Below are 288,358 nucleotides of genomic sequence, written 5' to 3'. Positions count from 1 at the left end.
GCATGCTCAATTTAGTAGGAATCAAAAACTTTTGGATCATATTTTTTTTACAAAAAAAATATATATTTTTTTTATGAGTTGAGAAAATTGATGTCTTCATAGCCATTGATTTTTGGATCGCCGAAAAAAACGGTATTCAAGTCGAATTCCAGATATCCAAAAGCGGGTTTTCACTAAACAAAACATATTAGATGACATCTATGGTGTTAGATGTGAAAAAAAACTAAACTAAACAAGAGGATTCCGCCCTATTTGCTAGGTTGTTTGCATGTACAAATGACAGTAGCAAATCTAAACCCTAATAATAATAGTGACTAGAATTTTCTTTGAGAGGACTCTAGACTGAGTATTCCCTATTTTGTGAAACTCAATGGCAACACCTAACATTGTTTTAGCTGTCCCTAGTGACTAACTGGGCAAATCGGCAATTAAGCGCGACTCATATTGAAGGAGCCCAGGGACACAAGAATCGCCTGATCATGGATTAATCTTGAGAAAAAGTCTCCAATTCCTCTTGACCATTGAAAATGATTAAGTTTTTCGGATATTGCAGTGAATATATCTTGTGCAAAGAACAGCTCTTCGACGCGATTTCTTCAGGTTATAAATTGAAAAAAAATTGTGTGAAGAAAGTTTATCTTTAGAATGCTCTTCAAATTGGTTCGGTATATAAATGGTATGTATTGCCTCCATCAACAGATTTATAGTATGGTTCCTAATGCTTGTGAAGAAAACCTAATATATGCTCTATTTTCATGGATTATTTTTTTTAATAAATAATTTTCTCTTTTATTCCAAGAATAAGGCATTTATCTTAGATGAAATACTGATTGGCGTGGGGTAGCTAAAATATGTAAACCAGTCAAATATGTAAATTGGTATGAATAAAAAATTCCATATTTTTTTTATTTATTTTTTAAATTTCACCTTACGGATGCAATCTAAATGCATGGTTTTATATAAACAGACTTTTGGATCATCTGATTACAATGTATAAGAAGGATCTCATAAGGCTTGAAAATCAACAACTCAAAATTTTAATAAACAATAATCGATTTCAAGCAAATGGACCACACTGAATGCATATGAAGGTTTAGATTTACAAAAAAAAAAACTTTAAAAATCTAGGTTCATACCAGTTTACATATTTTGCTCATTTACATATTTTAGTTTCTCCTGATTGGTGTTCTTCTTGTTGCAAATGAAACTAGATATTTCTTGTTTGTCTAGATGTGACTCAAAGACAATTCAATTATTTGCCGCATCATATAAGACACGATTTAAGTTTTCCTCTCTTAAGACTTAAGGTGTTTTTTTCTAGAGAGCTTTATTTTTTAGTTCATCTTGAGTCATTTATGTCTTCGTCTGGTTTTTTCTTGTTTCAAACAGGTTTGTTCCTAACATGCATTTCGGACAATTTAGTTTTGATGAGATGTGGTGTTCGTTGTCGGCTGGCTGAGCCTTTAAAAGTTTGTTATCGGTGTGTCTCCATAATTAAGGTATTATATGGCACAAATGTCAAGAATGTTTGAAGTTATTTTTAAATATAAGGTTGTCATTCTAGAAGAATATTGATTTTTTTTAACTTTTAAATCCTAAAATGTGATTGATTTTTTGGTCGATTAATCATGATTTTTTAACTTTCCCAATTATCACGAGTTGTCATGGAATTTAATCGATGTGAACAGCTGATTTTTTGTCAATTAATCATCATTTACCAACGAAAACAATCCTCAAGAAATTCCCGAGAGTGAGTTTGGAAAAAAAATTGGCTTGGTTTTGAGGTTGTTTTGTTAATTTTCTTTTCAAAAGTGATATGTGTGAATTGAAAGCAGTACTGTTAGAAGGTAGGAAACTGTGTACAGTCCATTGTTTTCCCTTGGCAGGAAACCAAAGTAGAACATTTTGCACCCTTTTTTTTGTCTGAAAAGGGAGGAAACGTTTCATTAAACTTTCAACGGCTCAGATCATACAGTATGAGAGGCCTACAGGGTGTCGACACAAACCAAAAGTCCAATTTGTCAAGAAACATGTGTTGAACCAAAGGGCAGGGGGGGGGGGGGGTTGCCCTTGTCTGATCCACATGTCTTGGTGGATCCAGGATTGGTGCAGACACATCCAAGTTTGATAAAGCAGCCCACAAGTATTAGTGATAAAGTACTGGAGTTTGATGAGCTTCAAGCCTCTCTTCTAAGAGAGGGGGTTGTGTGTTCTCCCCCGAAAACAGATTCGTGTGTTTCGGGGTGCACGGAGGAATATCTTGGGACCCACGGTAATTCATATGCTATTGTTACCATGATGATTTTATAATAAAATAATATATAAAAAAGATAAATAACATATAAAAAAGATAGATATGCATTTGACGGAAACGTCTTCTCGTAAGATAGATATGTGTTTGACGAAAATGTCCCCCATAAAAAGCTTTGTACATTCCCGCAAGTCCATGTTATCGCTTTGGTTTTATCTTGTGTTACAACACATTACCGCCTTCTCGTTCCTGTGTTTTGTTACAAAACACTCTCGGGTTCGTTCCTACCTCGTGAAGATAACTATAAATCGATCGACTAGTTCGATCATTGACGAGCTTCATAGGAGGATTTGTCGGCCATCTCTTTTTACAGTCTTCTTTTCTTCCTTTTCGTTAGGCAGTATGGAAAAAAGTAATAACGCACAAACATTTCAACAAGTGTCATTAAGGCATCATGAGTACCTTTCCATGTCATCATGCTATTGTTGAAGAACGTATGTCGTCGTGAGTGCCATTAAGGCATTATTTTTTTATTGTAGGTGGATGATGTATTTTTGGCGATAGAAAAATTAAAGATATTTGTAAGACAATGGGACCTATTGACATGAATGCTTGGTTACAGATGCGAGGAAGAGTCTATACCCCATCCAGTATTGTCCATTCACTCAGTATATGCATTGTATCGCAAATTGCGGTTGTAGTAATATACTACCGATTTGTGAGATATTAATTTGTTTGTTAATATCGATTTGTAATCTATTATGTCAAATTGTCGTATCGATTTATAATATATTATGTGATATGTGTATCGATTTGTAAGATATTATATATTTTCTATAGAGATTTGTAAGATATTTGTAGTATGATTTTAAAACGTGTGCATGCAGAATTTATATTGTTGCACGCTTGCAGTGGTGATTTGTGTATTCAAATCGCTGCTCATTTAGTTATTTCTATTAAAATCGCTTCACAGCGTCGTAGATATAATTAAATTGTCGTCATGTGAATCGCTATCGTCAACACACATATATGATAAATTATTTCTTTTATTGGCATGGCAAATAACAACTCGATGCATAGTATAAGCAAATAATAAATTGTTGTTGCTTTTACATTGTGATTCATTCAATCGTTTCTTTGACTTGCTTAACTAATTGGTATTTGTTGTTATATGCATTTTGAATAAATCGTAGTAAACGTATGGACTGGCTAATGTAAATTGATATCTTGCTTATGACAGTGGTGAGCTTATCATCTAGTTGCAGTAAAGATGATGTATCTCAATCATTGAAAAGTTATGGATAAATGAACATATGCATTAATGATGCACATGATAAGAAGGGTGCAGGCATTGGATTCACTCTTGACTTGAATGTTCCAACAGAAGAAATGCAATTCGATAATAAGGTAAACGATCATGACAGTGCACTTGACTATGTTCCCATAGAAGGAATGCAATTTAATAATGAAAAAGTTGCATATAAATTTTATAATTATTATACCTTCGAACTTGACTTCAGTGTTAGAAGGTATTCTTGGTCAAAAAATGCACAGGGTGTCATGGTGAGGAAAACATATGTTTGTTCTAAGGAAGGTTGGAAGAAATCAAGTGAAAATTCAACAAGGAGCAAGTCAGATTCAAGATGTGGTTGTCCAGCAAGAATGGTGTTAAGAAGACTTTTGACTGAGAAATATGTAGTTTGTACTTTAATCAGTGTTTATAATCATGAATTAACAACTTCATTTATGACTCTTATGTTAAGGTCACATCGTAAAGTAACTAAAGCACATGCTGCAATTGCTGAAATAGCTTATAGTATCGACACTATACCAAGGAAGACATACAATTTATGAGCGCACATAGATGGTGGTTGCGAGAATGTGTCATTCATGCCTATGAATCTAAGAAACCACCTGAGAAGGAAAATGACATATAACATGAAGAATGAAGAAATATGTTTTTTGATTGATTACTTACAGAAGAAATCAAGCAATGACTCTGGTTTCTTTAGTGCAAGGCAACTGGATGAAGATGGATATGTTGTGAATATGTTTTGGGCAGATTCAAAGTCAAGAGTAGATTATGAATGCTCCAATGATGTGTTTATTTTTTATATGATAGTGAACATTAATACTGAAGAGTAGTCATTTACGCAGTTTGTCAGAGTGAACCATCACTCACAGAGTTGCATATTAGACAGTGTTTTTTTATGACTAGACCAAGGAAACCTTTGAGTGGTTGTTTAAAGTATTTATACAGACAATGAATGGGGAGCAACCTGAAGCTATACTTACAGATGGTGATTACGCAATTGCGGCTGCAGTGTCTCATGTATGGCCAGATGCACATCATTGCCTATGTGTATGGCATATCTTTCAAAATATAGAAAAAAATATAGGACACACATTTAATGAGAAGATAGGGTTTGATAAAAAGTTTAAAGGTGTGTACTAGAGAGCATAAACGAGGTCACCTTTATGTTTGATTGGGAGAAAATGATTCAGATATACGAGCTTAAAGATTGTGTGTGGTTACAAAATCTATACGCAAAAAAAGAAGTGGGCATTGGCATATGAAAGACAATACTTTTGTGCAGGCATGGTAAGCACACAAAGAGCACAAAATCTATACGCAAAAAAGAAGAAGTGGGCATTAGCATATGAAAGACAATATTTTTGTGCAGGTATGATAAGCACACAAAGAGCCGAATATATGCATGTCACACTGAAGAAACCCTTGTATTCATGTTTAACAATGTTTCGCTTCATGGAACAATATGAATTATTTGTAGACAGTCTTAGACAGAATAAGCTTGAACAATGGGATCCAAACAAATTAATTTTACCTTCATGAGATCCAGTTAGGTCTCAAATAGATGCAAAAGCCTTATTTACTTATTGAAATCCAATTGGATCTCCAAATGGGTCAAAATATTAATTTATATAATGAGATCTAATTGAGTCTTCAAGTAGATTTGATATCTTATTTTCTTAGTAGGATCCAATTTGGTCTCTAAATGGATCTAAAATACCTTTTATGTTATAGGAGATCTATTTGGGTCTCAAATGGATCCAAATCTCTTATAGGTCCAGTCCAAACACTAATTTGAGTCTAAACTTTTTTCATATCCATTTGGGTCAACCCAAATATTCTGTAAAGATCTCATAATTTTTTTAATTAAACATTAAATAACTTGAATAAATGTTGAAATATTATCGATAATGAATTTGTTAAGTAGACAACTGATAAGTTTTCAGGAAAAAAAAACTTCTAATGAATTAACTATAATAATTCACAAAAATATCTTTTTAATTTATTTTAAAATTCTAGACAATTTATGGACTTTATACAAATTTTCTCTCTTATGCGAACTTCATTTTCAAATATCTAAATATGCGAATTTATATTGTTTAGGTACTTTACTAAGTCTAAACATCATATCGATTTATTTATTATTTTTCTTTTTTACCTTTTACAAATCAGTCATTGTGTAAATCATGATAGGGCATATCGTTCACATAAACAAAGCTCATAAAAGCAAATCACGATAGAAAAAATCATTTTCGCTTTATATTTGTGGTTGAACAAATCATGATAGAACACTTTCTCTATAAAAGCAATATTATTATCTATTTGGGTCTCGAATTGAATTTAAATCCAAACAAAGTCATTTTACCTTCATGAGATCCATTTAAATCTCAAGTAGATCCAAAAGCCTTATTTACTTATTTGAATCCAATTGGATCTCTAAATGGGTCCAAATATTAATTTACATAATGAGATCTAATTGAGTCTTCAAGTAGATTTGGGATCTAATTGAGCCTTATTTTCTTAGTAGGATCTAATTTGGTCTCTAAATGGATCTAAAATATTTTTTATATTAGATGAGATCTATTTGGGTCTTAAATGGCTTCAAAACTCTTATAGGTCTGGTCCAAACCATGATCTGAGTGTAAATTCTTTCCATATACATGATGGTCATGTATTGTATCTAAACCAAACCATTGGTCATGATGTATTATAACTAAATACTCATATTTTTTATAAATGAATGTGGTTGTAAATCACGTCAATTTGCAGTTATGAAGTTACCACGACAACGATATATCTTTGTTTGACTTTGTGAACGAAACCAATTTGTATTTATGAAGTTACCTTGATTTGTATCGTTAAAGTAACCTCGATTTGCACTTTACTAAGTCTAAACATTGTATCGATTTTTTTATTGTTTTTCCTTTCTGCCTTTTATGAATCATTCATTATGCAAATTGCGATAAGATATATTGTTCACATAGACAAAGTTCATAAAAGCAAATCACGATAGGATAAATCTTTTTTGCTTTATGTTTGTGGTTGTACAAATCATGATAAGACACTTCCTCTATAAAAAATAAATCACAATCTGTTATAAAAATAATTATAGAATTATAGAATGTTACGTTATAACAAAGAATTATAACTGGTTGCAAGCCAATCGATATCAAGCAAATCGCGATAACATGTAGCCTTTATACGTACAAATCATTTTGACCTTTTATCAATTTTTGTGTAAATCGAGATAGGAAGATAGTTTGTAAAAGCAAATCATAATTTTCATGGTACACAACGCTAAACACTTTCAATTTTTATTTACGAAGGTTGAACATTACAATAATATATCTAGTGGCAATTGTGTGTTACACTTATTAAAAAAAGATATATACACTTATAGAATGTCATGTTACAATAAAGAATTATAGAATTACAACAAATAATTATTGGGACGTTGATTTGTATTTATGAAATTATTACGACAATGATATGTCGTTGTTTGTCTTTATGAACGATATCGATATGTAATATAGCGATTTACTCATATCGGTTTGCAACTGTTACTAAATATTGTGAACAAAACAGTGAAATCGATTTGCAACTGTTACTTAAATTTGTATCAAGTTGTAAGTCGATTTGTATTTATAAAGTTACCTCAATTTGTACTTAGTCTAAACATCGTGTCAATGTTTAGACACGTGCATAAAACCCTAGTATATGTAAAACCCTAATATAGATCTGTGTAAAACCCTATTCTATGTAAAACTCTACCCGACCTGACCCAACTCATTGTCCAAGTCTAAAACCCTAATTTATTTAACCTCTCTTCCTCTTTTCTGCGTCATCGCAACTTCTTCTTCTTCTTTTTTCTCCTCCGCCTTCATCTTTCTTCTTCTTCTTCCTTGTATATCGGAGCAAGCATAGATATTCTGCATGATAGACAGAGGGTGATGTTGATGACCATCTATTTGATCTATTTCTACTACTTAACTCTCCATCGTTCGCAAACCATCCTTCGTAGTTAGAAAAATATATGCCTAATCTTCAATATACTTCATGACAAATATGCTACAGTCGTGTGGGCTGCATCTTCTCTGCCTTTGGGATCCATACCTTCTGCAGCTTTGTCAGCTCTACCTCGAAGCTTTCTGCACTAGCAAGCTGGATTTCATGCACACCTGGATTGCATTCGAAGCACATCACTATTTGGACGTGGGGGTGATGTTGATGATGATGTCTGTTTTCTTTTATGATGATGATCAAGTATTGTATCTAAGCCAAACCATTGGTCATGATGTATCGTTAAAGTTATATCAATTTATACTTTACTAAGTCTAAACATCGTGCCGATTTGTTTAGTATTTTTCTTTTCTGCCTTTTATGAATTAGTAATTGTGTAAATCGCAATACGATATATTGTTCACATAGACAAAGCTCGTAAACGCAAATCATGATAGGATAAATCATTTTCTCTTTATGTCAATGACTGTACAGATCGTGATAGAACACTTCTTCTATAAAAAAATAAATCGCGATCTCTTATAGAAAGAACTATATAATTATTGAATGTTATGTCACAACAAAAAATTATAACTGGTTGCAAGCCAATCGGTATCAAGCAAATTGCGATAGCACGTAGCCTTTATACGTATAAATTGTTTCAGCCTTTTATCAATCATTGTGTAAATCGCGATATGAAAACATCGTAAAAGCAAATCATAATTTTTGCATTATGCAACGCTAAATGCTTCTTTAATTTTTTTTATGAAAACTGAATATTACAATGATTTGTTCAGTGGCACTTGTGTGTTACACTTATTAAAAAAAACATACATTTATAGAATGTCACGTTACAAAAAAATTTTATAGAATTACAACAAAAAATTATAGAATTACAATAAATAATTATCGGGTTACAAAAATCACATCATGTTTATTCAGTGGCACTTGACGACTGAGATGGACTATGACATACAAATTGTCTATGTCTTTTCCTTGGTAGACTCTCTTTCCTCAGTGGCCTCTTGGTTCCCTCGATCTTATTAAAACCACTGGTAATAATCTCTACTAGTGTACCATATTATGACCGCATTTGTCTCTCCAAATTCTGCACCTGCTTTCATAATTCCTCATTCTCCATCTCCAACATCTTTAACCTTGTGGTGGAAACTACCTTCTTTTTGTGAGTTGTGTTTGCTCTTCATCGTATATTGCAACTGAGAGAAGCATTGTTGTAGCTAGAGGGACATGATGGACATTTTTTCTATGCTGAGAAATGACATGCTGGGGGATGGAGGGACACATGGGTTTCTAATATTTTCACGTTGCTTCTTCTCAATCTCTAGATTTTGACGCATGGATTCCCAATATTTTTTGAAATAGTTGGAGTCATATTGTCGTTCTTTATAATCATATACTATGGCACGAACCCCTTCTTTGTTTCAGCTATCCAATTATTTCTTAAAGTGTTTGTGTCAATTCACGTTCCTGACCCTACTATTATTCAACTTGCTTATCACTTTCACAGGTTGTGCTTTGGAGTAAACTGTTCAAAGCCAGCTTGTAGGAGAATGCGACTACCATGCTACAACTTGATTTCAGATTTGCTAAACAGTCAAATATCACAGCCAGATAGTCTCGTAGCCTTAGCAACAACCTCTTGGTTCTCGTCATTCTCATCTTCATATGGTCTTCACACAATCTATACATTGAAGATTATGGTTTAGGTATAGACATAATTATTCATGCTAATGAATACTGAATATTAAAATGATTTCAAATAACGAGTGCTAACTATATTACAATAATTGTTACTAATGAGTGCTTTATATTAAAATGATTTATACTAATGAATGCTACATATTACAACGATTTACAATAATGAATGCTAAATGTTAAAACGATAACGCTTTGTACTAACAAAGACTAAATCCTGCAACGATCATTACTTAAGAATGTTAAACATTACAACGATTTACACTAATAAAAGTTAAATGTTAAAGCGATAACGATTTGTACTAAGGAATACAAAATCTTGCAACGATCATTACTTAAGAATGTTAAACATTACAACGATTTACACTAATAAAAGTTAAATGTTAAAGCGATAACGATTTGTACTAAGGAATACAAAATCTTGCAACGATCATTACTTAAGAATGTTAAACATTAGAATGATTTATACTAATGAATGCTAAATGCTAATATGATAATAATTTATACTAATGAAGACAAAATCGTACATCGATGATTACTTAAGAATGCTAAACATTTCAAAGATTTACACTAATGAAAGTTAAATGCTAAAGCGATACAAATTTGTACTAAGGAATACAAAATCCTGCAACGACCATTACTTTAGAATGTTAAACATTAGAATGATTTATACTAATAAATGTTAAATGTTAATGTGATAACGATTTGTACTAACAAAGACAAAATTTTGCAGCAATGATTACTTAAGAATGCTAAACATTTCAACGATTTATACTAATGAATGATAAATGTTGAAACAATTATAAACACTTTTAAATCATTTACCTCATTTAATTGCAGACCATCTAAAATGAACTTAGCATTATCCTCCTTGACATTTATTATAACCCACCAGCTGATCTTGAAAAAACTACAAATCGCAGGGCTATAGTGAGGATGCAAGGCGATAATATGCTCCCACACCCAGGCCTACAAGAAAAATATATTAGTAAGACTATAACCTTCAATGATCTTAATCTACAACTACCAATTATGTAATAAATATTTACCTAGATAAATGGTCAAAACCCTCTGACAATTTTTGTACATTTACTTGCACGGTAAAGTTGATTATACAAGTGTGTGAGCATAGCAGCACCCCATGCATAGTCGTCGACTTCATCTAAGTCTTCTAAGAACTACAGCTACAGGTAACTTAACCTCGAACCACACAAATCCAAAAATAAAGTAAGTCTAAGAAAATAAAGAAGGAAGTCATGCAACTCTTGGTCAGCTCTTTCAGATGCACATGTAACAGACCAACCTTCCTATTTATTACTAAGAGAAGAAACTTTTATCAATGTGAAATTATTTTTACAAGAAATGCATTGACCCTAGTCTTCCATCGACATTCCTAGAAGGGTTGTGCACTTGTCCCTTGCGTTATAGTTTGAATCTCGTGTTAGGACAGCAATTTTATGGCACTTAAGACCTGTAATTCACGCCACATCTTCTAGGGTCATGGTGATCTCAAAATAATCAAACTGGAATGTGTTTGTCTTATGATTCCACTTATTGACTAGGTGGGTCATGGTATTTTAGCACGTTTTAAAATAATGTCGGTCTAGAAGGTCACCGAGGTGCATATTTTGTAATTGATTCTTCTGATATTCACTCAATTGTGCATACCACGACAGAACTACAGGCCACTGACGCTGCCCTCTCAACTTTTCACTTGGTGCTCTACTTCTCTTCTGACCTCCCTGTAACATAAAATAGCATATTATTTGTATCAAAACAAAATTAGTCTCATGTGTACTTCTAGATGTCATTGTACATAGTAATCACTATATATAATAATCATTGCATACTCGCTATCACTGTAATCGATATCAAAGTAATCGCTGTACCTACTAATCGTTATACATAGTGATTGCTATCACAGTAATCATTATATATAGTAATTGCTATCACAGTAATTGCTATATATAATAATATCTATCACAGTAAATCACTACGTAATCGATATACGTACTAATCGTTATTACGGTAATCGTTATACATAGGTCACAATAATTGTTATCTCAGTAATCGTTGTACATAGTAATCGCTATCACATTAATCGTTATACATAGTAATCGCTATCACAGTAATCGCTATACATAATAATACCTATCATTGTAAATCATGACAGACATGAGCGATTTACGTACTTTGGTCACACTTTTCTCCTCTTCATCTCCTCCCTCCATCCTCTGCCTTTCTTGTTGCTTCAGCATTCGCTCTGTTGCCTCCCTCCTTTACTTTTTTACTTTCTTCCTTTGCTCCTTCGCCTCCCTCCTTTGCTTTTATACTTCTTCCTTCCTTTCATTTTCCTTCTCTTTCTCCTCCCGCTTCTTCCTTTTTTTTCCTTATCTTCCTCGTCCTTCTTCTCCTTCTTTTGCCTTTTCTTCTCTTCCTCGTCCTCTTTCCTTTGCCTTTCATTCTCTTCTTCGTCCTCCTTCTCCTTCCTTTGCCTTTCATTCTCTTTCTCATCCTCCTCATTTTCCTTCTTTTGCCTTTCCTTTTCTTTTTCATCCTGATGCTTCTTCATTTGCCTTTCCTCTTTCATCTTTATCATTTGTCTTTTCTTCTTTTCTTCTTCCTTCTTCTTCTTCAATTACATTTCCTTCTCTTCCTCCTCCTTATTCTTTTTTTGCATTTCCCTTTCCTCCTCCTTCTTTATTTGCCTTTTCTTCTTTTGCTTTTCATTCTCCTTTTTCTTCTTTTGTCTTTCCCTCTCCTTCTCCTCATCCTTCTTCATTTGCTTTTCATTCTCCTCATCCTTCTTTTGTTTTTCCTTCTCTTCGTCATCCTCCTTCTTCATCTTTAGTTCTTCCTCACCCTTCTTCTTTTGCTCTTCAGCCTCAATGTCTGATGGATAATGCTCTGCATTATACAATTCCAATGCTTTGTCCCAGTCTTTATCATTCTCAATCTTCATTATATTTTGGTACCTTTCATAACGCTCATATATATGGGACTGACAGATAATTTCTTCAATAGTCATCCCATCAAACGAAGGGGGCTTTCTTGTCTTACAAACTTTAATCATTGCTAACTTGCACAATACATAAATTTAACTGCATCATTATATGTTACAACCGACTCCTAAGTATATATTATTACAAATTCTCATATTCGTTAAACAATCACCAACATTACAAATCATCGCAATATTTGGCTTCATAAGTAAACATCGTCGTAAGATTTAGCAAACTTAAGTACAAATCGAGGTAACTTCATAAATATACATCGCTACTGCTTTAAATGTATAAATCGTTGTTGCTTCAAACTTACAAATCATTGTAGAAATTACAACCTTCATAAGTATATATTGCTGTAACATTTGAGCTTCATAAGTCAACATTATTGTACTATTTAACAAACTTAAGTACAAATCGTGGTAACTTCATAAAATCATAAATACACAACGTTATTGCTTCAAACATATAAATCGTTATTGCATCGAACATACAAATTGCTACTGCATTAAATGTATAAATCATTGTTTCATTTCAACGTACAAATCTTTGTAGAAATTTAGCCTTCATAAGTAAATATCATTGTAATGTTTGGCCTTCATAAGAACAAATCGTGCTAACTATTTTTCGATGTCATGAAGGTGGATAGGTACAAATTGATTTGTTTTAGTATAAAAATATGTGTTATTTAGCATGAATAGTATAACCAGTTGTAAGATTTAGCATTCAGATTTACAAATCGATTTGTTTACATAACGAAACCTTAGACGAAACTCACTGAAATAATATGACTTTTGGTAATCCGACAGTAGAGGAGAAACACCTAGAAGGTAGATGCAGCTGATGGTGGCAACGATGCTTCCACTGCGCAGATGATGGCAAAGGATGCTTCGACGATAACAGATGACAGCAAAGGGTGTGTCGTCAAAGGAAGCTCTTGTTACAGCAAATGGTGCAAACGTTTATAGCTTAGGGCGAAAACATAATGTTTGAACTTTGAAGAGTTAACATCATCCTCCCTTTTCTGGATGGAGGATATTTTTATCATTTTCTCAAAATGGCATTTCACTTTTCTAGATGAAGGATATTTTTGTCTTTTTCTCGAACTGTTGTTTCATGACGAGAATGGCGGGAAAGGGTACATAAGTCTTTGCAATTGCACCAGACTCTGGCACTAAGTGATGCTGACACACATGGGGAAAAGTGCCCCACGTGCTTATATACATGGCGCTCATTCAAACCCTCGAACACTCACCTGCGTCTTCGGGGGGAACATATAACGTGCTTCGCTCTTCTAAGTCATGAAAGGAGGATAAAAAGGATGCATGAAGAGTCATATAATAATCAGAAGAACACCGTGTTCTACTCTTCAAGAGGAAGAGGATCGTGTTTCAATTTTTTTAGTAGTGGGGTGGTGGCCGAAATATCCAACAAAGAGGCCGATATGTTGGTCGTGGCCAGAATCAGCATGGTAGAGGCTCAAACTTGGGTCCATCTCATCATCAGGTCTTTAACTCTTCTTTATAGAATCAAGGTTCAAATATCATTTAATCTAGACAGGTACAACTGATCGAATCAAGGTTCAAATAACATTGAATGTCAGATCTCTCATTCAACCGGCCATACTGATTTATATTGTAAAGATATGTACAACTGATCCGCCCCAACCAGATGACATGCTACAGACCTTTGCTACCCTGTCGATGGACTGTTTTGGAGATGAGGATTGGTTTCCAGGCACGGGTGCAGTATTCATTTCTTTCTTTATGTTCTTTCCATGAGGATATGATGAAATCAAGGATCTGAGCGTAGGTCCAAAGATTTTTTGCCAAAAGATTAATTAAAGATAATCTTTTACCTTGTTCATGTTGGAATAAAAAACCCACAAGCTTTGGTGAGTTGTCAAGCTTTTTGCCATGGTTTAACATAACAGATTAGGTAACCCAAGAGAAACTATTTTTCATATGTTCAAAAAGATAAATAGTTCGGTTTTAGTTGGATCTTGTAAACTTAATAAAGCTACGTCACAGCGACACGGCATTTTGGTTGCATGTCCCTGGTGACACAGGCGAACGTGCTTGGATATTTTAATAATTTCAAATTATATTTTAAGTTTATTTCAATAAAAATTAAATTTTTAATGTTAAATTTTTTTCTTCTTTATTAAAAAAATAAAAAAAGTTGTGTCCTCGTGTCTCAATTTTTTTTAAAACAAATTAACTTTCCAGTCGAGTCCAAATCCTGCGTCCTCTTGTCCCTCTGAAAAGTGAGCTCACGTGTCAGGCATCAAATTGACCAAAGCCGCGTACTAGGTTTTCTCTTATCCCTTAGCCAGCCTAGCTCCACGTCATCTCACCAATGAGGCAGGATCAGGTGCAATCACATTGCACAAATGCAATGCAATATGCCGCTGCACGTGATCATCCTCCATCTTCCATTGTATAGTCTGTCCACAGTGGGCTCAACAGCTAGGGGTGGCAATTTCTGACACGACCCGCCAACCCGCCTCTTAGGCGGGTTCGGGTTGGGCTTAAGCCAACCCGTTTAATAAACGGGTCGACCCGCGTAACCCGTTTATTAAACAGGTTGGGTTTGGGTTCGGGGTATGCCAACCCGCCAACCCGGCTGACCCGTTTAATAAACGGGTTAGGCGGGTGGGTCAACCCGCCAACCCGTCTGCCCGACCCGTCAACCCGCCAACCCAACCCGTCAACCCGACCCGCCAACCTGCCTACCTGCCAACCCGATCCGTCAACCCGCCAACCTGACCCGCGAATCTGAAAACCCGTTTACCTGACCCAACCCATTTATTAAATGGGTTGGTGGGTCGTGTCGGGTTACCCGTTTATTAAACGGGTCGGGTTCGTGTTTGCCACAGCCGACCCGTTTAATAAACGGGTCGGGTTCGGGTTGAGGTATGCTGACACGCCAACCCGACCCGATTCCCTATCAACAGGATGGATGGTGATGAGTTGCATGTGCACATTGCAATTGTGGAATGTGATTGCACCTGATCCCAACACCTCACTCACCAATGGCTTTAAACAATTGCCCCGATTAATAATTTAATACATTCAATTTCATTTTGTACACGGTGCTGCTATTAATGACATCGTCATAGAATTTATAAGTATAAGCTTTGGCAATTCAGACATGAACCGCAAGTCTCTGACTTGGCTGAGCTCATATAAACTGCTTGTGTCTAGCGACCTATTTTTTTTTTTTAATGACAAAGGCAAACCCTCACCAAGAACTGGGTCACTTAAACGGGCTCGCCGCCCTGCGGGAGTCGAAAACACGACCACGAGTGCCCCAACAGTGATAAAGCAACACCATCCTCATGCGCCAGTGGGATTTGATCCTGGGCTTTCAGCTTGAGATAGGACTCATCTGACTACATATTCTTCTTCCATTTGTTTTTGTTGGCTTATTTAACCACATTCTTACCATTTGAGTAGGTTTAATCATGCCTAATAGGCCTATATATATATATATATAAAACATCATGTTGAAGTGAACTGTAACGCATAAAAATAGTAAATATATTTGTGCTAAGGATGATGCAATGGTTGGTTTTAAATCTATTGGAGAGAAGTCAACATTGGGAATTGGGATCCAGCAATGCCTAGAAATCAGCATTTTTGCTACTAGTAAAGGTATTTATTATCACAGTAACAAAAGTTAAAAACTACAAAAAGAGAAATATATATATATATATATTTTTTTATTATTATTATTATTTTTTTTTTTTAAACTCGTGTTTTTTGGGCAAAATTAGTGTTGTCAGTATCGGTGTGTATAGAATCGGCCGATACTGTCGTACGTATCGCCAGAAAATGTTACAAATAGCTTAACACGTGTCCCATTTTGATTGACACGTAATATTTTTTTTAAAATTTTTTTTTGACTGATTCACAAGGATTCACTTGAGAATTGACATTGGCCGATTCATCTGAATCGTTGGACATCCGATACAGGTCTAATTCCGATGCTGACAACATTGGACAAAATATCAGCAAAAAAATGAAAAAGTAGAAACATAACTTTTTATAAAAAATATAAATAAAAATATTTAAAAGTAAAAAACACAGGTTTTTTTACAATAAATAGCTGACAAAAACATAATATCATGTTTAAAACATGATATTTATGAAAATATCATGAGAAATTAAAGTTTTAACCTTTCAAGTAATTTCTCACGATATTTTCAGGAGTTTTTCATTGCCATATTTGTCACTGCTATATATATATATATATATTGTTTTGTATATCAGAGCTTATAGGTGTGATCTACATGGTTTATTTAATAGAAAGCAAGTTTCTGATCATGTGTTTGCAATATGTAAGCATATTTTCTACTCATTTTAAAAAATCAATGGTCCAAAATGTACAAAAATTTGACAAAATCATCTCTATGTTGAAAAAAAAAAGATATGAGATGTGCTTCTTAGCATATTTTCTACGCCAAAAACTCGATACGAAACTGGCCTGAACCGGCTAATTTTCATAAAACAAAACTGAAAAATAGTTAAAAGTAGTTTTTATTATTATTTTGACATATGGCTTTCTGTGGTTAAAAGTTGGGCGATATCGAAACGATTCATCCCTGAATCGTTCGGAAAAAGATTCATGGCCCGAGACGATACTGAAAGTCCATAAATCGCGGTGGTAGGTCGGCTCGCCCCGGTGAGGCTGAAAGTTGAAGCCCAAACCTCGAGAATCAAAAGGGCTGATGACCGGATCAGGTGCCGACCCGTTTCCTTCCTCAAACGTTTGAGCGCGCGAGCCATTTCGCCCTCACACGCGCACAAGTCGGCACGTGGGAGTGGGTTTTGGTTGTTCCGTTTGGGTTGATGCTTATCACCTGGCCACCTATAAATAGCAAAAAGCGTTTGAGAAACAAATGATGTCAGAATCCTTTTGGGTTTTTTTTTGCGTGACCTCCTCGTGAAAAGCGTTTCGTCTCCTGCTCCTCCTCTTCCTAATCCTACCCCTTCTCTTCTCTCTCAATCTTTCCCTCTCTGAAGGAGCGAATCGATCTGTCGTCGGTGGTCCCTCCGTCTGCAGCAAAAGATTTATTTATCTTCTGTCATCAATCGTTCTGAATCGGTAGGTCTCTCTCCCTCTCAATGTACTTTTTTTTCGATGGTTGCAATTTCTTCTTTTTTTGGTAGATAAAAAAACAAGACCCACGAAGAAAAACCCCTCTTGATCATGTTATTCCTTTTTCTTTTTTTGCTTTTCGATATATGGTAGGTCTCTCTCTCTTTCTCTCTTGATTTTTGCCTTAATTGAGGAAGTTTCTTCCTGTTTGCTGGAAAAAAATCAAAACCCATGAAAAGAAGAATCCCTTTGACCATTTCATTCTTTTGCTTCTTTCTGGCTTTCTTTCATATAGCCTGGATGGATTCTTCTTTTTGGTTTTTCCCTTTCTTCCCTTTCTTCATTTTCTGTTTTCTGATCCCCTTATCCTGGTGTTATCTTGGTGTCGGTGTGCTGTAAATTCTTTATGGTCATCATGGTAATTTTCTTTTCCTCCATTTTTGATGAAAAGCTCCCAGGGGTTCCTATTTTTGTGAATTATTGGGAAGACTTAATAAGCTCCCAGGGGTTCTTCTAGTTTTCCAAGGAGGAATTTTCAATGGATTCGTGTTCTTCCATTGGCAAGAGGGCCTGTTTTTCTTTTGAGAAAATCGTGCCGATGGATCGTGTCTATCTCTTCGTTTGTTGGAAGTGTTCGTTTTGGCTCTGAGTTACTCAGATTCAGCTTTTTGGCTCATCCCATCGATTAGTCGTGCCATTGTTTTTTTCTTCTTTGTTGGTTGTGGGGAAGCTGTTTTGATAAGATATTTTTTGCAGGATATTTATTTTTCTACCAATTAAAGGGTGAGGCATGTGTTTTTTTATAATAAAATAACAATATTGGTTTTACTATCACATGTAAACTTTTATTTTATTAATAGATTTCGAAACACAGTCCGCAGCGCTCTCTCAAAAAAAAATCCTAAAGTCTCTCTCTCCTTCTCTGGGATTTATTTGGTAGGCGGCCGTTGTTTTCCATGTGTTTTTTTTATGCCTTTCTGGATTATTTCAATTTTTTTTTTTTAATTCTACTGAACTCTATAGGAACTTTTTTCCCTGCAGCTGTCCGCTCTTATCTAGGCCAAAAAAAGTTAGTCCGTTTGGATGCCATTTTTTGAAAACGTGATTTTTGAAAAAATCAATTTTGGAAGATGTAATTTACTGAAAATTAGATTTGCAAAACTAAATTTTGCACTGACACCTTTTGGATGACAAAATTTATTTTGCAAAAGGCTTGAATTATAAAAGGGTTTGTTCATAGCTGACCATTCATGGCCGGAAACTTGCCCGAAAAGGGGCCTCTTTGATTCTTTCTTTTTCTGGCGACTCTCTGGCCATGTGCCGGAAAAGGACATAGAAAGTAATATGGAAGATATCCATCGTTTCCCGGCCGATGCATGGACGAAGAGTAGCCGAAAAATGAAAAATGAAACCTCGTTTTTTGTTTTCCCCTTTTCTGCCAGGTTTTTCGGCCATGGGTCAGCCAGAAAATGATAGAAAGAGAATCACCGTATTCCACCATCTTTTTTGGCCAACATACGGCCCGGAAATTGCCGGAAAAGGCGAGAATGAAACAATGGTTTTCTTCTTTTCTTTCCAGCACCCTTCCGGCCAACTATAGAATGAGTAAACCCATTGATTTTCTGGCCAATCCATGGCCAGAAAGACCTGCCGTAGAAAGACAGAAAGGTAGTGGGCAGGATCAGGTCAGAGGTCCTCAGAGATGCCTTGTTTGCCGTTTATCCATGTGCTGAATGGCAACCCAAACACCATAATTGGACGGTTTACCTCAGATGGGTCTCAGAAAATTTTCAGCTATTCATCTTACAGATGAACAGCATCTAAAGCACAAAAAATGAACGATCAAAAAAAAAAGGAAAATGGTGATGCTTTGGTTGCCATACGACATCTAAAGCACCTCTGACATGATACGGTCTGAGTGTAATAAGGCGACTCCGTATCAAGTCAGAGATCAGAAGTCAACCTGATGCCCATGAACGGTTTCCAAAATATCATGGCCGACTTATATTTTCAGCCGTTCATCAAAAGTTAAAAAAAGAAAAACGTGGGACCCATCTAAAAGATGACCATGGTGTTTTGGATGCTGTTCATGGCATGGATGAAACGATTGCAGATCAGGTGCAATCACATGCACACTTTGAGTGTGCCGCTGCACCCGGCTGCCCTCCATCTGCTGTTGGGCACATCAGCCAAGGATGGTGGGCAACCAGGTAGACCTCTGATCCGCATTCAAGTAAGAGAGTGGAGACAAGCCTAGATTGTAACAACCCCCGAAAACAAGTTTCCAAAAGTAGCATATGCAGTTTCCATCACTTCATTTTGGGCATAATAAAGAAGTTTCGAAGGAAGCTTATGAAAAAAATAGTTTTCAGAAAGCGTTTTGGGGGGCCTCTTCCACACACTCTTTTTTTTTCTAATTTTTATTTAATGACAAGCTCCCCCAGTTTTGTGAAAGCAGACTCAATGGTTGAGGACTGTGCACCATGTAGTGCCCCCCCCCCCCCCTTCTTTGCCATAAAGAGTGGGCCCCTTCCACACCTCCTCCCTCCTGCCCAATCCAAAAGGGCCGAACCGGTGTTGGGTCCCGAACACACAACCAGGTCTCCAAGTTTTGTCCCTTGATTTCTGAATATGAGTTTGCAGTTTGTTCATTCTGCGAACATTATAAAAGTTGTTTAAAAGCATATGTTAATGTGCATGTTTTGCTCGGTTCATGAGACATGATATCCATGGGACCATTGTGTCTTTTTAATTACAGAAACGGACATGGCTAGTGGCGCATTGGTCCTTTTTTTTCTTCTTTTTTAATAGCTCGTGAACAGGAGATGAGATGTGTGATGAGAGTGGAGAAGAAAATGGGTGATGGGAGTGTTGTCAATTACATCCTCAAAAGGCCCATCTGATCTTGCATCACCCTTCTCACCTTCCAAAGCTCCCTCTCTTCCAAACATCAATGAGGGTTGATAGGGTAGGAAAGCATTTATTAACTGTCCATCTTCATCTCCCAAACAAAGCCCAAGTAAGCTAACGTCCTAAACAAGGCTGCAAACTCGAGCAACTTGATCCAAGTTCCTTTTTAAACCAAGGAAAGAATCTCTTGAACCTTCTCACTCTAGTGACCACCACCTATCGAAGTTTTCATTGTACCTTCTCATCCTAGGGGCCACCATCATTCCAAGACCTGAATATAGGGCTCAGTTCAGGCAAAACCCTGGTTGCTACTGAAACACCTGGCCAAGTCAAGGTTCACCAAGTTGGTCATGTATATGAAACTTGGGTCGAATCCCTCGTAAACCTGTCTCTAGTTTCCTCCACAAAGACTGATCCTTGTTTGTTCATCCCGTTTGTACGATAGGAAGGAAGCAGCCATTGATATGGAATCAAGCCTGGCCTTCAATCACTGTTCAATTGGAGCAACGCAAGAAGAAGCTCAGACTGTTGCAAAGAGGCTTTCAAGCAACCGTGACTCCTCATTGCCGGCACCGGAGGGCGGGTTCGACTGCAACATATGTCTTGAGTTTGCGCAAGAGCCAGTGGTGACATTATGTGGTCACCTCTATTGCTGGCCATGCATCTACAAATGGCTCCGCCTTCAGTCCTCTGCCCAACCATGCCCTGTGTGCAAATCAACCATCTCTACGTCTGCACTCATCCCTCTCTATGGCAGGGGCAAAACGATCATTTCCAGCATCGACAACCAGGGCATCCCCCACAGGCCTCCTGCTCAATGCACTTTTGGCATGCAACAAATCTCAAGGGAGGAAGAGGACCACCAGATCCACAACCATCGCCACCGACAAGAGGACCAAAGTATGCATGCTCGGGCGCCCTATCTGCCAGACATGAACTTGATGACACGTGTCATGCATCCGACGGCCAGCGGGATAGCTGTTGCAGTGTTCCCCTGGCTAATGGGGAACTCTGATGTGGGGCTCCATTACCCTAACATCGGCGGTGGAAACTACCACGGCAATCGGTTTTATTTGATGGGGAGTGGTCCTAGAAGTGGAAACCCTAGGATGAGGGAGGCGGAGCAGGAGGTGAGGAGAGGCCTTGATAAGCTGCTGGTCTTCCTCTCTTGTTTTGCTCTCTTGTGTCTTTTGCTCTTTTGAGACATGCTGGTGGTGTGGTGCTGTTTAACGCCTTGTAAATACAACAATAGAGTGTCTTCTCAGCGCCAGGCTGGCAAAATTGTGTAGTAGTTTTATAGTGTTTGGTGAAGAATATTTATCCCATGAAACATGTTAAATATGTGAATCTCTCTGAACTCCCATATTAAACGATGAGTGACAATTATGTTCTCATAGTCCCCTCTCCTTCAAGGCAAACATTTCATTTCCCTATATATTACTCACGATGGTTAGGGTTGGTTGTGGTGGTTGTCCTATTGTGAAACTAATGTGCATCAGGATGGATATGTGTAATAACTTGCAGGCAAAAACAAAAAAAATAAGGCTTTTAACATATTGTTTTGGTTGTTAATGCATTCCTGACCTTTTAGGTTATTAGTTTACTTACCTCTATTAAATATTATTTCTATGGGATTATACTTTCTCTGTTTAATATTTTGTTTATTTCCTCTTAGAATTTGTATTAAATTAAAAAAAAAAAAAAAGAAATTCATGATATTCAATTTATCACCTTCAGTATAATTCAACCCTAGCATAACTTCAATGAGTCTTCAAATGTAAATTATCTAGAGATCTCTTCCCCAAAAAAAAATGATCAATAAGACGTATAGATTTTGATTAAAAAAAAATAGATAAAAAGTAAGTAGTACTCTCAGGGCATTCAGGTTTAGGATGCCACATGTTTGATACATAGGATGTGCATCCCTTACTTTTTAGGACGAAGCTTCAAGCTCCTCCATGGTGTGCAAGGGGGTGATTTTGGGGTTTTAACTGCTTGGGGTTGGTTTTTCTTTTTCCACCGCAGGGTGGTTGTGAGGGCGTTGAAATGAAGATGCTGGATCAAACCCCGTTGGTGCACGAGCATGTCTGTAGTTTTTAGAGGTGGGCCATGTAAAACTGAGAGTGGTCATGGGGCTCCATCCAGGGTATTCTCGCCTTTGGCGAGGGTTTCTCGCCATAAAAAAAAAAAACTGCCTGAGGATGGGCCATACCATCGACTGCCAACCTCTCTCTCGCTCTGCAACCTGAACTGTGATTTTCCTGTTTTTTTGAAAAGAATGCTTGGGCTTACCCCGAATTTATAATAAAGAATAAAACAATTACAAAAGATCTCCCTGAGTGGGTAGCCAATCCGGTGGCTTGTCTTTCCATAATAAATTATTACACGACCTAAGAAGGAAAAGAAAGTAGCACGTGGCTAACAACGGCCTCTTAAGCAAAACACTATCACAGACAAAAGCATTTGTCAAAACGCTTCATCCTCGTTCGTTTACTTCGAGCTTGATTTCGGTGATCAGCTTTCCTTCTAACTAAGGACCGATGATCAACCATATTTGCAATCAACTCTTTTGTTGGCAACCTCTTCCATGAAAGTTCAGTGTAATCACTGATGGGATGTGTCCATATCTTTTGAGACTTTTGGTTACACTGTAAAATATTCAATACCAAAGCAACAAAATTGTTGGTTGCTATTGAAAGAAAGGTATTTACCCCAATGACAGCCCAATAATGAGGTCGATAACCTTGAGAGCAGTTTTTTCAAAGTGCTCACCGGTGGGAGTTCATTACACATAATCCAGTTGCCTTGCAAAATGGCTTGGATAGTAAGGCTTCAATCTAAATTTGCTCCCTAGACATAAGACGAGCAGTCATTCATACGAAGACTTTAGTAGAGCAATTCTTTTTTCACTCAGTGTGTGAGTAATGTTATCCCTGAAATTTATACCCTCATTGTCTTCAAAGCCACAAACATTAAACTCAAAGGATTCAAATTGTCTCAAAAAGAGTCTTCCTTTTCAAAGGAATGGCCTTTGTATTAGAGAATTTCTTTATTAAAGGCCAATTGTTATGAATAAGATCGATACTTGTGTGGTAAAAGATACTTGAAATGAATAGCAGCCCAACATAACACAATGTCATGAAAAGTACACATTAATTTTGCCAAGTTGTCTAGATTGGCCAAAATTAACAAGCTCTCCCAAGCCTCAACAAATATTAGCATAGACAGCTAGAATAAAAGCAATTTTCTCACTAATTAAAAGATGCCCTGCCATTATAAAAGTTTCAGGATGAATAACATCACCTTTATTACTGGGAAGAACAAAGCACCCAATCCACATTGCTAATAAAGTTGTTGCTCTAACTGCATCCATCTCATGGCTGAGTACATTATCAGAAACATATGGTTTTAAAGGAGGCAAATAGGGATTTGTATCTACTGTTTTTCATCAAATTGATCAACCTCTAAAGATGGTGGTGGTTTTTTAATTGGGCCACTATAAAAATGCTTTATCCAAGCTAAATAAGAAATACCACTGGATTTTGAAGCAGTTAATGCACGTTAGCGCTTAACCTTCTCATACTCTACAAATAATTGCTTGGCTGTCAAGAAAATACAGTGACCACTAGGAGATGAAGGATCCACACAAACAAAAGCTTCTTTAGGAATGAACTCATCATATGGCACCCCGAACAAAGTCTGAAAATGTGATTTAGCTCTAATAAAGTCATTCCAACAAGTCCCCAGGAGAACACCCAGGTGTTAAACTTAGGATCCCAAAGCTCTTGTAGGGCCTTCACTAGGGTAATATTTAGAGTGAACTAACTGTTGGTAATGCTCAAGGTCGTGGGCAAGAGGATCCAAAGCCCACGTCCGTTTTTTGTGCTCAAGGAAGAAAAAGTGGGTAGGGCATCCAATGCCCACGATTTTCTTGAAGGGCACTCAAAGCTCACGATATGTTAGTTTTCCTAGTCAATAGGAATTGCTTTTTGTTAGTAGGGAGAAGTGGTTGTGTACGTGTGTTAGCTTTCCTACTTTTTAGCCTAGGTTTCTATTTTCGTGTAAAGGGCTTTTGCCCTCTATAAATGTGGTACCTCTTCATGTTAAAAAAGTAGAGAAGTGTAGAGAAAGGTAGAGAGAGTGTTAGAGAGAAAAGAGAGTTCGTGACTTAATATATTTTGAAGTTTTCGCTTTTCAGCTGCTGTATTTTGTGATATTTCATGTGTTGCACTTTTGCTTTTTACCCTACGTTTCTCTCAATTCTTGGTATCAAAGCACAGGTTCGAATTAGAGTTGGGCGTTCGAGAAAAACGCAATAGGAACATTGCCGAAGCAAGGAGTTCCTATAGATTCGAATTTTTTTTTTGAAGGATAATTGTTGAGTAAGTTTGGTATGGCAAATTACTCCAACTCTCTCAATTTGTCACAATCATTAGTGCCAATTTTTAATGGTGAAAATTATGAATTATGGAATATTAAGATGAAGATGTGACCTCTGGGAGTTGGTTGAAAATGGCTATGCAGATGTTGAAGGATCAAAGGTAGCAGAAAAAATCGATGTCAAAGAAGCTCGAAAGAGAGATGCAAAGGCATTGTTAGTACTACAACAGGCTGTGTCTGAAACTATTTTTCCAACTATTGCCGGTGCTACCAAGTCAAAAGAAGCATGGCAACTTCTGAAGCAAAAATTTCATGGTGATAAGAAGATCACAGCGGTTAAACCTCAAACCTTAAGAAGAGAGTTTGAAACGTTTTCTATGAAAACCAGTGAGTCAATTCAAATCTTCTTTTCTAGACTCTCTACTATTGTAAATCAAATGAAGACCTTTGGTGAAATTTTAGATGATCAAAAAATAGTAGAAAAAGTTTTAAGGTGTCTACCTTCTAAATTTGATCATGTTGTTATTGCAATTGAAGAGTCCAAGGATTTATCTGTGTATTCTATTGATGAATTAATGGGGTCTCTTTTAGCCCATGAGCATCGCATAAACAGGTCTTCAGAAAAGACATTGGAACAGGCCTTTCAATCGAAAGTTGAAATTCCAAAAGAAAAGAATACTCAGTTTGATCAAAAGGGTGAAGGTAGAGGTCGAGGACAAGGAAGTTTTAGAGGATCCTTTCGTGGACGTGGAAGCGGTCGAGGAAGGTTTTATAATTCCTCTCAAATGAATGATGGAACAGAAAAAGGTAATCAAAATTTGTTTTTTAGAGGGAAACAATGTCATTTTTGTAAGAAATTTGGTCATATTGAAGCCCGATGTTTTGAAAAGGCAAAGCAACAAGCAAATTTTGCAGATGAAAATGAAAATTTGTTTCTTGCAAGCATGAATACTAACAGATGCAAAAGTGAAATGTGGTTTGTAGACTGGTTGCAGTAATCATATGACCGGTGATAGAAGTCTTTTTAAGAATATTGATGAGACTGTGAAGTTGAATGTGTGGCTTGGGGACAACAATAAAATAGATGTCAATGGCAAAGGAACAGTTGCAATCAAGACAAAATCAGGTAATGAATGATACATTCAAGATGTGTATTATGTTCCTGGTTTGGCTCAGAACTTATTGAGTGTAGGGAAATTGGTTAAAAAGGGTTACACTCTTTTATTTGAAAATGACATCTATGAGATTAAAAACAAGAATGGTACAGTTCTTGTAAAAATAGATATGTTTCAAAATAAAATGTTTCCACTTGAAATGATCAAGATAGATGATTGTGCCTTTAAGGCAAATGGTCTTGATCAATCCAAACTGTGGCATTTGAGGTTTGGGCATCTTTATTTTAATGGTTTGAAACTCTTGCATCAAAAAAAATATGGTAGTTGGTTTGCCAGCCATTAATTGTACAAATGAGATATGTGAAGGGTGTGTTTATGGTAAACAACACCAATTATCATTCCCAGTTGGAAAAGCATGGAGAGCTAAAGAACCTCTTGAATTAGTTCATGCTGATATATGCGGACCCATGAGAACTCCTTCATTAAACAATAGCAAATATTTTTTGCTTTTAACTGACGATTTTACTAGAATGAGTTGGGTGTACTTTTTTCTCATAAATCTCATGCATTTGATAGATTTAAGGAATTTAAGTTCCTTGTTGAAAATGAGAGAAGAAAAACTATAAAAATATTACGCACAGATAGAAGAGGAGAATTTTTATCTGATGAGTTTGGGTTGTTTTGCAAAGATCATGGTATTCGCAGGCAACTGACAGTAAGAAAGACACCACAACAGAACGGAATGGCAGAAAGGAAAAATCATACAGTGGTAGAAATGGCACGCAGCATGCTAAGTGAAAAGAAGGTGCCAAATGAGTTTTGGGCAAAAGCCGTTAACACTGCAGTTCATATCTTGAATATTTCTCCAACAAAGGCAGTTCGAAACAAAACACCTTATGAGGCCTGGTGGAATCGAAAACCAAATGTAAGTATGTTGAAGGTATTTGGCAGTATAGCATATGCTTTGATTGACTCTTCTGAAAGAACCAAGTTAGATAAGAAGAGTGAAAAGTGCATCTTTGTTGGTTATAGTAATGAAACTAAGGGATATCGTCTCTATAATCCTTCTTCAAAAAAAATGATTATAAGAAGGGATGTTATTTTTTATGAAAAAGCATGTTGGGAATGGACCAACAATGAAAGTGTGAAGTTGCAAATTGATGAAGTGGCATCGCAATCAAATCATACTACTGAAGCATTATCTCTAGAAACGTCAAGTATGGAAGATGAATTCACAGAAAATATTGAGTCCACACTTGATGTGGACACTCCTCCAAAAAAAGTACGGTCTCTAGAGGATATTTATAAATGTGATTTTGCTTTTGTTGTTCTAGAACCATCATCATATGATGAAGCATGCGCAGATAAGAAATGGATAGATGCAATGAAAGAAGAAATGGAGGTCATTAAGAAAAATGACACATGGGAGCTTTCCAACTTGCCACCTGGAAAGGAATCAATTGGAGTAAAGTGGGTTTATAAGGTCAAGTATGATGTTGGTGGAAATGTAAAAAAATATAAGGCAAGGTTAGTTGCTAAAGGGTTCGTGCAAAAGTATGGAATTGATTTTACTGAAACGTTTTCACCTGTTGCAAGATTTGAAACTGTGAGAATGATCCTTGCGATTGCAACTCAATTTAAATGGAAAGTTTATCAATTTAACGTTAAGGCTGCATTTTTAAATGGTTTTCTAAATGAAGTCGTGTATGTTGATCAACCACCTGGATTTGTTGTTAAAGGAAAGGAAGAAAAAGTTTATAAGTTAAAAAAGGCTTTATACGGGCTAAAACAAGTTCCACGTGCATGGTATAGTTGCCTTGATAAATTCTTCCACCAAAATGGTTTTCAAAGAAGTGATAGTGAACCTACACTCTATGTCAAAGTAAATGGGAATGAATTGCTCATAGTAAGTGTCTATGTAGATGATATTATCTACACTGGTTCTTCATTTAAGCTTATTGCAGAATTTAAACATAGTATGATGAAGGAATTTGAAATGTCAGATTTGGGGATGCTATTTTTTTTCTTGGTCTTCATGTCGTGCAATCTGAAGAAGGGATTTTTGTGTCTCAAGAAAAGTATGCTTTGGAACTGCTCAAAAAATCAAAGATGTTGAATTGCAAAGTTTGTGAAACTCCAATGAATGCGAATGAAAAATTGAGTTTGGAAGATGGAATGGCAAGAGAAAATGAAAGATGTTTTAGAAGTTTGGTCGGTGGATTAATGTATTTAACTCACACTCGGCCAGACATTGTATTCTCAGTCAGTATGATCTCAAGGTTTATGCACAATCCATCTGTGCAACATCTAGGCGCAACAAAAAGAATTCTCCGCTATATACGGGAAAGAATCAATTGTGGAATTTTTTATAATCATGTTACTGACTTTAATTTGATTGGATTTACTGACAGTGATTGGGCAGGTTCAATGGATGATCGAAAAAGCACAAGCGGGTTTGCTTTCGGTTTTGGTTCAGGCATTGTGTCGTGGTGTTCAAAGAAACAAAATTCAATAGCGCTATCATCTTCAGAAGCGGAATATATTGCGACTACATCTGCTACCTCTCAAGCAATCTAGATGAGGCGTGTTATGAAGGATCTGCATGTAGAGCAAAATCTCCCAACTAAGCTCTATTGTGATAATCAATCTACAATTTCTATTGCTAAAAATCCTACTTTTCATGGTAGGACAAAACACATTGAGCTTAGATATCATTTTATAAGGGATGTAGTGGAAAAAGGTGAAGTAGTGCTGAAGCATTACTCTACAAATGATCAAGTTGCTGATGGCTTCACAAAAGCCTTGTCATCTAAAAAAATTTTGATGTTCAGAGAATCCATAGGCGTGCAAGGCCTTTCACATTAAGGGGGAAAATGTTGGTAATGCTCAAGGTCGTGGGCAAGAGGATCCAAAGCCCACGTCCGTTTTTTGTGCTCAAGGAAGAAGAAGTGGGTAGGGCATCCAATGCCCACGATTTTCTTGAAGGGCACTCAAAGCTCACGATATGTTAGTTTTCCTAGTCAATAGGAATTGCTTTTTGTTAGTAGGGAGAAGTGGTTGTGTACGTGTGTTAGCTTTCCTACTTTTTAGCCTAGGTTTCTATTTTCGTGTAAAGGGCTTTTGCCCTCTATAAATGTGGTACCTCTTCATGTTAAAAAAATAGAGAAGTGTAGAGAAAGGTAGAGAGAGTGTTAGAGAGAAAAGAGAGTTCGTGACTTAATATATTTTGAAGTTTTTGCTTTTCAGCTGCTGTATTTTGTGATATTTCATGTGTTGCACTTTTGCTTTTTACCCTACGTTTCTCTCACTAACCAATAGAAGCCTCGAAAGCCATCGTAAGATCTCACGCCAACTAGACAGTACTTCATTGGTCCACTCTTGCAATTCCAAAAATTAGGTAGTCATGCCGCTTATCCTAAATTGATTACTCCAAGTCGTCCTATTATCAATAAGACCTTATAATAAGTGGGACATGTATCATGGTGAAAAAAGGGAAGGAGTGGAATTATTCGTATGAGCCAAAGATTTTCTTAATTAGGTACTTGTATATACCATATAAGGGTATCCAAAAGAATCAAGTTCCACTGTGATTTCATAATATATTCTTGGCATAAAAGTTATCAAGGTGTTGCTGATCCATAAGAAAAAAGGGCTAAAAAGTAGATTTTGGCCATTTAAAAAATTTATATCCTTAAATTGAAGGTCAAAATCATAGAATTGTTGCCCTTTCCAATAGATAACTACACCATCTTTCTTCTTTGAACTGTCTGTAAGGATGGCTTCAAGAGCTCTCATGTTTGATAAATTTTTCCTAAAGTTACCCATAGCCATGTGAATGCCTTTAAGGAGAACTCTTGAAACTTTCATTAGCTGAGATTCTGCCGCCTTCTTATCTACCTCCTCTCGGTAATGTTGTGTTATGAAATGTGGAGGACCATCTTCATAGTTATCCATCTAAAAAAAGAGAGAAAGAACACCATTAGCAAGGACTTTCAAGGGTATAGACTCATATATAAATTTGTCCAGTTAATCAAATAAGTAAAAATAGATTCAAACCTCATGTCTTTTTGAAAAGTGAGTGAAGATCCAACTCAAGCTTTTTTGGATCTAATAAGTAAAATGGATTCAGAAAGTGAGTAAATGTTCAACCCAAACTATTTCAGGTTCAAGAAGTAAAATAGATTTAAACCTCATGCCCTTTAGAAAAGTGAGTAACGATCCAATTCAAACCCATTTGAGCTTAAAAAGTAAAATAAATTCACACCTCATGCCCTTTCGAGAATTGAGTGAGGATCCAATATATATATATATATTGAGTTCGGCTCAAATAGACCCAACTCAATCCAAACCCATAGCCAACACTCCCCCCCCCCCCATCTTTCTTAAATGGGTCTGCATCAGGCTTGGATCCAATTAGATTTAACCCAGATCTAAACACCAACCTCCTCTCCCCCCCCCCCCTCTTTTTAAAAGGGTTTGGATCGGAAATTAGATTTAACCCAGATCTAAACACCACCTCCGGCCACTGCCTTCCGCCCAGCTGGGCACCCAACCCCCTCCTCTTGTAAGCTCTCTCTCTCTCTCTCTCTCTCTCTCTCTCTCTCTCTCTCTCTCTCTCTCTCTCTCTCTCTCTCCTCCCTCATTTTCCTTTTCTTCTTCTTCTCGGTCTCTGTCGAAGACACCACCTCTCAGGGGCACGATGGTGCTACCTGCGCCGCCATCACCCCCATCCTCTTTTCGTTCATCTAAACTGCTGACGGCAGTCATGCTGTTGCTGCTGCTAGCCGCTACTATTGGGCAGTGGCCCAGCCCCTGCCACGTCACTGGCGGCAAGCTAGGGCCCTGCTCCTAGAAAGATGGGCATTGTCGCCCTCGAATGTTCTCTGCAGCAACAACATAGGTTATTGTTGCATCTTGTGGGGCACAACCAAGCCCAGCTCTGTCTTCTTGTTGAGTTAAGACCAAGCTCGGCTCGATTAGGCCTCTGCCATCCTTCGTCTGCACTCTGTCAAGCCCTGAGGGATCAGGTGGGCTGGGTTAGACTCGACTCAATCGACCCCACCAGCCCAACTGAGCCGAGCAACAAGTGGGTTGGGTTGGGCCCGACCCAGTTGAGCCCAGGTGCCCCGAGCCAGAGTGCACCCTGGGTCTCAGGCTAGGCTCAGCTCAGCCACTAGGCCCTACCTCCTCCCTCTTGAGGTCAGCCTCAGCTCAAGCTTAACCGAGCTCAGCTCGGTTGAGTCCCAGCCAAGCCAAGCCCCCCTCCCATTTTTTCCTTTCGGGTTTGGCTGGGTTAGACCGAGATGACTTGGTCATAGGTTTTCCCCCATAAACTGAGTTAAGCTTGGTTTCTTAAAAACAGAGTCTAACTATGTTTGCCATTAACTAATCCCTACTCAGTCTAATTCATCAGATTCATGAAAGTTGTTGGAGTATTGGTTAGCCTGAAGGGCATCACTAAGGACTTATAATGGTCATACCGCATTCTGAAAGCCATCTTATGCATATCTGAATCCTTAATCCTCAACTGGTGGTAATTCGATCAAAGGTCTATCTTGGAGAAGACCTTGGCATCCCGAAGTTGATTGAACAAGTCATTGATCTATGAAAGAGGGTACTTGTTCTTGATTGTCACATGATTCAGCATGCGATAGTCAATGCATAAGCGCATTGACCCATCTTTCTTTTTGACGAACAAAACTAGAGCATCCCAAGGTGAAACACTTGGCCGTATAAAGCCTCTATCCATCAACTCTTGTAACTACTTCTTCATTTCTTCCAATTCTATTGGGGTCATGTGATGTGGAGTCGGCGATGAAACTGATCCACGATCCGAGATTCAAATAAATCTTAACAAGCAGAAGTGGGTATTACATCAGGCAAGTCTAACTTGCAGGAATCGAACAGAACGTCTTGGTTCTGTTTAGGAGCTTAGCGGATTTTCAGTCCCTGAAGCTGGAAATAATATCCAACTGACTTGGGATGGACATAACACACAGGACAGTTATCCGATTGAAGGAATTTTGTCCATAACTCCACGAACCAGATAGACAGTCATTGTCGTCCATCAAACGGACAAACAATCGACTTCATGAGGGTTTTCGGACCAAACAATGGGAAAACTCAAAACAGCAAAGTTTAGTTTTGTGTTATCTTTCCAACGAACCTAAGTTTATAAATTTTGGATTTATACTCAGAAAGATATGAGAAAAATACATTGATATGTTTTCTCAGCTAACTATATGAGTTTCAGTTTGGGAATTTTTAGCATGCAGAATCAAACCGAATTTTGGATGCAGCAAACAATCAAATCACTGAATGTGTAAAACATGAAAGTTGTGTTTGTGGATGTAATCTTTTCATAACATCAATCAGATCATCAAACAACAAAGTATTGAGGGAATTAGGGCTCGAATACTGACCTCTTTCAGGAAATACAACTGACAGAGCAGAACTCAGGTCACACTCAAACCTCCGAATTTTTCAAGAATTTTATCCACATAATTAAGTGGATTCAGGCAAAGTGGTAAACATGAAAGTTGTATAGGCAAGTCTTAGATTTTCAACAAGCCTAAGAACTCCCAAAATGAACTTGCATCTAGAGAGATACGATCCAAATAGCGGGATAGGGTCAGACAAAGCCGAATGCAGAAACGCACAAAGAGTGCAACACACAAGTTTTTAATTCCAATTTTACTTGGGGTTTAAGAGTTCAATATACACAAAAACACACTTCTAAGGTAGATTCTCTAATTTTAATAGCCCTTTCTCCAAACTCGATGTCGGTTAGAAAATACTTAACTCACACATATTGAATGTTCAATCACATAAGTTCTCAAGAAATAACCCCATAAATCCATACTCTTTGAAAGACAAATAAGTTTCAAGCAATGAGCCGACACAACCCAACCTCTAACATGGAGATGATAGGTTCCAGAAACAATACAAGTTAATAAAGTAACCAAGTTTAGCCAAACCGATGGAGACAAAAATTGTTTGGTTTCAGCCACAATCACTTCCTTTAGTTCCAATGGTCACACAACAAGGAAGGCAATCTAAACCACTTTCCAGAAACACTAGCAGTCCTTCGAGGTCATGAACAATACGAAAGTTGCTTTCGAGCAGCACGGTTGGAGATCTTTAACGTCCAGCAAGGTATCATGAAATGGAGTTCATTCAGCATGGCTCCTCCAAGAATGCGTCAAAACCAGCTCCAATACAAAACTCGCCAAGGCTTCTTCAAGTTCTCATTTTTTCTTAAAACACTTTTTCAGCGAATTTTCAAGCGGCAAAAAGATGCCATTCACATTTTTTCTGGTTCTTTTGTAGGAGCCTAGGAAGTGAGGTCAGCTCCCATTGGTCAAAAATGGAGGTGGTTTGGGGCTTGGGAATGCTATTAAGTCCACCTCTTCATGGCCCAATGAAAACGCACATGGAGAAGAAGCTCACCTCTCACTGAGCCAATGAGGTGCCAGCTCTTCATGGACCAATGAGTTTGCAAAATTTCAAATGGGCTATTATGACCCTCCAACAGCCATATGACTTTTCAAAGTCAAACTAAAGTTTGACTGAAGCCTATGACTATCCTCCCAAAGTGGTGCCCCATGGGCTAACATGGGTTTAGATCTTGAACAAGATCCAAACTCTCTATAATCTAGATTCTACTAAAAAATGCAGAAAAAATTTGTATATAAGAAAAAGAAAACTATCATATAACCCCATACACCCTTTGGTGCCACAAAAAGATCCTACAGGGCACTAGAACTATCTAAATTTGTAGAATCCAGCACCTAAAAAAATAAAATAAAAAATAAAGATTACAAAAAATAGTTAATATGATTCTTTAATTTGATAAAATAGAATCAAAATTAAAATGCAATCTCAAAAATTGAAATGGAGATCCAATTAGACTCGGATAGTTTTGCGTGTCATTGAATCTATAAAGGTGTTGCATCTTGGATCAGGTTTGATGAGTTGGATTTAGATCCAACTCATTTTTATTGACTTGATGATCTGGATGCTCTGGATATTAGGGTCACCAACTCTATGGCGAAATCAACTTCTCTTGCAGACAGTATGCCTAGTAAGTCATCTAGAAAGACATCTGCAAACTCTTGAACCATATTTAAGTCCTCCATTGAAGTCGTGTTGGGGTCTATCAAAGACACATTGGCGAAAAAAGCCTCACAACCCTTTTTCATGCATTGTTGCACCTTCATCGCCGAAATCATTTGTCATTTACTTTCTCTTTACTCTCCTTGTACTCAAGTACAAGCTGATTTGGGCGAGTAAACCAGATGTGTCACTCATGACAAACAAGTGTAGTGCTCGTATATTGAGTCTATGCCGAGGATAGCATCATAGCCCACCATGTCCAATAATTTAAGATTGGCAAAGAGGTTCTGCCCAAATATTTTTACTTCCACATTAGGCAAAAAGGTATGAGCGATAGAACTATCATCGATGGTGTGATTACCTCCAAAATATATTATAGTGTAATAGGTGTGATGTCAAGTAATTTAGCAAACCATGTGGATACAAATGAATGCATAGTGCCAGTGTCAAAAAAACCTTAACATTGAACTTTGCAATGGAAATAATACCTTTGATGATGTTTGCATCCTCTTGCAACTCCTCTGCAAAAGTCACGTAGACACGTCTGATAGCTCTCATTTGTCCTTGAGCCTGGGACTATTACTGGATCTGTTGTTGGGGCTGCTGGGGTCGTGGTTGTTGTGGCTACTCTCGAGGTATAGTGGCTGCTCCCTTCTGAGCCCGCTTCTTAGGGCAGTCATTAATGAAGTGCCTCATCTTGCCACATCTTATGTAAGCTCTTGTTACCCTGCAACATTCTCCCATGTGAATCTTATTGCAGTGCTGACAAAGTGCAGCCGGATGCTTTGGTTGACTACCCCTCTGTTGCACTTTGGCCATCTTCATAGGTGGCGCTCTACTGGTCTCAACAGCAAGTCTAGGGGCCATGTTTATATTGCCCTTCAACCTATCGAATTGCTTGGGCCGAGTCTTCTTAGAAGACTCCCAATTGTCCTGCGATATGAAAATCATTGTTACTATCTACTTGAGGTTGTCTATGGGAAATAAAGGGGTTAAGTTTTTATTTTTCGCACTTGAAGCACTGTGGCCATCTCGATGGCCTGGTTAAGGTTTTGAGGATGGGTCGTGAGAACCCAGGTCCTCGATCCATCTTGCAATCTGTAGACATACTTCTTTGCTTGTGCCTAGTTAGTAGTGTATATCTGCGAGCAATACTTTTTCAGGTGCCGAAATCATGTAGTATACTCTGCCGCCTTCATGGAACCCTGCTTGAGATCCAAGAACTCTTGCATCTTGCAATCTCGAGCAAACAGGGGAAAGTAGGTGTCAAAGAACACCCCGAAAAACTCCTCCCAAGTCAGTGTGTGTCGCTCCTCTGGTGTGTAGCACACCTCGCAAGTAGTTTTCCACCAACTCTTGGCATCACTCTGAAGTCGGTAGGTCGCAAAGGGTATTTGCCTCTCAGCGGGGACCTCAAGAATCTCAAAGATCTCGCTGGTGGTGCAGACCCACTCCTTTGTTGTGTCTGAGTCCTCCTTTCTAATGAAGGTTGGGGACTCAGTTCCATGAAGCGTTTGTAAGACACTCTATGGGTCATGGAGTTGGTCGCTTCATTGTCATTAGGATGGTGGCTGCTATTGCCATTTTTTCCATTCTCAGCAAGGTCCTGGCATCGGGCAGTAAGTGTAGTAAGGGCTTTCAAAAGGAAGTCCCTCTAGGTGGTCCATCCAGAAGGCTGACGTGAAGACATCTAGAATAAAATTTAAATTAATTTAACCTCTAAGTTTTGTATATATCCTTTACTTATTCTCATCAAAATTTATGATTGTATGAATTTCTACCTTGAATCTTGTTCTTTTTTTACTTTTCTTTTATCCTACCTCTACTAATGATTAGTAATCAGATCAGGGACCCTTTAGCAATAGAGCAGAATAAAAAAAAGATAAAAATAGTGTCTTTTTCCTTTGGAGAAATCAAAATTAGGGAAATCCAAAGAAGCCCCCTTGTTACATATCAAATGCTCTAACCTAACTAAGATATAGAAATAAATATGCAATACTTCTATATCTTCCGAGAATCATACATTTTTAATATGAATCCATGTTGCAATATCCCTGTTTGAGCATATATCCCTTCAAATATATACATCCTAAGTATAATTGGCTCTGCCAAATTCGTTTGTTTTGCATTCCAGGTCAATAAAATGAAATTACATAAAAATAACTCTTATTTTTATTTAAAAATTTACTGAAAATTTATGGATCTTAAATCATTACCCCCTTAAAAGAATTTTGTCCTTGAAATTCTGTTGTGGGTACTATATGAATAGCTCAGGATATTTCTCTCGTGTATTATATTCGGTCTCCCAGGTGCAGTCCTCTATTCTATGGTGTTGTCATCTCACTTTAACAAATGGAATGGCCTTCGATCTAAGCACTTGTTCCCGATGGTCCATGATCTCTATAGGTCTTTCTTCCACAGTCATGTCTTTCTTGATATCAATGTCATCATATTGAATTACATGAAAAGGGTTATATACGCATTTTCTAAGCATTGACACATGAAATATGTTGTGTATTTATGCATATTGGGGTGGCAATGCTATCTGGTATGTTGTCTCTCTGATTCTGCTCAAGATCTCGAAGGGACCAACGAATCTGAGACTTACTTTCCTCTTTTGGTTGCAGAGACCTTAACAAAAACCTTGTCCCTAATCGAAAAAATGAGTTTTCTACACCATTGATCTGCGTAGCTCTTTTGTCGACTCTAAGCGATAAGTAGTTTTCCTTGAATCATGTGCATTTATTGAGTGTAGTGTCGAAACACGATGGGTGAGTCCAAAGTTTGCTCACCAACTTAACTCTAATAGATTGGTGATCGACAATGTCTTTCATATAGGGCTTCATATAGTGTCATCTTGATGCTAGCATGATAGCTATTGTTATAGGAGTATTTTACCAATGCTAGTTGTGAATCTCAATCTCCTTTTCATTCTAACATATAAGCTCACAACATATCTTCTAAAGTTTGTATGGTGCACTCAGATTGTCCGTCGGTTTGGGGATGGAATGTCATACTGAACTTTAGTTTCATCTTCAAGGCTCTCTGTAGCTACTCCTAGAAGTGAGAGGTAAACTTTGGGTCACGATCGAAGATAATCGAGATCGACACTTCATGTAGTCTAACTATTTTCTGAATGTAGAGCTCTGCCAATTCTTTTGTTGAGTAATTTGTATTGATTGGCAAAAAGTGAGCAGACTTGGTGAGTCTATTCATGTTGTCTCTTAGATCAAGGTAGTCCTATGATAAAATCCATTATAATGTCTTTCTATTTTCATTATAGAATTTTGATATGTTGCATCATATCGCTAGGTCGTTGATGTTCTATCTTGACTTGTTGGCAGGTCAAGCAGTTCAAGATGTATGTAGCTACGTCTTTCTTCATACCCTCCATCAGTATTTTCTCTGTAGATCTTTGAACATTTTGGTGCCTCTAGGGTGGATGGTGTATTTGTTATTGTGTGCTTCTTGTAGTATTTCTTCTCTTAGCTTAGGGTTATTTGGGAGCCATAGCCTTTCCTCCATTCATATACCTTCATCTTTGTTTAAATGAAATAAAGTGTCATCCTTCGTAGCCCTTGCTTTTAGCTCTATGTGCTGATGATCTTTATTTTGTTCAGCTACGATTTGGGTGAGGATCTCAGGCTGCATTGTTAGATTTGACATTTGAATCTTTCCTAGATCAGTTAGAAATAGCTTTTAGTTGACGAAATCTTCTATCAATCATTATTATTCTATAAGGTTGGCAAGAGTGTCGATAACCTTATGACTATGAGCATCGGCTACGACATTCGCCTTTTAATGATCATAGAAAAGCTTGAATTCGTAGTCCTTATAGAATTTTAGTCATTGTCATATATTCAACTCTTTCTAAGAGAATAGGTACTTTAGGCTTTTATGATCTAACATGACCTCATACTTCTCTCTATATAAGTAGTGTCTCCATATCCTGAGTATGAACACTATGGTAGCAAGCTCCAGGTCGTAGGTTGAATAATTTTTCTTACGAATCCTCAGTTGTCGTGATGTGTATGTGATCACCTTCCCATGTTGCACCAATACGCAACCTAGACCAATTTTTGAGGCATCGATGTAAGCCATGAAGCCTCCCTAACCAGAAGGTAAGGCAAGGACATGGGTTGAAGTAAGCCTTTGCTTTAGAATTTTGAAATATTCCTTCCACTAGTCCTTTCATCTGAACTTGACTCTCTTCTTTGTGAGTTTTGTCATTGGTAAGGCGATATGGGAGAAATTCCATATAAATTTCTAGTAGTATCTGTCAAGGCCCAAGAAGTTATGGATGTCAGTGATATTCTCTGGTTGTTTTCAATCCAACACAGTTTTTACTTTAGCGGGATCTACGACTATTCCATCTTTGGAGATCACATGCCCAAGGAACATCATTTTGTCAAGCCAAAACTTGCATTTTGAGAATTTGGTGTATAATTGATTCTCTTAAAGAGTCTTTAAGACAATCCTCAAGTGCTCTCAGTGTTGTTCTTTGCTTTCAGAGTAGATGAGGATATCATCGATAAAGACGATAATGAAGGTGTCTAAATCGGGTCTGAATACTCGGATCATCGGGTCCATGAACACAGCAAGTGTATTAGTGAGTCTGAAAGGCATTATTACGAACTCATAATGGTCATATCTCATTTTGAAGGTTGTCTTTGGTATGTCTTTCTCCTTGACTCTGAGTTGATGATACCCAGATTTGAGGTTGATCTTGGAGAATACTTTTACTTTTCGGAGTTGATCAAATCAATCTTTGATCCGAGGTAATGGATACTTATTTTTTATAGTTGTCTAGTTGAGCATCTTATAGTTGATGCATGACTATAATTATCCATCCTTATTCTTTATGAATAGTATGGGTGCTCCCCACGGTGATACACTCGGTTAGATGAATCCTTGTTTCATTAACTCTTTCAATTGACTCTTTAGCTTACAGAACTCTGTCGGTGTCGTTCGGTAAGGTGCTTTAGAAATTGACGTTGTTCCTAGTAAGGATTTGATCTCAAACTCGACCTCACGTAGTGGAGGGAGTCCTGCCAACTCTTCAAGAAATACATAAAAAAAAGTTGCACTACCTTAAGGCTATCAAGAAGTATAAAAATTTGTTCCTCTGACGAGAGATTTATCAGGAAGGCTATACAGCTCTTCCTAAGGTACTTTTGTGCTTTTAGCATCGATATTACTCATTTTTGTGGGACAGGTCTGGATAATTTGTATTTCATCTTGGGTAATCACAGTCCAGATAGTATGACTTTGCCCTCATTTCACAAAATTTTAGCATGGTTTTGGGCTAATCAATTCATGCCTAGGATAACATTGTACTGCATCATATCAAGTAGGATAGCACTAGTAGAAAAATGCTACCATGTTATCTCTACGTGTAGGTTCTTTACATATTTTATATATTTAGTGCGAGAACCCAGTGAGTTATACACTTCGATCATTTTATCCACTAGTTCTACCAAGGTATGGAGTTGTTCTGTGAAATCATTGGAGATAAAAGTGTGTGTAGCCTCACAATCAAGCAAGACGAAAGCAGCATGTCCATTAACAGGTATGGTGCCTTCAATTAGGTCACCATTCATGAATTTTTTTATTATTACAGTGTAAACATGACCTGTCGTGAGTCTCTACTCTGTCTTTGGTGGTGGCAGTCATTGGAACGAAGGATGTTGTTGCAGTTGTTGAGAAGGTATGGTTGGTCCAGTATTCCTTTGACATTCATCTGAGGCCTTTTTGTTGAAATCTCTCGCGTAGTGGTCTATCTTGACACAGTATAGAGAGCCACCTGTATCGCGAAGACATGGTATTCTGGGGTAGTGTGAGTGGCATTTTTGGTAGTTAAAGTTAGACTGTTGGCCAGGATAGACTGGTCCTTGTTTTTGTGGTGGCCTCGTGGCTGGTGGAGCAATGTTCTTTTCTCGGAACTCCCTCTTAGGAAAAGGTGGTTGTGACTCTTGCCCACCTGGAAACATCCTCTTATTGTTCCCATCACTTGTTGTTGGTCTTTTTTTCGCGATCCCCTTGGATCGCTCCTAGTTCATGTTTATTTTCTAAACTACCACTATGGCAACTTAGAACGTTTGTGGCATGCTTGTTATTATGCGAAACTACAACCCTTCCCCCAACCCATGGATGTATTTGTTGGCTCTCTTCTAGTCGATCTTGAACAACCTTGAGTAAAACTACTCAAGGTTTTTTAACTGTGTCAAGATCGACCAGGAGAGAGCCAACCTTGGCAGTAGTTTTTTTAAATTTGACTACCTTATTCAAATTTGTACTACCTTATTCAAATTTGTACTACCTTATTCAAATTTAAAAAAACTCTATCTTTTTTCTGATTTCTAGAGTGTATTGGGAGGTAGTTATCCAAGAAGGCCCTTCAAAAATCACTCCAATGGATGACTTCATATTCAGAAAACTAAATTAACTTGGTGGTGTCTCACCACTTTCATGTGTTGTCCTTCAATCGGTAGGTGTTGAAATTGGTTTTTCGTTCATCTGACACTTCCAGCACTTGAAACGCACACTCGGTTTCCTCGATCCAGCTTTCTGTGAGTGTACATGAACCAATTTTTTCTTTCTTGCTTTTCTTTTCCCTTTTTTTTATTTTATCATTGAGAATAACCGATTCTCAAAAGAACCAATTCCTTCCCCTTCAGTCGTTCAATAGAGTGGATGGCCACTTATGTTAGGGCATGGGGGAAGAGCCTCCACCTTCGACGGCAGATGGGCAGGGCCAATTCTTTTTAACAGCCAGCACACCTTCTGATGGCAAGCACACAGAGAGTTGTTGGCCTTGGACCGATTGGTGAGGTTGTATTCGTTGTTTAGGGGAGACCGGAGAATGTGGTGGAACAGTAGTTAGGGGAGATCGGGGTCGTTGGTCCCACCATGGTCATCATGCAAGGCTTGGGACCTCTTTTGATTTTGAGAACTGGTTCCTCTGTAACTCCGAAATCACGATTGCTGATTTTTGTTTTTAGGTGTAAGTTATTAGCAATATGTGGATAATGTTCTAAAAATCTGGGATTTCCTATGTAAATCGAAAGGAGGGTGATTCATTTATGTTTGGGGCATATATTGGATTGGGGTGTTGGGTTTAAAATCGTTTAGGGCTGAATGATTTTATTGAAAATAATACCTATATGCATTTTTTTTAGTTCAACCATGGATTATACATTGTTTACATTTTTTTTAGCTAAATTTTATTTTTATTGTTTCCTCAGTTTGCATGCCTAATTCACAGCATTGGGAGTCATGATGGGCTGTTGTCGACACCACCATCAGCTATGACAGCAGGTGTCCCATGTGCGTGCTAGTGTTCTTTCCATACATATTCCATGTTTTGGTTTCATTTTGCAAGAAGATATAATTTTTTTCCTCGACATAGAGTACTTCGATGTTTGTGTCATCACTGGGGTGATGCATTGGGTGGCATGCAGCCCGTGTAGCTACACCACACGGTTGTCCAATCTGATTTGGACTTGTTAGGGTATTACTTTTTGAGGTTCGCAATTGGGTTATCGATTCACATTTTTAATTTTGTCGCGCATACGCTAAAGCGAAGTTCGATAAGTGTTCATGGTGTGTGTGTGTGTGCAGTTGTGGCGCTCTCTCCTTGTGAGAAGAACAATTAGATCGTGTCGTGTGGCAGCTGCACTGGAGTTTCAGGATCTCGAGTTTTGTTTTACTTTTCGTCACATCGAAAAGTTAGGATTCCTAAACTAAAATTTTAGAATGTTATTCATGTTGTATGATAGAATCTAAAAGTTAGTTAATATACACTTGCACTTGCGCTCAGGTGGGTCATCTACTATTTGGAACGGTTGGAATGTATCTATAAATGAGCTTATTAGCATATTACTTTCGAGAACCATGTGAATTGTTTATATAAATAAAAAAATTAAAAAAAAAATCTCAAATTTTTGGGGTTTGAAAAAGTTTTAAAAGGTTAGACTTTTTAGGGTTGTTACAGCCCCAATCAGACCACACAGGTCTGAACCAAACTCGATTCAGACCTGGGTCACTAAAAGTCAGTGGAACGTCAAGCTCTGTCCCAACCACACTAACTAAAAAGGCGGTGTGTCCTCTATCCAAACATCTTTGACCCTTCATTACAGAGATGATATGACTACACAATGTAAGTCTGGATAGCCTGAACATCATCTATGGGACATCGAGTCTCGAAATCACATTTCCTTCTCGACACAAAATACTAGCATAATGTTCGAACAACCAGTCCATACCAACTATGACATCATAATCCTTTGTATCGAGTAGAACTAGGTTGCCAGGTAAAACCTGTCCCTGCAACTCTATACTAATGTTCCAAATATGAGAAACACATAAAGAAGTATTCTCAACCGGAGTACGAACATCAAGAGCAAACTTAACTCTTATATATATATATATATGAATTATATTAATTCCTGATTTTATTTTCACACTTAACTTGCTGAGTTAGCCTGATAGCTTGCAAAATGACACAGCTGACCCATTAATAGATGGGATGAGCTCTGGCTCAATCAGGTTATAGCCTAACAACGTGTCCCAAACCCGGCCCGATGTCAGCCGGGCTGTTGTCCATTCCTGGTTGTAAAAAAGTGTTGGCTAAAATCAGCAAATCAAACCCCAAACACACACAGAAGTCCTTGGCAAACCGCTCCTATTTTGTTTGTTTTTTTAATGCATTTCGAGAAACCACCCTGAAGTAAAGTAAGAGACCTGGCCACGCGCGCTAGAGTAAGCATGCCGACCTATAATGGCTTTTCCGGTGAAGTAAAACCGTGGCTTACCCCTCTCCCCAAAACCACCTCTTTGAAAACGCCATGACAAATACAACTGGCCGAAGGCACCCTTCGCTAACCAACAAGCCACAAATTGACTTGACTTGAGAAAGTCCATTATTAAAATTGACTACCATTATTTAACGGTGACCAGTCATACAAGTAAGGACATACCTATTGTGAGAAAATCATGATTTGGCAAAAATTTACGACTGACTTTTGTTTTATATTACTCAAGGGCTCTTTCTTTGAGAATACTAGAAAATAACAGCCATTTCTCAATAAATCGTGATCCTTCAGAGAATATATATATATATATATTAGGTTGTTTTCTCTCTCTCTCTCTCTCTCTCTCTCTCTCTCTCTCTCTCTCTCGTTACCGTGGCCCTCCAAAGAGTGTAAGTGGGTCGAGTGTACCTATTTGAATCAAGGATCCAACCATTACGCTGGCCAAGATTCAATCCTCACTCCTTCCTTCAACAGCACGCGGATGGATCAGTCCAATGGACGCCGTTCGGCCCTTCTTCCTTGTGACAGTCCACACTCAACATTGAACTCCCAAAGAGGTGAGGTCGATGGGGGCAGCACACCACTCAATCGATTTCTCAAGAGGCTATTTCACGATAAGCAAGCAAAAAGGGTCCCCTTCTTCCTCACGTTCTTGGTTGTTTATAGGCAACAATGGAGAATAGGAACAACATTCCTCTTTTTGGGGTCCAGGGCTGCCGCACCCTGAACTCAATAAAGGGATCCTGGTCGAGCAGCTATTTTTGGACTCAATGAGCTCTCTTGTACCCAACAGCTATTTTTGATAAACCAAGGAGTTCCAAACAGTGAAGTACATAGAATCCAAAACAAAATGAAATGAAATTCTACCCGGAGAAACCATTATACCCTCCAATAGCCTAAATGGATCCTAACAAGTTACTGGAATTAGATTCGAGTTCACAAAGAAAAATTGGAAATACCAAAAACTTAGAATTTTCAGCTATAAAAATGATAAAAAAACACAAATATTCCCTAAATACTTGAAAAATAATATCTAGTTTCACCAAAATAAATTTTGGACACTCCCAAATTACTCAAAAATGATGTTTTTGTCTTGCATGGCTGATTTAAACTTGGTGTGAGCTTCGCTTGCACATTCGGTGATTTAAACTTGGTGTGAGCTTCGCTTGCACATTCGGGTTCGATAGTACTTTTTTTTTAAACGTGTATTCATCACATCCTCCTCAAGATCATCAAAATGTGCCGCATAAGTCTTTCTCAATCATGACAACTTCAACATTTCACCTTTTAATGCATCTTCGAGTGATCCCAATAAGTCTTCACATAGGTACTCCAAATCTCCAAACCAAGGGTGTTCCCTAGCTCCTCATGAAACTTCAGTCCGGTGATGTGTGTCATATCTTTCAAGATTACGGTCATATCAAAATTGAAGATTTTAAATGTGTTGGTTGCCACGTTTCATAATTATACCATAGAATTTATGAGACTATGATGAATTTGTCATGGTATGACCTTCAAGAATTTTTTTAAAATGCATTTGATCCAGTTAGTCCTTTGCTTTCTCCGATAATGTTAAGAACCAATAATGTACTTGAAATCATAAAGGGTATTAGATCATCTGATTCTTAAGCTTGTAAATCATGTAATCACAATAAAATTTGTATGGAATCAATCAAATATCATAATTTATAGAAAAATATATAATTTAAAATTAAAATTTTGATATAATATCATATTTTAAATTTAAAACCTATCACACAATTGAAATTCAAATTTGCATCTAAATATAAACTCACCGTTCAAAACATATTTGAATTTTAAAATTTAAATCAACATAAACACATATATATGATAATTTAATGAAAGATTGAATGTAACATTGAAATTCATCGCAAACATCTTACCCATAATAACTTTTGAAGAAAATACTTATCTACAAAAACTAGACCTTCTTTGTCGTTGCGACCAGTTCCTCATAACATGCACTTAATCCTCTAAGGGCTCATCTCCCACCTCCTAAGACTCCTCAACATCCTTTTACACACTCTCCACAACCAAGGCATTATCCTTTTGGTGAGGTACCTCCCCTACAAATGGGCCCTCACTTTCCTTCTCCTTCGACTAAGGACCATCAATATCATTCACCATCTCCACCTATCATCTCTAAAATCTTCTCTACCTCGTTCATGGCTTCCTTCCCTTATTGAGGTACATTCTTCATCCTTCCCTTACTCGCAGTGCACACTATCTGTAATACCTTGATTTTTTATAATTATTAAATAATTAATTGATTAATTTTATGCTCTAAATTGAGTGAAATTAAAATTAAATTGAATGCCAATTCGAATTTGAAATATACATTAATTGAATCTTAATTGAATTTGAATTTAATTAAGTATGAATTTGCATTTAACATTTGATTTAATTTGAATATAATTTAATATAAATTTGTATATTGGATTTCAATTTGTATTTAGAAGTCAAATTTGGATTTGGATTGGATGCGGATATGCTTAAGTTAATTTTGATCTAAATTGGATTTAGAATCCAATATAGAAATCCATTATAATTTAAATAAAAAAATAAAAAAAATAGAAATTAAAAAATAATTGAATTTAATTGCAAGTAGGAGTCCAAGAGGGTGGGACATCCCCCTACTTAAAGCCATCCTACTTGGCAAAACATTTGCTTTGATAATTCTAAAAATTTCTAAGAAAATATTTACTTTAACAGAAGTCAAAAAATTACCAATTTTCCTAAATTAAAATCAAGGCTAATTAGCAATAGACTTGGAAATAAAAATTAGGATTTTATTTAGTTTGGTAAAGAGGATCCCTAGGGTGGGATGTCCCCCTTAGTGGGCCCCTCTTGGTTAGTTGAAGCTTCTACTTTGAAGCAAGTCAAAGAGAATCCAAAAACTTGCCTAGATTCTAAACTAGCATGGTCAGATATTTTCAAAAAAAAATCAAAATGCATTACTAAGTCAATTAGGCCTAGGATTTTTTGGAGAATGTCAAATAATAAACTAAATTCTAGAATTTTAGTGTTGAAAGGAAATTTTGAAACTCACCATATGGGAATTAGAAATCCCTAAACACCTATAAGAGAGGAGCCCATTCACTTCCCCCCTTAGTTTCTCCCTTGTTTTGTCTCTCTACTCTCTCTTTCCTAAATTCGAACCCCTACTACTCCCTTGTCTCTTCTCCTTCCTCCCTCATATGTGAAGACCTCCATTAGAGGTGGTGGAGCTACTGTTTGGAGGAGGACCATCAAGTTGATCCAGCCAACCTAACCTATACACCAATATTCGGTTCCCGACTTCACTTTCAAACATATTTCAGTTTTTGTGTTGTATATTTTCAATTTACAATGAATTCAAGGATGAGGTTTTTGTAGTTTGAAATCTAACACGTGAATACCTCTAAAAATTTGGGACTCAGACTCATGGTGTACAATTGTGGATAACTAGTATAACAGCACAGAAATTTCTGCACAACTGGTCCCGTGTTAGGGAGCTGGCTGGTTTCTGTATACGAAGTGTATGCATTGTTTAATGTTATGCTATATGACATGATGATATGTCAATGAAGTGCATGTAAGCAACATGATAAAATACATGCATGCTAATGACCATGCATGTTATTGATTTATTCTAATGCATGAGTTGAATTATGTCAAAAAATATGTCAATGCATGAGATTGAAATATACAAATTGATATTGAATTATGTTTATGCATAATATTGTGGTATGCTTGATATGCATATTGATAATATATGGAATCAAGCATGATTGTGCCCAAATTAGAGGCATGCAACCTTGTAAATGATTAATCGAGTTTATGCATTTAAAGCAATAAAATTAATAAAATAAAGATTGATACATACATTAATTTTAATGATGTTTACAATGAAAGGATAAGTGATATTTCTGGTTTTATGAAAAGTTTATTTAAAGTACGGAAGGTTGCTTCTCCCTCACTACAAAGATAAGAGAATTGGCTATCACTGCAACCATAGGGTGGTATGTATTGTAACGCATGAATGGCCATTCATGTTATTGATGAAGAAATTAATGAAATAAATATAAATTATAAATTAATTCTCTTGTTCTTACAATACTTCACGGCTTGGGGGGTTACTTTATAACTTGAAAGGTGATTTTTTTCCAACCTCGAAGATAGGGGACATGACTACCACTGAGGTCCATGATGTGGAAGGTATACGGCTACAAACTGGAGTTATAAGACTTCTAGAGGTATAAGACTTCAGCTGAAGGTATTTTGATATATTAGGTTCTCTTGATGTTGGATCGCCTCAAACTCGGGAATGGAGATGTGTGCAAAGCCAGGTTAATAAACTACAAATTTGAATGTACATTCTGGGCCTTTGCCATTGAGGCCGGGTTGTTTGTGTAGTACCCACAGAATTGGCGAAAAGAGAAACAATCTTATGTCGTGCATGTAAGTAAAGCATGGCATGCATCATTTAAATAAGAAAAAATAATATAATAACATACATTTGCGAATCTCTTTGAAGAATATTTGCTTAACAAAGGTTTGCAAGTTATATTCGTCAAGTTTGTATTGTAATATGCAAAATTCTTCACATTTACAGATCTCCTAAAGGATCATATCATAAAGAAAGTTTTGCATGTTTCCTCATGATTTTTTTACTATTTATGCAAAAATCATAGGGTTTTCAGTTATTTGCACGATGCAAAGAGTGTAACTTCGCAAAAAAATTACAAAACAAAGAAAATGCATGTGTATGATAGACAGACCTACTTTATTGAGATGAAAACTAGCATATTTGCATATTAGTTTATGCAAATTTCAAGATTTATGCAAAAACATCATGCAAATATAGTTTTTAGTGAGATTGCGATATCCAAAGAGCGTAATAGCATATCGCGCAAAACTCCGAAGAAAATCACATATTTGAAAGAAATGTTGCATATTAACATATTTAAGAGAAAAATCATATTTATAAAAAATAATCACATATTTAAAAAAAATTGCTTATATGAATGGTAAAATAGTGCTTTTAAAGCAAAACATTTGCAAATTTAGACATGGGACGGATTTCAAAAAAATACGGGGCATTAAAAAATTTGTACACATCTATGCATCATTTTTGCTGTTTTGTATGGTCATTTTTTATTTTTTAAATATGATTCACTACAAGATTTCCTTGATACCTTCATCAAAAAATGAAAAGGTGATTGATCTCACGATTTTCACTTAACTAGCGGAAAGTAAAATCCCAAAAATGATGGTTTACGACTGCCTAAGATCAGGTGCTCCAGTCATATATTGCTTGAGATGATTCAGCACCAAAGTAATCAAATAGCCGGAGTACCTGGTGAGATCTCATGGTTTTATTGTTTCTATGATTCTTTGAACAATGTCACATGAACACAGCACCAAAGTAATCAAATAGTCGAGCAGTTTCCCATTAAGTATAGCATGTGGAAAGGACATTAGACCAGAGTGAAATAGATCAACACTAGGATATCATAGAAGGCATGGGCCATACAATTCTTCCCACTAAAATACGCAAACCAAATATACAAACTGGCTTTTCAGAGTTATTTTTGTTTTTCTTTGGTTCTGACAGCACAGATGCATGTGATTGCTTGATTATATCTAGATCATCCAATTCAAAGCCAGGGTAGAATTTTATAGGGTTTGAAAATCATGTCCCAGTATTTTTATAAAAATTAAAGGCTCAAAAAATCATAATTTTTAATCAGAAAAACATGCTCCAAACATCGATTCCTAGCAAATCAATCAAGTTGTACACATCTATGGGTCAGTTTGGTCAAACAAGTACCCAAAACCACCAAAACCCATTTGTATACATATTTCAGTAGGAAGAATTGCATTACCCTAGAAAGAATTTAGTGTTAGCCTGGTAAAAGAAGGGTAAGATTTAGTTTGTTTCAACTCCGGCAATAGACGAAAAGGGACGAGTATGTTTCTGTACCTGTAATACATGAAAATACACAATCTCGCCAAAATACCTCTCTCCAGCACGAATGTCATGGAAATATACGTTCCAGAATGACAAACGAATCACATTAATGGACTGAATGTATCTAGATAGACATGTGTCAGTGAAACACTATACACATCGAAAAGGAAGATCAGCGAGATTGAAATTTTAAACTAGAAATGCTGAAAATGAAAAAAAATGAAAAGGGGACATTGTAGTTTAGCAATATGTTTCACTGCATGCATGGCCACGTCAAAGTGCAGAGACTACGAGGGGTGTTACCATCATTGTCCTCAATGCTAAGGTCACCGTCATGGTTGATAAGATATTCACAAATCGCCTGTCTCTCACACAAAGCTGCATAGTGCAAAGGAGTTTGGCCTTCATTATCCTGCATGTTTTGGTTTCATCAGAAAACAAGAGAATTGGGATTGCATGCAAAGCCAACGCAACAATTATATGATGGTGCACCTGAGATTAGGCTGAGCTCATGATAGGCTCAGAGATTGAGAAAACGTATTGGCTTATTACCTTGGTCTGTTTGGTGAAACGTGGACAGTCTTAGATTGGTGGCATGAGGAGCATTGACGTGGATGAATTATCCAAGAACCAAGGGTCTCAGTGTAGAGGATCATTAGAGCATGATTTGTTACCACTAAAGTTGTGAAGCCAAATCCATTTTTACCATGATATGCAACATATGGAAGAACTAAGTTGAGAAAAAGCTAAACTGGAGAAATGGTCCTTCATCCAACACGTGCAGAATAGATGTCGGAAAAACGCAGGCAGGAGAGATGAACAAAACCATGAACGTCATGAGTGAACAGGGGCATCTGAACATTCTCAATGTCGGGCATGAAATGCCTAATGGCTTGCTAGAATGTTTTTTGTTAAAAGTTGAAACACAAACAATGGTCTGAGATCTTTCTTTCTGTTTCATGGTGAAAATTTTCTAGGACGAAAAAGGGAAAAAAGACCTTTTAGCATTACCTTGACATTCACTTCTGCATGCTTACTCACAAGCAGTTCAACAGCATTTAAGTGGCCACGGTCTACTGCCCAGTGTAGTGCAGTCCTTCCATCACTGTCTGCAAACAACAAGACTGTTAGTGTTCAGAATGATTCTTGATTAAAGAAGTCACTTATTTAAAGAATTCTAACAATAGCTTCAACGTCTAGCAGTGCTAAAAGACTTGTCAAATCTGAACTGGGCAAACTTGATCCTACTAGAAAGCTGTGAAGCAGGAGATAGAACTCAACCACAAGCATGAAGCCTACATAAAACAAGGTATATGATGAATCGTCTCACTGCATGGCACCAGAAAATTACAAAAAAAAAGGAGGCAATTAAAAAAATACTGCCGATGCACTTGCACATGCAAAAATGGCATAGCCTCAGGAAGAAAGATTCTAAATAATCATGTATTTCAAGCTCAAGTATGCAGTTCATTCATGTTGATAAATGATAAACTAGAAATTATAATATAGCGATCACAATCATTTCTTGAAACTGCTGCACAAAAATATACCTCCATCTAAATACCAAATGGGACTTCGAATTGAAAGTAAAGGAAATTCTGACATGGTAATGAGCAAGAACATCTATAAGAATGAATCTATACTCTTGTGAATCGTGCACTTGATACAAAATAGTGTGTGGTGTACAAGGGCCAACCAAATTTTCTAGCACCGTGTGCATATTAGAAATCAAATTAGGTATGAATTCTTTGGACCAGTAAAAACAAAACACCAAAATACAATCCCATCAAGATGTGCATACAGTTGGGATAGACTAAAAAATGCTACTGATCCCTAATTTTGTAGAGACAAGGTAACAGCACCGACCATGAATCATGATGTGCCCACAAATAATTAGTAATTGGGGCTGCTCAATTTTTCTAAGGATTAACTTTTTCATGTGTTGGAACCCTTCAACTTAAGGCATGTTCACTCAGTCACTAGATTATGCAGAACTTCCTTGCATCTGAATGTTGCTAGGATTTCAAGTTGAGCAGATAACTGACATATAGGATCCAGTACTTGCAAGAAAAGCACAACCTCAGTCAATCTAGAATCCAAATTTTCATCATCCTTTTGCATTAGTACAAACTAATGAAGTCACCTTTTGCAACTTGAAAAGGTTTTAATATAAAAAACTTGATATCGCAACTTGAGTTCAGAATTCATATCATTGAGATAAAATAATGTTCAAAAACTTTGGAACAAAGGTATAAACATGTAAAACCATGCAAGTATCTCCACATTGATCAAGAGAACCAGTTTACCTAGAACATGCAAATTTCATTTTTTGGGCAACGAAGATGCACCATTTTCACGGGAAGGGCTCCCTCGAAGAAGATGCAAAGATGGGAGTCAACTATCCAGTGCCCTATAGGGCATTCAGCTTGAGCGCAATAAATAATCAAAGTGATCCTGATTACCCAAATCTAGTCATCGATGAGTAAACATGAAGCATATAGAAAAAATCACCAAATACAAACGACAACAGTTATATATAGTTATCAGCATTATGAAATTAACATGACAACAAATGGCCACTTAGAGGATATTAATTTGTAATATCAATTACCAAGATGAATAAAACAATATTTACATGGTCTTCCCAGCATTGGGCCCATGGAACTTTTTTTCATTTATGTGAGGAGATACCACCTTTCTGGTTTGGACATCCCAGATACGGGCCGAGAGGTGCCATGTTGACCATGGACCTATTTCGGTTTCCGCAGTGTAAAACTCCACGAGGGAGCCCCTCCTTGTCCACCAGGAAAGTCTCCCCATCACTTGGATCCATGGGACTTGAGACAAATCAGGCTGCAGACTGCCTCAGATGAACTGATCAGGTAATTACAAGGCATAGGTGACACCCATTGGCTAAAAATGGCTAAATAAACCAAGGCATACAGTTGATCCCCAAGTCAAGACAAATCACAAGTAAACCTCAAAAAATTCCAAAATGGCACAGTCCACTTCAAACATTTGGCTACAGTTTTCTGTTCCCACCGCCTGTTCAACAAGCCTCAAAGTTAATTTCTGAGAACCACCAAGGTCCAGCAGAACCTCAATCCATGTTAGGACCAAGGTCAATTGCCAAGTCATGAACAGTTATAAGACAACCAAATTTTTGAATGAAAATCAAAGACATTTTTTATTTTTCTTAAAATCAAGAAGAGAAAATGCTTCCAGAATGGATTATGTTTACTACCATCAGATTGAATAAGAAATTTGCAATAGATAAAACAAGAAAAACTATCAGGCTAAAGCAACAAAGATTGCAAATAGCAACCACATCCATAAAACATAGAGATTGTGACCCAAGACACCAGATAAATATCCCATCATTGCATATATTCTGTTGTCTCTATCATTTGCTCCTATTTTTTGTTTTCTTCCTTTTCTTCATCATGTTCCGCAATCTTCTATGACTAGGGGTGTCAACGGGCCTGGTTTACCCGGACCCGACCCAAACCAAACCCTATAGGGTCCAGGTATGGTGATAAATAAGAAGACCCAAATAAGACTTGGGTCCGGACCCGAAGATCCGAATAATATATGGACCCGGGTATAGTTTGTGAAATTTTATACCAGACCCGGACCCGACCCAAATTCCAATTAAAATCCGCAATTTTTCAATGTAAAAATGATAAAAAAAATATGGTTTTACTGGGTATGGTCTGGGTTTGGTTCATGTAGTTCTTATCGGGTCTGGGTATGGTTTTTCTTATAGGACCCGATTAGACCCGGGTCCAGACCCGATACCATACCCGAAAATCTGGTCCAAGTCTGGTTCCACCTGGGTCCGAACCAAACCCGACCCGTTGACACCCCTATCTATGACTGAGATGCATAAGCCCATCAATAGAAGCCTCACTTCTCATAAACACCCACTCATGCTTGACACCTCCTAGCCACCGTTGTTATCACCTCCACTTTCTCCCAACTTCTCCACCATTCAAAACTCACTGCCCAGACATGACAGCATATGGAATTAAGGACATGGTACCCACCGGAACTCAAGCAACAGGAACAACAGAAGCCATAAACTTCTGCAAAGTTGGGGTGTGATATTCACTACATTGCCAGATCCCAGTGTCAAAGAAGTCACTCATCCTCCTAAACAAATATTCAGAATCTCTCCAGGTTCAGCGGCACAATGTTATAATATCCATTGAAATTTGTCTGTAATTAATGAAGTTGAAACATTAACATCTTCATTGAAACTTCCCAATTGCAAGCCATGAAGTCAAAAGTGCAAACTAGACACTTAGTGAGGGTAGTCACCAGAAAAAGGCCTAGGCAGCTGAGTTCCTAGGTACCTTCCTGATGGGATATCAATTTTATCAACTAGGCGCCGACCTATGTCACATGGGTGCGGGTGCGGGCGCGGGTGCGGGTGCGGGGATTCGGCACTTCCAAAAAACCCGGGTGCGGGGGTGCGGCAGGGGCAAAAATGTAATAAGTAATATATATATATATATATAAAGGGGGTTGGGGAATAGGCGGGGTTTTTTTTTTAAACTTTGCAGCTGTCAGGCAGCTGCTGTCAGCAGCTGACAGGCAGCTGCTGACAGCAGCTGACAGACAGCTGCTGCAGCTGTGCTGACAGCACAGCTGACAGCTGCTGTCAGCAGCTGTGCTGACAGCTGCTGTCAGCAGCTGTGCGTGAAAACTGAAAAACTTACTTTATGCTAGGCAGCTGACAGACTAGCATAAAGTTTTTTAAAAAAAAATTCGAAGCCCATTTGGGCAATTTTTTTTTTTTTAAAATGGACATTAATGATCCTGGGTGCGGTCAACGCACCCAGGATCGAGTTGACCGCACCCGGTGCGGCACCCACACCCGCACCCGCGTCGAGTCGCGTCGACGCGGGTGCGGCACCCTCCTAGCCGAATCCCTGTGACATAGGCGCCGACTAGAGCACTTAGTCAGCGACTAAGCTCCCTCGCCTAGGTGCAAGGGCAGTTTAACCATTTTGTTTTTTTCTAATGTTTTACGAAGGGGGTCGGGGTTTTAAAACTCTCTCTCTCTTCCTCCCCTTCCTCTTCTTCCTCACCCTATTCTTCTCTTCGCCTTCTCCCCTCCTCCCTCTTTTTTTCGCCCCTTATTATTAAAATATGGCACATGATTTCTGAACCAGATTTACCTCAGGAATAAAGAAGGAGAAGAAGGTGGACAGGTTTCATGTAAAATGTTTCCTCAATAGGAAATGTGTGGGCTGATCTCCTTTTATAATAATTGTTTCACATTTTATAATTTTGACACCAATGCTTATCTCTAACATACTACAATATAAGGGGCAAATAAGTAACTTCGGAATTTTACAACATAAAGCCGTCTATAATGTGACACATTATAACCCAACTCTTTTTCGTCATAGAGCATGAAGCAAGAATAGAGCTCTCCTACAAACTTAATGGAGCCAACTATATGATGTCGGCTTCGAACATTAAGAATCACCTCAAAGGCAAGAAACTTTGGAGATTCGTGATGGGTATTGCTCTTGAACCCGCTTTAAAGCTTACCAAAATCAAAGAAGGAGTTGAGAAGGCCCTTGAAAGATATGATAAAGTTAAAGTTATCCATGAAGACCAAATAAAGGAAGAAAATTGGAAAAACAACCATGTTAAAATTTTGGCATGGTTCATGAATAATGTTGACTTAAAGATATGTGTCAACATTGCTAAGTTTAGAAGAGTTAATGAAGCTTGGTTATTGCTTAAGGGTATGTATACCCAAAAAGATCTTGTTAGACAATATTTTTGTCAAGACAAAATTAGAACACCTGAACAAGAGGATATGCGTGTCCATGATTATTTTAGCATTTTGTCTCCTCTTTAGGACGAAATGTCACTACTTAAGCCAAAATGGGTAGCTCCTGAAGATATTGAACTTAGAAGAGAGCAAGTTGAGAAATAATACTTCTTTTAATTCCTCTATAGTCTAAGACTAGAATTTGAACAAGTAAGGTCCTTTGTTATTCACAAGACCAAAGCTATGCCGCTTGAAGATGCTCATGCCAAGGTATGCCAACAGTGGTGTAGCTAGGATTCATGTGAGGGGGGGGGGGGGGGGGGCAAACAGGGGCGTAGGAAAAAAAAATTGTGTGGTAGTTGGGGGTTCGGGGGCAGCGCCCCCAGAAATTTATTTTGAGATAAAATAAAAAATGGCTACAATTATTAATAAAAATCTATTTCATATGGACGAATCAAACTATTTGTTGCCGTTAGGGCTGGGCTACAAAAATGGATAAAAGTCTATTTCATATGGAATCAGGGCTGGGCTAGGACAGGGCATTTAAAAAAAAAATTAACTGTTTTGGGAGGCAGGACTGGGCTACAGCCCAGTCCTGCCCCCCCCCCCCGCTACGCCTTTGTATGCCAAGAAGAAACTCGCCTTTGCATGACTAATAAGAGTGATGATGTTTTAGCCGTTATTGTAAAACTGAATCTTTGTTTGGAAGAAAAAGATGATGGAGAGAAGAAGAAATTGTTGCAATACTTCAAAACATCAACAACAGGAAACGTCTGAGCTCTTTTCCTTACATTAAAGAAACTTTTTAATTTACATGAACATTTACAGTATTGCCCTATATTAACAATCTAATATACAAGAAAAGAGGCACAACTGGAAAATACAATACAGCACTCATAATAAAACATGATAAACAGAAAATAACTTCAACATAGATCAAATTTGGATCCAGTATGAATCTAGATCAAGATCGTGAATCCAGGCAAGGATGTCATGTCTCAACAGCCTCCCTCAAGATGTGCATGGTGAGAACCCTAGACAACTTGTTCTTTAAAACCATAACTACTCAAGCCTTTTGTAAACAAAAGGCCATTTGCTCTTCCGTTCCAATGAACTTGGCCTCCATCTCTCCATTCTCAATTTTGCTCTGAATGAAATGTTGATCTATTTCAATATGCTTAGTTCTCCCATGCTGAATGGGATTAAGAGAGATCTTAATAGCACTCTGATTATCATAGAATAATATGGAACATAGCATGTTTGGACCTTATTCCCCAAGCAAGTATCTAACCCATGTTATCTCTAAAGTTGTTTTAGCCATTACCTCGTACTTAGCTTATGTACTAGATCATGCAATTACCTTATGTTTCTTACTACTCCATGAAAGAAGATTAGTTCCAAGAAATACACTATATCCTAAAACTGATCTTCGTTCATCTGGATCACCTGCTCAATCTGCGTCTGAATAAGCCATTATGGTCACAATATTATTTGTTCGACTTCCTCTCTTGTAACACAGACCATCACCCAAAGTACCTTTAAGGTACCGAAGTATCCTCTTGACAGCTTCCACATGGCTGGTTTTTAGAGCATGCATGTATTGTGACACTTGGTTCACAAACAATATTAATATTGTGAATGTAAGGTATTGTAGCATACACACGATACTCCTTTACTTTGTAGGATCATCATATAAATTTCCTTCATCACGACTAAGTTTCTGATTCAATAGACTGGGAGTTAAGAGAGGCTTACAGTCTTTCATGTCGGCTTTGTTCAATAAATCAATAGTATATTTATGTTGGATTAACACCAATTTGTCCTTTCCTATATCAACTTCAACTCCCAAGAAATATTTTGGCTTACCCAGATCCTTCATCTTAAACCTATGGCTTAAGATTTCTTTGATTTCCGCTATATGCTCCTCAGAATTTCTTGCAAGTATTATATCATCTATATAGATGAGTAAAACAATTAGCCAACCTTTACCCTTGTATACTATGTCACATGGGTGCAGGTGCGGGCGCGGGTGCGGGGATTCGGCACTTCCAAAAAACCCGGGTGCGGGGGGTGCGGCAGGGGAAAAAATGTAAATATATATATATATATATATATATATATATATATATAAAGGGGGTCAGTTGCTGCAACTGACAGACAGCTGCTGCAGCTGTCAGCAGCTGACAGACAGCTGCTGTCAGCAGCTGACTGCTGTCAGCATTACTTTTTAAAAAAAAAATCGCAACCCATTTGGGCAATTTTTTTTTTTTAAAAAAAAATCCAAAACAAGAATGGACCTAAATGATCCTGGGTGCGGTCAACGCACCCAGGATAGGGTTGGCCTCACCCGCACACGCACACGCGTCGAGTCGCGTCGACGCGGGTGCGGCACCCTGCTAGCCGAATCCCTGTGACATAGCTTGTATATAAAAAGAGAGTGATCAAGTTGTAATCTGGCAAATTCATGCCTTTTAATCTCAAGGGAGAAGCTCTCAAACCAAGATCTGGATGCTTGCTTAAGACCATATATAGCCCTATTCAATTTGCATACATAGCGATAGAAATCTTTTTCACTATATCTCTGAGGTTGCTCCATATAGACTGCCTTCTTCAAGTTCCCATGTAAAAATGCATTCTTAACATCAAGTTGGCTTAACGTCCAAGAGATAACATAATGCGTATGGTCCCCATTTTCACCACTGGACTGAAGGTTTCATCATAGTCCAGCTCGTATTCCTATGTGAAACCTTTTGCCACGGACCTGGCTTTGTATCTTTCCATACTTTCATCGAGTTTATATTTAATCTTACAAACCCACTTCGATCCCACAACATTTTTATCAACAAGTCTTGGAACGATGCCCCATGTTTGGCACTCATATAACGCCCTTATCTCTTCATTCATAGCTTTTATCCACCTATTCAATTTTGATGCAATATAATATGTTTTGGGCTCTTCGTGCTTCGAGACAGCAATCAAGAATAATTGATGATCTATACTAAAAATTTTATAATTGACCCATCTCTCTACTGGATGTCTGATTCGGTTAGATCTCTCCTCACATCTGACTGCATATGGTTGCCATCTCTCTACTAGATGTCTGATTTGGTTGGATCTCTCCTCACATCTAATTGCATATGGTTGCCTTCAATGCTGGTTATATTATGCTACAATGGATGTGTTTCTGATTCAGCCTCTACTTGCACGGATTCAGAGGTATTATTGCACAAATTTTTGCAGTTGTACACTTTCCCTTTGAATTTCCCCTTCAGCTGGTTATTTTGATCACCATTCTGCTGAATGTCAGCTTGCTGCTCATGTAACGCAGTTCCACGTAAATCACTATCAATGCTTTCTTGGGTTGATTCATCACTTTCTGCTGGAAAGAGTTCAGCACTCAGCCAAGGCCGATAATATTCATTTGCTTGCACTTTTGTGTAATCATCTCCTTTGTTGTCAAAATTTCTTTCATCAAAAACTATATTCCTTGATATGCAAATGCATTTAGTTTGAATATCATAACATCGACATCCCTTATATTCATTAGCATAACCAACGAATTTGCAGGTATGTACCCTTTTATCAAATTTATCCCTTAAAGTCGTATCAATGTGCACCTAACAAACGCAACCATAAGCCTCCAAGAATCCATAGTTGGGCTGCCTACCAAAAAAGTTCATAATATGGAGATCTGTCTTGAATTATTTTCATTGGCAACATATTTATAATGTGAACTGTAGTGTGAAATGCCTTTGTCCATAAATAACTAGGAATGCATCCTTTGTCCATCATCGCTAAAGCACTCTCAACAATATGTTTGTTCTTTCGCTCGGCAAGGCCATTCTGTTGGGGTGTTCGAGGACATGATACTCTTCGATTGATACCATTCATCTTAAGATATTCAATAAAATCATTAGAGGAGTATTCACCTCCACCATCACACTGAAAATTCAAGATGGATAAAGAGAATTGATTTTGAACCATAGCATGAAAATTTTTTAATATGCCAAAAAACCTCATGCTTATGTTTCATGAAATATATTCAAGTGTATAGGGAAAAGTCATCAATAAAGATCACATAGAAACGACTTCCAGAAGACGAACATTTAGGAGTTAGACCCCATACATCAGAATGAATAATCTTAAAAGGTCTAGAAGCTCTTTTATTGTTGGAAACAAATGAAAATGCATGACTCTTAGACACTTGACAACTATGACAAACTTGCCTCAGGAAATCATAACTCTCACTAGAAACCGACTTATTAGAAACAAGCTTTCTAATAAAAGCTTTATTACAATGTGCAAGAGGACTATACCAAAGATTAGAATCACCCGACATTGTCTCATTGACAAAACATGAAGACAAAATAAGACTATTGGACTGTTGCAAGCTTTTATTGAATCCAGCCACAAAATCTTCCTTGAAGATGTACATATTTTCTCGCCATTGTCCTTCAGCTTACATCCTCTTCATGTGAAGATCCTTCGCATAAACGGAAGGGGGATAAAAACAACACAGGAATTGGCATCATCAACTAACTTAGAGACAAACACTAGGTTCTTTTGAATATTTGGGACAAGAATAACATTTGCTAATTGGAAACTAGTGGAAAACATGGGAATAGAAACCTTTCCAGTGTGAGTGATGGAGTGGCAAGTTTTATCCCCAATAATGACTATCATTTTGCACATATAGAATCAAGTTTCAAAATTTACTTATATCACTAGTAATATGATTGGTGGCTCCTGAATCGACATACCAAACACACTGTTCATTTTGCTTCAAATTGAGCCCCGCAAGTGCTGCCAATAGAGGTTGTCTATCCACCGGTCTCTAGGACTTTGAACTTGCCTCTAGTCCTCCCACTTTATCTGTTGGTTTTCCTTGGTCTTTAGCTTTCGAATTGTATTTGGGATCATCTTTATATCAGCAATCTTTCTTTACATGGCATGGCTTTTTGCAAACATAACATGTGGGAATTCTTCTTCCTTGATTTGTCAGAGGTAGAACATTTGGAAGTGGAAGTAGACGTCGACCTCCCTGGTTCCCAAATCGACCATGCCCTCTACCACCTTTCATTCCTCCCTGACCTCTACCACATTGGGAATCAGTTATCAATATATTATGGCCATCAGCACTGAAGGAGTTGCTTCCTGAACCTCCTGGCATGTTCCTTTCAAACATGAGCAGCTTCAACCTCTGAGCCTCAAAGTCTGGCAGCTCAGGTAGGCACAATAATGTGGTATAGACAACATTGTACTCTGGTCCCAATCCATTCAAAGTTTGTTGCACTTTATCCTTTTCAGATACTGCATATCCAATGGTAGTTAATTGATCTTTGATCTGCTTAATCTTGTTTAAGTATTCTATTATAGACATGAAACCTTTCTTGAGATTCTGAAATTCCATCTTCAAGAACATAATGTTGGCTTCAGAAACTTGAGAATAGGTTTGTACTAACTTACTCCAGAGTTTCATGACAATGCAATCATCGAGTATGTTGATCAGAACCTCTTAAGACAAGGTAAAAGTAATATACGCCACAAGAGCTTGATCCCGCTTCATCCAAGAAATATATTCGGGATTCCGAACATGAGTAGTCACAGCCCCTTTATCATCTTTCTTTTCCTGCACAATGAATTACGGTGGGGTTGTCACTGAGCCATCCAAGTGACTCGAAAGATCTTGGTTGCGAATAAATGGGATGATTTGACATTTTCAGGTAAGAAAAATGGTATTGGTAAGCTTTTCAGAAATAAGTTGATTCAAGAAACTGGCTGAAAGGAAAGACAACGAAGATTCCATGACAGACACGAACGACAAAGAAAACAGGCACGAACGATAAAAAAAATGGGCACAAATGATAAAGAGAATGAGACGAAATTGAAATAACAGAAGATGAAGCTAAGTAAAGAAAAATAATACTGAAAGCCCAAACAATCTTTCGCAGCAGTTTCTTTTTTTTGCTACACGTTAGATATATCAAATCTCAAAATATATAATAACTAATTTATTTTTTATCTGAAATCAAACCGATGAAGACAAATTTCTTCCTGTGAATATAAATGTCACGTGTCTTGGACAAAACCCTGATCAAAAAATACTTTATTTTCATATCTGAAGAAACAATATATCTTCAGATCTGAAAATCAACAGAATATTCTAGATCTGAAAATCGAATCAATGGGTTAAGGATGAGAAAGGTGTTTTCATATCTAAAAAGCAAAATAAGATTTTTACAGATCTAAAAAAAAGATTTTCACCGAGGGAAAATATATTAGTTAAAAGAGGTCGGGGTAGGCCTAGGAAGACTTGGATGGAGATGATAGGAAAGGATATGAATGCTTTGAACCTCACCGAGGACATGGCGTTGGATAGAAATGATTGGAGGAAAAGGATTCATGTGGAAGACCCAAAATGAATTTCTTTTTTGGTTCATATCGCTGACCCCAATTGTTTTGGGATGAAGGCGTAGTTGTTGTTGTTGTTGTTGTTGTTGTTGTTGTTGTTTGTAAAAAAAAGATTTAGAAACCATAGTTTTCTTTCCGAGAACAAAACTTTCAAATCTGGAACGAGGTTCAGATCTGAAAGAAAGGAGGAGAAAAATACTTTAACCCAAGAGAAGTAGATCAAGATCTATGGAGAATATAGGTTGACTGCAAAGAAAGGAAGGACCAAGATTTTTTTTTTTTTTGAGAAGGGAAATTGACAGCGAGTAGAAGAAGAGAATAAGATTTGAGAAAGGAGATTTTTTTTTGTTGCAATACCCAAAAACGTCAAGAACAGGGACGTATGGGCTCTTTTCCTTACATTAAAGAAACTTTCTAATTTACATGAACATTTACAATATTGCCCTATACTAACAACAATCTAATATATAAGGAAAGTGACAAAATTGGAAAATGCAATACAGCACTCATAATAAAACATGATAAACAGAAAATAACTTTAGCATAGACCAAATCCGGATCCAGTATAAATCTGCATCAAGATCGTGAATGCAGGCAAGGATGTCATGTCTCAACAGTTACTAGGTCAAGTACCAATGTAAGGGCTTATAGCCCCCCCTCCCACTTTGTAAAACAAAATAACTATAATAGTGAATACAAGAAAGGTGTTATTTGTCACTATTGTAATGAACTGGGATATATTAGATCGATTTGCCCAAAGGTTAAAGCCAAAATCGCTTTCGTTGGAGAAATCACACCCAAGAAGAAAGAATCTAGCAAAAATGGAGTAGATATCAAAGACACTCTTACTCAAATTTCGGAGATACTCAACAATCTCTCAAATCTTCTTCCACTTCAAGTACCACCATTGCATCTTCTTCATCTCCTCCAGGCATGCCGATTCTTGACTCGAGTACTTCCTTTTATATGACCCCTCATAAGAATGTTTTTTTCGAAGTTTGCACTAATTCTACTTCATCGTATGTTTCAACCATTGATGGAACCTCTTTAAAAATAAATAGTATTGGAAATTTTGATTCTAAAACTTCTCAAAATTGTCAAAAATTTCTTGTTCCAAAAATAAGGGTTCTAAAATTAAATTTAAAATTTTTTGTCTCTCAAATTTTCGACCATTGTTGCAAAACTTCTTTCTCATCTAAAGATTGCACCGTGCAAGATCTCCAGTCAGGGAAGCTGATTGGGCAAGGCCATAAGAGAGGCGATCTTTACCTTATAGATTTTTTGTTACTTCCACCCAAGTCATTTCATAATTATGTATAAGACAAAAGTATTGATACTTGACATAAAAGACTTAGGCATCCTAGTTTTTCGAAGATGTATCTTTTTCTTTTTTTTGAAAAATATATATAATGAAAACAATATATCTTGTAAATATTGCATTTTTAGAAAAATGAAAGTTACTCCCTTTCCTCATAGATCTTTTGTTTCTACTCGACCTTTTGAATTAGTGCATTCGGATGTATGGGGTCCTTCACCAGTCATATCAAAAGGAGGTTACTCTTATTATGTTATTTTTGTGGATGATTTTACAAGATACACATGGGTTTATTTTCTAAATCTTAAATCTGATATGTTCTCTTTCTTTAAAGAATTTCATATAATGATTAAAAATCAATTTCTTAGTAACATATCTACACTTAGGTCGAATTCAGGAGGGGAATGTTTGTCAAAGGATTTTCAAAATTACTTGAAACAAAATGGTACTTGTCATCAAAGGTCTTGTCGTAGAACTCCTTAACAAAATGGGTTAACGAAAAGAAAGCATAGACATATAATTGAAACCACTAGAACTCTTCTCATTTCTAGGGACACTACAAAAAAATATTGAGCCAAAGTTGTTTTAACCTCAACTTAATAAATAGAACACCTTCAATTTCTTTACAAAATGTCTCAAAAACTTTTTAAAATGACTCCTAATTTTAAGACTAAGAATCTTTGGTTGTAAGTGTTATGTGTTTACTCATACAAATGATAAACTATCCCCAAAAGCAATTGAATGTGTTTTTTGGGGATACGAGGAAAATCAAAAAAGGTATCGTTGTTTTGACCCAATGAACAACAAACTATATGTTTCTAAAGAGGCCACCTTCCTTGAAAATGAAAATGGATTTGATAGCAAAGGAACTAAAGAAGAAATTCATTATTCATTTCTATTTGATCTATTGCCAAGACATGACGAGTTTAACTCTATTGACGTGTTTGACTCTTGCTTGAATGATAGCTCTAGCAATGAACATATGGTTGTTGATGAAGTTATCAAAATGAAAGTTTAAATGAAAATACATCCAATGATATGCATGTTTATACTCAACGCGGTCAAGGTGATCAACTATGTGCACTTAACAAGTTCTCTCAAATCATACCATTAGAGGAATCCCAACTTAAGAGATCTAATCGAATATCTAAAGCTCCTAGTAGATTTGTATCATACGATTTATTTTCTCCAAATTTTAGAGCACATTTAATAACACTTCACTCTTATTATGAACCATCTCATTATAATGATGCCAAACAATACCCTCTTTGGAATAAAGTAATAGAAATAGAACTTAATGTTCTTAGGAAAGCCAACACTTGGGAAATAGTTGATCTTCCTCTAGGCAAGAAGCCTATAGAATGTAAATGAGTGTTTAAAGTTAAAACCAAAAGTTACAGGTCATTACAAAGGTATAAAGCAAGATTTGTTGTCAAAGGATATGCTGAAGAATATGGAATAGATTATGAGAAAACCTTTGCTCTCGTTGCAAGTATGACTAGTGTTTGAACCTTAATTATCATTGCCTCTATCCAACAATGACTCATCTATCAACTAGATGTTAAAAATGCTTTTTTAAATGGAAAACTTAGTGAGGAAGCTTACAAGGACCCCTCTCTAGGAGTTAATATTAATGAAAAAGTTTTTAAGCTTAAAAAGGCTTTGTATGGTCTTAAACAAGTCCCTAAGGTTTGGTATGATAAGTTCAGTAATGTTTTGATTAATTTAGGATTTATCACTTGTTATACTGACACTGCTCTCTTTGTCAAGCAAGCATATACTAAAATTGTGATTGTTCTTCTATATATTTATAACATGATTATCACAGGAAATGACAAAGGAGTTATTTAAATTAAATGTCTTAAAGAAAAATGTTGATGTCTTGACTTGGGAATTTTGTAATAGTTTTTAGGAATTGAGGTTGCCTACTCACCCAGAGTATGTATTCTCTATCAAATGAAATTGATTGTTGACATATGTGCTAGGTCAAGAGTTCTGATAAAAAAGTGGAGACCTCAGAAATTATAAATGTCAAATTAAGACTTGAAGATGGTGTATTGCTTGAAGATCCTACTGCATATCGCCAATTGATAGGATCTCTCACCTACCTCTCTATCACCCGACCTGATATCACTCATGTGGTCCATGCAACAAGTTTGTTCAGCATGCACCTACCATAGTTCACATGGGTGCAATTATGACAAAAGGGCTTTTCTTATCCTCCTCATCTTCGTTAGATTTAACTGCTTACACTGATGCCGATTAGGGTGATAACCCAAATGATAGAATCTCAACTATCGTTTTTTGTGTTTTCTTAGGAGATTCCTTAATTTCTTGAAGGTGCAAAAACAGCAAAAGGTCTTGTTGTCTTCAACCGAGGCAGAATATTGAGCAATGACTACAACTAGAATGGAGTTGGTATGGCTAAGCTCTCCAAAACATGGGAGTTTCAAACTCCAAACCTTCGAAGATGTGTTATGATAACAAAAGTGCAATTTACATTGCAATCATAGTTATCAAAAATGTGCCTCAAGGTGCAAATAGCATGCCTCGCCTTGAGGCGAGGCACTCTGCGCCTTCATGCACAGGTAAATAGCGCAACAAAGAAAAAAAAGAAAAAAGAAAAGAAAAGAAAGGAAGAAAGAAATGGAAGAAAGAAAGAAAAAGAAAGGAAGGAAGAACGGAAGAAAGAAAGAAAAAAAAAAGAGGAAGAGAGAGAGATGGAGAGACAGAAAGAAAGAAAAAAAGAAAGAAAACTATTGATATTTGCAATTTTTTGTAAAAAAAAATATGTTAATTTCGCTATTTATTTGCAATTTTTTGTTTCTTATTGATTGTTACTTTATCAATAAAGCATTTCTATTATTTATTTGTATTTGTAGATATTTTTCAAGTTAAAGAAAAAAAAATTGAGGCTTAAGCCTTGCTTCAATTTTTGGTGGAGCGTTGCGCTACCCCACAACGCTTTTCACAACATTGTCTTTATCATAATAAGGGACTAAGTCAGAGAACTTACTCATATCACCACTAATGTGGTTGGCTGCCCCCAAGTTGATGTACCATATCCCGTGCTGATTTTGCTTCAAGTGAGACCATTAAGAGCAGCTAATAGCAAATTTTTATCCAATGTGGCATTGCTAGCCTCTCTTGATTGTGTTTTTTGTTGCCCTGTATTTCCACCTTCTTTCTTGTTTTGAACCATATTCAATTGAGTGTTGGACGTGGGATCATCCTTGAACCAGCAATTTGCTTTTATGTGCCCAAGTTTCTTGCACACTTAACAAGGATACATCTTCCTCCTTAATTGTTTAAAGGAGGCACATTCGGAGTAGGCAACAAACTTCGCCCAGATATATTATTTCTTCAATGTCCTCTACCTCCACGAAACCCGCGGCCTCTCCCACGGAAGGATCCAGTATAAAAGACATGTTGGGAATCTTTGTGCCATCTGTTTGTATTGTCTGATAGGCCTTTAAGAGATCTCATAAGTAACTTACGCCTCATGTGTTTAAAAGAAGAAGGAAAGGCTTCAAGACACTCCAAGTGGTAAAAAATACATGGTACTCTGACCCTAAACCATTAAGGATTTGTTATACTTTGTCTTTGTGAGATACCTCATACCCGATTAGAGCTAACTGATCAGTTATGCTCTTAATCTTATTAAGATAGTGGTGTTACTGTCCTTTAAATTTTGAAATTCACGCTTCAAAAACATTACCTTGAACTCTGATATCAGAGAATAAGTCTTTGCCAAATACATCCATAACTACATAGCCGTGGAATCATATGGGATATTGATCAAGACTTCCTGTGAAAGAGTCGATGTGATATATGCAAATAGGGCATGATCCCTTTTCATCCAATTGACAAACTTCGGATTCCTGATCCGAGATGAAATGAGATGTCCTTTCTCATCCTTATCCTGCAAAATAACCGTTGGTGGAACCGAGATGGACCCATCCACGTGCCCCGATAGATCCTGACTCCCTATAAAGAGAGTAACTTGCCTTTTCCAAATTAGAAAATTAGAATTATTGAGTTTTTCATAAACAAGTTGTGGAAGAAAATTGGAAGACATTTGGAGAGCAGGAACCCAAATCCATATTAAATAATCTTTTAAACAAGAAGGGATGAAAGAAACAGTAATAAGAAATAGATATGCTGCTGAAAATATCAGGGAAATGACCAACTTCAAATACGTATCAAAACATAAACAAGATCCCCCGCCTTTTTTTTAGGGATCAGTTAAAGCAGAATGAGCAAACATGCAGGTACCCATTTCCTTCTCTTTCAAAGGAAGCTTTGAATTGATGGTATTGGTACTATATATATAGAAGTAGGTCAATCAAGAAAGTTGATAATATATATAGAGAGAGAGAGAGAAAGAAATACCAGGTCTAAAGATACCCAAAACTCACGATATCAGAAACTGATTTGATGTCAGATCTGATAACCAGGTGCCAAAGAGTCAAGAGAAATAAATTTATCACAGCAGCCACACCAGATTCAATCAAGAAGAACGACAGAGAAGATAGATATAGATCAGGTTAGTTAGATATGATGTGAAAACAGAAAATAAGAAGGGAGGAACACAGAAACAAGGGATCCAAAGCGAGAGAGAAAAGATTCTGAAAAGGTCACCCAAAAGGCCGATCAAGATTTATAACGGCATACCTCAAAGAAGTTCTATCAATTGGCCCGGATCTGATACCATATTAAAATATGGGCACACGATTTCTGAACCAGATTTACCGCAGGAATAAAGGAGAAGAAGGTGGACAGGTTTCCTGTAAAACGTTCCTCAATAGGAAACGGGTGAGCTGATCTCCTTTTATAATAATTGTTTCACATTTTACAATTTCGACCCCAATGCTTATCTCTAACATAAATACAATATAAGGGGCAAACAAGTAACACAGGAATTTTACAACATAAAGGACTCTACAACACAATATGGATCTGGACTCTCAACCAATCCAGATCTGAATCCTCAGGTTCAGATCTCAATACTTCTCACCCCTTCTTCGTCCTCCCCATGTTCTTCTTCTTCTTCTTCATCTTCATAAGCCAAGTGATATGCATAGATGTGTGTTTTTCTGTGAAATGCTGAAAATATGCTTAGTTAATTATATATATTGACTATATTTTACATATATGTTTTTGTGTTACTTTTTTTTGTGATTTTCTGTGAAAGGTTGAAAGCATGCATAGCTAAGTTTAATTGATTATGTTTTTTATGTGTCTATTACTTTGTGATGAATTTTTCTGTTAAAGTCTGAAAGAGAGGTGTGTGATTTTTATTACTGATTACATAAATATGTTACTTATATATGTGTGTGTGTTACTATGCTACTGCTTTTTCTGTAAAAGGCAGAAAGTATGATTTTGTTTTGTGTGTGTGTATATATATATATATATTCTGATTATGCTTGACAAGTGTTATACTTTGTATTTCCTTGATTAATTTTATGCATGCATGTTTGCTATTAATTTTATAGCTTCATTTGTAAATTTTGTATTTTTTTTTAAATGGGGGTACCGACTAGTCCCCGCCTAGTCTCCGCTAGTCTTTTTAGGGGTCCGGTTGACTACTGCTTTAGACTAAAAGATTGCAACGAAGTTTCTTTCACAGCTGACTTCTTGCAAAATGAACTATCACTTTTTTCTTTTTTCCTTCAACTCCAGAATCATGAGTTAAAATTGAAGACTTACAAAATTCATTCACATGACCAAACAGACAATTTTGTCACCTCATCAATCTACCAGGGTTCACTTGAAACTACATAAGGGAGAATCAACACTGAAACAAGTTGGTAAGGCTTGATAAAACTCAAAACAGACAGTAAATCAAGCATCTTATCTCAAACGGAAAGTTCTCGACCCCTAAGCTGGATGTCATTACCATACTAACGCAAATAATGATCACAAAGTAAGATCTAATTTCAAACAGCCCTTTTCCAGGGTGGGAAAGGCTTCCAAGAGTATTAAAAAATAGTACATAGAGCAGCACAATGTGCATAAGAATCCTAAATCTGAACTCCAGAACCAATAAAAACATTGAACAAACACGCATACGGACCCTTTAAATTCACTGCAACTCCATGTTCAAGATGCTTCATCAGGCTATCAATCTCTCCCTCTCTAGCAGAGACATGGATAGCATCTAGCTTCCTGCAACAAAACAGCATATCTTTAGAGTAAAAAAAATGAAGCAATGCCCCCTTTTTAATCATTACATCCCAATAGCCACAGGAAGAAAATAATGTAAGCATTTTCCCCCAAATATTACTCGCTCTAATTTGTCACAATCAATGAAAATAGCAAAATTTGTAACAAACACTGAAGCAGCATACATTAAAAACTCTTAATTAACTGTTGAATGTGAATTACAAGAAAAAAGTTTGTTGCTAAAGAAGACGACTGTACCAAAAACACCTTGAAACAGAAAGAATAGCAAAAACTGCAAGCATAATACTGCAGGTGGATTCTTCATTCCCATTAAAGGAACACATCTATGCTACAGAGACAATTCACTTAGCATGTGTGTCCTGTGTCAACACTAGAGGACACACCACGACACTTCATGAATTCAGTAAAACAAGTGTTGGACATGATCAACATTGTACCCTTAACTTCAGTTATTTCTTTTTATGATCTTGATTGTTTCTTATATATGCACTTGTAGGTGCATTCTCATTTAAAATTTACCAATAATTACATTATATTGAATTTCGACTTAAATTTATTGTCATAATCAATTAGAATTGTTGTTCCAGAATTTGCACCTAAGATGACACCCGCACACAGACATGGTCGCGTCCCCATCTTAGTTTTACAAACTCCTGTGTTATACCAAACGTGTCCATTTGTCCTGTACTCATGTCTGTGTCTATGTGACATAGGAACACATTGTACCATTGTAAACCATGCAACTACACCGAGCAAGTACCAACAGCACAACTATTTGAACTATTTATTCAAATGCTAAGACAATCCCCTCTTGACCGGATCCTTTAAAGGCCTGGAAAACCATGCAGACCACAAAATTAGGCTGTAAAACCCAAGTTCTCGGACCCGGGTCGGGTCCGGACCCGGGTCGGTCCGGACCCGACCCGGATCCGAACTAGGTACCCCCACCCCCCAATCTTTTTTTTTAAAAGGAGGGCACGGGTTAGGGTTCTCAGACAGAAGAACCCTAACTGCAGTCGCTTGTCCCTCTTCGTTGCTTCTCCTCTCCTTCTCTTCGTTCCCTGCGTGCGACGGTACCAGCGATGTCGGTCGACGGCACCGGCCGACGATGCAGGCCCTCTTTCCAGGTACGCCTCCTCTCTCTCTCTCTCTCTCTCTCTCTCTCTCTCTCTCTCTCTCTCTCTGCGTTCTCCGAGAGGCCGACAGGAGGTCGGCGGCCACCTGTCGCACCTCCCCTCTCCTCTACTCTCTTTCTCTCTCAATCTCCCTCACACAGATACGGCCGGCAGGAGGGCGCTGCCTTCCTACCACCGTCGTTTTCGGCTGGCGGGGGCGACGCCCCCTGCTCCTTTTTTTCAGTCTTCGGACAGGGCAGGGAGGGGCCAGCGCCCCCTGCTCTTTTTTTTCAGTCATCGGACAGGGGACCGATGCCCCCTGTTTTCTTGCCCAACCTTCGGACAGGGGGCCGACGCCCCTGCCCTTTTTCCTATCATCGGACAGTGGGGCTGACGCCCCTTCGATCATCGGACAAGGGGGTAGACGCCCCCTGTTTTTGCTTGTCCGATCGGTGGGCGGGGGTGATGCCCTGCCGCCCCCCTCACACGGCTGTCAGGAATGCGAGCCCCTACCGCCTTTTCTCCCTTGTTCTAGCCAAGGGGCAGGGTGATGCCCCTGCCTGATCCCCCTTTTCGGGGAGCACCTGCTGGGCTCCGCAAGCCTGGCAGGGGCAGTAGGTGCTCGACACCTTGTATTGGGACATTGTTGTTTCAAATCCCAATGGTATTGTTGTATATCAAGCGGGGATCTGCCTGATCCCCCTTTTCGGAGAAACCAAGGGGGCTCTGCGTGTCTTGCACAAGCAGCTAGTGCGTGACACCTTGTCTTGTGCACAAACCGGCAAGTTTAGGGTTATCTAAAGAAAAAAGTTGAGTTGATTGAGAACAACAAAGCAGTCTTCGATTAGATGAGTTTAAAGGCATGTTAGAGATACTTCAGAAAATGGCCCCTGAGTTGTATCGTGTGAACTAATTGTGTCACTTGAATAGTCTTCATCATAAGGATTATATTAGTTCTTTGAATAATCTTCATCGTTATTTTGATTTCAGACACTCCGACAACGCCTGATTGAGCCGTCCCTCGCCATCAGCATCCTTGTGTTTTTCCCTTCGTGTTTTTCATCAAAGGTACGAGTTCTTCTATGTGAAATGGTTGAGGGATCGGGTAGAGATGGATTTTCATGCATGCGCTTGATGGAAATCCATGGCGGAACAGTGGATTTTCGAATCCATTGTGTTATATAGATATTTTTCAGTGTTTTTCACCTGTTTCAAAAAAAAAAGTTTTATTAGTATAAAGATGTATACATGTAAATCCAAATCTTATTTTTGTTGTAATTGCAAATTGTGTATGCTCATGTGAGTTGGATTGGTTTGGTTAGTCGGCCAACAGGCCATTCGGTCCGGGGTTGACACACCCGGCCAATAGCTCAATCTTATGATGAATTGCTTGGTTAGGCAGGTGGAATGCAAACTCACTATATGCAAATTTTAATTTAGCAGCAGCAGTGTTATGATTATGCAATAAATCATGCAAATGCTAGATGGTTGATGCTTCATTTAACATGAACATGCATAATGGATGGGTTCATTCACTTGCACACACACTCAAGGGAGTATGTTTGGCTCGAATACATGTATGTTAATTCATGATTCCACATAGCAAAGATGCATATACCTTTAGAAAGCACATGCTTATGAATAGCCTATTTGCATACTCGATAAGGCATTGCATGTATGTATGTGCATATGTGATATGAGACTCTTTGTTACTGCTTTGGTTTTGGCGTGTGATGCATCGATGGCCTAAATAGACCATCACCGGCCTGGAGAGCAGTGAGCTTGGGTGCTTTTCATAAATATTTGATTGCATCACATAAACCACACAGGTTGGTATTGCACACTACTACACTGTTCTTATTGTCCCCACGGGCTGGAGTCTCGTAAGGATCCTTGTAGGGGTGGAATGCGAGCTTTTACCTTTACTTTTGCATATGATATTGCAAAACTTAAGAATTGACTTCTAATAAAATATAATAATTAAGAACAGTGTAATATACGTTCTGGGATCTTTCATCTGGAGAACGGGGATCTTAGAGATCCGGTCTTGGGGAGACCGTGAGGATAAAAAACTCTGTGGGCTTATTTTGTCCCATGAACCCGATATTGAGGTAACTTCTTCTAGCCACGGTTTTAAGGAGAGTCTGTCACTTGACCTGGGGGTGGTGTGTTCAACACAACTGTTGTTTTTTGTACCAAGAAAGTGGCACTTGTGGGCGTGGGGTGTTCCTTGTGTCTCCGACATTAGATGTAGAGGTCTAATGTTCCGAAGATGATTCGGCCAAAGGCTAAGTTTAGAACCCAGTAATAAAATACAAATTGTGTGTTAAGCTACCTTGGAAACCTAACTTGACATCAAGGATTATATGCGCTTGGTGTATCCGCGGGCAATGGTAATTAAAAAGATTAACTTAAAGTTGTATGCATTTAATAGGGCATGCATATGGAAAAAAGGAAAACTTAAATGAAAGATAACAAAAGGATTCATGCATTACACAAAAATCATGCATTTTTCTGCTATGCATTAGATCATACATATTTTAATTGTTACCTCAATTATTTCATGATGGTGAGTATGTGATGTTTACTTCCAGTTGTATGTTAAGGGTTTGTGATTTGTTAATGCTTTAAGGTTTCTTCATACTTAGCATTTATAACTGTTGCATAGAAAATTTCTTAAATGCTATAAATTGTTATATGCGTATTTCCCTCAAATGTTGCATGATATCTTATCTTAACCCTTTGTCTCACTTGTTTCACTAAGAAGTAGTTGTGCTCAGGATTTCGAACCTGACACCCTACTTTATTGATTTTTTTTAGAAACAGATGATCAGTAAAGTCGGCAGCTACTAGGAGGGCACGAGAGTCACATTTGGTTCTTGACAGCTTCACTTGTGGATAGAGTGGCTCTTTCTTTTTGTCTTTTAGTTCTACTGTTCTTTTCCGTTCTTTTATTTCAGTCAGTTGCTACTTTAATTTTGGTTAAGTAGAACATTGTCTCTAGAATTGATTCTTGATTCATAAATAAAGATATTTGATTTGGTTCTTGTGGATGATAATTGTAAGTCCCTTTGTGGTGTTTTGCTATCCAATTAGATGTGGAACTGTAAGGACCCCGGGTCTCTGAGAATTTTTTTGCACTTATTTTTAAAAAAAAAATGTATTTTCAAGGGGTATGAGTTGGGGTCGTTACATCTGGACTGGTTGGACTCCTTGCCCAAGATAGAAAGTTATTCCTAGGAGTATTTAGTATGTGTATTTTGAGGTATTTCAGTCTTACCAGGAATTATTTAGAAAAAAATAAATCCCACCTTTAAACTACATTATATAGGTGCACTTTTGAGGTATTTAACGCTTAATAATGGAAAATTTGCTAGAAAAAAATGCTTTCTTGTTATACAAAAGACCTCAACCTTAATACTAAATTTTAGGGGGGGGGGGGGGGAGGGGGAGGGGCATCCAAAGGTGTACTCTGATGTAATTAACAATTTTGCAACTGAAAACACTTAGTTCCTCGCAGACCACTCATATGTTTGGAATGTGAACCCTCCCAGACCAGTTGCAACAACTTACACAGTGAGGAATGGTGGGGGTGGCCCTACGACCTAGGGTTTGGGAACCCAATAACATCACAAGTACCAGGTTCTCCTGTATCAAAAAATAAACGAAGTCCATGATTATGCTTTCTGTTTTTTCCCTTTTCATCACCAATTATGAAACTATCCAATGTCAAAGTGACTGCCTACTTTTACCATTCCGTAGCTTATTCTGTAGCTTGCAGCTTTACATATAAATTACTTCTCTAATTATGTTGAGATGATTTTCCTGGAGCCATGAGTCTCATGTTTTTAAATGCATTCCACATTTTTCAAATTTGTGTTTTGGTACAAATGTCATTAGTTATGATGCTATTCTTTCAGTTTTTTTGTTTGTGAACAATGCTTTTAGGTAAACACAGAAATTCGCTGCCAGTTCCTTTAGCAGACTGTGCCTGCTTTCTGCCCATAACCATGCCTGGTGCTATCCATGCCTATCACTTGTCATTTGAGAATGATAGACAACAATATCTATCATGCCCTCGTGGTCATATAGATAAATACCAAATCATCAGGATTTCTCTATTTACTTCTCTTCTACAAGATACAAATGATATTAATGACTTCTAGTCACATGTTCTGAATAAATTGGATACAGACATGTGAGATTCAATTTGTTGCACAATTTTTTTGAAAAAGAGTGGACCTAATGTCCATTAGATGACCCCCCCCCCTTACATGATGAAAAATGACACTTCGATTAATATAGCAATAGCTGAATATGCCAAGTGTGTCATCTCAACAGGCTTCCGAATATAATCGGAAAAGAACTGTTCTATGGACGTCAACAAGAAGTTCCCAAGAATTGAGCGATCTTTGCTTGCTGTGGGCAGACCCAGAAGGTAAGGCAAGCGTCCAGAGTATTAATAAAGAAAACAAAGTGATGAGAACTTCAATCAAAGATAGTTACATTCTGTAAACCGGTTAACATCCAAGGAGTGATTGCATCTCCAAATGGGTAGATATTGTTGCAATTCTTAATGCACACCCTGAAAGAATAGGATCAGTAGATCATGACCCATCCAGATAAAATTAGATAGTATCTTGAAGAGTATGAACATAGCTACCTTCTTTAAGTTTTTGTTTAATATTAACATGCACTTTGCAGGTTCCACAAATGTTCAATATATTCAAGTCAATGATATGCATTTCATAAATATTGTTCTCAAGTTTCCCAGACATCACATCCATCATGTTAAGAGATTTCATTAGGTAACAATGAAGGTAAAACTGTTCATTCTAACCACCACTCTATTATATAAAACATAAGATCAATTTTGTAAAGAAAATATAAAAAAGTAAACCACACTACAAGGAACTCATATTACTATAAGGATGAAGAATACAATTCACTATCAGAATCTTCCTCATGAACCAACGAGCTAAAAACAGGTCCCATTGTTCCTTTTGATGCAGAACTAGCATCACCACCTTTGTTTTCCTTCTCATGCACATGCTATCAAAAGAACAATAACAAGGAAATAATTGCAACTTTAAAGGGTAAATATTAGAGAATAAAAGATCGAAATTAAAAAACAGAGATTTAGAGCTCACAGAAGATCCACCAGTTGCCCAGGTAGGGTAAAATTCATTCACAATCTTAACATAGTTTTGCATAGCCTCTTCTGGAGACATAGCACCCAATCTCTGCCATGAATTCCTTGCACAGATCATCAAAATTGATTTATCTATCACTAACAATTTACAAACTCATTTGAACTGCAACTTTACAAACATAAATTATTAAAAACTGCAAAAAAATAAGGACAAGAAGACAATATTGTGGGCGGGGAGAGAGAGAGAGATATCTATTCTCCACAAAATTCACTAACTGATTGCAAAAATGATAACAATTTACCCAGGTGCAACTGAGCAAAGAAAATATGGTAAACAGAGGACAAGAAGGCCCAATATTCTTCCCCCGATTACAATAAGGACAGATCAGTTTATTCAACAGATGCTTCACATTGTAAATAAAAACTAAATCATGAATCATGGAGACGATGGCAAGAATAGTCAAAAACAATACAGTCCACCAGGAATCACCAGACATAGATGTCCAAAAAGATATCAACATAAAAAATAAAACTGAAAAGAAGACACTACATATGCATCTGGATCTCCATGATGCATACTGTGGAATCATATGCCATTGCAAGAAACTACTATTTTGGAAACATTAAACTGTATATCAATTGTGGTGATGCGCTTTAGAAATATTGACTGCCTATATAAAAGACAATTATACAGATATCCTATATAGCTATATCACATGGACTTGGCTGTAGATATAGGAGACAACCATTTTCTATGGAGTTTTCATTAGTATGGTATATAACAAATACTGTTCATGTTTGTCAGTAAAAATGGAGTAACCATGAGCTATGCCACACAGACACCTAGCATGTGTACCGTGTCAACATGACATGACATTCAGACACATCATGACACTTCAGAACGTACTACATAATGTCATTAGGTTATCTATTTCCTTTTATGATCTTGATTACTTATTTTGTATCCACTTACATTATTTTTCTTTTAAACTTATCAAGCACATTACATTTCAATTCCAACTTAGTTTTATTATTTGATGTTTTTAATTGTAGTAATTTACAATTGCTATTCAAGAGTTTGCACTTGAGATGATATAGTGTATAGGGAGAATATTGGCTACCCTTGGGTGTACAATATCTCTAGAATAACTCGTTCCAGAACATTTTCTCGATCTTTTTGTGAATTAAGCTCCACAGATATGATCTATGGTTTGTTTAGTCAAAAAAATGTTCTAGGCCATCCAATCATGATGCATAAGCAGATTTTTGAAGGGCTTTAAAATCCAATGGTCACAGTGTATCAAAATTTTACAATTACCTAAATCATGTTTTTGCATCGGAACTACTCAATCCAAAGTGCATTTCCTAGAAAATGGACCACGTTGTGCGCATGCATGGGATCAAATGTATCAAAAAATTCCAGCACCTATTGGTTTCAATTAGAGAGTACAGTACTCTAGATTGTAGACAATATTTTCCGGTGTATAATTGTCTAACCAAAAGAAGGTCCAAAATCTACAGCCAATGATGATTGGATGGTATTCCTTCTTTAACGATCAAATTTTTCATCAATCGGACTTTATACATTGGATATTTATCATTTTACTAAGCAACATTTTTTAGATTATGTTTTTGATAGTTAGACGTGTTTTTCAAAGAGCTAAAAATTAATGGCCCACAATACTTTTGTATTGTAAAATTTTAAATGCATTGTGAGCCATTGGTTTTTCATTTGTTGAGAGTTGTAAAATCTTTATGTAAAGTATTTTTCTTACTAAATAAATTACAAAGAACAAATATATAAGATCTGATCGATGAAACACTAAAACAATGGAAGAGTGTTGTTCGGTCATCATTGGTTGTAGATTTTGGCAGTGTTATCAGTATCATATCGTATTGTACGATATGATATGATACGATATATCGTTGTATCGGTGGGGGGACTGATATGACATGAGGCCCATATCGTATTCGGATACGATATGATTCGTATGATACATGAGTGTATCATACTATACACCCTGTATCATACAAGTCGACCCATGTTTTTCATTTTTTTACTTTCTCAGTGTCGGAAAAGTGGTGACCGGCCACTTGTGGAGGCCATTCTTTAGCCCCTAAGAGTTATTTTGACCCTGTTTTTCATGTTATGTCTCCTCAAACCTTTTGTCTACGCCTACCTACCTTATTTTGAGATCAAATTCACCCTAAATATTGGGGGTTTTGCGATTTGCCTCAAATCTCACATATTTATGTCCTACCCAACCATTTTTTAGCTTCTAACCCTCAAAATTGAACCCTAAAACTCCTCTTTTTCATCCTACACATTCGTTTTTTAGCTTCTAACCCTCAAAACCGAGTCATAATGGTGTGATTTATCGTGAATCCGTCAATTTTCATCATACATACAGTTTTCCCCTCTAACCCTCAAATTTGAACCCTAGAGGGTTTGATTCAACATACTTGGAGCATGGTTGCATCAAGAGACCCAACATAGGATCATTATACAGCAATTTATGAAGGAAATAGGATGTTGAATCGGTGCAACTATCATAAGAGGCAAATTCATTAAGGTATTTTTAGGATAAAGCATCATTTAGCTAACACAAGGCATAATACGACCACATGCAATTCTAAGAATCTTCCAAATGTTGTGAAATGGTAGATGCATGAGCTATTGAAGGAATCTCATAGGAAAAGAATGAAAAAAAATAGCAAAGGCTGCAGAAATTGGGGGCTACGATATATCCTAGCCTTGGGAAGACCCAGAAGTGCCACTTGAAGCATATGAGGAAGCAACTAATAGCGTGATCGACCCCACTAATGTGGAGTTGGAGATTATACGGCAGCAAAAGGGGAAAGGCTGGAGGTGGGGACTGGCAGTAGTGGTACTAGGCGAGTAGCATTCACATTGGGTAGATGCCATGAAACTAGAATTAGAGGCAATTTACAAAGCTAACACTTGAGAAATGGTATATCTTCTTTTGAGAAAAAAGACTATTGGATGTAGATGGGTTTATAAAGTAAAAATAAAATGTGATGGATCATTAGAAAGATATAAAGCTAGGCTGGTTGTTGAAGAGTATTTTCAAGAATATGGAATTGATTAGGAAGAAACTTTTGCTCTGGCTGCTAGGATTACTAGTGTAAGAATTTTAATAGCTTAGCATCTATCAAACAATGGCTTATCTACTAATTTAATGTCAAAAATATTTTTTTAAATGAAAATATTTAAAAAGAAGTCTATATAGATCCCTCGTTGGGTCTTGAGATATAAAAAGGGAAAACCCTTAAACTTAATAAAGCTCTTAATGGTCTTAAACAAGCTCCAAAAGCTTGGTATGACCGCTTTAGAAAAGTTGTTCTTGATAGTGAATTTACTTGTTATATTGATACTGCTCTTTTTGTTAAAAATGCATGGAACAACATAACTATTTTATTGTTATATGTTTATGATATGATCATCATTGAGAATGATAAAAGAGGCAATAAGTTTATTAAAAATGTTAAAAATAATTTAATATGTCTAACCTTGGATTTCTAAGGTATTTTATAGGAAATGAAGTAGCATATTCTCTTAGAGGATATGTTCTTTCTCGAATGAAGCTTGCATCGGATATTATTGTCAAGTCTGGACTAACTGACGAAAAGATGGAGACTCTAGAAGTAATAAATGCTAAGATGAGAGTCAATAATGGAACTCCTTTAAAAGATCTAACTCCTTATCGTCAATTGATTGGATCACTAATGTATTTGTCTATATCCAGGCCAGATATTGCTCATGTCATTTACAGTGCAAGTCAATTTCAAAATGTTCATACTATTATTAACATGGTTGTTGTCATGCGTATTATCAGATATCTGAAGGAAACAATAACAAAAGGACTATTCTTCTTCTTCATATCCAAATTTAATTGTTTATAGTGACTCTAATATGGATAGTAACCTGAATGATAGTATTTCTACCCTAGGTTATTGTGTTTTTCTTGGAGAATCATTAATTTCTTGGAGATGTAAACAACAACAAAAGGTGTCCTTGTCTTCCAAAGAGAATCGAGAAGATGCCAAAAGAGCACCTAGTGTCTTGGATGATAATGAGGATTGGAGGCAACTGGAGGCTTAGATGGAGACTCAGGTAGATGACGACAATGATTTTGTTGGCCCATAGATGAATGTTGATGGAGGAGAAGAAGACAACTCAGAAGAAGAAGATCTATCATTTAAATATTGTTTTCTTTATGATTGATAGATTGGGATGCTTCTTTTGTTTTGTTATGTAATATATAAATTTGATATCAAACATTCATGCTTGTGAGTTGTGACTTTTATTAAATGTTTGTTAGGAGTGTTATCAATATTGTATTGAGTGTTTTACTAGTGCATGTCTATGTTTAATTACTCATAATGCATATATTCATGTTCTTTTTTTCTATTGCATTCTATATTTTTTACTAGATTTTTTAGAGATTTTTTGTTTTATTGCATTTTAAGATTTTTTGTGATTTTGAATTCAAGTTTTTTCCCATTATCATACGATATGATACAGTATGATACACCCATATCTCAGGCTCATGCAATACAGGTTCTCATATATTAATTACAACATTGGATTCAGGACCTTCCCTTAGTGGGACAGTCCCCCCTTCCCTATATATATATATATATAGAGAGAGAGAGAGAGAGAAATGGAAACCTACGGAATAGAAAACGTACCAACCCTACCCACTAAGAATTTTTTTGGTGTTTTTTCGAAATTCTGACCTTACATATGTGTTCAGCATGATTGATTTACTAAAAATTGACACTTGGATCATGCATTTTGGATGAAAAAACAGTATTTGAAGCCTCAAAAATTTATGAAAATTGTAGACCGTTGATTTTTGAACCTTATAAAAACCTATCCATGCATCGGAATCAAATGATCCACGTGTTAATTTCTAGTAAATAAATCATGCTGAACACATTTGATTTGTAAGGTCAGAATTTCAAAAACACCGAAAATTGACGGTCCCAAGCAATCGGGTACCATCTGGTAGGGATGCGGTTGGGTAGCTCCCCAGCACTTTTTTTTGCGAATCCAATCGCGTGGGCATTTCCAATGAATGTGAGAATTGAAATATGAGAAGTGAAATATGAGAACTAGAAATATGGGCATTTCCAGCACTCTTTTTGCAAATCCAACCATGTGGATGTGCTTGACATGGTGAATTTGCTAGGAATCAATTTTTATGAAAAAAAGTGATTTTTGAATGCTTGTATATTTATGAAGATTATCAGCCATTATTTTAAAGCCTTAAAAAATCGCATTTATGCATCAAAATCGGATGATTCAAGTGTGGGTTCTTATAAAACCAAGCAAGTAGATCACATCCGTACAGTTAGACTCAAAAGAAAAGAACAAAAAATCCATGAAAATCGTGGTTCACACATTAGTTCTCATATTTTCAGTTCTCATATTCTAGTGTGTGTGTGTGTATATATATATATATATATATATATATATATATATATATATATATATATATATATATATATAAAATTTATTTGTACAGATATGTCCTCGTGCCTCAATTTTTGAGAAGTAGCGTGCTCTACCCAAGTGTATCTGCATTTTATTCTGTTCCGAGTGACAGACTATGAGATATAAATATATAGTGATGCTAATCAATTTACACATTGAATAAAGTAAGTAGGTTTCCTTAATACTAAAACCTTGATCCACTTAATAAACTTTTTCTACATCCATGGGATAGTCTCTGTTCGATATTTGCATCCATGTAAAAGGCCAAGAAAAAGATGACTTGTTTGTGTTGCATCTTCTTTTTTCTCTTGTTTTCCTCTCCAGTTTCTCAGCAACTTCAAGTCCATCATCATAAGCATCATATGATTCAAAATATTTCTAACCTTTTCTGCAACTGGTCTAGCGGGACATTGAAAAAAACAAAGTTAGTGATTGATTAAATGACATATTACCTACTTTGACACAGATTAACTTCAGCACTAAAACACTTTGCCGGCACCCAGCACCAAGGTAATTTCTAGATGCTGGGGGTCATCGTATTCCTGTATGTAACTGTCTATTAAATTAATCACTAAAAAAGAAATGTGAATAGCCTTAACAGATATGTGTTCTTAATCACATTATTGCACATAACGTTTGTCACTTAAAAAGCAAAGATTTTGTCTAAGTAATCTTTGTTATAGAAAAGTTTTGGCATGATAACAAGTTACCAACCAAGCGACTAGATCCCTGAACCTTCTGACTATCAAAAAATAAAACAGCAACATCAAATAAGAGGAGACCAACTCTATCTTTGTTAGCAAGCACTAACACATACTGATAGAAAGGACCCTCTTCAGGGAGAGTTCGAGGGATCTCATTCCTTTCGCATGCAACCATCTTTCGTTCGCAAGAACCCTTTTTCAGGGAGAGTTTGAAGTGACTCGTTTTCTTCGCGAACAGTTTGCAAAACAACAACCAACTTTACACAAAAGAACCTTTTTTTTCTAGGGAGAGCTTCGACGGAAGCTCGTTTCTTTTTGTGGCCCCCATTTTCTCATCATTGGCCAACCCCTTCACAGAGGACCCTCTTCTAGGGAGAGTGTGATGGACTCGTTCCTCTGTGATACTTTCTCAACTTTGTTTTTCAGCCGCCTTTCCATAAGAGAAGCCTAGAGATAGGAAGTTTTGACGAAAACTTAATTTCTCTTCGAAAGTTCCATTTTGCAAACACCTCCTCTTTCAGGGAAGAGAGGAGTATTTTCAACTTCTCATTCAGGTAAGGGCTTAAGTCTGAGTCGCTCTTTTTGGGGAAAAAGAGGAGAATTTTGTCATGAATGCGTCAATTCGATGTCAAGTAATCTCTTTCATTAAGGATTTCTAGAATATTTTGCCAATTTGCTATCAAAAGTCATTGTTGATCTCAAAGTTTTCATCATATAAAGAATTACCTCAAAACTACTTTTAGTATTATTTCCAAAAGAGCCAGACTTTTGCAAAATAAGAACTGAATTCAAGTTTTTCTGTTGGTCAACCAAGAGGATGAAGAAAAATCTTCGATATGACCAAGCAAAGGAAAATTTCAATGACGTTGAAAAGTCATAAGTGAATCGATATTGATCATAACTATGGCACATTTTTAAAGATCGTTCTTTTGGCAGTAAGACAGTGGAAGTATCCTGGGCAGTAAAAAAGAACCTACTCAATCTATATCTCCTCACTCATTTGAGCTGCAATCAAATATACGCAAAAGGGATCTCTCAATTGTCGTCAAGGTGAAGACGAATTATGCGAGCAGACCCCCGGGGCCAAGGAGGATTTGGATCATCTCCGAGATGAAGGAGTTTGTGAAAGATCCTTCTAGGGAAAGTTCAGACCACCGTCGAGATGAAAGCGAGTGTGATGAATCTACCGACAAACCCTAAAAGATATTTGATTTCTGCTAACATCTAGAGAATTTTGACCAATGAACCTATATCGTCAACCTAATCCCTGAGAAAGAAAAAGAAGGATCGGAACATCTCCAAGATGAAGGAGTTTGTGACGTACACTTCCCCGAAAAAGAGAAAAAAGTTAGGACATCTCCAAAAAGAAGGATGATGTAAAAGCCCAAGAAAGCTCCACGGTTCAAAACAGTGCAAAAAGATCATCATGGGAAATGTCCAGGATATCAAACTGCCCAAAATTGTCAGGAATCATCTTTATCTATGTGAAATTCTTTATCAATATCCTTTTACTCAATTTGCTTTTATGAAGCCAAGAATGTTTCCTTTCTTTTCATATCAGGGAAATTCATATATTCCTTGAAGAAGCTCAACAGCAATAAATTTGAATTTGACTCTTGATTCTACAGAGTTAGCCCCATTGGAGTTAATACTCTAGGTAGAAAGAGGTGATATTTTCACATATGCACAAATTCAATCATTTTGGATCGACTACAATTTTTTGGCATCTTATTGGCAATATTTTATCATTTTTCCAACATGAAGCAAAAACTTGATGTTCGTTTTGACGTATCCTGACGTCATCCCTCCTTAGGACTGAAAAGTCCTTTCCTTCCCTCTGATCTGAGCGCTCTAAGATTTGCACACTTCCCTGTGTTCCCCACTGTCCCACCATAGACAGTTCCCGCTCAAGATAAGGGTTAAACCTGAACTTTTTGCAAAAGGTTTGTTATTGTCAAAAGCTTCTTTTCAGTCTCAGCAATGAGGCATCCAAGAACAACCCCTTTTCAAGTTTTAGGGACCCCCATTTTCATCATTTTTCAAACCCCTCTTGAACTTGTTATGCAAAGTCTAGAGGTCCCATCACAGTTTTCCTCGCTCCTCGAGGATTCTGTATCCATTCAGGCTAAGGATTAAACCTGTTACCTCGCTCCTCGAGGTATCACCCAAAACCTTCTGCGAGAAATCGTCTCTTTTTAGAAAGCTGATTTAGTCGCAGCAATGAGACGCCCCAGATCATCCACTTTCCAAGCTTTAGGGAATCCCTTGTTTGTCTCTTCTCGTAACCCCTTCTGGATTTGTTCGTCCAAATTTCGAAGGTCCCATCATGGTTTCTTCATCCAAGGATTCCGTATGGTCGCCCCTTTCAGGTTAAGGGTTAAGCCTGAGCCTCGTTCCACGAGGTATCTTTCCGTTCAGGTTAGGGTTAAACCTGAGTCTCATTTCGACTAGATATCCTTTCTAGTCCCGCCGCGGTTTCTTCATTTGAGGACTTCGTGCGATCCCCCCACGCAGGTCAAGGCTTAAACTTGAATCTCGCTTGTTAGCCAGACGTCTGATACATTCAGATCTGACGTCTGATCAATATTCCTTTCTCACATGACGTCTGATTAGCATTCTTTTCATTTCCTTTTGTTGCGGAAGAGATGAAGTACACTGAACCCTAGGTAGAGAGACGAGAGAGAGAGAGAGACGGCTGCAAATAATAGAACCTGTTAACTCGTTATTAGGGCTGAACAGAGTAGTTACATTTACGCCTACTATAAAATCAAAATTTCAAATAGCCTCTAATATATAAAAAGACTTCACTTAAAACCACTTATTCTCAACACTCCCCCTCAAGCTGGAGCATAGATATCAATCATGCTCAGCTTGTCACAACATTTTGAGAAATTTGGTCTAGCAAGAGGTTTTGTAAACATATCTGCAACTTGGTCTTCAGACTTTAGGTATTTGGTAGTGATATGACTAGCTTGAACCATATCTCTTACATAGTGGCAATCAACCTCAATGTGCTTTGTTCTCTCATGAAATACAGGATTGTTCGCTATATATGTTGCCGCTTTATTATCACACATCATGGTCATGGGAGAAGAAACTTTCACTTGAAGATTATTAAGAATAGTACGAACCCATATCAATTCAGCAGTTGTTTGGGCCATAGCCCGATATTCCGATTCTGCACTTGACCTAGAAACAACATTTTGTTTCTTACTTCTCCAAGAGATCAAGTTGTCTCCCAGAAACACACAGAATCCTGTGGTAGATTTTCTATCCACTACAGATCCTGCATAGTCAGCATCAGAATAGGCCACTATCTCCATATTTCCACCTTTTCTGAACAATAACCCCTTTCCAGGAGAAGATTTTAGGTATCTGAGAATCATAATAGCTGCATTATAGTGTACCTCAGTTGGTTTGTCCATAAACTGACTAACTTTGCTTACTGCTAAAGCAATATCCGGCCTAGTCACAGTTACATACAGTAGCTTCCCTACTAGGGAGCGATAGCTTTTGCTATCAACCGGTTTTGACCCTTCTTCAAACAACTGAACTTTATGGTCCATGAGAATATTTGCTGGTTTTTATAACACAGTGGCTTATACGGATGTCATGATCTAGTTCATATCCAATCCAAATCATGTATGTCATCATCCCCTATTTCTCGGACATGTCACCTGTCCTTTCAGGAAATTCCTTTCGGGTCCGTCCAAGTCTCCGGTGACTTGGCTGATGGACACAAACCCAACCGACAGAGGTGGACTTGGCATCAGGCGTCCATCATCGTTGAACATTATGTGGCTGGTGGTGGAGATTGGCCACTCTCGACCCTCCCTAGGCAGGCTTCATCAAGTACAAATTACAGGTTGTGCGACTCGCCTGACGAATGGCGGAGAAATACTTCCTGGAAAAAAGAGTCTCTGCATTATGGAAGGGCTTTGCAAAGGTTTTTTGACGTTTTGAAGCTTCATATGATGCCCAACAGCTCGTCGCCAGCGATTTCATGGTCCCTCTCTAAGGACTCTTCCTTCACTGTTCCTCAGCATTTTTGGCTTCCATCGAACCCGGCATGTCCTGGTTTCCCAATGACGTGTTATGGACTGTTGGCCCTTCTGTGTGTCCCCACTTGGATAAGTTTGTGTCCCATCTGTGTGTGCAGACTTGCAGATCTGTCCACATGTTTCTGTCATATCATTATCTGTTGTGTGCAGTTTTCATATCAGACTCACAGTTCACATCCTTTTAATGAAATCAGATCAGATTTGTCTTGTGCTTCCTTTTCTTTAAAAATAAATAAATAAATAAATAAAATAAAAAATAAAACAAAAAAATATCAGCGTCAAAGGAAGACAAACCTTGTTTTGTTGCATCGTGAACTACGAAAGTCTACATACATATTGCACATGCAGATATTGATTTCCTGCCTAGTCATGGATTCCTCTTCTCAATATGTTCTCTCATCTAATTTTCTTGGTCAACTTATTTCTGAAAAACTTACCAATTCAAATTTCTTGACTTGGAAAAGACAAATTCTTCCATTCATTAAGAGTCAAGGTCTTTCTTGACACCTGAATGGATCAATTCCAACCCCTCCAGAATTTGTCATACAGGAAACCAAGGATGGGAATGGGGTTGCCTCTACGAAGCAAGTGCCAAATCCTAAATATGAAACTTGGATGAAACGTGATCAAGCCGCAGACGCCTTTATCACCTCCACTCTCTCTCAAGAGGTGTTGGTGGGAATTCCAGATGAGTGTTCAGCGAAAGAACTGTGGGACAAGTTGGTGAAGACCTATTCTTAGATATTTTCTTTAGTATGAATTTCAACTTCTTACCAAGGGCTCCATGTCTATAATGGAGTACTTGAACCAAGTCAAGAGCATCAGTGATCAACTAGCAGTTGTGGGGTATGAGGTAGCAGATAAAGATAAAGACAAAGTTAGGCAGACCTTGAATGGATTGGGGCCAAAATTTCATGTGCTTTCGACTTCAATGTTGTGTCTACCAGACTTACCGTCTTTTGAGGACCCAGGCAAAACTACTCCAATATGAGATGATGAGGTATTCAAGGAGGGCGTGGGTTATTGCCTACCCCAAATGTTGCACCTAACTTCAATGCGAAAAATGTAACCACATGTTACTTCTGTAATAAGCGGGGTCACATCAAGGCCAACTATTAGCACAATCTACAGAATAAAAGAAAGTTTCAAAAGGGAGAGAGTTCGTCAGGACGAAAGGAGAGTTCGACGAAACTTGGGGGAGATGTGAAGGAGCTTCTATTGGCCACGTTGTCCAAACTTGATTTGAAGCGCGATGATAAAGGGGTGTGGTACATTGATTCAGGGGCAGCTACCCATGTCACAGGTAATGCTAGTAAGTTCTCTACCTTAGCTCCCTATTTTGGAAAAAGTAGTAGTCACTGGAGATGAATTGCACCATCTCATTGCTCACATTACAAATGTTTTTGTTCCTTTGTCTAATTCTTCCCTGTTTCAGTCTCCAAGCTTGTTGATCATACCAATTCTTCTGTTGAATTTACTTTGTCCTTTGTTTATGTCAAGCATCTACAAACGAAGGAGATGTTCGCTAGAGGGGAACGATGCAAAAATATGCATGTTTTCCAGGATGATCCTTCTACTTGTGTTCGACCTGCCTTGAAGTCGTCTCCTCAATTTGTCGTCAGAAAGTGTTTGTGTGCTTAGTTTGGAATCTTTGGATAAATGTAATAAGTCTAATTCTTGGCATTCACGTCTTGGTCATTGTAGTTAAGTCTTTGTTGAAAGACTTGTATCTGATGGACTTATTCCTGAGTCTAGCTTGAACTCTAGGTCAGATGATAAAATGTGTTCGAGTTGTCAACTGTGTAAGAGTCATGTTCTTTCTTTTCATTCGATAAATAAAAGAGCTTCAAGGCCTTTCGAAATTGTTTGTTCTGATGTGTGGGGGCCAGCCCCTGAATCTTCTAATTCTGGCAGTAGATATTATGTTATTTTCATTGATGATTTCTCTCGTTTCACTTAGATATACTTCATGAAAAATAAATCTGAAGTCTTTCCTATTTTTTGTCGCTTTCATGCTTTCATTAAAACTCATTTCTCCTATAATATCCTACATTTCCAATGTGATGGTGGAGGGGAATATTCTTCTTGGGACTTTGTTAACTACCTCCAAGATAGTGTTATTAATCGTATAGTATCTTGCTCGCATACGCCTCAGCAGAATGGGGTTGCAAAATGGAAGCACTATCATATCGTTGAAAGCGCTATGAGCATGATGCACGGAAGCCATCTCTCCATGGGGTTATGGACAGAGCATTTCATTATGTCATCCACGTTATCAATCATCTGACCATGAACGTTTTAGATAATAAATCGCCTTATTTTGTTTTATTTGGGAAGCATTCTAATTATGATGAACTAAGAGCCTTTGGTTGTATATGCTATGTTCATATTAACTCTTCTCTGCGTAATAAGTTTCAGGCTAAGGCATTAAAGTGCAGATTTGTTGGGTAGTCAGATCATCATAAAGGACATAGGTGCTATGACCCTGCCAGCAGGTGAATCAAGATCTCTAAAAATGTGGTTTTTGATGAAAATGATTTTGGAGATGCAGAAGTTGTTTCTGCCCAGACTAATATAAATATGCCCTTCTATGATCCATGGCTCAATGCAGGGCTATTTTCTGAGATAAACAGTGGTTGCTCTTCCTTCTGTGCTCAAGAGATATCTTGTCAAGAGGGAAATAGAAGAGTGTAGGAACTTGTAGTAGAGAGTCTAGCGCCTCCAAAAGTTAATAAGTTTGTTGGGCAGGTCTATACGAGAAGAGAGAGGGACTCCCCTTTGCCTTCAGATAATAGCGAACAAGAAGCTCCTACCTCTCCTTAACCCAATGACACTGATTCTCCTATTTCTACTGCAGTGGCACCTCTTGTCCGACGATCAGAAAGAGTTTGACATCCTATTGAAAGGTGGGTTAGTTATGAGAATTTCACCATGGATTTTCAGTTATTTTTGTCACAGATTGAGAAGGAGAGTGAACCTAAGCATCTCCATCAAGCCATTAATTCCAAAAAATGGATTCAGGCCATGAATGAAGAGATGAAGGCTTTGTACCAATGCCAAACATAGAGAGTCATTCATCGACCTTCAAATAAGAATGTTGTTGGGTCGCAATGGGTCTACAAGATCAAATACAAACCAGATGGGAGTGTTGAGCGCTACAAAGCCCATCTTGTAGCAAAGGAATTCACACAAGAGTTTGGACAGGACTATGATGAAACTTTTATTCCAGTTGTGAAAATGGGCACGATTCGCATTGTCCTCTCATTGGTTGTAGATTATGGTTGGAGAATAAGCCAATTAGATGTGAAGAATGTTTTTCTCCATAGGGACTTAAAGGAAGAGGTATACATGGAGCAATCGCGAGGGTATACAGAAGGGGATCCTAAATAGTATGTCTGCAAATTAAAGAGAGCACTCTATGTCCTAAAGCAATCATCTCGATCTTGGTTTGAAAGTTTTTCCTTAGAGATTCAAAAACATGGCTTCCATCGATCGCAATTGGACCATTCTCTTTTTATCCTTCGAGGTATGAGGTTTACTACTTTCTTGTTGATATATGTTGATCATATAATTATTACAGGAAGTAGTGAGAGTCATATTCAAGAGACTAAAGATCTTCTAAGTTAGAGATTCAAGATGAAGGATCTTGGAGACCTTCGATATTTCCTTGAAGTAGAAGTGGATAAGGCTCGTTTTGACTCAACAAAAATACACCCTGGATTTATTAGAGAAGGCTGGAACGAAGGATTGCAAACCCCTCGATACTCCTAGTGTGCTTAATCAGAAATTGAGCACACAAGATGGAGAGTTGTATCATGATCACACCAAATATCATAGTCTAGTAGGGATGCTTCAATACCTCACTTTTACCAGGCCTGATATCACATATTCAGTCAATCAAGTCTCTCAACTCATGCATGAGCCAAGGATGGGACACATGGATGCAGTGAAAAGGATATTAAGATACTTGAAGAGTACTATTGGAGATGGACTTTTGTACACCAAAAGCAGATGCATGAAGACTGCTCATGACATCACTGTTTACTCAGATGCAGACTGGGTCGGAGATCCTGACGATAGAAAGTCAGTTTCAGGTTATGGTGTTTTTATTGGTGCCAACCTTATTTCTTGTAGTAGTAGAAACCAGAAGGCAGTGGCTATATCTAATACATAAGTCGAATACAGGGCGATGGTTGTTGTTACAATAGAGGTCACATAGATTAGACATTTGTTGACAGAGTTACAGGAGTCGATCGCCAGTTGTCTTCTCCTTTGTGACAATCAAAGTGCTATTCAGATATCTCTTAATCCTATTCATTAAAGCAAGACCAAGCACATTGAGATTAACCAACATTTTATCAGGCAAAAGATTGAAGAAAAAGAGATTGAGCCTCATTATGTTCGAACAAAAGATCAGGTGGCCGATTTGTTCACTAAGGGGCTCACAAAGTGCAGATTCTGATCCTTGAAGAGCAAGTTGTCCATGGTCCAAAACCATGCACAACTTTAGGGGGGCTACTAGAGTAGTAGGGTATTTATATTTATATTTGTGTAATTGGGTCTGGATTTGGACCCAACTCATATGCGTGTAACATGTCCAGCGCGGAGTATTGGACACACTTGTGAATACTTGTAGTATACAAGGGTATACTTGCAAACCGTGTATTAAGGTGTTGTTTTATATTGAATAGAATCAGATCACGCCTCTCCAATTTTATTTTAGGGGAAAACGTGATCAGTTACAGCTCCATCTCTCTCCTCTCTACAGTTTCTTGATTGTGAGCAGATTCTGGTGATTTCTAACAAGATGAAGGCATCGAAATTACAGAGGAAAACAAAGAAATCCAGGTTGAACAAGTAGGACACAGCCTGAATGGTTGGCTGCAATACAAATACCAAGACAAGAACATCTCAGCTGGAAGAAGACACTGACTCGCTTGGAGTTAACATGAATCGCATCAATCTCCCAATCAACTCTTTCAGTTATACAATGCCAGTTTGACCCACCCAAGACTATTCCTTTTTTTTTCTCCACCACGACCATTCATAACATATTTTAAAGCTGCTGAATCCTTTTATCCAGTTGCTGATTAGTAACTTTCTACAATATTGTCAGATGATCATACCTACTGATGAACAACACAAAACCAAAAACCACTTGGTTGGTTTTTGTGTATCAAGATATCAAAAATATTCAAAATAACTCATTTATTGAAATCGTCTTCCTTTGCAAGATTTCCTTCTCAAACCGATGTTTCCTAATAGAATTATATGTGATTATGTAAGAAAGATATAGAGGGGGGAAAAAGAAGAAGATAAGGCACTCGAGCTCAAGTCAGTCTTGCATAAGGATCTAAAAACTAGTAATAAGTTAACAAGAACTGAAAAAAAATGAAAAAGAAAATAGAAAGCATGATACTCAAATAGTGATTTTTATTGACATGTAAAAAGAAAAATAGATCAGACACAATTTAATTAAAGATGCAACCTATATAACTGATCATAAATTAATTAAAGATCAAGAAATCAGCTAACCAATTAAACTCTGATTTCACTAATCACGTGTCTGTGTCTGAAGCACTTAATAAAGGAGATTCATTGATGGATAATAGTTTCAATTGCGTACATGAGTGGCATCTTTTCACCCGTTGTCCTCTAAAATTATACTATACATTTTGCGCTTGGAAAATTATGATTGACCTTCATTTTCCGTTAATGGACGCAAAATCGATCCCTTTCAGATTTTATGAAAATAAATGAAGGACGGTGCTAATGTTAGATGACCACAAGTCGAATTGTGAACCTCCCCAATCTGAATCGACCAATTTTCTTTTTCTATTTCTTGATATCATAAAAACAATAGTGCCAACAAGAACAACTATATATTACTAATACCAGAAGAACAGAAACGGAAACGATCAAGAAGTTGTACCATTTTGCTCGAGCAGCCATTTTGAGAGGTGATGGTTGAGGAACGCTGCAAGGACCCTCCGTCGCAATCTTGTAATACCCATAGAGCTGCAGCTGGACGTCATTCGAGACCTTGAGAGCGGACTGATCCGCCGCAGCAGCCGCGACAAACGTTGTCGCGGCAGTGAACTCCTCGTCCAGCTCCGTGCTCTCTACTCCTTCCCAATCATCGTCTTCTTCCTTCTCCCCTGCAGAGCGGCCCAGTCCAGCGACGTTCGCTCCTTCCGGCGCATCATCGGTAACTCCAATCCCTCCATCTCCAGCAGCAAACGATCCCACCGCAGTCGCAGAAGCAGGCGCGGGAGCAGGATCGCCGCCCTCGACGGTTGGAGTCGGTTGGAGGGGGAGGTCTTCCTCTCTGACGACCCTAAGATTCTCGTCTCGGAAGGCGAAGACGACGGAGAGGAGCTTGGCGACGAGGAAGGAGAAGATGAGGCCCAGCAGAACGGATTGGCCAAGCTCCTGCCAGTCTCCCATTGTGGAATTTAAGGTTTTGGAGACGAAACCCTCGAAAAACTGCAGAGTGCACACTCCTTCGAGCCCTCTCTTCTTCGCTTTCTTGTTTTCTTGGAAAAGGGAGAGAAACAGAAAGAGTTGGGAAGACCAGAGGAAATGAATAGAGGGCGAGACGAGAGGTCCTCCTGGCCCCTGCGGTTCACAATACAGGTTAGGTATTGGAATTGGAGCGACTTTTGATCCGTCAATTACCCGACCCGTTTTTCAGGCCGAATAGGATCCCATACGACTCCGTTGCCGTATGTGATACGATAAAGGGTTACCGACAACTGAACTTGTCTCGTGACAAACCATTTCTAAGAAACCCAACTTCCGTTTCTTATCGATTGAGAAACGGGCTTCAAATCACATGGAAAAGAAAATTTTGGAAGCTAGAAAAACTCTGATAGGAAAAGATAATTTTGCCTATGAAAAGTTTTAATATGAGAACTTATCCAAAAGAAAGTTTTTAGCTTGTTTGTGTAACATGAGAAAATGGGGCTGAAAAGCAAAGAAAAATATTTTCGCATGTTTGTTTGTGCATAAAAGCATTTTCCTCCTAGACGTCGAATGTGTTTGCTGGTATTTTGCAAGTTGTATTGGCAGCCTTCAACGGTCTACTTGTACTGACCGCCTTCGACGGTTCATATAGCGAAATTCAACCATGCAAACAATCAAAGAAAAGCCGTCAATACAGCCCATATATTGAATACGGCAAATCCATTTCTTTTTATTTCAAGGCTATTGATTTTATGGTTTCTCTCAAAACACATTTCTGCACCTTGAAAGAAAATGGCAAACACGTTGGAACTTAGAATCAATGGCCATAACCAACATTAGCATCAATAGCTATAACCAAATAGAAAGAGTTCATAATTAGCATTACAATTCATCCCTGTCCAAGCATTCAAATCAGTGTCATAGTAACTTAAACAACTATAAAAAATCAACATTCATAGTCTTAACATTACAATCATAGTTTCTCATAAGTGTTTTTCTTATAAATCAAGTAATTGTAAGACGACGGTATTCTCTCCAAAGCATGTTTGCAATTCATAAACGAAGAATTTGTTGTTTCCTCGCTCAGTACTTCGAGAGATGACTTCAGTTTCTGCTTCAAACTAGTCAGCATTTGGGTTTTGGTTAAGAATAAAATTGTGAACCACGTACGCATAAAATTGTGAACCACGTACGCTGCAAACACTATATTTACTTGTGTCTCATACCTGTATCGTTGAAATGTTTAAGGCGTAGGAAAATGACATTTCAATAAACCAAATGTCTGCTCAACAGCATTTCTCAATGATGCATGACCATAATTGAATATTTCTTCCTTCTTTTTGGGTAGATGAGCTTCATGATTTGTGTAATCTTGCAACTGGTATCGGGTTTTTTTAAATGGTGCTAAGAATCCAGTTATATTGGGATAACCTGCATCTACAAGATAGTATTTTCCTATACATATGAAAACATATCAATACATCAATGAAAACATATAAAAAAAATAGATTTGAAAATATACCTCAAGTACTTAGAGCGGGTCATCTCTTCTATCAAGTATATCATACAAAATTCTTGAATTAGATGTTGAGCACTCTCATCCAGCCAATACATAATGAAACTTTAGATCAAAGTCAAGTGCAGCTATCACATTTTGTGTGAGTTGATTCTTTCGATTGTAAAATTGTGCTTGTTCTTTCATTGGTACACATATAGGTATATAAGTCCCGTAAATAGCACCAATACAATCCTACAAAACAAGAATATTATTTTAAACCTGCAATTATTATGAATTAAAATGTCCTATGAAATTTTTGCTTACCTTGAAATATGTGTAGAACCGAGGGACCCCACTTATTTTGGTGGAATTCTAGTGCTTGGCATTTGAATACACTCTGGTCCAAGTGCACAAATTGCATCTAATACTTTATTAAAATATGTGTTAATAGTTTCACTAGAATGCTAAAATACATATTGAATGGCTTATATCCCACTACAAACAAGAAAATGACAACTTGTTCTTCAACCATTGCATAGCGTTGATCACATAACAAAACCTTTGTTCGCAATATATTACATAATTCTTGAAATATCTCAGGCTCAATGCATAGTAAATCAAAATAATTTCGAGGATGTCAATATAATAAGCCTTGCACAACATCTACTCCCTTATGAATGAAATCATGAACAACATTTGTCATATAATTTGTTTGGTAGTAACTCACAACGAGAAGTACCATAATCCATAACAATAATAATAATACAAGTATGGTGTCTTCATCTTCATGTCTCATTTTCCCTAATGAGAGAACATAATTGTTCATCAAACATAAGTTCACATGATGAAAAAAGAGTATATACATACATTTTAAAGATTATAGCAAAGAAAGCATGCATAAATTGTATTCCATTAATCATGACATACACATAATATGAGTCATCAAAATGTTAGGCATATCAGTAAATGTTTTTCATCCCCACCTTAGCCAAAATAATGGAAAGAGAAACAACTTAAAACTAATACAAAACGAGGGAAAGTGCCTTTCATCACACAAAATAAATATAAATATTTTGCATTTTCACCCTAGCAAATATCAAGAAAAGACAAAATTGAAAGACAGGTTCTTTCATCTTTATCACTAGGTACAAAATGAGGAGAATGTCTTCTAACCCATTCAAACAATGGGTTCATTGGCCTAACTCATTAAACAATAAAAAGAACTTGCATTTCTTCATGAAAAGAAAAGCACGCGCCTTTCCTTCATTTTCAAATAATCTAACTGCATTGCAAAAGGCTATAGCGTTAAGGCTCATAGTTTTCAAAAGTTTAATGCATTTATCCATCTTTGACGTCGTCCGGTCTCTCACAAGTTCACCAACATTGTTGACTGCATCTATAATAAAATCTTCAAATTTTCTTTTCTTTTATCCCTCAACCCTCGCATTCCTCTCAGAAATATCAAAATTAGATGGTATAGCAATCGCAATTGTTGCCCTAAAAGATAAGGAAATCGGGTCATCATCTGGTTCAAATGTGATGGGAATATCTTATTCCACTTGCTCTTCAAGTGGATTTGACAGTGGTAAAACTTTACGAGCATGTACCATAAAAGATTGGGACCCCATCACAGACGAAGTACCAAAACAAAGAGTTAAATCCTTGAGATCATCAAAAGATGCATACCTAAACTTCGTATGCTTAGGATATGCCTACATGTAAGTGCAAAAATCTATTAGTAAACCAAACTATAAATTAAGATAGAATACAAACCAAAATCAATTTATTTTGCTATTGCCTACCATCACATATTAGTCCATATATGGTAAAACCTATAAATTTTGGATATTATTAATAAATAAATAATGCATCTTTATCTTCGAGTTAGAAATGTGTTTCTATTGTTTAAATCTCATTTATTGGTGTTTAAATGCCCAATTACTCATTTCTGGCTAACAAAAGTAAAATTGGTATTTTTAAAACTATTTCAGATATTTAACAATCAATTATATTACATCTGATCAAAAAGCATATTTTTAAGAGTTTTATAAAATATTGGTGTGGTATCATTGAATTTTGAAATTTACTAGATAAATATAGCAAGTTAAAAATCTTAATTTTTAATCAAGGGGCATTTTGATCCTTTTAATCAAAAATATTATTTAAAATATCTAATTTATGTTTTGCAGTAATCAAACTTGGTGAGATGGAGATGTTGGTGTATGCAGCATTTTCTGCTAAGTAGTTAATATTTATTGGTGTTTCACCCTATCTTTCTAATTTTGTTGGGATTTCTTATTTTTAGAGATTTTGGCATTTTCGACTGTGCACCAAGTGTTCAGTGCATTGTTGCTTGAGCGATCTTTGTGAATTTTGAAACCCCTCAATCTTTTGGGTTTTGATTTGTTGCTTTTCACTTTATTAAAGTAAGTTTCCTTAACTAAACTTGTAGATAGCATGTTTAGGCACTAATTGTGTAAGCATGATGTTGTTCTACTAAATACTTCACTCAATTGCAAGTCTGTGTCAAGGTGCCAAGAGCTTCTACCAAAGCAGCTCTCTGCACGGCCTAACAATAAGGTGGTCGTCTGACCATCTAGTATAATAAATAATTTATAAGTTTATATAAATACCTATGATATTCCTATTTTAATGTCTAGGTTCACAATTGCAAACTTTCAAACTTACAATAAAAATCATCACAATGTCAATACATAACAAAAATGAAACTTATAGAGCAATGTCAGTCTGTTGGGCATGTCACAAACCAGTATTTCCTTTCCATTATCATACTGAAGCTAACTTTACCAAAGACAGTTTGGTATTCTCGTTGAATCATGTTTTAGCTCTGATACCAATATTGTAACATCCCAATATTTAAAAATCGAAAACACATAAAACTTTTTTTATAGCAGCAAAAAACAATCTTTTTGACTTCGATTAAGAACCTCAAGCGGGTTACAGATTCGATTGATAATTGTAAGACAGAATAACACTTATAAATGTTTCGGATATAAAATTAGGGTATTCTTATTCTAAAACAAACCATAACGTATGTAAAAAATTAGCATAACTAAGTATTGAAAATACAGATCCTGAGAAAGGAGAATGGCTGGTTCCGATGATGCCATAACTTCCTAATATCGCTCCAGTAGCTATTGAGTACCTCTAATTTGTAGAGGTCAATATTCACAAGCCCCAAGCAGGAATACAATAGCCAAACATAATTGCATAAAAACAGGCATACATGAAATCAAAGTCAATTAAAGTACAATCAAATATCATATGTAACAATCTTACTCATGTGTGATCATTTAATTCATGCATGACTTACATGTGCAAGCGAAACATTCATAATAGGCATGGATAACTTACAATTATTTTTATTTATATTTTGCTTTCTTAGATGATGCATGTTATGCTTGAATATATGTACAATACACTTTTGTTTCTCTTTCACAATACTCTGTGGGTACTACGCAGACAATATTTGAATCAAAGGCTCAACTCAGATGGTACATTCAATTAATTTGTGGTTTATCATCTCGGCCTTGCTGATCTTTTTCGTTCCTAGGTATAGGACGACAGTGTTGAGAGAACTCTCACCACCCAAACTAAATATACCAGAATTGCTTTTAGCTGAAATAATCTCACAAACACCCCATAACATTGATGGCAGCTATCCCTTATCTTCATGGCTTAGGAATCAACCATTCGTGCTTAACAATATCCTATGGAGCCTGAAGTACCACTTACTATCTCGTTGTAAGCCCACAAGAGAATTATCATGCACATATTTCATTATTAATTCTCTTGATATACAAGCATAAACATAATCACCGTAAGGTTCTCGAGTACACATTTAGGGCACTTAACACATATCGCTCTATTTGACTGTGCACAAGGTCAGAAGCACCCATTTGGGCTCAAGCCATCATAAAACAATAATTACATAACATGCTTTTCATCATGGAACTTATGCAGTAAAAATATACATCATTTGATATGCATTTCATTATTTGTCATGTCATAAGCATAAAATATCATACTAACATACATCACAAATCCAGAATGTATTCATGTATCAAAAAATATGTTATTTCATTCATAAACAGGTTTAAAAAATAATTCAGAAACATGCATATTAAAAAAACATGAGCCACATACATACATTTATTCATAAAATTCTGAAATACACTCATATTTTATATAGTAGTAAAATTCTAAATACACATATTAGAATATGTTCGTAAAACTTGAACATATAGAAACATGTTTGAAATATATGGATAATTTCAAAACTTTTTTAACACATGCATATTTTTTCTTGTAAAAATCCAATGGTTGCGTAAATATACATTTTCCCATAAAGCATGCAATATGAATAATTTATGAAATTATGTATATGCATATATATATATATATATATAAATATAATATTAACTTCATAAATACTAAAATCCAAGCATTTCAAATATCCTAAAACTATGCATGTAAGTAAGTTATTGTAAACCTACCTCTTGATGTGTGTGGTCTTACGAGGAATGGAGAAATCCTAGAAATACCCTTGGAGATTCTCCTCAATAACTGGGATGTGGTTCATACATGTTGATGGTCCGGTGATGGTGATGCAAGCGATCCCATAAAAAACACAAGGGGAGGCAGAGGAAACTAAGTTGAATGCACCTCGGTTTGGTCTGAGTTGTCTGATACGACAACAAGCGAAGCAGGTTATATGTTTTCTCCGAAAACATGCAGGTGCGTGTTTTCGGATCTGAATGAGCACCACGCATGTAAGCACGTGGGGCTTCTTTCCCTGTGTGTGTCTGCATCACTTAGCATCAAAGTCCGGTGCATTTGCAAAGACTTAAGTATCCTTTCCCGCCATTAGCGCCATGAAACAACATTTCTAGTAATGTACCAAAATCTCCTTCAGCCAGAAAATGGAGGATAACCTTTTATTTTCGCCCTAAGTAGTAAACACCTCTACTTGAAGAGTCTCAACCTCGAAATATGTTGCCATGTCCGTTCTGAACCACCCTTACACCTATGGAGGAGCACCCTTTGTCGTCGTCGTCTGCTGCGGGAGCACTCTTTGCCGTCGTTGATTGTCGGAGCACTTTTTACCGTCGTCTACTGCCGGACCACCTTTTACCGTTGTCTTTTGTCGGACCACCCTTTGTTGTGCAGCTGAGGATCTATCATATATTAAATCAACAAGAGAAGATGCAAAGTATACTCTGCAGTTGATAGCTCCATGTTCTTCTATAGAAGTTTTGACAACAACTTTGTATCAAGGGTCAGATCCCACATATCCTTTGTAAGCAAACGAACTCATTCGTAATGGCAGCCCACTGCGCCATTCAAATTGATACAGTTTCTCAGATGTTTGTTACGTTAAATATTGTTTCAATTGGTGGTTGTACATAGTTATCAAAGTAAAATAATTGAAGTTCTTTGCAAATAATGGGTTGACCCTACCAAAGGAAAGGTGATTCAGTTTTTTGTAATGATCTGTGAGTTATTATTTACCATGCCAATAAAAGTAACGATTTATAGTATTAGCATGTTTTGACGTGATTCATATGACAAATATCAAATTAATTGACACTAGCAACTACATAATACCTATTTACAATGATTTATACTTCAAATAATGTACACCAATTTTAATAAAAATCGCTAACTGAGCAACGATTTGAACACACAAATAGATGTACATATCGCATAATATACTACAAATTGATACAACAATTCAGCATAATCGCTTATTCATATTACAAATCGATACGATAAACGTAAGTACTGCTAGGCCTCACAAACCCTGAACAACAACAATCGTGGTAACTTCATAAATCATAAATACAAATCGTGGAGCCTGATCCATCAGATATTGAAGATGAAGAGCAAACGAAGAAGGATGACAAAGACAATGAAAAGCAAAGGAAGCAGGAAGAGAATGAAAACTTGATATACATATCACATAATATATTACAAATCGATACAGAAATTCAGCATAATAGCTAACAAATTGATATTAACAAACAAAATAATATCTCTCAAATTGATAGTCTATTACTACAACCGCGATTTGCATTATACTATTCCAATATTTTCTATACAAAGGCAAATCGTTGTGGCCGACATAGACGTCATTGTGTAAATCTCATAAATCGCCAACCAGAACACAGGCCTCACAAGGCATATCAATTTTTGTCAACGAACGGGATATGAAACAATGTTTCTTTTATAAATGAATGACACATATTTTGGTAACAAAGCCAAATCAACACGATTTATGAGTTATGATTTATATATTTAAAGCAATAACGATTTATACATTTAACGTAGTAGCGATTTATTATATATCAAGTTACCAAGATTTGTACTCAAGTTTGATAAATCGTACAACAAGGTTTACTGTTGAAGCCCAAACGTGACAATGATATGTACTTATGAAGGGTGCGATTTATACATCAATTTGTAAGTTTGAAGTAGCAATTTGTACGTTTAATTCAGGGATGATTTATACGTATGATGCAATAGCGAATTATAATTATTGATGATAGCGATTCACGTGAACCTAAACACTAAACACTAACACTAAACCATAACCCTTAAACTTGAAACCCTAAACTATAAACCATAAACCATAAACCCTGACCCTAAACCATAACCCCTAAAATCGAAACCCTGAACCTTAAACCCTAAACCCTAAACCCTACAACATAAACCTTAAACCCTAGACATCATGTCGATTTGTTCTTTAGTAAATCTAAAAACTGTGTCGATTTGTTTATAGCTATTTCCTTTTCGCCTTTTATGAATCAGTCATTAGGTAAATCATGATACGACATATCGTTCACGTAGAAAACCCTCATAAAAGTAAATTGCAATAGGATATCGTTCACATAGACAAAGCTGGTAAACGCAAATCGCGATAACACAAAATGTTTCTGATTTAGGTTCGTTGTTGTACAGATCTTGATAGAACACTTCTTCTATAAAACAATGATAATGATTTTCAACTTTAACTTAATGTTTGTTGTTGTACAAATCGTGATAGAAAACTTCTATATAACAGTGATAGTGATTTATAACTTTTTAATTATTATCAAGTTGTAAATCGATTTGTACTTTATTAAGTCTAAACGTTGTGTTGATTTGTGTACACGTGCGTAAAACCCTAATATAGATATCTGTAGAACCCTATTCTATGTAAAACCCTACCCGACCTGTTGTTCATGTCTAAAACCCTAATCTATTTAACCTTTCTTCCTCTTTTCTGCGGCAACGCAACTTGTTCTTCTTCTTTTTTCGCCTTCGCATTCTTCTTCTTCTCCTTCTCCCTTGTATTTTTCTTTCTTCTTTATTCTTCTGTGTTCTTTCTACATGTGCTTGATAGATGTGTTTTGCGGCTGATAGCGTAGTTGCTTTACGTCGTGAGGAAAGATCTGTATAATCTTCGATGATGATTATGGTCGTTACCTTATGTGTATACATTGATATATTCATGACACATAAGACAATGGCGTATTTATTGTGAAGTATATCAAAGCTTATGTAGAATATAATGACCGTAATCATCTTCAATCGTTGCCGCCATACTGAAGCAAGCACAAATATTATGCATGATAGATAGGGGTGATGTTGATACTCATCTATTTGATCTATTCCTACTGTCGGACCCTCCATTGTTCGCAAACCGTAATTCGCAGTTGGAAAAATATATGTCTACCTTCGATATACTTCATGACAAATATGCACATAGAATCGGTTCTTTCAAGGGGACAATGCCTGAGTTGATGTTTGTGAAGCATATTCTCAAGAGTGCACTCATTTCCTGCTGCAAAGAGATTCTATGGGCCAATCACATGTATACCTCTCTAGAGCTCTTGCTAGCCGAAATATGAACTATGTGCCAAGAGTGATAACATTGGAGGATCTCTGAAAGCAAAGAATGTGCAACACTCTGAAAGCAAAGAATGTTCAACTGAGGATATTTGCATGAGAAGCAAAGAATGTGCAACACTCATATATTTTGTAAATGAATATGGTTGTAATGTATCATTGAAGTTAACTCAATTTATAGTTTACTATGCCTAAACATCATGTCGATTTATTTTTTGTATTTTCCTTTCGGCCTTTTATGAACCAGTCATTGTATAAATCGCGGTAGAACATGTTCACTTATACAAAGCTCATAAAATTAATTCATGAAAGGACAATCGGTATCAAGCAAAATTTTATATATCTTAAAAATTGATACTAGAAAATACCAATTATCTTACACATCGATATACATATCGCATAATATATTAATCATCGATGCGACAATTCAACATAATATCGATTTCTATCATGATTTTGTATATCGATTTAAGATATTGTTTTGATTATTAATATTGATTTAAGATATTGTTTTGATTATTAATATCAATTTAAGATATTGTTTTGATTCTAAATATCGATTTTTAAGACATTAATATGATTTTTCAAATCGATTTATGATATTGTTCTGAATCTTAATATTGATTTCTATGTTGATTCTTAATATGGATTTAAGATATTGTTTCATTCTTAATATCGCCTTAAGATATTGTTTTGATTATAAATATCGATTGTTAAGATATCAATAGGAATTTATATATTGATTTAAGATGTTGTTTTGATTCTTAATATCGATTTAAGATACTGTTCTAATTCTAAATATTGATTTGCAAGATATCAACATGAATTTTCAAATCGATTTAAGATATTGTTTTGAATCTTAATATTGATTTCTATGTTGATTCTTAATATTGATTTAAGATATTGTTTTGATTCTTAATATCGTTTTAAGACATTGTTGTGATTCTAAATATCGATTTTTAAGATATCAATAGGATTTTTCATATCAATTTAAGATGTTGTTTTGATTCTTAATATCAATTTAAGATATTGACTTGATTTTAAATATCGATTTCTATCGTGATTCTGTATATTGATTTATAAGCTATCAACAATAATTTTCATATCGATTTGTATGATATTTGATCATCCGATTGCGTTATACTATGACAATATTTTTGCAACAAAGGCAAATCTTTGTAGCTGACAATGACAACATTTTTTTTTTATAAGACGTGAACCGCCAAAAACGTGAACTGACAAAAAATCATTGGTGGGTCCCATAAGCATTAAACTACTCAGCTATAAAAGGAGTTCTTCCCAATATTTTCCCCTAATCGTTTCACAAAAATTCTAACGCTTCATTTTCTTTCGCTGGAGCACCCTTTGCCGACTCGGTAAGTTTTTGTGTTGTGCAGGTTACCAATGGCTTACATTCCTAAAAGAAAAAATGTTTCATCGTGAGCGGGGCAACTCTTGACGAAATTGTTCAAGAGTATGTTTTGTATGAGCAAGTAGAAGCGTACTACAGACTAATGAAGATTAAGAATGATAAAGAAAGAGAGCAATTGTTGGTAAAGTATAGACCGAAGCCTAATCTGTCAGATATTGAAGATAGTATTCCAATGATGAAAAAGAAGAAGAAGGATGACGAAGAGAAGCAAAATAAAAGAAAGGATGAGGATAATGAAAAAAAGCAAAGGAAACCAAGGCAAAGGAAAAAGGAGGTGGAGGATAGGAGAAAGCAAAGGAATAATAAGGAGAAGGAAGAAGAGAAACGAAGGCAAAGGGAGGAGGAGGATGAGAGGGAAAAGCAAAGAAATAATAAGGAGAAGGAGGAGAAGCGAAGGCGAAAGAAGGAGGAAGAAGAGATGGAAAAGTAAAGGAAGGATAAGGAGGAAGAGGAAGAAAAGGAAAGACAAAGGAAGAAGCAGAAGGACGAAGAGATGGAAAGGCAATTGAAGGAGGAGGAAGAGAAGGAAAGGCAAAAGATGAAGGAGTTTTTAGCACAACGAAAGAGGATAAGGCAAATGAAGGAGGCCGAGGAGAGGGAAAGGCAAAAAAAGAATAAGGAGGTGAGGGAAAGGCAATTGAAGAAGATGGAGGAGGAAGAGAAGGAAATCCAAATAATGAAGATGGAAGAGGAAAGGTAAAGGAAGAAGCATAAGGATGAGGAAGAGAAGGAAAGACAAAGGAAGGAGAAGGCAGATGAGGAAGAGAAGGAAAGACAAATGAAGAAGAAGGCAGACGAGGAAGAGAAGGAAAGAGAAACGAAGGAGAAGGAAGACGAGGAAGAGAAGGAAAGAGAAATGAAGGAGAAGGAGGACAAAGAAGAGAAGGAAAGAAAAAGGAAGAAGCAGGATGAGGAAGAGAAGGAAAAATCATACGACGGTCGCGAAGGATGGACGGAAGGAAGAAGTACAAAAGCAGAGAAAGAAAGGTGATGAAGAGGAAAAAAGTGTGACCAATGTACGTTAATCGCTACTGTATGTCACGATATACTATTGTAGGTATTATTATCTATAGAGATTACTATGTATAGCAATTACTACGTATAGCGATTATTATGTATAACGATTACTCTGTATAGCAATTATTGCGATAGCGATTAATGTGATAGCGATTACTTTATATAGTGATTACTCTGTATAACGATTACTAGGTATAGCGATTAACTGTGATTTGATATTTTGTGTTATAGGCAGGTCAGAAGAGAAGCAGATTAGCAGGTGAAAAACTGAAAGGGCGGTGTATGTGGCCTCTAGTTCTGTCGTGGTTCAGAAAGCTAAGTGAATATCTGAAGGACCGATTACGAAAAATGCACTTTGACGACCTTCTGGACCAACATTATTTTGAAAATTGCTAAAACACCATGACCCACCTAGTCAATAAGTGGAACCATAAGACAAACATGTTCCAGTTTGGGGGTTTTGAGATGACCATGACCCTAGAAGATGTGGCAGAGATTACGGGTCTTAAGTGCCATGGAAGTACTTTCCTAACACGGGATTCAAATTGTAACCCAAGGGACAATTGCACGACCCTTCTAAGAATGGTGTAAGTGCATTTCTGACGGAGGCAATTCCTCATCGATGAAGGTTCATTTTTTCTGTAATAAATGGGAAGGCCGGTTCGCTGCATGTGGATCTGAAGCAGTTGACCAAGAGTTGCGCGACTTCCTTCTTTATTTTTTGGATTAACTTTATTTTCTGATTGTTTTGGTTCAAGAATAAGTTACTTGTGGCTGCAGTTCCTGGAAGACTTAGATGAAGTTGACAACTGGGCAAGGGGTGCTGCTATGCTCGCACACTTGTACAATCAACTTTACCATGCGAGTATGGGTACGAAAATCATGGGAGGGTTTTGTCCATTTGTTCAGATATTTGTGTATTACATATTTAGTGTTCTTGGACTAAGCTCGTTGAAGGTCGTAGTCTTACTAATATATTGTTTTTTGTAGGCCTGGACTTGGGAGCATATTGTCGCCTTGCGTCCTCAATGTGGCCCTGCGGTTTGTGGTTTTCTCATGATCAGCGCGCGGGCTTCAATAAATGTCAAGTGCAAAAATGCTCAATTCATTTTAGATAGGTTGTAATTAAATGAGGTAAATGGTTTAAAATCGTTGTAATGTTTAGCATTCTTAAGTAATCACCGCTTTATGATTTTGTCTTCATTAGTGCAAATCGTTATCTCATTTGCATCTAACTTTCATTGGCGTAAATCGCTATATGGTTTAGCATTCTTAAGTAATCACCGCTTTAGGAATTTGTTTTCCTTAGTAAAAAATATTATCAAATTTGCATCTAACTATCATTAGCACAAATCATTGTAATGTTTATCATTCTTAAGTAATCATCGCTTTAGGATTTTGTCTTCTTTAGTACAAATCGTCATCACCTTTGCATCTAATTTTCATTACCGTAAATCGTTGTAATATTTAGCATTCTCAAGTAATTATCGCATTCATTATATCATTTTTCTTAGTACAAATTGTTATCGCATTTTTATCTTACTTTCATTACATTAAATCGTTGTAATGTTTAGCATTCTTAACTAATAATCGCATTCAACATTTTGTCTTCTATAGTACAAATCGTTATCACATTCAACATTTTGCATGAATAATTATGTCTATATTTAAACCACAATCTCGATTGTACAGGTTGTGTAGAGACCTTATGGGGATGGGGAGGACGAGAACGACAAGGTTGTTGTCAAGGCTGCGAGATTGTTTATCTGCGATATTTGGCTCTTCAGCAAATGTGAAGTCGAGATGTAGCATGATAGTCGAATACTCCTACAAGCTGGCTTGGGGCAGTCGATACCAAAATTGCCTTTGGCATTAAAAAGGAAGATGAATAGCGGTGGGGCCACAAACATGAATTGCCACAAACGCTTCATGAAACAATTGAATAACTGAAACAAAGGAGGTGTTTATGCCATACCATATGATTATAAAGAACGACAATATGACCCCAACTATTTCAAACAATATTGGCAACCCATGTGTGGAAATCGATAGATTGAGGAAAAGTTATTATGACAATGAAGTCGTACATGATACTTCAAGTACAAGGTTTTGATGATGAACAAGTGAATCAACTGAATTTCAGCCAAGGCAATGAAGAAAGATGACAAGAATTGAAGAATTCGATGAAGAATCTTTGAAAACTAGTGTGCAAATGTAAAATTCATTAAAAGTCTTAGATTCTTGTAAGAGCCTTACTTAGAGTGCATATTTCAGTTGCATTTCACCTAAAATGTCTTTAGAAAAACTTTTCTAAAAGAACCCTTCATAAAAATCTTTTTAGAAAACTCTTTATTTAATTTTTCATGTTTATTAGTCGACCAATAGACTCACCAGTCGACTAATCCTTTCACGCCAAATTTTCTAAGCAAAATGTCATTTTTGTCAAATTAGTCGACCGAAGGTTTTATCAGTCAACTGGATAAAATGTCTATTTTCTGGAAATTTTAGCAGCAATCGACTAATGATATTATCAGTCGACCGGATAGAACATGTATTTAAAAAAAAATAGCAGCAGTCGACTTAAAATTTTTCAGTCTACTGATGATATTATCAGTCGACTAATTTTTTCTCTAGTCGACTAAGTTTCAAAACTTCAGATTTTCAAATGACTTGATAAACACATTAGTCGACCACCGATAATTGTCAGTCTACTAATAGTTAATTATCAGTCGACTAACTATTGTTCCAGTCGACTAATTTTACCATTTTTCCTGAAACTTTTAAAAGGCGTGTCTTTTCATTTTTCAAGCGTTTTAATTGTTCAAAATGGACTGTTTTGACACCCTTTCATACACTCAACGTATGAAATCTTTCAACTATAAATATGAGTGCATTCCGCACTCAAAAGCAATACAATCTAATCGAATTACATTGAATTACTCTTTGCTTTCCACTCATATTCATTTTCTCACTCACTTGATATTTTTCACTTCAGTTTTTTACTCGAATTCCTTTGAGAGACAATGAATTCGTGAGTTGAGTATTTCAACAACCTCAAAAGCCAATTGCATCTCATTTGCATTTATAAGAAGGGCTCGTAGGTTGTTTATAAGTTGTTACTTATTTCATTTTTCTGTAAAAAGAAAAGACTCCTTGGTTTAAAGGAGTTGTTTGCTTTCAGTAGGTGTGTTACTGAAAGTGGGACCGGATTTGGTCTCTATATGATCTTGTAGTTACACAAGCTTGGTAGTGGAAATCTTGAGTTGGTTTTGCTTGGGAACTAGATGTAGGTCGGGAAAGACCGAACCAGGACAAATTCTTGTGTTCTTTATGTGATTGCTTTGTGAAACTCAAAATTCGTTAAAATTCCAAAGACGCTATTTAAACGCACTATTCACCCCCTCTAGTGCCTGTTGCCTCGATCATATAGCACTTTCAGAAGCAACCCGAAAGTGAGGTCACTCTTGTCCCCAAGCATGTCATCCTCCAGCATAAACGTAACGTCTGTCGTGTCCATTTGATGGATACTAACGATTCTATTTATTGCAGTACACGATAAGGAGCAAACACAACTCCCAAAGGAGAAGGTATTGTCTGACCAAAGGTTTACGATGCTGGAGAGTGAGAATAAGGAGTTACGGAAGGACGTGCAAAATTTGAGTAAACAAACTAGGTCGTTGGTTGAGATGATTACCAGTGGGTTATATAAGATCAAGGGAATGAAGAGGCCAGCGAATAAAGAGATTCAACCAAGTACAAGCAAAAGACGAGTTTTATGTTTATCTGAATCATCAAGTGCAAGTGAATAAACATATGTGATTTGTATATCCTGATAATCCTATGTTGTAATTCTGACATTCTTTGTTGTAATTATATAATTTTTTCCTTAATAAGTATAACATAGAAGTGCCACTAACTCTTTCTTAATTTGTACTTACGTATAGCGATTACTGGCTTAGGGTTTATTATGTATCGTGATTTATGTGATAGTGATTACTCTGCATAGCGCTTAATATGTATAGTGTTTAGGAAGTTACAACAATTTGTACTTATAATTGCTAAATCGTATAGCGATTACCAACTTAAGTTTATTACTTTTAGCGTTTCTTGTGATAGCGTTTACTTAATATGTCGATTACTCAGTATAGTGATTATAAAGATACCATTATTTGTACTTGTGTTTGCTAAATCGTATAGCAATTACTGGTTTAGGGTTTATTATTTGTAGTGTTTCCTGTGATATCGATTACTTAGTTTAGTGATTAATAGGTATAACGATTATGCAGTTACCACGATTCGTACTTCCTGTGATAGCAATTATAGCGATTACTGGTTTTGAGTTTATTATATATAGTGATTCCTTTAGTTGCAAGAAACGTCACATGACATTAGTATAGGGTTTAGGATCTAACACGCTACTGATGTTATGCTACGTGTCATTCATTTACACATACTAACATTGTGTCGATGATACTAACAAACGAAACAATGCCTTTTAATTAATGCGCAATGTAATTTATTTGTTTGTTAATATGCTTTTTGCATGATTTTTAAAAACTGACAGGATGTGAAATGACGTGAACAATAAATGAATGAATCGTCATGTTCTGTAAGGCACACAAGACATTTCTTTTAATAGCATGGAACATGCGACGTTTCATTTAAAGAAAAAAATGAGTTTTTCCTATAACCTGCTTCGTGAACAACGAACAGAAAAATTGACGTTTTCTCTAACCTCCTTTTAAGCGCAAGCTGTATCGATGTCAAAGAAGGACGCTACGATTCAGTCAAACGTCCACAAAAAGGGTACATTCAATTTCTATAACCTGCTTCAGCTTTTTTACATCATTTACAGTTCGTTTATTGAATATAATGCTATAGTTATTTTACTGAATCTTCAACTAATTTCAGTACAGTATCTACAAAAAAGGTGCCAGAAAACTCAGCAAAGTGCTCGAAGAGAACATCGACCGGATGCGAGATGAATTTGCAGAATGACACACTATTAGTAATTTTGTACGTATGAAACCACTCTCAGTTATACATTAACGTATACAGATCTGCAGGTCTTCGTCAATATTTTCATGCCCAAAGTTACAGGGCGAGTGTTGAAGCATTGCACATCTTGTTCAAGCTCATTCTGTCTAAGACCATCTACAAATAATTCATATTGCTCCATGAAACAAAACATTATTAAACATGAATACAATATTTTTTCAGTGTGGCATGCATAGATTCAGCTCTTTATGTGCTTATCATACCTGCACAAAAGTATTGTCTTTCATATGTCAATGCACTCTTCTCTTTGTCTGTATATAAATGTTGTAACTACACACAGTCTTCAAGGTCGTACAACTGAATCATTTGCTCCCGCTCAGACATAAAGGTGACCGCGTCTATGCTCTCAAGTACACACTGTCTAAACTTTTTATCAAATCCTGTCTTCTGATTAAAAATGTGTCTTATGTTTTTTGCTACATTTTGAAATATATGCCACAAACATAGGTGACGATTTGCATATGGCCATACATGTGATACTGCAGCTGCAATTGCATGATCACTATCTATAAGTACAGGTCCAAGATGCTTCCCATTCATTGCCTATGTAAATACTCTAAACAACCACTGAAGAGTTTCCTTCGTCTGGTCATACAAAAAAGTGCAGCCTAATATGAAACTCCGTGAGTGATGGTTAACTTTGACAAACTGCGCAAATGGTCACTATTTCGTATTAATCTTCACTGTCGTATAAAAAACAAACACATCATTGAAGCATTCATAATCCACTCTTGACTTTGAATTTGCCCAAAACATATTCACAGCATACTCATCTTCATTGAGTTGCATTGCACTAAAGAAATCAGGGTCAATGTTTGATTTTTTCTGTAGGTAATCAACCAAAGAACATATCCCTCTATTCTTCATGTTTTCTAACCTCTTTCTTCTCATGTGGTTTCTTAGATCTATAGGTGTGAATGGTAAATTCTCGCGACCACCGTCTACGTGCGCGCATAAATTGTATGTCTTCCTTGGTGCAATGCCGACAGTATCAGCTATTTCAACAATTGCACCATGCGCTTTAGTTACTTTACGTTGTGACCTTAACATAGGAGTCACAAATGAAGCGGCTAATTCATGGTTTTGATCATTGATTAAAGTATGAACTATATGTTTTCCATTCGAAAGTCTTCTTAACACCATTCTCGCTGGAGAACCGCATCTTAAATTTGGCTTGATCCTTGTTGGATTTCTACTTGACTTCTTCCAACCTTGCTTATAAGAAACATATGTCTTTCTCACCACGACACCCTGTGCATTTTTTGCCCAAGAATGCCTTCTAACACTGAAGTCAAGTTTTAAGGCATAATCATTATAAATTTTGTATGCAAATTCCTCATTATTAAACTGCATTCCCTCTACGGGAACAGAGTCAAGTGTACTACCATGTAGACTTGAGGTGCCTGCACCTTTGTCAAGTGCACTGTCATGATCATATACCTCATCATCGATTTGCATTTCATCTGCTGGAATATTCAAGTCAAGAGTTAATCCAATGCAAGCACTCTTCTTATCATGTGCATCATTAGTGCACATATTCAATTCTTCAGGTGCGTCGATAGTTCGGATGTCTGTTGCGCCATGACTTCTCAATGATTGATATACGTCATCTTCACTATAACTAACTGATATGCTCAACATTGTTTTGTGAAAATATCAAATTGTGTTAGCCAGCGCATATATTTACTACGATTTATTCATGATGCATATAACAACGACTACTTATTAGTCAAGCATAATAGCTTACAAATCAATATTAACAAACAACACCATATCTAACAAATTGATACTAAAAAACACATAATATCTTACAAATCGATAAACGACAATTCAACATAATATATTACAAATCGATAGTAACAAACAAAACAATATCTCACAAATCGATAATAGAAAACATATAATATCTTACAAATCGATATACGGCAATTCAACATAATATATTACAAATCGATATTAACAAACAAAACAATATCTCACAAAATCGATAATAGAAAAACATAATATCTTACAAATCGATATATGACAATTTAATATAATATATTATTAATCAATATTAACAACCAAAACAATATATCACAAATCGTCACTGTAAAACACATAATAGCTTACAAATCAATATACGGTAATTCAGCATAATATTACAAATCGACATCAACAAACAAAACAGTATTTCATAAATCGATAATAGAAATCACATAATATCTTACAAATCGATATACGACAATTCAGCATAATATATGAAAAATGAAACAATATCTCACAAATCAATATACATGTTACTACAACCGTAATTTGTGTTACATTGCATATACTGAGTGAATGGACGATACTGGGTGGGCTAGAGACCCTTGCTCGCATCTGTAACCAGGCATTCTTGTCAACAGGTCCCAGCGTCTTACAAATGTCGCTAAGTTTCCAACCGTTGAAACGATATAATCTATCTGCAACAACAAAACAATGCCTTAATGACACTCACAATTACATACGTTCTTCAACAATAACATGATGACATAGAAAGGTACTCACGACGCTTTAATGGCACTTGTTGGAATGTTAGGTAAATTTTTTCATCATAATCTACAACATTAACTCCTGACTTGTTGAAGATGATGTTTACGCTTCGATGCAACTTCTCATGCAGATCAAGGGAAGCATGATTTTCACCTTCGTTGTTCGCTACCATTTTCTTAGACTAATCTTCATGATCTGCAACAGACTGATGGTGAATTGATAATTAATTGCACGTTTTCAAGTAACTTTCTTGACACTTTTCTCATATACATAGGCTTCTTCACTTTTCGATGCCAAATCTACAACATGCATAAGTGACCCATATAGTTGCTGGTAACGAGAGACCATGTGACACTTCTCATCAACACCAGATTGACTGACATTATCTGTATCTAACAATTCAATTTTTTTTGTCTCTTCTATCTTCACAATAAATATGACTCAAATATTTCTTATATCTTCTCTTAATTAAGTGCCTTTAATGCATGACGACATAAAATACATTTGAATTCATACATTTTGCACATACATTAAACTGTTATTTTGTCAACATTATACGTAACATATACTTCTTGCCTTTTTTCAGATGCTCTTCGCCCTCTCACACAATATGGTATTTGTGTATATTCTCGGTTTGCACGTGTCTTTCTATGTTGCAATTCATGACATGCATAACCTCCTTCTTAATCCATTAAAATACAGTTAGTGTATACAGATCTGCAACTCGCATCAATATTTTCATGCCCAAAGTTATAAGGCGTGTATTGAAGCGTTTCATATCTTGTTGAAGCTCATTTTGTCTAAGACCGTCTACAAACAATTCATATTGTTCAATGAATCAAAATATTGTTAAACATGAATACAAGGTTTTTCTTCAATGTGGCATGCATAGATTCAGCTCTTTGTGTGCTTATCATACCTATACAAAAGTATTTTCTTCTATATGCCAATGCCCACTTCTCTTTTTCTGCATATAAATTTTGCAACCACACACAGTCTTTAAGGTTGTACATCTAAATCAATTCCTCTCAATCAGATATAAAAGTGACCTCGTCTACGCTCTCAAGTATACACCTTTTAAACTTTTTGTCAACTTTGTCTTCTAATTAAATATGTGTCATCTGTTCTTTGTTGTATTTTGAAAGATATGCTACAAACATAGGCAATAATGTGCATCTGGTCATACATGAGACATTGCAACGACAATTGCGTGATCATCATCTGTAAGTACAATTTCAAGTTGTTTCTCATTTATTGCCTGTGTAAATATTCTGAACAATAACTCAAAGTTTTGTTTGGTCTGGTCATACAAAAAAATGTCGCCTAATATACAACTTCGTGAGTGATGGTTGACTCCGATAAACTGTACAAATGACCATTGTTTAGTATTAATCTTTATTGTAGTATAAAAAATAAGCACATTATTGAAGCATTCATAATTTACTCTTGATTTTAATCTGCCCAAAACATATTCACAGCATATCCATTTTCATCCAATTGCATTGGACTAAAGAACCCAGGGTCAATGCTTGATTCTTCTGTAAGTAATCAACCAAAGAACATATTTTTCCATTCTTCATGTTATATGTTCTTTTCTTTCTCAAGTGGTTTCTTAGACCCATGGGTGTGAATGGCACATTCTCGCGACCACCATTTATGTGCGTGCATAAATTGTATGTCTTCCTTGGTGCAATGTCGACGCTATCAACTATTTCAGCAATTGCAGCATGCGCTTTAGTTACTTTACGATGTGACATTAACATAGGAATCATAAATGAAGTTGCTAATTCATGGTTACGATCACTGATTAAAGTATGAACTACATATTTCTCATTCAGAAGACTTCTTCTCGCTGGACATCCACATCTTGAATCTGGCTTGCTCCTTGTTGGATTTTCACATGACTTCTTCCAACCTTCCTTAGAGCAAACATATGTCTTTTTCACTACGACACCCTTTGCACTTTTTTGACCAATAATACCTTCTAACACTGAAGCCAAGTTTTAAGGCATAATCATTGTAAAAGTTATATGAAGCTTCCTTATTATTAAATTGCATTCATTCTACGGGAACAGAGTCAAGTGTACTATCATGTACATTCTCAGTGCATGCACCTTTATCAAGTGTACTCTCATGATCGTCTACCTCATTATCGAATTACATTTTTTCTGCTGGAACAATTAAGTCAATAGTGAATTCAATGCATGCACCTTTCTTATCATGTGCATCATTAATGCATATGTTCACATCTTCAGGTGTGTCATTAGTACATGTGTTCACTTCTCCATAACTTTCCAATGATTGAGATAGATCATCTTCACTGCAACCAAATGATAAGCTCACCACTGTCATAAGCAAGATAACAATTTGCGTTAGCCAACGCATATGTTTACTACGATTTATTCAAGATGCATATAACAACGGATACTGATAAGGTTAAGCAAGTTAAAGAAACGATTGAATGAATCACAGTATAAAAGCAACAACAATTTATTATTTGCTTATACTATGCATCAAGTTGTTATTTACCATGCCAATAAAAAAAATGATTTGTCGTATATGTGTGTTGACGATAGCGATTCACGTGACAACGATTTAATTATATCTATGACACTGCGAAGCGATTTCAATAGAAATCATTAAATGAGCAGCAATTTGAATACGAAAATCACCACCGCAAGCGCACAATAATATATTTCCGCACGCACACATTTTAAAATTCTTTCTACAAATATCTTGTAAATCGATACTATAAAATACATAATATCTTACAAATCGATATACATATCGCATAATATATTACAAATCAATACGATAATTTTACAAATAAATATGTATATCGATTTATAAGTAATGCATAATATCTTACAAATTGATATACATATCGTATAATATATTACAATTCGATACAGAAATTCAGCATAATAGCTTACAAATCGATATTAACAAACAAAACAATATCTCACAAATCGGTAGTATGTTACTACAACCGCAATTTGTGTTACATTGTATATACTAAGTGAATGGATGATACCGAATGGGGTAGAGGCCCTTCCTCGCATATGTAAACAAGCATTCTTGTCAACAGGTCCCTGCGTCTTACAAATATCTTTGTTTTTCCAATAGTCGAAAAGACAACATCCAACTACAATAACAAAACAACGCCATAATGGCACTCACGATGGCACACATTCTTCAACAATAGCATAATGATATGAAAAGGTACTCATGACGCCTTAATGGTGTTGGAATGTTTGTGCGTCATTGCTTTTTTTCATACTGCCTAACAAAAATGAAGAAGAAGAGAAGACTGTAAAAAGAGATGCCCGACAAATGCCCATGTGACGCCCACCAATGATCGAACCAGTCGATCAATTTATAGTTATCTCCACGAGGAATGTTTTGTAACACAAGGCAAGAATGAAAAGGCGGAAACCTGGACTCGAGACGACGACAGCAGATGACGGTAAAGGGTACGTCATCAAAGGGAGCTTTTGTTACAGCAAATGGTGCAAATTTAACGTTTGGACTTTGAATAGTTAACATCATCCTCGACTTTCTGGATGGAGGGCATTTTTATCCTTTTCTCGAACCGTCATTTCCTTTTTTTGGATGGAGGACATTTTTGTCCTTTTTTTGAACCATCATTTCATGGCGAGAATAGCCAGAAAGAGTACTTAAGTCTTTGCAACCGCACTGAACTCTAATGCTAAGTGATATCGACACACACGGGGATACGAGCCCCACATGCTCATATACATGGCGCTCATTCGGACCCCCGAACATGCAATGTAGCAAACAATGCATCTTCGGGGGAGAACACACAACACCCTCCCGTTTTTTACTATGCCATGCAACTTTGATAAGAAGACAAGCATGGCTTCGTGACTTACTCGTTGCCAACATTAAGTCTTTGTTGCACGGGATATTAATTGAGAGTTAAACAATTGAGGTTGGGCTTTATAATTAGGGTTTTAGACTTTTGGCCTTTCAATGAAGCTCTCGCTCTCTCTATCTCTCAACAGTCTCAACTCTATTAACTAATATGATGATCTCTTTTAATTTTCATATATTCTCTTTATTTATTAGATATTTTAGAATTTAGAAGCATTTTATTCACTATTCTATTGCAAGTGAGTTTCACTAGGGATAGTCGAGTTTCTCTAAAACTTATACACAAAATTTAGTTTTGCTAGCAGTCGAGTTTCACTAAAATGTTGAGTTTTGCAAATATTGTATAGGCAAATCTTAGTTTAGTTGACAATGAGTTTCACTGAAATAGTATAGACGAAACTCAATTTCGCTAAAATGGTGAGTTTTGCTATTTCATTATTTTAGCAGAAGGGTAAAATCATCAGAAATGCCTTAATATTTAGCAAAAATCAAGCGATTATTTGAGAAATAGTGTGATATCTTGCAGTTATTCTGAAATAGCATTATTCTTATGGGTGATACAATCATTTTTTGTATATGTATATAAAGCTTTAAAAATCAATGGCTATAATATACCACGTTTATGTTGAAAAAACACAATCCAAAGTCTAAAGTTCAACAAACAAGTTATGTCCAACATATGGTTGGATTGAGTTGAAACAAGTTACACATACGATTTTCTGGCCAATTACTTTATATGTTCATTAGCGTGTGTAGAGAAGGGTTCTTTTAAGTGAATAAGTATCAAAGTGAGCATACATGCAATGGATCACTAGGTAACCTTATAGTAAAAAAAGTATCTTCCAAATATATTTTAGATGTTATTCATAAACGCATGCACGATAACCCGAAGATAACTCAAAGAGACATCATGAATAACCTCACTCGCAAGGAAGGAGTGGAGGTCACTTAAAAACAAGCATTGTATGGATCGGAACGGACTAAATAGGCATTTTATGGTTCATTCGAACAGTCCTTCAAGACGATTTTCCTTTATTTGGATCACTTAATGAAGGCTAACCTAGGATCGTTGGGGTACATTCTTACCGATTAGAAAGATTGATTTCAATACATGTTCTTATCCTTTTGTCCAAACATTAATGAGTGTCTAAAATGATGCTCTCTAGTTCTTGTAGTAGATGACACATTCCTAAAAAGAAGATACACCAGTATATTGTTGTCGGCCCATGATGTTTATCCTTGTAGTGAGATGTTTTTAATAGTATTTGTAGTTGTTGATAAGGAGTCGAAGGATTCATGGAAGTGGTTTTGAGGCATCTAAAGGAAGAACTCGTATGCTATGATGAATATATAGAGAGATTAGAGCCTACATTTATCTTTGATAGACATGAAGGTCTAAAGTATACCCCCCCCCCATGACCTACATGTTATAATGGATATTGTATAAAGCATTTAACAAATAACTTTTTTAAGAAATTTGGATCACCACTTAGTACACTTTGAGGGAGTACAACTCTACCAACCACGAGAGAACAATACACTTGTTTTTTTCAAAAAAATTGGGAGCAAGATGAAACTACACAAATTATGTTGCCATTGACGTGCAACCAAAAAAATTTGCTAACAATCATTTTTCAATGAAAAGATATGGGAGTTTAACATATGATATAATAGAGAGCTTCAATGTGTGGATTCTTATCATATGCGACAAGCCCTTAATTCTTTTTATTAAAAAGCTTTGTCTCATGCTGATAAAACTTTTTGTGAAAAAAGAAAAGAATAATAGGCAATATATGACAGATGTCGTAGTGTCGAAGGTGAAAGAAAAGCTATAGAAACTCATGAATAAGGCAAAACAAGTATGTGTGCAAATAGTGCATTGCCACCAATAGTGGTATGAAGCACACGATCGATCTCACAGTTACAGTGTTGAGCTCTAAAAGCACTTGTGTTGTTGTCAAGAGTGGCAGGTTAGAGTGATTCCTTACAAACATGTGATCACATGCATTTTTTATGAGAAGAACCTACCAAAGGATTATTGTGACAAGTTCTTTACAGTTGAATCATATCAGCTATCTATAATACATTTTTATTCTTCTCTCGATGGCGAACAATGTCTCACACATCGGTCTATCGACTCTTATACATGTCTATCCAAAAAAAGTGGATCTTAATGCAAGGCAGCCTAAGGTAAAGAGATGAAAAATAGAACACAAAAATGTTGTGTCATACAAGTGCATTGTTTGTGGTGAGGTTGGACACAACATGCAAACACACGAGAATCAATGTATGATTTGTTAAGAGTTTAATGAATTGCTTCTTTATATTTATTTAGTATTTGTTAGTGAATTGTTTCAATGTCTTATATCTTATATTTATATATTAGGTAGAGTAAGTATGTATAGATGTAAAGTAAAATATGGCATAAAGAAAACCAAATCTTTCTCGAACTCGCCCCCAAGCAAGGAACCAATTATGGTGCCTCCGGTATCATCAATGTCCTCAGTCATGTGTATATTTGTCCTACTCTGAGGATATGTGTTTATATACAACTTTAATTGGTGATGAGAACAGAGTAATGATGAAGGAGCAATTGTGCTAATGAAAGCCTATGATTTTGACAAAGAATCTTTCTTGGCAAGTGATGTAAGTGTTAGGTTTGCTTGTTTGTATAATTTTTTTTATTACGTTTGTATGCAGACTCGTTTGAATATAACATAAATATACTATATTCTTGTTACAATGTAGCATCTAGTAAGATTCACAGACATACTCCAAGTGGCACACAACAACAACATGAAAAAATGAACAAAACTACCAAAGACCATTTTCCTTACCCCGTATTTCTTTGATACTGAAAAGTGAGGTTTCTGTTATTTTTATGATGACTAATACAAATTACTAACATACGACATTCCTTTTATAACAAATGATTGCAACTAAAGGCCAATAAGATGGGGCAACTTCGTGCTTGGATAGAGATGACTTGTTGTATCAAATTTTTGATGTTGACAAGGTATCCGTTAGACAAGTTTTCATACTTAAAAAACTTAAATTTTTAAGTGCATAATAACTTTAAACTCAATTATGGTTGCAACTCTTAATTTCTGTCAACTAGAGAAACTACCATTGAGTTTTTTGAGAAATGGACATGCAAAAGAAGGTGTTTAAGGTATACAATTCTATGGGGCCTATAGAGTGTGAAGATAAGAATGCCAAACAACTGTTATGATAAGATTACTTGTTCAATATTATACGCACTTTTTTGCATAAGTTTGTTAACTTGCTTGTATATAAACTAGTTTTTTTACCAGTCAATTCTTTTGCGGCGTTATTTGACTATAGTTGTTACACCGATTGGACAATTGAGGTCATACATGGTATTCTTCAACAAGAAAAAAAGTAATTTATTTGCATATGTGTTAACATTTGCCACGTGTTTCATACATGTACATGTTCTTCATGATTTGGTATGACTATTACAACTTTGATTGTGGTATATTTGTTCTCACGTACATGAAGTACTTATACAAAAATTGATAATTGAACTTCACCCAAGTATTGTTTTTTATATGTCATGTTCGGTTCACTTCTTTAGGATATAATCTACAGAAAGTTGTTTGTTAATAACCTTTTTCCCATAAAATTGTCATAAAATCCTGCCAGAGTATGATAAAATTCTACAAACACCAAAAGAATAAGGCTTTGGAGGGTGCCAAAAAGAAGGCTCCACCCAATCAGAATGAAGATGGTACGGACATATCGGATAGTGAGGTGTTAGTTGGTGAGGTCACGACAGTTAAACTGTCGACACTTGTGATGAGTTTATCATGAATTGTCAATGTAAAACTGTAATTTATATGAATTCAATGTTCAAACACAGTCTATCAATTATGAGCTTTGTATGAGTTTTTATATAATATTCTTTAAAAGTTTGATATCATCTGTAAAAGTTTGAATTTCACAATTTGCAACAACAAATATATGTGAAAAAATGAAGTCCATAACAAATGTATATGAGAAAAGAAAATCCGCAACAAATATATGTGAAAAAATAAAGACTACGTAAATATATGTGAAAAATGATGTCTGCAATAAATATATGCGAAAAAGAAAGTCTGCAACAAATAATAATGAGGACTTTATGTTTTTGCAGATATTTATTACTGACTTCATTTTTTTGCATATATTTGTTGCATACTTTTTTTTCGGATATATTTGTTGCAGACTTCATTTTTTTTGCATATATTTGTTGCGCGGACTTTAATTTTTTGCATGTATTTGTTGTACGGACTTTTTTTTTTGGCATATATTTGTGGCAATTTTTTTTGACATATATTTGTTGCATACTTTTTTTTCATATATTTGTTGTGATCTTTATTTTTTCTTATATATTTGTTATGCGAACTTCATTATTTTGCATATATTTGTTGCACAAACTTCATTTTTTCGTATATATTTGTTGCATACTTCATTTTTTTCATATATTTGTTGCAAACTTTCTTTTTTACATATATTTATTATGGACTTCATTTCTTCATAATCAAAACTTGTTCGGTTCATAAAGAACATATCATTTACATAATCAAAACCTATTCAATTCAAATTTTCAGAATGATTTATAAACAAACTAGTTACACACCTATAATTTAGCAAAATTATAATTATAGAACATTGAACAAATTTACGTTTTGCAGCCACTGTTGTTTGTACAAACATATATTGAATAAATTATAAAACATTGGACAAATTTACAAAAGATTTAACAATTTACAATTGAAGGTCGAATGCATCTTCCTTCGGTCTCAAATAAAAATCACACAAATGCTTGAAATCTCTCCACTAATGTCCACTCACTAGCTTTCTATGATAGTTTAATCCATTAATTTGTGCTACGCCCTCCAACGTGATGGTCATCTCAAAATCTTTGAAACAGAATGTGTTGATTGTCGAATTCTTGAACTACACAACAACCTCTAAGAGGGGGGTGACCAATGTTCTATGGTCTGATCTCAAAGAATTGTAAGAAATGCATCCCATACAACAACTCCTTCGCCTCCTCCGTTAGTCATACAAACAACTAGTGTGCTTGGAAATAGTAGAATCAATGTATGTGAGATGTTGAATCTTTTCAAACTTTTTGTTGTGGATCCTATAATCAAAATTAATTTCTTTAGAATGAGTCGAATGAATCATTCAATTACATTGAACCGCAAGAATCAAGCTAGTGCGTGTGGGATATCCTAACAACATGTTTCATACATACATGAATTAACAAGACAATAATAGTTCATGCTTCATACAATATATATATATATATATATATATATATATATATATATATATATAATTTTACACATTGAACTAGAGGAATCAAACTATTTATCCTAACATGTTTTACATATACACGATTCAACAAAAAAATAATAGTTTGTGCATCACACACACACACACACACACACACACACATATATATATATATAACATTTTACATATTGAACTATAAGAATCAAACTAGTTATCCTAACATATTTGACACATACATGAATCAATGATAAAATAATAATTCATGCTTCACACACACACATATATATAGCATTTTATACATTGTACTGCAAGAATTGAACTATCTATCTTAACATGTTTCACGCATATATGAATCAACGAGAAAATAATAGGTCATGCTTTACACACACACGCGCGCGTGCACACACACACACACATATATATATATATAGTATTTTAAAACTATTAATGATTGCTTAGAAGATAAATATATAATTGATACATGTCCACGAGTACCAAGCCTTGTTCACCATTTAAAACATCTTCTTGAGAGCTTGCACTTTCTCTTTTAGGATCGAATGCTTGGACTCATGAGGATGACCTCCCTTACGATCATTCAGTGCATTCTCCAGCTCACCCTAAAAATCGCCCTGAGCATCCAATCTAGCCACAGAACCCTGGAATACATCTACTTCATGAGCATTGTCCACATTAACCTTAGTCCTAGGTTTCTCATCCTCCCCTTGGTGTGGTGCCTTTATCCTCATCTCGCCACTGCCTCTGCAGCTAACCACATCTCCAACCATATATATCAGGGCATTTAGTTACCACTGAGTCACCCTCTCCCTCTTTAGATGCTTTCGAGATGGGATACAAGATTGCAACCACATCCCTTCAATTTTTTCTATACATTCGTTCTTATATATGGGTCATTGTGAAATCGCTAGCTGTTGTTTCGCCAATGCTCTTTGCATTTCTTGCTAAGTGTTTAAGCAAAAGAAAAATAGTTTATGAAGGGTGCCTTTTTATGGAAAATATCGGACACCCAGACTCTTGGCATTGGATGTGGCTCTCTCTGTGCATGTGTCATGCAAGCTTCTTGTTTCATAGTACAATGGATGACCTAGTTTACAAATTATTTGTTTTTGGTTTTTTTTATCATGCACTAACAGTAAAAGGTGATTCGGGTGTGGAACCCTCTGACATAATCTTTATCAGTTTGCATATTGTATTAAACAAATTAAGAATTTTCTACAATACCAAGATAAAAAATATTGGCAAACACAAACAGGTAATAGAGACACAAGACAAAAACCAAATCATTAAGAAAAAATAAAAAAAACCAAACATTGTTTTCAACATATAATGTTTATTACACAAGATATAAACATATAAATAACAAAATTACATGATGATATAGAAGCATACAAATCGTCAAAACAAATAAAAAAAATGTGTTAAAAAAATAGTTTAAGTGTTAAATATGTGTTTACATATTTGACACATACATGAATCAACGAGAAAATAATAATTCATGCTTCACACACACACACACATATATATAGCATTTTATAAATTATACTACAATAATTAAACTACCTATCCAAACAACATGTTTCACACATATATGAATCAACGAGAAAATAATAGTTCATGCTTCACACACACACACACACACACACATATATATATATATACATTTATATATAGTATTTTATAACTATTGACGATTGCCTAGAAGATAAATATATAATTGATACCTGCCCATGAGTACCAAGCCTTGTTCTCCATTTAAACATCTTCTTAAGAGCTTGTACTTTCTCTTCTAGGATCGGATGCTTGGACTCATGAGGATGACCTCCCTTACGATCGTTCAGTGCACTCTCCAACTTAGCCTAAAAATTGCCCTCAACATCCAATCAAGCCATAGGACCCTGGAATACATCTACTTTATGAGGATGGTCCACATTAACCTTAGTCTTAGGTTTCTCTTCCTCCCCTTGGTGTGCTGCCTTTATCCTCATCTCGCCACTGCCGCTGCAGCTAACTACATCTCCAGCCTTTTATATCAGGGCATTTAGTTACCACTGAGTCACCCTCTCCCTCTTTAGATGGTTTCGAGATAGGATACAAGATTGCAACCACATCCCTTCATTTTTTTCTATACATTCTTTCTTATATATGTGTCATTATGAAATTGCTAGTTGTTGTTTCGCCAATGTTCTTTGCATTTCTTGATGGGTGTTTATGCAACAAATTTTGAGTTTATGAAAGGTGCCTTTTTTATGGAAAATGTCGGACACCCAGACTCTTGGCATTGGATGTGGCTCTCTCTCTATCCACGTGTCAAGCAAGTTCCTTGTTTCATAGTACAATGGATGACCTAGTTCATACTTTTTTTGTGGCTTTTTTTATTATACACTAACAGTAGAATGTGATTTAGGAGTGGAACCCTCCGACATAATCTTATCAACTTGCATATTGTATTAAAAAAATTAAGAATTTTCTACAATATCAAGACATAAAATATAGGCAAACACAGGCAGGTAATAGATACACAAGACAAAAACCCAAATCATTAAGAAAAAAAAATCAAACATTGTGCCTAACATATAATGTTTATTACACGAGATATAAACATATAAGCAACAAAATTACAGGATGAAATAGAAGCATACAAATCGTCAAAACAAATAGAAAAAATTATGTTTAAAAAAAATAACAAGTTCAATTGTTAAATATGTGTTTACATATTTGACACATACATGAATTAATGAGAAAATAATAATTCATGCTTCACACACACACACACACACACATATATATATAGCATTTTATACATTGTACTTCAAGAATTGAACTACCTATCCTAACAACATGTTTCACACATATATGAATCAAGGAGAAAACAATAGTTTATGCTTTACACACACACACATATATAGTATTTTTTAACTATTAATGATTGTATAGAAGATAAATATATAATTGATACATGTCCATGAGTACCAAGCCTTGTTCTCCATTTAAACATCTTCTTAAGAGCTTGCACTTTCTCTTCCAGGATCGAATGCTTGGACTCATGCGGATGACCTCCCTTACGATCGTTCAATGCACTCTCCAGCTCAGCCTAAAAATTGCCCTCAGCATCCAATCTCGCCATAGGACCCTGAAATACATCTACTTCATGAGGATGGTCTACATTAACCTTAGTCTTAGGTTTCTCTTCCTCCCCTTGGCGTGGTACCTTTATCCTCACCTCGCCACTGTCGCTGCAACTAAACACATCTCCAACCTTATATAGCAGGCCATTTAGTTACCACTGAGTCACCCTCTCCCTCTTTAGATGCTTTCGAGATGGCATACAAGATTGCAACTACATTCCTTCAATTTTTTCTGTACATTCGTTCTTATATATGGATCATTGTGAAATTGCTAGCTGTTGTTTCGCCAATGTTCTTTGCATTTCTTGTTGAGTGTTTAAGCAATTTTTTTTTGAATTTATGAAGGGTGCCTTTTTTTATGGAAAATGTCTGACACCGAGACTATTGGCATTGGATGTGGCTCTCTCTCTATCCACGTGTCAAGCAAGCTCCTTGTTTCATAGTATAATGGATGACCTAGTTCGTAAATTTTTTTGTGTTTTTTTTTATTGTGCATTAACAGTAGAAGGTGATTCAGGTGTGGGACCATCCAACATAATCTTTATCAGTTTGCATATTGTATTAAACAAATTAAAAATTTTCTACAATACCAAGACAAAAAATATTGGCAAACACAAGCGGGTAATAGAGACACAAGACAAAAACCCAAATCATTAAGAAAACAATAAAAAACCCAAACATTTTGCCTAACATATAATGTTTATTACACAAGATATAAACATATAAACAACAAAATTATTGGATAAAATAGAAGCATACAAATCGTCAAAACAAATAAAAAAATTATGTTTAAAAAAAATAACTGGTTCAACTATTAAATATGCAAATAAAAAAATTATGTTTAAAAAAAACAACTGGTTCAACTATTAAATATGTGTTTACAAAAAAAATAGCTGTTGATGATTCTAAAATACTCAAGGATGAAGTCTTGCTGAATTAATTGTTAAAAGTACTACTGAAAAAGTCGTCGACGGGAAATAGGTTGGGGGTCACATGGAACCCTAAAAATTTATGCTAAAAGAGAGTCATGGGGTGAGGTGTTTCGGTTTTGTAAATAATTTTATGTAAACTTTGTGACATATATGTGAACTTTATCGAGTATGTGCGATGTTTCGAGGTTTAAGAATAACATAAGGTTTACATCAAATTATGTGTGAACTTTGTGACATGATATGTGCGATCTCTAGAAGTTGGAGATTAACGTATAATTTTATGCCTTTGTGATGTCCGAAAAAAACGCGCTAAATTACTTTTAATGGAGTTTGCGTTACCCGACGAGCAAAGCGATACATCTACCTGTCTCGTATCATTTTCGTCGAACGACTCAGATATCTCTCCACGCACTCGCCGCAGCCCTGAGGAAAGTGACGGTAAATTGCGTCCCCTTCGCCCCCGCGGTCCCTCTCTCCCTCTCCGAACCGCCTTTTCTCGACTGAAGGCACACGCCGCGCGCAGGCAGAGAGAAAAAGAGGGAGAAAGCGAGATAGGGAGAGACGAAGATCGTGATTGTTTGTGGTTGAATTCTGGTGTGGGAAGAAGGATGGGCGAGACGGTCGTGGGCTCCGTGGTTCACGACGTGCTGGGACGGAGGGCGCTCGACGTCGACAAGCCCATCATCGACTACATCATCAGCGTCCTCGCCGACGACGACTTCGACTTCGGCGACGATGGCGAGGGCGCCTTCGAGGCCGTCGGTGAACTCCTCGTCGACTCCGGCTGCGTCGCCGACGAGTCCGAAGGACGATCGGTACTTTGCCCTAAATAATTTTCATCTCTCCCTCGACTATCATGTTTTATCTTGCCTTCGTTTCTTCCCGTGTTGGCACTTAGCAATTGAATCTACTGTTGTATTGCTACGATCTGGATTAAACTTCCCAACTTTTTATTTTCGTCCATATTTTGAGTGGGAATCCTTTTTCTCTCTTTTCTTTTTTAATTTAGTTCCTTGGATTAATGGAGTCCGAATGAACTAAGTTTTTTTAAGACCAGGTTAAAGTAACTAGTTATCATTTGTGTGTATACATGTATTTTTGCTTCTCCCCCGATTGAATGTCTTCCTTGGACTAACATAGCCAACTAAGGTTTTGGGAGACTAACACCTTTTATGAATGAACTGTATAATGACGCATTGCAGCGAATTCAGTATATGGGAATGATTATCTTTCTAATTTTATTCTTGATTTTTCATTGGGTTTTCAAGTTCCATGGTTTTTTGGAGTCGGGAAAACCTAGGTTTTTGGATGTACGAGTGAATTTATTTAGTAAAAGTCTGTGTTATGATACTCCACATTTCGAGTATCATGTCAAAATTCATCTCGTGAAATCCAGCACGTTTCTGGTGCTGATGGATGCTGGAATCCTCTAGGGGCCACTTTACAGTGACCGGCTTTCAAATATATGGCGTAGGTGATGCGGGGAAAACCCTAACATGGGGCGCATATTTGTCATGTGAAGAAGATAGAGGATGTGGGTGCAAAATTTTGTGAAAGGAAGACATGAATCAATTACATAATTAGAAGAAAGACAGCTGTTCAGTTTAACACAAAGACTAAGATCATAGAACAAATGGATGAAGGCATGGAATGGCACTGGTCATGTCCGGAACATGCTTGACTGTTTCCTCGAAGTATCATGCTGTGTCTATATTTGCTGATGGTCTTGTTGTGTCTTCATGACTATGCTGTCAATGAACAATCCATGACAAGCTTAGCTTTAGAGCATTGGAAGTTTGATGAGATTTAAGCAGGGTGTAAAATCTCAGATTTAGAATTGGTGAGTGATTCTTGTGGCACTGACACTAGTTTATGCCTTGCTGGCTTAGAAAACCTGTTAGATGCAATGGTTGAATTTCAGTATACTACTTCAAGTTGGGGTAGTGCGGCATAGCTCTTCTAACGGTTTATTGGAAATTTTTAAATACTAATATGTTGTAAGTATATATTAATGGAAGAGGAATTATGTTATACAAAGTTTTGCCAGATATTCAGTAAAGGTTGAAGTGGAGTAAATATGTTCTGATACAGTCTGGCTCATCGCGGTCAGTAGTCCCATGAGTCCATTATACCATGCATTTATCTAGTTTCCAAGAACCAATTATTGGACCTTCATAGCTGTGTACTTTTGATGGTTTCTTTATGTTCTGGTGGAAAACTTATTTTCCATCTTGCGATGCTTCCATTTTTTCTTTTTCTTTTTTATTTGGGATTATGTTAAAGATCATAGCTTACCAACCCCTTTCTTTTCCTGCATTAATAAGTATTGGTAAGTTGGTAGTAAAGTAATTATTGACATTTAGGTGTGCGGCAAACTCTCAGAGAAATTTGGAAATCATGGGTTGGTTAAAACAAAAGAAGTAGTAAGGAGTCTTGCTACGCCACTGCGAATGTATGATGGAATGGATGCAGATGTAGTTCCAAAAAAGAAAGTTGAGCTGCAGGATGGCCCTTTGCTATCCGAAAGGGACCGATTAAAGCTTGATAGAAGGAAGAGGAAAGAGGAGCGCCAACGAGAAGTGAGTATATTGTGATAAATCCTTTTTTTGTTTATGTGATTCAATTTGGGTTCGTTGCTCTGTCTGTTAGTTCTTTTGTTTTTTCTGTTCAACAAAGTTGAGAATTCCTCAAGAAAGCAAAAAAGAACTCCAAGTGGGAAATTCATGATTTGTTAGGTCATGATTTTGGCTGGTTATGCTTCAAATGAATGCCCTGTAGGGTCACAGGATCCAATTACTTCCATCGAGTTTTCTTTTAAGCATAGTGTATTTATTGTAGTATGACAGGGGAATTAAAAAAAAGGTATTCACATGACATGGTTGTCTAGAACATGCAGTTACATTTAATATAGCTTTATGTACCCAGACTCAACTGTGAAATAAGAGAATAGTAGAACATGTTGCTTTATAAGAAAGACTAGAACTCTTGTATCTGTAGTATGAATTAATACGCAATATGCTCTGGTATATGTACTCAATGCTGAAAATCACCTTTCAGGCGCAGTACCAGATGCACTTGGCTGAGATGGAAGCAGCTAAAGCAGGCATGCCTACCGTTTGCGTAAACCATGTAAATGGTGAAGATGGTGCAGGTGCTAAAGATATTCACATGGAGAACTTCAGTGTTTCTATTGGTGGACGTGATCTCATAAAGGAAGGATCAGTTACTCTAGCTTTTGGACGGCACTATGGTCAGTTGTTTTAATTGGATTATACACTATGGTTCTCCCTCTTGAGCAAATGCTGCAAACAAATTTTTTTTAATAACAATCATTTATTTATGTTCTATTTATTATACATCTATCACCGTTGGCATATACTTTGAAGTAATAATAGCTAAGCCTTACTTTAGGCTTGTCATTATTTTGAATATCCATCCTTCTTTTGGAGTTCAATTTTTGTGCAGTACCTCAAACGATTGACTGGTTTTTGTTTCTTCATTTAGGGCTACTTGTGTTGGTTCCTTCAATTTTACTTTCAGTTGTCTTACCTGATAACTTGTTGATACTTCGAATTGCTGCATTGAATAGTTCATGATTTTAAATATTATTGATGGTTTATTGGCACTGTGAAATTTATTGGTGCTTCATACTGCTTTTGCCTTTGGTTCATTTGCAATCTGTTCATTTTGTCCAGGCTTGGCCTTCTTGAGGCATTTAATATTGATCATTGCTTGTTCTTTTGGAAAGCCTTTCATCTAACATCTATGTCACATAGTTGCGGGTGCCGTTGCGGGTGCGGGTACGGGTGGGGATGCGGCGATGCGGCACTTTAAAAACACTTGGGTGTGGGGAGGGTATATATATGTATAAATTTTAATAGTTTTAAGTTAACACTACTTGTATGTGTGTGCATTTGTGTATTTATATATGTGATATTAGATAAAAATGGACTTCATTAGGGTTAACTGAATCTACTTTTGGATAGAAATGGACCTCAATGTGGTTAACTTCACCTAACACAAAGGAAGTTGTGTCCAAGTGTCGCACCCGCCTGGGTGTGACGAGGGTGCAGTGCCCTGTTAGAAGAGTCCATGTTATATAGTCTAACATCTTTGTGCCTTTTATGAAGATTGTTTTACTCAAGGTTGTAAGTATCGTATCGTAATTCATATCGATCGGGCCCAAAATAAGATACGCATCGTATTGTAAGAAATCAAAATTTTTAAAAAAAAATTAAAACAATTTTAAAAAAATAAAAAAATGGCAAAAATTCTAAAAATCATAACACCAAACAATGATGAAATGCACAAAATGCAACCAAAAAATCACACATGAAGCATTTATGTTTCTATGAACTACATAAGATTTCATCAATCATCAACTATCTCACAAGAACAATGCAAGATATTAATATCTTGCAATTAAGAACATGCCACAAGATTCATGCTTTCATATTAAATAAACAAAAAACAAAATAACCAAGTTTATGAATACTTAACAATTATATAACCAAGTTTTTTATAAGTATAACATCAATCATCATCATCATTATCTTCTTCTTCTTGTTCTTCTTCTCCTCCTTCGACATTCAAATCATCTCAAATATGTGTGTTTCAGCTAGTAATTGTTGGCATTGCCATTTCACAGCATATGGCAAATTCCTTGACATGCAGGGGGCAACATTATGATATGTCTCGACTAAATGATGCTTCAATCGAGAGATACCACCCGAAAAAATAGTATGACGATAGTTGCATTCGATTTTTAATCGGTTTTCACTCATTACTCGAGTGATCCATTGCCATGTGTGATCATTTGATGCCATCTTCCCCCAAACAAACTCAATAAGAAGCAAATAATAAGTTTTTTTACCTTAACCCACTTCCTTGAATGAAACAATGGTAGAAATGCACTCTTACTTGATACAATCGTAAAAGCCCTCTCCATTGTGCATGGATTGGCCCCCAAATCGCTCTCACGGCTTCCTGGGTGCGTGAATACTTCTCTAATGACCTTTACACCAATGAGGGAGTCGGCCCTCAAAAGGTGTTTAAAACCCAAAAATGCAAAATTATTTTCTGCCTTATTTAAAGTGCGTCCACACTGTAGGTACGTACGATACAGATATGATACACACTCATATCGCAATACAAGTGTGTATCTATCATTTTTCTAAAAAGTAACGATACGTATCATACAATACGCTACAATACAGACAACATTGGTTTTACTATTGTGTTTGTCTTGTTTCTGTAATACTGGTTGTATTGATTATTAATTGTGTAAAGGATTTATGGCTTCAGGAGCTTTATTTGTTGCAGTGAGTTGGCAGTGTGAAGTATGAAGATTTTTGGCTTTATGGAAATGCTAGGAATATTCAATATCTTATGGAAAATGTTTTATTACATTCACATTCTTAAGATTTCTTATTTCTTTCTTACTAGATGACATGAGACTAGCATATTTCAAGAATCAAAATCGTCAAGGAAGATGCCTTAGTCTGTCATGTATAATCATTTTCATGGTCATAATCATCATCAAACCTTGTCACAGCTACATGGCTGTTGACTTTACTAATCATGTTTCTGCACTTATTCCTACCAAGAGCTGAAGCCTATGTTGTCCCACAATCTTTCATATCCCTCCTTGCAGTCTCCGTCCAAGTTTTCATTGATCTTCCTCTTTTTTAGTGCATAGTCAGGAAGAGAAGAACTATATGAAGTGGTGGTATCGGTTTGTCTTGGAACCTCGAGGAATTGGCTATAGATATCCGATAATCTGATGAGGAAGTGTTAGATGAAGATATTGTAGTTGGTTATGATGCTAATACATCAGGGTAGTTTGCTGCATTTGGTGGTGTAACTGTTGATTATATTATATGACCAGCAACAGCTACTTTGTTAAAATGCACATTTGACATTAGTTGAATATGCAATTACATTGTTTAAGCTAAATATGAAAAGGTTTTACTGAATGACTGGCAGAAGTACAGATTCTAGAGAAACTACCAAATCAAAATTCAACATGAGGTAGCATAAAGAGAAAAGGAAGAATGGGTGCAAGTCATTCAGGTGTTAATCTTGTACAGTATCAAAGTCATAGCGGCAGTTTCCAAACATCTATATGGGATCTCTTTGAATCTGTAAAATGTTTCCAGGTTGAGGTCTGACAGTTGAATGGTCAATACAACCTTCATCTTTTCTTGCACTGTATTGTACACAAACAGAAAGATACCTTTCAATCTGCAAAGTTCTTCTGGCTCTCTTCCAATTCTGCTATGCCCAATTGACAATGACCTAATTTTGGTTGCCTGGATTATGCAAGCAAGGACATGATATAAAACTCTTGAATATCCACGGAAGTGAACCCTAGGGGATGGGCAGTGTGTAGTTTTCTCTCAACTCCTACATAAAGAACATGATACAAGCTATGGTTGTAGCATTCATTCTTGATGCTGAACAAGGTGTATATTTTCTTATATATTCATAACATCTGCATGTATGTTCTCTCCTATGAGTAGTTTTTCTAGAGCCATCGACTGCTTGAACCCTTCTCTTGTGAGAAGGCCTTCCAACCTGATTCTATCAATGCTAAAAGTATATATCCTCCCAGTAAAGGAAAGGATAGTTAAGACTAAATAAGTTAGGTCCTTGGGATTCAGCTCATACCAGGAACATTTTGGCTGTGAAATAACAGAAGCAGGATTCTTGGTACAATCTATTACTCTCTTATGTCATGTGATATGCTGCTGAACATGCATGTCCATTAGCATGTTGGTTTTAATTTAATTTGAACATTACCTTAGGACTGGTAAGTGGAATGTGAAATGAGGTAATACATCCAGATCAGAAATAGGTCTGTTTATGTCAGACCTATGAGACCTGGACTTGACCGCACTCTGGAAGGATCCAGAACATGAGCTGCTAGGTCATGCTGAAAAACCAAATTGTACTTGGTTGGGTCCAGACCTATTCAACCCTGGGGTACATTTATCTTTGCTATATATTTTGTTTTTTTGAATTTAAAACATCCTTAATTTGCACAATAATAATGATGAGAGATGCTATGTCTGGTGTGTACATGTAAAAGGGTTTTGTCCTTCTTCATGATCTTCTACTGCCTCCATGATTGGTATGAGTGGAGCAGTGTGTTCTTGTTGCATTTTTGTAATTTTTCATCTCAATGACTAATTTTGCAATAGTTTTCATTCCATTATAATGATTGTGTTGTATGTGTAGGCCTGGTTGGGAGAAATGGTACAGGAAAAACGACATTTCTCAGGCACATGGCTATGCATGCAATTGATGGTATTCCAAAGAACTGTCAAATTTTGCATGTGGAGCAAGAAGTTGTGGGGGATGATACTACAGCCTTGCAGTGTGTTCTTAATGCTGACATTGAAAGAACACAGCTTTTGGAGGAAGAAGCTCGCCTACTATCACAACAGGTTTGGTCATTATGTAAATTAGCTTGATTGTAAATTACTTTTTCCATATTTATTCAGAGAAAAATGGCACTTTTTTGGTAGTTATTACAATTTTTTGTGTCCATCTTTTATACTATTGAATTGCTCTTTTATTTTTTCAAAGAGAGATCCTGAAGCAGATATTGCAGCTGGAAAAGGCAATGTAAAGCTTAATGGGGGAAATCATGGGGATGCTGCATCTGTGAGGCTTGCAGAAATCTACAAAAGGCTAGACTTTATTGATGCGTATTCTGCTGATGCACGGGCTGCATCCATTCTTGCGGTTAGTATTTCAGGGGCCATCATAATATCTGGAGCTATAGATAAAAGGGATCCTTGGAGATTCAGAACAGATATAGAAGTTCTGTTCGTTTGTGATTCATCTTGATGCAGTAGCTTGGTCATGTAAGTCTGTGGAGACCAAGTGTCAGGTCAAATCAGGCCTATCCATATAGGCTTTAGATTAAGGAAGAAACATTGTGCCATCAAATTGGTTTGGTCCTGTTATTGTAGCTGTACAACGGATATTCAAACTATAATCTAAAATAAATATTGAAGCAATGTTCCTGCTTGAATCCTTAATTTGCAATCCAAATATTGGCAAAAAGGTCTCATCGTGCCAACAAACACCATTATAAGTGAATGCAACAACAACAACAACAACAACAACAACAACAACAACAACAACTATGCCTTCATCCCAAAACAATTGGGGTCGGCGATATGAACCAAAAAAGAAAATCATTCTGGGTCTTCCACATGAATCCTTCTCCTCCAATCATTTCTAACCAATGCCATGTCCTCGGTGAGGTTCAAAGCATTCATATCCTTTCCTATCATCTCCATCCATGTCTTCCTAGGCCTACCCCGACCTCTTTTAACTAATATATTTTCCCATTTCTCCATCCTTCTAACTGGAGCATCATTAGGCCTTCGCCGAATACCAAACCACCGTAAACGATTCTCTCTCATCTTATTTTCAGTGGGTGCGACGCCTACCTTCTTACGTATCTCCTCGTTCCGAATCTTATCTTTTATTGTATTTCCACACATCCATCTAAGCATACGCATCTCAGCTACACTCATTTTTTGAATATGATGTATCTTGGCAGCCCAACATTCCGTACCATATAGTAAAGCGGGCCTAATAGTCGTCCTATAAAACTTTCCCTTCAACCGCAATGGCATTCTACGATCGCACAACACTCCAGATGCACTTCTTAAACTTGATGCAATGGCATTATAAGTGAATGCAATTCTAAAAAATCAAAATCTGAAAGAAGTGCTTTGAGAAGGAATGAAAATACAGGAATGGAGGAAGACCAGATTTTCTTCTTAAACTTGATCTGGTGTCATAAGTGGAAAATGGGATTATTTTAGCCACTGTGTTTCTGACTCCTTGTTTTACATTCAGATATGGGCTAATTGCTTATGAAAAATTAGCACGTATGTTGATATGTCTTTGTGTAGGTCATATGAACTTACGCGTAGCGTAACCTGGCCCTTAGGCTGGCCTGGCTGACATGACAGCTATGGCCTTGGTTGCCCAGTTGTCTAGGAAAGTTTTTTTTCTCACATTTGATGTCAAAGAAAACATTTTCCAGATAGCAAGTGTAGTTCTTGACTGTCTTTCTTACTAGTGGTTTCAGTCTTTTCTCACCATCTATGTATACTATTTGGTGGTTAATGTATTAGTCTTTTTTTATGTTATTGATATCCTTGGGTTTGACTTCTATGATCTTTCTATACATCCATGTTCTACAATGTTCGAACTTCAAGACGTATTTAGTTTTAGACAGACAAATCTATGCAGTTATTTTAGCTAGATAGCTACATCTAGGTTGGAGAAGAAGATGAAGATGTTAGCTAAGCTAATGTGATATTTTTCTATACCTATCATGAGATCGGCAAATAGCTTCTGAAGGTGGGCCACCTTGAGAGATTTCTCTTATAAGAAGTTAGAGCTAGTTTACATGGTTTGATTACTAAAAGAGTTGGCACTTATGGAGAAAAAACAGAACAACTCCAATGTTCTGAATCCTTTTGTGGTGGGGTATGTGGTGCACTTTTTGCTATATTTTTTGTGGATATGTGATGTATATAATATTAACTACATCTTTTATTGCTTAGTTTCTGATTATAGCATCCCTGCACTTGACCAATTCTAGCATAATCAACTTGTTGAGGATGGCCTATAGCTATTCTTGCATATTTTCATATGGATTGATTAGGCTGATTCAGCAACCAATCATTCACATGTCTAATGCAGGAAGAGTTTTACTTTTCTCACAAAATTTTCAGCTATTTTTTCTTTTATTGGTTTGTTCATGTGGCCTAATGGCTTTTATGATTTTCAGGGACTTAGTTTTACTCCAGATATGCAGAAAAAACCGACAAAAGCTTTCTCTGGGGGATGGCGCATGCGGATTGCTCTTGCCCGTGCACTTTTCATCGAACCCGATGTGTTGTTGCTTGATGAACCAACGGTATTTACGTGGAATAGCTACTGAATCAATTCTTTGTACTTGTCCTTACAAAATCAGTACTGATTTTGAATATTCATGCAGAATCATCTAGATCTTCATGCTGTTTTATGGCTGGAATTGTATTTGGTAAAATGGCCAAAGACATTCATTGTCGTCTCTCATGCTAGAGAGTTTCTAAACACGGTAATGCATACTTATGTAACTATCAAAAACTTAGCTTTTGCACTGCAGCTTATCCATTTCTTTTGCATTGTGTATGAATCCACGTGCGGTTTTCAACTTCAGGTGGTAACAGATATTCTACATTTACATGGCCAAAAGTTGACTGCTTATAAAGGAGACTATAATACGTTTGAGAGATCTCGGGAAGAACAACTTAGGAATCAGCAGAAGGCATTTGATTCGAATGAAAAGACAAGAGTTCATATGCAGGTTTCGTAATAATTAAACTATCATGGAATAAGTGCTAAAAAACATTGCTTTTTAATGCTAAATAGGTTAAATATGATTGATCCTTATATGAGCAATAATGTGTGATATCTAAGTCAAGAGGTCTTACTGTGTTCCAAGATGCATTAATTTACTGGTTTTTGATTGCTGAGATCTATTGTTATCAAATTGCTGGAAACATATTTGAAAAAAGTTGCATCTTTTCACATATTTGCTCATTCCCTTCAGCAAGTCACCCCACCATTGCATTGTGAAATATTCATTGGACTAATTGTGTTAATTTGCGTTTATACACCATTTTGACTGTCTTTCTTCACCTTTCAACATCTTACTGCACATATGCTCTAATTCTCAGCCCAGAATTTTCAATGGCTGGGAAGAAGACCCTAAACCTGTTAGAAAATGTTGAACTGTCGAAAAGGCATGAGGATTTAGATGTGGGCCGAGAACCTACTGTTGCGTGCTAATGAAGTACTCAGTTGAAACTTGATTCCATTTCAAGCAAGAATGCAGATGTAGACCTGTTGAAAAAGTGTGAGACATACACCAAGCGCCTAATGATAGATACTACTTAAATCTTATCTGTGAGTCGGTGACAATGTAAATATTTTCTTAACTTGGGCACCTGGTACCACTAATTTCCACCTTCTCTATTCCTTTAATTTTAGAAATTTCTTTGTCAGGTTTATGCAACTTATGTATCATATCACCTAACGTTTCCTATGTTGATTTTGGTGTAAAAAATGGTATTTAGATCCAAGAATCCACAAGAGAATCTCAAATATCACAAGATCACACATAAAACAAGTTAAAAGTAATTAATTTTATTAACTTGCACTCATAATGATTTTAGGAAAAGCAATTTACAATGAGACATTTTGCTTCTATATATACAGCTGAAGAACTAGCTGTTAGAGGGCATCCAGCTAACCATTACATGCCTCTAACAACTATGAAAGCCCCGTGGCTAGAAAAGTTAGTATAAAAAAAAATACATTGCTTATGGCATATCAATGTACACACAGTCATAGAGTGTATACATTACTTATGACATAGCAATGCACACACATCCCTAAAGTGCATATTGCTCTTGACATAGCAATGTACACATACACTAAAGATTTGATGAAAGTACATTCTAACATTCCCCCTCAAACTTGCGGTTGCAAGACCGAAAGTTTTCTAAGAAAAAATGAAAGAGTGGTCCTGGTAAAGCCTTAGTAAAGAAGTCCAACTGGCATTCATAAGTGACATATGGTTGGGAAATAGTGTTCTTCAAGTATCCTTCTCGCACATAGTGTCAATCCAGGTAAGGATGTAGAGATCGTGACTCTTGAGATGGAGGGAAATGAGTTCTTGAGGAGCAGTTGCAGAGTCTCCATCAGTTGAGACAATGTCACGGTTCCAATGAACTTGAAATCTCCATTAGTCACACTCTTGTCCTCTTGAGAAGTCCCCACCAATGCCACTTTCTTCTCATCTCTTTGAACTTTAGTCCATAGGGCTTAACGTGCCTTTGTTCTTCGCAGTTATGACAAATGATCTTCCTCCCGTCAACATTGCATGACTTCCCAAAATGAGTTGGCCAACATATTGTCTTTAGTCTTCTTTAGATTCAGACATAGATCTTAATCTTGTCTCCTCCATACAATCTTCTACTAAAATTTCATGCAAGGGAAGAGTCTTTTCCCTATGAATAATAGTCACTCAGACTTGTTCAAATGAATTGGAAAAGTTGCTCTTCAAGGATTTGTTTCTTCCTTTGAAGAGCATCATTTGGAGTCTCCCAAATAGACTCCAACTTGGCCATTTGATGCCAAAGACTTTTAAGGGTACTTTACTATTCTCTAACAGATCATTTCCTTGCTTACAATTGTGGATGCGATCCCGTAAATCCCATTTATCAGCGGATCCCAATCTGGCCTGACCTAGCAGATGCAAAACCATATCTAGGTCCAAATATGGATAACATAAAGCAGGCCTGGGAAAATATTAAATTTTTTATTACTTTTATATTGTAAAATGTGGATCTTAATCGGTACTCTGATTAGCATATTAAAATATTTATACTTTTTATATTGGAAAGATATGGATCTTAATCTGAACTCTTATCAGACTTGGATTTGGTGTGAAATTTGTTAAACCATAGTCCATTTAGTACTTGGACCCTGTGGTCTCATCCAGATAGCTGATTGGACCTATTCCAATATTACTGAACTCGGGTCCTGCTGGATCTGATCTGGGGTGGGATTAGGTCATACCGGCCTATTGACCAGCCTACCTTTGATGTAGACTTGTTCTTCATTCTCAGAGGGGGAACTGGCATTGATGACTCCAACTCCTTCTTGGCTTGCTGTACTCTTTTTATATAGCTTGTTGAGCAGTGTATAGCTGATTTTAACAAGTTAGTCAACTGACCTCTGACACATCTGCGACATGGCGATGTCTTGTCTCATCATGTCAACTCATGTAGTTATGAGACCATCTCCACTTACATTGTGATTCATGTGACAACTTCCCCTTGATCATTAATCATACAATTGCCATTTCTTCTGTAAAATATGACGGTGACTTTGCTAGGTGGTGTTCATTCATTGGTCATAGTAGCCATTGACAAAAATCACCCCTGCATATTCTCAAAGTCAACATCCATTATCAGCATAATCTTTTTGAATTTTTTCCCTACTTGTGGAAAGGCAACTATGTCCTTTATGTAACAAAAAGATACAACTTAGCATGTTAATTCCATCTCCTACCTTTGAAAGTTGCAAATGCCCATGCCAGTCGCACATCAGTCACAACATTATCTCATATTCCGGAAATATCACAGCATTATCACAAGATTTTTTGTAAATTTATATTGCAGCTTTATCTGTTACTTTTTTCCCTTGGATTATCTAAAAAAAGTTTTATCTGTTACTTTGAAATATAGACGCCTTTATATACATCATGTCATTATCACAAAAATTACCAGGTACTTTCATTTTCAATTTTTTTACAATGTAAATATAATGTTTTGCTTAAATCTTATTGTTTAAACATTTGAATTTTTTTTCTCTTTATACTGTTTAGAAAGCATTGCTAATCTGTTTCCTCACTTTTTACTGTTTTTCATTTTTTAAGAAAAACGATTATTTTTATCTCCTTCCAATAAATGCTTGATAATATTGGACTTTACATACCATGCTTACATAATGTAGTTTCTTAATCCTACTTCTTTAGGCTTAACGGCCTATGAATTCAACACATCTAGCGTATCATATTTCAGGACTGTTGTGTAACCGCTGCTGAGACACACGTGTGTGTGTGTGTGTGTGTGTATATATATATGTTTGTGTGTGTGTGTGTGGATGACTTGTTTTGGTCTCATGGAGTGCAAATACATGCATAAAAATTACATTGAATCTTGTGTAGCATGTTTGCTCAGAGTCAGTGTTAGCTGCAAGTCTTTATAATCCTATGTTAATTTGATTTTGACATTGTTTTGCTTTACTTTGTGGTTCATGTGCATAAACACACCTTTTAGATTTAGCAATTTAGCCTATATCCTCTTTCCTGCTATCAGTTGATACATGCTCTCATTACAACTTTCCTGGCATTCCCATCTGGCTTGACAGGCTTTTATTGATAAGTTCCGCTACAATGCAAAAAGGGCATCACTTGTTCAATCCAGAATCAAGGTGTGTGCTACTTCTATCTTTGTCTGTTTTGGTTGCTAATGCATTATTTTTTGTAATGAAGCTATTCTAGACTCTAAAACTTTTGTTTCTTGTCCTATCAACACAAAGAATATCAGTTAATATTTTGGGTGTTTACATTTGTCCGCAACTGTGTAGGCATTAGACCGACTTGGTCATGTAGATGCAGTGGTCAATGATCCTGAGTATGTTCCAATTTCCCTTCTGTTTAAAGTTTTTTTCTTCACCTGACTTGTTATCTGTGATGGTCCTTTTATCCACCACATTGTGTCATGCTTGAATTTTCGTGTTTTGATTTTGGTTCCTGCTATATGATTTATGATACTCTTTTATAGTACTGATTGATAGCTTTTCATGATGCAGCTATAAATTTGAGTTTCCAACTCCAGATGATCGACCCGGTGCCCCCATTATAAGTTTCAGGTTTGTTTTTGTTATGATGCTAGATATATTTTTTTCAGTTCTTCTCCTATCAAATGTTATCCATGCTAAAGTGGGCACCATTTTTGTCTATAGGAGCACTGCTAGTGAAACTTCTTATGCAGCTCGTCCATGTTTCTGTATCCAGAAGTAACTTGGATTTTACGTTCTTTCTCGAGCATCATGAGGATATCAGATTTATGCCTAGGAAAATGATCAATTTTACGTAACTACGATAATCAACTTGGTATTTGGGAATATGTAACCTCAGTAATTATAGATGGAAGATTTTCTATTAGAAGTATTGCATTCAAATTGGGAATGTAGAATACCATTAAGTACAGATGGGAAGGCCGGTAAAGATGATTTGATAGGAGTGTTTTGACATGTTAAGTTGAGTGTTTAGCAGCCCTAGATTAAACTTTTTTGGCAGCTTGTCCCCCAAACTTGACCCGAATGACATTTTGCCTCTACTTTTGAACGTTATCTGTGCTGAAATCGAGTATTTCTGTGGCATAGTCACATCCTTTAAAAAGGCTTTTTCCATGATTTGAATATTAAAAGCAATTGAAACAACATTTTCTTGTATTAATGGCAAGCATCTTTGTGGGTCATAAAGGTTGCAGAGTAAATCATATTTGCTAAATTTGGTAGAGAGATTCATGTTCAAGAACAATTATATCATTGACACTAAAGAAGTGGGCAAGAGGAGGGCATGTAGAAGGGTAAGCCCATGGGGAAACATCAATCAACTGCAACATCAGAAAGAATGCTGCACACTTCATTTTCATATCCATTGCTCATTTTTATTTTTTTGATAAAACATTAATTCTTTGGATTTCAATTTTATTGTATTGACTGACTTATGGCTGACCAAATATCCATGTATGTATCAGAAATTTGTGTTCCATTTTTCTCATAGGTCACCTCAGCATTTTTTCCCTGTTTCTAAAAACTGATAGGGAGATCAAGGTATGATATTAAAGTATCGGGGTGATTGAATTTTTGAAATGAATGGATCTTCCATATTAATTCTTGTTGGTAGTGTTGAGCATAGTCACAAATGTCCTCGGCTATTTCTTGGTGATGAAATATCTTGGGAGATTTTGAAAATTTTGGATTTTATTGGGAAAATATCTGTCTTTTAAAAATTTATTATAAATAAAATATATAATAAAATAATATAAAAGTTTGTGATTGGGTTATAAGATTTTAAGAATACAAAGCCAAGTGTATCACTTTGAAGGGAGAGGGATGGAGTGCTTTCTTACGGGGGGGGGGGGGGTTATAACTTATAAGGCGTTAATATAGTTTACAGTTTACTGTGTATGGGGGGGACAAAAAAGTTAGTTCCATATCGAAAAGGAGGGGAAAGCGGCTCCCTTCCTATCTCTATTTAAGAAAACCTTTGCTTTTTTATTTTGCATTAAAGAAGGGCTGCTGTTGACATGGGTGGAATCCACATCAGCTCCTTTCTATGTTTTTTAAGTCGGGATTAAAATATCCTTGCTTCTGTCATTTCGGCAGTTAATAGTTGCATTTAATACGTGATACAATCATGATAATGATATTCAAAGTAAGCGAGATTTTGAAATTCTCGCAAAATTATCAGGATTGTCATGCTTTGTGATTATGTTGCGTAATATCGCAAGATTTTCAAAATCTCGGCTATATTTGTGACTATGGTGTTGAGCACTGATATACTTCTATCACCTAAGGGCTATGTCACACAGATGTTTCATTTGGCATGTGTTTCATACGTCAATGCAACACTGGACCAGACACACCATGACATTCCATATCCTCAACTTATCTATTTCTTTTTATGAGCTTCATTGTTTATTTTAAATATACTCGTCTGCTTTTTCTTCTAAAATTTGTCATTTACTTATATTACATTTCAATTTTCACCTTATTATATACTGTTTTTGATAATAATTTGGAATTCTTGTTCAATAATCTGCAACTAATGTAATATTCATGCTTTATTCCAATACATTAAGAATTTTGAATGTACATAATCATACACAAAAATGTACATTCTCTCTCTCTCTCTATATATATATGTATGTACATATAGATATAGATATAGCCATCTCCTTGTCTATGTGGATAACCTAAGGATTATCCTTCAATGTGCCATTTCCTTGCCAGTTTTCATTGCACTTCAATAGAACCAATAAAGATCATACATACATGAGGAGATAAGAGACAAGATCCACCATGAACAGACTCCCCCTCACATACTATGACCTATTAATGAAGGATGCATCACAATAAATGCATGCTTTCTTATGTGATTAGAACGATTGTAACCCATTTGAGGAGAGTGCATTATCAAATATGTGCAACTACCTTAGGAAAAGGCACTTGGTAGACTTAATGTTTTTGTTGAATTCATGAAAGGAATACATGTCCAAAAATTAAGCAAGAACAAGAAAGGAATTTAATCACATTATAGCGTACTATGTATATTAGGTTCCATTTGGATGATGGAGGCCATAACCTAGGGGTTTGAAAGCCCAAATTTTTCCTAAAGCAAGGTTTTTGGCAAATTTAGTTTGCCAAAAACCTGGTTTTCTTGTTGTTTAGGAGTCCAAATACCCGCAAAACCTGGTTTTTGGTTCTTAAAAACTTTAAAGAAATGGAAAAAATGGCCCTGGTGCCATCCATGTTAAGGGGTACACCAGTCGGTGGTTGACCAAAAAAATGGTCGGAAAATGCAACTTCTAAATAAAAATAAAATATTTCCAGCCACTTTCTGGCCTGCCATAGTCAGAAAATGGTTGCACTGTCAGCTGTCACGTCCTAAAACCGACCTATAGTCATGTCTCAGGAAGTAACTATTGGGCTTTTTGTTTTTGACTTTTGGTTATAAATTAAAGGGAAATTTTAAAAAATGCACCTAACTTTTTTGGCTTAATAAAAAACACACCTAAATTTTGGAAAATGTTCAAAATATACCTAATACACTTCTGTCAAAGTTTTGTCTTTCTCTCTCTCTCTTCCCTCATAATAATAAGCACATTGTTCTTCTACAGCAACCCGTCAAATTCCTTTGGCCAGAATGTCCATCAAGGACTCCCTTTTCATAGCTTATAAGAGAGAAAAAAACCTGTGTTGCCCTTTTGTGAAGGCAAAAAACATAATCAATGCTTAGTTTGATGGTTGAAGAAAGGACAGATGGTGGTGGATGGTCTAATGGTGGGTGTTGATAGTGGTGGTTGTGATGTCCCTGGGAGAGAATAAGAGTTGTCTGATGATAACGGTGGTTGTGGTGGTGGTAGTTGTGAAAGAAGGGCAAAAAAGTGGTGGTACTTGCCAAAGGAGAAGATGTGGTGATGCTGGTGGTAGTTGCCGAAGAATGGAGAAAAGGTGGTGGTGGTGGTGGCAGCTGCAAGAGAAAAGAAGAGCTGAGAGAGAGAGAGAGAGAGAGAGAGAGAGAGAGAGAGAGAGAGGTAAAAATCTAAAGTGTGGTTCACAACTCTAACAGAAGATAACTCTTGGATTTTATTGATTAACCATGAGCAAGTGTGCGTGCCCTTTTGAACATTTGAAAGACTTGGGTATGTTTTTTATTATTGGTAAAATGTTAGGAGTGCTTTTGACATTTTTCCTAAATTAAATAATTGAAACAAACAAGTATATTTAAAAATAAACAAGAACATGAACAATAGAGAGCATTTCATATAATTCTATCTAATAACTCAACCTTCATTAAGATCTTCAATACAAGCCAAAATCCAAACTTACGAAAATTACAAAGACTTTCAGTAGATAGAATTAAAAGATTAACAACTCAATGGTAGGTCAAGATGCTTGACTTCGTTGTTTATCCTCATTGGAGTATCTTGTGAGTGTCCCAAAATCCTTGCTACCTCTAACAAAATTTTCATGTTAAAATAATAATAAGCAGCTAATGATCTATAATACTTAGTACATGATTAATTACAGTCTTAATAATTAGATTAGTGAGGATTTAAAAAAGTCAGTTAAGAAGACATTTACAAAAAGACAACTTATCATAAATTAATTTCACAAATTTACATTTCAAATACAATACAATTATATAATTTTTTATTTCATTAAACTTTTCAAGAGCGTTCTCTTTTTCATTTATATTCTCATCGAAGATCCGAAAGGCCAATAAATCCCAAAATTTATTTGAGCTGATAAAAATCCCTCTGTTACTTTTAATGGGCCGTAACACTAGCTGGTGAATGGTTTCACCTAAAGATATCAATGGATCAAATTGTATCTGATACCTTACCAAATCCGATTATGTTTAGCGGGATTTGATAAATCATAGTCAACTATAATAAGGTGCGAATATGGTTTTAATTTCTTGCTACCAAATTTGTCGAATATCGGGATTTGACATATATCCAAACCCGATTACATGTAAAAAATCAGATTCCATTTAGCCAACATTCAATTAGTCGGATACGGTATTGGTCTCATCCGACCCGAATCCAAATCGTCTGCATCCCTAGTTTCACCATCTATCGGATATCAGAAAATGGCTTTACATAGCATAACTCTTTTAAAAATACCGATGGACCAATAACTGGTGGAGGATTCCACCTTTTCCATTGACTACATTGAAGAGCCATTTGATTTCCAAAATTAAGTCGATTGCTGATAAACCCCAATGACCAGAGAAATGAGGCAATTGTCACAAAACACCAAGAGTTGAGCGGATGTCACTTATAGACGAGAATAAACATAATGATCACTTATGGGTCGATAAAAAGAACACAAATCGGCCACTTATGGGCACAACTCACACAAAAAATATCAATTTTATTAGTGGCAAATGCCTTGAGAAAGCATAGAATGAGAGGGCTTTTCACCCTTCTATGTACAAAGGAGAGAGACTATAGTCGTTGGGGAGATCCCAATGGCTCTCTAGCATATGACATAAATGCCCTCTTGCCTAATACCTAAATTACATACTAAAAAACAAATGCAGGGAAAAAAAGAAAATACATGTACAATGACCACTATACCCTTACACAGGAAAAAGACTAAAATACCCCTATACAATATATATATATATATATATATATATATATATATATATATATATATATATATATATAACACCCAAAGTTTGTCTAACAAAAAATGAAACCTTGGGGAAGGTAAAGCTTTAGTGAAGAAGTTTGCAAGCTGATATTCAAAAGTTACATATGACAACGAAATAGTCTTCTTCAAGAATTCTTCTCTAACATAATGACAATTCATTTCGATGTGTTTAGTGCGCTCATGAAAAGTATGATTCCCAACAATATATATGGCACTCTTATTGTCACAACATAATCTAGATGATGTCATTAATAATACTCCCATGTCTTCTAGTAGGCATCTCTGTAAGAAGATGAACTCCTAGATCACCAACAATGAATACTTCAAAGAGCTCCAACCAAAGTATCGAAATGAATACTCACAAGAACCAAGAAAGGTTCATACACAAATACCCAAAAAAGGGTATTTAGCATCAAGAGGAAAATAATAATATTATTGATTGTGAAACACACAAAAAATACATACATATGAGAAGGGGCAATGCCCTATATTTATATACAATAGGAGAGCAAGAAAGGAAAGAGTCGTTGGGCTCCCAACGGCTCGTTGTATTTGACTTAGTCAAATGTTGACTAGTCAAATACAACCTAAAAAGTCTTAAAAATAAAAGGAAAAAGGAAAAAGAAAAAAAACAATACAAATAATACTAAAAGAAAAATAAAATTAGACTTATGATACATTATTTAACACTCCCCCTCAAACTTACGGTTGGATAACCGAAAGTTTGTCCAGGAGAAAGTGAAATCTAGGAGTTGTGAGAGGTTTGGTAAAGAAATCTGCCAATTGATATTCTGAAGAAACATAGGGAAGATCAATAGTGTCGTGTATGAATTCCTCTCGTACATAGTGACAATCCATTTCAATGTGCTTGGTTCGTTCATGAAATGTTCGGTTGCTGGCAATGTAAATAGAACTTTTGTTGTCGCAACATAGTCGTGATGCTCCTGTACTCTGAACACTCATATCATGCAACAATCTCGTTAGCCAAACTACTTCCATAGTCGTTGTAGCTATGATTCCGTATTCTGCTTTAGTTGATGAGAGAGAGACTTTCTGTTACTTTTTGCACCTCCAAGAAATCAATGATTCACCTAAAAATACACAGAAACCAATTGTTGAATGTCAGTTATTTGAATTTCCTCCCCAATCTGCATAATTATAAGCAATTAAATTTGAGGAGGAAGAAGTAGACAAGAAAAACCCTTGAAAAATAGAGGTTTTACTATATCTAATAATACGTAAAACAACTTCCATATGAACAGTGGTAGGAGCATGCTGAAATTGGCTTGCTATGTGGATGGCATGCGTAATGTCAGGTCTTGTAATAGAGAGATAAAATATTGCCCTGAGAAGTTGTCTGTAAGGTGTTGGATTTTCAAGTGGTTCTCCATCATCATTCTTCATTTTGACATTTACAACTTCGGAAGTGTCAACCTTTTTCTCATCTGAGATACCAGACCTGTCAATAATATCTAGAGCAAACTTAGACTGAGTCAGCAAATAGCTTCTAGAAGAATAAACAACTTTTATACCAAGATTTAAAAAAAAAACCCAAATTACTCATTTCAAAGTGTATTTTGAGAAATGTTTTAATGTTTTCAACTCCCTGGTTATCACTTTTAGTGATAATCATGTCGTCTACATAAAGGAGAAGGATAATAATACCTGCATAAGAAATCTTAACAAACAAAGCTATATCAGTGAGACAAGACTGAAAACCAAAATCAAACATAACTTGACTGAATTTGTCATACCAAGCTTTTGGGGTTTGTTTAAGGCCATATAGAGCCTTATTTAAACAAAGAGCCTTTCCTTTAGGAATATTAATGCCAGGTGATGGTTTCATATACACTTCTTCGGCTAAGCTTCCATAAACACATTTTTGACATTCATTTGATATATAGGGCATTTCTTTATAGAGGTAAGAGCTACTAAGGTCCTAACTGTGATCATTCCAGCAACTGCATCCAAGGTCTCTTCATAGTCTATTCCATACTCTTGGGAATAGCCCTTGGCAACTAATCTGAGTTTATACCTTTCAAGAGTCCCGTCACTCTTAGTTTTAACTTTATACACCCATCGACAACCTGTAGGCTTTTTGCCTGGTGGAATATCTTGAATAGTCTAGGTATTCACCTTTTTTAAGGCATTTAATTCCGTTGTCATTGCTTCTACCCATTTAGAATGTTCCTTTGCTGCAATATAGTTAGAAGGTTCTATGTAGGAATGTATTAATGCAATGTAGGCTTGATATTTAGGTGAAAAAGACTCATGGGACACAAAATTTTCAGGGACTTTTGACACTCTAGATAACCTTCTTGTTTATATTTTTTCATGTTCTTCATTACTAGTATATTTTTTGAGAGCATATAGTTGTTCTAAATTACCCCGCCTAGAGTATTGAATACAATTTTGATTATCATGAAATGATTCTGTACTTATCATATCATTTTTATTTTCTCGGCTTTCATCAATATCACACTCATCAATCTTTGAAACTAAATCCAATAAAAAAGAATACTTATTTATTTCCTTAGTATTCTCACTTTCAAAAAAACTTTTCGATTCCAAAAATGACATATTTCTTGACACATATAACTTTTTAGTTTTAAGGTCAAAACATCTGTAGCCTTTTTGATAATTTGCATATCCTAGAAAAACACATGGAATAGCATGAGGAGAGAGTTTGTCATTTTTGCTAGAAAAAACAAAACACTTGCATCAAAAAATCATTAACCTAGAATAATATGAAATTTGTTTGAAAAGTTTTTCAACAGGAGATATATTTTTTAAGGAAGAGGATGGCATTCTATTAATAAGATAAACTGCAGTTAGAGCGGCTTAAACCCAAAAAACTTTAGGTACTTGATTTGTAATAAGTAAAGTTCTTGTTGTCTCTATAATATGCCTATGCTTTCTTTCAGCTCAACCATTTTGTTGATGGGTTTAGATAATCTTTAAATTTCTTTGATAAAAACTCTCCCCCTGAATCGGTGCGAAAGATGAAAATATCATTCTTAAATTGATTTTTGACTAGATTATCAAATATTTGAAAGTGTGAGAAAACTTCATACTTATGTTTAAGAAAATAAATTTAAGTATGTCTTGTAAAATCGTCCACAAAAATTACATAATATATAAAGCAACCTTTTGATATAACAGGTGCAAGTCTCCATACTTTCGAATGTAATAACTCAAGTAGTCGAGAAGAAACAAAGGTTCTTTCTTAAAAAGTTTATCTCTTCATTTTACCAAGAATACAATTTTCACATGTAAAGTTTTCAAAATTACAAAAAAATTTCATCTTTGGAAAAAACTGGATCTTGGATACACTAGGATGGCCAAGTCTCTTATGCCACAGATCCAAATCCACTTTCTGAACATACTAGAATAATGTATTCTTGGGTATTTCCAAAAAATCCATGTAGTATAAGCCTCCTTTTCTATGACCTTCCCCAATCAGCTTTCCTAACTGGCGATCCTACACTCGACAACCATGAGAGGAGAAGAAAACATTATATCCATGGTCAGATAATTGAGAAACAGATAAAAGATTTAAGTTAAGTTTAGACATATATCTAATTTGTGGAATACAAAATCTTTTTGAGTTTTGAGAAATATTTTTAAAATTTCGTATTCCTTTTATCTCAAGAGATGTTTCATCAGTGGTAAAAACATTTGACCCATTTGAGTTATGACATTTAGATAACATATCAATATTTGGTGTCATATAGAAAGATGCACCTGAGTCAAGAAGCCAAAAAGATTTATCAGGATCAGAGATGCCAAATAAAGAGACTGCGGCTCCGGTGGATGAAGATGCTCCTTTGAGTAGAAGTTGAAGTGCCTCCGTTAATTGAGTTAAGAACATGTTTCCAATGGATGGTTCACTTGCTTCTTGTGGAGGTCCGACAGAAGCAACTTTCTTCTCTTAGGGCTTCTTCAATTTTGGACAATATGTTTTCACATGTTTCGGTTCACAACCATCGTAACAAATGACTTTTCTTTTTTCAAACTCATTTTCTTGTTTCTCATCATTTGTCCTCCCATAGTGTGGAGGTTTGTAGGTACAAACACAGTTTTCCGGTCTAGATACGACTAGGATTGAGTTATCATCACACTTGGATATTCTCTTTTTAAGCCTATTTTTCTTCCATACTTAATTCTTCTATTGTGTCTTCTATCGAAAGAACTTTCTCTCGATGAAGAAGAACAAATTTGGTTGATTCAAACTCTAATCTCAATCTATTAATAAATTAGAAAAAATGCTCCGTATCTATTTGATTTTGACAGAGTTCTATGTCTTTCGGACAATGCCATTTTGGTTCAAAAAGAGCCAACTCTCTCCATAATTCGGACAAGCTATTATAGTATTCTCTAATGCTTGTCCCCTTGAACCATATTTCGTACTTTATCTTGTAAATTGCACATATCTGCAATATCTTTAAGAAAATACATTCTCTTAAGGTAGTCCTATGCATTGTTTGCATGTTTAAATTTTGCAAGACTTGAACACTTTTTGATATCGACACTACTAATGAGCCAAGACATAATCTTGTCATGTCCCATTCTCCATTCCTTTCACTTTTTCTCGTAAGTAGTAATACCCTTATCTTTCTCAACCTCCGTAATAGGTATCTCTTTCTTAACTTCTACCTTTGTAAGGATTAGTTTGGGTTCCGGATCGGTTCCATTCACTAATCCCCATAACCCCTTTCCCCATATAAGGTGCTTCATAATTGAAGCCCATGCTACATAGTTAAAATCGTTAAGCATAATGGGTTTAATGATGACATTATCATTGTCATCCATTTTACAAGGTTTGAGAAGGAAAAAAGAAAAGAAGAATAATGGAGAAGAGAAGAAAAAGATGAAAGTGAGGATAGCGAGTACTCCACCACCAATTTTTGACACGATCACGATCTATCACGTACTTGAATAGGAATTGCAAAAGAGCTTCACCTCTTTTTAAAATTTTGCATGACACATTTTCCGATGTACAAAAAATAAATTTAGCTTGATCACCAAGCTCTGATACCATGTAAGAAGATGAGCTCCTAGATCACCAACAATGAATACTTCAAAAAGCTCCAACCAATGTATCAAAATGAATACTCACAAGAACTAAGAAAGGTTCATCCACGAATACCCAAAAAAGGGTATTCAACAACAAGAGAAAAATAATAATATTATTGATTGTGAAACACACACAAAATACATACATATGAGGGGGGGCAATTCCCCATATTTATATACAATAGGGGAGCAAGAAAGGAGAGAGTCGTTGGGCTCCCAACGGCTCTGCCTTAGAGCTATTGGGGGCCTAATGACTCTTTGTATTTGATTTAGTCAAATGTTGACTAGTCAAATACAACCTAAAAAAGTCCTAAAAATAAAAGGAAAAAAGGAAAAAAGACCTATACAAATAATATTAAAAGAAAGATAAAATTAGCCTTATGATACATTATTTAACAGTCTCAACCATACAATTTCTGATGTTGTGGTTGCCATAACACGGTATTCGGCTTCTGTTGAGGATAGAGATACCTTTTGTTGCTTTTTATATTTGCACGACACCAGTGAATCTCTTACAAGAACACAAAAACCAATGGTTGAGCGTCTATTGTTAGGATCTCCTCCCCAGTTAGAGTCAAAATATCCAACTAATTCAAGAGGGGAGCACGAAGATAACAATAATATTTTAGAAACAAGATTTCTTAAATATCTAACAATACACCTAACATCACTCGTATGAACAGTAGTAGGAGAGTGTTGAAATTGACTAGCCATGTGTATTGCATGTGATATATCTAGTCTAGTAGTAGTCAAATATGTTAAAACGTCAATCATCTGTCGATATGGACTGGGGTCGTTCAATGGAGTTCCATTGTCTATCTTCATCTTTGAATTGATAACCTCAGGAGTGTCCACTCTTTTCTTGTCAATGATTTTGGACTTGTCAATAATCTCACTAGCAAACTTATATTGGGTTAATAAATATCTTTAGTGAGAATAGGCCACCTCAATCCTGAAGAAAAATCTAAGAAAACCTAAATCGATCATTTCAAAACTTTGTTTGAGTATATACTTAATATAATTTACTCACTGTTTGTCTTCTCTACGTATGATCATGTCATCAACACAGAGAAGCAAAATCACAATACTTGCGTAAGATCTCTTAACAAATAAAGCTGTGTCAGTACAACATGATAGGTCATTTCCTAATAGCAACCACAACTATGAGAGCCCTAACAATGGTCATTCTAGCTAAGGGGAAAATGTCTTATCGTGTTCTATCCCATATTTTTGTGAGTACTCTTTAGCTATTAACCGAGCTTTATGTCTTTTTAAGGTTCTGTGACTCTTAGTTTTTACCTTGAAAACCCATATACAACCTATTATTTTCTTCTCAGATGGAAAGTTTGTTCAATTCCCAGGTCTTGGGTTTTTCTAATGTTTTTATTTCTTCACTCATGGCATCTCTCCATTCGGGATAGTCTTTGGCTTGATTATATGAGGATGGTTTAAAGTAGGAGAAGATTTTTTCTAGACAGACTTTATATTGAGGGGCAAAGGTCTCATACGACACAAATCTATTAGGAACTTTATGCAGTCTTTCTGAATGCCTAATGTTTCAAGTTTCTTTGTCTTCTAGATTGAAATATTTTTCTAAGGCATTGGGATGATTATCTTGTTTCTTTTATATTGAATAATTTGAGGGTGATACTGATGTCCACCAGACTAAGCATGTGTTTGAGGTTCATTATTATCAATAAAATTCTCATCTATCATCAAATCATTATTACTTTTAGAATTTGATGGATAGGTTGTTAACAACTATACTACTCGAGCAAATGACTCGGTGTTCCCAGTCATCGGAGTTAGGAGACGAGGCTACCAAAAAATATCCTAGGTGGTAGTTCCCATGGACTTCTGCAGAAGTTGGATGCATCCCTTGCCATGAATGCCTCTGGGGAATTCTCTCTCAATCACTGGCCGCCCTCTTAGGAACATATTCAACTAGTTGTCTGGGGTATCAAAATACATAGCATAACAAACCCCCGAGCAATCTCAGTTGCTTCTACGTTCTCTCCTATGCATACCTTCAGGACAACTAATATCGAAATAATGTTATCATGCTCATTTTTACTTATTCTGAACTCCATATCACGAATATAACTACACATATGCTAGTCTTATTCTGAATTGTTATATCTATGCGCGTACTAGATTTTCATTAATCTGACCCCGTTTCATGGGTACAGGTGATGATTAGGTCAGTACAGTAAGCGATGATACAATGACGTATATATCAAGATGAGACTCTTTCCTTGACGCTTCGCTCCTGAGGACATTTTTCTTGTAATTTGGTGTATGAGTTTTCTTTGAAATTTCACTTTTTGTTTAAACTCTAAAATCTCGTTTTGAATCTATTTGGTTTCAATGAATGTATGGAGTTACAAATCCGTTGTGTAAAGGAAATGTTCGCAAGTAATGCGCCCAAGGTCCATTGACTTGTTATTTTAAAATACCATTTTTCGCTGAATTACTGTTTAAAACTCTGATAAAAAAATGATTACAAGGCTTTCAAAATTTTCTTAAAAGGTTACAAGTCGGTGATTTTGGGGGCATTGTAGTTTACTTGTACGACATCGTTGTCTACAACAAGAATCTGGAAGATGACGCGCATCACTTGCGCATTGTGTTTCAGCTGTTGAAAGATAATGACTTATTGTAACGCCCCAACATTTCAAACTTGTAAATCCTTGAAAATACGTAAAAAATAAAAAGGTTTTTCAAAGTTTTTTATTTTTAAAGAATCAGCGAAAACAATTTATTTTGAAAACGAAACAAGTTGACAACTTTGGGCACGTTAGCACAAAAACCTTGCTCAAAACCACTATCAAAAGCATTTTTTTACAAGACAAAAGGTGAGATCAAAATATACTCATTAGTAACTATCATTTGTACAAAAGTTTGGGGATTCTTCCTAAGATAAAACTTCAAAACTCCAACAAGGAACCAAGACTCAAAAACTGCGAGCAGGAGAGTGAGGCCTCGAGTCATCTCGAATCGCATCATCGCCGTCATGTAGGCTGCCTAATCTTCACCTGCCCATACAATGGGTCAGTCGATAAAAACTGGTAGGTACGTAAGTAAGACAATAAAGAACTGAAGATAAGCAGTTTAAGACAATTTGCAACTATGAAAGCAAGAACATCTAGCTATGCAGAAAATGATCTATATTAGCACAATCAATTAATATCGCAAGCAGAGATGAACTAACATAGATAATTGATTTCCGCATGCAGAGAGTTACTAACTACCACAGTTAAGCATAAACAAATCATTAATCTCATAAGGGATCAAAAGTGTGAACATGATATTTATTGTTTTGATATTAGCTGGCCTGTGGGTACGCACATACGCAAAACGTAGAAACTGCCGAGACTGATCTGGGGGTTTATTATGCCATGTGTTTTAGATAGCCAGATAGCTGACTGAATCCGCTCTTCAAGAGGATGGTCAATGACCAATAGAGAATTTCTTAAGAGCATTCGTGGCCACGGATGCATCCTACTTTTGCAGAAGTACCTGAGAGCTACCACCTAGGGTAATTACGGTAGTCCCTTTCCCCTAACTCCGTTGACTGGGGAAGCCGAGTCATTTGCCCGTGGGGTGGTTGTTAATGACCTGTCCATCAGAGTTTTTGTACCATCCATAATCTCTTTTGATGAACCGCAGGAGGCGAATGGGCACGACGAGGGTTTCTTAACCGCCGCCCCATTCTTCATGCTCTGGTCTGTTAGACCCACTCGAGCATCTTGCTTGTGAAGGCGAATTGTAAGCATATTGTATGTGTTTTATAAAGTGCGTCTAGCACGTTCGAGGTTTCCTACGACCTCTCATCCTACTCATCGTAGAATCATTCGTCTAAGTGGACGATTACGATGATAGGGGTATGGGTTTCTCAAGGAGAACCCATCACAGTGTTTCGCAAGAGCATAATGTACAAGTAAATTTCTAACATGCTTAACATATTGCGAAACAGAAAGTATCAGGCAAGTCTTAGGATCACTCTGTATCCAACGAAACACTCCCGAGTGCATCGACTAGGAGTGAGCAAGGAGCTAGGGTGCTTCAGCTTTGCTTTGTACATCTGCGCTCTCCAGAAGTCGAAGCCCCGCACAAGAACCCTTTTCTCGAGACTAAAGCACCTGTACCCAACTTTGCATCTTTCCTGTGAAGAGCGAAGTTGATAGGTGCTCCTGCACGCCCTGCGAGGCAATACACGGAAGGAGCCACAAGGGCACGACCACGTATTGCGTGCGGCAGCAAGGAACGAGAAAACAACAGAAAGCAGAAGTGCGAAAACAAAGCCTACGCACATCAAGCGCGGCGACAATAGAAAGCGTAAAACAGGAAAGTAATGACAGGAATTTAAATGCAGGAAAAGTAAAGACAAGAATTTAAATGCAGAAAGGCACCTATGCACGTAAAATCGCGGCGGCGACAAAAAGTGTAAAAATAGGAAAGTAACGACAGGAATATAAAGATAGAAATTTAAATGCAGGAAAAGTAAAGACATGAATTTAAATTCAGAAAGGAGCCTGTGCACATAAAAGAGCGGCGACGACAGAAAACGTAAAGACAAGAAAGTAAAAAGATAAGGATCGCAAAACTGCGTCCTTGAGTTAAAAGTGTACGTATATAGATATACGTATACATATATATTTGTCCTTTTCCATTTTTAGATTTTTAATCCATATTGTGTTATTTTAGTCCTTTGCGCAACTTTCCCCTACCTTGGGGAGTTGTGAGGCTGCATGCGCCTACGAGCATAGGTAATGATTGTCTCGAGCAGCGGGGCACGAGAGGGCTCCGTTGCGCAAGCTGCGAAGGTACAACATGTTAGTACGTTACAAATAAAATGAAAGAAGAAGAAAGGGGCAGGGGCTGGCGCAGCCCCTGCCTGCTCATTCAAAAAGGAAGGGAAGGGACATGGGCTGTGTCCCTGCATGTTGCCCGCCTCGCCGAAAGGAGCAGGCGTAGAGGACACGCCCTCGCCGGATTGCTGCAGAAAAAGTAGCAGGGGGCAGCCCTTGCCCGCAGGTTGCCGGCTGGACCGAGGGCGAGGTGGGTGCATCAACACCCTCCCCCCTGGTAAAGGAGTAAAGCGGGAGGCAGGGAGGGGGCTCACCCCTCCACTTTGCCCCTGCCTGTCAAAAATAGCCCCTGTCGAATGTTTTATGATAGGTGGTAGGGGGCGTCGCCCCTGGCGACCTGTCAAAAATGAGAGGCAAGGGTTAAAAGCCCCTGCCGACCAACTATATGCATGCGGCAGGGTGGGGGAGGGGGGGGGGGGGGCGTCACCCCTGCTGACCTGCCGAACTGCCAAAAAATGGCAGGCAGGGGCTTTAGCTCCTGTCGATCGACTAAGATTCAGGCGTCAGGGGCATCACCCTTACCAAAAAGAAACAGAGAAGAAGAAGCAGACTCGGGGGAAAAAGGGGGGGGGAAGCGGGTTACCTGAGAAGGCCGACAAGAGGAAGGGTGTCGTCGGCGGGAGATGGCGTATGGGTGGTTCTGGCTTCGACTGCTGGAACACGACGAGCGGGAGAGAGAAGAGGCATCGGGTGGCCGGGAAACGAGAGATAAAAGAGAGGGTCGGCGGCGACGGTGGTCGCCGGTGGCCTGTCGAAAATCACATCAAAGAGGGAGAGGGGGGTGTTGCGGTGGTAAAGAGAGGAGAGGTTAGGGTTTCTCGCATGAGAAACCCTAACCTCAACCTCTTTAAGTAGAGGTTGGGGGGGGGGGTATACCTGGGTTCGGATCCGGATCGGGTTCGACCCAAATCAATTTTTTACGTGGATTTTACACTTATATGTGAAACGGGAGAAGTGCCTATTCGGGCAAACAAAAGTAGAGTTCTTGGGCCATGTTATTGGACGTGACATGTTACGGATGAACCAACAGAAGGTCCAAGCCATTATTGAGTGGAAGCCGCCCTCCTCTGTGTTGGAGCTGTGATCATTCCTGGGACTCGCGAATTACTATCGTCAGTTCATTGAGGGGTATTATCTAGCCTATGACCATCTCATAGATTTGCTCCGGAAGGATGGAAGTTTGGATTGGTCGGATGCATGCCATGCAGCCTTCGAAGAGCTGAAGAGGGCTGCTACTAGTGATCCAATATTGAGGTTGCCTGACCACACGAAGACGTTTGAAGTCCACACAAACGCTTCAGATTTTGCAATCGGTGGAGTGCTCTTGCAGGAAGGGCACTCCATCGCTTTTCAGAGCCGCAAACTGAAGGATGTTGAGTGCGTGCACGAGAAAGAAATGATTGCAGTCGTGCATTGCTTGCGGGTTTGGTGTTACTACCTCCTGGAATCTTAGTTTGTCGTCAAGACGGACAACATAGCCACTAACTACTTTTAGGCTTAGAAAAAGCTTAGGCCTAAGCAGGCTAGATGACAACAATTTCTAGGAGAGTTTGACATGGTCTTAGAGTATAAGCTTGGAAAGACCAATGTCGTAATCGACACACTAAGCAGGAAGGCCGAGTTGGTGGCCTTACAAGAGGAGGATGTCTCTTCTGTTCAGCTTCAAAGCGACCTCCTCGATCGCATTCAGGAAGTCATCCAGTTCGATCCATCAGCTCAACACCTGGTGACCCTAGTTCAGCAAGGGAAAACCAAGAAATTCTGGATTCAAGACGGCCTCCTAGTGACTAAGGATAGCTGTGTTTTTATACCGCGATGAGGTTCAATGCAGAGATTGGTGATCAAGGAGTGTCACGATACCTGGTACTCAGGGCACCTGGAGCAGCATCAGACACTCGCCTTAGTAGAGCAAGCCTACTATTGGCCTTTTATGCAAGAAAATATAGAAGGTTACGTTCGCACCTGCTTGATGTGTCAGCAGGATAAGTCGAGTAATCAGAAGCCCACAAGACTACTTGAACCTCTTCCTATTCTAAGCCGTCCGTGGGAAAGCATTTTCATAGACTTCATTCTGGGACTACTAAAGGTAAATGAATGCAGTTTAATACTTATAGTGGTTGATCGATTTTCAAAGTATGCCATCTTCATGTCGATGCCGCCCACAGGTACAACCGAGCGAGTTGCAGGATTGTTCGTGAAGCATGTTGTGTCTAACTGGGGGATTCCAGGAAACATCGTCAACAACCACAACCCGTACTTTACAGGAAAGTTCTGAAAGAAAGTGTTTCGATTGTTAGTGACAGAGTTGCACTTTTCAATGTGCTTCCATCTTGGACGAATGGCCTGACAGAGAGAACCAACGCTCTCCTTGAAGAATATCTGCGTCACTTCCTTGGCTCAAATCAGAAAGACTGGGTAGACCTTGTTAAAATATGTTGTATATATATATATTTATATATTTAGATTATGATATATACACATATATATTGACATATATATGTCTATATGTCTATCTATATATATATATAAATATATATATTTATATTATAATACCCGATAGGGGTATTTATGTCATTTCACATGTACACGCATATCCTAGATATGCTTCCTTTTCTTTTTCCTTTCTTATTCTTTTTCCTTTTTCTGTTTTTTATTTATTTCTTTTTATTGTTAAAGGGGGTCCCACATAGAGACGTTGGACCCCCCTCCAACGGTCATAAATATGACCGTTGGAGGGGCTCCAACGTCCCTATGGGAGCCCCTCCTTGGGTCCCTTGCTGTGTATAAATAAGGGGCATGGCCCCATGTATCTCTTAAGCTTCTTGTGAAGCATTTAGTGAATGAAATATTTTTTTTTCTTCTTTGTGTGCTTGACCACCTTTTGTGGTTTATTGTGTGCCCTCTAGTGGCCTCTTGTGTATGTGCGTGCTTCCGTGCTTGCTCTTGGAGTTCTTGCCTCTCTCGATTGGCACTTCATTACAGACCTTCTGGACACAACTCAATTTTTCCACAACCTACAGAATTGCGAATCAACTAGCCATAGTCTCTTTTAGTTGGCAACATGGAGACATCCCTAGACGCCGCACACCATCGCGACGAATTATAAGGGCAAGGCACCACTTGCCCACCATTTTGCTCAAGATTGGTGGGATCAGACAAAGCTTGCCAAGGTGTTCCTACACAAAGCTGCCAAAAGGATGAAGAAGTGAGCGGATCAGAAGCATCGCCCTGTGGAGTTCAAAGTTGGAGACCTAGTATTGGTCAAGTTGTACCCCGAGAGAACCAGGATCTTCCGAGCTCTCCATCAGGGCCTCGTCCGCAAATACGAAGGCCCATTTCCTATCATCTAGTGAGTAGGCAACCTCGCCTATAAGCTCAAAGTTCCTCTGCACTTTCAAGCATATCCAGTCTTTCACGTTAGCAACCTCAAGTCGTTTTATGCCGAAGAAGAAGACAAAAACCACAACCCGCTGATGCGAGCACCAACATCTCTCCGCACAACTGATGCCAAAGAAGTAGAGTATATTATGGATCATCTGTGCAATCGTAAATGACATATCAAAGAGTATCTAGTCAAGTGGAAATGATTGCCAGAAGAAGAAGCCAGCTGGGAGAAGGTGAAGAACGTCCATCGGTTTTCCTCAGTAGTGGATGAGTATGAAGCATGAGCCTTGTCACTGAGGATGTCGACAACTTAGGTTGGGAGAATGGGCCCAAAACTTTTTGCGCAGAGTTTTGCCTTATAATGGCCTACCAAAAGCCCTGCGTGGCTCACAAGGGCCTATCAGACTTGTAACCTTTTGTATAGATTTAAATACCTGCACTTTTGCATTTTCCTTAATGAGAATGTGTTACGTAATACTATTGTACATTTCCCGCGTTCAATGAATTGCTTGTTGTTGAATGTTCCTCTCTCCCCCTCTATTCTCTCCTTCTCTCTCTCTGCTCTATGTGATTGCCTCCTTGTAATTGTGTGTTTGCATGCAATACTGTATGCACATTTGTTGCTTTCGAAAACATTCGCTGCATTCACTTTTGGAACTTGCTAAGACTTGTTGGGTTAAGGTTTGCTAAATGCTGCATGAGCTTTTGAAGTTTAGCTCGTGACATAATGGCTAGTACTCTCTCTCTTTCTTCCTCATATGCTGTGTATATACATGGGCCTTTGGTCCACCTTTTGAATATGCTTTTCTTAAGCATTTCAAGTGAATAAAATTTAGATTTTTTATACTTTGTGCTTGCCCATTAGTGGCTATTATGAATGCGTTTTGTCACTTGTATTTGTCCTCTAGTGGCTTGTGTATTGGCCAGAGTTATCGGAAGCGCCTAGGCGCATGGGGAAGCGCACTTCCCCGAAGTGCGTTTCGAAAGCGCGAAACGTCGCGCTTCCGAAATGTGAAGGGAAGCGCGCTTCCCAAAAATGGGAAGCGCGCTTCCCCCACACTTCCCCCTCACTTTTTTTTGCTTCCCCCTCGCTTTCGGTTCGCTTCCTAGGTCGCTTCCGGTTCGGTTCATAATTTTCTTCTAAGTCATCACACACTTCCCGCTTCTTAAAATTTTGAAAGTGCCTCGCTTCCCGCTCCCGCTTCCCGTATCGCTTCCCGCTCCTGCTGCCCCGACCGATAACTCTGGTATTGCCCAGAGTTGCCATTCGGGGAAGCAAAAGCGGGAAGCGAGACACTTTCAAAATCTTAGGAAGCGGGAAAGCGCGAGATGACTTAGAAGCGAACAAAGAATGTCTCGGAAGCGAACCAGAAGTGAGGGAAAAGCGAGGGGGAAGCAAAAAAAGGAAAAAAAGAAATAAAAATAAAAATGAAAATATAAAAAAAATGAAAAAAGAAGAAGCGAGGGGGAAGCACACTTTCCTTAAATTGGAAGCGCTCTTCCCCTAAATGGGAAGCTCCCAATTTTTTTGCTGCTTCCCAGCACGTTTCGGAGTGCCACGTTTCGCGCTTCCGAAACACGCTTCCCCATGTCCTATGGTGCTTTCGGTAACCCTGGTATTGCCTTTTATTGGGTTTGTGCTTCTGCTCTCTGCCCTTAGTGGCCTTTGTATTTGTGTGCTCTTGATTCCATTACGAAGATGGTATTTTGAGTGCAAAAGGGAAGAAGACGATATTCCGAGTGAAGCGGGGGTGTGGATGATATTTAAAACAAGAACAGACAGGGAGGGGAGTTTGGATATTTTTTTATTCAAACAAAGGGGGAGTGGGGAGACCAACACCCTCCCCTCTCTCTATGGAGGAGGAACATGTCTCTCCCTTTCTCTCACCCTATCGAATATTGGGGCTTGGGGTGATCATAAGGGGAGTGAGGGTTGGGAGCCTGTGGTTGTGGAGGGTGTCAGGGTGGGATTTTAAAAAAAATTGACTGTTGTTTGGATCTGAGTCAGGGTTGACCCGACCTATATCTGGAGCATATACAATACTTGTAGCCATGCCAAGCCTTGTTGATATGAGTATGGCCACTGGGTAGACATACCCATGTTACATAGTGGTGCAACATACAGATGTACTAAAGTCATTCACTGGCTTTTGTATGTCATTTTCATGGTTTACTTAATTTTGAATTGGTAATATGCAAAAGTTCTTTCATGCTAGAATATGCTTGTTCATAAGTTTTATTGTATTAACTTAGGTTATTGCTACAATCTTTTAAATGTAACATGGGTAGACATACTCATGTTACATAGTGGTGCAACGTATAGATGAATTAGAGTAATTCACTAGCTTTGTGTCTGTCATTTTCATGGTTTGCTTAATTTTGAATTAGTAATCTTCAAAAGTTCTTTCATGCTAGAATATTCTTGTTCATGAGTTTTATTGTGTTAACTTGGGTTATTACTACATTCTTTTAAATGCTATTTTTTGTTTTCGTGAGTCTCCAGTTTTTGCTTCAGGATTTTTTACATTGTTTAAAAGAGAGTCCATTGTCTTCTTGAATATATATATATATATATATATATATATATATATATATATATATATATATATATATATATATATATATATATATATATATATATATATATATATATATATATATGAGAATGAGGATTATGCTGCCACCTTTTTTGTTAGGTCACCGTTAGGACCCTCCAAAAATCGTACTTTTCGATGCTTTATACTAGATCAGAATTGTTAGATGTGTTTATCATTGTTTATTAAAAAACATATTTTTGATTAAACATCTTAATGCTCACCTGTATTTTAAAGAGGAAAAAAATCAATGGTTGATATTACACTAAACTTTGATGATAAAAAATTCACATTTTTGCATCAAATCAATTCAAAGAAAAGCTTGTTTTTAATAACATCTAGCATAAAACACCTAAAACTATGATTTTTGGAGGGTCCTAACGGTGACTTGATGAAAAGGGGGCAGCATAATCCCCATTCTCTCTCTCTCTCTCTCTCTATATATATATATATATATAAAGTATTTGTACCCTCTTGGGCAAGGAACCACCTAGTTGGAAATCATAGTGGGAGGTTGTTTTGACCAAATCTAACCCCACGGATGTGTTCAGCATGGTCAAAATAGTAGGAATCGATTCTTGTATCACATTTTTTCGTCGTTAAATATGATTTTGTGAGGGTTGAAAATTTGGTACATTGTAGGCCATTGTTTTTTCAAACCCTGCAAAATCTTACTTGAACTTTTCATAACATGATTCAAGCATGAATTTCTACTAACCTAAACATATAGATCACATCTGGAGGATTAGATGTGCAAAAAACATAAAAAAATAAAAAATATTATAGTTTTTTACTGGGGGTTCCTTACCCACGAGGATGGCAGACATTAACCATATATATTATTGATGCACGAGAATCATATTGCAAGTAAAATAATTTATACATCTATAATAAAAAATAATGGTGACACACAATTATGTTTTCTTATTTCAGTGATGCATCATTTGGTTATCCTGGGGGACCTCTCTTGTTCAAGAACTTGAATTTTGGTATAGATCTTGACAGCCGCATTGCAAGTAAGGACCTGAACTTTTGCTGTTTCCTTTTCCTGTCATTGCCAAATAACATAATTAATAGAGAAGAGTCTGTCTTTCTATGTTGTTCTATTGTAAACGAGTTTGGACGGTATCTGTATTTTGTCTTTTGGATTTAATTTTAAGCATACATTATTTTTATTGTCATAACAGAGATGATCGTCTTTTGAAATCAAATGCAAAATGGTTCATAGAAAACAACATTATGCTCCTTTTTCCTGTTTTCTGGATTTGCTTCTCTCTCTCTCTCTCACACACACACACACACACACTCATTTACATGTACACACACATCATGCCTGTGCAAAGGTACAAACAATTTGCTAGTATATTAGTTAGGAACATAAATGCAATATCATTCCCCATGGTGATATCAACAAGGGCTTTTCTTTGGAGAATTGAAAGTGTTTTCTTGTTGGGGAATTATAGGAACTACTCAACTTTTTAAAATAAAATTTAAGCTAAAGGTATTGTGTTAAACTGGTGATATTTTTTTTAACAGATTTTTTTAAGGAAACCTTAAAAGCACAATAATTTATCTGAAATTAATCTATAGTGCAGCACTCTTGGTCTTTTCTATTTGCCTTTGTTTGCTTCTAATGTTTTTGTCTTCGCAAATCCTTTTCACTCTGGTGTTCCAAAGGCTTGGTCACAAGCATCTGCAATCTTGTATGATTTGGAGCAGTTTATTGTATCTCTCTCTCTTTCCGTTTTTTATTTTTTGTTTGTTCTTGTTGTTTTATGAATGCTTATGCTTTGATGAATGACTAGGAGTTTGCAATGCTTCAAGGTTTTGTGACCCAATTATGATTTGTCTCCATGATATTGTATGGATCCTTTTTCTATGACAATACGGTTCCTTAAATTAGAGCTGTTTGTGATATTTTATCATTGGTCCATTGTCATTGTGCTTTCAAGATATGCTACCTGGACTTCATCTGGAGTCTGGACCTTTGTACTTGTGTCAACATGGCATGAGGTGTTAAAAGAAAGTGTTAATGCATCAAGGGTGTTTTCATCATTTTCATATTGCTGCGCCACCCATAATGTATCAGCTGCACCCATTCCACATATTCTTTATTTCAGTTGTTATTCATGTGGTGTTTCTTTGTTTCACATGTATTTTTCACGTTGTTTTGTAATATGCCTTAGAGTGGCATTGTTGTAAGACTTAACACTATGTTGTCTTTTGTGCACTGGCATATTGGGGCCTCTTTGAAGCTTTCACTAAGAGAAAGGAGTTGGGGCTAAAACTTCTCCCTTTCTCAAGCTTTCTTCCTCTTTTTGCGTCCATGGAAATTATTATGGTATCAAAGCCAGAGAATGGTATCATCTAAATCATCAAGCGACATTTTCCTCCATCTCCTTTATTTCACTCTTCCTCTTTCTTCCCATTCCTCTCTCTCTCTCTCACTTCTTTCCTTCCTCCTCCTTTCTTGTTCTCTCTCTCCTCTTGCTGCCACCCTTTTGCACCCAAGAGGTCTGCTGATATCACCAGCACCTTATTGATATCAGCCATGTTCACCATGCTGTTGCTCTCTTTAATTTGCCCTATTTTACACGTTATTCCTAAATCGAGTGTGTTCATTGCTATTCTACCTAGTTGGTTCTTGTATTTTGCCCTAGTCACTATCATACCTCTATTCACAGCTAGTTTTTCATAAGATATCTTTGTTAAATCCTCAAGTTCCTCCTATTGTCTCAACTTCATACAATGTCACTCAAGTCTTTATAAGAATATTAGACATAGTCCTAGCATTTTGCATTCCCAAATCATCAATCCCTTTCTCGTTCCTCCTAATCCTGCTTCAATTTCATTCCCAAAAATATTAATTCAGCTGAATGACAATAACTGCTTCACTTGGAAGGGGATTTTTACATCCCACATCAAATTTCAAAGGTAGTTAGGGCATATTGATGGAAACTCAAAGGCACCTTCCACCATCATTGCATGCAAGCTGTTGCTTAGAAGCTATGTCACATAGGTGCGGGTGCGGGTGCAGCGATACGGCACTTTAAAAAAACTTGGGTGTGAGGGTGCGGGAGTGTGTGTGTATATATATATATATATATATATAACAGTTAACAGCATTAACATTAATTTTTTCTTTGAGTCCAGATTTGGACATTTATGATCTTGGGTGCGTTGACTGCACCCAGGGTCGGCTTGACCGCACCCAGGGTCGGCTTGACCGCACCGGGTGCCGCACCTGCACCTGAGTTGCATCGACGCGATGCGGGTGCGGCACCCTGTTTGCTGAATCCCTGTGACATAGCTTAGAAGTGATTTGGGTGGAAGATATTTGGATTTGAGTGAGTTTGATTCAATCTTTGGGTGGATTAGGTGAGGTGGTAACTCAGTTTGTAGTGACTATGACCATCAGGTGTTCTATTGGCACTGTGATTGTGCGATAGACCAACTCTGCTGTTGAGACCAGAGTATATATAGTCTGTCACTCTGTTGAGAGTTGATTGGTAGTGTCTGGTGTGAGATTTAGCCTCATTTGATGTTGATTGTGCAGTACATTGCTATCGGATTCAGTTATATATTGATTAGAATCATATTAGTTGAGATATTTCTCTTGGCACTCTGCTGTTTACAGCATATTTTGATCTTTAGTTGGGGGTTTGGTGAGTTATGGAGAAGAGGGATAGTGTACATATTATTTCCATTAAGTTGGATGAGACAAATTACTCATATTGAGCTGAGTATGCGAAGATCTGTGATAAAAGGTCTTACAGTATGGTGGATACCTAGATGGAACAAAAAGGAAGACTGAAAGTGATGATGAAGATTTTGATGTTGCTTTTGAAGAGTTGGACAAGGACCATGCTAAGGTCAAATCATGGCTGCTGATATTTCTCTAAACACAGTGAAATTCGAATAAGCTAGAGAGACCTAGTACTATTTGAGGAAATATAGGAGTAGTACGATTGGGCATGCAGGTACCAATTGTCTCAAGATCTCAAGGCCTTGAAGCAAGAAGGTGAATAAATACCATCTTTCTTCACAAAGTTTCAGCAGCTATGTGACACACTTACTCCTATGTTTTCTAATGTGAAATGTGCAAAATGCAAGAACTATGTAGAATGTAAAAGGTTTGAGGCTGAAGCCAAGGATCAGTAGCAGGTTATAGACTTATTGATGACATTACACACCGAGTTCGATAGTGTGCATAATAGGATTCTTTACAGGGCTTCCCTACCCACTTTGGTGAAGACTTTAGCCAAGTTGATTGCAGAAAAGACCGAGGATAGGTTTGTAATATACTTGTTTTAATTATATTGGCTTTGTACAAGTCAAACCAAGCTCCTTGTTTGTCTAAGTATTATAGAAGATGGCTCTAAAGGGCGTGGAAACTTTAATGGAGTACACAAGAACCGAGGCAGAGAGAGAAACTCATTATTTTCTTTAGGGCTAATCATCTCTAGTTTAAATAGAGGTCAGCCTAAAAGAGAAAAATTACATACGGGTCCCTCATTATATATAAAATATCAAAGAACCAACTTTAAGAAAAATAAAGCTTGAAACTTCAGAAGGTCGACTAATCTTAACACTCCCCCTCAAGCTGGAGCATAGATTTCAATCATGTTCAGCTTGCTGCAACATTTTGAGAAACTGGGTCTAGCAAGAGGCTTTGCAAAAATATCTGCAACTTGGTCCTCCGACTTTAAATGTTTGGTAGCGATATGACCAGCTTGAACCATATCTCTTACGTAGTGACAGTCAACCTCAATGTGTTTTGTCCTCTCATGAAATACAAGATTATTTGCTATATATGTAGCCACCTTGTTATCACACATCATTACCATAGGAGATGAAATCTTCACTTAAAGATCATTTAGTGCAGTTCGAACCCACATCAATTCAGCTGCTGTTTGGGCCATAACCCTATATTCTGATTCAACACTCGACCTAGCAACCACATTTTGCTTCTTACTTCTCCATGAAATTAAGTTATCTCCCACAAAAACACATAATCATGTGGTAGATTTCTATCATCTACAGATCCAGCATAGTCAGCATCAAAGTAAGCAACTATTTCCAGGGTCCCCCATTTCTTGAATAATAGCCCTTTTTCCAGGAGAAGATTTTAAGTACCTGAGTATCATTATTGTAGCATTCCAGTGTACCTCAGTCGGTTTGTCCATCAATTTGCTAACATTGCTTACTGCTAAAGCAATATCCGGTCTAGTCACAGTCACATATAGTAGCTTTCCTACCAGTGAGCGATAGCTTTTGCTATCAACAGGTTTTGACCCCTTTTCGAACAACTGAACTTTATGATCCATGGGAATATTTCCTGGTTTAGCTCCCAACATTCCTGTCTCTTTTAATAAGTCAAGAACATACTTTCGTTGAGACAAAACCACACATTCACTGCTCCTGGCAACTTCTATACCCAGAAAATATCTAAGTGGACCAAGGTCTTTTGTAACAAAATGTTTTTGAAGATGGGCCTTTGTAGTTGCAATATCTTTCATATCATGTCCTGTAAGGATGATGTAAGGATGATGTCATCCACATATACCACCATAACAACTAGACATGAGTTAGTTTTCTTAATAAATAATGTGTGGTTTGACGCTGACCTATTGAAGCCAAACTTTGACATCACTTCAAACAACTTTTGAAACCATGCATGAGGACTTTGTTTCAGACCATATATTGCCTTTCTTAATCTGCACACCTTCTGACACTCCCCCTCAACCTCGAACCCAGGAGGTTGTTGCATGTATACTATCTCAGACAGATCCCCATATAGAAATGCATTTTTCACATCTAGTTGACACAGACTCCATCCATGGTGAACAACTACGGAGAGAACAAGACGAATGGTATCCATCCATGCGACAGGAGAAAAAGTTTCAAAGAAATCAATACCATATGTCTGAGTATACCCTTTTGCTACTAATCTGACCTTGTATCTTTCAATTGGACCATCTGATTTGTACTTAATGGTATATACCCATTTGCATCCAACAATATCTGCATCCAATGGGGGATCAACTAGGTCCCATGTCTGTTGAGACAATAAGGCATCCATTTCATCTTGCATTGCCTGCTTCCACCTGCTATCGAGCTTTGCCTGTTGATAGCTCAGAGCAATAGTTTCAGCAGATAAGGCTGAAATGAATGCTTTCATCTGACTACCAATTCTGGCATCGGACACAAAATGAGATATAGGATATAAGGTACATTGTCGTGTCCCCTTCCGTAGAGCGATTGGCCTGTTATCATCAACATGAAGGTCACTATTATCAGGAGCACTTACCTCAGGAGAAGAAGAAGATGAAGGCACAGGAGGAGGTGGAGCTCTACACACATATACCAATGGAGGATTATGAAACCGTGAGGAAGGTAGAGTTGGATTCTGTAATTGGGACACTGATTTCAAGGGAAAAGGAGAGACAAGAAGGGGAAATGAGTCATCTTGATCAACTTGTATCTGAGCACCAATACTAGAATAATATGAAATGAACTCCAAGAAAGATACATCCGCACTGACATACTCTCGCGGAGAAATCGGATCATAACATCGATACCCCTTTTGATTTTTTGGATAACCTATAAACACACACTTAGTTGCTTGAGCAACTAATTTATCACGGTCAGGTCCAAGTTTGTGCACAAAGCAAACACACCCAAATACCTTGGGAGAGAAAGAGAAAAGCGGAGCATTAGAATTTAGGATATGCAAAGGAATTTGATCTCCCACATATGATGAAGGCATGCGGTTGATCAGATAACAAGCTGTGATAACCGCATCAACCCAATATAAAGCAGGAACATTGGATTGAATCATAAGGGTACATGTTACATCAAGGAGGTGCCTGTGTTTTCGCTCAGCCACCCCATTTTGTTGAGAAGAATAGGCACAAGTGGTTTGAGGTTGAATGCCATGGTCTTGATAAAATTGCAATAAGGCTTTGGTTTTAAACTCAAGAGCATTATCAGTGTGGACAATCTTGACAACAGATTCAAACTGAGTTTTTTATTTCAAGAACAAATGATTTGATAATACTAGGAACTTCAAATCTTTCTTTTATTAAGATCACCCAAGACAACTTAGAAAAATCATCAACAATAACAAGATAATATCGACACTGAGTCTTGATAGGAATCTTACTAGGACCCCATACATCTGCATGGAGAAGTTCAAAGACCTTATGACTGGACTGACTCTGACTAGAAGGAAACAAACTCCGATGATGCTTGCCCATCTTACATGCTTCACACTGAAATGACGTAGTAGACAGAATTTGAGGAAAGACATAACAAAGCTTTGACAATGAAGGATAACCAAGACGACGATGCCACTGAACATGACTGAAGGAGTAATCTACTGCAGCATAAATGTTTCCCATTGGATGATGTAGGTAGTAGACTCCACTTTCTTCATAGCCTCCACCAATCTTCTTCCCCATCAGCAAATCCTGAAAATGACAACCCACAGGATCAAATATCACTCTACAATTTAGCTCTTTTGTAAGACAACTCACTGAGAGTAAACTTCGAGGAAATGAGGGAGCATGAAGGACATTTTTCAACTGCAAGGAAAAAGATATAGAAATATTTCCCTGACCAACAACTGGAGAGGAACTCCCATCTGCTAATGAGACTCCCCGATGAGCAGGAATATCCTTTAGATCTGAAAAGAAATGAGAATTTTCACAAATGTCTGGATGCACTAGAGTCAATAATCCACTTACTATCATTTAGATTAAGATGATCCCCTGTTAAGTAGGCAACACCAACTACAGGAGAAGAGGAGCTTGAAGGCCGACGAGCTATCAGTTCATCATATTCTGCTCGACTAAGGGTGATACAGTCACTGACAAAAGAAGTTTCATTTGCATTTGCTACCTCTAGTGTTGTAACATTAGTTTTTGGAACATTAGGCTTTGATGCAGAAAAGGCTGGCAGTCCATGTTTATCCCAGCAACGATCTTTTAAATGTCCTGATTTTCCACAGAAAGTACATTGAAGTTCACCTCTACCTGCCATACCTCTTCCACGACCTCATCCTCTAATATTTTGAGTATTTCCACGTCCATAACCAGATGGGACAGCTAGAGCAGATGTCTGAGATATAGGATGAGATTGTGGAAGAGAAATAACAAGTCTACTCAAGCGATTGTATGCATCAGCAAGAGTAGGTACATCAGATCCGGTCTACATTTGGACTTTAGCAACAGAGAATTCTGAAGATAAGCCTGTGAGGAACCGAGCAACCATAGTCTGTTCTTGATGATCCTTTTGCTTCGAACAACAAAGAGGCCTGTGAGCATTAAGTCTTTCAAACACTGCTTTGACGGAGGCATAGTACTCGGCCAATGTTTGATCTCCCTGCTGCAAATTATATATCTCTTGTTTGACTTGCAGGATACTACTCACATTAGTCTCTTGAGAGTACGTATCTCGAAGATTGTCCCACATATGTTTAGCTGTATTATAGTAAATTAGACCATCTGCAATATGAGGTTCGACACTATTCATGATCCATGCCATTATCTTCATCCCAAGTGATATATTTTTCTACTTTATCATTCGGTTCAGTTTCCAACAAAATATGTTTTCTACGATGTCCAGATACCGACATCATAAAAGTTCTGGACCACCTGGCATAGTTTGTTTCATTCAATTTCACAGAAGAACCGTACGAGAAGGGATTTGCAAATTCCTTATATTCCCCAATAGTCTCATTCTTGGAATCGAATTTCGAAGCTTCACCCATAATGAATAACACTAACTCAGGAGAAATTGCCGATAATACTGCTGCAATAAATGACCAAAGAAAACTTATCCAAGATTCACAAAAAAACAACAACGATCAGATTCACTCTCTAAACCACCCAGAGTTTGAATCTGAATATTTCACGACCACACGAGGCTGTTCAACACACAACAGAAACAGTGATGAATCACGATAGCAGATCTGAAATAACCAGAACCACCTTAAACATGCCATCCATGTCCACGACAAAAAAAAAAAAAACAAAGGATCATTTAATCTATGATCTGTTATGAGCACATCTTAGATAAAATATTCCCCACGAAACAGAAATCACGTCAGCCTCTGATCAGTTGAAAAAAAAATATGCTCCCCACGACACAGGATTCACGGCGACCCCAGATAAAAAAAAGTTTTCCGACATTCAGATCTACGATTGAGCAACATAGGTTTTCTTCACTTCACACAGACCCATAATCAGAAAAGATTTTTTTTTGGCTTTTGCACATCACCCATAACTGCCGCTACTCGATCCTGTTGACAAAAGATTACCGTGGCCTTTAGATCTGATTACAGATCTGTTATCAGATCTATGCAACTCGTAAAGAGACAAAATACGCACAACTTTTTTTTTTCTCGAGCTTTGGTGCAGACATAACACGTGCTCACGCTCCCAAGACCTACTGCTCTGATACCATGTGGAAACTTTAATGGAGTACACAGGAACCGAGGCAGAGAGAGAGAAACTTGTTATTTTATTTAGGGCTAATCACCTCTAGTTTAAATAGAGGTCAGCCTAAAAGAGAAAAATTACATACGGGTCCCTCATTATATATAAAATATCAAAGAACCAACTTTAAGAAAAATAAAGCTTGAAACTTCGGAAGGTCGACTAATCTTAACAAAGGGAAAACAAAATATATATAATAATAAATTTTAATGGCTATAAATGTGAAAATTTTTACATCTCCTCAACCATATGAGTGACTAATTAACAGGTTGGCATCTCAAACTGTTAGGTGCAACATGATGTCATACAAGTTAACAAGTTGACAACTCAACCAGTCGTGTGTCAACATGCATGTGATGCAAGTTCATAAAGTTTGACACCTCAAGCAACTGTGTCAACATGCATGTGATGTAAGTTAGCAAGTTTACACCTTAACCAATTGATTGTCAAATTAAACAAGTTAACAACTTAACTAGCTGGTGTCAATATGCATATGATGAAAGATAGGTTGACACCTCTAACAACTGTGTCAACATGCATGTGATGCAAGTTAACAGGTTGACACCTCCACCAGCTAGATGTCAACATGCATGTGATGCAAGTTAACAAGTTGACACCTTAACTAACTAGGTGTCAACATATACGTGATGCAAAATAACGGGTTGACAACTCAAGCAGGTGGGTGCCATTGTACATGTTGCAAGAATGAAAAGCTGAAAAACTTTCCCTAATTGGGTGGCAATACTTTAGTGAACTTAGAATACTATAAATACGAGAGGGTTGTGACCCTTTTCCATCTTCTAGGCATTCTCTTGGGAGACTGACCCATAGGACACTTCTCTACCTAAGGAGAGACCTATCATCGACGGAATTCCATGATCTTCTGGTAAGTTATTAGTTACAACTTATAGTTGTTCTTTTTACTATAAATTATTAGTTGGTATTTTATAATTAGAGTTATTCTTTGTATTTTAAGTAATTAGATACAACTCTATAGCCAGAGTTATTTTTCTTATTGTCAGATTTATTTGTTACAGTTTTTAGTAAACGTTTATTTTGTTAGGTCATTGATTGTAAAGCTACAAGTTGATTTTCTGACAATACTTCATTGTGATTAACATATATTCATTTATGGTTTCAATAATAGATATCCGTTTGTTTTAGATGATTGTTCATTTAAAAAGATTTAGAATACATTCTCATTGCTTTATTGATTGAAAGCTTATGTGATTATCTAAAAAAGTTATTTTAAAGTATATACAAATTTAACAATGTCGATTCACCTATTCTACTGTAACCATAATTGTACTGTCGACTAGTTAAAATCGACCATCAACATCCTTCTCGAGGAAGACCTTTGCTGTTGGTTATTGTGTTTTCAATTGCTCATAAACTTATCATAGGAGTTCTACCAACCTAGTGGACTGGTCCTAGGTTTGATAGATCCTTTGATTTTGTTAATGCCATCAAGTGTTTCCCATGGAGGATATTTGCCTCATGCATTGAACTTCTCTTGAAAATAGAATTGTTATAAGTTTGCTCCTCACAGGTTGGCACTGTTAACCCAATAAGTTTGGCATTGAATATAGACTTGCTCATCAGCAGAGCAAACACATTATTCTATTTATTTACATATTTTCTTTTTCCAACTCTACTACATCCTTTGTTTCATATCAAACTATGACATTTGAACAAACACATTTTCCTGAAAATTACAACTAAAAATTTAAAAACACTCAATTGGAATCAAAATCCTAGATCCTTTGCCAATATCCTCGGCCAGGTAAACAATGACTGTCCTTCAAAAGCATTGCAACTACTATCAACCAATTTCACTCTAAAAAGCATAGTAACTATCTAATGAGGTGCCATTGCTCAGTAAGCTACTAACTACAACTCAAATAATTAGTTTTAACTTTTAAGTCCCTTTCTCTTGAAATCATCATTTGGAAATATAGATTACGTTAAAAACATTACTTGGAAACAATTTATTATGAAGCCATCTTTTGAAATCTCAATTACCTTGAAAACAACACCTTAAACAATAGGCTTCTTTTAGAAGTGCTTTTTAAAAGCTGAGTTTTTTACAAATAACATTTAAAACACAATTCTCTTAGAATATTGGTTTCAAAATGCGGTTCATATGCCAAATCTTCAAACTTAGAGACAACTTTTAAAAACGTGGTCACCTTCAAAATGTAAAAAAATGTTTGCAAAAGAAATGGTTAAAAACTGCGATCCAGTTTTAGTTTCAGAACAATAAAAATTGGAATTAAATAATATTTTAAAATTTGATTGTGTAATGAAATATTCAGAAATACAAAACAAGGGCTTCTAAGGGCTTACAATATCATAAACACAAAATGCACATGCACATACACAAGTCCAACTGAGGCACAATATAAGAGCACGAAGGCACTACACACACATTAAGTGTATTCAAGACAACAAAGAATTTAAAAGAGGAACACAAGAATATATATATTTTCTTGAGCGAGAATGCTAAAGAGAAGCAATAAAGAACAAGAAGGGGTTCACCCCTATTTATATAAGTGGTAGTCTCAAATAGAGTTAGTGGACTGTTCCAATAGCTCTATTGACTAGTAAACTCTATGTTGACTCGTCCAAAAGGAACTCAACAACTCTATTTAGTTGAAGACCAAATAGTCCTTATAAAAACAGAAAAGGACAAAAAAACAAAATAAAATAAGTATCAATATGACCCTAACGGGTACAACCTATTACAAAGACTGAAATGACCAAAATACTCCTAATGGGTATTTACCTATTACATCATTATAAATACATGTGTTATATATATATATATATATATATATATATATATATATATATATATATATATATATATATATAACTTAACACTCTCCTTCAAATTTATGGTGTGATATACCCAAACTTTGAAAATAAAAAAAATCAATCGGAAGGATCCAAGTCTTCAAGTATCTTCAATAAAAATCTCCATCTTTATGACATATCAAAGAATTTCGCAAATACATGTCTTCAAATGTCTTCATTGGTGATCATCGCTAAATGCCTTTATAGGCTATCTCCATCTTCATGATTCATCGAAGATATTCCTTTCTTAATCCATCACATCTTTAAGAACCTGTAGAGAAAACAAAACAAAGGTCCCAACTACACAAAAAAGGTATTCTAACCAAATAGTTATGAAGTTTCAAAAGAAAATAAAAATAATATATATATATATATATATATATATATATATTTTTTTTTTTGAACAAGAATAACACTCAAGTAAAATTTTTCAAACAAAGTAGCAATAATTTTTAGACAATCATTAAAAAAGATAAGAGGAGCATACATCAATTTTTTTTTTATGAAATCAATTTTAGACAATCATAAACCCAAAATCAACATATTTTTCAAGAAAACATAAATATTGATCATAATGGAATTTAATCACTAAAGAACATATAAAGTATCAAGAAGAGATAAACAATCATGTATTAATAATATCCTAAATTTTTAGAAAAACACTTCAAATAAAACAAATCATCAATTTATGCTAAAAACAACATGCATATAAAGTATACCATTTCAAAAAAAAAAGAACCCTCAAGAAAAAGAGGAGTTAATTAAATTTGTGCATACAACAATGTGAACAAGATAATCAATACGAAACATATATATGCAATATTTTTACTGCACATAATAATGAATGGGAGCAATCTCATAAATCACATCCCATTAGAATTCACTCACACAACCAAGAACGAGTTTAAGTACAGGGAACCAAATAACAATCTTTAAAACATATATATCTATATCTATATATATATATATGTGTGTGTGTGTGTGTCATTAATGAAATGCATGCAATTTTATCAATAAACATTTTTGTATACAATGAAAAAACAAGTAGTAAAAGTTTCGAAATTTCATGGAGAGATTTAAAAAATCCGACAAATATCAAGAAATGATATTTTGAAAATCTCAACAATAGTTCGACTACCATAAACCATCACTTCACTAGACCTCCAAACCTCAAGATTCAAGTGTATAAGCTACTAAAACAAGAGCATAATCACAATGACACTTATGGGCTTAATGAATACGAAAAAAGTGTGAATAACCAATGAGTGCACATAACTCACCATATTAATGAAACATCTCTTATCGACATAAAATCACACTTAAATAAAAGACAAACATCAATATTCAAGTGTATTAGTTACTAGAACAAGAGCATAATACAAACACACAAAAAATATGAATAACCAATGGGTGTACATAACTCACCACAAAATAACATCTCTTGTCTACATAAAATGACAATTAAATAAGAGACACACCTCAATTTTCAAGTGTATCAACTACTAGAACAAGAGCATAATTCAAACACACAAAAAGTGTGAATAACCAATGAATGCACATAACTCACCACAAAATAACATCTCTTGTCTACATAAAATGACACTTAAATAAAAGACATAATAGGAGAGAACACACGAGGTAAGAGAGCTTGTAATGAAAACAAACTAATGTTACTAAGAAAAATAAGGATATCAATTTTAACAATCTTTCGAAATACCATGGTTTAAAAAATAGATAGCCATAACAAATAAAGATGATTATAAGCATCCAACATAATAATAATGACCAAATAAACAAATGAGTGATACAACAAACTCATAGAACCAGAGATCAAACAACCGTAAGTTAGAGCCGAACTATAAACAAGCAATCTAAACTGACAAAAAACGAGGTGCACACAACTCACCCCAACAAACATCTCTAGTTCAACAAAGCCAACATGGATCCAGAGGCCAATCAACTACCAATCAATTCCAAGACAAGTGACAACACGTCACTTATAACCCTTGGGAATCTAGGCTAATAAGATGACATGAGTGTACACATAACTCACCTCAACGGCTAACCCTGATCAATAAGAACAAGGCTAAAAAGCGCGGGGCAACAAGAAAGTAAAGTATGAAAAAGTAGAGAGGACAAGGATCGCAAAACCGCGTCCTTGAGTTAAAAGACATGAAATATAAGGACATGAATTAATAGCCTGGGCACATATAGCGCGACGACAACAGAAAGAAAAGTGCAAAAGAAAGTAAAGAGGACAAGGATCGCGAAACCACGTCCTTGAAGGTAAAGACATGCGAATTTATATTATACGTATACATATATCATCTTCTTTTAGTTATCTTTCCTTATTTTAACATTTATCCATTCATTGTCCTTTTACGCAAGAATCCCCTACCTTGAGGGGTTGCGGGTCCTCGTACGCCTGCGGCGTAGGTAAGCGCAAGCTCGAGCCACGAAGGCGAGCTGCATCCACCGTTCAACCTGCGATGCTTAGAACATTAGTATATGCCGTAATATAAACAAGAAGCGGGTCCGGTAAGACCTGCAGTGGTACCGGACCCCAAACACGAGGGTAGGCAGGGAGCTCAACTCCCTGCAGAGAAGCAATAGAGGCAGCAAGGCCTCTCGCAGGTTGTAGTGCCAGAGGCAGGGGCCTCAGCCCTGTTGGCAAAAAGCAACAGAGGCAGGGAGCAGGGCTCCTTGCAGAAAAACAACAGAGGAAGGCAGGGGAGGGAGCGGAGGCTCCCTGCCGAACCTGCCACAACAAGACAGGGGGAAACCTGTCGGAATACGAAACAAGGCAGGGGGCGCAACCCCTCTGCGGGAAACGAGACAGGCAGGGGCTCTGCCCCTGTCGACAGCAAGAACAAGGCAGGGGGCAAAGCCCCTTGCCGGAGAACTAACGAGGTGCATGGGGCTTTGCCCCCTGCCCGAAAACAGGAAAGCAGGGGAGCTTCGCCCCCTGCTGGCAAAACACAGGAAGCAGTGGGGCAGAACCCCCTGCCGTGAAGCAATAGGGGAGCAGGGGACTTCAACCCCTGCTGAGGAAAAACAGAAGGCAGGGGGAGCTTCTCCCCCTACCAGGAAACAAGGGAGCAGGGGGGCTCGCCCCCTGCCGGAGACAGGATGGAGGCAGGGGGTGGAGCCCCCTGACAGAAAACCACAGGAGACAGGGGGGAGAACCCCCTGCCGAAAAAACAACAAAAGGCAGGGGCTTTGTCCCTTGTCGAAAAAACAAGAAAGAGGCAGGGGCTTCGCCCCTGCCGGAAAAGCGAGCCGACACAGGGAGCTCCGCTCCCTGCCGGCAAAAAGGAAGGAAACAGAAGGGTTGAAAGGGAGATACCTGAGCCGACACATGAGAAGGTGATGGCGACAACGTCAAGACCTCCTTCGATAGGCGAAAAAGGGACAAAGGAGAGGATGCCCTCGAGGTCACTAGCGTCAGCCTCCAACGAAGGGGGGGTGTCTGCCGAGGTGGGTGCTGGCGGACACAAGGAAGAAGAGTTCGAAGGAACGGGGAGCAGTGGTAACTCACTGGAGTGCTGATCAAAGAAGCGGTCTGGCAGAGGCGCTGCCATTCAGAGGTGGTTGTCGATCGCCGGCAGGAGCAGAAAAAGGAGATCGGGGGAGAGGGTGCCTGACGGAGGCGATCGTCGGGAAATACAACCAAGAGGGAGCAGATGGTGGCTGACAGTGGGTCGCTGACGCCAGCTCGAAGAGTGAGATGGCCAGCGACGACGGCCGACAATCGAAGGTCGTTGGCGACTCCGATCGCCGACGTCTGTAGCACCCGAGACAAAGGCGACGAAAACAGAGGGGTCGTTGGTACCCACGCAACAGAGAAAAGGAGGGTGGTGGCCAGCGGCGAGGGTTGAAAACTCTGACCTCGGGGGCTCTGGTGCAGCCTACAGCCAGACAGGAGGTCAGTGGCAATGTCGCTGGTGGCCGTCGGGGAAACGAGGTCGTCGGCAACTCCGATCGCCGCCGACGGCACGAGAGAGACGAAAGGGGGAAAACCGACGAGGCTGCCGCCGCCGACAGCCGTCGATGATCGCAGGGAAACAAGGTCGTCAGCCGATGGAGGTTCCTGGAGGGCGTGGGAGATGGTCGGTCGCCGAAGCTCGGAGGTTGCCAGGAGGTCTGCCGAACTGAGAGAGGAGGAGGCGACCGGACGGAGTTGGTCGCCGGCGTCTCCAATCACTGGCGGCAGCGTGAGAGAGACGGAGCAGAGGAGAGAGAAGGGGCGAGGGTTTTTGCCCCTCGCCCGAGACACCTGTGTCCTTTTAAGGACACAGGCTTCTCGAGAATTCGAGTTCGGCTCGGGTCCGTGTCGTGCTCGGGTCCGGACTCAACTGATAACGATTTTTTTTACGGGCTTTTACACCTCCCCAACTATATCATAGCCCACGAGTTTTTGTTCCTCCTACTCGTTTTGTATCCTATGAATCATTCTCTTCAAAACATCATGCATATTTAGCCTAAATCAATTCTTATGTCGATTCTAATTATTACACAGAGGCAACTTCCAAAGAAGAGCGGCAAAAGGTAATGGCTGAAGAGTTGAGTGCACTGGAAAGAATGCAAACTTGGGAGCCACTGAAACTCCCAAAAATTGTAGTGGGATGTAAGCTGTTACATAAGTGCTAGTGCAGATGTGAGTGTGAGTGCGGGTGCGGGTGTGAAGGGTGCAACACAACATTTTAAAAAAACTTGGGTCGCAGGGGTGTACATACAATAGATAAATTAGGACTTAGTTAGGGTTAAATGAGTCTAGTTTTGGACAAAAATAGACATTGGTGCGGTTGACTGCACTTGACACTGCGGAAGCCATGTCCAAGTGTCACACCCACACGGATGCAGGTGCGACACAGATGCATTGGTGTCTTAGAAGTGTCTATGCTACATAGGACGTAAGTGGGTCTACAAAATAAAGACCACGGCTGATGGTTCTATTGAAAGATATAAAACTAGGGTGGTGGCAAGGAGTATAACTAAAAATATGGAATAGATTATTTAGAAACTTTTGCTCCAGTGGCTCATATAACATCTATAAGAACTCTGCTTACTATGGCTGCTCCAAAGTCTTAAGCGAGCAATTTATTTGGCTGAACATAAGTATGCAATTGAGTTAATATCCAAAGCAAGATCAGTTGGGAATACTAATAAACTTGATTCTCCCATGGAGCCAATGTGAAGTGATGAGCATCTGATTGGGAAGAATTAGATAATCCTGTTGTGTTCCAACAATTAGTTGGAAGTTTGATATACTTGACTATAGCCAGGTGAAACATTTCTTATGCAATTTATGTAGTGAGACAATTTATGACTTCATGATCGGTGCATCTTGCTACTGTATTTAGAATCATCATATCTGTGAGAGATTCATTCATAATATTTTCCTTGTTTCTAGGTTTATGAGACACCAATATTTGGTACTATCGATACTATAGCATCTAGTGAACAGTCATAACTGCATGCATTATTACTTAGAACCTGTAGATGTGTTTATCATGGCTTATTTACTGAGAAGCAATGTTGTAAGAATCGTCTTGGACCTTGATCAAATCGATTCAGGGAATCATGCGATTCTGATTTAGGACTGAATCAAACAGAATCGGTGAACTTTTAACCAAAAAATGACACGTCATAGAAATATTAAAAAATATTAAAAACTATTTTGAACATTTTCAGATTTATTTGAAAATTAGCCGAATAAGGTTAGTTTTATATTGATTTTCTGCCGATATGATATGAATTGGCTGTTTTAGACTGATTCGCAATGATACTGACAACATTGCTAAGAACATGCTTTGGTCAAGATGTTTCGATGTAAAAGCTTGTTCTTTTGCCATCAAAATTTGCAATTTCTTTAAATCCTGTCTAAACATCAATATATAGCTTGTCTAACCCATAGTCACAAATATCGGTGAGATTTTGAATTTCTCGCAAAAAATGAGAAAAGCATATCTCCAACAATTTTCACATTTGAAACCTGATATTAGAAAGAACACTTATATTGAAAATCTCGTGTTTTCCCATGAATTTTGGAATAAGCCGTGATAAAATGCCTCAGTAAAACTTAAATTTAAAGCCTGAAATTTTCATTTCAAGGGCCATTAACATAATCATAACTTTGCGTGTCTTTAATTTTTAACGTTTTTATAGCATTTTCTTTCTGAAAAACTTGATAAAAACATATTTTCTTTTTATGCCAAAGCCAACAACTTTAGCTGTGAAGATGAAGTGCTATTTATGGGAGTCTTTGGAGGGTTTTATAGGCAGAGGAAGGAATCCTTTCTCTCCACCATCAATATGGGACTAAAAGTCTTCTCTAAAAATCTTTACAATACCTAAGAGATAAGAGTCTATAAAGATAGCCGTTGGGGACGTGGAAGTGGGGCCTCGCTTGGAGAGCCAATTGAAACTTGAAGCCTTAAATGAGGAGAGCTATTGGGAACTGCACATTCTTTTCTAAAGTTTCCTATATAACCTTCCTCTTTATTTTAAATGCCTAAAATACCACCCAAAAGAATTTTAAATGCCTATACTTCAGAGAGATCTGAATTAAGTTTGTTGATTTTTAGTTATATATTTTGTCAAAGCAAAATAATGTGTTGGTTATTATATATTTTTTTATTTTTGTCATTCTTTAGATTTTTTTACTTGCCAAGATTTTCTCGAGAAAAGCAACCTTGTTTAAAATCTCCTAAGATTTTCATTTGTCGAGAAAATCCCGAAAACAGCATTTGTGATGGTCTAAACATCAAAATCTCCTAGCAATTGCATATTAACTGCTAAATGAAGTACATAGATCACATCTGTAGGGCCCAATCCACATATTGTGCAATGCTTAGAAAACCAATGTATTGGTAATGAGTGGTAGTACCCTGATATATATATATATATATATATATATATATATATATATATATATAGAGAGAGAGAGAGAGAGAGAGAGAGAGAGAGAGAGAGAGAGAGAGAGAGAGAGAGTTTGTTTTCCATAACCATTCATGGACATTAACATATTGTGGATTTGTGTGTTTTGAAATAATAGAAGACAAAAATTTTAATTGAGTTTTTCTAAAATGGATCCAAATAAGAGATACATGCTTCGTTCTTCATGCAGCACACATTTCCTCCATTGAGCAAAGATGGACTGATTTAGGGGGTTGTAGATTCTCATGTGCGGTTCAAAGTACCTCGACTTATTTTCCTAGAGAAAAAGTGAGGTTAGTAGTGTGGCGCACCACCAACACTCAAAAAAGCATGTGAGACGAACAAGTGTGCAAAAATTAGAAACAACCACACTCTAAATAATCCAAATAATGTAAATAAAATGAAATATGGAAAGAAGTATCACCACGGGCTCAGGGAGCCCTCCTAAGATACACACAATGCAGCAGCACCTCCCCAGGGCACGCACTAAGGGTGGTTTGGATCCGACAAAGTGGACCCTAGAGCTGGACCTAGAAATAGTCTATTCAGTTCGGCAAAGTGGGACACTTAGGCTAAATTGGGCTCTCAATGCAGCAGGAGTTCCTCGCTCCAGTTCTATATACTTGAAATAAAAGGGGTTGTCCCTATATATAGGTTTCTAGATGGATTTTGGACTTAGACTTATGAGATTTTGGGTCTGGATATTGGGAGTCTGGTTGCTGCATAGCAACCAACTCCTTATTGGCTAGAAAGACTGCATGCCATAATCTCATTGGGTGAGGCTGCAAGGTTTCATCTAATTGGCTAAAGCTACCTTGCTTAGGGGCTAAGTTTTTGGAATAACCAGGCTGGGTGGGATAGGATCTAGGGAATTTGGAAAGAGGACCTGGTTCATTTAATGGAAAGCTCACAATTTAGGATGGGAATGGAAGGTTAGATAAGACTTATCTTCATTCTCCGCATAAATCCGAGCCAAATGAGGTAATTTTGGTCTTGACGACAATGTATGCTAATAAAAATCCGTGCTAACGACAATCCAAAGGTTCTGGAACCTTCCTGACGACAATCTAGGAAACACTGACAACAATGAAAGAGTTCCTGATGACAATCCATCATTTTGGGACTTTGCTGATGGCAATACATGATTTTCTGACGACAATACAAAGTGTCGTTAGAAAATCCTGACGACAATCCAGTTTGTGGTTAGAAACAAACTGTGACGACTTTGACAAGTTCACTTGTTTTTGCTATATCTTCCTATCCAGATGTTAGATCAAAGCATTTGATGCGTTGGAAAACTAACATCTATTTTAATTCATCTTTTAAGTGCACAACCAAATTTCATCATTTTGGTTGTAAAAAATGCACTCAAATTGGGTCATACCTAAAGAACAAATTTTTTATCAAGTCACCTTGTTTTGGTCATAACTCTTTAATCTGATGTTTGATTGACTTGATTTTTGTCTTGTTTGAAAGTTGAGATTCTCTAGTTTAATTCATCTTTTGGACAAAAATCTTGAGGATGCCATTTTGAAAGCAAAAAAATGTGTTTGAACCTAATTTTGACTCGAAAAAAAATCCGAAACATCTTGTTTTTCAAATGGATTTTTCCACAAAATCATTTGGGCAAAGTTGGGGGTGTCTACACATGCACCACAAGAATCTCTTATATCCTAATGAACTCAGAAATACTTATGGTTTCATGCATTAATTTTCACCAATCATGGGCATCCTTTTGTAATTCATCAAGAAAGCACCTTACAACAATATTGTTCTATGAAGAGAATAAATTAAACACCATTGTACATTTCCAAACTACATATATTAAATTGTTTGTTCTTTTATGGAAATATAAAGATTCCCTTGCTTGGTGGCAACTAATGCATGAAACTGCACCATTTTTATGTTCGATAGGCTATAAAGTTGTGGTGGACATATTAATGTCCATCGTTAGTTGTAGACATTGACCAATATATAGGATAATATTTGACCATGTCGATATAACATCATAGCATATAGAAAGCACCTTTTTTTTCATTTTTTGGTGGATCAATAACTACAGATGCGAAATCCATAGCTGATTTTAGAGGAAAATGGGCTTTGATCATGTGATTATGATGTGTAAGCAGGTCTTTCAAAAGATTAAAAATTCAAAGGCTCATAATCTACCAATTTCATGACTTAGAAATTGTGTTTTCACATTGAGAAAACATGACCCAAGGTACAACATCAAACAGACCATGCTGAACACTCCTATGGGATCAGATGTGGTAGATACAGCTCACAACCCTTGATTTCCAGCTTGATGGAATGGTCAACGTGACATGTCTAAATATTATCCCTACACACGGCACACACATATGTATGTAGATAAGTATATATGTAGGTATTTACGATATGGCCTAACTGTCGATCAATCATGTATCATCTTTTTCATATCGATGTCCCCATGTCGGTGCCCTGATAAGATAACTGTCATGTGATGCTTTGGGTGTGGAAGCAATCACTCCACCAGTCTGGTGGGTCACAACTTTGATGATATGGGGAAACCAACCCAATTTTTGCATTGTAGATTGCTACCCAAGGAAAAGCTACTTGCCATTACCGTACATGAAATAAAAAAAGATTTCAGGCAAATGTATTAATCTGGATAAACGATTGTGCCTGGAAAGACATGATTATTTGCATACTTAACATGAACAATGATAAAACAAAATCACTTAAAACGTTTATCATAATGTGATTTATGACGGTTTTTATCTTGAATGTCATTGATGAAGTGTGTTTCTGGTTGTAGTAGGATAATGGGTGGACATCAATGTTGTGAAAAGTGTTGAGGTGTAGCGAGGCGTACCACCCCAATATGAAGCGAGGTGTAAAGCGTAAGCCTCACAAATAAATAATTAAAAACTTATAAAAATAAAAAAACTTGAAAAACAAAATTAAATATAAGAAAATAACGAATTCAAAATAAATATAGAAAGGTCTAAAACCAATATCTAGCAATAACACCAAGGTAATAACTTGATCTATCCAAGTATCTAACAAAATGAAATATGAGTATTCGACCAAAGAATAAGTAATAAAATCTAAGCACATGAAAATACATCCTTGAATCCACAACACACACACACACAATTATAAAGCACATGCAAATACACTTTTAAATACACAACAATTACTTATAGAGCAGATTTTAGCAATTTTTTTATACAGCCCAATCCACATCCCTATCTCAAAAATCAAGCAAATGCATGGTTTGATACATAGAAAAAGAAACATCTAATGCAAAGCATAAGGCCACTGTGTTCAGTGTGGCAGAGGAAGAAAAAGTAGAAGAAGAAGATCAACAGGAGGAGGAGAAGAAGAAGAAGAAGAAGAAGAAGAAGAAGAAGAAGATCAACAGAAGAAGAAGAAGAAGAAGAAGAAGAAGAAGAAGAAGAAGAAGAAGAGAGAGTGCCCTATCGGGCCTCCCTCTTTTTCTTTTTAAAAGAAGGGAAGAATAAGGCATGCACCTTAGCCTTGAGGTGTATGCCTCAAGGCCCATGAGGCGCACGTCTCATGGTGCCTTGCGCTTCATTAGTGCGCTCCGAGGCATCAAAGGCTGTGCCTCGCCTCAAGGCGCAAAAGGCGCTCCTCGAGACACTTTTCACAACACTGGTGGACATGATATTGATCTGAAAATTTGAACCCTTCTTTATGTCTTGTGCAAATTTGTAAGTTTCAATTTGCACTTTAAGTGTTTAGTTTGCATTCTTAATATGGCTAATCTTATTTTCACTATGTTTCATTTTGTTACCAGTGGTTGGACCAAATGGTATCGGCAAGTCAACTATTCTAAAATTAATTGCCGGAGAGCTGCAACCAAGCTCTGGTACGGTTTTCCGTTCAGCTAAGGTAATCATTTCTCTTCTTAGATATGAATTCTTTCTCTTGGATATGGATCATAGTTGCCATTGTTGTTTTAGCAGTATCTTGTATTTCTTGGCTGTGTTTTTCTAATAACTCTATTGAAAATCTTGAAATCTTAGCATTTTAAAAAAAATATAAAATATAGATTCTAGCAATTTTCCATGGTAATGCTCATAGTAGAAAATTAGTCAAAATGTAAAAGATTGAGGAATAAAAACAAAAAATCATGTTCATTTGTAAAGAAATTGAAGTAAAAATACTGCAATATTGTTGTTAGAACTAGTATCTTATGGATATCCAGAGCATTCACAAAGAAGAAGAGGAAAAGATGTTGAGAGAGGGGCTGCTGTTTCGTCTATTCCAATGATTCTCAATGAGGGATCGTGGTTGGGTCTTTCACATTATATAGAAAATAACATGCAAGGCATCTTTCCATATTTGGCCATGATACATACTTTACAAAATAACAATTACAATGTGCAATACTGAAAATAATAAGAAATAAAATACATAACAAGGAAACCTAGCGTAACAGTAAACCAGGGTAACGTTAGCTTGTATTGGATCTGGGTATTGGATCCAGATCCAATATTGTTATCTCTCGATAGTCTTTCTCAAGTTATACATAGTAATCACCATGGACAACTTAGACTTCAAATACCAAAACCTTTAATTTGTCAAACCCTTGGTAAAGAGATCTGCAATTTGATTTTAAAAACCGATGGATCTGGCTTCAAGTTCAAAATCTTCAATTTTTCTTTTGATGAAGTGCTGATCAATTTCTTTATGCTTGGTCTTTACTGATCTAGGGTTGTTTCATTTAGTTCATGTAACAAACTTCTTATCCATGTCAACTCTGAAGCAGTTGTTGCCAGCCTGCCATAGCTCGGTATTCAGCTTCAGTACTTGATCGAGCTATGGCCCTTTGTTTACAATTTGACCAAAAAACTATATTACGTTCAATAAATATACAAGAACCTGAAATTGATTTTCTTTCATCTGGATCTCCCGCCTAACCAACATCCGAATAGGCCATAACTATAAGGTCTTCCCTATGGTCTATTTTCTTATAAAATAGTCCACCCCCAAGGGTACCCTTCAAATACCTTAGAACTCACTTTATTGCTTCCATATGAGCAGTGCTTGGTTGATGCATGAATTGAGACACTTGGTTTACTCCTTGCACAACATCTCTGAAGGTAAGATATTGCGACACTCCAACAATACTCATGTATTCAGTAGGGTCACTATACAAGTTTACATCATTAACACTTAACTACCGGTGTATTGGAACATGAGTTAATAAACGCTTACAATCAGACATACCTGTCTTGTGCAAGAGATCCATAGTGTACTTATTTTGAGTTAGGACCATGCCCTCTTTTCTTTTATCAACCTCAACTCCCAAGAAGTATTTTAACTGAGAAAGATCCTTTATTTTAAAACATTTGTTCTAACACTTTCTTTATTTTCTAAATATGTTTATTTGAGTTCTCTATAACAATGATGCCATTTACGTATATAAGCAAAATAGTCATATACCTCCTACCTTTTTTGATATACAACGAATGATTGAGTGAAGATCTGTAAATGCCATGTCTTTGCATTTCGAGGGAAAAACTCTCGAACCATGAACGAGAAGGCTTGCTTTAGGCCATATTTCAATTGGATCATTTTCAGTGTATCTTTGTAGCTGTTCCATGTAAATATCTTCTTTTAAGTCTCCATGTAAGAATGCATTCTTAACATCTAGTTGGTTCAGAGCCAAACGATGATTCACTACTAGAAACAAGATGATACTTATTGTCCCCATTGTAATCATAGGGCTAAATGTCTCATTGTAATGCCCCAAAATCGTGGACTTGAAACCTTTTATGAAAAAGGTTGAATGCTTTGAAATCAATCATTTATCAGAGTTTAAAACAGAAGTTCAGCGGAAGATCAGGTTCAAAACAGCAAGTCCTTAGACCTTGAGCGCATTACAACATAAATGCAGACTTCCCCTTATAAACCGATTTGCAACTCAAATATATATTTTATTGAAATGAAATAAAGAACCAGGTTTTGGTAATACAGTTTTAGAAATCCAGAGTTCTAATAAGAAGAGATGCTTTCAAGGAACTTCATACCACATCTATCAAAAGTATCCCCAGGAGCGCAACGTCAGGAAAGGGCATTGCCTTGAATGCATCGCGTCATCGTGCCATCGCAAGCTGTCTCAACCTGTTCACCACCTGCCCATGAAATGAGTCAGTCTCACAACAGACTAGTAGGGTGCAAAGGATTAGAAAGAACAAAGACAAAAGTACTTTGAAGTAAGCAAAGCTCTAGTAGGGTAAACAACTACGTACATGAGCAAGAAGGATCATAGTGCTAGGCAAGCAACTATAGCAATCCCACAAATACTATAGGTGAAGAGTGCCTAATTCCATCCACCAGGCAAGCAAAGCAATTGCATAAGACAAGTATTCATAACAACACTCGTAATACATACAAGTACCATTATATGGTTCAGTCTATCGGCCAATAGCTATGATAAGCAATCATGTAGCAGTTATATCACAATATGCAACAACTAGCATAATGCTAGTATTATAAGTAATTGACTAGTATAAGAAGCTAGTCATTACATAGCAGAACTACGCAAACAGTTTAACCAACTAGAGTAATGCCTCGACAGGCGTGCATAGCTCAACGAGTAGCGTACCGAACTACCGAGCTAACAAGCAAACAATCAATTCACGTCACAACATGCATATCTCATGATCATGTGTATAAGTTATATCTTGTCTCATTATTGAGCAGGCCGTTGTGGGTACGCACAAGGCAAAACGTAAAAACAACCGAGATCGATTCGGGGGTCCGTTATGCTATGTATTTTATTATACCCCGAATGACTGACTGAGTCCGCTTCCTAAGGGGACGGCCAGTGACCAAGAGAGTAAATCCCCAAAGGCAAACAAAGGCCCAAAGGATGCGCATCCGAACTTCTGCAGAAGTGGCCTAAAGGATTTCCCCTAACCTCCGATGACTGGGGAAGGTCGGATCTTTGCCCGAGATTGCCATTAATGACTGTCCATCGGAGTTTTGTACCATCCATCCTCTCTCTTGATGAACTGTCCCGAATGAGCACGACAGAGGGTTTCTTAACCGCCGTCCCATTCTATATGCTCTGGTCTTTCAACCCAATCGAGTATTTTGCCAGTGAAGGCGCATGATTATTATTTAGGTGAGTTATACGCGCCATTGCGCGTTCAAGGCAACCACACAATTCTCATCTTACTCACCGCAATACGCAACGTACCTATTCAAATGTACAACCACGATGAAAGGGGTCAATCCGTAGTGAGGGTAGAAACATCACTCTTGTGATCTCAAACACAAGCCATTGCATGTTTGAGGCAAACATAGACCTCTCATCCTACTCATCGTAGTACGCAACGTACCTGTTCAAAAGTACAACCACGATGAGAGGGGCATGGATCTCTCGCAGGAAATCCCAATACTTCTGCTTTACAGAAGCCCACAACGAACTCATTCAAGTCCAACTAATCGTGCTCGGGTCCTTTAGACAATCGCAAGCAATCTGCCTATTAGGCGAAATCAACATAACAGGATTAACTTAATGTGTCAATACACGTTTAGAGGTTATTATAGACCTCTCGCCCTGCTCTTCGTAGTTCAAACATATCGTACGTGACTAAGGGTACAACTACAAGAGGAGGAACATGGATCCTTCGTAAGAGATCCAACAATACCGTCACGAAGGAAGGAAGGCGCTACAATCTTGGTTGAACCAGAAAGCCTAGAAACTAGGTCTCACATCAGAGGCGAGATAACGCCGATCTAGCGATGGCGCAAATACATCGCTAGGATCCCCACCCTACTCGTGCACAGGCTCCTAAACCAGGTTATCTGAATCGTATCGGATATGCGAACTGAGGTTGTAATACACTTCTCCTAAATACATCGATTTGGGAGATCCAGTCGCTATCTCTGCTTTACAAAGCTACACATCCTTGAAAATAGGTTTGCACCTAAGACAATGTCTTTGGAGAACCGAAGCGCATAAGTGTGTGTTGTGGCTTGTAAGACAAGTGAAACGATATACACTATACACTCGAAGCTGCACTCAGGGAGTGCAAGCTGACAAGAGACAAACCCGTGTACATACTAACACAATGGCAAATCGAGAGGCAAGACTCGATGGGCAAAGCTGCACCGCGATGGTAGAATGCTAGAACTACACACGAGGTATGAGATCATACCTCAATCATCGAAATGCACAAGCAGGCAACTACGCACGCAACTCATGAGGTAAAAGATCCTATACTGACTACGTAAGTGTAAAGGATGACTCACGAGGCATGGGGTTGCACCTCAATAGTTCGATAAGCGTAAGCAAGTAAAGAAGCATACTACAAAGATAAGAATACATGCACGAAGGACAACAACAAGGTAAGGACGAACACATGCAAAAGGTAAGTGCAAGAGCAAGCATGACAGCACAAGAAAGTAAAGTACGGAGAGTAAAACAAAAGCAAGGCCATGGTGCATAAAGCGCGGGGTAACAAGTAAATGCAGGAAGTAAAGTGCAAGAACGTAAAGGAGGACCAAGATTTGCATCCTGGAGAACAAAGCAAACACAAGCAAGTAAATGCCAGGGCGCAAAGCGCGGGGCAGCAGGAAAGTAAAGTACGAAAAAGTAAAGAGGACAAGGATCGCGAAACCGCGTCCTTGAATTAAAAGACATGGAATGTAAAGACAGGAATGAAAAGCCTGGGCACATATAGCGCGACGACAATAGAAAGGAAAGTGCGAGAAAGTAAAGAGGACAAGGATCGCGAAACCGCGTCCTTGAAGGTAAAGACATACGTATATATATTATACATATACATATATCATCCTCTTTTAGTTATCTTTCTTATTTTAGCATTTATTCGTTCATTGTCCTTTCGCGCAAGAATCCCCTACCTTAAGGGGTTGCGGGTCCTCGTACGCACGCAGCGTAGGTAAACAAGAGCTCGAGCCACAGAGGGCGAGCCGGATCCACCGTTCAACCTGGAGAGCTTAGAACATTAGTATATGTCGCAAGATAAACAAAAGCAATGAATGCAACAAGGCTTCTCGCAGGCTGCAGTGCCAGAGACAGGGGCCTCATTCCTGTTTGGCAACAACAGCAGATGCAGAGAGCAGGAGCTTCCTGTCTGCCGACACAAGGAAAGGCAGGGGAGGGAGCAGAGGCTCCCTGCCACGCCCGCCGCAACAAGGCAGGGGGGAAACACCCCCTGTCAGAACACGACAGTGGCGCAACCCTCTGCCGGCAGCAAGAACAAGGCAAGGGGGCAAAGCCCCTTGCTGGAGAACAATAAAATGCAGGGGGCAAGCCCCTGCTCGAAAACAGGAAAGCAGGGGGGCTTCGCCCCCTGCCGGCAAAACGCAGGAGGCAGGGGGACAGAACCCCCTGCCGAGGAGCAACAACAGAGCAGGGGGGGCTCCGCCCCCTGCAGGGGAAACAACTGAAGGCAGGGGGGCCTAGCCCCTTGCCGGCAAACAAAAGAAGGCAGGGGGGCGAAGCCCCCTGCTGAGAAGCAACACAAAGGCAGGGGGACCTCTCCCCCTACCAAGAAACAACAAGAAAGCAGGGGGGCTACGCCCCCTGCTGGGACAACAACATAAGGCAGGGGCCGAAACCCCCTGCCGAAAAACAAGAGCAACGACAAGGGGGCCTCGCCCCCTTTCGGCAAGCACAAGGACAGGGGGACAGAGCCCCCTGCCGAGACAGAAAGAGGCAGGGGGTAGAGTCCCCTGCCGACTGACTCCCAAAAGGAAGGCAGGGGGTTAACCCCCTGCCGACAAGAGGCGACGACAGGGGGCTCAGCCCCCCTGTCGATCAACCCAAAAGGAAGGCAAGGGGGGGGGGGGTTAACCCCTTACTGACAAGAGGTGACGACACGGGGCTCACCCCTCCTGCCGATCAACCCCAAAAGGAAGGCAGGGGGGTTAACCCCCTGCCGACAAGAGGTGACGACAGGGGGCTCAGCCCCCCTATTGATTAACCCCAAAAAGGAAGGCATGGGGGTTAACCCCCTGCCGACAAGAGGTGACGACAGGGGGCTCAGCCCCCCTGTTGATCAACCCCAAAAAGGAAGGCATGGGGGTTAACCCCCTGCCGACAAGAGGTGACGACAGGGGCTCAGCCCCCCTGTCGACCAACCCAACACAAAAGAGAAGGAGAGGGGAGAGTTTACCTCCGAAAATCGCAACCACGGGGTCGTCGAAGGGGTTCTCGGGTTCGCCAGCGTCAGGTGGTTGGTGAAGAGAGGGGACACCGGGAACAGGGGAGGAATGGCGGCTGAAGGCCGTCAACACGGTCGCCGATCACAGCAGAGAAGAGGGAGTGATAGGGCCTCACACCGACAAAGGGGACAAAGAAAGGCGGTCGATGGCGACGAACGGCGGCGGCTGCAGCACCCCGGACGAAAGCAGAGGCGGACGACGAGTCGTCGGTGCTCGGGGTCCCTCGCGCAGCCTCGATCGTCGCTGGCGGCAGAAGGGGAGACAGAGAGGGATGCGTCGTTGGTGGCAGCGCTCGAAGGTCGCCAGCGCTCGGAGGCCGTTGTCGGCTTCGATTGCCAGCTGTCGTAGGCCACTAAGAGGATAACTGGGTCGCCGAAACTTAGAGGGGAGGCGGCCGGACGGAATCGCTCGCCGGCGTCTCCGATCGCCGGCGGCAGCGTGAGGGGGGCAGAGTAGAGGAGAGAAGAGCGGCGAGGGGTTATGCCCCTCGCCCGAGACGCTGTCCTTTTAAGGACACCGATTCTCGAGAATTCGAGAAGCCGGGGCGCGGGTCGGCTCGAGCTCGGGTCCAGCCCGGATCCGGGCCTGACACAGGGGTTCAGACCCCGACACGTGTCCGACATGACACGAGTCGGACTCGATTTTTTTTCCACGAGCATTACACTCATAATCCATGCCATACTCTTGAGCGAAACCTTTGCAACAAGTTGGGCCTTATACATTTCAATAGTCCCATCTGGTTTATATTCAATCTTATAAACCTAGTTATACCCTATTACATTTTTATCTGGAGGCCTTTTAATCACTTCCCATGTTTGGCATTCATGCAATACTTTCATTTCATCATTCACGGCTTCAATCCATTTCTTATAACAGATGGCTGGTTCTTGTTTTTCTATCTGCATAAGAAAAGTCTGATGATCTGTGCTAAATTTTTTATAACTTACCCATCTTTTAATAGGATGTATAACCTTGTTTGATCTTCTGAACCCTGGTTGTGTTATGATTTCATCACATGGACTGACAGTATTTTCATGATTGCCCACGTTGCCTGATTCCTATCTCACTTTATTATTGGCTGCCCTTTGTTCCCCAACTCCAAACTAGTTGTCCTTTTATTTCTTCTGGTGTATACATGACCTTTATATCTCTCATCCATAGCTGCATTTTCTTCAGAAAAGTAGAAACTTCCCTTTCCTGCCCGTGGTTTTCTAGAACTCCTCTTGTTGTATGAAACTATCATTAGGCCCTAAAAACAACTCTTCACTTAAACATGGCTGATAATATTCAATACTGTTCTGAACCTGTTCTGCAGCAAAATCATACTCAAAGGAACTCTCATAAAACACCACATTTATGAAAATGCAAATACATTTATTTTTGTTCTCATAGCACCTGAATCCTTTATAATTATTATAGCAGGATAGATGAGATGCACCGAACCCTAGGTATATATATATATATATATATATATATATATATATATATATATATATATATATATATATATATATATATATATATATAGAGAGAGAGAGAGAGAGAGAGAGAGAGAGAGAGAGAGAGAGAGAGAGAGAGAGAGAGGGCTGCGCAGGAAGCAAACTTGTTAATCGATATTAGGGCTGCTCTCTATGTTAAATAGAGAGAAGCCAAAAGAATAAATTACATCTAAGTCCATTATTAAATAAAAATATCAAATAACCTCCAATCTAAGATGATTTAAACTCAAACCACCTATTCTCAACACTCCCCCTCAAGTTGGAGCATAGATATCAATCATGCTCAGCTTGTCACAACATTTTGAGAAATTTGGTCTAGCAAGGGGTTTTGTAAACATATCTGCAACTTGATCTTCCGACTTTAGATATTTGGTAGTGATATGGCCAGCTTGAATCATATCTCTTACATAGTGGCAATCAACTTCAATGTGCTTTGTTCTCTCATGAAAGACAAGATTGTTCACTATATATGTTGCAGCCTTGTTATCGCACATCATGGTCATAAGAGAGGAAACTTTCACCTGAAGATCATGAAGAACAGTACGAACCCACATCAATTCAACAACTGTTTGGGCCATAGCCCGATATTCTGATTCTGCACTCGACCTATAAACCACATTTTGTTTCTTACTTCTCCAAGAAATCAAGTTGTCTCCCAAAAACACACAGAATCCTGTGGTAGATTTTCTATCTACTACAGATCCTGCATAGTCAGCATCAGAATAGGCCACTATCTCCAGAGTTCCACCTTTCCTGAACAATAACCCCTTTCCAGGAGAAGATTTTAGATATCTTAGAATCATTATGGCTGCATTCCAGTGTACCTCAGTTGGTTTGTGCATAAACTGGCTAACTTTGCTTACTGCTAAAGCAATATCTGGCCTGGTCACAGTTACATATAATAGCTTCCCTACTAGGGAGCGATAGCTTTTGCTATCAACAGGTTTTGACCCTTCTTCAAACAACTGAACTTTATGGTCTATGGGAATATTTGCTGGTTTAGCTCTCAACATTCCCGTTTCCTTTAATAAGTCAAGAACATACTTCCGTTGAGACAAAACCATTCCTTCACGGCTCCTAGCAACTTCTATACTCAGGAAATATCTAAGTGAACCAAGGTCTTTTGTAACAAAGTGCTTTTGAAGATCAGCCTTTGTGTTTTCAATATCTTTCACATTGTCTCCTGTAAGAATGATGTCATCCACATATACCACCATAACAACTATGTCTGAGTTAGTTTTCTTGATAAATAGTGTATGATCTGCCACTGACCTATTAAAGCCAAAACATGACATTACTTCAAACAACTTTTGAAACCATGCGCGAGGACTTTGTTTCAAGCTATAAATCGCCTTTCTCAATCTACACACCTTCTGACACTCCCCCTCAACCTCTAAACCTGGAGGTTGTTGCATGTAAACGGTCTCAGATAGATCCTCATATAGAAATGCATTTTTCACATCTAATTGGCACAAGATCCAACCATGCTGAACAACTACTGAGAGAACAAGACGAATGGTACCCATCCGTGCAACATGAGAAAAGGTTTCAAAGAAATCAATACCATATGTCTGGGTATACCCTTCGCTACTAATCTGGCCTTGTACCTTTCAATAGAACCATCATATTTGTACTTTATTGTATGTACCCATTTACATCCAACAATGTCAGCATCTGCTGGGGAATCAACTAGATCCCATGTATGCTGAGATACTAAAGCATCAATTTCTTCTTGCGTAGCCAGCTTCCAGCGGTTATCAAGCTCTGCTTGTTGATAGCTCAGAGGAATAGTTTTAGCAGATAAGGCTGAAATAAAAGACTTCATCTGATTTCCAATTCTGGCATCGGAGACAAAATGAGATATGGGATATAAGGTACATTGTCGTGTCCCCTTTCGTAGAGCAATAGGCCTGTTATCATCATCATGAAGATTACTATTGTCAGTAGAACTTACCTCAGGGGAAGAAGAAGATGAAGGCACTTGCGGAGGTGGAGCTCTACGCACATATACCAATGGAGGATTATGAAATCTGGAAAAGGATGAAGTTTGGTTCGGTAATGAGGGCACGAATTCCAAAGGAAAGGGAGATATAGGTAATGGAAAAGACTTAGTTGGATCAACCTGCAGCGGGAAACCGGTACTAGAGGAATATGGAGTGGATTCCAAGAAAGATACATCCACACTGACATACTCTCGGCGAGAAATAGGATCATAACATCGATATCCCTTTTGATTTTTGGGATAACCTATAAATATGCATTTTGTAGCTTGAGCGGCTAATTTATCAAGGTCAGGGCCAAGTTTGTGTACAAAACAAACACATCCAAATATTTTGGGCAAGAAAGAAAATGAGGCATTAGGTTTTAGGATATGTAATGGAATTTTATCACCCACAGAAGATGAAGGCATGCGGTTGATCAGATAACAAGCAGTGGTAATCGCATCACCCCAGTATAACACAGGAACATTAGATTGAATCATGATGGTCCGGGACAACATCAAGCAGGTGCCTATGTTTTCGCTCAGCCACCCCATTTTGTTGAGATGAATAGGCACATGAAGTTTGAGGTTGAATGCCATGATCTTGGTAAAATTGTAACATGACTTTTGATTTAAACTCAAGAGCATTATCAGTGCGAACAATCTTGACAATAGATTCAAACTGAGTTTTTATTTCAAGAATTAAGGATTTGATAATACTTGGAACACCAGATCGTTCTTTTATTAAAAACACCCACGAGAACTTAGAGAAGTCATCAACAATAACGAGATAGTATCGACACTGAGTCCTTGTAGGAATCTTACTAGGACCCCATACATCTGCATAAAGAAGTTCAAAAACTTTATTACTAGACTGATTCTGACTCGAAGGGAACGAACTTCGATGATGCTTGCCCAGCTGACATGCTTCACACTGAAATGATGTAGTGGAAGGAATTTGAGGAAAGACCGAACAAAGCTTTGACAATGAAGGATGACCAAGACGACGATGCCACTGAACAAGACTGAATGAGTGTTCCACTGCAGCATGAACATTACCCATTGGATGATGTAGGTAGTAAACTCCATTATCTTCATAGCCTCCACCAATCTTCTTCCCCGTCAGCAAATCCTGAAAATGACAACCCATCGGATCAAATATTACTCTACAATTTTATTCTTTTATAAGGCAACTAACAGAGAGTAAACTTTGAGGAAAGTTTGGAGCATGAAGAACATTTTGCAACTATAATGAAGAGGATATAGAAATATTTCCCTGACCAACAACCGGGGAGGAACTCCCATCGGCTAATGAGACTCCTCGATGAACATTAATATCCTTTAGATCTGAAAAAACAAGTGAATTTCCACACAAATATCTGGATGCACCAGAGTCAATAATCCACTTACTGTCAGTCGGATGAAGATGATTTCCGGTTGAATAGACAACACCAACTACAGGAGGGGTGAAACTCAAAGGACGAAGAGCTATCAACTCATCATATTCAGCACGACTGAGGGTGATACTACTGTCACTTGCAGAGATATTATCCTGTACCTTTGTTGCCTCGAGAGTAGTAACATTTGCTTTAGGAGCATATGACTTTGATGAAGAAGAGGTTGGCCAGCCATGCTTATCCCATCAACGATCTTCTAAATGTCCAGATTTTCCATAGAATTTACATTGAAGCTTTCCTCTGCCTCCCATACCTCGTCCACGACCTCGTCTTCTGATATTCTGAAGATTTCCACGCCCATAACCAGATGAGACAACTAGAGCAGATGACTGAGTCACAGGCTGAGATTGTGGAAGAGAGATCACAAGTCTACTCAGACGATTGTATGCATCAGCAAGAGTAGGTACATCTGAACCAGTCAACATTTGGACTTTTGTAACAGAGAATTCTAAAGATAGACCTGTAAGAAACCGAGCAACCATAGTTTGTTCTTGATGATCCTTTTGTTTCGAACAACAGAGGGGTCTGTGAGCATTAAGTCTTTCAAGGGCAGCTTTGACGGAGGCATAGTACTGGGCCAAGGTCTGATCTCCCTGCTGTAAATTATATATCTCCTGTTCAACTTGCAGGATACGACTTACATTAGTCTCTTGTGAGTACGTATCTCGAAGATTGTCCCACATCTGTTTGGCTGTATTCTAGTAAATTAAACCATCTGCAATAGGGGGTTCAACACTATTCATAATCCACGACATAACTATGTCATTATCTTCATCCCAAGTAACATATTTTCCCACTTTTTCAGTGGGTTCGTCTTCCAACAGGATATGTTTTCTACGATGTCCAGATACCAACACCATAAAAGTTCTGGACCACCTGGCATAGTTAGTTTCATTCAACCTTACAGAAGAGCCGTACGAAAAGGGATTGACAAATGCCTTATACTCCCCAATATGTTCCATTTTGGAATCACATTTCGAAGTTTCAGCCATACTGAAGATATACTTCTATTTCAGCAGAGATAAAATCTGGACAGGCTTCAATCAACATAGGGAATAGCGTGTGTTACACTCACACATCAACCGATATGACAACCAACAACTATTCTCACAAAAAAACCACGACAGTAAGGAACAACAACCCACAACAAGAATATTTTCTCAGCACAGCAGGGAATCAAGCCTGCAGTTTCCACGACAGTAGTGAGCAACAACCCCCAACATGAATAATAATTTTAATTTATTTTTTTTCTCAGCACAGCAGGGAATCATGCTTGCTGTTTCCATATTCTGAATTAAACTACCAACAAAAATCCAGGGAATCACAACCAACGACAATATGCATACGCAAAAAATGAATCATGACAGCTGCTGCTCCCAAACATATATAGCTCGACAGTCAGTCATATCTCAATCACGAGCAACAGCGCAACAAGTGCGATTGCTGTTTCTCCCAATCAGCAGGAAATCACGACAGGAAATAAAAAAAAACCACGACAAAGGAGATTGCTGCTATGCCCAAACATCAGGATATCACGGCAGGAAAACTCGGCAACAGAAAATCACGACAGGAAATCCAGGAAATTACGACAGAAAAAACTCGGCAACAGAGAATCACGACAGGAACAAAACTCGGCAACAAAGAATCACGGCAGGAACAAAAGTCGGCAACAGAAAATCACGGCAGGAAGTCCAGGAAATCACGGCAGAAAAACTCGACAACAAAGAATTACGGCAGGAAAAACAAAAACAAAAATGAGGAGCTACCAGACCAGCAACACGCATCCACAGCTGCTCCCTTAGATCTGATGACAGATCTGGGTCATGACCTTGGTCAAATCCCAAATATGTTATCAGATCTTACACAAAAAAAACAGCTGACCTGATTTGAATATAATTTTTTTTTCTTCGTTGATGTAGATCAATCGTAGTTTGATCATGATCGATCACGCTCCCACGATCGACTGCTCTGATACCATGTAGCAGGATAGATGAGATGCACCGAACCCTAGAGAGAGAGAGAGAGAGAGAGAGAGAGAGAGAGAGAGAGAGAGACGGCTGCGCAGGAAGCAAACTTGTTAATCGATATTAAGGCTGCTCTCTATGTTAAATAGAGAGAGGCCAAAAGAATAAATTACATCTAAGTCCATTATTAAATAAAAATATCAAATAACCTCTAATCTAAGAAGATTTAAACTTAAACCACATATTCTCAACAATTATCAATATAACCAACGAATTTACAAACATGAGCTATGGGTTCAAGTTTATTTCTCTGGGACTTATCTATATGAACATAACAAATACACCCATAAGCTCATAAAGAATCATAATCGGGATGCTTGTCAAATAGTGCATAATATGGATATTTGTAATTTAAATTTTTCATGGGCAACATATTTATAACATGAATGAACTGAATGAAAGGTCTCTATCGAAAGGCATAAAAGAATTTTTTCGGCATGTGACATCGTTATAACACTTTCAACAATACGACGATGCTTTCTTTCAGTTAGTCCATTTTGCTGAAGAGTGTAAGGGAAAGATACTCTTCTGTTGATTCTGTTATTTTCAAGATAAGTAATGAATTCATTTGAAGAGTATTCGCCTCCACCATTACACTAAAAATTCAGAATAGACATAGAAAATTGTTTTTTAACTAACTCATGAAATTTTGTGAATATATTGAATACTTTATGTTTATGTTTCATAAAATACATCCACGTATAATGAGAGAAGTTATCAATGAATAAAACATAGTAACGACTACTAGAAGAAAAAACACTGGGTGCTAGTCCTCAGGTTTCAAAGCTCTTTTATTCAAAAAATTAAAAGGAAGTATATGACTCTTTGAAATTTGACAACTTAGACAAATGACATTAGCATACTAATATTCTAAGCTAGACTCAGGAATATGTTTATTAGAAACCAAGCTTTTAATGAAACCACGACTACAGTAAGTAAGACGATTGTGCTAGACATTGACTTTATTCAAACCAAAAGAATTAAACAAAACTGATGGACTGAGTGACTCTAGACTAGGCTTCGAAACATAACTAACTGATTTGGACGCAGGATCTTCTTTGAAGATGTAACGACCCCAACTCGTACCCATGAAAAAGTGACAAATATTTTTTTTCAAAACAACTGCGGAAACATTCCCAGAAACCCGGAGCCCTTACAGTCTACACACAACCATCACCACAAGGGATCTTATACTCATCTTTCAAACTAAACAAAACCCAAACTTTATTTATTAAAATGCATATAGTCTGAGACATAAGCAAATAATATAAATAAAGTAGAAAGAAGAGTCACGCTGTCCAAAGGTATCTACCAAGCAATCGTGTAGTCCTCTCGTGACTCCTCTGAAAAGCAAGTCACCTCACTGGGCATTTGAGGCTGCGAAAAACATAAAAGTAGGGGTGCCAGAATCCAAAGAATTCTGTGTACGAATCCCTCTAATAAAACAAATAAGTAAAAAGAACATAAATAAGTAAAATGCAATATTTTAGAAGGATGCCATTATGACAAATTTATAACTCAATTAACTATTCATGCAATAGGGAACAATTATTAAGCATGAGAGAACAATTTAGTAAACAACAAGGACCACAAATTAAGCAATAAAGACATTTAACATGTATTAGGAAATAAACATCATGCATTCACCAATATATAACAATTAAGGGAACAAGTAAATATGCATGATCTAATGCATAACAGAAATCTGCATGATTTCAGTGCAATGTATGAATAAATTATTATCTTTTATCAGAGTTTTCTTTTTATATGTATGTCCCTATTAAATGCACATAATTTAAGTTCCTCTTTTTAATTACCATTGCCCGCGGATACTCCAAACGGGTAAAATCCTCGAGGTCAAGTTAGGTTCCATGTGTAGCTTAGTTCACAATTTGTATTTTATTACTGAGTTCCAAACTTAGCCTTCGACCAAAACAACTTTCAGAACATTAGACATCAAAATTTAATGTCGGGGACACCAGGTCTCATCCAAATCCACAAACGCCACTTTCTTGGTATACCAAAACAACAACTGTGTGTACACACCACCCCAAGCAAAGTAGCAGATTCTCTCTAAAACCATGACAAAGAGTGAAACCTCAATATCGGGTTTAGGGGCAACAATAACGCACACGAAGTCTTAGTATTCTCACGGTTTTCCAAAACCGCAATGTCCAAGATTCTCACACTATAGAAGGGACATCAAGGAAACGTAGATTACACTGTTCTTTAATTTCTTTTAATCTTGTTATATCTTTTAATTTACAATTCAACATGCATAATTAATAATACAAGCTCGCATATCCACATGCGAAGCTCTTCATGGGACCACAACCCACGGCAAATATAAAACAGTGCAATTAAAGCAATACTATTACTTTTGATTTTTGCAATGCATAGAACACCTGAACAAAGAGCAACTCAAGGTCTAGGCTCACATAGCCCATGATGATCCATTTTGATTATCGATGCATTCATACGCAAAAATCATAAATATCATGCCACTATGCATTCCTTTTTAAATGCATGTCAATTTAGAGATGTGCATGAAACAATATTATACATATGCATGCACATGAGTTCACGTAATCATGTTAATTGCATGCTTTCATTTAATTCACGTGCTCATATCAAATGCATGCTTTCATTTACAAATCCTTTCAACTAAAACATGTGAGCATTCATGCAATCACTTACATGCAAAACATATCTATTTCATGCATGCACGTGTACACAAGAACAATAGTGCATTAATACTTCGATTAAGCATGATATACAATCATGCAAGCATGCGGAGATTTCATTGTTTTACATGCAAAGGCACCCATGTTTAGCTTCGATGATGCATGCATATGCATATGCATATACAAATTCAGGCTGCATGTATAAAAGTAAATGAGTCCATTCCATTTTTGCATGCGTATAGCCTAAACATGTATACTAGGCAAAATATGGACATTTAGAGCATCAGACTGAATTTTCTTTAAGCTCAAATCAATGCATTTAATGTGCAAAATGTATGAACATTTGTCATACTCACACGTGAGCATCAACTGTACATAATCTGGACACAACAACAGGGCATGAACTACATCTTTATGATAAACAAAACTGGGCATTTTAAAAGCAATTTTTTTTGAAAAAAATTCTCTGCACCCATCTGCACTCGGCTGGGCCTACAATGCCTGACAGGCCTGGTAACCAGGTCTGTCAGCACCTGGTTGGGTGCTGGCCATGTCTGTCCGGCTAGCATAGTCCAACTGAGTGGCTGGACTGGCCTGACAGGACCCTGCCAAGCCGGCCCAGCTGACCCTGTCGGCTGGGCCTGACAGGCCATACACAGGCCCAACCCAGGCCCGTGCATGATCTGCCATGGCCTGGCAGACAGCCGACCCAGCCAGCCTGAAGACAAAAGTATTGTTTTTTTGAAACACCAAGATCCCCTTTTTGTTTTCTAAAAGAGAAAAAGTCTCCTCGTTCAACCATGCCCATAAGTAAAGGTTTACATGGCAAGTATGAATGCATAAAAGGAGCTTCACGTTCAAGACTGCATGCATGTTTAGATTAAATTTCAGGTAATCTAAGTAGCTGGATTTACATTCAAGCATATGCAGCTCTTCTCCAATTAAGTATGTATGAATATATGTCTCTTCAATCAAAATACAAGAATTTACGACTGCATATTTCAAAAGTACATGGATAAGCAACCATGTATCCAGGTATGCATAGATTCGTGTTCGAATAAACATGCTTATGCAGATTTACTTGTAGACATATATGTATGAACAACTTTTCTCACAAACCTGCATACATATGCTGATTTTTGCATTAGGCTTCCATGATTTTTTTTATACACCAAATCTGGGCCAGATTTGCGCATGTTACAAACATGGCAAATCTGTCCCGATTTAGGGATTCCTGACATATACCGAAATACATATGCAAATACAAGCATCAATATATGTATTTTTTTTTTCAAAATAAACACCGGAAAAGAGGAAACATAAAACCCATATTAGGTAACTATTTAAATTCACTCTTTCCCATGGATTTTCACTAAAATTTTGCATGGAAATCGAATCCATGTTCTTTTTCTCATTCAAATCAAGAGAAAGACCCATACCTTATACACAGATCTAAAAGAGAACAAGAACACAATGGTGAAAACGACGGATGATTGGAGAAGAAGCTCTCTTCTTTCTCTCCTTTTCTCTCTTCCCCCCCCCCCCCCCCCCCCGCCTTTTTTTTGACTTATTTATAGAGCTCTAGATGGGCTGGAGAAAGAGAGCCCACCCCCAGCCGAAACTCTCTTATCTCTTAGAGTTCCGAAAATTTCGAAACTCTCCAAGTGTTACTTTTTCAAGGTTTTATTTTAATAGACTTTCTAAAACCTTCCTAGATGCTTCTAGGTGTGTTTAAGGGCTCTACTGAGAGTCCTAAACACTCTAAAAAAATTCTTGGAATTAATTAAAATTAATTAATTAATTATTATTTATAAATAAATAAATACCTAGAAGCTTCCAAAAATTTAATTATTCAACCAAAATACTTCTAAACTGATTTTATATGGGTTTAAGGGCTCTACTTAGAGTCCTAAACAATTGTCAAATTAAACAAATTAAATTAATTAATTAATTAATTGTTTAATATTAAATAATAAATAAATTTACAGAACAACAACTACGCCTTCATCCCAAAACAATTGGGGTCGGCGATATGAACCAACAAAGAAAATCATTCTCGGTCTTCCACATGAATCCTTCTCCTCCAATCATTTCTATCCAATGCCATGTCTTCGGTGAGGTTCAAAGCCTTCATATCCTTTCCTATCATCTCCAACCAAGTCTTCCTAGGCCTACCCCGACCTCTTTTAACTAATATATTTTCCCATTTCTCCATCCTTCTAACTGGAGCATCATTAGGCCTTCGCCGAATATGTCCAAACCACCGTAAACAATTCTCTCTCATCTTATTTTCAATGGGTGCAACGCCTACCTTCTTACGTATCTCCTCATTTCGAATCTTATCTTTTATTGTATTTCCACACATCCATCTAAGCATACACATCTCAGCTACACTCATTTTTTGAATATGATGTCTCTTGGCAGCCCAACATCCCGTACTATATAGTAAAGCGGGCCTAATAGTCGACCTATAAAACTTTCCCTTCAACCGCAGTGGCATTCTACGATCGCACAACACTCCAATTGCACTCTTCCATTTCATCCGCCCAACCTTTATCCTATGATTTACATCTCCACCAGTTTCTCCATACTTTTGAATGATAGATCCCAAATATTTGAAAGAATCATCTACCGGTATTTCTTGCTCACCAAGCTTCACTACACTCTCATCACTAATTCGTTGCTTACTAAACCGACATTCCATATATTCTATCTTACTCTTATTCAACTTAAAACCTCTTGCTTCCAATGTCTGTCTCCATAATTCTAACTTAGCATTAACCCCAGCTCTAGACTCATCAATCAAAACAATATCATCAGCAAACAACATACACCACAACACATTTTCTTGAATTGATCTCGTAAGCTCATCCATCACTATAGCAAATAGAAAAAGGCTTAAAGCAGATCCTTGATGTAACCCAACCATTATAGGAGAATTGGTTGTCACCCCTCCACAAGTGCGGACATTGGTTACTACTCCTTCATACATATCCTTAATTATACTAATGTACTTGAGAGAAACACCTTTCTTCATCATTGTCCACCAGAGAACGTTCCTAGGTACTCTATCGTATGCCTTCTCCAAATCAATAAAAACCATATGCAAATCTTTGTTCCTCTCTCTATCGCTCTCAATAAGTTGTCTAAGAAGATGTATAGCTTCCATAGTTGATCTTCCAGGCATAAAACCAAATTGATTCTCCGATATCATGACAACCTTCCTCAACCTAGACTCAATCACCCTCTCTCAAAGTTTCATAGTATGACTCATGAGTTTTATACCACGATAGTTTGTACAATCTTGTATATCACCCTTATTCTTATATAGATGCACCAAAGTACTCTTCCACCACTCATTAGGCATCTTATTTGTCCACCAAATCTTGTTAAAAAGATTTGTCAACCATTCTAAACCTTTATCTCCCAAGCATTTCCAAGCCTCGATAGGTATACCATCTGGGCCAATTGCCCTTCTTGATTTCATTTTCTTCAAAGCCTCTGCAATTTCTTTCTTTTGAATCTTGCGCATGAAGTCACGATTCATCTCATGAAAAGGAATGGACAAGTCTCTAAGATCTTGAGCATAACTTCCATTAAATAGCTTATCAAAATAATCTTTCTATCTCTCCTTAATCTCCTTATCTTTGACTAAAACCCTTTTTTTATCTTTGATACATCTAATCATACCCAGATCCCTCGATTTTCTATCCCTCATCTTTACAAGCCTATAATTATCTTTCTCGCCCTCTTTGGTATCAAACTTGTCATAAACCTCCTTATATACCTTATCCCTCGCGTTTCGAACTACTTTTTTAGCTTCCTTCTTTGCTATCATATACTTCTCCAAATTCTCATTATCACGACTATTACTTAGATTTATATAACTCTCTTTTAACCTTAATAGCTAATTTGATATCCTCGTTCCACCATGATGTATCCTTACATAGCGGTGCACCGCCTTTAGACTCACCCAATACCTCCTTAGCCATCTTTCTCATGCCACCCGCTATCTTATTCCACATTGATTATGAATCCTCCTCGAGACACTAATCAACTTCCTTAACTACCTGCTCTACAAATATTCTTTGTTTAGCTCCTTTCAGTGCCCACCACTTAATTCTAGGATCTATCCTATGTCTATCCCTTTTGCGACATTGTCTAATTCTAAGATCTAAAATTAAGACTTTATGTTGTGTAGCTACACTTTCTCCTGGAGTATAACCTTACAATCGATGCAACAACCCCTATCTCTCTTTCTAAGTAGGAAAAAATCTATCTGACTCGTATTAACCCCACTTTTAAATGTTACTAGGTGAGACTCCCTCTTCCAAAACCAAGTGTTTGCTAAGATCATATCATAGGAGAAACCAAAATTTAAAATCCTTTCTCCACTTTCGTTTCTTTCTCCTATACCATAGCCTCCATGGATAGTCTCAAATCCATCCCTACTAATGCCTACATGCCCATTAAGGTCACCGCCGATGAAAAACTTTTCACCATAAGATATCCCTTGTACTACTCAATCTAAATCTTCCCAAAATTGATGCTTAATGGAATCATCTAAACCTACTTGAGGTGCATAAACATTAATAATATTAATAATATCCGTACCTAATACTAATTTAATAAGTAAAATCCTATCACCCTTCCTACGGACCTCAACTACATTATCTATAAACTCATGACTCATAACAATCCCTACTCCATTCCTATTTCTGTTTATTCCTGTATACCAAATCTTATATCCCCGAGGTTCTATCACTTTTGCCTTCTCACCTACCCATTTGGTCTCTTGTAGACATAAAATATCAATCTTTCTCCTACACATAACATCAACTAACTCTACCAACTTACCAGTTAAAGACCCTATGTTCCAAGTGGCTAACCATAATTTTATGGTCTTGGACTAACTTCTTTACCCCCACCCGTCCAACGAAGTGAGGGAACCCTTGCCTATTTGACACCACACTCGGGCGCCGGTGTGACGCGTCGCTTCCGGGCGACGACCTAGCAACCCTTGCTCATTTATCCCTGCCTCCGGGCCTATAGAGTACAACGCGTCGCTCAGTAGGGAACATCTCAACGAAATTCTCATATTGGTTCATATTCATAGGGTATGACAGTTTTTATGTTGGCTGTCACTGGCTTACCGCAACCCTCCTCCTTTATCCGGGCTTGAGACCGACAGTGTATCACTAAACAGTTATACACAGACGGAGTTAAATAAATTTACAGAAGCTTCCAAAAGTTACCAAATCAACTTAGGAGGCTTCTTAACATTAATTAACTTCAATTTAAAGGTTTCTAATGAATTTAAAGTTAGAAAAATTTGTTGGGCATTGATTTGGAGCTGGATTCAGATCTATGATCAAAATCCATCTCAAAAATTGAAATGGGTCTTGAGCTGGATCAAATCCAGATTAATATGGGTCTTGGATAGAGTCCAAATACATATTTATTTGGATCAAATCCATCAGATCCGGTCCGATCCAAATCCGAATCCGAATCGACAAACTGCTTAATTTTAAAAAAAATGCGATTTTTGGGCCAACCGTAGCGCGAATCAAGGAAAATAAAATATCGTTACACTCAGAATTTTGAGACGCATCCAACGATATATAACTCAAATTTCGCTTCCGAAATTTGCTGGAAAAAACCCAATATTCGCTCAACTTTTGCTTGAATTTAAAGATTGAAAATAAAATTTTTTATCGAATTTTAATTAGCTTGTTTAGGCCTTGATAATGAGACCTGGGCCAAGCCCAGACTCCAAAGCATCGGCCTACAATTGAGAATCAAACGATTTTTCTTCTATACTTAGTCAAATTTTTAAAAATCTCAAATTTAACTAAGTGTGAAAATACGCGCTATTACAGAAGATGTACATATTTTTTCGATCTTTTTCCTTCATAATTTGGTATTAGCAACAAGTTTAGAAACAGAAATAAGATCCTTCTTGATGTTGGAAACATAAAAGACATTAGAGACATTTAGAAAATTAGACTTAGACAAAAGAATAAATACATATCTAGTGTGTGTGATGGGTGACGGGTCCCATCTCTACTAACAATACTATCTTTACCATGATAAAGAACCAAAGTTAAGAACTTACCCTCATCACCTGTAATGTGATTAGCAACTATATAATCAAGATATCACACTCCTTGTTCATTCTGCTTTAAATTGAGTTATGCCAAGTAGCAATTGCTTATCTATTGGGAGTTGACCTTCTCGACTACCCTGTGCACTACTCTTACCTCCAAATTGACTCTTGCCTTGATTCTTGTTCTGTGTTGTCTCTTGATTATATCCGAGATTATCCTTGAACCAACAATTCGCTTTCACATTACCTGTTTTTTTGCATATGAAGTAGGAACAAGGCGTCTCCCTTGGGCATCAGTGTTAAGGAAAACATTCAGTGTGGGCAGTATACCTCGACCTCTATGATCGCGTCCCCTACCTCCTCTAAAGTATCTACCTCTTTCATCGCCTCACGAGACATTAGTGACCAAAATTTCCCGAGTTTCATTAGAGGCATCAACATCAGCAAAAAGAGTCATCTCATAATGTAATAATTTTGCCCATAAATTCTCAAACGTAGGAAGCAACTCCGAGTACTGTAAGGTGGTAGAGAGGACATGATAATCAGGGCCAAGACCATTGAGAGGACATGATAATCGGGGCCAAGTTAGGAAATTAGAATTGCTCAAATTTTCAGAGACTAATTAAGGTAAAAAGATAGAAGATAGGGACAATTGAGGATTTGGATTCATGAATGAGAAAGATAACAAGAATAGTAGAGAGAACAAAATAAATGAGTATTCAACCTATCACGTCCGTATGAAGAACAAAACCTTAAAATTTATGTTTTTTTTGTCGGTATTTCACAGCAGGGATCAGAAACTTGAAGTTTCTAACCTATTTTTTTTATCTAATATCAGGGTATATGACATGATATAGGACCCCCCACCCCCCCCAAAAAATAAATAAATAAATAAATAAATAAATAAATCTGCAAAACTGAATATTCAGATAAGAAAACAGAGTATGTTTGGATCTAAATAAGATGCGTAAACATCCGAATACCAGAATATCTATGATGTCAAGGCCAAATGAAATGAAATAAGAGAGAGGTTTAGAAGAGCAAGAGATCACCATATTCAGATTTTTCCTTTAAGAAAACAAAATCACAGCAGTAAATCAGATTGAGAATAACTGCAGAAAGAGGAAACAGATATTTAAAGGATAAAAGAGGAAGAAGAATAAGAAAAAGAAGAGAAAGATGGACAGAAAAGATAAAAAACCCAAGATCTCTTAGAACGTACCTTAATAGATGCTATCAGACACACTCCTAGCTCTGATACCATGTTAGAACTGGTATCTTATGGATGTCCAGAGCATTCACAAAGAAGAAGAAAAGATGTTGAGAGAGGAGCTGCTGTTTCTTCTATTCCAACGATTCCCAATCAGGGATCGTGGTTGGGTCTTTCACATTATATAGAAAATAACATACAAGTCATCTTTCCATATTTGCCCATGATACATTACAAAATAACAGTTACAATGGGCAATACTGGAAATAATAAGAAAGAAATAAAATACATAACAAGGAAACCCAGTGTAACAGTAAACCAGGGTAACGTCAGCCTGTACTGGAACTGGGTATTGTATCCAGATCCAATATTGCTATCTCTTAATAATTGTATAATTGTTCTTTCATGTTATTTCTGACATTATCATGTATTTGAGTATCAGAAAACTTTTCAAAAAGTGGTGATATTTGTGACTATGATGGCACTTCTATGTTCTCTTTCTGTTCTTCAAGAGCATGTCTGATATTTATTCATGTTATTTTATTCTAACTAGTGTTGTTAGAAGTACTAAATCCAGGCTACTAATTTTTGTTTTATTTAACGCTAATCAGTCGCTTTCTGTAAGTTGATTTATAAGGTGGAAGTGAAAAACCAAAATGTCTTAAGACTAAACAGAACTGTTATCAATCATCTTGTGCATTTATGTTTCAAGATGACTTATTATAAACAATGTTCATGTTTCACAGGTTCGTATGGCTGTTTTCAGTCAGCACCATGTTGATGGTCTTGATTTGTCATCCAATCCACTGTTATACATGATGCGTTGCTATCCGGTGAGTTTTTGTGGCTTTAGACTGGGTACATCTTCATGGTTTAGGCTTGTCATGGTGCTGCGTCTTCTTCATGCTTTAGAACAATAAAGAACTGAAATAAGAACCATTAATGTGAAAGTAGCATTTTTTTTACAATTCAAATCTGGCTTTCTTCTCAATGCAATGGTGCTCTAACAGTATAGTTTATTTTTAGTTAGCCAATCCCACAAAGTGATCTTAGTATAATGATCCCTAACTTGATGCTTATCATCTCTTTCTGCTACCCTGTCCTGAATGAAACACTGATTTACATTCTCAGTATGCCTTTCTTTTTCCTGTTGCACTAGGCTGGAAATTAAAGAAAATTTGGGAACACGTTTTTGTTGGAATAAGTGGTCCAAGTGTCATGGCCAAGTCTCTGTTTTTGCATTAGAGAATAAAAAACTGTGTTTTCATTGACTATGTAGGGATTTAATTGGGTCAGATGGATATCCATCGGATTTGGTGAAGGAAACTGAATCTGATATCATAATCGAATCTGAATCCAATTAATAATCGGATTCGGTTTCCTTTACCAAAGGTGACTCATCAGTGTCAAATTCAGGTAGGATGTCGGATAACTAACATCTGACTTCTTGAGATTCCTAGGTACGTGTAATGTGCAGAGGTGGTTATCGAGGTGCTAGCCCATTCAGCATCTAATTATGTTAATGACAAGGAACCCAAAAAAAAAAAGATTTGGTTTAGCATAACAAAATGACCAGTTGATGAGGTTTTGATGTATTTCAGGGATTTCTTTAACTGCTTTTCAATGACGTGGTTCATGCATAACTGAGAAACTTATGAAGGCATAAACTCTGTTGCACCTTGCAAAATGAAAGAAATTGTACTGCTGAAATAATGCTTCATAAGTCTTTTGGCTGTGATAAATTGTCGACTGTGTTAAGATGAATGTACTATTTTTTGTGTATATATATAAGATATAGTTAGCCATCACAAATAAACATAATTATAAACATCCATCATAATAACAATGGCTAAATACTTAAATGAGTGATACAAAAGACTCACAGAACCAGAGATCAAACAACCATCTGTTAGAGCCAAACTATAGGCCGACAATCTAAACTGACAAAAACCGAGGTGCATACAATTCACCCCAACAAACATCTCTAGTTCAACAAAAGAAACATGGAACCAGAGGCCAATCAACTATCAATTAGACCCAAGACAAGTGTCAACACAATACTCATAAACTTGATAATTCAAACTGATAAGATGACTTGAGTGTGAAGATTAGCCTCAGTATATGTGCTTCAGTTGGATCCTAGACAAGACGACGAAGAACAAGATGAAAAAAGATGCAGAAAATCAGATCAGGATCATTCCCTTTGGGACGCCCCTGTTGTATTTATATTGGATGATGTGAGAAATTATATATGTGCCCTTTGACAAGATATAAAATTGCAATGTTACAATTTACAAATAAGAGGCTGAAATTACATGTATTTCTAACAGCCCCCCTTAAACTATACATGGGTGAGAAACAATCATGAATAGTTTGCGTTTAAGTTCCCAATGGCGAGCTAGGGATAGAGGCTTGGTGAAAAGATCAACAATTTGATTCTCTCAATGAAGAGAGGTCAAATTTCTTTACTTTCAACCTTCTCTCGAACAAAGTATTGGTCTAGTTCAACATGTTTCATTTTTCCGTGTTGAACCGGATTGGTAACGATGGCAACTGCACTTCAATTATCACCGAACAAGAGAGAATGACAAATTGGTTGATGAAGAGCAGTGAGAAGATGTCGAATCCATAGAACCTCTGCGGTAACGGATGCCATAGCACAATATTCAACTTCCATACTTGATCTCACAACCGTACACTACTTACGAATGGACCATGAGATGAGATGTGGACCAAGGAAAACACCATAACCTGTCACGAAACGTCGGGTAGCCGGATCTCCTGCCCGGTCCACATCCGAATAAGCCATGATGGTGATGGATAAGGAGTCACCCGGTTGCCTCTTGTACACCAAACCATCGGTAAGAGTGCCCTTAATGTAGCGCAAAATCCTTTTGGTTGCATCCATATGAGACTGTGTGGGTGCGTGCATAAACTAAGAGATCTGATTAACAACAAAAACTAGATCTGGTCTGGTGAATGTAAGGTATTGTAAAGTACCCACAATACTCCTGAATGGTTTAGGATCAGCCAAGACACTCTCGGAATGTCCCACAGTTAATTTGGTAGTGATGCCAATGGGAGTTGGGACATGCTTACAGTCTGCCATACCAAAATGGTGTAAAATATCGACCACATACTTATGTTGACTAAGATTGAAATGAGCAAGGGTTGTGTCGACTTCAATGCCAAGAAAATATCGTAAATCGCCTAGATCCTTCATGTGGAACCGAGAATGAAATCTACTCTTGAGGTGCTGAATGAGGGCATGGTTATTGTCTCCGATGATGATATCATCCACATAGACAAGGACAATAGTAATATGATGTTGCACATGCTCTATGAAGAGAGAATAATGAGCCTTACTAAAGGTTTCAAACCATGCTTGAGAGGTTTGTTTAAGACCATATAAAGCCTTTTTGAGTTTTAACACTTTAGTCTTAGGGTCAGCTTCAACATAACCTGGAGGATGTTCCATATAAACTTGACTATGTTCTTAAATGTAGCCTTTGGTAACTAATCTCGCCTTCTACCGTTCAACGAATCCATCTGCTTTAAAATGAATTTTATATACCCAACGAGTTCTAACCACATTTTTGTTGGATGGTCTAGGAACAACGTTCCATGTGTGACACTTATGGAGGACATTTATCTCTTCATTCATGGCATCAACCCAACGTTGGTTGGAGGCAGCTTCTCGAAAAGATTGAGACTCTTTTTCGGCTGAGACATTTGTTGCGAAGACTTGAAATTCAGTGGAGAATGATTCATAACTAACCCATCGATCAGGCAGATGGCGAGTCCTACTAGATGTGCGAGTAGCTGGAGGATTTGGAGAAACGGGCTTTGAGGGGTCAAAAGAGGATGGATGGACAAGCGAATCAACAAGTGCATGTCCTCATCGAGCATAGACACATGTGAAGAATTGAAAACTAGATTGGCTGGTTAATATTTGGTGCCCTGGTGGAGAAGATTCTTCTGAAACAATTTCAGGTTTCAACAATATGGAAGGCCTTGTGGATGAAGGAATAGTACTTGGCCAAAAGGAGAAAGTGGGATGCTGCACAACATGGTTATTAGATGAGCCATAATCCCCTTCATGAAAAGTGACATGCCTTGATACCTAGACTTTTTGGGTGGTGCGGTTATAACATTTGTACCCAAGGTATTCCTCATCATAACTGATGAATTGGCATAGTTGCGCCTTTGGGGTAAATTTAGTACACAAGGATTCATGAGTCTGAAAGAAGCATTTTGAACCAAAAGTCCTCATGAGGCTATAATCAGGATGCCTATTAAAGGCAATGGAATAAGGGCTCTATCCTTCTAAATTGTTCAGTGGCATTCGGTTTATGCAATATACTGTTGTGTGAAAGGCTTCTGTTCACAAATCATGCATGAATGTTGGATTCATGCATCATGGCTAAAGCCGTCTCAATGATATGTTTGTGTTTCCTCTCGGATCCCCCATTCTGCTGAGGTGTTCTTGGGCAAGAGGCTTCATGCTTTATACCATTATCATGCAAAAAGGTTGTAAAATCAAGGGGGACATATATTTGCCACCACTATCTTTATGGAACTGAAGGATCTTACGATCAAACTGTGTTTCATCATAAGATTTAAAGGCTTGAAAGGTACGAAGAACTTTATCTTTTCCTTCCAAGAAGATCCACACATATTTAGTGAAGTGATCAACGAAAAAAATGTAGTAACGAGATTTTGTCATAGACATAATGGGGGCAGGTCCCCAAACATCAAAATGTATCAACTCAAAAGGATAAGAAGCTCATTTATTAGATGGATGAAATGAAAGTTCATGACTTTTACATAAACGATAAGTGGAGCACAATGATGTCACTTTATAGTCTTAACCTAGCAATGGGATTAAGCTATTATTACATAAAGTTTGAATAAAACTAGAATTACAATGACCAAGACGACAATGCCATAACTTGGCATCTTGATTGACACGATGAATATCTGAAACGCCCCAAAATTTTAACCCAAAATTTGAAACTTTTTTTTTAAACAGCGGAAACAAGGAATAATATAGGGTTAAGCATTTCGAGACATTACGGTGGAGAGAAAACCCAACACATTTATTTCCTTCCATTTATCAATGAGAATCATCAGAGTTTCAAATGATATGAACAGTTAAAAATTTCAATAACCCAAGCGATCCCTAGAACAATAAATCCAAAAATCTCGATCCGATGCCTCATCCCGCAGCCGCTCATAAACCCTAGTCTTTACCTGAAAAATAGTAAATTGATTGGAATTAGACTACCACGTCTAAGTAGGAAAACTGTAATTTCTCTTGCAGGTATATCATGCGTCAAGTATGTGATGTGGGTGTCGTGTGTAAATTTTCAGCCTATTAAGACTCACACAAAGAAGGCTATGTAACAACATTAACATACATATATCTAAGCAGACATACAGATTATGCAGCAATTATAATTAAGCAATTACAGCATTTTATGCAAAGACAACAATTAAGCAAGTAAGACATTAAGCAATTAAAGCATATTCTGCAACAACAATAACAGTTATGCATAACATTCATGTAGCAATCCCAATATGAATTTGATTATCTCATATCTACACATTTCAGGATGTCATTTTATCACAAGCTCAGAACATGCTGGAACAATATAAACATGTCTCCCTAGTACCTTTGCTCACTGTGATACCTAACATGTTCTAATTGATGTTTATCTTTTCTTATCCCGCGGGTACACACGGGCCGAGACAACCATCATAGAAGAGGACATTCGGGGGTATATTATTCAAAGTTGTTTTATTAACCCAAACATTCTAACTGTGACTGAAATCCCAAGGGAGCGGCCAGTGACCGAGAGAAACTCCCAAAGGCCAAAACCAAAACAGGATGCATCCCTAACTTCTGCAGAAGAACAAAGAGCTACCACGTAGGACATATTGGTAGTCCGGGTCCCCCAACTCCGAGGATTGGGGACCAACGAGTCACTTTAGCTCGAAACAGGAAACACGTCCCCGGAGTTTTGTACCACCTACCCTCTCCAAGGTAAGCCCAAATCTGAGTGGGTTAATCTTTTCATTTAATTATATTCCCGAAGTATAGGGCATTTCCCCAACTTCCTTCTACTATCATAGCAGTGGAATTCCCAACCTTAGTCATTTTACCAAGGTGTATAAAACAGTCCCAACCCTTTGTCATATTGATTGCATAAACCCAGTCAAAGTGCTCCGGTGCCTTTAAACCAGTCAAGCACACAAGCCCCGGTACCTTTAAACCAGTCAGGCACACAGGATTTAAATTTAAGTTTCTCATCAATGTTATGGTTATTACTCAAAGTGCTTCGGTACGTTTAAACCGTCAAGCACCGATGCCCCGATACTTTTAAACCAGTCAAGCACACAACACTTAAGATTGCGTTTTTCATTGGTTGCATTGCCATAGCACACAAGCTAACAGTCCAAGTACCCGCATCGGGTATCCATTTAGTTATGCAGACCCAACTGATTCATATAGGGACCATGCCATGTAATCTCAAAAGTGTTATAACTCATTTACATATAACAATTTCATATGCAACTACATATCAACTCGACTAACAATTTAATATGCATCTAAAAAGGTACTAAGTATCAGCTTAGTAAGCAACTTTCTATGAAACAAAATATTATCATCAATTAGGCAGCTAACTAGGCAATGAGCATCAGGTTATTATGCAATTTTATATAAAACATAATAGCATCATAATATGCAACTGAATTAATCATGGAGAAACTATTCAGAACATGCCACAATTTGAATATTACAATTTCATAATCTGTGGTACTTAAACGGAGAAATAATCGTACAAACTCTGAGTATTAACCCTTTCAGAACACGTGACAAGTATAAAAATTTAAGAAGTCAGAATAATGACCTGTGTCATACCATATTAGAACCTTCACAATAGTTTTCATTCAGCCAACGAGGTCTACTTTTCGGACCAATACTCAAATTATGTATATTGTAACCGAGTGCTTGACATCCTCTAACAGGGTCAGTCAAGACTGATTTTCAGAACTCAATTGAAAAGGAAATCTTAATTAAGTCATAACGCTGATACATCTATATATTGTCTATATTATCAAAAACCACATAGGATATAAATGCAACTATTTCTTTGCTATTACAACATCATGATATTGAGAGGATTGTGCAACCCCCTTTCCAGAACACAAACCGCAACCGACATTTATTATAAATCTTACATGCACAACAAAGAAAGAAAGAACTTCTGACCTCTACATCTAGAACATCACTTCTTTACTAATGAGAAATTCAGAAATTCCATAGGGAAGACAGACACAATTTATCAATGAGAACCAAGGATCACCACTTAATCGAATGAGGAAGGAAACAATGTGAGGAGGCGATCCTATGAAATAATAGGTTTGCTAAAAACATTTAAAGAGTCTGTATGGCCATTTAGCAACTAAGCCCAAGTTCTCCCCCATTATCCGAACATATTTGGTGCTTCATCAAATGCAGAAAAACTAAACATACCTAATGCCATTGAATACTTCAGATAATACCTTGTACATGTTTTTGAATATGCAAGTTTACTGAGACTATGTATGTTAAAAATGAAGGCAGACTTCTCATATTGCCAACATATATATAAACACCCATGAACAGAAATTTACATTATATTCAGTTTATGACCCCCCCCCGCACCGTAAACCGTAAATCTACATTTGACTTAGGCAAATAACTAACCAAGCATCCTAACACAAACTCCAAAACATATAGCCAACTCGGTCATAATGATACAGGGTAGTCAATGATACAACTGAAGACCCAATCAACACAGACTTATAGAATTAGGAAATAATTAACTTGGAGTCGTGTCAACTATGATAAAGTCAGTTGCAAATTTTGATCTGACATTTTTTCTTTCCAAACCATGCTTCCTTTTCTGCCAATAAACTATCCACCAGATCAACACACGACCATTTGCCCTCAGTAGTATTAAGCAGTTTTATATTGTGTTTGGTCTCTACCCAGAGAAGGAGGAATAGTTGAACAGTACAAAATGATACTATATACCTGATCAACTACAGAGTCTAATGAAAAGGAAAAACATAAATGTTAAGTCAGGACCTTCTTAACGTGTATCGTTGGTTCCATACATACAACTATATTGCTTAGCGATAACATGAAGTGGAGGGCTAATATGAAACAGGTATGCTAACAACCAAATTTCATTACTCGTTTACCATGAAGCATTAAAATGACAGCTAACACAACCGTAATGTGAAGAGAAAAAAAAGAAACAGTGAGGTACCCTTGCATTCTTGAACACAGTATACGGAAGATTTACAAATCCCTACTCTCGGCAATCCGAAATCTATAACTCCCTTCCTAATAACAATCCGAAACCCCCAAATCGTAGATTTGGGGTTTCCAGTTTAGGGTTGACATGAAAACCTCCAATTTGGGGATTTTCCTTTTTGTTTCCCACGCACACACCCAATCACATTCCACAACCCACAAAAAGAAATCACAACATCCTACTTGTTCCGGCGATTTGAGGTTGTTGTCGCAGAAGGAGGGTCGCCGACTCCGGTGAGGGTGGCTGCTGCAGCGAGAAATCGAGAGTCGAGGAAGTATGCGAGGGAAGGGGAATCGGCAGCGGCGCGGCTGGAAAGGAAACGGGAGGGGAAGCGAGTGTGTTGGCTGAGGCCATCGGTGAGCGAGAGGGCAGAGATGTTGCAGAGGACAGCGGCTCGGGTTGTTGGGAGGTCGTTGGCGACAACAGCGATGGCGAGAGGAAGGTGGCACTGCCATCAACCAACATCGCCCACCGAGAGAGAGAGAGAGAAGGTGAAGGAGGAGGAGAGGGGCTGCGAGGTGAGGCCTCCTCTCCCCTGCGTGTTTTTAAGGCACAGGGGGTGCTTTTCAGGAAACCCGAAAAAGGGTTTCCCCCTTTCTTTCTTTTTTTCGTAAAGGAAGAGTGCGGCGCATGAGAGGGGAGAAGAACTCTTTCCCCTCAGCTTTAACCCTAACGGGTCCGGATCCGACCAGGGTTCGTTTTGTTTTGTTTGGTTGTTTGTTTTTTTTTTGTTTTTTCGTAACATGCTCGGGGCACAGCTTGGGTTCGGGTCCGTGACCCACGATCCGACTGCGGTGTGTAACCGTGGTTTGCCTACAGTTTGGGTCCACAATTTGAACCCATACGGATCCAACTGCGGATCCATATATATATTTATACTTGGTATTATTATTACTATCTTATTTTTATTTATATATATGTATATCTATCTATCTATCTATCTATCTATCTATCTATCTATCTATATATATATATATATATATATATATATATATATATATATATATATATATATATATATATATATATATATATTACACCCCAATTGGGTACGGTTTCGGTTTGGCCACCACTGAGACCCGCAACCCAAATCTTTAATGAAACCACCCAGTTGGGCAATTTGGATCTGTCTAAGGATTCAAAATATTACAAGCTTTAAAATATTATTTTCTTAATACATTTGGTTTATTCTTCGATACAATCTTGTGGGTCTTTCATAGGTTAATATAGATCCATTTACGTTATCCAAAATTAACATAAATTAATATGGATCCAAGATCCATTGTGCTTCGTCAATCCTTTTAATAAAATTCGGATCCAGAAATCCAAAGTTTTGATCATACTCTGATTTAGAACTATGGATCCAAATGAATTATTATGGATCCAGCTAAATGTACATTGATCTTTATGGTTTCAATACAAGGATTCAGATTAATATTGAAATTCTGATATCGAAGATCCAAATGCAATATTGTGGATCCGAACATCGCCTTAAGCTATACCAATTCCCACTAAAGTGTTACAGAAATTCTCATTAAAATCCGATTTACTTCAAGGATCCAAATAGGTTATCCAAGATCCAATTATGAATAAATAATTAAAACAATAAAATATTCGTGTATCGCCTTAATGACTTAAAATCTAAATTTATTTATATGATAAAATTTACGGGTATTACAATATCAGACACTAATAATGGTGAATCTGCTTGATTACAAGCTTCGTTGATCACATAAAGGCTTCCACTTCTTTCTCCTTCAACGAGGGTTGCCTTCGTGAGAAGGTCATTCATAGAAACAGAAAGGAGAAAAAACACGAGTGCCTAATTGATCAACAAGTTAGGAAACTAAAATGAGATTTCTGCAAATATTTGGAACAAGAAAAGTATTAGAGAGCCGGAAGAAGTAGAAGTAGTGGCGGTTCCTATATGTGTGATGGGATGGTATTTGCCATCTCCAATGGCTATACGTCCTTTGCCATGATATGGCATGAAGCTGGAGAGCTTCGGTGACATGATGGGTTGCCCCAAAGTCAACAAGCCAGACATTTTGAGATGAACTTTGCAGTTGAGAAGAGGATGCCCATGCAGGGGTATTCGAACTAGCAGCTTGCCAAGTGTTGCTTCCAAGAGAGGAAGCATACATGTTGGATGGCCCTGTGTTGGATAAACCAACTTGGCTAAAAGCCATGCTCAATGTATCCATATCCTGAGAGGGAGCAGCAACCAATGCCACATATGCAAGGGAGAACTGGGAGGCATTTGGAACACTTGGCCTGGTTCCATTGGCAGCATTACCAGTAGGTGGCATGAAAAGGCGAAAGCGAGCAGGATAGGGCACGGTAGGAGGCTTAAAAGTGGGCACATACTGAAAGAAACAATCTGAGCATGTGTGCCCCTTTTTACCACACATCTGACATATGAGATTTGATTCTGAAGTCACATTAGGAGACGGTAGAAGACCCGATCCTCCTCCACATCCTTGGTTATATCCATGACCTCGGCCACGACCACCGCTTCCATATCCTTGATTGCCTCCTCTATAATTGTTGCTGGCAACATACATGACTTCATGCTGAATTGATTGTTCTTCTTGCTTGGAAGAGATGTCGAAAACATATTCAAACTCAAGAAGCATGGTGCACATCTTGTCAAAGCTGGGCATGGGAGTCTGTCCCATGTATATGGCAATAAACATGTTGTACTCAAATCCAAGGCCTCGAAAGGTCTAAGCACCTATATCCTCATCAGAAATGGGGCTGCCAGTGGATGCCAACTGATCTGTAATGATTTTGACCTTGTTAAGAAATTCCATAAGATGTAAACTACCTCTTTGAAGCGCACCAAATTTCGACTTCAAATGATAGATCTTGGGAGTCAATATTGTGATCATCGCAAAATTTTTCCTCTTGATTTCTCTCTCCTCCTTCTCTTTTCCTTTATAACCTCTATTTCCCCTTTTAAAGGGGAAATAGAAGACAGAAAAGAAGAAAAAAGGGAAAAGAAAAAAAAGAGAGAGAGAAACTCTTTTGCAAGGTCTCACTTGACCTTAATTTTGAAAATATTTAGAAAAATTACTCGCCTCCGTTTTGAAATATTTTGCGGGAAAATGGAGAGACGGGATTCGCTCGTCGGTACGAGGTTCGATCGTTCCTGGCGCCTTTACCAGGGGTAATCAAACCAATGATCGAATTTATACCTTTTTGCTTTGCCTAAATTTTATCTAAGCATTTATTCTAAGTCTAAAATGCACAGAGAATCATGCTTGTGTAATGTAAATGCAGAAATGTATGCTTTTGAGAAAATACTTTTGGAAATCTGAGATTTTCGTGATTCTAAAGTGAATGTGATAATGAAGAAATGATAAATAGTTGAATCTAACTTAGAACTTGAGATAGATTTGAAAAAGGTGTTTCTAAGTCTTTGAAATAATCAGAGTTGGGAAAATAAATTTTGAATTAAAAAGAATGATTTGAAGTTGAGAGGAGAAGAAATGAAGTTTCAGAGTCAGAAATGGACTTTGAATTTGAATTTTGAACCTGGATTTAGGAGAGGAGATGAAATTTTGAAACGGAATTTTGAATTCCAAATTCGAAGTTTGAAATCAGGATGGGATTTGGGAAATCCAAATTGAGTTGGAAAAAAATAGAATGGGGTTTAAGAGATCTAGATGGGATATGAGAAATGGAATTGGTTTTTGAAATTTGGAAATCAAGATAGACTTGGATTTGAAATCTGGCATTCTAAATGGATTTGGATCTGAAGTCTGAGATCCAAGATGGAGTTAGATCCGAAATCTGGAATCCTAAATGGAATTTGGATCTGAAATCTGAGATCCAAGATGAAGTTGAATTTCTGGAATCCTAAATGAAATTGGATTCGAAGTCTGAGATCCAAAATGAAGTTGAATTCTGGAATCCTAAATGGAATTGGATCCGAAATTTGAGATCCAAGATGGGGTTGGATTCAAAATCTAGAATTGGATTTTGAAAGTCCGAATGAGACTTTTGAAGATGGATCTGGGTTTTGAAAAACCCAGATTGAATTTAAAACTTAGGAAAAATTGAATTTTGAGATTCAAAATCAATCTCAAAACTTTGATTTTGAATTTGAGAATCAAGACTCAATGAAAAATAAAGGATGGACTTGATTTAAAGCTTGAGTTTTGAAATCAGGAGATGAATCAGAAATTTCAAAGTTAAATTGAACTTTGAAATTAAATCTTGAGATGTTGATTTGATTTTTGAAATTGAATCCTGAAAATGATTTTGGTATTTCAAAGTTGAATTGAACTTTGAAATTTGATTTGAATTTGAGATAGAACTTTGAATAAAAAAATGAATTTGAAATTCCAAAGTCAAAATTGGACTTTGAAAATTGAATCTTGAAATGAGATAGAATTGATGAATTGAAATAGAAATTTGAAGAAAGATATTCAAGATCACTTGGATTTTGAAAAAGAATTTTTAAAATATGATGCAATTCTATCCTAAATGATGAATGAATTTAAAGAATTTTGAAATTGGATTTGAAAAGCATATTTTATTCTTTAAGTGAATTAAAATAAGATTGAAGATATAATACATTCCTGACTATGGTCATTGATTGTTTTATATAATAATCATATTTGAATTCAGGTGAAGAATAAAATACATTTTTTTTGTGCTTTTATAGAGTTTAAAATGAAATTAACTCTCAGTATATCCTGACTATGGCCATTGATATACATTTTGAGTGAATTTTAAGTAAAACTCTGATAAAAGAAGAGAATATTTAGAAACATGATGATTTTCTTGAAAGGAGATCCAGTGCGGATCCAGTGTTATTCCATAAAAGATAGGAATCCTAAGCATTGCCCACATTTTAACTATGGCCATCAATGTGAGTCATTTGCTTAGGTTTAATTACCTCTCATTAGAATGATGCACGTGTCATTCATGTTCCCATTCGTGGAATTTTGAAATAAAAGAGAAAATGATATGAAAATAAGCAAATTCTAAAATATGTATATATGTTCATACATTCTAATCTAATACAGGAAAAAAATTTACATCTAACTACCACAACTTTGGAATTGATCTTAGAAGAGAGATTTATCATTTTTATATCTTTCCTACAAGAAGACTGAATTAGTACTGAGAGACAGAAGAAATAAACATGAAAAAAAGAAATACCATGTTTAACATTAGCATACCAGGACCTAAGTATTATATCTAAACTAAGTACAGGGATGGCTAAAATGCATGTAATATGCCAAGGTGGAGACGGGGATACACACATCTATGTGTAGTATGATGGAAATGCGTGTGACATACATTGCTCTACATATGACATACTAATGTATCTACATATATACCACTCGGATAAATCTAAGATATACCTATATCCTGTTGAAGCTAGAATGCTAGATGAAGGGCACAGTAACCGATGGACCAACTTACAAAACTGAGGCTTTTAGGTGAGTATGTGTATTGAAATGGCATGCACAAAATACAGGTAGGTGGTGTAATCAGGTATAAGAGGATTTGCTAAAGATATAGAATAAACAGGTGCAGGGAAATGCTCAGGCCAATACATGTTACAGGTATAACTAAACATGGCAGATTATATGTATAAATGGTTATGATAAATTCCCAGCATTTATAAAAGTATTGAAGAAGATTTGGGAACGACATTTACTGTGCACATGACAAAGACACCAAATATCCAAATGCTATGAATGAGTGTTAGATACAAAATGTGGAAGATGTAGTAGATAATATGCTGTGTGATAATGAATGCAGCAGTGGATGTCCCTGTGAAAGATGCTGGGACATGATGCAGTGGCAGGCATTTCAGTATATGTGCTGGATGTGAGGTGCAGAATGAGATATTAACAGTGGCTGAAAGCATGTCAAACCTGGGAGCATTGTTTAGAGGTCAGCAGATTTTTTTATGAGGGATTAAATACATACCTTATTTCAGATCAACAATATAGGCAGTGATATATGTATTGGAGCAAGAGCATTGGAAGTGCAGACAGTGAGCTGGAAGTATTGTCTTGAGAAGTAACACAAACTACTGATATAACAGTTTCATGCACTCTTTACCTATGAAACTTTAGGGTTCAAGCATGGTTACACCTGGCCCCAATGCTAACTTAGCAAGGAAACATCTCGTAATGCTTCATTGCCTTACGGATCTGAAAAGAAGGAGTCATGATATTTCAAACATAGAGATGTTAAAAACCAGAATTACCTTACAAGTATAGTAAAAATGCAGTGCAGGGAATAAAATAAGATGGGGGAATGGAAGGTGCGATGTGGATGCAAGAGGTGACAGAAGGTGCACAAGTGAATTACTGGGAGTATATGCATGCAGGTACTATATATATATAAAAAATGCAGTGTAGATAATAATAGCATAATGTCAATGATGAACATACCATAATAGCTGATGAGTGGTACAACAAACATACTGATATAGCACACTTGGAAATCATAAATGCAACTTAAATTTTGAGCTTCTGTAAGGAAAATGTGCCATAAGATGAGATGTTACAAATTATCACGCAATTGGTTGCAGGGTAGCTTTCATCAAATCACCACCATGACGGAGTGACAACGTAGAGGGATCTCATGTTTCAGAACCCCACACAAATTACCTGTCATGCAGCTTCTACAAAACCCACACCTATCAAGTATGTTAATATCATAATGGCACTCATTTTACATTCAGTAACCAAGGCTTGCTGGAATTTCTGTTGAACATGTTATCCACCTTACAAGGTCTGTGAAATGACACTTACGATAAGAGGTAACTGGATATGACCAATGGCATGCATCCTCCTTGGATTTCAGATTTTTTCATTGCTACAAAAATCTCCTGCTTCCTCTTTGAGAGATGGCTATGAAATCTGATGGAATTACTATAATATTTTCAAGAAGCATCGTGACATAAAAGAAAAAGATGATCCCAACCGTTTGAGCATATGCAAATTAAATTTGTTCTGATTACTTGATGCTCCGTTAAATATCCAATCACTTAGTTTTACACTGCAAATCAAAAGTCTGTGAGCTGTAGATCAGTTGATTCTTTTTCTGATAGCAGAGAGTTAGTGATAACCAATGACATATATTTTACAGAATATATTAGTGGGCTCTAATAATATCACTGAGGGGTCTTAGGGGCATCGGTGGGCTGATTTCAGCATTTCCAGGAATTGACGATCTTGAGGATATCGTGGACCTGATCCTAAGAGTTGGGGGGTATCACATTTTATGTCAAGAGGCTTTGTTGATTTACAATAGGAATCCTTGCCACAAGGGGGGGGGGGGGGGTGCATAGTTGTGGTTACTGCTGCAACCCCTACAGGAAAGGGGATGAAACTGCTGTAGTGAGGGTGTGTGTGATATATGAAAGGAAAATCAAGTAAAATTAGCAAAAGAACCTAGTAAGTAACAAAGATAAACAAAATTAACAACAAACCAAAAGGGATTTTCAGAAGTAAATAACGAATTGAAAATTCAAAGAAATGAGAAACACCTGTTCATGTTACGGCAAGGTATGGCCGTGCGCTATGATGATAATTCAAGGGATGAAAGTATGAACAGATGCAAGTAGATGTAAATCAGAAACCAGGGTAAACTTAGGAGATCAGGTCACAATTTATAATCGAAATCAATAAGTACTCAAAGCAGAACAGGAGATCGACAATAAAAAAAGAATGCAAACAGAAAATCGGATATAAATATGAGAATCAAAATCAAAATGAGAAAGAGAAATGGGATTTGAATGCAGGGAAATGTTGAATTAACTAATATTTAAATCACTTAAACTAAAGTTTTTTTTAAAAGAAAATAAAACAAGTATTGGAATCAGGAATTCCATAGTTGTTGCACGGAGTGGATCGATCCTGTTATATACAGGTCGATTCCACCCATTTTGCTTTGTAATCAGAGAAAAGAGATGGATAAAAGAGATGTTTATAGGAAAGAGGCAGGCAATGGTTGCTTACCTGTAGAAGAGGTACCGTGAAGATGAATCAATGACAGCCGCTTGGGAAAGGGGTACCAGAGAGAAGAGATTGAGAGAACGAGGAAAATTGAGAAGAAGAAGAAGAAGCATTATGGAGGGGTGAGAGTGGATCGTGAAGGAGGAAATGGGGAGGTGAAGACGGTTGCCGAAGGTTTTTCTTTCATGCCTCTTTTAAAGAGAGGGAAGAATGTTCGGGAATGGAGGAGGTTTGAGATCGACGGCTGATGAGGGGGATGGAGCGAGAGGGGAAGTCGGCGAAGGAGAGGAAGAGGTTTCCAGAGGGTTTGTGAAGGGAGGCCGAGAGAGAGAGAGAGAGAGAGAGAGAGAGAGAGAGAGAGAGAGAGAGAGACTCTGTAACCCTAATTTTTTTTTTCGTTAAAGGCTTTTTTTTTATCAAAAGACGAATCCCTGTTTTTTTAAAGATTTTCAAAAGGCCGGTCCTTTTCAAAAGGGCGGTCCTTTTCAAAAGTTTTTTTTTCAAAAAAATGGTTTTAGTTAAAAGAAGTTTTTCAAAAGGAGGTCTTCAAAACTATTTTTTTCTTTTCTTTGTATTTTTGTATATATAAATATATATATATATATATATTTGTATTTTCTAATTTTTTTTTGTATTTTTTTGAAATAAAAGTTTTAAAACTAGGGAAAAATGAGAAATTAAAAACTATTTTTGGAATTTTGAGAAATATTTACAAAAGAGGATTTTTCTGAAAATTCGGGTTTATTTTTGGAAAATTTCTTCAAAAAATGGGTTTGGATCCAGTTTTTGAGAAAACATTCGAGTTTTGAACCTCGAATTGAGGAATATAATGCGATGGATCCAAACGGATACCAAACGAACTGTCTGAGCTTTTCAAAAAGTTATTTTGGTAATTTTGAGAATTTGGTTTAAAAATTGGATAATGAGGCTCAGATTTGGATTCTGATATTGGATCCGGATCCGAAATCGAGTCAGATATATAAAATGAATTTAATTTCAGTAAAACCTGAGAAATAAACTGGAATTTAAATTTAAAACTGACTCAATTACTCAGAAAATGGGGTCAAAGGGCAAAAAGGAAATATTTACAAACTTTTGAAAAATTTAGGGTGTTCACAAATATCTGTTCAAACCAGTGATGCAGAGTATCCTACAGTACTTTCGCAGAGACGCCTGTGGGAATATGAAGAAACACTTCTTGAGAAAGTGTAGAAATGATGTAGGCAATGACTGCTTGATAATATTTGTGCGATGGCAAAAAATTAGGATTCTTTTTCTTCAAGGAGGGAGTTCCATCTTTATTTTTTGACTGGGCTTCAATCACATATTCCGAGAGCATAACATCAGAACCGTTGAGGTGTCCTAGCAACTCATGACTACTGAGAAAAGGCATGATTTGCTTCCTCCAAGTCACAAAGTTATTCCAATTCAATTTGTCAGGAACGAGTTGACTTAGGAAGGATAAACCGAGAGGATTTGCCATAACAGAAGGGAAGGAAAAAGAAGGAAGTAGTAAAAGGGAACAAGTTCCTCCGAAGATGTTTACTAAATTGTCAAAAGTGGACACTAAAAAGAGTTCCACCAAAGCACCAAAAGAACACACAAAAAGCCACAAATGGGCTCACACACAAGATCCACCAAGAGGTGGCCGAAACAACCTTAAAAAATATTATTTTATTGACTAAAATATGCAAGAAGCAAAATATGAATGTGGGCGATCCACCCCTTTTATATACACATTCCAAAGGGCCTCAATAGAGACATTGGGAGAGGCCCAACGACTCTAAATAGAGCCGTTGGACCCTCCCAATGGCTCTTACTTTTGACTAGTCAACATTAGTTGACTAGTTGGAATTGAACCAAAAGGTAAAAAATAAAAAAATCTAAACTAACCTAGTTACTAATCTAGTTGCGCGCGCGCACACACACACACACACATATATATATATATATATATATATATATATATATATATATATATATATATATATATAACACTCTCCCTCAAACTTACGGTTGGATAACCGAAAGTTTGTCCAAAGAGAAAGTGAAATCTAGGAGCAACGAGAGGTTTGGTGAAGAAATCCACCAACTGATATTCAGAAGTAATATATGAAAAATCAATCGTGCCATTTAGATACTCCTATCGAACATAGTGACATTTCATCACAATATACTTGGTACGTTCATGAAATGTCCGGTTGCTGGTGATGTAGATGAAACTTTTGTTGTCACTGTAAAAGTATCTTCAACAAGATACTTTAGTTGATAACGCAATAATCTTGAGAACAAATGTGTGAACATACACACCCAAGAACACTTGTGCACAACAAGCACTACACACCGAATCATAAATGTGCAAAAGCACTCATAAGTTTCATAAACAACTAAAGAGGTTGGGCTATAATCCCAAATCCCTTGAGAAAATACAAGAGGAGTTGCCCATATATATACGGCTTGGAGGAGGCCTTGGGAGGGGCTCCACATAGTCGTTGGAGCCCCTCCAACGGTCACAAATGTGACCGTTGGAGGGGTCCAACGACTAGTGGGTTGGGCCCCTCCCAATGCAAGTACAATGCATTAAATGCAAAAAAGAAAAAGAAATAAAGAAAAAGGAAAAAGAAAATAAATACAAAACATATTCTCGAAAAAGAATATGTGTAAAATTCCTAAACTACCCTTACTAGGAATATATATATTTTATATATATAATTGGTAAATACATATACATATATTATATATATGTATATGTATTACCTTATATATATAAACTATATATGCGAAATTACAAGTTGGATTACATAATTTAACACCCCCCCTCAAACTCAGGGCAAGATGACCGAAAGTTTGCCAAGAAGGAAGTTGAACCGCGGAGCGCACAAGGCTTTAGTAAAGAAATCTGCCAACTGATATTCGGACGTGACATAAGGGAGATCAATAACTCCTCGAAGATATGCTTCACGAACATAGTGACAGTCCATTTCGATGTGTTTAGTCCGCTCATGAAAGGTGTGATTCTTTGCAATGTAGATTGCACTATTGTTGTCGCAGCATAGCTTGGTGGGTCCTTCAATTTTGATCCCCATGTCTTCTAGCAGTTGGTGAATCCAAACAATCTCCATGGTAGTAGTTGCCATGGCACGATATTCAGCTTCAGTTGAGGAGAGCGACACCTTTTGTTGCTTCTTGCATCTCCACGAAATTAGTGAGTCTCCTAAGAACACACAAAAACCAGTGGTGGAGTGACGGTTATTTGGGTCACCTCCCCAATCCGAGTCAGTATAAGCAATCAATTTTAAGTCAGAAGAAGAGGACAAAAAAACTCCCTTATTTAGAGTACCCTTTATGTATCTTACGACTCGTAAGATGGCACTCATGTGAACAGATGTAGGCGCATGCTGAAACTGACTTGCAGTATGAACTGCATGGGATATATCTGGTCTGGTAATACTCAGATACATCAGAGATCCTACAAGCTGTCTGTAGGGTGTAGGATCCAAAAAGGGAACCCCATCATCAATTTTCATCTTTGCTCCTACTACCGCAGGAGTTTCACAAAGCTTTTCATCTGTAATACCTGACCTGTCAATGATCTCAGAAGTAAGCTTAGTTTGAGATAAGAAATATCCTCTAAGAGAGTATGCTACTTCAATTCCCAAAAAATAAGTTAGAAAACCCAAGTCAGACATTTCAAATTTATCTTTTAAGATAGATTTTATACTCTTAACCCCGTTAGAATCACTCCCAGTGATGAGCATGTCATCAACATACAGAAGTAAAATTACAATCCCTGCATTGGATTTTCTAACAAATAGAGCAGTGCCAGTAAAACAAGAGGAAAAACCATTCTCAATCATAACAGAGTTAAATCTATCATACCAAGCCTTGGGAGCTTGTTTTAGGCCATAGAATGCTTTCTGAAGACGAAGCATCTTTCCCTTAGGAGTCTCCATTCCAGGAGGAGCATCCATGTAAACTTCTTCACTTAAGTTGCCATTTAAGAAGGCATTTTTCACATCCATTTGATAGATGTTCAATTTATTGATAGAGGCAACGGTTATAAGACATCGAACATTGACCATACGGGCTACAGGAGCAAAAGTTTCTTCATAGTCAATACCATATTCTTGACTATATCCTTTTGCAACCAAGCGAGCTTTATACCTTTCAAGGGATCCATCACTTTTAGTTTTTACTTTGAAAACCCATCTGCACCCTATTGTTTTCTTGCCTTTAGGAAGATTTTGAAATTCCCAGGTTTTGGCTTTTCTTAGAGCCTCAAGTTCATTGTCCATGGCATTTATCCATTCAGGGCACTTACGTGCTTCTTCAAAATTTCTAGGTTCTACATAAGAGTGGATGGCACTAAGGCAGACTCTATATCTTGGTGAAAAAGAGTCATAGGAAATGAACCTAGAAGGAGGCCTTCTACTTCTCTCAGTTCTACGAGGAATCTCTTCATTCTGAGAGGCACTGGGACTGGCATCATTATATCTGTCAAGAGCACTCCTAAAGTTGTTTTGATCTCTATGAGAGTAGGTGATAGGGTCTCTAGGTAATTCAATAGATTGATGTGACGAAGGAGGCAAGAAGATGTTTTCCTCGGTTTCAAATTCATTTGGGTTACTTTGATCTGACTCATTATCACTAGTATCATCGTCCTTATTTAGTAAATCGAATAAAAAAGAATAATCCATATTTTCATTATGGGGGTCACAACGTTCAAATCCACTAATATTTTCCAAAAAACTCACGTTTCTGAAAACATACAATTTGTCACTTTTGATATCATAACAACGAAACCCTTTTTGGGTTTCATAATAGCCAAGAAAGGCACATGGAATGGCTTTAGGAGAAAGTTTGTCATTCTTATCAGTGAGAACAAAACATTTACACCCAAAGACCCTTAACCTGCTATAATCAGGTTCCTTATCATACAATTTTTCAAAGGGAGAAATTTTGTTTAAATTTTTCGATGGAAGACGGTTAATGAGATAGACAGAAGTAAGGGCTGCCTCAACCCAAAGATTTTTTGGAATGTTTTGAGAAATGAGCAAAGTCCTAGTTGTTTCAATAATGTGCCTGTGCTTTCGTTCGGCTAACCCATTTTGTTGAGGGGTTTTCGGACAAGATTTTTGGTGAAGAATACCAAAATTTTCAAGATAACTCTTAAATTCATTTGAGAGGTATTCTCCTCCAGAGTCAGACCTAAAGATTTTTAAACTTCCATTGAATTGATTTGAAATCATCGTGTGAAAACTTTTAAAGGTTGAAAAAACTTCATGTTTATGTTTAAGGAAATAGATCCAACAAAACCTAGTATAGTCATCCACAAAGATCACATAATATGAAAATCCTCCTTTTGACATTACCGGAGCCGGTCCCCATACATCGGAATGGACAATTTCAAATGGTTTTGTCGTAAACATGGATCTTTGAGGAAAAGACAAACATTTCATTTTCCCAAGAATGCATTCATTACACAAAAAGTCACTTTTACAAAGATGTTTAACAAAGGGCAAATAGGAGATTTTAACAATATTGGGATGACCCAATCTCTTATGCCATATATGAATATCTTTGTTTTGGACGACGTTGCAAAATTGACTCTTGGGAACTTGAAGAAAATCTATGTAGTAGAGGTCTCCTCTTCTAGAGCCTTCCCCAATCAATCTACCGGACTGGCGATCCTGTATCCAACATTTATTAGAAGAAAATTTTATATCGCAACCATGGTCCGAGAGTTAGGAAACGGAAAGAAGATTTAGGTTAAGGTTTGGGATAAAACGAATTTTTGGAACAAAGAAGTCTTGTTTTTCAAAATTACCTATTCCTTTAATCTCAAGAGATGTTCCATCCGCGGTTGATACAAAGGATGGAAATGAATTTTTAGAAAAATTCGAAAGAGAGCAATATCTAGGGGTCATGTGAAAGGATGCCCCAGAATCTAAAAGCCAAGATGACTTACCGGGGGAAGAGGATGACATAGCGGCTCCGGAAGTACCTCCCTTGAGAAGAGGTTGTAGTGCTTCTACGATTTGTTGAAGTGAAAAATACTCACTTGATGAAGAAGGTCGTTCTTCAACTTGAGATGCCATAGCCGTTGCAATCAATTTCTTCCATTTAGGACACAAAGGTTTGATATGTCCGGGTTCTTTACAATGATGGCAAGTCACTTTGCTATAGTCTCTTTTGCCATACCGATCATTTCCTCCTTGCCCTTGATTCTTGAAATGAGGAGGTCTATAGGTCCTCATGTTATTTCCCGGTCTTGACACGGCATTAGCCATTTCACCATCTTCTTGAGTAGAGGAAGCAACAAGAATGCTAGGATTATTTTTGCCAATCCCCATACGGGTTTCTTCACCACTTAGCTTGGTGATAACATCTTCAAGTGAGGGGGATGTAAAGGCGGAGAGAAGAGAGGACCGAACTTGTTCAAATTCGGGTCTAAGGCCATTTAAAAAATTGAAGAACCAGTCTTCTTCAAGTTGTTTGTGCCTTAATTCGATTGCCTCACCACTCCATTTAGGTTCAAGGATTGCGAGCTCGTCCCAAATAGAGGATAATTCGGCAAAGTACTTCCGAATGGTCATGTCATTTTGTTGGAGAGTCAAAGCCCTCTTTTGGAGAAAGTACTTGTGAGATAAATCTCTTGAGGTATACATTTTCTCAAGATATACCCAAGCTTCGGAAGCCCTTTTAAATTTGATGATATTGGCGTTTATCTTGGTCTCAACGGATGAAAATATCCAAGATAAGATCTTGAAATTCTTCATTTCCCAATCATCATGTTTCTTAGAGTACTCTTCAAGGGCCTTTTGTCTTTCATCCCCTTCAAGGATCTTGATATCCCCTCCTTCAATAATGGTAATTTTGGGTTCCGGTTCCGGTATGGATCCATGAACGTAACCCCAAAGCCCCTTTCCTTTAATATGGGCTTCCATATTACCGGCCCAAACATGATAGTTTGAGCCATTAAGCTTAAACCCAAGAGAAAAATGGGAGTCTTTTTCGCCCATTAGAGAGGAAAGAAAGCAATGGATAGTACGTACCTTAATTACTTTTTGCGTCTTTCTTGACAAGAGAGGCTCCTAAAATATTGCTCGAAGAAGGTGATCCTCTTTGATTTTAAAAAACTTGAAGGCACGCTTTTCGAGGAATGCACGGGAAGGCGAATCACAATTCTTCTTCTTCAACGAGGCTTTGATACCATGTAAAAGTATCTTCAACAAGATACTTTAGTTGATAACGCAATAATCTTGAGAACAAATGTGTGAACATACACACCCAAGAACACTTGTGCACAACAAGCACTACACACCGAATCACAAATGTGCAAAAGCACTCATAAGTTTCATAAACAACTAAAGAGGTTGGGCTATAATCCCAAATCCCTTGAGAAAATACAAGAGGAGCTGCCCATATATATAGGGCTTGGAGGAGGCCTTGGGAGGGGCTCCACCTAGTCGTTGGAGCCCCTCCAACGGTCACAAATGTGACCGTTGGAGGGGTCCAACGACTAGTGAGTTGGGCCCCTCCCAATGCAAGTACAATGCATTAAATGCAAAAAAGAAAAAGAAATAAAGAAAAAGGAAAAAGAAAATAAATACAAAACATATTCTCGAAAAAGAATATGTGTAAAATTCCTAAACTACCCTTACTAGGAATATATATATTTTATATATATAATTGGTAAATACATATACATATATTATATATATGTATATGTATTACCTTATATATATAAAATATATATGCGAAGTTACAAGTTGGATTACATAATTTAACAGTCACAACACATTTTTTATGCTTCTTGAATCTGAACTTCCATGTTAGCGAACAATCTTCTTAACAAGACCACTTACATAGTGGTTGTAACCATAGCTCGGTATTCTGCTTCAGTTGAAGGAGAGACATTTTGCTGCTTCTTACATCTCCATAAAATCAACAAGTCACCTAAAAACACACAAAAACCAGTTGTTGACTATGTCACAGGGATTCGGCAAAAGGACACGACGCTGGTGTGGTGCGGCAAACATAAGAGAAAAAAAATCAAAATGCTCCCCATCAAAACCCTTGATTCTCTTTCCCTGATCTCGCTTCCCAAACCCTTGTCTTCTCCCTTCGCTCTCGCACTCTCTTTCGTCCTCCCTCTTTCATCTTCGCCCCTCTCAATTTCCCTCTCTCGGTTCCCCTCTTCCCCTTTTCTCTGGTTTGGAAAACGAGAGGGAAATAAGGATAGGGGGAATCAAGAGTGAGAGGAGAGGGGGAGAAACGAAAGCAGAGAGAGGGAAGAAGGATGAGAGAGAGAGAGGAGAAGAAGAAACAAAGAAAGTAGTGGAGTACCTGGTTTCCTCTCTTCCTTTTCTGTCGGTGCTGGAGGGAGAAAGAAGGCAGTGTCACCACAATCGCCAGCAATACCTCCATCGCCATCACATACGAGAGCACCACCCATTGCAGAGCCATCCTCTCTCTCTCTCTCATAACACCTGACGCAAACCAGGTGTTATGAGCCAGATCCATATCCAGATCTGTTTCTCTTTCTCCGAATCCGAATCAGTTTCAACCATAGTCGTCTGTATCATTAAAGGTAATTTCTCCGCGAGGGTATTTCTCAGAGAGATTTTCAGAAGTTAATGATGTGTTTTCAATGAAAAAAATTATTTTTGGAGCCTAAAAAATTTACAAAGATTTTAGACCGTTGATTTTTTGAACTTTATAAAAACTCACCCGAGTGTTTAAATCAAATCGCTTCATGAGCTGATCCCTATAAAATCAAGTACATAGATCACATTTTTACGATGAAAATTTAAAAATAAAATAAAATAAGCTTAAAAATCCCATTTAGCATGCAACACCAAATGGGTTTAACACAGACCCATTACTCTCTCTCTCTATATATATATATATTAAAAAGCTAGAGTGAGTTTGAAGCATAAATGGAGCTACAAACAGTGACAAGTTTAAAATGGCAAAATATCGGCAGTTAAAAACTTGAGAGGTTTTGAATTTTTTTTATAAATCTCACATTTTCGGCAAAATCTCATCAATAAAAAATAAATTAAAAAATCTTTTTACAAAAATAATATATTTAAAGATAAAAATCTCAAGGGTTTTTACAATAAATATCTGTTAAAAATGTAAATCTCATGATATTTGTCACGTCGTAAAAAATTATTGTTTTAAACTTTCAAGCAACTTCTCATGGTAATCTTGTGATATTTGTCAGAGATGCTACAAGCTACATCCCCACCCTCTCTCTTCCCCAGCTGGAACAATATTGTCACGCACATGTGCCCACCCTCATTTAGATTTCTGGTGTATTTAGGTCAGGATGGGCATTGTCCATCGTCACCCAAACCCCTCCTCCTTATCGAGGATTTCAAGATCAGGGTAAGCTCTTGCCCGCCCTGATCAGCACGTGGCTCCGAGAGCCATCCTCTCTCTCTCTCATAACACCTGACGCAAACCAGGTGTTATGAGCCAGATCCATATCCAGATCTGTTTCTCTTTCTCCGAATCCGAATCAGTTTCAACCATAGTCGTCTATATCATTAAAGGTAATTTCTCCGCGAGGGTATTTCTCAGAGAGTTTTTTAGAAGTTGATAAATCTCAGGAATATAAAAAATAAGTAAAAATACTGAAAATAGAAAAATGATAGAAAACTAAAATAAAGACCTTAAAATAGACAAGATAAATTGACAAATGAGCAAGGAAGTTAGCTTTTAAAACCCTTAAAAGATATGACAATGCCCCGACAAATTGTCTGTATGGTGTTGGATTTTCAAGTAGTTCTCTATCATCAATCTTCATTTTGATATTTACAACTTGAGGGGTGTCAACCTTCTTATCATTTGAGATGCCAAACCTGACAACAATATCCAACACAAATTTAGATTGAGACTACAAATAACCTTTGGAAGAATAAACTTATATTACCAAGAAAATACTTTAAAAAGCCCAAATCAGTCATTTCAAAATGTGTTTTGAGAAGTCTTTTAATGCTTTTAACTCCCTGTTTGTCACCTCTTATGATGATGATATCGTTCACATAAAGAAGGAGAATAATAATACCTGCATAAGAAATCTTAACAAACAAGGCTGTGTCAATTAAACAAGATTGATATCTAACATCAAGTATAACTTGACTAAACCTGTCATACCAAGCCTTTGGAGCTTGTTTAAGGCCCTACAGAGCCTTATCTAAACGAAGAGCCTTTCCCTTAAGAATAACTATACCAGGCAATGCTTCCATATAGACTTCTTCAACCAATTTACCATTGAGAAACTCATTCTTAACATTCATTTGATATATAGGCCATTCTTTTATAGAGGCAAGGGTTACTACGGTTCTTCACTTATCTCATTGTCCTGAGATTCTTTTTCACTCACGATATCATTTTTGATATCCTGATTTTCGTCAAGATCAACATCACAATCACCAATCTTTGAAATTAGATCCAACAGAAAAGAATACTCAGTTATGTCCTTAGGATTTTCAAATCCAAAAACAATTTCTTTTTCTAAGAAAGACACATTTCTTGAAATATATAATTTCTTATTTTTAAAATCAAATCATCTATAGCCTTTTTGATTATTTGTATATCCCCAAAAGGCGCAAGGAATATCACGAGGAGAAAGTTTATCATGTTTATTAGTGAATACAAAATATTTGCATCCAAAAACTCTAAGTCTAGAATAATCAAGAGTAAGTTTAAAAAGTTTTTCTGCTGGTGATATATTTTTCAAGATAACAAATAGCATTCTGTTAATAAGATAAACTGCGGTTAAAGTGGTTGCGGCCCAAAATTCTTTAGGTACTTGATTTTTAGATAAGCAATGTTCTTGTGGTTCTATGATGTGCCTATGTTTTCTTTCAGTCAAGCCATTTTGTTGTGGAGTGTAGGGATAAGATTTTTGATCTGTAATACCATTTGATTCTAGGTAATTTTTAAAATCTTTTGATAAAAATTCTCCCCTTGAATCAGTACGAAAGATAGAAATATCATTTTAAAATTTATTTTTGACCAATTTGTGGAATATTTAAAAGTTTGAAAAAACTTTAGACATATATTTGAGAAAATAAATCCACGTGTGCCTAGTAAAATCATCAACCAAGATTACAAAATATGCAAACCCATCCTTAGATACAATAGGTGTTGGGCCCCAAACATCTGAATGCACTAACTCAAGCGGTTGTGTAGAGACAAAAGTTCTTTTTTGAAATGACAAACTTTTCATCTTGACAAGAATACAACCTTTACATGTAAAATTTTCAAAATCACAATTTTTTTTTCATATTTGGAAAGTGCTGGATTTTGGATACGTTAGGATGACAAAGTTTTTTATACCATAAATCCAAATCCAGTTTTTTAATATTATAACAAAAGGTATTTTTGAGTATTTCCAAAAAATCCATGTACCTCCTTCCCTATGGCCTTCTCCAATCAACTTCCTTGACTGACGATCTTGCACTCAACATCCAATAGAAGAGAAGAAAACATTGTACCCATGGTCAGATAATTGAGAGGCAGACAAAAGATTTGGATTTAACTTGGGAATATATCTAATTTTTTGAATATAAAAATATTTTAAATTATTTTTTTTTTATTTTCTTATCTCAAGGGATGTCCCATCAACACTAAAAACATTTGATCTGCTTGAGTTACGACATTCAGATAAGATATCACTATTTGGTATCATATGAAATGAAGTACCTGAGTTAAGAAGCCAAAGAGTCTTACTGAGGTCAGTGGTGCCAACAAAAGAGATTGCGTATTCGGTTAATGATGCTCCTTTGATTAGAGGTTTAAGAATTTCTATAAGTTAAGTCAAAGACATGCTCCCAATGTTTGATTCTTGTCTAGCTTTGAGCTCACTTGAAGCTTATACAACCGATGCTACCCTTTTCTCATAGGGCTTTTTTAGTTTAGGACAATGTGTCTTGATGTGTCCCGATTCACGACAATAGTAACAGATACTTTTTTTCTTCTCAAACTCATTGTCTTGTTTTTCATAGTTATCATTGTTTGGTCTTCCATAATGTGGTGGTTTGTAATCATGAACATGGCTTCTCGTTTTAGATATAGACTCAAACTCCGGTCTTAGATCATTGATGAATTGATAGAAATGCTCCGCATCAATTTGTCTTTGACGGTGTTCTATGCCTTCAGGACAATGCCATTGTGGCTCAACAAGATCTAACTCATTTTAAAAGTTGGACAACTCGCTAAAGTATTTTCTGAGTCATAGTGTATACTTTGTCTTGTAAGTTGCAAATGTGGGCAATATCTTCAAGATAATACATTCTCTTCTGATATTCTCATGCTTTATTTGCATGTTCAAACTTAGCTAGACTTGAGTACTTCTTGATATCAACACTACTAATGAGCGAAGACATAATCTTGGCATGCCCCATTCTTTATTCTTTTCATTTTTTTCTCATATGTGACCATATCCTTGGTCTTTTCCGCCTCTGTAAGAGGTATAATTTTTTTTCCTTCTTAGTAAGAATTAGTTTGAGTTCCAAATCCGAGTCATCCACTAATCCCCACAACCCTTTCCCCAATATGAAATGCTTCATGATTGAAGCTCATATTACAAAGTTCGTGTCGTTAAGTTTGATGGGTTTTAGGGTGACATTATCATTGTCATCCATGTTTACAAGGGCTAAGAGAAGAATAAAAAATAGAGAGGGAAAAAAAAGAAGATAATCAAAAGTATCACGAGCAATCTACCACCAAGAGAGCACTTTCAATTAAGAGCACAAACACACGAGTACTCCACCACCAAGAGAGCACCTCCAATGAAGAGTACAAACACACGAGCACTCCACCACCAAGAGAGCACAACAATCTCACAAGCACTTGAATAAATTTTGCAAAAAGAAAATCTTGAGTGGCACACTTCCCAATGCACTGAAAAAATCAGTTTGATCTCGAAGCTTTGATACCATGAAAGGAAACAAGTTCCTCCAAAGATGTTCACCAAATCGTCAAAAGTGGACACTCAAAAGAGTTCTACCAAAGCACCAAAAGAACACACAAAAAGCCACAAATGGGCTCACACAAGATCCACCAAGAGGTGGCTGAAACAACCTTAAAAAATATTATTTTATTGACTAAAATATGCAAGAAGCAAAATATGAATGAGGGGGATCCACGCCTTTATATACACATTCCAAAGGGCCTCAATAGAGACGTTTTGGACCCTCCCAACGTCTCTTACTTTTGACTAGTCAACACTAGTTGACAAGTTGGAATTGTACCAAAGGTAAAAAATAAAAAACTCTAAACTAACCTATATATATATATATATATATATATATATATATATATATATATATATATATATATATTACAAGTAGAAGGCTGCTGCTGACAGAGAATGACCTCGACAAGTGACATGACTGAGGTCTGCTATGGCTATTAAGTACAGGGAAAAAACAATGGGATTTTGGAAGGAGTTTGGGTTTGAATGGAAAAGGAAAAGACACTAAGTAAAAGGATTGGATAAATAAAAGAAGGAAATTTTGAGAATAGAGATTAGAAGAACAACAGAAGTTTGGATTTTGAAAGCTTGAAGGAAACCACACCTGGGACTTACAAGAGTTTTCATCAGCCGTGGTGTGCATGAAGCTTATCCTCGCCTGCGCTCTGATACCATGTGAAGATTAGCCTTGGTATATGTGTTTTAGTTGGATCCCAGACAAGACAACGAATAAGAAGATGGGAGAAAAGATGCAAAAAATCAGATACGGATCATTCCCTTTGGGACACCCCTATTGTATTTGTATTGGATGATGTAAGAAATTTATGTGCCCTTTGGCAAGATATAAAATTATAATGTTACAATTTACAAATAAGATACTGAAATTACATGTATTTCTAACATTGAGGTGCACACATAACTCATCCCAACGACTAACTCCGACTCAACAACAAGGCCAAAAAGAAATGATGCATCATATAAAATTTTGTTATGAACAAAACAAATGCCATAAAAAGGTGATATAATCACATGGAAACCAATTTCCAAATAAGAGAGTTCATACATAAGAATTGATTTGAAAAACGAAGTTCTCAATCAAACCCAATATAGATAAATAAATCATGTGCAGAACATGATATCAATTGATAATTTTTTATAAATCTTTTGCAAGCAAAGGCAATCAAGATTATATCAATAACAATGGTGAATGATCATGACCAATATAAGCAAGCTATATAGAAAAATAACTCAATTTAAATCGTAAGTCTACTATGGGACAACAATGACATGTGACATTAAGGAAAAAACACATAGAGATTCTCAAAGAACCATATATAAATCCAAGAGCATACGTAATTGCCACCAATCATGAATACTCAAAGTAATAAGATAATATAATAACTTATAGCCACATATGCTATACAAAAACTATGAATTTTAATACCACATACTAAATATCACTCACAATGCATCAAATATAAACCGTCTAATGGGCACAAGCACAAGAACTCACTAGGGGACAGAACACAATCTATAATGGGAACAAACAACAACAACAACAACAACAACTACGCCTTCATCCCAAAACAATTGGGGTCGGCGATATGAACCAACAAAGAAAATCATTCTGGGTCTTCCACATGAATCCTTCTCCTCCATTCATTTCTATCCAATGCCATGTCCTCGGTGATGTTCAAAGCATTCATATCCTTTTCTATCACCTCCATCCAAGTCTTCCTAGGCCTACCCCGACCTCTTTTAACTAATATATTATCTCATTTCTCCATCCTTCTAACTGGAGCATCATTAGGCCTTCGTCGAATATGTCCAAACCACCGTAAACGATTCTCTCTCATCTTATTTTCAATGGGTGCAACGCCTACCTTCTTACGTATCTCATCGTTCCGAATCTTATCTTTTATTGTATTTCCACACATCCATCTCAGCATACGCATCTCAGCTACACTCATTTTTTGAATATGATGTCTCTTGGCAGCCCAACATTCCGTACTATATAGTAAAGCGGGCCTAATAGTCGTCCTATAAAACTTTTCCTTCAACCGCAATGGCATTCTACGATCGCACAACACTCCAGTTGCACTCTTCCATTTCATCCACCCAACCTTTATCCTATGATTTACATCTCCATCAATTTCTCCATACTTTTGAATGATAGATCCCAAATATTTGAAAGAATCATCTACCGGTATTTTTTGCTCACCAAGCTTCACTACACTCCCATCACTACTTCGTTGCTTACTAAATCGACATTGCATGTATTCTGTCTTACTCTTACTCAACCTAAAACCTCTTGCTTCCAATGTCTGTCTCCATAATTCTAACTTAGCATTAACCCCAACTCTAGACTCATCAATCAAAACAATATCATCAGCAAACAACATACACCACGACACATTTTCTTGAATTGATCTCGTAAGCTCATCCATCACTATAGCAAATAGGAAAGGGCTTAAAGCAGATCCTTGATGTAACCCAACCGTTATAGGAGAATTGGTTGTCACCCCTCCACAAGTGCGGACATTGGTTACTACTCCTTCATACATATCCTTAATTATACTAATGTACTTGAGAGAAACACCTTTCTTCATCATTGTCCACCAGAGAACGTTCCTAGGTACTCTATCGTATGCCTTCTCCAAATCAATAAAAACCATATGCAAATCTTTGTTTCTCTCTCTATCGCTCTCAATAAGTTGTCTAAGAAGATGTATAGCTTCCATAGTTGATCTTCCAGGCATAAAACCAAATTGATTCTCCAATATCATCACAACCTTCCTCAACCTAGACTCAATCACCCTCTCTCAAAGTTTCATAGTATGACTCATGAGTTTTATACCACGATAGTTTGTGCAATCTTGTATATCACCCTTATTCTTATATAGATGCACCAAAGTACTCTTCCACCACTCATTAGGCATCTTATTTGTCCACCAAATCTTGTTAAAAAGATTTGTCAACCATTCTAAACCTTTATCTCCCAAGCATTTCCAAGCCTCGATAGGTATACCATCTGGGCCAACTGCCCTTCTTGATTTCATTTTCTTCAAAGCCTCTGCAATTTCTTTCTTTTGAATCTTGCGCATGAAGTCACGATTAATCTCATGAAAAGGAATGGAAAAGTCTCCAAGATCTTGAGCATGACTTTCATTAAATAGCTTATCAAAATAATCTTTCCATCTCTCCTTAATCTTCTCATCTTTGACTAAAACCCTTTGCGTTTCATCTTTGATACATCTAACCATACCCAGATCCCTCGATTTCCTATCTCTCATCCTTGCAATCCTATAAATATCCTTCTCGCCCTCTTTGGTATCCAACTTGTCATAAACATCCTTATATACTTTATCCCTCGCGTTCCGAACTACTTTTTTAGCTTCCTTCTTTGCTATCATATACTTCTCCAAATTCTCATTATCATGACTTTTACTTCGATTTCTATAACACTCTCTTTTAACCTTAATAGCTAATTTGACATCCTCGTTCCACCACGATGTATCCTTACCTAGCGGTGCACCGCCTTTAGACTCACCCAATACCTCCTTAGCCACCTTTCTCATGCCACCCGCTATCTTATTCCACATAGATTCTGAATCCTCCTCGAGACACCAATCAACTTCCTTAACTACCTGCTTTACAAACATTCCTTGTTTAGCTCCTTTCAGTGCCCACCATTTAATTCTAGGATCTATCCTATGTCTATCCCTTTTGCGGCATTGTCTAATTCTAAGATCTAAAACTAAGACTCTATGTTGTGTAGCTACACTTTCTCCCGGTATAACCTTACAATCGATACAACAACCCCTATCTCTCTTTCTAAGTAGGAAAAAATCTATCTGACTCGTATTAACCCCACTTTTAAATGTTACTAGGTGAGACTCCCTCTTCCTAAACCAAGTGTTTGCTAATATCATATCATAGGACAAACTAAAATCTAAAATCCTTTCTCCACTTTCGTTTCTTTCTCCTATACCATAACCTCCATGGATACTCTCAAATCCATCCCTACTAATGCCTACATGCCCATTAAGGTCACCACCGATGAAAAGCCTTTCTCCATAGGATATTCCTTGAATTACTCCATCTAAATCTTCCCAAAATTGACGCTTAATGGAATCATCTAAACCTACTTGAGGTGCATAAATACTAATAATATTAATAATATCCGTACCTAATACTAATTTAATAAGTAAAATCCTATCACCCTTCCTACGGACCTCAACTACATTATCTATAAACTCACGACTCATAACAATCCCTACTCCATTCCTATTCCTATTTATTCCTGTATACCAAATCTTATATCCCCAAGGTTCTATCACTTTTGCTTTCTCACCTACCCATTTGGTCTCTTGTAGACATAAAATATCAATCTTTCTCCTACACATATCATCTACTAACTCTACCAACTTACCAGTTAAAGATCCTATGTTCCAAGTGGCTAACCTAATTTTATAGTCTTGGACTAACTTTTTTACCCCCACCCGTCCGACAAAGTGAGGGAACCCTTGCCTATTTGACACCACACCCGGGCGCCGGTGTGACGCGTCGCTTCCGGGCGACGACCTAGCAACCCTTGCCCATTTATCACTGCCTCCGGGCCTATAGAGTACAGCGCATCGCTCAGTAGGGAACACCCTAACGAAATTCTCATATTGGTTCATATTCATAGGGTATGACTAAGTTTTTATGCTGGCTGTCACAGGCCTACCGCAACCCTCCTCCTTTATCCGGGCTTGGGACCAGCAGTGTATAACTATACAATTATACACAGGCGGAGTTACAATCCATAATGGGAAAACAAGTTAATATTATGTCACATAAAATTCCTTCAAGTATATGTGAACAAAGCATCCAATGCAAGATTCATTTTCAATATGAATGACAGAGAAATGAACACAAGCCATATATAAAAAAAATCCAAGATCGTTCTCAAGCATAATCAATCACGGATTTTTTCAAAGAATTAATTTTGTACAATGAGAGCAGCATCTTAAAGTCAACCATTGAAGCAACATAATCATAAAAGTATGGGACATGAGCATGTCAATATGTGAGTAAACAAAATATCCATGGTATTACACAAGAATTTAAAATCATGATGACTCAAGGTATACATCATACAAGAATCTAAAGTTCTTAAGGAACACATTTTTGACATGAAATTCACATAATATACCTAAAAATCATGCTTTGACACATTCTTAAAGTCACCAATGATCATTACGATAAAACAAAATACATACAACAAAAAATTAGTATTTTGCAAACAACATGAAAAACATATAAGCATAGTATTTAAGATTTTAAGAAACCACATACTCTTGCAAAATATAATTTCCATGATGATATTTTTCAAAAAATATACATATTCATAATCAAAACATATATTTCAAGTAAATATGCTTACGCAAAAACATATATCAAAAGACAAGGTTCCTGGGTTTGGAATGGTTAAGGATAAGGTCTTCCAGTTTAGGAAACAAAACAAATGCATGTTTTTGTGTTGTAATCAGAAATATCTGGAGTTTTTAAGGAGTGGTGTGATAGAATTAGGTCCCAAATTGATTTCCACTCTAACATAACATGATATTTGGAATCTTTCACCTAAAATCTTTATTGATCATTTCATTCAGACGTAAATATCACCTTGTGATATCGATTGGATAAATCCAACAAAAATTCGTAGAAATGCATGTCCAAAATCATAAATCTGGTCAGGTTTGGTGGTTTATTTCAAACTATGATGTTTAGATTTTCTGAAAGTTTGCAGTAAGATCTGCAATGAAAAGAACAATTTTCCTCTTCCAAGCAAAAGTGGAAGAAAATGGTTTTTCAATAAGACGGTCTTGGGCAAAGGGAGATATCATCTGAAGGCTTATATGAAGTGACATAAATTTAAGGTTGACTTTTATCAGATGTAGCTCTATATGTCTCTGTAACAAGTATCTTCAGTATTTTGTGACAATTTTATTCCAAGAAAAGCATTGAATGAAAATTTCCTGATAAATTCATAATAAATTCAAATAGCACTTTGTAATATATCATAATCTTAATATGTATATTTCTGTACTTTTTTTAAAAATTTTAACATATATTTTACTTTGAAATTCTATATAAATATTCCAAGAAAGTTTCTATGGTAAGGTGTAAAAATGTTACACGAATATGGTGTTGAATGTTGGGTAAGATGAGAGTACATGTTGCGGAGATGCATGTTAAGATGGTTGTGTAGATTAACAAAAAAAAAAACTATTAAGTTGATATGTTAGAAGTCATTTGGGAATAGTGAATGCCACTTAAGATGATTTGGACATTTTATGCAGAGACCTATCACAACACCAATAAGAAAGGTTGATACAATGCTAGTGGATAGAAAAAGCGGGAGACAATGAGAGGAGATATGAAAGACTGAAAAGAGACATGATATAGCTCCAAATGGGAAGGAATGGAGAAATAGGACTTGAAAGCTTAGCCCATGTAGTTGGGTATTGATAATGATGATGATGACGATCAAGCTTTTTCCAAAAGACTGGTTTGGAAAAACAGGACTCTCTCTCAGAGTTCACACCAAAAGGAGAGGACTATCTTGGTTCTCAGCAATTATCAGCACCTCAGAAGTAGCAAGATGGTGGTGGTTCCTAGAGTTTGAAATCATTCCTATTTTTTTAAAGGAAGGTTGATGGCTTAAATATGCTGTCAGCCAAAATTCTGTTACTGTGAATTGCATTATGCAAGTTGCATGTTATATGGTCGGATTTTTTTCCTGCAGTAAAACATGTTTCTTGTGCTTGATAATAAATCTGAAGGATCCCTCAATTGGTAGTGTTTTCGGCATAAATATTACTGCAGCTATGGGCCCTTGGCAAGTTAAGGTCGAATGCATGATATGTATAACTTCGATATGAAGAAAAACTAGAAAGTTTACTGATAAATGTTATTTGCTCAAAAATCATCAGTAGTGCCATAGGGATCATGATTCAACATGGAGAAGGTGCCTTTTGTTGATATGCCAATGATGGTGATGTCACTATTTGTGGCATTTGTATCAGTGTGATCCTACAAGAATGCTCCCCTATCCTAGACATATCTGTTCTTAAAACACCTGAATGAAGTTTTTTTTTCTAATAAGCAGATGCGTGGCATATGTACCTAGTGAAAGCAGGAGTGAATAGAAAGTCCATCGAATTAGACTTTTTCCCATTTAATTAGGGCTTGGGTCAAATGCTTTCTGAGAAAGAGTGATTGCCTGCTGGCTACTGGACAAATGGTGAAAAATTTGACATGTACTTTTCACTTTTAACAGGTAGTTGCACAATATTTGAATTGTCTTTGTGATTCCTTTCTCGTAAGAACTTACTGCTTCTATGCTTCCTTTTGTAATGAGATATGCGGAAATACAAAGAGTGCTATAAGCACTTACAATGTCCACTAATGGACACACAAAAGAGATAATATCCAAGTCCACAAGGGACAACACAACACAAAATATAAATGCCTCTTTATTGAAAGAGAGGGAGCTCTCAAGAGTGAAAATATACAAAGGGGTTCACCCCTATTTATACAAATAAAATGAGCGAAGGGGGAGGCCAAATGGCCTCAAAAGAAGAACCACAAAGGGGGCTCCCATGGAGTCGTTGGGAGCCTCCAACGACTCAATGGTGGGGCCCTCTTAAGTGGGTAAAAAAGAGGTAAATAAAAAAAGAAAATAAAAAAATAAATATAAACAATAAAAAAGGAGAAAAACAAGTACCCCTAATGGGTACATGTGAAATGACTAAAATACCCCTATCGAGTATATATATATATATATATTTATATATATATATTGATTACATGTATTTTAATACCTTTCTATTATATTTTTAGGATTTCATGGCTGCTGTCATCAATAGGGAAGTGCAGCGTTTAAATTTAACTAATCAAATCTGCACCTCATTCTTAGAAGTTCCCTTTTTGTTGGTTTTGATGGTTGTGTGATTTTCATTTAACTGGACAGAGTGATCGACATCCTTTTTCTTTTCTTTTCTGGACACAATACATAATTTTAATGGACTGATCTGTATTAGAATACAGATCAGATATGGATCCAGTAGAGGATCCATATAGATCACGTGTATGTTATATTGTAATATAATATACATTACTAACTAAGGGTAGTCTTGTCATTGTAAAAGATTTGTAAAACCTATTTCACCCTAATGAAGTTTAGTGCAGCTATAGGAAATCTGTGTGGCTGCCGATTCCAAGAAAAGAACGTGCTCTCTCCTCTCTCCTCCCTTCTGCCACTTTTTCTCGGTTTTCAAGACAAAGTCTGCCAACCCAAGGTAGTTTTAACATGGTATCAGAGCGGTGCAGGTTCTGGGTGTGAAGAAAAGTTGTCAAGCCCGTGCTCCATTAGCGTGAAAGGTCGACATGTCACGTTTCTTTCGTCTATCTTCTTCTTGTGCTTCTTTCTCCCTTCTGCTGAAATATTTCTTTCCTTTCAACGACATCATCCTCTGTTTCTTCTATTTTCTTTTGCTGAGTTTCTCTGTCGCAGATTTGAAACATAGATCTGTTATCGTCTCTCCTTAAGCTGAGTTTCTTTTCAATCTTATAAAGCCGAGTTCTATTTTCTCTATTTTCATCTGCTGAGTTTCTCTGTCGCAGATCTGAAGCAGTTTCAGATCTGTTATTGTTCCTTCTTAGAGCCGAGTTCCCTTTCAGTTTGATTCTCATATCACGTAAATTGATTTGCAGTTTCATTCCCATATCACGCAAATTGTTTTTTTTTTTTCTCACGTTGCTGCTGTTTTCTGATTTTCTTCTCTATCGGTTCTGAACATCACGTTACTGCTGGTGTGAAAACTACCTTGTCACGTCTGCTCTATTCTCATTTATTTTAACCTTTTATCTTACACTCTTTTGTCAGCCTTTCATCTTAGTTTCAACCACTAGTGTTTTCATTTCAGTTTCAGTCACTAGTGTCTTTTTGTTGTCAACAAGCTACCAATGGATACTTCAGGCAATTCAGGTATTTCTTCCAACTTCCTGGGACAGCTAGTTTCAGAAAAGTTAACTACCAACAACTATCTGACTTGGAAAAGGCAACTTGCTCCTTTTATTCGAAGTCAAGACCTTTCAGGCCACTTGGATGACTCCACTCCAATGCCTCCAAAATTTATCACAACCGAAGCCAAAGAGGATAGATGATTGCCAAATATTATTCGCAATCTTGCATTTGTTTCTTGGATGAAGCGCGATCAGGCTCTTGTCTCATACATCACTTCCACATTATCACAAGAAGTATTGATTTCCATTCCTGATCATTACACATCCAAAGTTTTGTGGGAGGATTTAGCTTAGACATATTCTCAAATATCAGAGGCTAAAGTGTTGTTTCTCAAACGCGAATTTCAGATGTTAAGAAAGGGGGCAATGAGCATCATTGAATTCTTAAATCAAGTCAAAAGTATCACAGATCAGTTAGCCATGGTTGGATATCCAGTGTCAGATAAAGAAAAGGTGCAGCAGACACTGAATGCCCTAGGATCAGAATATCATGTTCTTGCGACCTCTTTATTGTGCTTGCCTACGTTACTCAGTTTTGAGGAATTACGTGCCAAACTCTTTCAGTACGAGATGACTCTGAAGAGCATGTCTGATACTTCAGCTGGACAATCATCTACGCATGAGGTTCTTGCCACAGTGATGATAGTTGATCATGCACGAGGAGGACATGGCAGAGGCATGGAAACTCTCATTCAGGGTGGACGTGGGTTACTACCTATACCAAATTCCACAATCAGTTTTTCAAGGAATGTTCTCACATGCTATCAGTGTAATAAACGAGGTCACATCAAAGCCAACTGTTGGTTCAACCCACAAAATCGAAATAGAGTGCAAAACAATAGAAATGTTGCTATATCAGGAACTGCATGTACATTTCGGGTCAGTGATGATGCTAAGGATCTTCTCTTATCTGCGATGGCCAACTTGAACCTGAAACAGAATGATGATGGAATATGATATGTTCACTCTGGGGCAACAACTCATGTCACTGGCAATGCAGGTAAATTCTCTATCTTGGTTCCCTATTTTGATAAATCTAATATTGTAACTGGAGATGTGACTCACCACCCTATTTCAAACATAGGCAACGTCCTTATTCTTTTGTCGAAATCATCTATTTCTTTATCTGATGTTGTTCATGTACCAAATATAAAGAAAAATATTGTCTCTGTATCTAAACTTGTTGACTCTACCAATTCATCTGTAGAATTTATTCCTATTTCTGTCTTGTCAAGGATCTTCAAACGAAGGAGATGTTCACTAAAGGAGAGCGATGTGGAAACATGTATGTCTTCACTGAAGATCCAACCTCCAGTGTCTTGAAGCCCAAGTCTGACCATATCTCTAAAAACGTCTTAAGTATATCCAAATGTAATAAGCCAGATCTCTGGCATTCTCGTCTTGGTCATTGTAGTCAAGTCTTTATTGAAAAGTTAGTGTCCAGTGGTTTTCTTTCAGAGTTTGTTTCACCTTCATTGAAGGATAAAATGTGTCCCAGTTGTCAAGTTTGCAAGAGTCATGTACTTCCTTTTCATCAAATAAATAAAAGAGCTTCTATTCTTTTTGAGATAATATGTTCTGATGTTTGGGGTCCAGCTCCCAATCCTTCCTCTTCTGGAAGTAAATATTATGTATCTTTTATTGACAGTTTCTCTCATTTTACCTAGATATTCTTCTTGAAATACAAATCAGAGGTCTTTCTTATTTTCTGTCACTTTCATGCCTATGTTAAAAATCAATTCTCCCAAAATATTCAAATTCTCCAATGTGATGGAGGTGGTGAGTATTCCTCCAAAGAATTTTTAGATTTCCTCCAAGATAATGGGATACATCGTAGAGTTTCTTGCCTGTATACTCCACAACAAAATGGAATTGCCGAACGTAAACACAGACATATTGTGGAAAGTGCAATGAGTATGATGCATGGTTGTAACTTGCCCATCAGTCTTTGGACAGAAGCCTTTCACACTGCCATTCATGTGATAAATCACCTTCCTATGCCTGTCCTTGAAAATCAGTCTCCCTATTATGTTCTCTTTGGTATACACCCTGATTATGATGAGTTACGAGTTTTTGGATGCACATGTTATGTACATATTGACAAATATATGAGAACTAAATTTCAAGACAAAGCCTCTAAATGCCAATTTGTAGGTTATGCAGATGAACACAAGGAGTACAGGTGCTATGACCCTGCCAATAAGAAGATCAGAATTTCCAGAAATGTTGTTTTTGATGAAAATAACTTTCTGGAAAATAAAGCCAACTATGATCGTGAACATGGCGATATAGCTGATAATTGGTATGATCCATGGCTCAGTGCTAAACTTATTTCACATGCTGCTGAACGTACCACTTTGGCTCCTGAAAGCATACATGATGAGACAACTTCAGATAAGGTATCAGAAACAGAATGTCTAATATACAAAGTGAATGTCTACACCAGAAGACCCAGAGAGCAAACAAATGCACCTATTGGAGAACACATGGCATTACCCAATAACAGAGAGGCACCAAGAAGATCAAGTAGGATAAGGCATCCTATTGAAAAATGCGTAAGTTATGATAACTTCTCTATGGATTTTCAGATATTTCTATCCAAGATTGAAAAACATGAGGAACCACTTGGGTTTTGTCAAGCTGTTCAATCTAACAAATAGATTGAGGCGATGAATGAGGAGATAGAGGCACTTCATGAGTGTCGAACATGTGAAATAGTTGGTCATCCCCCAGATAAAAATGTTGTTGGCTCAAAATGGGTGTATAAGATTAAGTATAAACCGGATGGTAGCATTGAATGATACAAGGCAAAAACGTATCTTCCTTCATACCGTTCCACTAATATTTCCTTTGTAAATCCTCCCGCCAGGATGAATAATATACCTTGACATATGAGCTTCACCAAGAATCTCCTTCTTCAACTCAGGGTCAGCTGGAACCCAGAGTCGACCACTCATATGAATACCACCATAATCTGCCATACTAAAGAACGTATCTTCTTGTTCCGCTAGAGCTAAGAGTTTACCATACTAGGCATCAAGCTTCTGGGCCTCAAAAATTCTAGGCAAAAACTCTGATCGAATGGTCAGACCAGACAATCGAATCAATTCGCTTCTAATTGAAAATGTAAGGCCCATGATACTTTTGAGATAATTTTATATGTAATGTGTTTCAGTGTTGATAATGTTTTGTATTATCGAGAAGATTTTTCGTAATTATACACTTATAGCTGTACGAGGTCCTAAATCGCGTAATCTTGATGTACGAAGCGATTAAGGGCAAACCATGACAAATTGAATCCCGATATTTCTAGATTAGATTTTTTATATATCTATTTAGTCACTCTCCGAATTTGGAACCTAAACGAGGGAGAAACCTTGTTATTTTATGTAAATTAGTGAAAAACAAACATCGATAAATACGAGTCGTAACGAGGAATAAATTGAAAAAGTGTATATTGTTTCGGGTTCGGGTCTGGATCCTATACCAGACCCGAGTTCATTGTAAAACTTAAACTTAAATGTTTTTTTTGTCTTTCTGGGTTGGGTTCGGATATTATATTAGACCCGACCCGACCCATGTACCCTTAAGTGTTTTATACAATACATTAGGTCACAATTTCTGATATACAGAAATCGTGACAGCCGCAGGAGCCCTTTTCGGTTTTCTCTTCTCGTCTCTCTCTCTCTCTCTCCCTCTCTTTCTCTGTTTTCTCTCTTAATGCAGGTGCAGGTGAAATTCTAACATGGTATCAGAGCGTAGATCCTTCTAGAGGCAAAAAGGAACTCTGGCTCGTGACCACGATCAAAAAATTTTGAGGTTTTCCCCTTCTCATTCTCTTTCTGTCCTTCTTTCCCTTTGGCCTCTTTTCTTTCCCCCTTTCTGAATCTCCCTGTGTACTCACACCTCACGTGAGTTACACTTTTGTGAATCTGTGATTCACGGGCCCTCTATCCACGTGAATCCAGATCGTAGATTGACTACGTTTCACGTGAACTGGTTCACGTGAAGGATCAATCTTCTCCCAGATCGTGGGTTAACGTCTCTTCTCGTGAATTCGTGAACTGATTCACGTAAAATATTAAATTTTTTCTATTAATCGTTTGATTCTGTTTTCATTCTGTCTTTTCCAAAATATCTCTGCATATTCGGATGTTATAGCGCTTCCCTTTGATTCCCTGTGCTCAGCTGCACCTTATCATTCCTGATTTCCCTTTGCTGAAACAGTCAAAGGAGGGGTTTCTTAACGTGTGATTATTTTTCACGCAAGTTTTTTTTTTGGTGCACAGAAAGGACCAAAGTTTCTTCATATTCTGATTTCAAGAGACTACCATTCTCTGACAGCAAAAAAAAAAAAAAGAGTGTTGGGAGAAGGTTGATTTTTTTTTGTCTGATTGATTCTTATTCTCTATGGATCCCTACCATCCTCAATCAAATCTTTCCTCAAGTTTTCTCAACCAACTTGTTTCTGAGAAGTTGAATACCTCAAATTTCTTGATCTGGAAGAGGCAGATTATTCCTTTCATAAGGAGTCAAGGCCTCTTAGGTCACTTGGATGGAACCACTTCAGTTCCACCAGAATTTAGCCCGAGAGAAGAAAAAGATGATAAAGGGGTGAGTTCAATCGTGTATGTCAAAAATGCTGAATTCCTCAATTGGGAAAGAAAAGACCAGTCAGTTGTTGCATACATCACATCCACCCTGTCCCAAGAGATCCTACTTGCCATTCCTGACAATTGTACAGCTCTACAACTCTGGGAACGACTGGTTCAGACGTATTCGCAGGTTTCTCAAGCAAGAGTAGTTTTTTTAAAAAGAGAATTTCAGTTGTTAAGGAAAGATTCCATGACCATCATGGAATATTTGAACAAGATGAAGACCATTACAGATCAACTTGCAGTTATAGGGTGTGCCGTTAGTGACAGTGACATGGTGCAACAAACCCTGAGTGGATTGGGATCTGACTACAACATGATAGTCACTTCACTATTGTGTCTCCCTGTTCTTCCTACCTTTGATGAGCTACGAGCCAAATTGATCCAATATGAAATGACTCTGAAGGGATTCTCTGAAGAAACTCACAATCATTCAAATTCTCAAGAAGTTTTTGCTACAGGAGTAACCTATGATAGAGGACGAGGACGAGGAGGACAAGGGCGAAGCGGACACGGAGGGCGTGGTTTGCTTCCCACTCCAAACACGTTTACTCATGCGCAGGGAACAAGATCCATCCCTACTTGCTTCCTTTGTAACAAAAAGGGACATATCAAGGCGAACTGTTGGCATAATCCAGAGAATAAAGGAAAGAGTCCACAGACAGAAATCAAGAGAAGGTTCACAAATACCAGAGACAGTGGAGAGATTAAAGATTTGCTGATATCTGCCTTGTCAGAGTTAAAATTGAAGTAGAATGATGAAGGCACTTGGTTTGTCGATTCCGGGGCAGCGACTCATGTGACAGGCGATGCAGGTAAAATTTCTAATCCTATTCCTTATTTTGGAAAAAGTAAGATTGTCACTGGAGATGGATCCCACCATCCTGTTTCTCATGTTGGAAAGACTGTTATCCCCATGTCACATTCCACTTTTACTCTTTCCGACGTTCTTCATGCTCCTGACATTAAGAAAAATATTGTCTCCATCTCTAAACTTATTGATGATAATAATGCTTCAGTTGAATTCACTCCCTTCTCTGTGCAGGTCAAGGACCTACGCACGAGGGAAACATTCGCTGAAGGAAAGAGACGAGGCAACATGTATGTCTTTGAAGAAGTTCCATGTCGTGATGTTCACCCTTCTCACCTGGTTTCGAAGTCTTCATCAGAGTCATGTTCCTCCTCTTCTGCTAGTGTTTTTAGTATCTCTGAATGCAATAAGCCATCCTTATGGCATAGTAGGTTAGGACATTGTGTGAGTCATTTTATTGAGAAACTTGTTTCTAATAATCTCATTCCAAAAGAAAGTCTTAAAGGGGATGAGAGTAGTCATAAATGTTCCAGTTGCCTTTTGTGCAAGAGTCATGTATTGCCTTTCAATTCAATTAATAAGAGAGCTTCAAAACCTTTTGAGATCATTTGTTCTGATGTGTGGGGACCCGCCCCAATTGTCTCTAGGTCTGGAAGCAGATATTATCTAATCTTTGTTGATAGCTATTCTCGATACACTTGGATATATTTCATAAAAAATAAGTCAGAAGTCTTCTCTTTGTTTCAAAATTTCTTTTCCTTGGTCAAAAACCAATTTTCTGAGTCCATTCAGTTTTTCCAATGTGATGGAGGTGGAGAATTTTCATCCCATGACTTTATTTCTTTTCTTCGAGATAATGGAATAGGAAGAAGGGTGTCCTGCCCTCACACTCCTCAACAAAATGGGATTGCTGAACGAAAACATAGACATATCGTTGAAAGTGCCATGAGTATGCTTCATGACAGCAATCTTCCCACCAACCTATGGATAGAAGCCTTTCATTCTGCCGTGCATGTGATAAATAGATTGCCAATGGTCATTCTGGAAAACAAGTCTCCTTATCACTGTCTCTTTGAAACTCATCCTAGTTATCATGATCTGCGTGTTTTTGGATGTGTTTGCTATGTGCATGTTGATCGGTCCCTGAGAAACAAGTTTCAAGACAAGGCCCAAAAGTGTAGGTTTGTGGGATACGCAGATGACTACAGAGGATATAGGTGCTATGATCCCACCAACAAACGCATCAGAATCTCAAGAAATGTTGTCTTTGATGAGCAAAATTTCGATGACAAAGCTGATGCAACCAATATACCAACTGAAGTTTACTATCCTTGGTTGAGTTCAAAACTTTTTTCTAGCGCCAGCGAAGCATGTTCACCAGATTGCGTGCAGCAAGAAGAAGAGATGTCTGAAAACACTGAGACGTCGGGGCCACAGAATTTAGAAAAAATACCTGATAGATACAAAGGCATTGTCTATTCTAGACAGAGACCGATGACATCAAGCCATTCAGATCATGCTTCAGTCAACAATCTGACCCCTTCTCACACTCCTGAGATCAGAAAATCAAGCCGCATACGACATCCCATTGACAGGTGAGTCAGCTATAACAACTTCTCCTTGGATCTTCAGCTGTTTTTAACTGCTCTCAATAAAGAAGATGAACCCACTATGTACTACCAGGCAGCCACTTCTATCAAGTGGGTAGAAGCTATGAATGATGAAATGCAAGCTTTGCATGAATGTGGAACTTGGGAAGTCGTTCCCAGACCGCCTGACAAAAATGTTGTTGGATGTAAATGGGTCTACAAGATAAAGTACAAGCCAGATGGAACTATTGAGCGATACAAGGCAAGGCTCGTAGCAAAAGGATTCACTCAAGAAGCAGGGCAAGACTATGATGAGACTTTTAGTCCGGTTGTAAGAATGGGAACAATTCGGATTATTATCTCTCTGGCTGTTGAACATGGGTGGAAGTTGAGTCAGCTTGATGTAAAGAATGCCTTCTTGCATGGGGACTTGAAGGAGGAAGTGTATATGGAGCAACCCCCTGGATATCAAGAACAAAATTGTAAAACCCATGTGTGCAGGTTAAAGAGAGCTATCTATGGTTTGAAACAAGCATCTCGCTCTTGGTTTGATAGCTTCTCACTAGAGATTCAGAAACATGGATTTTCGCGTTCCATGCTGGACCACTCATTGTTCTTTTTTAGAAGCCAGACTGTGACCACTCTGTTATTAATTTATGTTGATGATATTGTTATCACAGGAAACTCTGTGGTTCACATCCAAGAAGTGAAAAACTTACTAGGTCAGAGGTTCAAAATGAAAGATCTTGGAACTCTACGCTATTTTCTTGGTGTAGAAGTTGATAATCAAACTCATGGCTTGACACTCACACAACACAAGTACACTATAGATGTTCTCCGCAAGGCAGGTATGAAAGACTGCAAACCTCTGGGAACTCCGAGTGTGCTGCATCAAAAACTTAGTGCTCATGATGGAGATTTGTGTGATGATCCCACTAGGTATCGAAGCATAATAGGAATGTTACAGTATCTGACCTTCACTAGACCAGATATTGTTTATTCAGTTAATCAAGTATCTCAATTTATGCATGCGCCACGTATTGGACATATGGAAGCTGTCAAGAGGATCCTTAGATATCTGAAAGGGACTATTGGGGATGGATTGACATACTCACCACAGTCATATGGAAAAGATGAGCATGGACTCACTGTATATTGTGATGCAGACTGGGCTGGGGATCCTGATGAACGAAGATCTACATCAGGATATTGTGCCTTCATTGGAAGAAATTTAGTCTCTTGGAGCAGTAGAAAACAAAAAGCTATCGCTAGATCAAGTACTGAGGCTGAATACAGATCTATGGCTGCTGCCACTGCCGAAGTCACATGGATCAGGCATCTACTGACTGAAGTAGGAGAAAAGATCTCCCACACTACCTTGCTATGTGACAACCAAAGTGCTATTAACATGGCATTCAATCCAGTACATCACAGTCGTGCTAAACACATTGAGATTGATCAACACTTTGTGAGACAAAAAGTTGAAGAAAAAGAGATTGAGCCTGAGTTCGTCAATACTGAACAACAAGTTGCGGACCTATTTACGAAAGGATTAACAAAGGATCGTTTTTGGACGCTCAAAGGCAAGTTGTGTATGGTTCACAACCATTCTCAACTTGAGGGGGGGTGAAAAAGTGTATATTGTTTCGGGTTCGGGTCTGGATCCTATACCAGACCCGAGTTCATTGTAAAACTTAAACTTAAATGTTTTTTTTGTCTTTTTGGGTTGGGTTCAGATATTATATTAGACCCGACCCGACCCATGTACCCTTAAGTGTTTTATACAATACATTAGGTCACGATTTCTGATATACAGAAATCGTGACAGCCGCAGGAGCCCTTTTCGGTTTTCTCTTCTCGTCTCTCTCTCTCTCTCTCCCTCTCTTTCTCTGTTTTCTCTCTTAATGCAGGTGCAGGTGAAATTCTAACATAAATTTCGTTGGAATAAAAAATCTAAGTAAATGATTTTAAAACTTAGGTCTTAATTCATGAAATGAAAGTTTGAAATAAAACATTTGAATTATTAAAAACCTAACTTTTAAATAAGAAAGCAATTAAGGTTTTTAAATAAGTAAATTGTAATTTTTACAAAACCTAAGTGAGGCTTTTTCAAAAATTTCAAAAGAAGTTTGTTTTGTAATTTTTGAAAAGTTGTTAGCAAGTGGTTGGAAATGAAAAGAAGCTTGTTTTGGAATTCTTGTTGCCAAAGGTTTCACCCAAGAATATGGTCAAGATTATGATGAGACCTTCAGTCCAGTGGTGAAAATGGGAACTATTCGTATTATCCTTGGCCTGACTATTGAATATGGGTGGAGCCTTAGTCAGCTTGATGTTAAAAATGCATTTCTTCATGGGAATTTAAAAGAAGAGGTCTATATGGAGCAACCTCAAGGTTATGCAGAGGGAGATCCAAAAGAATATGTATGTAGTAAATTAACCAGAGCATTGTATGGTTTAAAGCAAGCCTCTAGGTCATGGTTTGAAAGCTTCTCCTTAGAGATTCAGAACCACGATTTTATTCGTTCCCAAATAGATCATTCTTTATTCATATACAGGGATGGAACCGCTATGGTTTTCTTACTTATATATGTTGATGATATAGTGATCACTGACATTGTTTTAAAACTCGCCGAGTCAACTCGTTGACTCGGCTGACTCGGCTCGGCCCTCCAGCGAGTCAACCCGGCAAGGCAAACTCGGGCTTGACTCGGCTTGACTCGGGCGAGTTTTGGGATGTTGGAAATTTGTTTTTTGAATTTCAAATTATAGTTTCGAAATATATAAGTACATATATTTTAACAAGGGTTACCCCCAGATTTTGTATAAAAAAGAAAATAAAAATCATTTAAAGATAAAAAAGCATTTAAATCCATAGAATAAAATCGCCATGTTGTTTGAACTACTGTTCACCCTGTGTTATCAACTTATTCTAGCAAAATATTTTAAAGAAATGATTCTCACTATATATGGAGGGTCAACTGTGCCTATGGGAAGTCACATTTAGGTTTCATCATCCATTTGTTATGTGAACAAGCATTGTACATATTCAAATATTAGTAGTCTTTTTGTAGTTGTGCCATTAATATATTTCCTACATAGTTTTATACATGAGAAAATTGCTTATTTATGTTGATATTGGGCATTCCGTAAACTTTCAATATGCACATATATCCCTATTTTACATTTATGGATTTGTTAGAGAGGGAATTAAAACTTAAAAAACAAGCTAGCATATATGATTGGCCATTTTAGGAACCTTAGGTAGTAGCAGACTGAACTCATGGTGACCAAATCCTCTAATTCAAGTCATGCATTAGTCAAAGTGCTTGTATAGATATCAAATTCAATTATTCAAGCAAACCTCTATAGCTCTTTGCAGTTGTTTTTATATTCTTACAGACATTTGGAGACTATGTTTACTCAAGAACATGGTTTCAGACAAATTATATATTGTTTTTCTTTTAAAATCAAAAGTTAACAAAACCCGGTCCGAGTCACCAAGTTGACCCGTCGAGTCACGAGTCAATAAAGAACGAGTCGAGTTCCGAGTCACGGGTTTTAAAACCTTGATCACTGGTAATGCTCTAGAGCATATTCAACAAATTAAAGTTTTACTAAGTATGCGATTAAAAATGAAAGATCTTGGAGAAGTAAGATATTTTCTTGGTGTAGAGGTGGACAGACAAGATGAAAAAATGTCATTAACTCAACACAAATACACTTTTGATCTTTTGGCCAAAGCAGGAATGACAGATTGCAAACTTGTGCCTACACCCAATGTTGTCAATAAAAAACTCAGCATTTGTGATGGCGAGTTGTATCCTGATGCAAGCAAGTATCGCAGTTTAGTGGGCATGTTACAGTATCTTACCTTTACTAGACCAGCCATTGTATATTCTGTAAATCAAGTATCTCAGTTCATGCATGAACCAAAGATTGGTCACATGGATGCCGTCAAACGTATTCTCCGCTATCTAAAAGGCACGGTGGGTGATGAACTCATATATGCTCAATCTTCATGGGTAACACCGAAACATGACATATTGGCCTATACAGATGCAGACTGGGCAGAGGACCCAGATGAAAGGAGGTCTGTTTCAGGATACTGTGTTTTCATTGAAAGCAATCTTATCTCATGGAGTAGCAGAAAACATAAAGTTGTGGCAAGATCTAGCAAGATCTAGCAAGGAGGCAGAATATAAATCTATGGCAGCTACCACAACAGAAGTAACCTGGATTAGGCATCTCCTTACAGAGATGGGAGAGAGTATCTCAAGTTCAACCCTCATGTGTGATAATAGAAGTGATATACAAATTGCATTCAATCCTGTTCATCACAGTCGGACCAAACATATTGAGATTGACCAACATTTCATCAGACAAAAAGTAGTAGCAGACAAAGAGATTGAACCGGTTTATGTGTCTTCAGAAGACCAAGCTGCTGATATGTTCACAAAAGGTCTCACAAGTAACTACTTTTGGTATCTGAAAATCAAGTTGCATATGGTTCAATCCCATGCACAACTTGAGGGAGGGTATTAGAATACAGATCGGATATGGATCCAGTAGATGATCCATATAGATGACGTGTATGTTATATTGTAATGTAATATACATTACTAACTAAGGGTAGTCTTGTCATTGTAAAAGATTTGTAAAACCTATTTCACCTTAATGAAGTTTAGTGCAGCTATAGGAAATCTGTGTGGCTGCCGATTCCAAGAAAAGAACGAGCTCTCTCCTCTCTCCTCCCTTCTACCACTTCTCGGTTTTCAAGACAAAGTCTGCCAACACAAGGCAGTTTTAACAATCTGTTTAGACCTTTGGTCAGATTAGCTTATATTGGTATGATGCAAATTTCTTGAATATTTAAACTGCCGTGACTCATTTTACTGTCTCATTGTCGTTTGCAGGGAGTACCTGAACAAAAGCTGCGGGCCCACTTGGGTTCATTTGGAGTTTCTGGCAATCTTGCACTTCAACCAATGTACACATTATCAGGTATTTAACTTATAACCTTGTATTTTGACATGCTCTGAAATTTCTCTACTCCAGCCTATCGTGGATATATACTTTGCTTTAGGAAAATTTTCATGTTCCTGTTGACCATTACTTGCTTTAAAGTTTTCCTCTTTTTCTTTTCTTAAATCAGGTGGTCAGAAGAGCAGGGTTGCATTTTCTAAGATAACATTTAAAAAACCACATATCATTCTGCTTGATGAGCCATCAAATCATCTTGTAAGTATTTCTTTCCTTTCCTTTGTGTCATTTTTTACAGTGCAGTGCTATGTTGGAGCCAAAAGCAGGCACGACCACTGATTGTTGACTTTGTGGTTTACATGGGAAGTGTTAGTTGTGCAGTAGGTGCTTACTGTTGCTAACAAGTCACAAGTCAATGATATGTACTTTTGTGACTGCATTTTATTGATTGGCGATGTGAATGCTGAAGATCAGGACTTGTCTGCAGGATTTGGATGCTGTGGAGGCACTCATTCAAGGGCTTGTCTTGTTCCAAGGCGGTGTGCTTATGGTATGCCTGAGCTTTGTTTTTTTTTTCAAATTGCCAGTGCATGAGACTTGCAATATTCTGTCAGTTAGTAAGTGATAATGCTTCATGACTTCTATTTGAAGTGTACCTGAAAGCATAATAGTATAGCTTCACACAATAAATTCTGTCTTGCATACTGCAGGAATTAATGTCATTTTGAACTTTGGCCCCAGGGCACAGATTGTAGGTCCTAATAAGTTGGTTAGTTTTACTCGTCATATACATTTTTTTGAAAGTGGAGATGAATGGACAAAAGGAGAAGACTCTGTGTGTGTGCGCTAAAACAGAAAGCTAAAACTTGTTTTAACTTAAACAAGGGTGCCATGGACGTGTGCACGCCCATACACACACAGAATGTGCATAGTGAGAACTGATGTGCTGAGTTTGTTGTTTGGTTAACGTGTGACTTGGGCTGTCTCTTGATCAGCAGAGTCAAATTATAGGTTCGCTGGTTTTCAAACTTCATGATGGGCAGTTGTAGTGTGCGCATTCAGACTTTTTTGATCTATTTTGCTGGGAAGCAGCATGATTTTGGTGGTTGTAGCTTTGCTCTTTTTCACGTTATGAAGGCCAATTTTGTAGTTTTGAGAGACAAGACTTCATTTCATCTATTTGATTGACTAGTGGCATGATTTTTTGGTGAACTATTGGTTCCTTCCTGTTAGTTTTTGCCAAGTTGATTTTCCTGGTAACCTTTGCAGGTCAGCCATGATGAGCATCTGATATCTGGAAGTGTGGGTGAGCTGTGGGCGGTATCTGAGGGCAAGGTTGCACCCTTTCTGGGCACATTTCAGGATTACAAGAAGATGTTGAAATCATGATGTACGCGTATGTAGCAATTCTCAGGGCAGCACTTTGTTCTCATTACTAGTTGCCGGAATTTTGCCTTTTAGGTCATGGCCTTTGCCCATTCATCTGTTGTTATGTAGTGCAACTTTATGAGACCTGGACGATTGAAAAAAGAGAGGAAAATATATTTTTTTCGATGAAGAGGGAAAATATATTGATTTCGCATTTATGAAGTCAGTTCCTTTAAATGGAATTTTTTATTTTTTTTAAAGTCTTTTCCATGCTGTTGATGATAATACATTCCTATAAGAGTCAGTTCCTTTAAATGGAATTTTTAATTTTTTTGAAAGTCTTTCCCATGCTATTGATGATAATACATTCCTGTAAGAAGTGGAAAACAAGGATCATGATTACCCGGTAGATCTCATCAAGCCAAAAAATTAGGAGGCCGGTCACATACCTTGTATTAACCTTCTGGACAAATTTATCCTATCTCTTTGTGTTTTTACTTTTATTTATGAGGATAAATTATTCATGCCGATTTGTGGGACCATCACTCATTCTCTCGAGATGGGTTTCAGGTACTACCTGTTGCCTGCTGATGACTATTCAAGATTTACTTTTGATGTTTCCTCTGTCCTGAAAATATGGTGTTTTTAAGTGTGCTGGTTGTGAATTCACGAGCAATGAATTTTCAGATTTAAAAAAACAAACCATCTTTCATTACTTTTCAAACTCGCATGAGCTTCAGCAGAACGGACTTGTTGAGGAAGAACATAGTCGTGGTTGAAGCAGGGTTGAGCATGATGTACTTAGCCTCATTGCCCTTGTATATTTAGTGATATTACTCCTAATTTCTTTACCATCATCGGCTGAACATTAGTATTTTTTGTTTTAAATGAATGCAGCCCTGCAGATACGATCCATTTGGTTTGATTTTCCAAAACATATGAAAAATCATCAAATTTTATAAGGGCAACAATGTCTAAAAATTTCAATAGAAAATCTTATTATAAAGGGTCTCTCGTGTTTGCGTTCAATCCTGATTAGCACAATGCCATGGATCAGTTTTTTTTGTTATTTACACAGTAACCACCCTCAGGATCAAAGACCTAGCCTTACTGGTTTTGCCTGCCATACAGTCGCAGTCCTAATAGCATAAAACTCTGTGGGCTTACCCCCTGACCCTAAGGAGTCACTATTTATCGGCTTGTTCAAGGGGTGATGCCCATGGGATTTGAACCTAGACTACCTGCCTAGCAGCCTAGGTCCCATCCCATTACACCAAACCCCAGCAGAAACACCGTGGGTCACTTCCTCAGCTTTTATGTTGAAACCACTCAATCCAAGTAAATGGACTACGTTGTACACATTCATGGGGTTGTTGGCCAAATAAAGCTTGTACTTATGTGATTCAACTAGAGAGTACCGTACTCTAGAGAGGTTAGTATTTGGTGCTATTGCTGGAATATATGTGGGTTAGTAGTTGGTGCTATTGAAGGTACAAAATAATTGTGCTGGAAATCATAGGTTCAAAATTTTGTAACTGAATTTGACCACAGATGTATTCGGTATGGTTTGTTTGCTAATGATGATTTTTTTTAGAAAATGATCATACAACTAATTTGATACATTTCTCAAAATGCTCCACAAATTTTGCGATTCTCCTCATGTCCAAAATCATAAATATTCGGTTTTAAAAAGTTCTTTTTATCCTTTGCACATGTAGATTTTCTAAATATATGCGAATTTTCTCTCAAATAGGTGACTTTTTTGCAGAATTGTCTCTGTTCTTATATCTGTATTTCTCTGATTCGATGTCGAAAAATTATATTTTTATAGTCATTGAAAAGCTGAGACACAGGCATGTAACTTTTCTATTTTGAGACAAAACTGAAATCCCCTCTAGGGTTCCTATTTCTGAGTTTTAAAACCAAAATAGAAGCATGCTCCGTAAGCTGAAACAAGTGCGACTGTGCCTTTTCTGTTTGTTCTATACTATTTTTCGGTCACTTGCATTGAAAATAAAAAAAAGAGACAGATCAAGACATTACCATTCCAATGCCACCAAGATCACCTTAATTTGATGAGCGGTTGAGGAGAAACGTTCTTTGAAAAATAGATGGTTCGAGTGTTCTAGTTTGCAGAGCATAGTTCTATTCCGGTTTTGAAACTAAAAAATGGGAACCCTAGAGGGGGTTTTGGCTCTGACTCAAACTAAAAAAATTATATGTTTGTCTCTCAGCTTTTCAATGATTATAAAAATGAGGTTTTTGACGTTGGATCAGAGAGATACAAATATGAGAACAAAGACTATTTTGTAAAAAATATATGCGATTTTCCTCCTAAATATATACAATTTTACTCATATATATGTGATTTTCCTCATATACATGCAATTTTCCTCCTATATATACAAAGTTTCTCCTTTATATACGATTTTTCTTCTATATATACGATTTTCCTTCTATATACATGCAAAGTCTCCTATATATGCAATTTCCCTCCTATATATGCAGAGTTCCTTCTATATATGTGAGTTTCTTTCTAAACATGCGATTTTCACTTAAATACACACAATTTTTTAAGTTTAATAGGATGTTTGCATCTATTTTTATGTGAACTTATGAAGTATATGCGATTTTCCTCCTATATATGCGGAGTTCCCCCTAAACATGCGATTTCCTCCTATAAATGTGGAGTTCCTCTTATACATGCTATTTTCTCCTAAATATATGTGAAGTTCTTCCTATATATGAGATTTTTCTCCTAAACATGTGATTTCCTCTTAAATACATGCGATTTTTTAAGTTTAATAGGATGTTCACACCTATTTTTATGCGGACTTCCTCATTTTATTTATATATTTTATGCGGACTTTTGTATTCTCGCATATATTTTACGTAGACTTCTTTATCCTCGCAGATATTGTATGCACTACACCTCAGGCAACAAAAATTAGACTATTTATAGGGCTGAATGGCTTCCTCCATCTGCGGTGGCCCCTTGGTCGTTAGAGCGAAGTTCTTTCCTTGAAACTCACTCTTACAAAAATGTGATCGTGATTCATGTCCACCTGGGAACGTCCTCTTGTTGTTCCCATCACTTGTTGGTATCTTTCCTATGATATCCTTGGATTGCTCCCAGTCTATATTTATCCTTGAAGTTGTCGTCACAATAATTTAGAATGTCTAGGGCATGCTTGTTATTACATGAGATCACAACCCTTCTTGCAACCCATTGACATATGAACGAGACCCAGATTTGTCATCTTCGTATTAGCCACATTCAGCCTACACTCTTAGGCTATTTTCGAAAACCATTGCATATTTCAATTTTTCATGAATATTTTCTCAAAGTAGCATTCATTTATTTAAGTTAGAGTGCATCATGAAAATCTTTCATTGGGCCACACACCCCTTTTTTCTGACTTACTTTCCAATTCCATTTCAGAGAAATTGATTTTCTCAATTTTTTTTAAGTCTTTATCAGAAATTGATTTTCTCAAAACTCTGAGTTTTCAATGATGTTTCAAGTATTTTCTCAGTTCAAAACCATGATTTTTCAATGTTCTAACATCCTCAGTTTCAAGGTTCATAGCTCCAAGAAATCGATTTTCTCAAAGTCATTGGGATTTCATCAGAAATCAATTTTTCAAAATCTCATGATTCCTTCAAAAATCAACCTTTCTTTTCTTCAAAAATGTTTTCTCAATGCAATTCATGATTTTCCCAGAATCATCATTTTTTCAAAGTGTTTTCCAAGCAATAGAAGCAAACCATATTTTTCAAAATATACATCTCTCAAAAATTTCATGGCACATGCCTCATTCTTTGTGCATTTAAGAAAAAGAGCATAATTTAGATATCTGAGCCTAGCTAAGCAAACTTTTGATCCTTGGTTCGATTACCTCTGATAAAGGTGCCAGAAACAGTTGAACCTCATACCGACATGCGAGTCACATTCTACAGAATTTTTCTGCAAATTTAAAAAATGGAGGTGAGTAATTTTCAAAAACAATTTTTAAAACTTTGGTCGAGTTTGACTCGCAGAATCGTTTTTCTCTCTCGTAGAGGGAGGAATTTTTTTTGCGATGATAACATGTTTGATGATCGAGATGCGACCTGTCTTCGCCTGATCAACTATGTGCCCTGACTTAGCTCAATTATCAAAATCGTGTTTTATAAAATGTCAGCTTTTACTTTCTGATATCATGTGAACCTAGGAGCCTAGACTCAAACCCAGCTGACATAGATTGCATGTAGACTAGGTATGGTTTGGTAGGACCAAATTGAGGAAGAATTATTCATGTTCACATAGACTTAGGTCTCATACAACTCTCCTTAATCTAGGATTTGTGTGTAAACATTGTTTGCTTCTTCAAAACTTTCAAAATCTATCTCTTTAGGTCTTAGAGCCCTCTGTTTGCTTGCATGTGCTCATATTTCAAAAACCACCCCACCTATCTCTTACCCGGTCTTCACGTTACTAGGATTTCTTCCAGAACCATAGTTCGAGATAAAGCCTCATAACAGAGCCACTTATTTGGGTTGACGCCCCCTACCACGTACCAAGGGCCATAATCCAAAGTATATCGATAGACACTCAAGGATGTTGGGAAAACATAAGTCTAGAACCGGAGATGAATTTTTATGCCACGTACTTCGAGTTTCGACTCGAGTATATCGGCATAGCATGATTGGACACAACTGATCTAAGACTACAATCAGGAATAGGGTCCTACAACCATTTTTAAATTGATGCATTTAGAGTCAACTTCTTAGAGAGTGCTGTAAGTGCATTATTGTCTGTGCAACATGTGATTGAATGTATCGTAATCATTTTCCCTTTTATTTTCCCATATTTTCTCATATTTCACAAAAATATTGAACATTTTTTCAAAATATCCTCATCTTTTATTTTCATAAAATATTTTCTCTTTTCCTCAAAACCCTGGATGATTTTTTCAAATTATCTACTTTTCCTCAAAACTCCAGGTGATTTTCCATTCTTTCGTTCCTCTGGATCTCGAATTTCCAACTTCATTTTTATCCTGCCTGTAATTTTTCAAAATTCTTGTATTTTTCCTGTTTTCCAGTTTGATGGCATCCAGTCAGCTCGACTCAGTCTTTTTTGAGGGCCACATCTCCTACGAGGTGTGGCAAGGTCTTCCCAAGCATCGAACTCTTAGCATCGGATCCTTCATTCCCTCATGATATTATTCCTGGATCAAGAATTTTCCTGTATGTTTCGGACCATCTGAGCGATTGTGGGTTAGTACTGGCATCAACAGTGGGAAAGCAGACAATCAACGACAATTTGATCTATGCACAGGCAGAGCGGTAGAACCCGCACACTTGTACTTTCTGGTTCCCGTGGAGAGAGATGACCCTGTTGATAGAGGATTTTTAAGAAAATATGGGATTACTCGAGCCAGCCGGTCAGCCTGGAGATCCATTGGAGCAACAATTCTTGATCAATGTCAAGGGTCTTGATCCCCGAGACGCCTTAGCCCACATGACAGGACATAAATCTTGGCCACTGATTAAAGCAAATGGGAATGCGTATGTGGATTTTCTTGAGATGTACCGACAGTATGGGACATTCGCAGAAGTCAGCTCATTATCCCGAATAGCTTGAGAAAGAATTCAGCACGCAATGGTCTTATGCACTATGTGATTGACCTTCTTTTCAAACGAACAGAATTATGTGGACATCATGATAGTTCAGCTTCTGCGAAGGTGGGGAAGTCGACAGACCAGCCACCTCTCTATAGCTATGGCCGTACTCGTTTTCTTGTACCGAGGGTTGACTCATTTCACACTCGGAGAATCAATATTAGTCGAAGGGTGCACCTATGCACTACAGTCCTGGTTCCTTCAACATGTGCCAACCAGGGCCAGTTCATTCAAGTACAATGGCAAAAAGCTTCTTCTAGTTGCGCGATACCGATTCTTGATTGACAACCTCCAAGAGGAAGAGATCATATGGGACTTACTTTGATTGTTAGGAGTCACCTCCCAGATACACTTATGCATATAGCAAGCGGTTCAAGCTACTTGACCCATTCTTCTGTGTCTACTACCATTCAGAGCAATACGTCAGACAGTTTTCTCAAAGACAGAAGCACATACATGCTCGACTACTATCAGGGATCATGACAGAGTTTGATCTTGCATCAACACAGTGGTCTGGAGTATATCATTCTGCCAGATATGACTGTGATTCTTTTGTTACTCTCACTCTTTTCTCAGGTCCTCGAGTGTCTGTTGATTATTAGGCGTGGTGGAAAATTGTCTGTCCACCTCCTCTTTGTCAAGTTTACTATTGATAAAATCATATTTTTCTGCAATAAAATCCCCCAATTTTTATTCTATAATGTTTTAACGACCTCACCTAAGTAACAAGACACATTTTCAGTTGTTTATTTTGCAAAAAATGGCAACACAATTGTCGTGATTCCAGCAACGACTCAATCCCTAGTAATGTGATATCCTTTCAATTTTCTACCAAATTCTCAGCAAATATTTTTCCCTCATTCAAAATCATCCTCAGAGCCTAACCATCCGTTTTTGCCCTACAGAGAGCCTTTGCAATCCTTCATGGTTCAGACAAGGTCCGACAAAAAGATTGCATCTAGCCAACATATCGATCAATCTTTCGGGTCTGAGCAAGAAATGTCATCTCCACGATCTCCCAAGGGTCGGAGCCAACAGGACAATGATGATGTTGATCCCTAGATGTATGTTTTGTTTTAGAAAATGATGAAGAAGATGTTGAATGAGCAAGCAAGGGTCAGTTCAGGGAAAAACAAGAAAAAGGCTAAGAGCCGCACAGTGAAAAAGCAAGTGAAGATATCCAAGAAGCGCATTCAACATGAAGATACTTCCGATGAATCCGAATCAAAAGGAAGGCACCAATGAAGAAGGTGAAATATCGCAAGCATTTCAAAAATCTCCTTAGAGGCAAGGGTCGGCCATTAAAACCAAGGATCAGTCTGTTAATGACCCTGACCAGCCACAACTCAAAGACGTGGTCAAAATGGTCAAAGATCTGAAAGCCTGCGACAAGGATAAGAAAGTCTTCACAAGTGAGGACTTCTATGATGGTTTGGAAGGGGACAATAACCTCGAGAATCTCCTCAGAAAGTTTATCAAATTCGATGGTTTCGGTGATCCTAAGGCACATCTGGCCATGTTCTTTGCCGAGTGTGCGAAATTCAAAAGGGACAATCGAGCTTTATTCTTTTATTTCTCTCGCAGCTTGGAGGGAACGACTGCCAAGTGGTATTCAAAGCACATCAATCCTATCAAACTGAAGGAATTTGACAAGGTGGTCAATCTCTTTGTCGAGCGATTCTTATTCAATGTAGAGACACTCCCAACCCTCAGCCATCTCTGCAGCCTCAAGCAAAAAGAGGATGAAAAGGCCAGAGACTTCATTCACAGATGGAGATCCACTTGTAATCAAATGCGGGATCCGATATCAGAAGGATATGCATTGTTAGTGATCCTAAACAATTTCTCCCAACCTCTAAGGGGCTTGATCTCTACCTCCTCGACACGATCCTTTATCAAATTAATAAAATGAGCCAAATGGATCGAGATGGGGATGACAAACGGGGTTTATGAGGGAATTACCATAAAAAAACAGCCAAGATGCCAAGAAGAAGACTCATTTCACTCTTTCTGCGAATGATAACAAAGGCAACCAGAAAAATCGTGATAACAATTGAGAGGGATCCAAAAGGCCAAAAGGGAAAGTTCTTCAACAATGATAAGCCTCTTTAATCTACTCCTCAGCATAAAGAGCAAGATCAAGAAAAACCAAAGCGCAAGGATTGGAGCACTGATCAAAAGTTCACCCCTATGGACCAGACACTCGAGAGTGTCCTAGAATACATGCTCGCGAGAGATATGATCAGAAACCAAATTTTTAAGTTTCAGGATTTTATCCCAGAGTCCTAGTTGATTTAGGACTCTATGCTAGAGTCTCATTTGGATTAAGACTCTGACTCTGGTCTTGTATTTTGTTCAGTTTTGCCAATTTCTGAAAAGATCTTTCAAAACCTCTTTGTTTTCTTTCAAAAATTTTAAAAATAAAGAGTTTTAATTTTTTAGGACTTTGTCCCAGAGTTCTGATCGGGTCAGGACTCTATTTTAAAACCTCTCTGATTCTCATCTAGGGATCAACTTTGTTTCAAAAACTCTTTTCAGCTTTTATTTCTACTTTTTCAAAACCCTAATGTGGGGCCCACACAAATGGCGCCACCTCTGGAAGAGTCCCAATCCATTTAGGACTCTATTTGGTTTTATTTTCAAACTTTTCTTCAAAAACTTTCCTTTTTAAAATCCTTCATTTCAAAAACCTGATTTCCAAATCAGTTTTCTTCCTTCTTCAAGTGGGACCCACCCTGCAGAGGTGCAAACCCTAATTTTTCTATTTTTATTTGATTTCATCTCATTTTCATGTTTTACATGTTTCAAAAATACAAAAGTATTAGTGGGTCTAGGTATCTTTTTGAGGGTTAAAAAAAAAATCATTTTTAACACCCTTTATTTTTAAAATCGTTTTCTGAAAAATCAAGTGGGGCCCACACTGGGTGGCATCACATTTGAAAGTTTTGATTAGTTTAGGATTAGTCAGTGTCATAGCTAGGTTAGAAGAGTCAAAATTGATTTTTAAACTTTATTTTATCTTAATGTTTTTAAAACTCCATTTTTAACTCTTGAATTTAAAACTTTAAAAAATCAAATGTGGGCCCACAGGGGTTGGCACCACATTTGGATAGATTTTAGAGTTTAATTAGGGTTTAGGTAGGTTAGTTAGGGCTAGGGTTAGATTAGGAAATTTCTAAAAAATCGCTCCCATGGTTCTTATCCAACCCAATTAGGAAAGTAGTTTTCTTTCTAAATTTGTTTTCCTAAAAAATCTATAAAAAGGAGGCAAAAGGGGGGTCGACAACTAGGCTTTCTCTCTCTATTTCTTGCTGCTTCTCTCTCCTCCCAGCCAACCCTCTTTCTTCAATTGATACTGCAGCCACCAAGGTAAAGTTTCTTTCACCAATTCCATTAATTTTATTAGTTTTTTTTATGTTTTTTTTTAGTTTTCACCATTACCGCCCCTTAATGGTTGGATTCAAGCCTTTTTTCCGTTCAAGAACCATGGAATCAACTCAAGAAAATGATCTAAGACTGTTTTAGAATGTTTTCCATGATTCCAAACCATTGAAATGGTTCATATGAATATTTTTTATGTTTTTGCCAAATAAAAGATGAGATTCACCCGTTAAATGGGTCGAATCCCTTTTTCGAAGGCTAAATCAAGTTCTAACCATGCTTTCCCTGATTTTTTTTATCTTATTTCACTGTATTAATGTTTATTTTACTTATGTCAGCATCAAATTTAATTTCGTTGTGTTGTTTCCTTATTTTTTTATTATTTTTCATGTTTAAATTAAGGTTTTTGATGTTTTAGCGAATATTCATGTATTTCAACCCCGAGCACTCAAAAATTGTATTATTTCATGGTTAAATATTCATTGAAAAAATCTGATTTCTTTATGGTTGGTTCACTGACTTGTTAGTGACTCTTTGTAAAAAAATTAGATTACTTTGGGCTCTTTACCTTTGTCAAAAAAATAAGAAACCGAACTATGATTTTTAAACTGTGAAATCGCTATTGGGATTCAAGAACAACTTGCAGAGATGATATCTTTTCTATTAGAGATTCGATTGACAATCCATAAATTGTACTAGTTTATTATTGATGTCTAGTATTTACTGTATTTTTTTCATATTTGTATGCATCTGTTTGCTATTTTTCCTCTCTCAAAAGATAGAATCAATTTCTCAGAGCTTGTTATACTTCATTTAAACCCTAGATTGACTTGTGTCGATCGTATCTCCCTAACTGGAGATTCGATCAACAATCTGTAAAAAAAAAAATCTTTCTTATTGTGTCTGCTATTTACTGTTAAAATTTTATAAATTTTTAATATGATTTGTTTTATTTTTCTGTACCCGAAACCGAATGTACTTATTTTAATATGTTTTATATTCATTAAAATCAAGTGTATATTGTCAGAATGATATCTCTCTAACCAGAGATGATTTTTCCGATTTGTAAAAAAAGAAATCTTTGTTTTGCTGTCTAGTATCTCTTTATAAATTTTTATGAATTTCAATGGTGATATGATCCCTGATTCGAGTCTGATACAGTGACAGGTACTTGCCCATGGGCAAAATCATATATTTTAGGGTTTTATCTGATTTTCATATTAAAATAATGTCAAAATGTATATTTTTATTTTATTTTAATTTTAGGGTTATCAGAGCTATCCATGTCAATTTGGTTAAGTTTTGTATTCATCTGATACATTACTTGTTTCAATTGCAAGAACAGGGTGCCCGTAGAGTCCTGATTCGAGCAAAACATTGGCAAAATCATGATTTTTATGATATTTCTATTTTTTTCATAAAAGTTTATGTTTTTAGGGTTTTTTTATGTTTATAATCATGTTAGGATACTACATATCCGATTTGGCCTTGATTTGAATCTTTTTGAACCTTAAATCCAAAATTTTACCAGAATATTTTCTGAAAACCCTAATTTCAAGGCCATAGTCTTGTTTTTAGGGGTATTTTTGTTAATTGTTCTCAAATTCTGAATTTCAAAGTTATTTATCTTCATTATTTTTTCAATTTTACATCATATTTTATTATGATTATCTCAAAGAAGCATGGAAAAAGGCTTATATATAGATAAACCCAGTAATTTTCAGATATTACTGGATAAATCCAGAAAAGCCAATAAATCTTCACTAACAAGTTTTGTAGTTTTGCAGGGACACTCAATGTTGTATTTTCTTTATTTTATTTTCTTTCATTTCATTTCAATTATTGATGTAAATTATAATTATAAATTTAGAATAAGAATTTACTTTTTCTGCTTAGCTTAGGATGCATTGCATATAGTTTATTTATTTATTTAAAAATGTTAATGTGTGATGAATGATGATTCATGCATATTTCAATTCCACCATGGTCTACACGAATGACACATGCACTAGCTTCTAGGGAGTTGATAAACTCGATTGAATTTCTATTTATGGCCATAGTAAGAATATGAACAAAATCTAGATTTATCATCTTCTTTTAAGTCACAATCAGCCTACACTCTTAGGCTATTTTCACAAACCATTGCATATTTCAAAGTTTCTAAACATTTTTTTCCTTTTAGAATCAAATGGGTTATATTCAATCCATATCTGTGGCCATAATCAGGGATATGAGGCGAATTTACTTCGTTAAAGTTCTATAAGGCACCTAAAATTCCCTTTTTAAACAATTTTCTCAAAATTTCTTCAAAAAGAATATTTTCACAAGATAGCATTCATGCATTATCTAGGTTAAAATGCATCACGAAAAGGAATTCACAAGGCTACATGCTCCTCTTTTGATCAAATCAAGAATCAAATTTCCAGAAAATCAATTTCTCAAAGTTATCCTAAAATTTCTTCAGAAATTGTTTTTTCTCAAAACATTTCCATTTCATCGAAAATGATTTTCAAGGTATTTCCAGATGCTTTTCTAAGTTCAAAAATCGATTTTCCAAGTTCCAATAACTTCTCAATTTTAGAATTCAAAGAAATCAACTTTTCTCAAAGTCATTTGTATTTCCTCAAAACTCGATTTTCTCAAAACCTCAAGATTTCTTCAGAAATCGATTTTTCTTTTCTTCATAAATGTTTTCCAAATGCAATTCATGATTTTCAAAGTATTATTTTTTCTAAATATTTCCAGTTATTCTAAACAAACATCATGTTTTCAATCTGCATTTTTCAAAATTTCATAGCACATGCCTGATTCTTTGTGCATTTAGGAAATAAAACATCGATTTAGACAAGTTGAACAAAGCAAAGCACGTGATTGATCCTTGGTTTGATTACCCCTGGTTATGGTTCCAGGTACAGTTGAACCTTGTACCGATAGGCGAGTCCCATTCTTCGGAATTATCCTGCATTTTAAAATGGAGGTGAGTTATTTTCAAAATCTTTTTCAAAGGTCAGTTTGACTTGCAAAAGTAAAATTTTGCAATGATAACAGGTTTGGCGACCGTGATGGGACCTGTCTTCGCCTGATCAATCTAATGCTTTGCTCTATTCAACTTTTCAAAATTGTGTTCTACAATGTCAGCTCTATTTCATGTGAACCTAGGAGCCTAGAATCAAACCCAGCTGACATGGATCTCATGTAGACTTAGGCATGGTTTGGTAGGACCGATTGAGGAGGCATTGTTCATATTCACATAGACTTAGGTCAAAATACAATCCTCCTCAATCTAGGAATTGATTGAAAGCAATGTTTGCTTCTCATAATTTTTTTTAAAACTCTACTTATTTAGGTCATTAGAGCCTTCTGTTTTCTTACATGTTGATCATATTTCAAAAACAACCCCACCTACTTTTACCTGACCACCATGTTGCTGGGCTTTCTCCCAGAACCAAAGTTTGGGACAAAGGCTCACAACTGGGCCACCTATTTGGGTTGAACCCCCTGCCACATACCAAGGGCTATAGTCCAAAGTATATCGGTAGACGCTTAAGATTGTTGGAAAACATGAACCTAGAACCAGAGAAATTGATTTTATGCCACGTACATCGAGCTTTGGCTCGAGTATATCGGCATAGCATGATTAGACACAGATGATCTAAGTTTTAGAGTTAGGGTTAGGGTCCTACAACTATTTCAAAATTTGTGCATCTAGAGTCAGCTTTTAGAGAATGTTGTATGTACATACTTGTTTGTACAGGATGTGATTGAATGTACTTTGGTTATTTTCTTTCATTCTCTTTATTTTATCATATTTTCCATAATTTTCTAAAAATACTGGACGATTTTCAAAATCTCCTATTATGAATTATCTAATATTCCTTTTATCAAACCCTGAACGATTTTTTAGAAAACCTCTCTATTTTCTTCAAAACTTCAGATGATTTTCATCCTCCCCTCTTGATCTCAGAGTTCTAGCCTTGTTTTTTTTCTGTCTATAAATTTTTCAAAAAATCGTGTGGTTTTTCTCAAGTCTTGTCCTGATTTTTCCTTTATTTCTTAGCCTATCCTGATGGCATCCAGTCAACTTGATTCAGTCTTTCCTGAGGGTCATATCTTTTATGAGATGTGGCAAGGTCTCCCTGATCATCGAACTCTGAACATCGGACCTTTCATTCCTCGCTGGTACTATTCTTGGCTTAAGAACTTCTCTCGTATGTTCCTAGACCATCTGAGTGACTGTGGGTTGGAACTGACATCGGCAGTGGGAGAACAGATCATTAACGACAGTTTGATTCAAGCTTTAGCAGAGCAATGGAATCTGCGTACTTGTACCTTTTGGTTCTTGTGAGGAGAGATGACTCTACTATTAGACGAATTCTCAGACATCATAGGTCTACCTGAGCCAGCTGGTCAGGCAGAGGATCCAATAGATCAGTAATTTTTGATCAATGTCAAGGGACTCGACCCCCGAGAGGCTTTAATCTGAATGACTGGAAGTAGATCCTGGCCATTGATAGAGGCACATGAGAGCCAATTTGTCAATTTGTTTGAGCTATACCAACAGTATGGAGCTTTCGAAGAAGTCGACTCCTTATCCCGAGCAGCTCGAGAAAGGATTCAACATGCTATGATCTTGTGCACCGTAGGGCTAGCCTTCTTCCACGATGGACAAAACTACGTTGATATCAGAATAGTACAACTTTTGCGAAGATGGGGAAGTCAACAGACCAATCGTCTCTCTATTGACATGGCTGCACTTGCTTTCTTATACCGCGGATTGACCTGTTTCGCTCTGAAAGATTCTATCTTAGTAGAAGGGTGCATCTACGCACACAGTCTTGATTCCTTTGGCATGTATCAACTCGAGCCAGCTCGTTCAAATATAATAGCAAGAAGCCACTACCTACCCCCTGGTACAAATTTTTGATCGAGAACCTCCATGAAGAAGAAATTGTGTGGGATTACTTCGATCATCATGAGTCACTCCCTCGGTATACCTATGCATATGGCAAGCGATTCAAGTTACTCAAACCTTTCTTCTTTGTTTATTATCAACCAGAAAGATGTGTCAGACAGTTCTCGCAGAGACAGAAGTGCATTGAAGCTCGATTATTGTCAGGCATCGTGCCAGAGTTTGATCTAAAGTTCTCTCAGTGGTTCAGAACATACCATTCTACCAAACATAGCTGGGATTCTTTTGTCGCTTTTACTATTTTTCCTGGTCCTCGAATGTCTTCTGATTATCATAAGTGGTGGCAAATTGTTTGTCTGCCCCCTCTTTGTTAAGTCTATATTAATAAAATCATTCTTCTTCTACAAATAATCTTTTTATTATGGTTTGACGACCTCGCCTAGGTAACAAGGCACATTTTAATTGTTTATCTCTTTTACAAAGAATAACAATACAATTGTCGTGATTTCAGCGATGACCCAATCCCTGGCAATGGGATATCCTTCAAATTGTCAAACCTAACTCTTATAAAATATTTTTCCCTATTTGTTTTATCCCAAAGTTATTCTTCCAGTCTAATTGCCTATTTTATTCTGCAGAGAGCACTTGCAATCTTATATGATTCAGACAAGGTCCGGTAGGAAAACCGCACTCCCGTCCAGCATATCAGTTATTCATCAACTTCTGAACAGGAAATGGCCTCTTCACGATCTGCCGAGAATCAAAGCCAGCAAGCTAATGATGATATTGATTTTCAGATGTACTCACTGTTTCAAAGAATGATGAGCAAAATGTTGTCTGAGCAAACATAAGCTAGTTCAGAAAAGATTCATAGCAAGAAGAAAGTTAAGGCTCGAACAATGAAGAAATATTTGAGAATCTCAAAGAAGAAGGTACAACACGAGGATACCTCTGATGAAGCCGAGTCAGTGGGCTATACTGATGAAGAATATGAGACTCAGCATGCCTTTCAGAAGTCAACTCAGGGACAAGGGTCGACTTACAAATCCAAAAATCAGTTTGCTGATGACCCTGCTCTGCCACTGCTCAAAGATGTGGTCAAAATGGTCAAGGATATGCAAGCTCGTGATAAGGGCAAGAAGGTCTTCACACGTAAAGATTTTTACAATGGTTTAGACGGGGATGACAGTCTCGACAATCTTCCCAGGAAATTCATCAAGTTTGATGGTTCTGGCGACCCTAAAGCACATCTTGCCATGTTTTTCGCTGAATGTGTCAAGTTCAAGCGCGACAACTAAGCCTTATTCCTTTGTTTCACTCGCAGTCTGGAGGGAACAACAACTAACTGGTATTCAGAACACATCAATCCCATTGAGTTGAAGGAATTTGACAAAGTGGTCAATCTGTTTATCGAACGGTTCTTATTCAATGCCGAAGCGCTTCCAACCCTCAGTCATCTCTGCAGCCTCAAGCAGAAGGAGAATGAGAAAGCTAGGGATTTTATTCACAGATGAAGATCCGCTTGCAATGAAATGAGGGATCCAATATCAGAAGGGCACACATTATCATTGATCCTGAACAATTTTTCACAACCCCTGAGAGGTTTAATTTCTACCTCCCCATCGAGAACTTTCATCGAATTGACAAAACAAGCCTAATGGCTCGAGCTGAGCATGGAAAATGCAGTTTATGAGGGCTTCACCTTTACCAATAACAGCAGCCAACAAGAGTCTAAAAAGAAGACTCATTTTACTTACTCCACTGATGAGAGTCGTGGCGAGAACCATCGTAAGAATAAGAAAAAATCATTCAGTTATGCAGGATCGAATCCGAGCAAGAATGAGCAGAAGGGTAAATCATTCCCACAAAATAGAAAATCACCTCTGCCAGCCATTGAGCAAGCACCAAAACCACAACAAAAAGTGAAGAATGAAGGGTGGAGCTATAATCGTAAATTCACACCTTTAGATCAATCATTCGAGATAGTACTCGAATATATGCTCAATAGTGAAATGATCAAGCTCCCAAAGGTAGCCGACCCGCCTATCGTCATGGGAAAAATGAAGGACAAATTTTGCAAGTTCCACCAGACAGTGGGACATGATACTGAGATTTGTTTCATTCTAAAAAATATCATTGAAGATTACATTGACAAGAATCTCTTGCTAGAAGGTGGCGATGATGAAAAGATGGCTATCTTTAATCATCCCTTCCTTTAGCACTCGACGTCAGTGATATCTGACCATCCATTTCAGCCACAGGATCATATTCAGTCGTGTCCTAGCAGGAATATTCATGTTCAACATCAGGTCTTGGTGCTACAACGAGCCCAATCTAATACCCAAAAGATGGATCTTGTCTCAGCTTTCAGTAAGCTGAATGTCTCAAGGGAGCCCGCCAGAGCATCCCCTGAAGTGGCCAACAGGATTCCAGAGTTTCCTAAGTGCTTCATTAAGACTACTTAAGATAAGAACGGGACAATCAAAGAAAATGTTGATTCAGTCCAGAAACCAATCATTGCCCTTTCAAATGTGTCAATCCTCGAGTTGGTGCATGCTTCTTCTGAGCACCAACAAGTCCTGGATGATTTACTACGAAAAATCAAAGTAAAATCGAGCACGACTCCATAAGATATGACCCAGATCGTCAATCAGGCCATGACCAATGCCCCAATCACCTTTTCAGATGAAGACCTACCAAAGCCTCATGCATTCCATAACAATGCCTTGTATATCACAGTCAGAACCAGGGGAATGACTGTACCCCATGTGCTCGTTGATGGAGGCAACAACCTCAATATTTGTCCAGAAATGACTGCCAAGGCTCTGGGATTGAAGGAAGAAGAATACCTTTTTGATCCTATCACTATTTACGATTTTGACAACCATGGACAAACTGCAAAAGGAAAGATTTTCCTAGAGATATTCATCAATTATTCTGTTCATACGATTCTCTTCCACGTCGTCAATGTACCACCGACATACAATCTTTTATTGGGACGCATATGGATTCATAATGCGAATGCAGTACCGTCCACTCTCTATCAGTGCATTAAATGGTCCAAAGGCGGCATGATTACTACAATCTTGGGGAAAGATCCAGAAGGGAGGTTGCCGCAACGTATAATTCCTAGGCCAACCTACACAAAAGATATCCTTAGCATTATGGAAGGTGACAAAGTAATCATCAGTGAAAGCCTCGAGATGTTGAAGCTAGAGGAAACGCAATCCACCGAGCATACCATAGTGATATTCTGATGGCAAGGACCACATTTCTTTAAGGTCGGAGGTCGTCTTGATTACAACAGTTTTAGAGATCATCCTTTATTCTTGGAGTTCATAAAAGCCAAGAAAGAATTTGATCTTTTACTGAAGGACGACTATCAGCCTTTCAAGGGCCTAGGCAAGTATGAAGATGGCCGGCTAGAGCCAGTAATCCCTGACCATCATCCACGCAGAGCAGGACTGAGATTCATGGGCAAGAGATCTCATAAGGATACAGTCTTCATCAAGGGGATCCATTAAAAGCATTTGCCATCATTCTTTTTCTACTTCATTTCTTTGATTTCTGCATTTTATAGGGACAATGTCCCATTTTATTTTATTTCCTTCATTGTTATCATTTCATTCAAGTCTACAATAAGGTTATCAATTTTTCTCGTCTATCTGGATGCCAACCTTCTCTTCTCTCTCTATAATTTGTTTTGCAATTAATTGTCATCTTCTATTTTGCGTAATCTATTTTATAATGGGCAAATTTCTTTGAATGCTACTCTTTTCTCAAAATTTCAAAATGTCTTCTAAATCAATAAAGAAACTCGTCATCAATCATTCAATCGCGTCGAAGCCCACAAAGATCTATCACTGAAACTCTGTGATAGAGTCCTAGTTTGACTAAAACTCTAAGATTTTGGCTCTTTTGAAAGTCAGATGAGAAGGTTTTCAAAAACAAGTGAGAAACAAGAGTAAAGGATAAAATCGGGATAGAGTCCTGATTCAATTAGGACTCTGGGAAAGAGTCCTAATTCGACTAAGACTCTAAGATTTTGGCCAAAATGAAAAGAATGGGCAAGGATTATGACTACATTTGGTTTAAAATCAAAATGGAGTTTTGAAAAGGTTCAAAAAGATGAAAAGACAGAGTCCTAATCCAACTAGGACTCTGAAATTTTAAGAAATTTGATAAATGAAGGAATCCAGAAGCGACACCACCTAGTTGGGTCTCATTTGAGGATTGAAATTTGTTAGAAATTGATTTTAAAACAAGTCTAGATTATTTTTTTGAAGAAAATAAGATCCTAGGGGTTAACAAATAAAAAAGTATCGATGCAAAACCCAGGTTTGTGAAATTGATCTTGAAAAAAAGGTTTTAAAACTCGAATATGGATTGGAAGATTGTGAAAAACAGGAATGCTGGATCTTGAAAATGAGATGCAATGGCATACAATATGATGAAATGTCATGAAATGACATGAAAGATGCTGCAAAATGATATGAAATGTTGTGAGGTGATATGCCAAATGTATGCAGTGAAATGCAATGACACATAAATTATAAACCCTGGATAAGAAACTTGGAATCCCGAACCCCTGGCAGACACAATGGATTAGAAATTTTTACCTGAGGATGACAACTAATAATTGAGACTGAGCCAAAATGAGAATTGAATCTTGATTGTAGGATGAAGTATTGAATTTTTTTGTAAAATGTGGGCTATGAATAACCTTGGCTCAGATATCAACCAGTTGGTTCCCTGAAGGCTGCATAGAGTGGGTTCCAGTGGCAGGAGGAAAGGGTTTATGAGTGAATGTTGAAAATTTGAGGTGTTTACAGATGCCTCACTTTGCTATTAATCCGGTTGAAAGCTGAGCTTAGTGGCAAAGAAAAACACACCAAATTTGGACTATAAAAATGCCCCAATTTAGAGAATCTGACTAGATATGAAAGAATTGGCTCTGGTGATTATGGTAGATATGAAATGAAGAATAAAAAAGAAAATTCACCTCATCGGAATGAAGCTCAGGCTTAGCCCTTAACCTGGATAGGACTAAAAGTTTCTCATGGAAGAACGAGGTTCAGGTTTGACCCTTAACCTGAGTAGAGAAAATACCTCATGGAAGAACGAGGTTCAGGATTGACCCTTAACCTGAAGGGAACGACGATATTTTTGAAAGAAGAAATCATGATGGAACCTTCGAATTTTGCACAATAAATCCGAGAGGTGTTTGCAAAAGAAAGAAAATGGGGTTCTCTAAAGATTGAAAAGGGATTGATCTTGGGCGTTTCATTGCTAAGACTAACTAGCTTTTAAAATGGATGACCTTTTGCAAAAACAATTCAGGTTTAACCATTACCTTGAATGGAAACTGTCCATGGTGGTACAGTGAGGAACACATGGAAATGTATGAATCTGAGAGCCCAGGCACTCAGATCAAAACAAGAAGGGAAGGATCTTGAAAAACTCCCATTATCAAGTCCTAAAAAGGGATAATAACAATGCCAAGATATGTCAAAATAGACATCAAGCTCTCACTTCATGTTGGGATAACTTAAAAATATTGTCGATATGATAAAAATTTGTAGTTGATTTAGAAATGATTAAAATGTAAGCACATTTGTGTAAAAAATATTCCCTCTTCTACCTAGAGTATTACCTCCAATCGGGCTAACTCTGTGTAATCAAGAATCAAAATCAAATTTATTGTTGTTGAGTTTCTTCAAGGAAGCTATCAATTTCCTTGATATGAAAAGAAAAGAATTTGTTCTCAGTTTCATAAAAGCAGTTGATGAAAGTATATTGATAAAAGAATTTCACATGAATAAAGATAATTCTTGGCATTTTGATATCTGTGGTTTACCCATGATAATCTTTTTGCACTCTTTTGAGACATAGGGATTGAACTTTCTTGGGGTTTGGCGAGAATTTCATCATATCAGCCTTTATCTTAACGATGTTCTGATTTTTCTTGGAAGAAAACTTCACACGCTCCTTCAACTTGGAGATGATTCACATCTTCTTTAGTCCCAAGAATATATTGATAGAATTGTCTTATTGAAAATCTCTTTATGATAACACTGATCAAATATCTTTTAGGGATTGGTGGAAAGTTCATCGCATCAGCCTTAAACTTGATGATGATTTAAACTTTCCCTGGAAGGACACGTCACATGCTCCTTCAACTTGGAGATGATCCGAGTCTCCTTTGGCCCTGGGGGTCTAACTCATTTACCAGTCTTCAACTCGATGATGATTGAGAGATCCCTTTTGCAGATAGTTGATTGAAGAGATTGAAATTGAGTGAATTCTTTTATATTGCCCAAGATATTTCCACTGCCTTATTACCAGAAGAAAGACCTTTAAAAATATGCCATAGCTATGGTCAATATCAATTCATTTATAGCTTTTCAACTTCATTGAATTTTTCCTTTGCCGGTCATATCGAGGATTTTTCTTCATCCTTTTGGTTGACAAACATGATAGCTTGAATTTTCTTCTTTCTTCGCAAAAGTCTTGTCCTTTTGGAAGAAATACTGAAGGTAGTATGAGGTAAAATTTTGTGCAATAAAGATTTTGAAATCAACAACTGCTTTTCATGACAAATTGGCAAAATATTTTTGGAATCCCTGGTGAAAGAAATCGCTTGAGGTCTAAATGACACATCTGTGGCTAAATTCTCCTCTCCTTTCCATAAAAAAGAGACTCAGGCTTGACCCTTACCTGAACGGGTAATAAGAAATACTCCTCTCTTCCCTGAAGAGGAGGTGTTTGCAAAACGAACTTTCAAAGAGAAATAAAGTTTTCGTGAAAACTCCCTATCTCTAGGCTTCTCTTATAGAATGGTGACCGATAACAAAGGTTGAGAAAAATATCATAGAGGAGTGAGTTCATCACACCCTCCCTGGAAAAAGGGTCCTCAATGATGGAATGGCCTAACAAGAAATATTGAGGGGTCACGAGGAGAACGAGCTTTTGTCGAAACTCTCTCTGGAAAAAGGGTTTCTTGTGCGATAATAATATTAAAAAAATTACTTTGCAAACTGTTCGTGAAACACGAGTCCCTTCAAACTCTCCCTAAAAAAAGGGGTTCAACGAACCAATAAAATTGCATGCGAAAAGAACGAGCTCCCTCAAACTCTCCCTAGAAAAATGATCTCTCACAAGAAAAATGATTGATAATTGATTTTGAGCCAATTGGCAAACGAGTTCGACACAAAGGTCAAATCTTGAAAGACCATGACTGGCGGCCGCAACCCGAGGGTTGGAAAATAATGATTGGCTTTGATAGAATTGATAACTCAAATATTTTCTTGATAAAATTGATGACCAGAAGTTTGATTGACAAAATTGGTGACCCGAAGGTCTGATTAACAAGACTGTTGACCCAAAGGTCAATTAGACAAAAATTGATTGACCCAAAGGTCAGTTTGATAAGGATTGATTGACCCAAAGGTCGGTTGACAAAAACTGATTAACCCGAAGGTCAGTTGACAAAAATTGATCGGCTTGAAGGTCAGTTGACAAAAATTAATTGACCTGAAGGTCTAATCGACAAAATTGGCATTGAGCATGAACTCTAATGCGAGACTAGTGTTTAGATTGCGACCAGTATGAAGACCGGATTCTGAAGAAACACCAACACTGGGTTTGAAAAAGTACCAGCACAAACATTGCGTTTTAAAAACAAAGTACCAGTACGAGTACTGGGTTTTGAAAGAGTAATCATACGAGCACCAAATTTTGAGAAAGTACCAGTGTGAACATTGGGTTTTGAAGAAGTACCAGTACGAGCACTGGATTTTAAAAAATTACCAGCATGAGCACTGGATTTTAGAAAAAAGTTACCAACACGAGCACTGGATTTTGAAAAATTACCAGCACGAACACTGAATTTTGAAAAAACACCAGCACAAACACTGGATTTTGAAAAATTAGCAGCACAAACACTGGATTTTGAAAAAGTACCAGCACTAACACTGGATTTTAAAAATGTACCAACATGAATACTGGATTTTAAAAATGTATGAACACTGGATTTTTAAAATGTATATGAGCACTGAATTTTAAAAAGGTACCAGTACGAACACTGGATTTTGAAAAGGTACCAGCACAAACACTGGATTTTAAAAATATACCAGTACGAACACTGGATTTTGAAAATGTACCAGTACGAACACTGGATTTTGAAAAGGTACCAGTACGAACACTGGATTTTAAAAATATACCAGCACAAACATTAGATTTTGAAACAATACCAGTACGAACACTGGATTTTGAAAAGTGTTCATTGATTATGATGAGATATTTTCAGTCTTTTCCCTCACGATGGCTTGGACATCTTGCCGGGGTCTCAGGGTTTATCCCTTATCCTGAATGGGTCATAAAATCTGATGTGAATCGATACAAATGAATGCAAATGAATGTGAAATGCAGATGAATGCAAATAAATGCAAGCAAATGTGAATGAATGTAAATGAATGATTAGAGGATTTTGTTTGGTCCTGCCTGCTTACAGAGTATTTTAAATAGATGACATGTTTTATAACAAAAATGCCCCAGTGTATTATGGGAGAACGACATTCAGATAAAAAAATAATTCATCACTATTAAAGGAAATTTATTGAGGAATACAAAAGATAGAATAGAAGTTTTCTAAGTGTAGAATTTCTTCAAATGTTGGGCATTGATAGGATCGAGTAATTCTACCTTGTCTGTATTAATCCGACGATATGAATTGCGTGGTAACTCTTCTTTGACCACGTAGGGACCTTCTCAGTTTGGTGACCATTTGCCACGTGGGTGGTACTTGAGATGAGTCGTTGATCTAAGGACCAGATCGTTAACTTGAAATCTCTTTTTGATGATTGACTTGGCATATTGCCTAGCTATCCTCTAATGATAAGATTGAGTATACTCTGCCGCCTTGAGTCTTCTCTCATCAAGTAGATCAAGTTGTATCAACCTTTGCTGCTGATACTAGTCGAGTGGTAGCTCTAGTAATGATGCAAACTTAAGAGCGGGTTTCTGAACATGAAGAGGCAGTACCATCTCGGTTCTATAAACAAGCTCCAAATGAGTTGTGTTGGTTGGGGTTCGAATGGTGGTCTAATATGCCCCAGAGTGCATCGTGGATTTTCTCGTGCCAATCACAACCCGTCTCAATGGTTTTTCCAAGACGCGAATCAGAATTTTATTTGTAGCTTCCACCTGACCGTTCCCTTGGGGATAGTAAGGAGCTGAGAAATGATGATGAATTCTCTCATTCTTGAAATGGGTACCATTATCTAAAACAATATCATGTGGTATGCCAAAACAATAAAGAATATTCTTATGGATGAACGAGACCATATGTCGGCCTTCTACAGTACACAAAGTGACAGCTTCAACCCATTTGGTAAAGTATTCTATTGCGGCAAGAAAATATGTATGACCATTGAAAGCAGAAGGCGTAATTGGGCCTACAATATCGAAGGCCCACATAAAAAATGGCCATGGAGATACAACTGATTGTAAATATGTGGTCGGCGCATGAATGAAAGGTGTGTGCATCTAACATTGGACACACTTCTTCACGAAATGATAGTAGTCTTATTGCATGGTTTTCCAATAATACCCTGCTCAAATGATCTGCTTAACAAGGGTCTGATAGCCGACGTGGCCACCACAAATGCCTTCGTGTGCTTCTCGAGCGACTTCCTTGGCTTCTTCTTTGTCCAAGCATCTGAAATACTCGACATTGAACCCATGATGATAAAGAACATCGGCAAGAATAAAATATCGGGCAGACATACGTTGAATCACTTTCTGTTCCCTCTTTGACAATTCTAGTGGAAGCTCACCAGTTTCAATGAAATTTTTGATATCGTGATACCAAGGCTACTTCTTTTGCTCTGTCTAGTTGATTTGCATAACTGGAATGAAGGCAGGTTGGTCGAGTCTACCAATTTCAAAAGGGCGACAAGATTCCTCATCTTTGAAAGACATAATGGAGCCTAGGCTGGCCAAGCCATCCACTATTTGATTAAATTCTCTTTTGATATGAAAAAGCTGAAATTCATCCAATCTATCGATGAGAGCTGGAACAATCTTCTGATAAGAAAGTAGCTTCAGATCTTTTACCCGTCATTCGGCTTTGACTTGGCTAACGACGAGCAGCGAGTCGCTTAAAGTATGCACTCTTTTAACATCAAAATCTTGTAGAATCTTCAAACCTTGTATTAAAGCTTCATACTCGGCCATGTTATGGGTACATTGAAAATCGAGTTTGAGGGAGAAAGGGATCATCTCTTTGTCGGGTGTGATCAATAAGATCCTGATCCCTATGCCAGCCATATTCTTGGAGCCGTCAAAAAATAAACTCCAAACTGGAGATTATTGAACATTATAGATGCACTCATTAGGGAAATCATCTTTGGTCTTCACATCGTCTGACAAAGGAAAATCAGCTAGCTGGTCGGCGATAGCCTAGCCTTTAATTGACTTCTAAGAAACATACTCTAAATTATACTACATTAACAAAACTTGCCACTTGGCAATCCGTCCACTGAGAAATGGTTGTTCAAGAATATACTTGAGAGGATTAAGCTTTGATAAAATCTTGACTTCTGATGCTAACAAGTAATGCCTCAATTTATGACACATCCATACCAGTGTTAGGCGTGTCTTCTCTATCTGAGAATATTTTTTCTCGTAGTCAATGAAGGTCTTGCTCACATAGTAAATAGCATGCTCTACTCGACTGCCTTCTTCATATTGTGTCAAAAATCTGCCACAAGCGGTTTGATTGACTGAGACATATAACAAAAGAGGTTTTCTCAATTCTGGCGGCTTCAGAATGGGGGGTTAAGGAGATATTTCTTAATGCGCTCAAACGATTGCTGACACTCTGGTCCCCATTTGAACTTTACTCCTTTTCTGAGTAGATGATTGAAAGGTTCGCACCTCATGGCCAAATTGGATATGAATTGTCGGATTGACTGCATACGTCCTTGAAGACTACGCAACTCTTTAAGATTGGTTGGAGGTGGCATATCAATGGTAGCTTTTGCCTTAGTGGGATCTACTTCTATCCCCCTTTTGCTGACCATGAAACCAAGTAACTTGTCTGACTCTACTCCAAAAACACATTTCTGAGGATTGAGTCTCAACTTGAATAAAAACAAGTCGCTTGAAGACTTGACCAAGGGCTTCAATGTGATCTTCTTCCTCCTTGAATTTGACGAGGATATCATCAATATATGCATCCATAATCTTATGCATTTGGTCATAGAAAATGACAGTCATTGCATGCTGATAGGTTGCTCCGGCGTTCTTAAGCCCAAATGACATGACTATATAACAGAAGGTGCCACATGGCTTATTGAAGGACGTCTTAGACTGGTCACGAGCGGCCAACTTGGTCTAATTTTTCTATCTTTATTTGATTTCATCTCCTTTTCATGTCTTACATGTTTCAAAAATAAAAAAATATTAGTGGGTCTAGGTGTCTTTTTGAGGTTTAAAAAAAAAATCATTTTTAACACCCTTTATTTTCAAAATTTCAAAATCGTTTTCTGAAAAATTAAGTGGGGCCCACACTGGGTGTCACCACGTTTGAAAGTTTTGATTAGTTTAGGATTAGTAGGTGTTTTAGCTAGGTTAGAAGAGTCAAAATTGATTTTAAAACTTCATTTTATCTTAATGTTTTTAAAACTCCATTTTTAACTCTTGAATTTAAAACTTTAAAAAACCAAATATGGCCCCACAGGGGTTGGCGCCACATTTGGATAGATTTTAGAGTTTAATTAGGGTTTAGGTAGGTTAGTTAGGGCTAGGGTTAGATTAGGAAATTAACAAAAAATTGCCCCTATGGTGCTTATCCAACCCAATAAGAAAGTAGTTTTCTTTCTAAATTTGTTTTCCTAAAAAATCTATAAAAAGGAGGCAAAAGGGGGGTCGACCCTTTGGATTTCTCTCTCTATTTCTTGTTGCTTCTCTCTCCTCCCAGCCAACCCTCCTTTCTCCATTGAAGCTGCAGCCACCAAGGTAAAATTTCTTTCACCTATTCCATTAATTTTATTAGTTTTTTTAATGTTTTTTTTAGTTTTCACCATTGCCGCCCCTTAATGGTTGGATTCAAGCCTCTTTTCCATTAAAAAACCATGGAATCAACTCAATAAAATGATCTAAGACTGTTTTAGAACATTTTTCATGATTCCAAACCATTAAAATCGTTTGTATGAATATTTTTTATGTTTTGCCAAATAAAAGATGAGATTCGCCCGTTAAATGGGTTGAATCCCTCTTTCAAAGGCTAAATAAAGTTCTAACCATGCTTTCCTTGATTTTTTTATCTTATTTCACTGTATTAATGTTTATTTTACTTATGCCAGCGTCAAATCCAATTTTGTCGTATTATTTCCTTATTTTTTTCCATTATTTTTCATGTTTAAATTAGGATTTTTGATATTTTAGCGAATATTCATGTATTTCAACCCCAGACACTCAAAAATCATATTATTTCATGGTTAAATCTTCATTAAAAAAATCTATTTTTTTTTAGGGTTGGTTTATGGATTTGTCGGTGACTCCCTGTAAAAAAATCAAATTACTTTGGGCTTTGTACCTCTGTCAAAAAAATAAGAAATTGAACCGTGATTTTTAAACTGTAAAATCGCTATTAGGATTCGAGAACAATTTGCAGAGATGATATCTCTCTTGTAAGAGATCTGATTGAGGATCCATAAATTGAAGTATTTTAAAATTGATGTCTAGTCTTTACTGTATTTTTTTCATATTTTTATGCATTTGTCTGCTATTTTTCCTCTATCAGAAGATAGAATCGGTTTCTCAGAGCTTGTTATACTTTGTTTAAACCTTAGATTGATTTGTGTCGATCGTATCTCCTTAACCAGAGATCCAATTGATGATCTGTAAAAGGGAAAATCTTTCTCTGTGTGTCTGCTATTTACTAGTTAAATTTTATAATTTTTTAATATGATTTTTTCTATTTTATTGTACCCGAAATCGGATGTACTTATTTTAATATGTTTTATATTCGTTAAAATCAAGCATATATTTCCGAAATGATATTTCCCTAATCGGAGATGATTTTTCCAATCTTTAAATAGGGAAACCTTTGTTTTGCTGTATAGTATCTCTCTGTACATTTTTATGAATTTCTATGGTGATTTGATCCCTGATTCTGGTCTAACAATGTGATAGGTACGTGCTCATAGGCAAAATCACATATTTTAGGGGTTTATCTGATTTTCATATTAAAATAATCTCAAAAAATTATCTTTTTTATTCTTATTTAATTTTAGGGTTATTAGAGCTATCCTTGTCAATTTTGGTTAAGTTTTGTGTTCATTTGATATATTACTTATTTAAATTGCAAGAACAGGGTGCCCGCGGAGTCCCGATTCGAGCAAAACACTGGCAAAATCATGATTTTTATGATATTTCTAATTTTTTCATAAACGTTTGTGTTTTTAGGGTTTGTTTATGTTTATAATCATGTTAGGATACTACATATCAGATTTGGCTTTGATTTAAATCTTTTTGAACCCTAAATCCAAAATTTTACCAGAATGTTTTCTGAAAACCCTGATTTCAAGGCCATAGTCTTATTTTCAGGGTATTTTTGTCAATTTTCCCCAAATTCTGAATTTCAAAGTTGTTTATCTTCATTATTTATTCAATTTTACATTATATTTTATTATTATTATCTCAGGAAAGCATAGAAAAATGCTTATATCTGGATAAACCCAGTAATTTCCAGATATTACTGGATAAATCCAGAAAAGCCAACATATCTCCACTAACAAGTTTTGTAGTTTTGCAGGGACACTCAATGTTGTATTTTATTTATTTTATTTTCCTTCATTTCAATTCAATTAGTGATATAAATTGTAATTTTAAATTTGGAATAAGAATTTACTTTTTTTGCTTAGCTTAGAATGCATTGCATATAGTTTATTATTATTTTTTAAAATGTTAATGTGTGATGAATGATGATTCATGCATATTTCAATTCCACCATGGTCTACACAAATGGCACGTGCACTAGCGTCTAGGGAGTTGATAAACTTGATTGAGTTTGTATTTATGGCCATAGTCAAAATACGAACAAAATCCAGATTTATCATCTTCTTTTAAGTCACAATCAGCCTACACTCTTGAGCATCTTCAGAAACCATTGCATATTATAAAGTTTCTAAACATTTTTCTCCTTTTAGAATCAAATGAGTTATATTCAATCTATATATGTGGTCATAGTCAGAGATATGAGGGGAATTTACTTCGTTGAAGTTCTATAAGGCACCTAAAATCCCCCTTTCAAATAATTTTCTCAAAATTTCTTCAAAAAGAATATTTTCACAAGATAGCATTCATGCATTATCTAGGTTAAAATGCATCATGAAAAGGATTTCACAAGGCTATATGCCCCTCTTTTGATCAAATCAAGAATCCAATTTCCAGAAAATCGATTTCTCAAAGTTATGAAATTTCTTCAGAAATTGATTTTTTTCAAAACGTTAAGGTTTTCTTTTCATCAAAAATGATTTTCAAGAGATTTCCATATGCTTTTCTAAGTTCAAAAATCGATTGTCCAAGTTCCAATAACTTCTCAATTTCAGAATTCAAAGAAATCAACTTTTCTTAAAGTCATTTGTATTGCCTCAGAACTCGATTTTCTCAAAACCTCAGGATTTCTTCAGAAACCGATTTTCCTTTTCTTCATAAATGTTTTCCAAATGCAATTCACGATTTTCAAAGTATTCATTTTTCTAAATATTTCCAGTTATTTCAAGCAATCATCATGTTTTTAATCTGCATTTTTCAAAATTTCATAGCACATGCTTGATTATTTGTGCATTTAGGAAATAGAACATTGATTTAGACAAGTTGAACAAAGCAAAACATATGATTGATCCTTGGTTTGATTACCCCTAGTTATGGTGCCAGGAACGGTTAAACCTCGTACCAACAGGCGAGTCTCATTCTTCAGAATTATCCTGCATTTTAAAACGGATGCAAGTTATTTTCAAAATCTTTTTCAAAGGTCAGTTTGACTTGCAAAAGTAAAATTTTGCAATGATAACACAACTTCGTGGTTATGCCCTTCAAACTCACAAATGCCCCAGCAACATTCTCATGAATAGGATATTCAAACTGTATTTAGACATGTTCATGATTATTTTTATTGTTGATATCCTGATCTATTCAGAGAGTGAGGATGTAACACCCTAATTTTTATAACCTGAATAATGGTAGATTTTTTTTTAAATACCTTTATATATTTTAACATATAACAGCGAAAAAACTCATAGGGTCTAAAAGTTGTCATGCTGCTTCTCTTATTCATGCATAACCATATGATTGTGGGAACTTAAAATAAATAGATTTTATCTTGCATAAAATAAATCAATGTCCATAATCATGCAAAATATTGATTAAATTGTCTATTGCCATAAAAATCAAATAATAAATCAGAGTCTGAAAATCTTGTAAATACGAAAGAAAGGTAGACTCGATTCCCATTGCAACTCCCCGCCTTTGCATGTAAGTTATTCCTCATTACCTGAAAAATATTAAACCATATAGGGTCAGACAAAATATGTCTTAGTAGAGTGAAATATGCTAAGCATGTAAGACAAAAATTCAAAACAAAAATTTCAATAGAAATTTCATAGTTTAGCATTTAAAATTAACTGAAATAATTACACAACTAATCCTGCATATTCAAAATTTATAAATTTTACAAGAGAGCTTCAATTCATACATTCAAGAAATAAAACGCATGAACAGTTAATATGCATGACTTACCATATGCAGAAGCCCTTCAATGAGTGCATATATTCTTATCTTTAATTACATTTTCTTTCTTAAATGATGCATGCAATGCCTAACTAATGTATATACATATTAAGTTATCACTTCTTAACCTTGCTGATACGACACAAGCTTATATTCCTAAATTAGAACTATGACTCAGGCAGTGTTTTACATACAGGGGTGACTTTAGCCTGGCCAGATCCATTCACCAGGATGGGGTGAATAATGTTAATACAAGAGATATTACCAACACCTTTCAACCCGATGTACTAGTTTTCCTCATGAGTACCTTGCCCTCTACGCTACAGTCTAATGCAGAGGTTTTCCTATAAAAACTTTGAAGGGGAAGAGCAACCTTCTGTGCTTGAATCATACTTACCCAACGAAGTTTTGTACCACCTGCCACTCTTTCAACAAGTATATTGGATTTTAATGTCACATGATTACTTGATTATATACATATTTTTTTTCATGCAACATCAAAACTTGATCCACTTTATGGGCAATGAAAGTATTCTTATAAAGCATTGAAATATTCACTTAATCATACTTGTAACATAAACTTGAGCATATACGTAAATGAAGATCTTATTCATTTTTATACTTTAGCTAACACATATGCATGTACATGGCCA

At 37.1% G+C, this 288,358-nt stretch overlaps 3 protein-coding genes across 4 annotated transcripts; 2 read left to right on the top strand and 1 right to left on the bottom strand.

Moving 5' to 3' along the window:
- The first annotated feature begins 17,184 nt into the window (after positions 1-17,184).
- LOC149845098 (E3 ubiquitin-protein ligase RMA2-like) lies at positions 17,185-21,618 on the top strand. The gene is made up of 2 exons (XM_089995507.1): positions 17,185-17,389; positions 20,739-21,618. Exon 2 carries the CDS (start codon positions 20,758-20,760, stop codon positions 21,493-21,495), a length of 738 nt encoding a protein of 245 aa, XP_089851633.1. The 5' UTR covers positions 17,185-17,389; positions 20,739-20,757; the 3' UTR covers positions 21,496-21,618.
- A 27,162-nt stretch (positions 21,619-48,780) lies between these two features.
- Positions 48,781-91,531, bottom strand: LOC149845097 (acyl-CoA-binding domain-containing protein 1-like). 2 transcript variants are annotated; one of them, XM_089997461.1, is made up of 6 exons: positions 90,882-91,531; positions 74,662-74,767; positions 74,454-74,563; positions 68,287-68,378; positions 49,702-49,799; positions 48,781-49,102 (listed from the first exon to the last, which is right to left on the bottom strand). In XM_089997461.1, the coding sequence occupies exons 1-6, from the start codon at positions 91,394-91,396 to the stop codon at positions 48,944-48,946; spliced, it is 1,080 nt and encodes a 359-aa protein (XP_089853587.1). In that variant the 5' UTR covers positions 91,397-91,531; the 3' UTR covers positions 48,781-48,943. The 2 variants fall into 2 exon arrangements, with proteins under 2 accessions (XP_089853587.1, XP_089853588.1); XM_089997462.1 differs by lacking the exons at positions 74,454-74,563; positions 74,662-74,767.
- Positions 91,532-124,511: 32,980 nt separating this feature from the next.
- ABCF3 (general control non-repressible 3) lies at positions 124,512-258,182 on the top strand. The gene is made up of 18 exons (XM_089995509.1): positions 124,512-124,935; positions 126,484-126,699; positions 127,178-127,370; positions 131,360-131,568; positions 131,711-131,869; positions 133,944-134,072; positions 134,154-134,255; positions 134,358-134,504; positions 138,140-138,202; positions 138,359-138,405; positions 138,584-138,643; positions 160,587-160,669; positions 182,751-182,845; positions 206,868-206,954; positions 256,516-256,603; positions 256,755-256,840; positions 257,070-257,132; positions 257,852-258,182. Exons 1-18 carry the CDS (start codon positions 124,729-124,731, stop codon positions 257,969-257,971), a joined length of 2,154 nt encoding a protein of 717 aa, XP_089851635.1. The 5' UTR covers positions 124,512-124,728; the 3' UTR covers positions 257,972-258,182.
- Positions 258,183-288,358: the final 30,176 nt, after the last annotated feature.

Source organism: Nuphar pumila, chromosome 2 (genome assembly GCF_984573655.1).
Source record: "Nuphar pumila chromosome 2, dmNupPumi1.hap1.1, whole genome shotgun sequence".
Lineage (NCBI taxonomy): Eukaryota > Viridiplantae > Streptophyta > Magnoliopsida > Nymphaeales > Nymphaeaceae > Nuphar > Nuphar pumila.
The sequence above is the reverse complement of the archived record's forward strand: the minus strand, read 5'-3'. Positions and strand labels throughout refer to the sequence as shown.

Coding starts and splice junctions, on each gene's coding strand:
- LOC149845098 (XM_089995507.1), top strand. CDS start 20,758: ATGGAATCAAGCCTGGCCTTCAATCACTGTTCAATTGGAGCAACGCAA.
- LOC149845097 (XM_089997461.1), bottom strand. CDS start 91,396: ATGGGAGACTGGCAGGAGCTTGGCCAATCCGTTCTGCTGGGCCTCATC. Junction 49,800..68,286: donor AGTTGCAGTGAATTTAAAGG/GTCCGTATGCGT, acceptor TGTTGTTTGCAG/ACAGTGATGGAAGGACTGCA. Junction 49,103..49,701: donor ATGCAGAAGTGAATGTCAAG/GTAATGCTAAAA, acceptor CAAAACATGCAG/GATAATGAAGGCCAAACTCC.
- ABCF3 (XM_089995509.1), top strand. CDS start 124,729: ATGGGCGAGACGGTCGTGGGCTCCGTGGTTCACGACGTGCTGGGACGG. Junction 127,371..131,359: donor AGCTTTTGGACGGCACTATG/GTCAGTTGTTTT, acceptor TTGTATGTGTAG/GCCTGGTTGGGAGAAATGGT. Junction 257,133..257,851: donor TCCAAGGCGGTGTGCTTATG/GTATGCCTGAGC, acceptor TAACCTTTGCAG/GTCAGCCATGATGAGCATCT.